General features: G+C 51.6%; 9 protein-coding genes, 2 long non-coding RNA genes and 2 other non-coding genes across 24 annotated transcripts in view; 8 read left to right on the top strand and 5 right to left on the bottom strand.

Moving 5' to 3' along the window:
* The first annotated feature begins 11,784 nt into the window (after positions 1-11,784).
* TRNAL-CAG (transfer RNA leucine (anticodon CAG)) lies at positions 11,785-11,867 on the top strand. The gene has a single exon. It is a non-coding gene; the product is annotated as a tRNA-Leu (tRNA).
* A 286-nt stretch (positions 11,868-12,153) lies between these two features.
* Positions 12,154-12,236, bottom strand: TRNAL-CAG (transfer RNA leucine (anticodon CAG)). Its single transcript has one exon. It is a non-coding gene; the product is annotated as a tRNA-Leu (tRNA).
* A 35,157-nt stretch (positions 12,237-47,393) lies between these two features.
* On the top strand, positions 47,394-56,485 carry CCL22 (C-C motif chemokine ligand 22). 2 transcript variants are annotated; one of them, XM_060650703.3, is made up of 4 exons: positions 47,394-49,405; positions 50,819-50,942; positions 53,340-53,587; positions 53,808-56,485. In XM_060650703.3, the coding sequence occupies exons 1-4, from the start codon at positions 49,333-49,335 to the stop codon at positions 53,861-53,863; spliced, it is 501 nt and encodes a 166-aa protein (XP_060506686.2). In that variant the 5' UTR covers positions 47,394-49,332; the 3' UTR covers positions 53,864-56,485. The 2 variants fall into 2 exon arrangements, with proteins under 2 accessions (XP_060506686.2, XP_060506687.1); XM_060650704.3 differs by lacking the exon at positions 53,340-53,587 and having other exon boundaries at positions 47,957-49,405; positions 53,808-56,476.
* A 6,204-nt stretch (positions 56,486-62,689) lies between these two features.
* Positions 62,690-74,521, top strand: CX3CL1 (C-X3-C motif chemokine ligand 1). Of its 2 annotated transcripts, XM_060650699.3 has the most exons (3): positions 62,694-62,912; positions 69,382-69,502; positions 71,374-74,521. In XM_060650699.3, the coding sequence occupies exons 1-3, from the start codon at positions 62,843-62,845 to the stop codon at positions 72,482-72,484; spliced, it is 1,302 nt and encodes a 433-aa protein (XP_060506682.2). In that variant the 5' UTR covers positions 62,694-62,842; the 3' UTR covers positions 72,485-74,521. The 2 variants fall into 2 exon arrangements, with proteins under 2 accessions (XP_060506683.2, XP_060506682.2); XM_060650700.3 differs by lacking the exon at positions 69,382-69,502 and having other exon boundaries at positions 62,690-62,912.
* A 734-nt stretch (positions 74,522-75,255) lies between these two features.
* LOC144614614 (uncharacterized) lies at positions 75,256-85,349 on the bottom strand. Its single transcript, XR_013552490.2, has 2 exons — positions 79,618-85,349; positions 75,256-78,132 (listed from the first exon to the last, which is right to left on the bottom strand). It is a non-coding gene; the product is annotated as an uncharacterized LOC144614614 (long non-coding RNA).
* A 4,084-nt stretch (positions 85,350-89,433) lies between these two features.
* On the top strand, positions 89,434-92,439 carry CCL17 (C-C motif chemokine ligand 17). The gene is made up of 3 exons (XM_060650701.3): positions 89,434-89,965; positions 91,395-91,512; positions 92,149-92,439. The coding sequence occupies exons 1-3, from the start codon at positions 89,896-89,898 to the stop codon at positions 92,258-92,260; spliced, it is 300 nt and encodes a 99-aa protein (XP_060506684.1). The 5' UTR covers positions 89,434-89,895; the 3' UTR covers positions 92,261-92,439.
* Positions 92,440-100,250: 7,811 nt separating this feature from the next.
* Positions 100,251-117,270, bottom strand: CIAPIN1 (cytokine induced apoptosis inhibitor 1). Its single transcript, XM_060650698.3, has 9 exons — positions 117,171-117,270; positions 111,571-111,746; positions 110,962-111,114; positions 108,912-108,988; positions 107,073-107,241; positions 105,546-105,619; positions 104,551-104,666; positions 101,486-101,567; positions 100,251-100,962 (listed from the first exon to the last, which is right to left on the bottom strand). The coding sequence occupies exons 2-9, from the start codon at positions 111,725-111,727 to the stop codon at positions 100,852-100,854; spliced, it is 939 nt and encodes a 312-aa protein (XP_060506681.1). The 5' UTR covers positions 111,728-111,746; positions 117,171-117,270; the 3' UTR covers positions 100,251-100,851.
* COQ9 (coenzyme Q9) lies at positions 117,094-131,193 on the top strand. Its single transcript, XM_060650697.3, has 9 exons — positions 117,094-117,412; positions 119,997-120,165; positions 121,546-121,684; positions 126,099-126,241; positions 126,525-126,609; positions 128,080-128,184; positions 129,696-129,851; positions 130,110-130,163; positions 130,505-131,193. Exons 1-9 carry the CDS (start codon positions 117,109-117,111, stop codon positions 130,538-130,540), a joined length of 1,191 nt encoding a protein of 396 aa, XP_060506680.1. The 5' UTR covers positions 117,094-117,108; the 3' UTR covers positions 130,541-131,193.
* A 1,733-nt stretch (positions 131,194-132,926) lies between these two features.
* On the top strand, positions 132,927-141,552 carry POLR2C (RNA polymerase II subunit C). Its single transcript, XM_060650696.3, has 9 exons — positions 132,927-133,085; positions 133,268-133,317; positions 135,632-135,700; positions 135,847-135,899; positions 138,792-138,920; positions 139,343-139,394; positions 139,612-139,780; positions 139,926-140,000; positions 140,526-141,552. Exons 1-9 carry the CDS (start codon positions 133,000-133,002, stop codon positions 140,668-140,670), a joined length of 828 nt encoding a protein of 275 aa, XP_060506679.1. The 5' UTR covers positions 132,927-132,999; the 3' UTR covers positions 140,671-141,552.
* Positions 141,553-141,850: 298 nt separating this feature from the next.
* On the bottom strand, positions 141,851-154,411 carry DOK4 (docking protein 4). 4 transcript variants are annotated; one of them, XM_081791548.1, is made up of 9 exons: positions 154,246-154,411; positions 149,541-149,641; positions 148,719-148,979; positions 145,122-145,229; positions 144,847-144,961; positions 144,446-144,565; positions 144,166-144,355; positions 143,320-143,458; positions 141,851-143,163 (listed from the first exon to the last, which is right to left on the bottom strand). In XM_081791548.1, exons 3-9 carry the CDS (start codon positions 148,782-148,784, stop codon positions 142,804-142,806), a joined length of 1,098 nt encoding a protein of 365 aa, XP_081647674.1. In that variant the 5' UTR covers positions 148,785-148,979; positions 149,541-149,641; positions 154,246-154,411; the 3' UTR covers positions 141,851-142,803. The 4 variants fall into 4 exon arrangements, with proteins under 4 accessions (XP_081647674.1, XP_081647672.1, XP_081647673.1 ...); XM_081791546.1 differs by having other exon boundaries at positions 148,719-148,982; XM_081791547.1 differs by lacking the exon at positions 149,541-149,641 and having other exon boundaries at positions 148,719-148,982.
* A 20,888-nt stretch (positions 154,412-175,299) lies between these two features.
* On the bottom strand, positions 175,300-198,167 carry CCDC102A (coiled-coil domain containing 102A). 4 transcript variants are annotated; one of them, XM_060650689.3, is made up of 9 exons: positions 197,552-198,167; positions 188,704-189,442; positions 186,346-186,572; positions 183,535-183,643; positions 180,968-181,084; positions 180,399-180,608; positions 179,848-180,018; positions 178,597-178,700; positions 175,300-176,381 (listed from the first exon to the last, which is right to left on the bottom strand). In XM_060650689.3, exons 2-9 carry the CDS (start codon positions 189,286-189,288, stop codon positions 176,252-176,254), a joined length of 1,653 nt encoding a protein of 550 aa, XP_060506672.1. In that variant the 5' UTR covers positions 189,289-189,442; positions 197,552-198,167; the 3' UTR covers positions 175,300-176,251. The 4 variants fall into 4 exon arrangements, with proteins under 4 accessions (XP_060506672.1, XP_060506674.1, XP_060506673.1 ...); XM_060650691.3 differs by lacking the exon at positions 197,552-198,167 and adding an exon at positions 194,539-194,890; XM_060650690.3 differs by lacking the exon at positions 197,552-198,167 and adding an exon at positions 192,919-193,839.
* Positions 197,273-198,939, top strand: LOC132690350 (uncharacterized). The gene is made up of 2 exons (XR_009615356.2): positions 197,273-197,482; positions 198,466-198,939. It is a non-coding gene; the product is annotated as an uncharacterized LOC132690350 (long non-coding RNA).
* A 3,913-nt stretch (positions 198,940-202,852) lies between these two features.
* The window catches only part of ADGRG5 (adhesion G protein-coupled receptor G5), a 21,500-nt gene continuing 7,867 nt past the window's right edge, over positions 202,853-216,485 (top strand). Inside the window, exons 1-10 of one of the 4 annotated variants that reach the window (XM_060650683.3) lie at positions 202,853-203,352; positions 204,594-204,782; positions 209,616-209,717; positions 209,917-209,995; positions 210,631-210,787; positions 211,351-211,467; positions 211,979-212,092; positions 213,535-213,687; positions 214,427-214,548; positions 214,803-215,062. In XM_060650683.3, the coding sequence (XP_060506666.1) occupies positions 209,654-209,717; positions 209,917-209,995; positions 210,631-210,787; positions 211,351-211,467; positions 211,979-212,092; positions 213,535-213,687; positions 214,427-214,548; positions 214,803-215,062 (1,066 nt within the window). In that variant the 5' untranslated portion in view covers positions 202,853-203,352; positions 204,594-204,782; positions 209,616-209,653. The other 3 variants (XM_060650685.3, XM_060650684.3, XM_060650687.2) reach the window with 3 other exon arrangements.

The raw sequence follows: 216,485 nt of genomic DNA on the forward strand, positions 1-216,485 counted from the left end.
AAGGTGGGAGACGATGTTGGAGTTAGGGTTTCATTGTTCCACCTGCACCCCCGAAACACAGGCGCGCATGCGCATACATAGACACACCCTTCGGGCCTTGGAAGCTTGTACAGATTATCAACCAGTGTTTGCAGAACCCCTACTATATGTCAGGCCCTATCCCAGGCCCTGGGGATACAGCAGGTACAAGCCAGGCGAGGCTTCTCAGATCCCACTTTCTACTGGGGATGACAAGTAATGAACTGGGAAGAAAAAATGACTTCAGTGACAAATGCTGTGAGTAAAATAAAATAGGAGGATGTGACAGAGATGGCCAGGAGTCAATTTTTAGATAAACTAGGCACAGAAGACCTCTCAGAGAAGTGACATTTATGCAGAGAACTGAATCATCAGTACGGTCTGCCTTAGAGAAGGTCTGGGAGAACAACTTCGTTAGTGCAAAGGCCCTGGGGCTGGGGGAAGCTAGTTAGTTTGAAGAACAGAAAGATCCTTGCTGGGGCTGTGTGCAAAGTGAGCAAGGGGGAGATTTGACAGGTGGGCAGAGACCAGGTCCCATAGGGCTATTTAGATGATCAGAATAGCTTCCCGTGGCTGCCACCTGAACATGGTGGCTTAAAAAACAAACAAAAACAAAACAAAACAGAAATGTATTCCCTTACAGTTCTAGAGGCCAGAAATCCGAAATCAGTTTCAGTGAGTCAAAATCAAGGTATCAGTAGGACAGCTGTTCCTCTGAAGGCTCTAGAAGACTATCTTCCTTGTTCTTCTAGCTCTGGGTGGTGGCCTTGACCTTGACCTGTGACCTCATCTCCCCAATCTCTGCCAACCCAGGTAATCCAGATTACCTTCCATATCAAGAATCTAATCTGCAAAGACTCTTTTTCTTTAGACAGTAAATTTACAGATTCCAGGGATAGGATCTGCTATCTTTGGGTGGCCATTTATTCAGCCTACACAATAATGGAGGGGAGAGGTTAACATTTTATTCTGAGGACTGGTGGGTTTCAGACAGGAGGGTGACAAGATCTGATGGCTAATATCTGATGGAAAATATCACTGGTGGATGATGACGGAACCACTGGGTGTCCAACCCCCTCTGCCACAATGCACCTGAGCCCCTCCTGCCCACCCCACACACACTCAGGAGATGAGGAGAGCTTCTTGGTAGCCGCAGACTCAGAGACCAGCCTCTCTGCACACTGTAGGAGCCCAAGTGCAGAAGACAGCTCTTGGGTAAACCCTTAATTTTACTATGACACGGGAAACAGTAAGATGATTGTTTCTGAGGCAGATTCTAGAACAGTAGAGTGTTTGGGTTTTGGTTTGGGTTTAGATTTTGCTTTTTTGGTTAATCCCACTTTCATTCCTTTCAAATGGCAACAAGCAAGACTCAATCACTGCATTGTTTTTTACTTTGACATTTTCTTCCAAACCAACTTCACTCGCCGCCCTCCCACCCCTCCGTCAGAAAAAGTGGGAAGGAAACTGCCACCCACCCAGAGTCTCCACTGGTGCCTTAGAAGGTCTGGGAAGGGGTGGGGGAATGAGAGCCAGGGATGAGGCCCAGAATGCCTGTCCTTTCCAAGGGTAGTCTCCGTCCCTGGGGTCTGAGCAGGCCATCTCCACTCAGACCACCAGCAGTGCATGCCTTGTCTGAGTCCTCAGTTTTATAAAGACTCTCTACTCTGGCCAAGCACCTACTATGTGCTGGGCCTCCCTCCCTTGGGGTGGGATGAGGGCATGCTGGAGAGGCAGTGGAGATTCAGGCACTGGGCAGATGTTTAAGGTGTACCTTGCATGGGCTGGGCACTGAGGACAGAGCTGTGAGCCATCCAACCAGAAACCCTGCCCTCAGGAAGTCTGATGGGGGAGACAGACAATCTAGATATACAAACCCACAGATAAATTGATAGTTACCAATTGTGATTACATTACTACAGGAAAAGAGCAGGACCCCATGGGAGAGAATAATTGAGGGTTGGGGAGTGTCAGGGAAAGTATAAACATTTAAGCAGAGATCTGAAGGATGAATAGGAATCAGGCAGAAAAAGAACTTTCCAGGCAGAGAAAACCACCATATGTGCAAAGGCCCTGGGGCAGGAAAGACTTTGGGGTCTTTGAGGCGGGACAAAAGATTATGAGCTGAAGGGATTGGGGAGAGATGATGTTTAAGAGGCAGCCAGGGGCCAGACCACCTGGTTATTAAACCCTCGGTAATAGAGTGGGTTTTATTATTTTAAAAAATAACGCCCTTTGGAGGGTAGTTATATCTTTCAATTTGCAATTTTTAAAAATTCGCAGAAAGGTTCCCCTGGGGCTCATCCAGCAGCTTCCAGAAGCCAACTCTGGGAAGTTGCTGATTATAATCAGCAACTATTAATTGAACACTTTTCCATCCGACTCTATGCTTAGTGCAGTAGGGTTGGTTCGATTTCTTTATTTTTAATCACACAACTAATTCATTCATTGATCTTGTTGCACGGCACACACACGTCTCCAAAGCTGCACCTTCACCTCCAGTTAATCGCTGAGAAGACTTTGCGTATCTGGCATATCTTGCGTCTTCTTCTCGCTACCACATCGATGTGGGGGGAAAAGGCAAAACGGAAATGTAGATAAAAGTAAATTTCCTTATGGGGTGTCTGGGTGGCTCAGTCGGTGAGTGTCTGACTTCAGCTCAGGTCATGCTGTCACAGTTTGTGAGTTCAAGCCCTTGGAGCCTGGAACCTGCTTCCGATTCTGTGTCTCCCTCTCTCTGCCCCTCCCTTGCTCACGCTCTCTCTCTTTCTTTCTTCCTCTCCCAAAAATAAATAAACATTAAAAAAATTGAAATTAAATTTCCTTATAACCCGCAGCCCACTATAACGTTCCTCCAGGAACTCCTGCCAACCTTGGCTGGACTATAGCTAGGCCTCCAGGATCCTGTGGATCTTTAGCAAATGAGAACGCTTTTGGAAACTTCCCCAGGTCTTTACCTTCACCACCCCGCCCCCCAAGCATATAATCGATAGCTCGTCAGGATCCCAGGGCATCACCTCTTTCTGCCCCTGAGTCCTATCCCTGTGCTTTAATAAAACCACCTTTTTACATTGAAGACGTCTCAAGAATTCTTTCTTGGCGGTTGGCTCCGAACCCCAACATTTTCCACATTAACATAATGTGTAGAAATGTAAAGACTTGCTTTCAGTGTCATTTAAAAAAATTTTTTTTTAAATTTTTTTTAAACATTTATTCATCCTTCAGAGACAGAGAGAGGCAGAGCATGAGCAGGGGAGGGGGAGAGAGAGAGAGAGAGACACAGAATCCGAAGGAGGCTCCAGGCTCTGAGCTGTTTGTCAGCACAGAGCCCGATGTGGGGCTTGAACTCCCGAACTGCGAGACCATGACCTGAGCCGAAGTTGGACGCTCAACCGACCGAGCCACCCAGGCGCCCCTAAAAAATTTGTTTACCAAAAAATAAGTTTCTACTATATATATTGAAACTTGACTTGCACTTAACATCTTGGAAATTTCAATGTCACACGAAGACTGACCTTTTTACATGTCATGTAATATTGATAAAGTGGCTACTAATTCCCTGTCCCTTCCCCCCAATTGATAGGTGATTTCCAATAGCTCCTCATTACAAGAAATATTATATAAGCCTCCTTATTTACACATCTTTCCTCATATGTGAGATTTTCTATGGATCCAGTCTTCAAAGCAAAACCACTAGATTGAGGGTATTTACATTTTTTGATAGATACCGCCAAATTTTTGAAGATTCTACAAAAGACCATATTTGTTGACGCCCCTGTTAAGAGTGAGCTTGACTATTTGCCCAGCCCCCAATATGCGTGATGAGCATTAAAAAAAAAAAAAAAAGTCTCTTGTTTCCATTGGCATTTTCTAATACTTAGCTAGTGGGGCTGGGTTCCTACTTAAGCCTACTGGCCATTCATATTTCTTTTTCCTTGAATTTAAGGTTTGAACCTTATGCCCTTGTGTAGTAAGGAATTTAAAATTTCCCGGGGGCACCTGGGTGGCTCAGATGATTAAGCTTTCCACTCTTGATTTCTGCTCAGGTCAGGATCTCAGGGTTCTGAGATCGAGTCCCGCATCGGGGGAGCTTGGAGCGTGCTTTGGATTCTCTCTCCCTTCCCCTTTGCCCATCCCCCCTCAACAGAAAAAAATAAATAAAAAATAAATAAATAAAATAAATTTGCCCAAAGAGAGGTCTGGTCTTTGCTCTTGGCTTCTGGGAGGTAATCTCTAAACCTCTGGAATGTCATGCCTGATAGAAATGTCCTTCTTTGTTTAGGGTGGGGTCTGGCCACACCACACATTCTAACAGTGTGGTTTAGGGTCAGGGAACTGGATATCAGCTCATTTAGCTCTACCTGGAAAAGCTGGAAACTGAGATCAGCTATGCGGGAAGTCAGTCAACCGTGGCTCCATGATGAAGGGCCTACAAAGATTTGGGACACCGAGGTGGTGAGTGTACCTGATTGGTAATAGTTACACATCAGTGCTGAGGAAACAGTGCATGGAATCCGTGATTCCCTGGGGAGAGAACAATGGAAAGTCCATGTTTAGAACTTAAAAAGCACCCTTTTAAAAATTATACAAGTCATGGGTTTCAGTATATTCACTGTACTGAACCATTACTGCTCTTTAATTCCAGAGCAATTCCATCAGCCCTGTGTGCCCTCCCCTTGGCTGATTTTCATCTGTATCCTTTAGCGACAACAAACCGTAACTGAGCCTAGCCGTTTTCATTGCTGTCATCGCTTTCATTGCCTTCTAACTAATGAATTATTGAACCTGAGGGAGGTTTAGGGAACCCCCTGAGCCCTGCCGTTGTGTCCGAAGTGACCGTGGATTACTGTGCTCCCCTCTGACACCACAGCCCTGTTTGTGCTTTCAAATGCTCTGAGCTCTTTTTATATTCTGAATGCTCATTGTTTGTCACTTTTATATGTTGCTATTGTTTTCTCCCACTTCGATTCTCCCACTCTGTAGCATTTTGGCAAATGTGGATAGTCGTGGAATGACCACAAAGATTAGAGTATAGATCACCCCAGAAACTGCCTTTATGACTTCCACCCTGGCCCCAAACAACCACTGATGTGTTTTCTGTCACTGTTTTTTTGAGCCTTCTAGAATGTCATATAAATGAAGTCTTACATTATGCAGTTGTGGCAGGTTGAATAATGCCTCCCCTGCCAAGGTGTTCAATTTTGATCCCCAGAACCTGTGAATGTTACCCTGTATAGCAAAAAGGGACTCTGCAGGTGTGATTAAGGATTTTGAGATGAGACTATCCTAGATTATCTGGGTGGGTGATAAATATAACCACTGTATACTGATAAGGAGGAGGTAGCGTCACCTGCCTAGTTCAGTCTGTGGAGCAGGTGACTCTTGATCTCCAGGTCATGAGTTCGAGGCCCCATGTTGGGCATAGATTACTTAAAAAGGCAGGGTGGGGGTGGTGAGTGGGCACCTGGGTGGCTCAGTCAGTTAAGGGTCCAATTTTGGCTCAGGTCATGATCTCACAGTTCGTGAGTTCGAGCCCTGCATTGGGTTCTCTACTGTCAGCACAGAGCCTGCTTCAGATCCTCTGTCTCCCTCTCTCTCTCTCCCCCTTCCCCCACCCTCAAAAATAAATAAACTTAAAAGAAGAAGACAACAGCGGTGGCAGAGAGGGACATTTGATAACAATAGAAGAGAAAGCAATGTGAGCAAAGAAAGAGAGACCACTGTGGTGCAGCCAGGAGCTGCCAAGAAAGGCAGGCAGGTGGCTTTTAGGAATGCAAGAGGCAAAGAATGGATCCCTGCAGCCTCCAGAAGAAACCAGTCCTGCTGACGCTTTGATCTAGCCTCCTAGGATTCATTTTGGACTCTAGAACTGTAATAGAATACCTTTGTGTGTGTGTGTGTTTGATTTGTGGGTTTTTAAATGTCTTTTAATGTTTGTTTGTTTGTTCTGAGAGAGAGAGAGAGAGCAAGTTGGGGAGGGGCAGAGAGAGAGGGAGAGAGAAATCTGAAGCAGGCTCTGCACTGACCGTGCAGAGCCCGACAAGGGGCTCAAACTCAAACTATGAGATCATGAACTGAGACAAAACCGAGAGTTGGATGCTTAGACTGAGCCACGCAGGCGCCCCTTAATTTCTGCGTGTGTGTGTTTTTAAGCCATTAAGTTTGTGATAATTTGTTACAGCAGCCAGAGGAAGCTGATACAGCAGTCCTTGGTGAAAAGCTCTGTCCCGTTAACATAAAGCTTTTGAAATTCATCTGTGCTGTTGAGCATAGGTTAAGTAGATTGTTTCTTTTTAATGCTGAATGTATTCACTCGTATTGATATACCACAATATCTTTATCCATTCACTAGTTGTTGGACCTTTGGGGTTTTTTCCAGCTTGGGCAGCTATGAATAAAACTGCTGTGAACATGTGCATGCGTGCAAGCTGTGTTTGTTTGTTTGTTAGTTTGTTTGGTTTTAAGATTTTATTTTTAAGTAATCCCTACACCCAACACGGGGCTTGAACTCACAACTCCAAGATCAAGAGCCTCACGTTCCACTGACTGAGCCAGCCACAGGCCCCCGGGGTTTCTTTGTGCAAACAAATGTTTTCATTCCTCTTGGGTAAATACCTAGGACTAGAATTGTTGGAGCATATGTTATGTGTATTATTAACTTTACAAGACATTTGCGAAACTGTTTTCCAAAGTGGCTGGTCATCATTGGTTTTACAGATGAGTACACCAGCTGGAAAAAGGGCAGAAACTTGCCCGGGGTCACCGGTTGAATTAGAGACATCAGCAGAACTAGAATCAATGTCTAAGGCTTCTCATCACCAGCAGGGATCCTGAGGGGCAATGGTCCAGGGCAGCCATCAAACATCTATGATGCTTCATTACATGCACTCTGTTTTTAACTTTGCTATCAATCTGATTACGCCGAGGAGAAAACCTCCCTTGGTGCTGATAGGTCTTCAACACCTCATTCTGTTCATTCTTTTCAGTGAGTAAAGATTCTGGCTAGAATTTAATGACAGTGGTTTGGTTCCCATTGTGCTTACTTTTACTGTAACCTTCCATTTCTGGGTAATGAGGTGGGTTTTCTATTCTAGCCGTATTATAAGTTTCTTCCCATAACACATTTATTAGTTTTAAAATGAGGCCATTCCAAGAAAATATTTAGTTTTTGAAAAGTGCACAAAAACCCCTGCATATATGGTCAAGTGGTTTTGCCAAGGGTGTCGAGACCATTCACTGGGAAAAGGGCAGTCTTTCAACAAAAGTTGCTGGGAAAAGTATACACACACAAAACAATGAAGTTAGACCCTTACCTTACACCATCTATGAAAATTAACTCCAGTGAATCAAAGACCTAAAAATTAACTCTAAAACTATAGAAGGAAACATGGGGGGGGGGGGAATCTTCATGACACTGGATTTGGCAATGATTTCTAGGGAACCATGCCAAAAAGCACAGGCAACAAAAGTAAAAACAAATACACCGGACTATATCAAAATTAAATTTTCTGTGCATCAAAGGACACAATATGTGAAAAGGCGACCAACATATGGATTGGGAGAAAATATTTGCCAACCATATATCTGACTCAAGGGGTTAATTAACTCAGTATACAAAGAACCCCCTACAACTCAATCTCAACAATGAACTAAAAAAAACAAAAAACAAAAAACAAAAAACAAAACAAAAACTGGACAAAGGACTTGAATAGACATTTCTCCAAAGAAGATACACGCATGGCCAACAAGCGTATGAAAAGATGCCCCGGGGCGCCTGGGTGGCTCAGTCGGTTAAGCCTCTAACTTCTGCTCAGGTCATGATCTCACGGTTCATGGGTTCAAGCCCCAAGTCGAGCTCTGTGCTGACAGCTCAGAGCCTAGATCCTGCTTTGGATTCTGTGACTCCGTCTCTCTGCCCCTCCCCCACTCATGCTCTGTCTCTCTCTCTCTCTCTCTCTCTCTCTCAAAAATAAATAAGCATTTAAAAAATAAAAAAGAAAGATGCTCAACACCACTAATCATTAAGGAAATGCAAATCAAAACCACAATGAGATATCACCTCACATTCATTAGGGTGACTGCTATTAAAAACAAACAAGCAATCAAGAGAGAAAACAAGCGTTGGCCAGGATGTGGGGAATTAGAACCCCCGTGCCCTGGTGGTAGGAATGCAAAAATGATGAAGCTGTTGTGGGACACAGTAGGATGGTTTCTCAAAAAATTAAAAACAGAACTACTGGGAGGCGCCTGGGTGGCTCAGTCAGTTAAGTGCCCTCTTGATTTCCGCTCAGGCCATGCGCTCACGGGTTCGTGAGTTTGAGCCCTGCGTCTGGCTCTTTGCTGACAGCAAGGAACCTGCTCGGGATTCTCTCCGTCCCCTCTCTCTCTGCCCCCCTTCCACGTGCACTCTCTCTCTCTCTCTCTCTCTCGCTCTCAAAATTAAATTAGCGTTAGAAAAACAAAACCCAGAATGACCATATGATTCAGCAATTCCACTTGTGGGTATACGTCCCAAAGAACTGAAAGCAGGGTCTGGACGAGATATTCATACACCCATGCTCACAGCAGCATGAGTCACAACCACCAAAGGAAGAAGCCTCCCAAGTGTCCGCCGATGGATGGATGCACAAACAAATGTGGTATGTCCATACAACGGAATGTTATTCAGCCTGAAAAACGAGTAACATTCAGACCCATGTTATAGCATGAACTTCGAAGACATTATCCTAAGTGACACAAGCCAGTCACAGGGACATCTACCGTTTGATTCCACTTCTATGAGGAGTCACAGTCACAGGAACAGAAAGTGGGACAGTGGTGGCAAAGAGGTGCAGAAAGTGAGGATTGGGAGTTAATGTTTAATGGGGACAGAGTCTCACTTGGGGCAGACAAAAAAGTTCTGGAAATGGAATGGGGTGAGAGTTGCAATAGCAACGTGGGGCTTGATCTCATGAACTGTGAGATCAGGACCTGAGCTGAAATCAAGTCTGATGCTTATCTGACTGAGCCACCCAGGCGCCCCTATATGTATCTTACTACAATTAAAATGTTTTTGTTGGGGTGCCTGGGTGTTTCAGTCAGTTAAGTGTCCAACTTCATCTCAGGTAACGGTCTCATGGTTCGTGAGTTCGAGCCCCGCGTTGGGCTCTGTGCTGACGGTGCAGAGCCTGTTTGGGATCCTCTGTCTCCCTCTCTCTCTCAAAAATAAATAAACATTAAAAAAAAAAAAAGGGTTTTGTTAACATGCACAAATGGTATACAGATAAGGAAAAAGTGGGTAACGAGTGCCTAAAGTTTGGGAAGTGCAGTGATCCAGTCAAACTCCCTCCCGTCGCCACTGGGACATCTGTCCATTTCAGGGAGGGACAGGAGTTACCTCAAGTTGCACAGTAAGCCTATGTGACCAGGGGCCAGATGGTTCCTCCTGTCACTCTCCAATCTCCTAACCTCTTTGGGTACATCCAAGGGGCAGGCTGGAAGTGGGGTGAGCCGGAAAATCAGAGCCAACAGCGTTGGTGGGCTTTACGAATTCGAAGCAAAGACCCATTTCCATGAAATGCCACCAGGCTTGAACTTCCTGGTACAGAGAGAAGATGTGGGGCCTGCAGGGTGGAGGTGCCGTTTGAAAAGAGCCTTGAAAAGAGCAATTTGAGAAGGAGGCATTCCGGGTGGATGATACCAAGAGCAAAGAGCAGACATCAGGACGCTGAGTGGTTTGGGCTGACGCCCTTTGTGTGCGTGTCTCTGTTGAAGGACACAGTCAAGGCACGGACGCAGTGGGTGGGGTGCTGGCATGGCCCTGCCAACCTCTGGGCCAGTTACTGATTGGCTCAGACGGAGGCAAAGGTCAGACTGGAGGTTTGGTTATTTTCCCTGCCCGGGCCCTTCTGCCTACTGGGATTGGAACACGGGTTGTTTGGGATGGGAGGTCCAGAGCTCCAGAGAGAGGGCGTCGGATTAACTATTTGTTCAAGGATGCATGGCTTCTATTCCTGGGCGATGGGGGCAGGCCAGGGCTCTGGCAGAGTGACCCCATTCTGTCCAGGCGCCAGCTGCCCGAGGAGGTCTGGGGTGGCATTTCCAGGACTTCCTGCCTGGGCACACCCCTATCCTGTTGTCTCATTCATTATTCAATCTGCACTCATTTATCTCCCTCTCCACGTTTTTGTGTCCTAGGCCCCAGGGTTTCAGTGGCAAAGACTCTTGCAATCCCTGCCCTTTTGAAGAGCTCAGTTTTAGAAACAGGAGAAGGCACACATACCTAGACAGGCCATTCCAATTCCATTCCAATGCCTAAGAGCTTGCGGGAACACAGAGGAAGCCAAAAATCCTCGGTAAGAGAAAGGAGCATCAGGGAAGGCTTCCTGGAGGAGGTGACATAGGAGAAGCAACCGAGGGGAAGAAAACCTCTGCTAATCTCCTTCAGCCTCCCTTTAGATGGTGGAAGATCCAGCTCCAGCCATGGGAGGGGTGGGGGTGGTGTCAATACCGTCCCTCTCCTGACTCTGGCCCTGGGCGCTGCTGCTGGGAATTGTCCCTATCCCTTCATCCTTGTCAACCAAGCCTGCATGCAGTTCCAGGACCATTCCCAAGACCTCTTCTCCAGGACAGGGGGCTTCACCATCTCCATTATCTCCCAAATGTCCTTTTTTTCTTCTTCTGCCCAACGGGAAATTGGCACATCTACAGCAGTCTGTAGATGCCACAGTAGTACCCATCTATAGATAAATAACCCTATTTTCCCACTGGATGTGGAGTACATTTTGTTAAAGGATAAATTTTTATTTATTTCTTATTTTAAAGTTTATTTATTTTGAGACAGAAAGGGAGCACATGGAAGGGCTAGAGAGAGAGGGAGAGAGAGAGAATCCCAAGCAGGCTCTGCACCAGCAGAGTGGAGCCCTATACAGAGCTTTTCCACCAAGTGGATGTCCAGCCTTGTCTTGATTGCCTCCACTGACGGGGTTATCACTATCTACACAGACAGCCTGTTTCCTTTCCAGCAAGCTCTTTCTTCTATGAAAAGCTTCCTCTCTAACTACCTACCCCCTGCTTGCCCCCTCTTGGAGCAAGGAGAGACGGACACAATCCCAATCCCTCGTACACATCAGGCTTTTGTAGACAGATAAATCGTCTCCTCTCCGAGTTTAACAGCCTCCGGCTTTTCCCTTGTTCAGTTTATTAAAAAGGTATAAAAGCCAAATTTCTCTGGCTGTGGCTCCAGTTAAACACGCGTGGAATGGGATTCCACGGCTTCCAATCCTGAGGAGCTCAAGGCAAAGTTCTTCGCAGAGCACCTCCCTTCCAAAAAGAATCGTCTAAATCCCCTCCCCACTACCCTCAGGGGCCCAACAATAGTCCTGACCCTGGCGACCGATAGTATCAGTCGTTGAATACACGTCACATTTTCAGGTTCCGAGCATTGGCGAACGGCTAGAATTTAACAATATAGTTTTGTTGCCATTGTGTTTATTTTTACGGATATTTTCTAGGGATGGCAAGGGAAACTGATTTCCCAGGCTACACAGTTTCCATACATAGAAAAAAGACGGAAGAAATTCAAGGAAAACAGCGAGTCTCGGCAACAGGGGTGGGTTTTGGGGTTTTTTGTTTTGTTTTTTGTTTTTTTTTTTTTAACCTGTGGACGCCTGGAGCAGTGCGGCAGGACCTGGGGCTGCCAGCTACCCTAAAACAACTTGCGGGTTCTCGAACCACGTGGCACGGAAATGGCAACTACTGTGAATGTTTGTAGGACACTGGCAGGAAGTCAGGATGGCCGAGCGGTCTAAGGCGCTGCGTTCAGGTCGCAGTCTCCCCTGGAGGCGTGGGTTCGAATCCCACTTCTGACAGTCCTACCCTTTTTGCTGTTTTCTTTCTGCAACGTTAGACAACGTTAGAGAAAGGTGCATCTGACCACACTAAAAAGGGCTCTGCGGCACGCGTCGGGGCTTTCTTTTTACAATCCAAAACCAAATGAATGTCACTAAGAAGAAAATGCCTGTTAGGAAGGAAATACTTGCTTTGTAAAGAGAGGAAAAGAATACCCAAAGGTGTAACGTATTCCCAAGTTGATTTGCGGCTGTTCGTGGAAAACAAAACTGACTTGCAGCTGTTGGTGAAAAACAAAACAGCACTTGTCAGGAGTGGGATTCGAACCCACGCCTCCAGGGGAGACTGCGACCTGAACGCAGCGCCTTAGACCGCTCGGCCATCCTGACTGCTCGGGCGCTGCTTTGCAAGCAAACCTCTTCGGAATAGTTCTACTGTGCGCATGCGTAGCGAACAACCGGCCCGGGCTTTGTTTTACGCTGGGTGCTGGGAAGACCTGGAAAGAAAAGCGCTCTGGCTCAAAGCGGAGGGACGAAATGGGACGAGAAAGGGCGGAGCGAGGCGCGTTGGTGGCAGCAGAGGGCGCGCGCAGCGTGCTGGAGAATCGAGGACTGTCACTTTGGCCCCCAGGCATTCGTGTCTCGGACACGTACTCATTATGCATGCGTGCATTCATTTACGATTCGTGTCGGCTTTGATACTTGCATATCTTCGAGCACCTTTGCATTTCTGCATACACTTCCTGTGCATTTCCTGCACGAGGCAGTCAAGCCCACATTCCCGAACTGGCTTATGTAGATCTCTGCTGGCGCCCCTACCAGGTGAAACCCGGGTATTTCAAGGTCTAATCGCAAGCACCTCGCGTTCTCCTTCCAAACGTTTGTTGGAACCGCAACCTCACATTTATATGCGTGTTAAAGCCATTTATTCAGGCTCGGGGTTAGACCGCGTCCTGCAGCGGCACAACCGGATACGCTCTGTTCCCTGACCGTGTCCTTAGAGCCCAAACCGTGTTTGGCACACAGTGGGCGCGCAGGGAATGTCCGTGGGTTCATCCTTACCTCGCCTCCTCCTTCCTGCATTCTGTCATTTTGTGATTCACTTTTCCTCCCCAGCAGCCGCCTCTCACCCGCATCCTCACCCCGCCTCTGCGGGAAGCAGATCCGGACCCCTCCCCGCCTGCCCCCGCAGCACCTTCCGCCCCCTCCTGCCATAACCCCAGATTTAGGCACGCACCGCCTCTGTCCCGGGATCAGAAGATTTAGGCGCCTCGAAGGCGCCTTTCTCCGCGGGATTTCCGGGAGGCAAAAAGGCACCTCCCCTCTCGCAGGATCTCATACGCCCCCATTTCCAGGCTCCCCAGAGGCCCTGGAGAAGATGCATCTCCTAAAGAAAGACGGGCAGAATGAGGGCACAGGAGACAGAGGTTCTGGCGTGGCTGGGCCACTGACTTGCTGTGTAACGTGAAAGAGAGCGCCTGAGGGCGACTTCTGGGGGTCGACCCTAGAGTCCAGGAGACAGACCCTAATGTGCGTGGTGGAGTCACATTCGCCCCTCATGCCCTCTGACTTACCTGACATGGTATCACAGAACAGCCTCAGCCAGAGAACTTTCCCTACCAACTCCGGGTCAGGTCCCTTTGGGGACCCTCAGGGCTTGGGCTGCCAAGAGGTGCTGAGGCTTCTGGGTGCGCAGAGGTCTTGGTTATTTAACGAGTGATGAACCTGCAGGCGCCCTTTCCTTCCCACAAATGCCCCCTCCTCCTTGGCTGTCAGAATTTATTCCTTTAGGCTCAGCAATGACCTCTTTTGTATCTTCTCCTGAAATACAAATTACCCTGGACACTGGAAACAAACATTTGCCGAGCACTTGCTATGTGCTTGCAGTTGGTGTTACAAAACACAGTTTCTGCCCTCAAGATGAATGGCAAACAGCAAAGAAGGTCAGGTGCTGGTAAGTGCCAGAAAGTCAGGAAACCTGTAAGATAACCAAGGAACTCTCTGGAGCACCAATCCTGACCATCTGATTCTATAGGCGCCTGCACCTTTCATTACCTTTCATTACTTGAATCTCATCCACAGAAACGCAAGTGGATTTTGTTGGGGGTGGAATGCAATTAAATATTGCCCGCTGGATATTGGCCATTTATCCATTTATTGATTTATTTACTTATTCTGAAACAGAGAGAGAGACAGAATGCAAGAATGAGTGAGGGGGGGGACGGGGGGTTGGGGGGGAGAGAATCCCAAGCGGGCTCCCCGCTGTCAGCACAGAGCTCAACATGGGGTTCAATCTCACGAAACAAGAAATCATGCCCCAAGTTGAGATCAAGAGCTGGATGCTTAGCCAATTGGGCCACCCAGGTGCCCCTATGCATCTCTTTATAAATTCATTTCATCATTCCTGATTGCCAATATACACGTGTCTTTGAATTCTCCTTAGAACCAGTTCTAACACCTTCTGGTTTTCTCATAAATTAATGCATTCCATGACATCTGACTTGTGTTCATTTTATATTTCTTTTTTTAATATAACGTTTATTTATTTGTTTTTGAAAGAAAGAGAGCGAGTGGGGGAGGGGCAGAGAGAGAGGGAGAGAGAACACCCCAAGAAGGCTCCACACTAGCAGCTTTGAGCCTGATATGGGGCTCAAACTCACAAACCATGAGATCATGACCCGAGCCCAAACCAAGAATTGGCTGCTTAGCTGACTGAGCCACTCAGGTGTCCCCATTTTACATTTCTATGAGAATCATGGTATTACCTTTAAGCAGTCCCCTTTAACAATGATCAAGAATGCCCAGGGGCTCTCATAGGAAGAGTGGTCAGGGAGGACCTCTCTGAGGAGGTGACACAGTTCAAAAGGGAGAGACAAGCAAAATCAAAGCCGGTGGCCTTCTAGGTGGAACGCATAGCCAGTGCAAAGGCCCTGAGGCAGGGAGAAGTGTGGTCTGTTGGAGAGGCAGCAAGCCAGTGGGGCAGGGATAAGGGTGGGAGGAGGCTGAAGTCCATATCACACAGGGCTGGATGCCGGGGAGGGGAATTTGGATTTTCTTCTGTGTGTGATAGCATCGTTGTCACTGGAGTACTTTAAGCAGGGGAGTAGGTGACTGGATCCAGTTAGCCTTTGAAAACGATCCCTTTGGCAGCTATGTGGAGGGTGGATGTGAGAGGCCAAGAGAAAAATCAGAGCCCAAGGCCGTGAGAGATGGGGATGGCTAGACCGGGGAAGTGGCGATTGCAAAAGGTGGCTGAATTCAAGATTCAAGATGTGTTTTGGTAATAAAAAAGGACAAGCCCCACTGGCTGGCTGGTGTGTGCACTGGGTGCAGATGTGGAGAGAGGGGATGCTGGGATAGGACAGAAAGTCACTAAGGCCATAGAGGGGCCAGGTTACCAGCCACTCACAACTTCTCTTTAAGACAAGTGCTGACTCCCCACTCCTGCTCCATTTTGCAAGGAGTTAAGGCTCAGACATTCTGAGTGACTTGCTAAGGTGCTCTGGAACCTTCCCTTCATGCCTTACACATCATTTTAGAGATAAGAAACCAGGCAGGCCAGAGCTACAGCCCAAGCCAGCCCCGCTCTGCCTGCTGCCCTCCTGGCCTGGCTGGAGGAAAGTGCTGGCTCGATGGGGGTCAGTACTGGAGCTCCACTCAGCACTGTCTCCTGGGTTGGGCTAGATGGTCGGCCCTCCTCCCTCGACACCTTTCGGGTACCAGACTGCTGGCCTGGAGGAAGCTTCTCAGGATCCCATTCCAGCCTCAGGCCCCCAAGACCAAAAATGGGAAAAGTGAGTTCCTGTTTTTCTCATTTTCCACTTATCACCAGTCTTGGCATCAACAGTGGACCCTAGAGAGACAGGCCTCCCCCAGGCCCCCTCTGGGCATTTGTCCAGCTTGGAAGAGGAAAGTCCCCTGACCTCAGCCTGGAAAGTCTACCGGTGGTGGGGACGCCCCAGCATGGCTCCCCCTATGCCCAGCCCCAAAGTGCGGATGAAGTCAGACCGCCAAGTGACAAGCTGGTGCTCAGCCAGCCGAGGGGCCCGAAAGGGGGATCCTAACATCCCTGTGACCTTGGCACCCATCACCACCTCTGCGTGGAGAAAGGGTGGCAGGAAGCTGAGTTTTAGTGAATGCCTTTTTTACGTCCATTATTTCACTTGGTGTTCATAACAACACCACGACACAGGCTGTCTTTGCTCCCATTTTACAGATAAGGAAAACGAGGCTCAGAGAGGCCAAGTAACTTACTCAGAGTCTGACAGCTGGTAAGTAGAGCCTGATTCTTCTGGCTCCATACCCCTTTCTTGAGAACCATCCTGGGCCTGGGACTGTGATAGGTGCTTTCTCTACATTGTCTCCTTTAGGAAACAAAACCAAAAAACAAAACGAAACAAAACAAAAACCATGAAGTTTGGCCAGCTGGACTTTGTGATGTTATTTTTACTCCTGTTTTTATTATTGAAAGAGACTTAGAAGAAAGGGTAGGATTTTCCCAGCAAGCCAGTCTCAGCAGCATGGCCAAGTTTTTGTGTCCAGGCTCTGGTTTCCTTGGCCAAGGTGGGGAGACAGAAATCACCAGGCGCCAGCACTGAAGCCCTGCCAAGGCCCTGGGTTGGGCGTCTTGGCTTACGGAGTGGGAAACCCAGGGGTGCAGTGGATGAAGCAGGCGTGGATCTTTGATGGGATGGGATGGGAAAAGCTCCGTCCACCCAGGTCCACCCGTGACATGGAGAGAGGTGGATGGCCCAGTTCCCCGATTTTGAACGAATCGCGTGGACGGTGGTGACCAGAATGGACCGAAGGCCACAAGCTCACTTCCAAGTTCTCTGGACTACATATCATGCCCCCAAAGCCTTTGGTCACCCTAGAAAGAGAACCCCATGGATGAGGGAGGCCCTGTAGCTTACCATAAGCAAGGGGTACAGAGCCAATTTTAACTCGAGGCAGCATGGCCGAATGTGTGTATGTGTTTGGACTCTAGAACCATCTGAATCCAAATCCTGCTTCTGCCCTTTGCCAGCTCTGTGACCATAGGGGAGTCACTTAGCTTCTCTGTTCCTCTCAGTTCCTCAATTTCCCTGTGTGTAAAATGGATTTAGGGATAGTATCTGCCTCAAAGGGCTGTTGGAAAGCTGAAAGCGTTCACGCATGCTGAGCGGGGAGAGTGCTTGGACTAGAAATACACGCTTTGTGCGTTGGCCCAGAAAAAGAAAGTCCTGTACCCTTTCTTGCCCCTGGTGAATATTGCGGGGCAAGTTTTCAGCTGCCAAACTTGACTTTGCGGAAAGACGGTCCGCAGTGCCCTCCCCACAAGCACAGCAGCCCCTGACTGCCCCATATGAGCCAGCCTTGCTCTCCTCTCCAACCCCACCTGCCACCTCCAACCCCTACCCCATCTTTCTGTTTCTCTAACACACAAAGCCTGTGTCCTCCTGGGGCCTTTGCCCCAGGTATTTCCTCTGTGTGGAGTCGTTTCCCTCCAGCGTATGCAGGACTGGTTCCTTCGGTCTTTCCCATGTCAGCTCTGCTGTATCCTGGCTGAAGTGGCCCCACGCCTTATCTCCCACTCGCTTTCCATCTGGCCTCCGCCTTACAGATGCAAAGCCACTGGGCTCACTTGCTGGCTTATTTGATGATCGTGCCTCTCTCCTACCAGGGTCTGTGCTCTGTAAAGGCAGTGACCTTGGCCATCTTGTTCACCAGTTATTCCCAGCAGGAGCTTGACAAAGAAGTATTGCATGAGTGGATGAATGGACAAATGGATGGGTGGATGGATGGATGGACGGATGAGTAAATTCCCTGGGTTCCTCAAACCAGTTTTCTGTCCCTTTCAGGTGGAGCCCAGGATGCCTCCCCAGGTGAGGCCATCCACGACCCTTGCCTGCTCCAGCAGCCTTCATCTCTGACCAGTATGTCCAGCCCTCTGCATGGGCACATCAGCCCATTTGGCCCATCTCGTACTCAGGGACCTCCAGGCCCCCTCACAGGCCCTGTCTGCTCTGCCTCTTTCAGATAAAAGATTTTGTATTCTGCTTACCTCCCCGCCCTCAACCCCAGCCCAGGGCTTTCTCTCAGGACTGGCCGAGTGCTTAGTTTAGTGGTGAGGGGACACGTAGTGTGTGAGGTCTAGACCACTGGCTAGTCTCCTGTATACTCCCCATGCCCACATCCGCATGATGGAGTAAGCGACTGCGGTACTGGTCGGTTAACAGGGCTGCCCTGTGTCCTCACCACCTTCTCGGCCCCTCCTCACTCCTGATTCCCACAGTTGACCAACCCCGGCCCTGCAGCACAAAGGCTGTTATCCGTCCTCATTGGCAGGTGCCATCCTAGTCATTAAATCTTTTGAATATCTCCGCAGGACTAGATTCTGGCTTTCTTGTTCTACCTGATGCTCCAGTACTCTCTGGGAGCCCCTTTGAATTCAATCCAACCCCCACTCTGGCTACTTCCTCCTCCCCCTGCCCGCCCCTCTTCTTCTCCACTCCAGTCTTCTGCTACCAACCTGGATCTAGCTGTGCCTGAAGCCGCCCATGCCTGGCCTTTTCAGTTTCATGAGCTAATGCCTCTTTTCACTTAAGCCACTTCAATGTCAACTTTTGCCACGTGTAACCCAGAGATGAATACAGCCTATATCTCTCTTCTGGCCAATATGATGGTCACAAGCTCGTTACTGAGCATTGGGAATGCAGCCACACTGGATTGAGATGGGTCATAAATGTAATCTACAAACTGGATTTCAAAGAAAGGAGGAAAAGAAGTGGAAATGATTTTATTATTAATTTATAATATTGATGACTTGGAGAAGAGAATGTTTTGGCTGTGTTTTACTAAACAAAAAACACTATTAAAATTTATTTCAACAGTTTGCGTTTACTTTTTCAGTGTTGCTACTGGGAAAATTTAATTGTCTATGCATCTCGTGTTGTATTTCTATCATACGGCGCTGGCCTCGTGACTCACCAGCAAAACCTCAGGGAGCAGGAGATCAGAGCCTACCCAAGGAAACTGTGCAGTGTTGGAAAAGCTCCAAAGGTGTCAAAGAGAAGATAGGCAAAGAAGGACAGGTCTGACCTGCAGGGATGGAGGGGAAGGGGAGGACGTCCCAGGCAGGGGTGCACAACATGAGTGAAGGGCTGAGAGTTGGACGCAGATGAGATGGGTCTGAGGAGAACCGAGGGTTAAGACGGGCCACGGGTTCCTCCAGGGAAGCAGGGGATCTTGGGGAGAGGGCAGTACAAAGGGACGAACATTCCACTTTCCCTCCAGCCACCATACATTTTTTCTGTGCGTCATGAGGACCCAGGGCTGGTGCTGCCGTGTCCCCAGCTGTGCAGAGTCGGTTGGCCCCGAAATGCTGGGACCCAGAATTGCAGGCTATATCCGATGCCCATGCCCATCCAGGGAGGGGAAGAGGGGCCCCACTTCTGGGCAGGGGTGAAGGGGAGACAGAAACCAGCAGCTGCAAAGCCTTTCCCATCAGCGTGGAGCCAGTCAGAGTTTTAACATTTCTTCCAGAAATTCGTTCATCCTCAAATAGCTGGCAGGTTTTCCTGAGCTATTACTGTGCCTCACAATTTCTGTTTTATCTAGGAAATAGAAACACTGTGTTTTTTTCCTGGTTCCTGCAGTGCTTTTCTTTGCTGGCATCCAGATTCTAGAAAAAATACTCTCGTCCTGGGGACCTCAACAGATGATGTGCCAGCCAGCAGGGGCCTGGGCAAGTGCCAGATGGACTCTCGGGGTCCCAGGAGTCATTATGGAGTAGTACAAAATCGGGGTGCCCCGTCCTCTAGCCAGAGACTCCTTGGAGGAGCCATGTCCCCCCAATTCACTGCTTTTGCCATGCAAAAGAAAAAAGTCGTGACAATTACTTCTCATTCTAAAACAACAACAGCAACGACGAAAACGAAAAGACATATTACTGACCCCTCTTGTGTTCTCCAAAGGTTTCAGCAGGTACATACAGCAAGTGTCTTGGTTTATGAAGCTCCCAATAAAAAAGAGGCGGGGCCTGATGCAATATTTTTCCAGGTCAGGTGTTCTGAAAAAGATTCAGCGCTGTTGAGGAGCTCAGTGCCTTCACCTGGTCCTCAGCTCCCCACTGGACATCCCCTCCCCCTGGGAAGCTGAGCTCCAGCCTGGGTCAGCTCCCCTGTCTGCACCAGAACCACAGCAGGGTGTATAGTTATGTACGAGTGTGTGTGTGTGTGTGTGTGTGTGTGTGTGTGAACCTCAGGCCGCATGCGTCCCCACCAGACCCCCACATTGCATATGGGCAGGGCCTGTCTGGGCTCTTCATCCCCCACTGATCCCCAGCACCCAGCACCTTGTAAGTCCTCCAGAAATATTTATTAATTGAGCAAATGAATGGATAAATCCTACATTCAGAGTCTTTTCCCCAGATATTTACAGCACCCCCACTGAAGACCTCAGTCCTTGGGTTCTAATCCCCGAGATTATATTATGGAGGAAGCGATTCTCTCCTAATATCTGGAACATTCCTTTCTCCACCTAGTTGGTGCCCCAGTTGAGTACCCACTCTGCGCCAGCCCTGGGGGCCCCAAATAGGTGTGGGGGCAGGAGTGTGTGTTTCCATAAAGTCTATTTCATGTCCCTGTTGCCTTAAGGAGGCATGTTTACAGGGATCTTCAAGTTAGACTGTGCAGGTTTCTACCCTTTGAGAACTACTGAGGGAAACTGAGGCAAGGGATTCAGAAACATTCTGTGACACCGGGCAGCTGGAGAAGACAAAGATCACCAGGCTTGGGCTTCCACCTCCAGCCTGGGATTTGTGTCTTTCAGCCAAGGTCCCCTTCAAGATATCTGTGCCCATAAACCCCAGGAGGTGGAAACTCCACGAGCTAGAAACTCCGTGAGCTACCAGGGCTGAGGGGTGAGGACAAGAGCCGTAGAATCTTGGCCAGAAGGGGAAGGGGTAGGGTGCCCAGCTCTGGCTGCGGACGGGAGGCATCCGCTGGCACGAGAGCTGGTTTAGAAGACAGCAACTGGAATTTGATGGGATAGAAGGTAGAACCTTTGAAGGCAGCTTGGCCAGGAGGGGAATGTGGCCTCTCTAGGGTGGGGTCTGGACCGGCTCTAGGAGTCTGGTGACGATGGGGTTGTGCCATCGTCTGTGACTAGGGTGTGTAGAAGTGTGTGTCTCTGGGAGTGAGAACATGTGTGTCAGTGTTTATGCAATGTGCACATGTGTGATTAAGTGTGTTTAGAGACGGATGTGTGTCTGTGGGGGTGAGGGCACCCTGCTGGGCCAGTATGTGTGTGGGAGGCATTTTTGTGCGGCAGGCTGAGTCGCTGGGTGTGCCAGGGTGAGGATTTGCCTGTATGTGTGGGACAAGGCATGTGCAAAGAAGCACTATAAACTTGGGATGGAGCCATTCAGGGCTTACACGTCTGATAGACTCATGGCAATTTGGAGACTTGAGGGCAGGAGAGTCAAGTTCAAATCCCAACTTTGCCACTTTTCAGCTGTGTGGCCTCAACGGTTTCTTCTCCCCTTCAAGCCTCAGTTTCCTCATCTATAGGATGGGATCATTACCCTTATTGCCTCCCAGGGGTGACTGACAGACGACTCTGGGGGGATGCCAAGAAACCTGGTAGCTCAGGCTTGCTCTGGGGAGAGGTGATGAGAAAGGGGTGCCCATTCTCTGTGCCCCCGGACTTTCTAACCGTGAGCGTGAATTCGTTTTGTCATAAAAAAGATGTTGGGAAAAGGCATTTGTGCTCTGGAGACCCCTCACTACCTTTTTCAGTCTGGCCAGGGAGATGCTTGTGGTTCTGCTGAGAGATGATCATGGTGGCCACAGCCAGGGAGAGAAGTTATTTGCCAGGGGACAGGACCTGAGGCTGCGCAGGCCCTAGGTGGCCTCCCTTTCGCCAGGAGCCAGCTGGGGATGTCACGGTCTAACTTTTGGAAGACAGGAATGTTGCTTCCAGGAGGCCTCCTGGCTTGCATTCCTGGCCAAGGAGAATGGAGACCAGGACTTGCCGAAACAGGTCCTACAAGACATAAGGGGTTAAATGAAACGGGAACTTGGGTTCACAAGCCAGTTTTCTATTTCTTCCTTTCATAATTGTTTTTGTTTTCATTTCCCGCATGTTCCCCCTCCCCCGCAAAGCAATGAATCACAGAAAGCTATTATCAGAGATTACCTCTGGGCAGGAAGAAAGCTTTCACTATCCTTTTCGTACCTCTCCTGATAAGGATTGAATTTTCCAACCATATATGCTTTTCTTTCTGTCTCCCCCTCTTCTTCCTGCAGACATCAGGAAGTCTCTGGCCAGACATCCTACCCTTTGGGGGTTTTCTTCTTTGAACCTCAGTGTGTTACAAGGAAATTAAAACTGCGGTCACTGTTATATTATTAAAACTTTTTTTTTTTAACATTTATTCATTTTTGAGAGACAGAGTGTGAGTGGGGGAGGGGTAGAGAGCAAGGGAGACACAGAATCCGAAGCAGGCTCCAGGCTCTGAGCTGTCAGCACAGAACGCGACGCAGGACTCGAGCTCATGGACTGGGAGATCATGACCTGAGCCAAAGTCGGATACTTAACTGACTAAGCCACCCAGGCGCCCCTTTATCATTGTAAACATGCCAGAATGATGAATCTCAATACTTTACACATTTTTTACATTATACACATTAAAATATTTTTAATGTTTTTATTTTTGAGAGAGAGGTGGGAGGAGGGGCAGAGAGAAGGGGAAATAGAGGATCTGAAGCAGACTCCATCCGTACTGCCGGCACAGAGCCCCATGTGGTACTCGAATCCACGAACCCGTGAGATCATGACCTGAGCTGAAGTCAGATGCTTAACTGGCTGAGCCACCCAAGCTCCCCTCATTATACATATTTTTAAAAAATTTAACAGGCACTACATTTACAAAAGGTGAGAATTTGAAAAAATGCAATGCCCCTTTGTGATTAAAAAAAAAAGCACACACACACACACACACACACACACACACACCCCAACTCAACACAAGAATACACGGGAACTTCCTTAGCTTGATAAAGGGCATCTATGAGAAGCCCACAGCTAACATCACACTTAATGATGAAAGACTGGGTATGTTCCCCCGCTGATCAAGAACAAGACAAGGATTTCTGCTCTGTCCTCCTTTATTTGACAACGGGTTAGAGGTGCTAGCCAGAAAATTAAGCAACAGAGAGAAATAAAACGTATCCAGATTGGAAAGGAAGAAGTAAATTATCCCCATTTGTAGATGACATGATTATATACACAGAAAAATTTCAGGGAACTAGCAAAAAACAAGCAAACAAAAAACCCAAACAAGCAAACAAACAAACAAACAAACCCCACTAGAAACCTTACTGGAAACAAAAGTAATGCTGTAAGATTGTAGACTGGAAGAACAATATGTAAAAATCAACTATATTTCTATATACTACTCATGAATAATCCAATAATAAAATTAGGAAAACAATTCCATTCACAACAGTACCAAAAAGAATAAAATACTTTGGGATAAATTTAACAACACAGTGTAAGAAGATTTGTACAGTGACTATTATAAGTCTTTGCCAAGAGAAATTAAAGAAATCTAAATAAATAGACATTCTATGTCTATGGGTTGGAGGACATATTCAATAGGCAATTTTTCTTCTATTTGACCTATAGATCCAACTCAATTCTTACTAAATTCAAATTCTTTTTCTTTCTTTTCCTTCTTTTTTTTTTTTTTTGGCAGAAATTGAATAGCTGTTTCTAAAAGGTATATTAAAAGACAAATGGCCTAGATTAGTGAAAGCAATCTTGAAAAAGAATAATAAAGTCAGAGGGCATAACTTCCCAATTTCTAAACTTTCTGTAAATCAACGGTAATAAAGAAGGGTGTGGGACTGAGTAAGGAGAGACATGTAGATCAATGGAATAGAAGTGAGAGCCCAGAAATAAACGCTTAAATTTATGGTCAGTTGATTTTCAACAAAGGAGCCAAGGTAATTCAATGGAAAAAGATTAGTCTGTTCAGCAAGTGGAGTTGGGACAACTGGATACACACATGCAAAAGAATGATATTGGGCCCCCTGTAGCAAACCAGTCACAAAATTTAACCCCAAATGGATCAGAGACCAAAATGTAGAGTTAAAACTGTAAAGCATTTAGGAGAAAATCTCTGTGACCTTGGGTTAGGCAAAGGTTTCTTAGATGTGACAGCAAAAACACAATTCATAAAATTAAAAAATTAATTAACTGGATTTCATCAAAATGTAATACTTTATGAGTCACCATTAAGAAAATCTAATCACTAGAAGAAAACATTCACAAATTCTGTATGTGCTTAAAGGTGTACAGAATACTTTGTAGAACACTTATGACTCTGAAACAGGAAGACAAGTAACCCAATTTAAAAACAGGCAAAACAGGGGCTCCTGTCTGGCTCAGTCAGTAGACCATGTGAGTCTTGATCTTGAGGTTGTGGGTTTGAGTGCCACCTTGGGTGTAGAGATTACTTAAAATGAAAATCTTTTAAAAAATTAGGGAAAATATGGGAATGCAAGCTGGTGCAGCCACTCTGGAAAACAGTATCAAGGTTCCTCAAAGAACTAAAAAGAGAACTACCCTACGACTCAGCAATTGCACTACTAGGCATTTATCCACAGGATACAGGTGTGCTGTTTCGAAGGGACACATGCACCCCCATGTTTCTAGCAGCACTATCAACAACAGCCAAAGTATGGAAAGAGCCCAAATGTCCCTCGATGGCTGAATGGATAAAGAAGATGTGGTATATACATACAATGGAGTATTACTCAGCAATCAAAAAGAATGAAATCTTGTCATTTACAACTACATGGATGGAACTGGAGGGTATTATGCTCAGCGAAATTAGTCAGAGAAAGACAAAAATCATATGACTTCACGCATACGAGGACTTGAAGAGACACATAAGGGAAGGGAAACAAAAATAATATAAAAACAGGGAGGGGGACAAAACAGAAGAGACTCATAAATATGGAGAACAAACTGAGGGTTACTGGAGGGGGTGTGGGAGGAGGGATGGGCTCAATGGGGAAGGGGCACTAAGGAATCTACTCCTGAAATCATTGTTGCACTATATGCTAATTGGGATGTAAATTTTAAAAAATAAAAAATAAAATTAAAAAATAAAAATAAAAAAAATCAGGGAAAATAACTGAATAGATATTCCCTGAAGAAGCCATATGAGCATCCAGTAAGCATATGATAAGGTGTTCAACACCTTTAGTCATTAGTTCAATATAAACCACAATGAGATACCAATTTGTACCTCAAGAATTACCGTAATAAAAAAAGACAGATAACAGCAAGTGTTAACAAGAAACTAGAACCCTCATAAATTGATGGTGGAAATGTAAAATGATAACGTTCAGTTTGGAGAAGTTTGGCAGTTTCTTAAGAAGTTAAACAAAAATGTTCTGTGTGATGTTTCTAACATTTACCAAAAAGAAATAAAAACATAGGTCTATACAAACACTTAAATATAAATGTTCAGGGGCCTCCGGGTGGCCCATTCAGTTAAGCGTCCGACTCTGGATTTCGGCTCAGGGTATCACCTCACAGTTCCGTGGGTTCAAGCCCTGCGTTGGCTTGTGCTGATCCGCTTGGAGCCTGCTTGGGATTCTCCCTCATTCCCTGCCCCTCTCCCACTCGCGCTTTCTCTGTCTCTCTCCAAATAAATAAATAAACTTAAAAAAAATCTATATAAAAATAAATATCAATGTTCAAAGCAGCATTATTCATAATAGCCCCAAAGTGGAAACAACCCAAGTGTCCATCGATGGATGAACGATGGATGAACGAAGAAACAAAATATAGTATACACGTGTGATGGAACGCTGTAATTCAGCCACAAATAGGCATGATGTACTGATACATGCTAAAACATGGATGAACCTCCAACACACTATGCTAAGTGAAAGTAGCCAGACAGGATGATTCCATGTCTGTGCGTTGTCCAGAAAAGGCAAATCCGTAGAGAAAATAATTAGTTTAGTCGTTGACGGGGGTTGGGGAAATAGAAAGGGAAATGACTACAGACAAGCGTGAGGGCCCTTCCAAGGTTTAATGGAATGTGCTAAAGATTTGTGGTCATGGTTGCACAACTCGGTACATTTAGCAAAAGTCATTGAATTGAGGGTGCCTGGGTGGCTCAATCGGTTGAGCCTCTGACCTCCGCTCAGGTCATGATCTCCCAGTTGGGTTCGTGAGTTTGGGCCCCAGGTCGGGCTTGCTGCTTGTCAGCGCAGAGCCCGCTTCAGATCCTCTGCCAGCCCCCCGCCCCCGTCCCTCCCCTGCTTGTGCTCTCTCTCAAAAATAAATAAAACATTGGGGCGCCTGGGTGGCTCAGTCAGTTAAGCGTCCGACTTCGTCTGGGGTCATGATCTCACGGTTCATGAGTTCGAGCCCCGCGTTGGGCTCTGTGCTGACAGCTCAGAGCCTGGAGCCTGTTTCAGATTCTGTGTCTCCCTCTCTCTATGCCCCTCCCCAACTCATGTTCTGCCTCCCTCTGTCTCAAAAATAAATAAACATTTAAAAAATTTTAAAAAAACACTAAAAATAAATAAGAATCATTGAATTGTACACTTAAAAACAAAGTAAAAAGACCTGGTCCAAAACAAAACAACCACAACCCAAAGAACATACAATTTATTTATCTGTTCTACTGCTGATAGACATTTGAGTAGTTTCCAGTTTGGAGCAATTATAGATTCTGCTAATGTGGACATTCTTGTATATGTCACTTGGTGGACATCTGCACACATTTTTTGTAGGTGTATATCTAACGGTGGAATTATGCATACATTCGCCTTTGGTAAATACCGCCAAGGAATTTTCCTGAGTCTTCCCCAATTACATCTCTATCAGCAGTGTATGAAGTTGCTCTGCATCCTTGCTGACACTTGGATTATCTGTCATTTTATTTTCAGCTTTTTTGATGGGTACGTAATGGTGCCTCATTATGGTTTTAGTTTGCATGTCCCTGATGACTAATAAAATTGGACACCATTTCAAATTTGCTTTGTTTTTGTTTTTTGGCCATTTGGAAATCCTCTTCGGGAAATGCTGGTTCAAGCGTTTCTGCCCCTTTTCCCCCTTAACTAGTCTGTCATTTTCTTATTGATTTTTGTAGGACTTCTTTGTATAGTCTAGATAGGAGGGTTTTTTTATCCCACCTTTTGACTTTTCACTTTTTTTGTAACAGTATTTTCTGATAAACACACATTTTTGTTTTAATGTAGTCTAATTTATCAGGGTTTTTTCCCCCCTTATGGTTAGTACTTAAAAAAAAACCTTTTTTTAACATTTATTTATTTTTGAGAGATAGAGGCAGAGCATGAGTGGGGCTGGGGGTGGGGGAGAGAGAAAGAGAGAGAGATACAGGATCCAAAGCAGGCTCCAGGCTCTGAGCTGTTTGTTAGCACAGAGCCCGACTGGGGCTCGAGCTCACAAACTGCGAGACCATAACCTGAGCTGAAGTCGGACGCTAGACTGACCGAGCCACCCAGGTGCCCCTAGTTAGTACTTTTTAATATTGCCAATTAAGAGGTCTTCTTCATCATCATGAAGATGTTTCCTGTTTTTTATTCTATTTTTTAAATGTTTGTTTGCTTGTTTATTTAGTTTGAGACAGAGAGAGAGAGAGAGAGAGAGAGAGAGAGAGAGAGAGAGAGAGAGAACGGGGAAGGGAAGAGACATGAGGGAGACAGACGATCCAAATTGAGCTCTGAGCTGACAACAGGGAGCCCGATGTAGGGCTCGAACTTACCAACCATGAGATGGTGACCTGAGCTGAAATCAAGAGTCTGACACTTAACCAACTGAGCCATCCAGGTGCCCTCCTTCTCCTCCTCCTTCTTCTCCTCCTCCTCCTCCTGCTCCTCCTTCCCCTTCCCTTTCCCCTCCCCTTCCTCCTCCCCTTCCCTTCTCCTCCTCCCCCTCCTCCTCCTCTTCCCCCTCCTCCTCTTCCTTCCCGTCCTCCCCCTCCTCCTTTTTCTTGAATCTAATGGGTATGTCCTCCAACTTTGTTTTTCTTCCTCAAATTGCTGTGGCCATTTTAGGTCTTCTGCCTCTCCATTTATATTTTAGAATCTGTATGTAATAAAAAACCATCTTGTGATTTTTTTACTGGAATTGCATTAAATCTATAGACCAAGAAGAAGGCAGAAGTGGACTTCTTTACAATATTAAATCTTCCCATCCATGATCATGGTTTATTCCTCTATTCGTTTAGCTTTTCTTTAATTTTATTTTCCAAAACATTCTGCAGTTTTCAGTGTTGAGCTCTTGTATAATTTTTATTAGATTTATCTCTAGGTTTTCAATTATCTCTGGTATTGTATAACATTTGAAAATATCAGTTACAATTTTTAGTTTCCATTTTAAAATTCAAGTATATATTTGTATGTTACTTGTTTATAGAAATATAATTAACTTTTGGGGTGCTTGGGTGGCTCAGTCGGTTAAGCGTCTGACTTCGGCTCAGGTCATGATCTCACAGTCTGTGAGTCTGAGCCCCGTGTTGGGCTCTTTGCTGACAGCTCAGAGCCTGGAGCCTGATACGGATTCTGTGTCTCCCTCTCTCTCTCTCTGCCTCTCCCCAACTTGCGCTGTCTCTCTTTCTCAAAAATAAACAGACATTAAAAAAAAAAATAAATTAAAAAAAGAAATAGAATTAACGTTTGATTATTGACCTTGGATGCAGCAACCATGCTAAACAATACATTCAGTATTTATGTATTTTAGAATAAATAAATCAATTAGATATTAAATCATCAGTCAGTTGAAAGGACAATTCTTGGGAAGGCACCCCTCTTGAAGAGTGTCAGCCCCAAACCCACTGTGCTTCGGACACGAAGAGAGTGGCACAGAAGCCGAGACCACCGGAGGGAAAGCAGTGAGTAGGGGCCGTGCACAGTGAGGGATGTGAGGAGGTGGGAGCCACGGCTGGCCTAGGCAGACTGCAGCAGCAGCCACAGAAAAAGATCCAGACCCGAGGAGAAGCCAAGGCACCAAGATGTCAAGATGGCAGAGTGCCCGGCACAGGAAGCAGGAGGTCCCATTCCTGAGGGCGGGGGACCCCGCAATAGGATCCTTAGAGACCATCCCATCTCCTGAAGTCCTGTTTCCTGTGTGTCCCTATGACATGTCCCCATCCCAGAAGTCGTGAGCACGTCCTGTTCCTCAATGACACTGGCTCCGATGGGGCTCTTCTACTGACCCTCCAGTCGGCTTAGGAAGGTGGCTGCCTCCTCTGGTTCCATACCCTCAGGCTGGGCGAGGTAGGCTGGTGACTGGAGACCTCCTGCCTTCCCCAGACCAAGCGAGGGGACTCAGCTGCTCAAGGGAGCCCCAGGGCCTCCCTGCCCTTGCTCACTGTTCCCCACCCCGGTTGCCTGTGAGTGTTCCATGTCCCTGCCTGGGAGGTCCAGGAAATTCTTTCTGTGTTACAGATGGCCATGAATCTGTCTGTGACCTCCCTCTCCAGCTGACCTGTTCTGCAAGAATCTTCCAGAGCTCTTAGGCCAGAGGGCCACTGCGTGAGGTGGACCCCTCTGTTCCGTCCATTCCTATATTCCCATCTTCCTTAGAGAATCTCCTCTCTCTGGTCCTAACCTCCAGGGTGGGAGCCCGATCCTGCAGCTGGCATTTTCCCGAAACTCCACTAGTCCTTTCCCCAGAAGCTCCCTCTCTCCACCCCATGCTTCAGGGGGTCTTGAACATCGGGTGACGTGGGGAAAGGTTTCGTGGAGCCCCAAAAGAGCAAGATAGAGCTGAGCTCGGAGGACAGAGCGCTGGCCGGCACTGAAACTCTCCCCGAGCCCAATTTCCATGTGAATAGTAGCCATTGTTAACTCTGCCCCACTCCCTTCTCCTGTGGATGCATTTATTTCATCTTCACAAAAGTCCTCTGAGCTGGGTGCTCTTGTTTTCCCCATTTTGCAGAGAAGGAAACAGGCGCCAAAGGGTTAGGTTGCTTGCCGAGGTCCACAGCTGTAAGCAATAGAGCCAGGATTCAAGCCTAAGCAGCTTGATTCCAAAATGCGGGCTCTCATCGCACACGTTCCGCTCCGCTGCCTCCCGCAGTCCTTGGGCGAGATCCCACCTCTGAGCTTTATGTCATGCTGTTCCCTCCTACTGCAATGCCCTTCCTCCCTTCTCCACCTTACAAAATGCATCCTTCCAGGTGGATACGAGCGCTTCCCCTCTATGCTCCCCTCCCTGCACCAGGCAGAGTTCCATGGCATCCTTCTCTGGGCCACCAGGCTGCCCCTTCTTTCCACCTTGGCATGGACACGCCATGCTGTCTTTGCCCACTGATGACGTCACTCTACATCGAGCCATGAACGTTTCCAAGCAGGCCCTGGGGCTCGTCCAGCATGGTGTCGCCAGCCTCAAGCACACAGCAGACTTATCCCAGAGCTGTTCGGTGCTCCAGATGAGGGTTGCCTCAGCCTCTGACTTTCTGTGGGACTCCGGATAAATCACTGCTCTTCCCTCACCTCAGTTTCCCCAACTCAGCCATTCCCAGGAGTGAAAGTTTTCCCTAATTGTTCCTCAGCTGCTGAAAGCCCCATCTCTCCCTGCCAGGGAAATCACCTGGGGACTTATCCTCCACAGACCACTCTCTGGGGAAAGACTGGTTGCTGCTGGTTGGGCCAGCCTGATGTGCTGGGATTTCAAGCTGGACTGGGACTGTCCTGAAGGAACATCTGAGTCACCTTCCTGTCTGAGGAAGGAGTTTGGCTGCTCTCCCTGGGATGGCGAAGGGCCAGGAATGATCCTGAGCCCTCCGTCCAAACTCTACTCTTCTTGCCCAGGCCCGGGGAGGAGGGTCGGCCAGTGACAACACCCCACTGAAAATCATAATTGTTATGAAGTGTTATATGCGGCCCCCGCCCCCATTCATTCACAGTGCTGTCCGTTCCCAAGCCAGGGCAGCAGGGCGGCGGGGTGGTTAGGACAGTAGGTTGGGATCAGGCCAGAGCTCCAGCTCCAGGGCTGCCCTTCCTTCACCCCTCCGAGCCTCAGTCTCCCCATCTGTCAAGTGGGACAAGAGCGCCTTTCCTCATGGGTCGCTGTGAAGAATACACATGTGAGGCACACGGTGCCTGAACTGTACTTATTCCTCGGTACCTGGCTTCGACGGTGGCATAGGTGAGATCTGTAAGCAACTTGGAGGCAACGAGCAGGCGTTCTATTTACCTCCGTGTCCCCAGCATCCAGCACAGGACAAATACCCAAAAGGCCTAAGGAAATGGTTCACTTTCGGCTCTGCCCCAGTGGCTGTGTGTTTTTGGACAATCTGCTTTCCCTCTCTGGGCTCAGCCTCTTCGGGGGTTGATGTGAAGTAGCCTAAGCTTACACTTTAATATCAAGGCCCAAGGGAGCGATAGGTCACCTTAGGGACCCAAAGTCGGCAGAGCTGGCCAGGTATGATTTCTGTCCCCAACACTAACTAGCTGTGTGACATAAGGGAAGTTTTTTGATCTCTTGAAACCTCAGTTTCTTTATCTGTAAAATGTGTCCAGATTCTCCCTTCTCCTCAGTATTGTTCTGAGACTCTGTCACATGAAGAATGCTTGGCATAGACCCAGAACACTGTAAGTACTCAAATTAATTAAAGATAGTTTGAGAGCAAGGGGGAAAGTGGGGGCAGAGGGAGGGTGGTTGTAAAGCATGTGTGTGGGAGCCCAGAAGAGGGAGAAACACACTCTGGCTGTTGAGGCATAGAGAGGACCTCCTTGGAGAAGATTGGCCTGGAGGCCCAGAGAGGGAAGGTGACTTGCTCAACGCCACACAGCTATTGCGACATAGCTGAAACAGGCTCAGCAGATTTGGCCCCAGTTTGGGCCGGAAGATTAGCAATCCATGAGGGGGGCAGACACTGGCTCTCAGATGACCCCCTAGGGAAAGCAGGGGTTTCTCTTTTCCATTTTGTACTTGAGAAGCTCTGATTTCCTCTCCCCCTTCTGAGACGCCACGGTTTCCTAAAACAAACAAATAAATCTTGGTCTGTTTTATCTCATTTGATGAATGATTTGTTTTAAATAATATGTCTGAGCAGGGACAGTTTTTTCCTGCCGATTTCACCCTCTAACTTGAGGAATGAGCTTCAGAATGTGAGATAAGACTGGGTTCTAGACCTCTCTGGGCCTCAGTTTCCCCTTGTGTCAAATGACCTGATCTACAGGTATTCATGTACTCTTGTAAACCATGTACTCTTGGGGAGTCTGGCTGGCTTAATCGGTGGAACACGTGACTCTTGATCTCGGAGTTGTGAGTTCGAGCCCCACGTTGGGTGTAGAGATTACTTAAAAGTAAATTCTTTGAAAAAAAAACAAAAAACCCAAAACCCAAAACCATGCACTCTTCCAGGCCACTGAAATCTATTGTAAAATGGGGGGCTAAAAGGAACAGAGCAGTGTGCAGAGAAGACTGCAGCATTAGGAAGGGCAGGAGAAATTACCTATATATATCTGCTTACGTACGCAGAAAATTCCCTCCGGGCTGCATGAGGAATTAGTCACAGCAGTTGCTTCTGGGGAAGGAAACGGGTCAGGGATGGAGGAGAATTGTTCACTGTTTATTTTTTTTAAGTTTGTTTTGAGAGAGAGAGAGAGAGAGAACTAGCGGGGGAGAGGCAGAGACAGAAAAGAGCCTGATGCAAGGCTCAAATTCATGAACTGCGAGATCATGACCTGAGCGAAGTTGGACACTTAACTGACAGAGCCACCCAGGTGCCCTTCACTGTTTATTCTTTTGTACCTTTTTTTCCTAAAGTTTCTTTCTTTCTTCTTTCTTTCTTTATTTCCTCCTTCCTCCCTCCCTCCTTTCTTTCTTTCTTTCTTTCTTTCTTTCTTTCTTTCTTTCTTTCTTTTCTTCTCTAGAGAGCCCCCGGGATCGGGAGGGGCAGAAAGACAGAATCCCAAGCAGGCTCCATGCCAACAGCGTGGCTCGATCCCACAAGCTGTGAGACCATGACCTGAGCCGAGATCAAGAGTCGGATGCTTAACCGACCAAGCCACCCGGGCGCCCCTCTTTTGTACCTTTTAAAATAAGGTCGGCCACTTTGGCTGCACCATTGTCCAGGCTTTCTTATTACATTTGTGGCTAGTCTGTGGGTCTACAGCTTTACCCAACCAGTAACGAGACCTCAGACTAGCTGTGATATCTGCCTCCCCCATGGTATGACTGAGATCACTATTGTTTTTGACAATGTCTCAGGGCATGGAATTTTCTGCATTTGCTCCAAATAATGGCACCCCTTTCCCACCGCTTTGATAGACCTTCTACGCCATCGGGCTGAGGGGAAGAGAGACAGGGCTGCAGACTCAGACTGAACACTATAGACTCATGGTTCAAGAGATTTTCTTGAGTAAACATTTCTCAATTTTTTTTTTTTTTAGTTTATTTATTTTGAGAGGGGGAGGGCAGAGAGAAAGGGAGAGAGAGAGACTCCCCAGCAGGCTCTGTGCTGTCAGCACAGAGCCCGACACAGGGCTCAATCCCAGGAACCATGAGATCCCGACCTGAGCCAAGATCAGGAATTAGACGCTTAAATGACAGAGCCACCCAAGCACCTCTCTCAATTTCTTGAGTGTTGTATTAGTTTTCTATTGCTGCTATAAGAAATAATCACCAACTTAGGGCTGAAAATAATACAAATTGATTGTCTTCCAGTGCTATGGGTCAGAAATCCAAACTGGGTCTCACTGGGCTAAAATCAAGGTGCTGGAGGGCTGGATTCCTTCTGGAGGCTCTAGAGGAGGATGTTTGCTTGCCTTTTCCAGCTCCTAGAGGCTGCCCGAATTCCTTGGCTAGAGTCCCCCTTCCACCTTCAAAGCCAGCCACGACCAGTCAAATCTGTCTCACACTGCCTCCCTCTTGCACAGTTAAGGAACCCTTGTGATTACCCCGGGTCCACCCAGTTAACGCAAGATAATCTCTTTATTGTCTGGCTGTCTGATTAACACCCTTATTCTCATCTGTGACCTTAATTCCCCCTTGCGTGGAACAGCATCCTCACCGGGTCCAGGGATTAGGATGTGGCATCTCTGGGAGGTCATTAATCTGCCTACTGCAGATGGTTTGGATCAGCTTCCAGTTTGCAAATGGTTCTTTAAAAAAAAAACAAACAGTTTTTTTTAATGTTTATTTTTGAGAGAGACAGAGGGCAAATGGGGGAGGGGCAGAGAGAGAGGGAGACACGGAATCCGAAGCAGGCTCCAGGCTCCGAGCTGTCAGCACAGAGCCCGGACGCGGGGCTTAAACCCACAAACTGCAAGCTCATGACCTGAGTTGAAGTCGGACACTTAACCAACTGAGTCACCCGGGTGCCCCAACCATTTGGCACAGTTTTATCATTGTTGTTTGGTAGGGAGTGTTTTCAGAGTTCCTTGGTCATTGCAGAAGTCCCAGCCATATATAAATTCTTATAATGAAATACCAGATAGGAATCAGAAAAATGAACGGAGTCTCTTCCCTTGAGAGACTAGGGGTTGGAAGAGGTCATGAGGGGGCTTGTAGGTGCTAATAGTCTTCTAATTTGTTTGTTACCTTTTGTTTTGAAGTGATTTCAGATTCACGGCAATCCCACAAAAATAGTATGATGAAGTCGTGGCTTCCCAGCACCCTGAGTCACTGTTAACATTTTGTCACATTTCTTTTTTTGATCATTCTCTCTTTCCAGATAAGGGGTCCAGGCCCATGTAGCAGAGACAGCATCCCGAGAGCAGCCACGCCCTGGAGCTCAGAATAGAAGAAATGCAAGGAGAGTGTCCCTTTTCTTTGTGGGTGGTCCTGGAGGATCCTTTCCTCAAGAGATATTCTTCTCGGTCGTCCTCCTGCCCGAAGGCTCCTGGGGATTCCAGGTGCCCTTAGCTCCTCCTACGTCTCTGTTGTCCTCCCTCTGTACCCAGATCACTGGGCATCAGGGCAAACAAGTGACATGCAAATGAAGGTTAAGAGCCACTATGGAAAGAACCTTGAATTTGGGGATGTACTTCCATGGATTTTCTCCTCTCTTCCTTCCACATCATTCCTCACCCTCTTCTACTTTGTTCCCTGGAAGGTATCATCTCCTCTTTTCGTTCCAGCCACCACCTCTTTAAAAAAAAATTTATTTTTAAACCTTTTATTTTTGAGAAAGAGAGAGAGAGAGAGGCAGAGGAACAGAGGGAAAGGGAGACACAGAATCCAAAGCAGGCTCCAGGTTCTGAGCTGTCAGCACAGAGCCCAAAGCGGGGCTCGAACCCACAACCTGTGAGATCATGACCTGAGTTGAAGTCGGACGCTTAACCGACTGAGCCACCTAGGCAGCCCACCAGCTGCCACCACTTGTTTGGGGATCGCAAACTGGGATTTCCCTGGGCCAGGCATGTCGCCTCTCCAGCTCAGCCTTTCCCCGTCTGTGAAATGGGCAATGGCCACCCATTTCAACCCCAAAGGGCTATGGTGAGGATCATAGGGAGCAGAGAATGAACAAGTAAGTCTTTGGTCTTGAAACAATCTGGCAGCGCGAACATTACTAATCCCCATTTCACAGGACTTGAACCTGAGCCCAAGGGGCATGAGGCTTTTTCAGCCAAGCTCTCACTGCCAGGCGGTGGCAGAGCTGAGTCAGAGTCAGGATCTCTGAAACTTTGGGGTGTAGCCACAGTAGACCCGTTCTGCAAGTTTTAAGGTGTCTCTTGTTTTATGGAATACTGAAAGCCCAAACCGGATGCCCCAAAACATATCAAAATGGCGGAAGGGATAGACAGAATGTGCAGGACTGCTGGCTTTTCTAAGAGGAAGAAAGCAATTGCGGTTTTACAAGGGGGTTTGCTCTCTGATTCCAGGCCAGAGCCAGTGCTCGGCTCAGAATAAGGTGCTGGAGGATAAATCACCTTCTCCTCGCCCGGCCACTGCTTCTTGCGGGACTTTGATAGCTCATTATTTGCAAAGACTGGTTGGCTCATCCTCAAACCTGTTTCCTCTTCTTCTTGGGCACTCAGCCAGATTTTGTTTCCCAGCCTCCCTTGCGGTCAGGTGAAGCCACCTGACCGGGTCTAAATTCTGGTCAGTGGGATGTGAGCAGAGCCGACGTGCCAGCCCTCAGGCCTGGACCGGAAAAGCTCTCCTGCTTCACGTTCTATTCCGTCTGCCCATCCTTGGCTTCATGCGGATGAACGCAGTGACCTGTTAACAAGAGCAGAGCCACAGATGGAAGGGCCCTGGGCCCTCGAATCACCACTTGCAGAAAAGCTGCCCACCAATCGGGAGCACCCATTTTGGACCCTATGTGGTGGGAAATAAACATCTATCATGATTGAGCCCTTATTTAGTTGGAGTCTTATTTGTTACAGCATCTGGTGTTACATTTTCTAGCACGTTAGCTTACCTGCTTCCAATGGTCTTTTTTTTTTTTAAGCTACAACAGAACGTATATCCTTCGTGTGTTTAACAATTTCTCCATCTCACATTAACTGAAAATATTTTCCTAAACCTCTCTCTGTACTTTAGAAATACAGTGGCGCCAATGTTTCATCCCCCATCCTTCTCCCTGGGGTGGGTCTTCCTTTCGTGAATCTGCCATCACAGAGAATTCCCAGGGGATCTTCAGAATCAGAATTGGGATGCAGAGATTGGAGGAGGGGAACTGGAGGTAGCAGGTGTAGACTCTGCTTCTGAGTTTTGCTGTAAATTGCAGTGTCTGAACGTGACGTTGGGTCAAGACACTGTTTTCTTAAGACAGGAGAAATAACAGTATGGTACATGCAGATGAGATGCTCCAGAAGAGAGGGGAAACTGACGCTGCCAGGAAGAAACGGGAAAATGGACAGTAATGTCCTTGAGTAGGAGAGGGGATTAGTCAAGCAAGGGAGATGCATGGCGGTGGGCAGATGCCGCGGCTGATAACTTCTGATAACTTTTCTTGGGGAAATCAGAATCAGGGTCATCAGCTGAGAGTGAAGACTGAGGAGGAAGGGTTGAAGGTTTGAGTGGAGGGAAGAGAGAATGAAATGATTCGGGGGCACAGGGAGCGTGAAGGAGCCAGGGAAATGTGGTAGGACTGTTGGGCAGCACCAAAGGACCACGGGAGACTGGTGATCTTGAATGGACAGTTGGAATGACTTCGTACTTCTCTCCAGCCATGTCCATCTGCACTGGTGCAGGTGCACTGAATGGAGTGCTGGGTTTCACTCCAGTCGTAGTTGTGCCAGGAGGCAGCAAGGAGATTGGGAGTTGAAGTTATTTGGGCAAGAGAGCTGAGGGCATAGGCAAACGATGTTTGCAATGAAAGACTGAAAGTTGGACTCAGTAAGGAGAGAAGTAAGGACCGGAGCAGGGAGCAAGAGACAAGGAAAGGGGACGGGATTGGTCTGGGAGGGGTGGAAGGATTGTTGGAACTGGATACTCAAAGTCAGTAAACTGGACTGATAGACGGTGGTGGTTGGTGAGAAGTGTCTGAAATCGAGATTACGCCCAGTGCAGTTATGGGTTATGATGTGGTCAAGGGTATGACCTTGGGAGTGAGGGGCTGAGGTGGGTGGAAGATAAGTTCATCGGAGTAGAGGAGATCATGGAGCCGAGAAGGTGGTTGTCGAAATCACCAGTATTGGGACAGAATCACATTGGAGAGAATGACTACGATCCGGGAGCTACAACTGTCAGCAAGTGGGTGTGGAGAGGGCTGCGACCAGAAATGGTAAGGGGCGGTAAAGTCTGGCGACATCCATTTCAAAGAATCTAGGGGCTTCAAGGAGGAGAGAAGAAGAATGGCTAGCTTGGAAGTAGATTTGGAGAGCAAGGAGGATGCTTATCCCAGCCTTGGCCCCATGGTGAGAACAGCCACTGCTAAGAAGCCTGCAGGAGAAGCAGGTTCCTCAGAGGAGAACCAAGTTTAGGAAAAAAAAAAAAGCAAAAAGATGAAGGGAACCGGAAGACCCAGACAAGGATGTCCATTCATTACAGAACTCTTAGTATTAGTGATCATCTGGAAACAACCTAAATGTCCATTGCCAGGGGAGTGGATAAATAAATAATAGATCCATCCAAAATAAAATTTGCTACACACAACAGTGAAAGCAAATGTGCTAGATCCATGTGGATCAAAATGGAAAAGAAGTTTACAAACATGAACTTGAGTGAAATAAGCAAGTTGCGAAAGGTTACTTATGTAAGGTACACAAAACAATACCGTCTTTACTTATAAAGCTATAAAAGGATACTGACATCCTTGGGAGCGCCCCCTAGCAGCTTCAGTGTGGCGGTTTGTGGTTACACTTGGAAAGCAAGGGAGGGGAAATGGATGGGCGTAGGGTAAGGTAGCTTTGGTTGTACTGCAAATATTTTACTTCTTCATGAAGAAAGAGAGAGAAATGAACCAAAATACAAACCAAAAGATAGCAAAGTATCAACTCCCATTAAATCTAGATTGTGGGTCCCAAGATTTATTTTACTTTTCTGTATGTTTGAAAGATCTCATGTGAAAATTTAAAAGATTAAAAAAAAAAACGGAGGCCGTAAGGGCGGTAGGGTGGTAATCGCGGGCGGTAATCACGGGCGGTAATCAAGACGGTGCAGTACTGGCCTAAGGATAGATAGGAAGTTCAAGAGACTAGAACTGAGAGTCCAGAAATTACTGCATACAAGTGACTTTTGACAAGGTGCCAAAACAAGAGGGGGAGAGAGAATCCCAAGCGGGCTTCACACAGTCAGCTCAGAGCCCAACGCAAGGCTCAATCCCGTGACCTGCAAGATGATGCCCTGAGCTGAAATCAAGAGATGCTCAATCAACCGATCCACCCAGGTGCCCCAACGGTGCCAAGACAATAAAGTGGGGGAAACCATAGTCTTTTCAACCAGTGACGCTGGCACAGCTGCAAAAGAATGAAGTTGGACCCCTACCTCCCATCATATACAAAGGTTAACTCAAAATAGATCTAAGACCAAAACGAAAGAGGTAAGAATATAAACTCTTAGAAGAAAACATAAGGATAAGTCTTCATACCCTTGGATACGGCAATGGTTTCTTAGAGATGACGCCTAAAGCACAAATAATCCAAGAAACAGTAGATACATTGGATGTCATCACAATTACACACTTCGGTGCTCCAAAGGACCCTATCAGTGAAGTGAAAAGACAAGCCAAAGAATGGGAGACAATAAGGATCTAGGATCAGGAAACACGAAGAACGGTTACAGCCCAAGACCAAAAAGACAAACGATCCAATTTAAACATCAGTAAAGGATGGGGGCACTTGGCTGGCTCGGTCAGAAGAGAATGTGACTCTTGGTCCCGGGGTTGTGAGTGCGAGCCCCATGTTGGGGGTGGAGTTCACTTGAAAATAAAATACTAAAAAAAAGAAAAGGGCAAAGGACATGAATAGACATTCCAGAGAAGACACACAAATGGCGAACACGCACATGATAAGACGCTCAGCATCATTAGTCATTAGGAAAACATACATCAAAACCACGATGATGTATCACTCCACACCCACTAGGGGGGCTGTAATCAAAAGGGCAGACAATAACAAGGGTTGGCATGGGAGTGGAATAACTGGAGCCTCAGGCATTGCCGGAAGGAATCTAATACGGAAGAGCCTCCTTGGAAACCGTCTGGTGGGTCCTCTAAGAGTTCAACATAGAATTATCATATGACACCCCAATTCCACTCCTCCTTACACACCCCAAAGAGCTGAAAATACACGCTCACGCGAAAACTCGGACACACCGTTCACAGCAGCATGGTTCACGATAGCCAAGACGTGGGAACAACCCAAACGTCCGCTAATGGATGAATGGATGAACAGAAGACGGTAGGTCCACAAGAAGATATTATTCAGTCACAAAAAAGAATGAGGTAGCGATACAAGTGACAGCACGGGTGAACCTTGAGAAGTCAGGCTAAGAAAGAAGCCAGACACAAAACGCCACGTGTTTCGAGGTTTCCTCTCTGTGAAGTGCCTGCAAAAGACAAACGCGGAGAGACAGAGAATAAATGAGTGGTTATCAGGCGTTGGGGACAGGGGACACTGGAGAGTGACTGCTCATGGATTCAGTGCTTCTTTCTGGGGTAATGAAGACGTTTTGGAATTAAATAGTGAAGGTGGTTACACACCTTGTGAATATCTTTAGAGCCACGGAAGTAGATGCCCTTTTAAAGGGTGACTTTTATAGTACGTGAATAGCATCTTAACAAAAACACCAAACCTAGGATCGAATCCAGACTCCCTCATGTGGCCCCAGCAGATGGCTTCCGGTCTCTGAGCCTCGGTTCCTCATCCGAGGCGTTGGTAACTCAGGCTGCACCCGGCTGAGACGGTCCCTGGTGCTTCTGTGCCTAATCTGACCACGGCTGCAGACGGTGAGCGGTTAGAGTGCAGCTGGGCTCTGGTGTCAGACCCGAGCGCAAATTCAAGCCCCACCACTCGCTGGCTCTGACTGTCTCTGTCCTTATGTGACCTTAATCTCTGTTTCCTTAACTGAGAAGGGGGGATGCCAACAGCGGCCCCTTCGAAGTGTGGTTGAAGGGAGACAAGGAGACAGTGAATGTAAGGTACAAGACCGAGTACACCTGGGACTCAGGAAGCAACATTCGGGGGGGGGGGGGGGGACCACCATCATCACCGGCTTAGCGGCCCCAAGTCTTTTACTTCTTCCTCCCCACCCCTCTCTGTCCATATCAGGATTTCCCACTTGCCTCATCGTCTGTTTGTCTGGCCCAGGTGGTGGCCTGGACCTTCAAAGACCCTGCCTCCTGGTTGGGCTCTTGACTGACTCCCTTTGCCCACAAGCGCCCAGAACTGCCAGCTCACTGCCCCGTGCCTCAGTTAGACGTGCCCATCCTTCCTTCCGGCTCCGGGGAAAACTGAGGCGCTGATCTTCACCCAGCCAAGTTGGGGGGATGGCAGGATGCCCCCCATGAGGCTACAGGGCGGGGTGGGGCCCACAGCCACTCCAAAATCAGGGACCTGGTGATTTCTCACAGCCCCACGTGGAGCCCCCTCCTGGGCCACCCCCCACTCCTGCTTTTGCTAGAAAGGGGAAGCTCCCAGGCAGCGGTTCGAGGCAGGGACTTTCTCTTCGCATCTCAGTGGAAACCAAAGCCCAGTCAGTCTACTTCTAGGAATCCATCCGCCAGATGCATTCCCCTTTGTAAGCTTTGTAAGCCAAAATTTATTTTGGCATTTTTTTTTTTATGTAAGTGAAAAAGACTGGAAAAACCCAAAATGTCCATCAATAGAAGACTGGCCATATACATTTTGGTATATCCATACAGTGGGAAAGCACACAGGCATTGGAAAGAACGATGTACCTGATGAACTGCAGGGCACTGCTTCCAAGATGCATTTCGGGTGCGAAAGACACTGTGCAGAACAGTCTTTTCGTATTTACTGTACCTGCCTGCCCTCCCACCCTCCTTCCCTCTCTTCCATTACTTTCAAAGAAATGCTTTTATATATGTGCTTGCATATACATGCAGTATTTCCTTTTTTTTAATTTTTGTTTTGAATGTTTATTTATTTTTGAAGGAGAGAAAGACAGAGTGTGAGCAGGAGAGGAACAGAGAGAAAGGGAGATACAGAGTCCAAAGTGGGCTCCAGGCTCTGAGCTGTCAACACAGAGCCCGACCTGGGGCTCAGGCTCACAAGCCGTGAGATCATGACCTGGGTGAGCCGAAGTCTGATGCTTAACTGACTGAGCCACCCAGGCACCCCACATGCAGTATTTCTGAGGGACCAACAAGAAATCATTCAATGTGTTTTTCTCTGAGGGAAACAAAACCCAGAGAGGGGGTGGTAGGCAGAGGTGGGAGAATTACTTCTCAGTCTATCCTTTTTGTGCTGCATAAATTAAAAATGGTCTCCTTTTTAAAAGTATCTTTTAAGTTTATTAAAAAAATTTTTTTAATGTTTATTTTTGAGAAAGGGAGAGACACAGAGTGTGAGCAGGCGAGGGGCAGAGAGAGAGGGAGACACAGAATCCAAAGCAGGCTGCAGGCTCTGAGCTATCAGCACAGTTTATTTCTTTATTTATGTAGGAAGAGAGAGAGAGAGGGAGAATGAACAGGGGGAGGGGCAGAGAGAGAAGGAGGCAGAGGATCTGAGTGGGCTCTGTGTTGACAGCAGAGAGCCTGACATGGGGCTTGAACTCACCAACTGTGAGATCATGACCCGAGCTGAAGTCAGAGGCTTAACTGACTGAGCCACTCAGGCACCCCCCAAAATGGTATCTTTTTGAGTAACTCAATCATGTACATGGAAAAAAAATGTCCAATCCTACAAAAGGATATTTGGTGGAAAGTCAAGTCTCCCCTCCGTTGAACACCCACCCATACATACCCACTAACCCGCTCTTGCCCCAGGGGCCAACCCATGGGGTCTAAACTAGGTATTTATGCAAATGCACATTTGTATGTAATTACATAAACTTTTATTGTGGTAAAATAAGCATAACATAAAAATTCCCATTTTAACCATTTCAGGTGCACAGTTCCGTGGCACTAAGTACACTCACGTGGTTGTGCCATCACGGCCACCATCCATCTCCAGAACTTCTCTGCCTCCCCACCAGCGCTGTCCTATCAAACATCCCATCCCCGCCCCTCCACAGCCCCTGGCACCCACCATGCCACTTTCTGTCTCTGTGAAGTTGACTACCTCTCGGTACCTCATACAAGTGGAATCATCACGGCATTTGTCTTTTTTTTTTTTTTTTTAATTTTTATTTATTTCTAGGCAGAGTGCAAACGGGGGAGGGGGCAGAGAGTGGGAGACACAGAATCCGAAGCAGGCTCCAGGCTCTGAGCTGTCAGCACAGAGCCCCATGCGGGGCTCGAACTCACAAACCATGAGATCGTGACCTGAGCCGAAGCTGGGTGCTTAACCGACTGAGCCACCCAGGCGCCCCATCTCCTTCCTTTTTTTTTTTTTTTTTTTAAATATTTATTTATTTTGAGAGGAAGAGAGAGAGCGCGTGCGCGATCTCGAATGGGGGAGGGGCAGAGAGGGAGGGACAATGCCAAGCAGGCTCCGTGCTACCAGTGCAGAGCTGGACTCCGGACTCGATCTCATGAACTGTGAGATAATGACCGGAGTCAAAATCAAGAGTTGGACACTTAACTGACTGAGCCAGTCAGGTGCCCCAGAATTTCCTTCCTTTTTAAGGCTGAATGAGATTCTGTTATGTGTACATACCACACTTTGTTTATCCGTTCGCTTGTCGGTGGACATTTGAGTTGTTTCCACCTTCATGTATTTTTTAATAACCAAAAATTAACTTAAACAAAGGAAGTTTAGCGAGAGGATCTGATCTGGGAGCTTTTCAGAGCCAGCTCAGAAGGCTAGGGGCAGCATCAGCCGCCCCTAGGAGGAGAGAAAATGTCCCCTTCATGGGCAACCGCTGGTGATTCCCACCTTCAGCCCTGAGAGGAACTCCCCTTTCCTTTCTTTGAAAGTTGGTCCCCTGAGCCCTGCCTGGGAACTCAGGGCTCCTTGAACGCTGTACCTGCCTCGGCTCCTGCTCCAGGGAGGCCAAGGGCACTGGGGGAGCAGAGGCTGGCTGGCTGCCGGTGTGGCTCACCTTCCTTCCCAGCCACAGGCAAATGGGGTGATGGGGTGGCAGAGGCTGAGCCAGCAGGAAGGGCTTGGGGCCCTGCTGAGTCCCTGGGGATGCAGGTGCTCTCCAGGGGGAGCCCCTGTGCCCACCCATGGAGGGGCCTCAGTGCTGGAGGGCCCCATGTTAGAAAACCCCGGGTTCAAATGAAGAACCACCAGACCGGTTCTCTGCCTGTTACTTGCAATTTTCCAATGACGGCTAAGTTTTCACGCGATGACTGCCACATTTAAAAAACATTTCTTCTTTTCTCCTCACGTTTTTAAAGGGACACTTACATGCTTGGGAATTTTGTAGTTCAATGATCACTAGTCCATCCACTATCTAGCTGCAACGTTGTTAATATTGTGCTATATTCACTCTGTCTCTCTCTTTCTATCTCTGGGATATCAATATGCATATATAAATACATAGACATACACAATCATATATATGTGTACACACACACATATACATACACATACATATATAAGCATACACACATGTACCCTTATACACATACATCTGCATATACAAACACACATATATGCATACATACAACACGCATAGATGCAATATGTATACATGCACACACATGTATTGCACATGCACATGCATATATACACACGTATACTCATATATCTATATATACACCCACATCTATATATACACATAAACGTACACACACACACACACACACACACACACATATATATTTCCCCTGAACAAGAACTCTTCAAAAGTAAGGTCATCACGATCTTCACCCCCAAATACTTTAGTGAGCATCTCTTAAGAACAAGAACATCCTCCTACATATTCTTAAAGTCTTTATTCCACTTAAGAAGGTCAACAATAAAACCCTAATATAATCTAATATTTAATTTTCCCCATTTGTCCCTACAAGGTCTTTTTCATGTTTATTTTATTTTATTTTATTGAATATTTATTTTATTTGTGAGAAAGAGCACACTTGAGTGGGGGAGGAGCAGAGAAAGAGGGGGACAGAGAATCCGAAGCGGGCTCTGCGTTGACAGCAGTGAGCCCGATGCGGGCTGAAAGGCACAAATGGTGAGATCATGATCTGAGCTGAAGTCAGGCGATCAACTGACTGAGTCACTCAGGTGTTCCTTTAATGTTTGTTTTTGAGAGAAGAGAGAGACAGAGAGAGAGAGAGAGAGAGAGAGAGCAAGAGCGTGTGTACAGGAATGGGGGTCGGGCAGAGAGAGGGCAACAGAGGATCCAAAGCGAGCTCTGTGCTGACAGCAGCGAGCCTGATGCAGGCTCGGTGAGATGATGACCTGAGCCAAAGTCAGAAGCTTAACCTCCTGAGCCAGCCGGTCACCCCCAAAAGGTCTTTTATAGCTGTTTTTCCAAAACTAGAATTCAGTCAAAGTCTACATATTGCACATATTCGGCTATGTCTCTTAAATCTCTTTAACCTTAAATGTCTCTATCCGCTTTTTTTTAAAAACAGCATTGACTTTTTGTTGATCCCTGGATAGTTATCTTGTAGAGGGTCTGGAAGTTTCCACCTTCCGGACATGTCTGTCTTCTCATGGGGCTATTTATCTTGCTCTAGCCTCTGTATTTCTTATAAACTGGGAGTTAGGATTAGAAACTTGATGAGATTCTTTTCTTTTTTTTAGACTTTCTTAGAGCATTTTTTTAGAGCTCATTTGTAAGTTCACAGCAAAATTGAGAGGAAGGTATAGAGAATTCCCATACACCTTCTGCCCCCACACATGCCTAGCTCCCCGGGTTATCAACATCCCGCACCAGAGTGGTCCATTTGTTACCACAGGTAAACCTATCCTGACACGTCGTTAGCACATAGTTTACATTATAGTTTACTCTTGGCTTTGTGTTTTCTATGACTTTGGACAAAAATATGCTAATGACACGTGTCCATCGATGCAGTATCATGCACGGTATTTCCACTGCCCTAAAAGTCCTCTGTGCTCTATTTCCCTATTCTCTATTCTCCTCCCTTCCCCTAACCTCTGGCAAACGCTGGTCTTGTAACTGTGCCCATAGTTTTGTCTTTCCCAGATTGTCATATAGTTGGAATCATACAGCATGCAGCATTTTCAAACTGGCTTCTCTCACTGTGTAACATTTAAGTAAATTTAAGACTCCTCCATGTCTTTTCATGGCCTGAGAGCTCATTGTAACTCATTTCTTTTTAGCACTGAATAATACTCCATTGTTTTGATATGCCACACTTTATCCATTCCCCTACTGAAAGACATCTTGGTTACTTCTTTTTTTTTTAATATTTTAATGTTTTAAAGATTTTTTTAATGTCTATTTCCTTATTTTGAGGGAGAGAGAGAGTGCTTGTGCACAAGTGGGGAAGGGGCAAAGAAGAAGGGAGGGAGTCCCAAGCAGGCTCCGTGCTGTCCGCGCAGAGCCCTCCGTGGGGCTCTGTCCCATGAACCGTGAGATCACGACCTGAGCTGAAATCAAGAGAGCGACACTTAACTGACTGAGCCACCCAGGTACCCCCATCTTGCTTACTTCTAAGTTTTGGCATTTATGAATAAAACTGCGATACCGTAGGCCTTTCTGCAGACATAAGTAACTTGTCTTGGTACTTACCCATACTGAGGAGCGCGCTCACTGGATCCTACGGTAAGAGTGTGTTTAGTTTTGTGAGGAATTGCCAAACTGCATTCCAGAGTGGCTGTGCCATTTTGCATCCTTGCCAGCGATGAATGGGAGTTCTCATTGTTCCGCATTCTCGCCTGCATTTGGTGTTGCCGGTGTATGGTCTGGATTTTGGCCATTCCAATCGGTATGCAGGAGTATCGCATTGTTGTTTTAATTAGTATGTCCCTGACGACGTATGATGTGGAGCATCTTTTCACATGCTTTTGTTTTCTTTAAGAGTTATTTACTGGGGCGCCTGGGTGGCTCAGTCAGTTAAGCATCCGCCTTCTGCTCAGGTCATGATCTCATAGTTCGTGAGTTCGAGCCCCGCGTTGGGCTCTGTGCTGACAGCTCGGAGCCTGGAGCTTGCTTCAGATTCCGTGTCTCCGTCTCTCTCTGCCCCTGCCCCACTCGCGCTCTCTCTCAAAAATAAATAAACATTAAAAAAAAAAAGTTGCACACTCCTCTGACCTAGCCAGCTAGGGGCCCCTGTTCTCTTTTTTTAATTGGTAAAATATATATCACATAAAACATACCATTTTAACCATTTTTGAGTGGCATTAAGTACATTCACATAGTTGTGCAACCATCACCACCGTCCTCCAGGACTTTCTCATCTTCCCAGACTGAAACTCTGGACTCATTAAGCACTAACCAATCCCTCCTCCCTCCAGTCCCTGGCGACCAGCATTCTAGTGTCCGTTTCTGTGAATTTGACTACTAGCAACCTCATCGGAGTGAGATCATACAGTATCTGTCTGTCCTTCTGTGGCCGGCTTTGGGTGACACCTTTTGCCAAGAGGTCTTCCCAGGCGATGCCGTGCACTGAAGGTGCATCTCCGTTAGGAGGCTCATAGGAATAGCCGCTGCCGGGCTCTGCCCGCCCCTGCCCACCTCTCCCACCTGGCCACCACCTGCTCCCCAACCTCTCTGCCCCAGCTGCTCAGCCCTCTCTCACCCTGCCACGGCCTTAGCACTTGCCTTCTCCTCCCTGGCAGGCTCCTTGGTATCTTCTAGATTTCAGCTCGAATGTCTCCTTTTCATAGAGGCCCAAACGTTTCCCTGTAGTCACGGTCTCTTGTTTTCTGTTTGATTTTCTTCCTGGCGCTCCCCATAGCCTGATATTATACCCCGTTTGGTGTGTGCCTGCTTACCATCAGCCTCCAGGGTAAGATCTACAATAGCAGGGACCTGTTCCCTGGCGTGTCCCAGATCCTGGCAATGCACTTGGCACACGACAGGGGCTTGCATTAGTTCCCTCTTGCTGCTGGAAGACATGACCACAAACTTAGTGGCTTCAAACTAACACAAACTTATGATCTTACTGTTCGGGAAGCCCGAAGTCCTAAATTAGTTTTGGTGGATGGAAATGAAGGCGTTGGCAGGACTGTGTTCCTTCTGGAAGCTCTAGGGGGGAATCTGTTTCCTTGCCTTTTCCTGCCTCCAGAGACTGCCGGCACTCCCGGGTTCACAGTCCTGCGTCGCCCAGACTTCTGCTTCTGTCACTCCGTCTCCTGCTGAGTCTGACCCACTCTTATAATGACTCTGTGATTACACTGGGCCCACCCAGAGAATCCAGGAAGTCTCCCTACTTTACCCTCTTTAACTGAAACACATCTGCAAAGTCGTTTTTACCCTGTAAGGTCACATATTCACAGGTTTTGGAATTAAGATATGGGCACATTGGGAGAACCATTATTTTATCCACCACAGGGCTCATTAAATACATGCTGAATGAATGGAGAAATGAATGGATGGGCCCCTCTGCAAACGGAGCGGTGAGTCCTGAATTCCAAGGCTGGCTCAGCCACTTACTGGCTGTGTGACCTTGGGTAAATCCCCTCTTTCTCTGAGCTGCAGTTTCCTCCTTCATTAGATGTGTTCTGGGCACCCACAGTGTATCCCACTCTCAGTGGACCCTGGGAATACCAACACAAATAACAATAGACCCTCGCCTTCCAAGAGGTAGAGTTTGGCTTCTGGGAAGGGGTATGAGAAGGACAAAACCTGACATAATCTGCTCAGGCCCATGTTCCAAGTCACCCCACTGAACTTTCAAGTCCTGAGGGGGTGTGCTTACCTAGAAGGTGACATTTCAAATGATGCATGAGTAGGAGTTTGTGTGGTAGGGAAGCAGAAAGGGCACTGATGGCCAGGGACAGTCTGTAGACTTCTTTGAGGAACTATGGGGAGTGTGGTGTGATCTCTTAGGGGAGGGAGACCGGTGTGGAAGGGGGCATGTCTGGAAAGGAGGCCTTGAGGGCCACAGTCAGGAGCTTGGGCTCTGTCCTCAGGTCAAAGGGCCAGAGCTGGGTTTTGAAACAGGAGAGAGGCCTGCGCACTGAATCTGGGCCACACTCTGGCCACTGTGGTGTGGAGAGGGGATTGGGGGCCAGCATCTGAGCCCAAGGTGGAGGCGGCCTGGACTGGGCAGTGACAATGGGAACGGAAGTAAGGGGACAGATCCAAGAGACACGTAGGAAGTAGAATCAGTGGGATATGGCGAGAGATGGAGAAGGGGATGGGAGAGGAAGAGCTCGGAGACCGCCGGGAAGAAAGAACAGGCAAGATGGAAATGTGTGGAAGCTCTCTGAAACTGTTGAGGGGATCACGCATGGGCCCAAGTTGGGATTTGGGGAGAAGCGGCGGAAGATGCTAGTAATGGCCACAGAAACCAGCCCAGGGGATTCTCACGCCTCTCCTTTCGAAGACAGATCAGTGATGAAGTTCATCAAGGGTTCGGATGGGCCTCTGTTCCAGGTGAGGGTTAAGGTCTGGGCAGCTCCTGTCCACGTTCTCACTTGCCCTACAAACAACCACTGGGGTAAATAGGTAGGCTTGTGAAACCATCTCCCCCATTTCCAGATGGGCGAACTGATCCCGGAGATACCAGCGACATGGTAAAGGCCCTACGGTGTGAGGACTCTGGGGAGCACAGGCCTCTAAGAGGCCCAGCTCAAAGGGGATTTTGCAGGTCTCTTGAGACCCAGAGGGACGGACAAGGCGGGGGTCCCCTCTGAGCTGTTCCAAGCCACAGAGAATTTCCTTTTATTTGGAGGAAGCGGGAGTTCTTCTTTCGTAATGTGAATGTCAGAGATTCTGGACCCACCGGTGACTAAGAGTGTCTGGGGCTCGTGGGTGTCGCGAAGTGCTTAAATACTCGGCCCTCCTGTCATCCGGTGATTACAGACACCTGAGCTGGGACACACAGGACAAGAGCATGGCCAGCCTGAAGATTCTGTTCCTGGCTGTCCTTGTCCTCCTTGCCATGACACTTCAGGCAACTGAGGCAGGTGAGGCTGGGGAGAGGGAGGACTCCCTGTAGAGGCCAGGGTCAGACACTGGGGTATCTTCCTCATGTAGCGGAAAGAGGAGTGGACTGAGAGCAGATGACCCCAGTCTGCCGCTGGCTCCGGACTAGTCACGTGGCTTCTCTGGGCCTCGGTTTACACATCTGTTAAATGGGTAGTCTTTTATTTTTTAGTTTATTATTTATCTTGACAGAGAGAGAGAGAGGGAGCATGAGCACAAGGGCTGTGCCAACAGCACAAAGCCTGATGCGGGGCTCGAACTCACAAACCTTGAGACTGTGACCTGAGCCGAGATCAAGAGTCGGATGCTTAACCGACTGCCACCCAGGCGCCCTAAATGGGTAGTCTTGAAGGCCTGGAGTCTAGGATCTGTCTCGGCTGGGGTGGGGGGCTGTGGTGGACATGGCCTGCTGTCCTTCTACTCCAGAGAACTCAAGCATAGGATGCTTGGGGTGTGGAGAAGGAGCCACCAGAAGGAGCCATGTGGGATGGGACAAGGAAGGAGCTGGCATGAGGGATGTCCCCTTGGAAAACTGGTCCTGCTCTTCTACCACTACATTTTTGCTCCAGAACCTGCCCTCAACACCGAGGCCTTCCCTTCCCTTCTCCATCTCAGTGTAAATCCTCCTGCCCTGTGTTGGATAAAGGCACGAAAACTGGGCTGGGAGACGGGCAGCCGTCTTTGGGTTTCCTGAGGGCTTTTCCTGCATCGAAGGCCCCATAACTTGGTGCCATTATCACCCCTCCCATCGGAGGAGGAAACTGGGCCTCAGAGACGTTAAGTGACTTGCCCAGGAGGGCCTGGTGACTCAGGGCAGAGCAGGCCCCGTACCCAGGTCTGCATGACTGGACTCTGCCCGGGTCCTTATCCTGACTCTCCAGAGTCCCGCTGTGTGACTCTGGGCAAATGGTCTCCCTCTCTGGATCTCAGCCTCCCCGCGTGCACCGTGAAGGTCACGGGAGGCGTGAGCCGCAGCAGACTTCTTGGATTGCCCGGGGACTCGTCAAGACGCGCGTGGGACTCAGCAGGGCCGGGGCTGGGCGCCGAGCATTTCTGACAAGCTCCAGGTGGCACTGATAGCGCTGGCCCACGGACCTCGCCTGCAGTAGCCGGGGCTTCGTCCTGTGCAGAGTCTCTGGGTCCCGCCTCGAGGCCCCGGGCATCGTTGAATCCCAGTGGTTGCGAATCCCTCTGTCTCCACCTGACCGACCCGGATCGGAGACACTGGGCCCTCAGTGTCCCTCAGAGACCCCGAGAATGGGGACTCCGGGGGCTCGGAGTCCTCCGGGCACCGGCCTGCCACACGGGAACAGAAGTGCCGGCTCAGAGGCTGGGGCTGAGAGCCACCCGTCTGTGCCCCGCCGGTGAGTCTTCTGCACGTCTCCCTCCTCCAGGCCCCTATGGCGCCAACGTGGAAGACAGCGTCTGCTGCCGAGACTACTTCCGCCACCCCCTGCCCTCTCGTATGCTGAAGTATTTCTACTGGACTTCAGACTCCTGCCGGAGGCCCGGCGTGGTGTGAGTACAGAGCTGGGGACGCAGGGGCTTGGAGAGCCTGCCGGGCTGGCTCAGGAGGGCCCAGGAGCAGGTGGGTGGGCAGACCCAAGGACGGGAGGAGTGCAGCTGGTCTCTGTCCTTGAAACGGCTCGGCCCAGGCTGGGGGTGTACCGAGAAAAAAAAAAAAAAAATCATGCGATCATTCAACAAATTATTTTGGACGCCTACTGCCTGCCAGGCAGCCTGCCGGGTTCCGGGGATGCAGAGCTGAATGAGCAGGGCACCAGCTGGCGGTTTACACGAACCAGTGCCTAGTGCGTGGAGGCAGCGCAGAGCCGTAGTGCGGGGTGCTCCCATCAGAAGCATCTGGGGCCCATCCTCCCCAGCACCCTGGGAGTTGGCGGAGGCAGCCTATTCTTACCAGAAGAAGGCTGAGGTGACAGAGAGCGCGTCCTATGGCCAGACGTGGTTCTGCGGTGACCGTGCTAACTCGGGTAACCCTCCCCGCAGAACTGCTAGGAGCGCGATTATTTCCGGTTTTTTTTTTAAGTTTATTTCTTTGAGAAAGAGACTGAGAAAGAGTGTCAGTGGGAGAGGGGCAGAGAGAGAGGGAGAGAACCCCAAGCAGGCCCTGCGCTGTCAGCAGGCAGCCCGAGGAGGGGCTCGATCTCACAAACCGGGAGATCACGACCTGAGCCGAAATCAAGAGTCAGACGCTCAACCGGCCGAGCGCCTCTGTTTCCGTTTTACGAATGGACAAAGAGGTGCAGGGAGGGGAAGTGATTTGCTCCAGGCTGCCCTGTTGGAACCAGGACTCCTGGGTCCTTGTCCAGGGCTTTCTCCTGGGGTTCTTTTTCTCCTTTGCCTCTTTTCCTCCATTTCTTTACTTCCCTTTCCTTAGCCCGGAGCCCGGGCCTGTGCCTGCCACTGGCCAAGTGACGGGGCCTGACCCTGGGGCTCCAACTCCTCCAGACTGCTGACTGCCAAGCCCCTCACCAGGGTGTCTGGGTTTAGGGGCTCATGACCCCCTTTGGGGCTCCTTCATTATCTCTTCATTTGCTCCTCCTTACTTCTTGACCGTCCCTCATGGTGGGTGGGTGGGGGGGTGCTGCAGGTGAATAACAAAGAAGGTTGAAGTGGGTTTTTGTCACTTTGACTCTGAGCCTCTGTTTCCCCATCAGTGTAACAGGAGTGATCACCTTCATTTATTTTTATTTATCAGACACGTAGAGAGTGCTTGCTAAATGCAGGCACTGTTACAACCACTTTATAAGTATTAACTCATTTAATCCTTGAAACAGCCTTATGTTGTAGGTAGTGTTATGATCCCCTTTTTGCAGGTGAGGAAATGGGCCCAGAGAGGTTTTGGGGCCTCTTGAGTGTCACAGGGCACAGTAATAGTAAGTGGAGGGTGTGATGCTCGATGCCTGACATATAACAGATGCTCAAAGACAGCACATGTGATAATTGGATATTGAGCCAGAAGGGACTCTAGAAAGGATATGTCTTGACAAATGGGGAGATCAAGGGGCTGAGTCTTGCCCAGTGTCACACAAGCAGCCAGGGCAAGCTGCCCACGAGGCCAAGATCAACACTGCTGCCTTCTTTTTCTTTCTGTTCATTGGTTTTCTGTGGGGTGGGGGGCAGATCAGGGGAGTAAGAGAAGCCAGAGCTTCTAGCTTCATGGACAAGCTCTTGAGAGGCAGGAAGGGAGCAGGGCTGGGGCGGGGGGGGGGATGTTTCTGACCACTGGCCAGCTTTAAGTCCACTCCTGCCCACAACAGCTGAGAGCCCCAAGGGCCTGGCCTGGTACTTACAGCACCTTGGGCAAAGTGGGAGACTTAGCCCGCAAATGCTAAGCGATCTTGGGCCAGTGCCTAGTCCTCTGCTTTGTGCTTTGCGCCCCCAGGGGGCACAGTGAATCAGATCTGACCAGCTCAGGCACTCAGGCAAGCTGCTTTACCCCTTCAGGCCCCACTTTCCTCACCTGTGAAATGGACAGAATGATAGGGCCTCATAGGGTTGTCGTAAGGACTTATTAAGAAAATCAATGTTAAGGGGCACCTGAGTGGCTCAACCGGTTGAGTGGCATCTCACTCTTGGTTTCGGCTAAGGTCATGACCTCACAGTTTCCTGAGTTTGAGCCCCGATTCGGACCCTGTGCTGGCAGCTCGGAGCCTGGAGCCTGCTTCGGATCCTGTGTCTCCCTCTCCTTCTGCCCCTGCCCTGCTCACATTCTGTTTCTCTCAAAAATAAATAAACATTGAAGTAACCTTTACAAAGACAAGACAAGGAAAAGAAGAGAAAATCAATGTTAAAAGTCCAAGCCAGCTCCTGGCAGTGACAGGGTTCCAGAGCACCTACTATCTACTGCTCTGAACACTTCTGTTTATATTAACTCATCTAATCTTCATTCAGCTCCTGTGAGGACCATGATTATTATCCTCATTTCACAGATGTGGAAACTAAGGGACGTGCTAACAGTGGCAGAGCTGGGCCAGAGGATCTGGCTCCAAAGTTCATGCTCTTGGCTCTCTCCCAAGGCAATATCAGCAATGATCACGAGACTCTTGGGCATTCTATTTCTTGGCCTGACCTGGCCCTCAAGCCTAGACGAAGAGTCCAGGAAATTCTAGCTGCTCTTCTCCCCTCTCCCCGCTTAAGAAGTAAGTTTACATACAACAGAGGCCTTGTAACCTTTGAACCGCTCTAGATAGCAGGTACCCCGGCATAGGGTGGGTGCCTCATAAATGTGAAGTGACTCTGTCTAGTGGGCATCTCTGCATACAGTAAGTGACTCACAAATGTTAAGCTTCCAGAGAAGGGATGTGGCATTCTTGCTGCATGCTAATGCTCCCTCATTGCCTCCCTGGTGTCTCCTTCCAGCTTCCTTACGGTCAGGGACCGGGAGATCTGTGCTGACCCCAGGCTGCCCTGGGTGAAGAAGATTCTGCAGAAGATGAACCCATGAGAAAGGGCCCTGCCCTGATGACCGTGGCCTTGGCTCCTCCAGGAAGGCTCACAGAGCCCCACCTCTTGGCCGTTACAGCCGCCCCTCAACACAAGCCTGTGCCGATGGATCTCTCCGCAATCTCTTATCTCTGTGCCTGTAGCTGTCACCCTCAGAGGAGCCTCCACACTGTCACTCATCTCCCCTCTTGTCCCTCTAAGCTATTCTCTGCCCCACCGCAGCCAGAGGGGCCACAATCCTGGTCAGTTACTCTCCTGCTCAAAACTCTTCCATGGCTCCCCATTGCCCCAAGCTGAGGTGAGAGCTCCTGAGCCTGGCACCCCTGTCCCCAGCCCTGCCTCATTTCCCTTCACACATGTTGGACTCCAGCTCCCTGTTCTCCAAACCCGTGCCATACATGTCCACTTCCAGGTCTTTTTCCAGGCTGCACCTGACGCCCAGGATGCCTCCCCACCACCTGTGTGTGTCCACCCCTACCAGCCCTCCGAGGCACTGCTCAACCCAAGCAGCCAGCAATTGAGTTTTATTTTTCAGATGTCCCCTGGCCCTCTGTCCCCTCTTAACAGCCTTGATCACAGTCTACCCAGAATTCTCAGGACTTGGGGAACTCGTCCTACCGCCCCAGTGGCTGGATCAAGGTCCCACACCTGTTACTTTGTCCATTGGCCTTCAACGCAGAGCACGGGGCCTGGCTCAATGAATGGCTACAGACTGAATCAATAAAAATAATGTTCCTCTGCCACGGCCCATCCCCCAAAGGCCCTCACACATCAATACAGAGACTCAAGTTCATCTAGAAAGCAGCCAGTTGAGTCAATTGTGAAACCTCAAATTTACCCAGATTCACCTCTCTTCCCCATTTTACCTCTGTGTTGGGTTTTTTGACTCTTTCTTGTTTCCCTCTTGCTCCTCTAACCTCTGACACCCAGGCTTGACCTCTTCAGAGTTCCCCACTTTCCCTTTCTCCTTCCCCAAATAACTGATAACCAACTTTATGCTACGGTGTGAATGACTACCCTTGGCTTGATATTGCAAGCTCTAATTATATTTCTATAAGAAAAGAGGGCAAATGCTTAAGAGGCCAAAGGGTTGAATGGAAAAGTTTTAGGAACTGTTTGGGAGGGGGACGAGGTGGAACTTTCCTGGCCCTGGGAGTGTGTAGGGTATAGTGAAGGGAAAGAGCCTTGGGTGGAGATTGTTCTCACCTGGGAGGGGCCAGGATAAGGCCTGGGACTTGGGGCTTTTCTGCACTTTCTTGGGGACAATAGATTCCCCAGGTCAAGGAAATAAACTTTACACGTGCTCGTTTCTCTCCAAGGGAGCGTGGTGCAGTTTAGCAGGGTGGTTGATGCTGTGTGAATCTAAGGAGACCACTGACCCTCTCTGAGCCTCGCTTGAGAATGAGAAGACCCATATTATGGGGTTGCTGTGGGGTTCAGGTCCAAGACATGGGGAACAAAACTCAGTGTCTTCCAGGGCCCGGAGCCCAGGGTCATCTGCCCACCGTGAACACTGAAAGTGTTAACCTGCCCACTGCCTGCGCACAGGGCCCTCAAGCGTCCTGGGATTGCTCTCCCCTCCTGTCCTGCCCCGGTCCCTCGGGCCTTCTGAAAAATAAACCCTCTACCACAGTGTCTGCTTTGTTCCTTGGCATTTGCTTTCCCTGGGAGGTGGGGCAGGGGGCACGATCGCCACCTCTCTCCCACGGGGAAGCCCTTAACATTACTGACCTGTGAGCTGGCCTGCCCAAGGTCACCCTGTGAGTCGGTGGGAAGCCAGGATTAGACGTCAGACCTGGGGAGCAGCTGTGCCGGTGCCAAGAGAAAGCTCCAGACATTCGTCCACCGGGCCTCACCTTCATCCCCCGCCCCTCATCCTCCTCCCCCACCCTCTTGTCAGGAGGATCTGATGAAATCACTCATTCGGTCCCTAAGTCTAGAGCTTTAACCAGCATATTCAGCCAGCCAGCCAGCCAGTCATTTAGTCACCGATTCAATAACCCAACCTCAGCCTTCCCCCTTCAAGCGTTACCGCAGAGGAGGAGGAAGGTGTATTAGTCAGGAAAGGCTGTTTCCCGCAACAAACCGCTCCAAAATCTCAGTGGCTCAATTGCACAGAAGGTTTTTTCTTCGCGTGTGACACCTGATGCTGGTCTGTGGGCTCCTACCTTCCACGGGGTCATTCAGGGACCCAGGCTCTTTCCTCCTCACCGCCCCACCCTCCTCCGGGACCCGGACGGCTCCCCAACCTCCCGCGGATGGGAAAAGAGAACGTAAACTTGTAGGAGGACTTCAAGAGCCAGGCCAGGAAGCGCGGCCCCTCGCCTCTGTCCGCCTGCCATTGGCGGAACTCAGTCACGTGGCCACCCTGCCTGCAAGGGATGCTGGGAAGCATAGCCAAGCTGTGCGCGGGGAGAAAGCGGAGTGGGTATGGGGAGCGTCTCCTTCGTGTGCTCCTCAACTCCTCTGGACCTGCTTTCCTGGAGTTCTACCCTCAGCTCATTCTGCCCAAACAACAGAAAAGGACCCTGCTGTCCCTGGGACATCTTCGTTATTTTCTCAGTGGACATCTTGGCACAAGTGGCCTTTGCTCCCCTTCCGATCTGGCTCTCACGGTGGGATTTCCAGGGCAGTGGGTTCAGACACCCAAGAGCACTTGTCTGGGAGGCAGGGAGAAGCATCGAGAAGAGCATACGCCATGCATTCAGATAAGCACAGGAACTCTCACTGGAGTCTGGAGCAAGTTACCTGGTCTCTGAGCCTCAATTTCTCCCTCTGTGAACAGAGGCAATAAAAGCAGTTATCACGAGGTTAGCAAGAGCACGTGAGATTGTGAGAGTCCAGTAGGTAAGAAGGTATAGCCTAAGATAAGCCTAAGCCAGTGGGATAAGACAGCCTAATACACAAAATGGGCAAAGGCTTGAATATATATTTCGCCAAGCAAGGTGTATTCAAATGATCAATAAACACATGAAAAGATTCTCAACATCACTAGTCATCAAGAAAATGCAAATCAAAACCCGATGGCTGTACCACTCACACTCGTTGGGATGTCTGTTTTAAAAAAGGAAAAAAACAGAGCATGCAACTCTGGATCTCAGGGTTGTAAGCTCTAGTCCCACCTTAGGTGTAGAAATTACTTAAAAATAAAATCTTGGGGTACCTGGGTGGCTCAGTCGGTTAAGCACCTGACTCTTGATTTTGGCTCAGGTCATGAGCTCATGGTTTGCAGGATCGAGCCCTGTGTTGGGCTCTGTGCTGACAGTGCAGAGCCTGCTTGGGATTCTCTCTCCCACTCTCTCTCTCTGCCCCTCACCCCACCCACGAGCTCTGGCTCTCTCTCTCTCTCTCTCTCTCTCAAAATAAATAAATAAATAAACATTAAAAAAATAAAATAAGTCTTTAAAAAATCAAGATAAAATCTTAGGAAAGAAAAAAGACAAGATCGGTGAGCGTCTAGAGAAATTGCAACCTTGTGCATTGGTGGTGGGACTGTAAAGTAGGGTGGTCATGGGGGAAAATAGTATCGCGGGTCCTCAAAAAATCAAACGTAGAATTATCATCTCTTCCAGTAATCTCATTTCTGGGGATGTACACAAAAGAATCGAAAGCAGGGGCTGGAACAGCTATTTGGACACCCATGTTCATAGCAGCGTCCTCCCCAATAGCCAAAAGGTGGGCAGAGCCCCAGTGTCTGACAGGTGAATGGAGAAGCAGAAGCTGGTACACACACACAATGGAATATGACTCAGCCTTAAAAAGGAAGGAAATTCCAGGGGGCGCCTGGGTGGCTCAGTCGGTTAAGCGTCCGACTTCGGCTCAGGTCGTGATCTCGCGGTCCGTGAGTTCGAGCCCCGCGTCGGGCTCTGTGCTGACAGTTCAGAGCCTGGAGCCTGCTTCAGATTCTGTGTCTCCCTCTCTCTGACCCTCCCCTGTTCATGCTCTGTCTCTCTCTGTCTCAAAAATAAATAAACATTAAAAAAAAAAAAAAGGAAGGATATTCTGAGCCCTGCTGCAGCATGGCTGAACTTTTGAAGACATTCTGCTAAGTGGAACAAGCCAGTCACAAAAGGACGTACATGCTATGACACCTAAAGTAGTCAAAGTCATGGAGACAGAGAATAGGCTGGGGGGTTGTGGGGGCCAGGGGAGGAGTAGGTGGGAGTTACTGTTTAATGGGCCCCGCGGTTCGGTTTCGCAAGGTAAGCAAGTTCTAAAGATGGATGGTGGTGATGGTTACACACACATGTGAATGTCACTGAACTGAACCCTCGGAAATGGTGCAAAAGGTGAATTTTACGATATGTGTATCTTGCCACAGTATAAAAGAAGGTATGGCCAGGGCTGTGCACAGACAGAGGAAGGGCCAAGTGCATGTGAACAACTCTTCTCGTGGACCAAAAGAGGTGAGCTGAGCAGAGCTGGGTGAGGTAGGGAGGAACTAGGCAGGACTGTCCCCCAGGGGCCCTGGAGATGGCCATCTCACTGGCCACCCTGTCCCTCCTACCATCCTGGGCCCCCACAGGAGTGTCCCTGGCACCCTGCTCTGCTGTTTCTGTTCTGCTCTGGGGGCTCGGGGAGTCCCGCCCATCCCACAAGAACACTCAGGCTGCCTGCTGCCTGGGACACCCAGGCGGGCTCTTAGACTGCCTGAGGAAGGTGTGGGGAGGATGCCCCCTCCCCCTCCTCTCCACAGACCCCCGAGGAACCCTTTCTCCTGCCACCCAGCGCTGTTCTAATTGTTGCTTTAGTTATTCCTCAGCTCAGAACCTCCCCAGCTCCCCTCTGCCCCTGAGCAGAACTCTCACTCCTCACACCAGCTTTAAGGTGTCCGAAGCAGCCTCCCTGCCCACTTCATCCTCAGAGCCAATGGCATGGGACCGTTCCCTATCCCCTTTTTCCCTTGGTTAGCTTTTCCCTCTGCCAGGAATGGTATGTCAAAATCCTGCCTATCTGCCCGGTGTGGGTTACTTACAAATCACAAAGGGGACAGGGGCGCCTGGGTGGCCCCATTGGTTGAGCATCTGACTCTTAATTTTGGCTCAGGTCGTGATCCCAGAGTTGTGAGATCGAGCCCCACATTGAGCCTTGCGTAGGGCTCTGTGCTGAGCGTAGAGCCTGCTTGGGATTCTCTCTCCCTCCCTCTCCCTCTCTCTCTCTCAAATAAAAAACAAAACGAACAAACAAAAAAACAAAAAGCAAAAACAAATCACAATGGGGATAACCCTTCTCCAGCAGAGAGACCGAGGGTAGGTGCCCATCAATCAGTCCACCAAGGGCAGCGGAACAACCTGTGTGCCATGACGGATATAACAGGTGTAATGTGAAAGATACAGCATTATTCATAACAGAGTCTTGCCAAGAACATGTAGCTGGGGTCTAATAGAGCCTTAGATCTGACTGCAATTTACAGGAAGTGAATAGGTTAGGGGAATGAATTAGATGACATCACAAAGAAACCATTAGATAAATTATGAGATCAGTGCATAAGACAATAGTTTTGAGACTCTTCAGAAAGTGGATGTGCAGGGGATCTTTTGTAGACTAAAAATAAATGCCAGTTGCAAGGCAGAAACCTAGATTGAACCCTGGTTCAAAAATAAAAGAGAGAAGGAGGGGAGGGAGGGAAGGAGGAATGGAGGGAGGAAGAAGGAAAGAAAAAAGGGGGGGAAAGAAGGAAAGAGAAAGGAAGGTGAAGCTATAAGATACATTTTGGGGACAATGGAGAAATTTGAGTATTAACCAAATATCACATGACATATAGGAATTATTGTTAATTTTGTTAGGTGGGGTAATAGTATATTTATGTAAGACAGTGTCTTTATACTGTGGAGATGCGTGCTGAAGGATTTAGGGGCAAAGTTTCAGACATCCATAATTTACTTTGAAATGGCTTGGCAGGAAAAAAAAAAAAAAAAAAAGCAAATGTGGGAAAATGCTAATCATTGAATTTAGGTGCCGAAGATATGAAAGATCTTTGTTCCCTTCCTTCTTCTTTATTGTTTAGGATTTTTCAAAACAACACTGTAAAAGAAACAAAGCAAAATTCTGCCCATCTTCTGATTGAAACATGATCTCTCTCTCCTGCTCACCCCTGCTTTCCTTGATTCCTGGACAAGAATAAAGCCTTCTCTCCCTGTCCCAGGCCCACAGCCCTAGAGTCTGTGGTAGGACTTCTCTTTCCTACCGAGCTAGGGCTCCTTGGAGCAGGGACTCCGTGTATTTGCCTTTGAGTCCCCGTGTCACCACAGGGCCGGGCACACACCAGGGTTCAATAGCAAACGCTCACAGCTCATGCGTGCCTGGCCCTGTGAAAGTCGTTAGTTTTGTGAACTCCCCCAGTGAGCCATTTGGTGAAGTTGCTGTTAGCATCCCATTCTACAGATGGGGAAGCTGAGGCTCCACAAGTAGTGGAGTCATGTTTGGCTTCAGGTCTTGGCTGACTTGCAAGTCTAGTTACTGTGTCCAAACTGAATTATCTAAACTCAGTCCTTAACACCTTGATAAGATAAGTGGGGCTGACCAGTCTGATATTGCAGGGGCGGGGGTGGGGGGTGGGGGGTGGGGGGAGGAGCTGGGCCGGAAGAGGGTAGAGATGTCCCCAGGGGCTGAACAAGGAAAAGCTGAGCCGTACTTGGTGTTTGAACACCTTATGGGTGTAAACTCACTTAATCCTCAGCAGTCCTCACGGTGGGGATAGAGAGAGGTTGTGTAGCCTGGTGGTCATGAGCTCAGACTCCAGGGCCAGCTGGCTGAGGCAAATCCAGTCTCCTTCACTTCTTGGCTGGTGATCCTCAGAAAAATTACTTAACTCTTGCATTCCTCAGTTTCCCCATCCATAAAATGGACCGTGATAGTGTTTTGCTTAAACGCTGGGTCACGGTGGCCCAAGTTACTCATACAAAGTGCTTGACACAGTGCCTGTCTCAGGGTTAAGCGTGAACTCAGAGAGGTAGGAAAGCTGCCCAAGATCACACAGAAGGAGTACTGTGCCAGGGCCAACTGATTCCAAATACTTTCCGTTCCAAATGCTTTCTAAATACTTCTTTGGAGCAAAGTCTGGGGCCAGGGGAACAAGCGTCTTAACGCCCCCAAACACCTGGCCCAACCTGGTTCTTGTCCTTTGTGAAGTGGAGGGCTTCCTAGGACTTGTCCCTTGCCTCCCCCCTTCCCCTTCCTTCCCTTGCCCCTCCTCCTTCCACTTCTCCCCCTCCCCCTGCCCTGCCCTGCCCTTCCTCCCTCTCTTCTTTCTCCCCCTCCCCCTGCCCCCTTCTTCATCTGCTCCTACCTCCATGGGCAGAGTAGAAAGAACCTTGGACTTCAGTTGTTACACTGCTTGTCCCTCTCTGCACCTCCGTTTTCCCAGTCTTAAGATGAGGGGCTGGACGACGGAAAAGTGAAGGTCACTGGCTTTATATCTGCTTGGGCTGGGACGGGTTCTCCAAGCCTGGTGCAATGGGCCCGAGCCAGGGGCGCTCCTCCCCATCGAGAAGGGGCGTCCAGCCTCCTACCTTCACGCCCCAGAAGCCTCACTGTGTTTGGGGGAGCAAGGGGGCCTCTGGCCATAGGGGCTGTGACTTCTCTGCCCAGCCCAGCCTGGACCAACTGGCTCTGGAGCCTGGGGCAGTGGCTCCGAGACAAACTGGTTCCCAGTTGGCTGGTAGCCAAAGACACCTAGATAGGAGTGGGGTTCATTGATAACTCCTGGCATCAGGCTGGGCTAGGCGACCGTTGAACTCTTCCAGGGTGTCAGGAATTGTTGCCATTGCCTTTAGGGAGGGCCGCCCTCAAAGCGGGCTGTGCTGCACCCACACGCCTCCATGCATTTCCACCAGCGTGGTGGGAGCTGGCTGGCCGGCTGTCACGTGACGGAGGGAGAACCTGGAAAGTCAGAGCTGCGAAGCCCCCCTCCCCAGTGGGTGAGCCCAGCTCCCTCCTGTGCGGGGGGGAGAACCGAGCCGCTCCCCCGCCCCCAAGAGAGGGAGGCCTTCTTCAGGGCACCTACCAAGGTGCAGGCAAGGACTGCACCCAGGGTGAGACCAGCAGCCACGCTGTTCCCTGCGGGGCCAGAGCTGGGCATGGCGGCAGGTGTAAAGGAGGAAAGGAGAGGTCGAGCAGCTGGAGGCAGGGAGGCCAGGGCTCTTTCCTGTGGCCTAAACTACACGCGCCCCTGTGCATGTCTAGTCTGTTCTCCACCCTAGTGCTCTGAATGACCTGAGGTGATTCCACCCCTTCTCTGGGCCTCAGTTTCACCATCTGTCCCTATGAAGTTAAGCCAGATCATTCTTCCAGCAAACGTGTACTGTACCGAGGCCCTATTGTTTGCCAGGCTCCATGCGGGGCTCGGGGATACATTGCTGAACGAGATCCCCCGGGGAAGTGGGGCTTCGAGGGGGAAAGGTTGGGGGGTCTTTCATGAGGTGGGAGGGATATGTCTCCCAGATCAAAGGAGAGCTTGTCCGATCCAAACTGTAGGGTCCCGAGACCCTCCTGGCCTGCTGGCAGCCGGCACTCTGTTCTTCCGTCCTTTTGTTTATTGCTTACTTAGGGCTGGGGTCCCAGGTCAGAATCCAGGGCGGGCGGACGTGGGTAGCCCCGCAGATGGGGGGTTGAGGATGCCTTTTGAATGCTCTCAAGCCCGGACCAGCTTCCCAGGCAGGTCTGATGTGAGGAACCCTAGTGAGCGGCCAGCCCGGTCCCCCCCTCCCCTGCTGCAGGCCCGAGCCAGCTCTGTTCCTTGGCAACGTCCTGAGGAATCCAGCGGCTGCACGCTGGCTCCCTTCCTTTCCCCTCCCACCGACTGCCTGCGGGGGCTGGAGGCGGAGGCAGAGGCAGCAAGCCCCATTATAAAAAGCGACAGGGCTCAGGCGGCGAGGGCACGGCACTGAGCTCAGACACCCAGACACCGGCCCTGTCCGGACCCCCGCCCGGACCCCCGCCCGCCCTCGGCCATGGCTTCACCACCTCTCTCGTGGCTGCTCCGCTTGGCCGCCCTCTGCCATCTGACTGCGCTGCTAGCCGGTGAGTGCGGGGGAGACTGCAGCCCCACTCGTGCCCTTCAGGCCTGACATGGGGTGGGGGGCAGACCCCACCTGGGTAAGGTCCATAGCAGCTCCTTCCAAAGGGTGTGGTACAGGGGGCTGGGCTCCTCCCTGACCAGATTCAGGGCTGTCCCTCCTGCTAGAAAGATTTCCAGGCTCGGAGACTGTGCCCGCCTGGCCCAGTGAGCAAGGGAGCTACCGCTCTGGCAGTGCCGAGAGGTGGTGTGGACCGCACAAGGGCGCCAGGCACAAAGGGGGTCTTAGGAGGGAGGGGGGCAGGGAAGCCTGAGGAAGTTCCTGCCGGGCGTCTGGGTGGGGGGCCCTGGCTGACAGCGGGCTGGGTCTCTCCCCCCGGGGTTAATGTGTAACTGGCAGCCCAGATTCCTGAGTCGCAGCAGTGGCCGCGGCCCAGGCCATGGTAGGGATTTTCTCCTGTCCTGGTTTTGAGTAGGGGGCCCAGGAACCGTGGAGACCAAGGTCATTGCAGATCAGGGACTGGGCTTGTTGCTGTTGCTCTGCTCTGTAGTCCCTCTGCCCGTATCTTGACCATGATAGCATCCTCCTCCTCCAAGCATAGCTTAGAAAATGCTTTCACCTCCAAATACTTGCTTTCTGGAGCGTAGGACGTGGTAGGGCATGAGGTATGCATCCCACTGACACGACGAAGATGGAGACCCAGGGAGGTCTGAGCCAGACCATCTGGCAGGTTGAGGCTCAGAGAGGCTAGGAGCCTGCCTTGGGACACACAGCAAGTCTGAGGGAATGAGAGCTGTCTCAAGCTGCCAGGACACCTCCATGGAGCAAACTGCCTTTCGAGTCCTTCTATGTGGGGGAAACCAAGAACAGACCAGGGAGCAGGTGGTGGTGATGGGGGGCATGAGAGGCCAAGTGCTGCTGGCCTCCTGGGCTTGAACCCTAAAGCCAGAGGTGTTTGGAGGCAGTGAGCACTAGAAGACAGGGAATCAGATGGAAGTTGCTTTGCCATGGCCGTGACCCCAAGTGGGGTCTCGCCTTCTTTGGTCCCAACGACTACACCCTCGAATATAGCTATTGCCTCCTGTGCAGTGAGGCCCAAAGCCTAGGAAGGCATTTTGGAAGCGGGAGGAGCACGGGTGCTGGAGTGAAGGGTTCGTATGGTAAGATAAAGAGGGATCCCAGGTCGGGGTTGGGGGGGACCCTGGACACTCTGTTTATTTCTGCCCTGATCTTGGTCACTGACTTTGCTGGAAGATACACTAATTCAACCCTTCTGAGCCTCAATTTCACTTCCTCCTCCTGGTATTGGGCTAGACTCACCTTGGAGGTCTTCACCCACACTGACGTTTGTGGCTCTGAGAGACCCCCTGGGAGGCCCCGCAGGACGAAGGAGTGTATGGTGTGGTCCAGAAGCCGGAGACACCCCAGGGGGTGCTGGGAGCTTTGTGGCTGCAGCTCTGGCTGGTGCGGGGGGCAGGTGCGTCAGTCCCCAAATGTGGGTTTGCGGGGCTGTGGCAGGAGGGAGGCTCCTCTGCTTTATATAACAAACCTGCAGATACAAGTCAGGGCAGAGAATTTTCTCCCCGAGCACTGACGCATTCACTCCTACTCAAACCCTGACGAGAAAGAGGGGGAAAAAAAACCTGTTTTAAGCTGCTGTAGTCTGCCCCCCGATTAGCTGTGGAGGTGGATGGGGAAGGCACGGGAAGATAAATTCAGACTGTCAGATCCAGGCCCCGGTCGAATTTAAATAAAAATTCCTCTATTTCTTCGTTGGTTCAAATTGTATGTGCCACAGAGTGCTTTCTTGTGAATTTTGTTCATTCATTGAACGAATATTCGTTGGGCATCGGCTGGGTGCCAGCCCCCGTTGTAGGTGCTGGGGCCACATCAGAGAATAAAACGGCCAAAGATCCCAGTCCTCAGAGTGCTGAACACTCACCGGAGAAGACAGATGATACAAAAAAATAAATCAGTAAACCATTTGGTCTGTTAGAAAGAAAAACATGCTGTGATTTGTTCACATTAAAAAAAATTTTTTTAATGTTTATTTATTGTGAGAGAGAGCGAGTGGGGGAGGGGGAGAGAGGGAGAGGGAGAGAGAGAGAGAATTCTTTTGCACTGCCAGAGCAGAGCCCTACGTGGGGCTCAAACTCAAGAACCATAAGATCATGACCTGAGTTGAAATCGAGTGGACGCTTAACCGACTGAGCCACTCAGGTGCCCCAACAAGCTGTGATTTAAAAAAACATGGAGGGGGGCTGCGGGGGGCGGGGAGGAGGTGTTGAAATTTTAAGTAGGGGTCAGGAGGGACTCCCGGAGAAGTAGCCATCAAGGGAGGTGAGGGAAGATCTTCATGGGTGTCTCTTTCAGGCAGTGGTTCTCAATGGGTGATTTGCGCCCCCCCCCCCCCCCCCCCCCCCGCCAGGGGCATTTGGCAATTTCTGAAGACATTTTTGTTATTACAAATGTCGCCAAATTTCTGGTTGGGGGATGCTCAGAAATCTAGTGGGTAGAGGGCGGGGATGATGCTGAATATCTTACAGTGCACAAGACAGTTCCCACAACAAAGAATTATCTGGTCCAAAATGTCAATGGTGTTGCTGTTGAGTAAACCCCCGGTCCAGATATTTAAAAATCTTCACTCTCATAACCACCCTGTGAAGCAGATATTACCACGCCCATTTTACAGGTAAGGGTACTGAGGCTCAGACAGCCTAAGTGACTTGTCCAGGACACACACCTGAGCAACGGCTCAAGCCCTGTCTCTATCGCCTCACCCAGAGACCCACAACATTCTTGTCTCCTCCTGCCCATAAGCCTCTTAGCGGTCCTTGAGGCCCAGCCTACAGGATACCTCCTCCAAGAAGCCTCCCTTGATTACTTGCAGTGGGAAGTGGTCTCTCCCTCATGCAAATCTCAGCACATTTAGGGTATATTCTGGAACATGGTGTTTCCACCTGGTGTTTAAGGCTGTTTAGAATGGGGGGGGGGGGGGAGGTCCAGAGGTTGGGAGGAAAACAAGATCTGCCACTAAGCAGCTGTGTGGCCTCGGGCAAGTCATTTAACCTCCCTGATTATCAGCTTCTGTGTCAATTAAATTGAGGTAACAATACTCCCTTTGCAGGGGTGCTGGGAATTAATAACAGCAGATGTGCCTGTGCTAAGCACAGGGTCCAGTACAGAGTAATATAAGTCATGATACTTTGTGGGCATGTCTTGGCTGCCCTTCAGGCTGAGACCTCCTGAGGACAGAGACAGTTCTGCTCACTGTGCCTCACAACACCCAGCACGGGGCCTGGCAAGAGGGAAAATCAGCATTTGACTGAGAAAACACCACGAGCTAATAGTGTGGGGTTGAGGCACTCTCTCTAAGCTCAGCACCAGCACCAATGGGAGGAAGGAAGGGCTCAGGGTTAAGAACAAGAGGGCCCGGGTCTTTGTAGATGCTCAAAAGTAATTCAGTAAGTGTTGGCTGAATCAGGAAACGGATGGATAGATGGATGGATGGATGGATGGATGGATGGATGGACAGATGGGGAGGTAGGCGGAGGGGTAAGTAAATTGAGACATTATTTCATTCAATTACTATTTTTTGAATGTCTACTTTGTGCTGGGAAGCACTGTGACACCAAGACTGGCAAGGTCCCTGCCTTCTCAAAACTCATATGACAGTAGATGGCTGGCTGGTTGGAAGCATTATCTCCAATGACAGGAAAGAAAATTTCAGTTCCGAGAAGAAAAACCTCCTTAGGTTAGTTATACAACCCTTCCCCAGGAAAAGAACCTGGCCAAGGGCATTTAGGCACTGTGGCAGAAGGTGGGGACTTTGGGGACAGGCTGATTTCGTGGCTCTTTAAAGCCCCAGGAGTAAGCAGTGGCCTGCCCCATCCTGGGACACAGAGTCAAGGACACAGACTCACAAAACCTAGCATATCCCTCCTGCCCACTGGCAGCCTCCCCGTGGCTCTAGGTCACCTGAGGGCACTGTTCCAGGGTTTTTCAGAGAAGGGCACCTACCAGACCAATCCAGGGAATTGCCTTCCCAGCTCTGTTCAACAGGGTCTATGGAGTATGCAGCCGAGTCATTCCAAAGGCAGGTGATAAGGCAGCGAAGTCGCTTTCACATCCTGGTTCCTCAGAGAGAAAGGGCAGCCTGTGGCTTAGGGACCGGCCACTGGAGGGCTTCCTGCCCACCTCAGGAGCTGCTAGTGCCGCCCCTTGATGGCCCAGGCTAGCGCAGCCCTGCAGATCCTGAACCACCCTTCCACAGTTGGGGTGGGCTGAGGCTACGGGGGAGCGATGGGAGAGGAGGTGGCACATTCTAGAAGGGGTGCATGTGCGTGTGCTTGCACCTGTATTTGGGAAGGCAGAGCCTGTTTGCATATCCATGTCCGTGTAAATACTTGTGCATGAGTAAGTATCAGCTGGGTCCTCCCTGGTTCTGCTGGGCTCTCATTCAGCTCTCTGGACTCCACTGCCCTGGAAGTCCTGGCCTCTAGAATTTTGCAAAACCCTCTGGGGTCTTGCTTCTGCTGCATATGACTTTGACCCAGCTCCAAAACTCAGGCTCTTCCTTATTTTTTACATACCCTTCTTGAGAAGACACCAAGCAGAATAAATGTTGCTGGCGATTTTAGGGCAAGGAGGAAGGAAGAAAGGAAAAGCCATGCAAACAGCTTTTCAAATGTTTACATAAAATATTTGAGCTCTCAACTCTCTGTTGAGTCACCCTCAACCTGTCCTGGGGTTTCTCTCTGGCTACATGCCATCAGCAGCCATTAGCCATCCCACTGTGCCCCCACCCCACGCACAGCCCCCACCTTCCACCCCTTCTCCTTACTCCTGCTCCCCTGTCTTGCCCAGGGGGCTCCCAATGGCCCCTCGGTTCCCCTTAGCAACTACTCCCACACTCCTCTTGGGTCTTAATGGAAGAACAAAGGATCCCCTACCCCCTACTCAGCAGACCCAGCTCCCAGCTTCCTTAGAAGGTGGTTGTACTTCCACATTTAAAATTTTTTATCTATTACACGTGCCTGATCATATGTATGCCTTTATGTGTTTTTTTTTGGGGGGGGGGTATGTGTGTGCATTCTGTTTGTTGGTGTGTGTGTGTGTACGTGTGTGTATGTGTCATAGGGTGGGCACATGAGATGTGGTGGAGAGAGGTCTGGGTGTATCTCAGAGGTCATGGAAATCCATGAATATGAATCAGCCTGTGAGGGAGGAGTGGGGTGTGTATGCAGGGGGTGGAGGGTCGGGGGGTTGATAATTGAGCTGGTGACTTACTGGGGGGGTGCGTAGACCCATGGGCCCAGAAGAGATCAGAGCCTGGCCTCACAGGAGAGCCCGTCCCATCACTTGCTGGCTGTGTGACCTCAGGCAGGTCCCTGTCACTCTCCGATTTGTCTCCCCTTCTGTACACTGACCAACGACAGTGACTTAATTTCATTTAAAAAAATGTTTATAGCTTTTAAAAAAGTTTTTATTTATTTATTTATTTTGAAAGAGAGAGAGCATGTGGGGGAGGGGCAGAGAGAGAGAGAGAGAGAGAGAGAGAGAGAGAGAGAATCCCAAGCAGGCTCCACACCATTAGTGCAGAGCCAGATGTGGGGCTTAAACTCATGAACCATGAGATCATGACCTGAGCCAAAACCAAGAGATGCTTACCAATTGAGCCACCCAGGCACCCTAGCTGGCAACTTGATTTTTATTTATTTATTTTTTAACATTTATTTTCGAGAGACAGAGCACGAGTGGGGGAGAGGCAGAGAGAGAGGGAGACACAGAATCCAAAGCAGGCTCCAGGCTCTGAGCTGTCAGCACAGAGCCCGACGTGTGCTGTCAGCACAGGGCCTGAGCTCAGGGACTGCGAGATCATGACCCGGGCCGAAGTCGGCCACCCAACCGACTGAGCCGCCCAGGCGCTCTGCAACTTGATTTTTATTTTTTTATTTTTATTTATTTAAAAAACATTTTTTTAAATGTTTATTTATTTTTGAGACAGAGAGAGACCGAGCATGAGCAGGGGAGGGGCAGAGAGAAAGGGAGATACAGAATCCGAAACAGGCTCCAGGCTCCGAGCCGTCAGCACGGAGCCCAACGCGGGGCTCGAACTCACAAACTGTGAGATCATGACCTGAGCTGAAGTCGGACGCTTAACCGACTGAGCCACCCAGGCGCCCCACCACTTGATTTTTAAAATGAACCCTTACTACGTGCCAGGCACTAAGAGCTTTGTAAGTGAGACTACATCTTCATTAATTTATATAACATCCCTATGAGGTAGATACTATCACTGTCCCTATTGCACAGGTAGGGAAACTGAGGCATAGAGAGGTTTGGCCGGGGATGGGGGACTGAGGTCAAGGGCCTTGGAGACCAGGGTGTGCAGGGCATCGGCTGTGTCCTGGGACTGGGAAGCCAGATGCCCTTGGACAGTCCTGCTGACTGGGGGGCCTCTGTGGGCTCAGGACAGCACCTCGGTGTGAAGAAATGCAACGTCACCTGCAGCAAGATGACCTCGGAGATCCCTGTGGCTTTACTAGTCCACTACCAACGAAATCAAGAATCCTGCGGCAAGCATGCCATCATGTAGGTACTCGGGCTCTCGGCCTCTACTAATCCCTGTCCACGTTCTTCCTCCTCAACCTGGGCTCCCGCCAAGGGCCTCAGCAAATGCTCCTCCTGCTCCTGGCTCCCTGACTCCTCGATGACCTTGATATCTGTGTCCCAAGATAAAAGTGGGAGCGGCTTCCTGAAAGGCCTTTGGTCTGGAGCAGCAACCAAGGGGTGGTATGTTTTAGGCAGCCCTTGGACCCGCTGGGCAGGTAAAGCACTGTGGTCTCAAGGGCAGGCTCCAGACTCCAACAGATGTGGTGCAAATCCTGGCTTCACCACTGACAGGTTGCGTGGCCCTGCTCACACTCGCTACCCTCTGGGCTTTAGTTTCCTTATCTATAAAACGGGGTAGTTGGGAGGATGAGAGGCGATCACGTAAATAAGCAGCTTGGCAGGGTGCCCAAAAGCCGCTGATGGGAAAGGCAGAGATTATTATCTGCACTTGACAGATGAGGAAACAGGATTCCAGTGAGATTTGGGGCAGGGGCCAACCTGAACCAGCCCCCCCACCGGCCCCCGCCCATCCCGACCGTCGGGACCCTTGGCTGTCTTGGCCGCTTACTCTCCTGGGGTCCTCTTGGGTCCCGCCCAGTCGCCCAGCCCCATGACCTTTCCACAGACCGACCTTCGGGCCTGGCGTCAGGAAATGGCTAGAGGCTCTCAACGTCTAGGCTCAGCTAAAGGAAGTCGTGTCCTTCACTCCACTGACTGCACAGTTACCACGAGGGGCTGCTGCCTGACCTCTCTGCTCACCTGCCAGGGCTTGCTTCCCCCGGACTCCCCCACAAATTTGCTTCTGTTTTCTAGGTAAAGGGGAAGTAGGCAGCCCCAGGGAGGGGACTGTGGCACCAGGCAGCACCTTGCCTGTGGGGGCCTGAAGGCTTATGCTTGCTCCCTGCACTTCTCTGGTTTCCCAGCGTGCCGGAGCCACGCACGTTCGCGTTACCTCTCTGAGCCTCGGTTTTCTCATCTGTAAAATGGGGATGGGCGTGGTAGCCACCTCTCAGGATGGGTGTGAGGTTGAAACAGGCAAAATGCCTGCTAGCACAGTGGCATGGAGCGTGAGCCCCAGGCAGCTCTGAGCTGTGTGCTCGGCAGTTAGCCAGCCAGAGGAAGCTCAAGATTTGGATGGCCCTCGGGGTCCCGACGGGACCACCATATATGTGGCTGTAGCTCACTAAATATGTTTTCAGCCTGAGGATGCACACTAAGAGAGGAGGTAGAGGTCTGGAGGGCAGCCTGTAACTGAGGGAGAGGAGGAAGAGGACATTTAAATCAGCTCCTTCCAGAGAGAGGAGGCCTTACTCACCCAGAGCTCACCAGTCACACACCTGACAGCAGGGAACAGCTCTGGACGGCTCCCCCAGTCAGAAGACTCACAGCCCAGAGTCCCCTGCCTTAATGGTAACGATATTCTTATTAACAGTGGTCCTCTGAGTCTCCCACTCTGAGCCAGGTGCTTTATATCATTTTCTTTTCTTTTTTCTTTCTTTCTTTCTTTTTTTACAATAACACAAAAGCGGGGTGGCCAACTTGTCCCAATTTTCTGGGACTTTCACAGAGAAGTTCCAGATCTTGAGGACCCCCCCTCTGTCCCAGCTTTTCCGGGGAGGTTGGTCACCCCGTAGAAGGTAGGTATGCTATCTCTATTTCTCAGGCGAGGACAGGGAAATCCCAGAACTCAAGCTGCCCAAGCTAATCAGCTCACAGCTCACAGCTCACAGCTAATAAGTGTTGGGGGCAGGATTTCCGGCCGGGTCTGTTCACCTGCAGAGCATTTGCACGATGCCTCTACTCCACATGGCATCTGGGCATCACCGGGCCCCTGTCTTCCTTCCTTGTAGCTTGAGGACCAAACAGAACAAAACCTTCTGTGCTGATCCAAAGGCGAAATGGGTCCAGAAAGCCATGGCACATCTAGAGCGCCAGACTGCTATGCCGGTGCAAAATGGCGGCACGTTCGAGAAGCAAATTGGCGTGGGTGAACCCAGGACCACCCTGGCCGCCAGGGGAATGGACAAGTCTACGGTCACAGAGCCCAAAGCTACCCGGGAAAGCAGTGGCCAGGAGGCACAGAGGGCCTTGGGGACTTCTCCAGAGCTGTCGACAGGAGTGGCTGATTCCTGGGGGACCAGGTTCCCCTCCACTTCAAAGGCTCCAGATGGAGGGCCTCCAGCTGGGTCCCAGAGGACTGAGCTTTTCAACGCCGCTGCCCTCACCACCCCGGCGTCCTGGCAGAGTTCTGCCTACAAACCTGGGTCGGGCCTCTGGGCTGAGGGAAAGGCCTCTGAGGCCCTCCCCACCCAGGCCCCCGCCACCCAGGCCCCCGCCACCCAGGCCCCCCCCACCCAGGCCTCCTCCACCCAGACCCCCTCCACCCAGGCCCCCCCCACCCAGGCCCCCTCTACCCAGACCCTCCTTACCCAAGACCCCTCCACCCAGACCCTCCCTACCCAGGCCCCCCCTACCCAGGTCCCCACCATTTTATACACAGCCTCAGAGGACCAACCTGTGTGGACCTCTGGCCCCATGCCAGAGAACTCTCTAGGGCCCGTGGAGATGGGTCCCATTTCAGCTCACACGGATGCTCTCAGAGGGTCTGACAGCATGCCCCGTCTCTCCATGGTCCCTGTGTCCTCAGAAAGTGTTCCCAGCAGGGAGCCAGTGGCCTCAGGCAGCTGGACCCCTAAGGCTGAGGAGCCCATCCATGCCACTGTGGACCCCCAGCGGCTGGAAGTCCTCATTACTCCTGTCCCTGACTCCCAGGCGGCCACCCGGAGGCAGGCAGTAGGGCTGTTGGCCTTCCTCGGCCTCCTCTTCTGCCTGGGGGTGGCCATGTTCGCCTACCAAAGCCTCCAGGGCTGCCCCCGCAAGATGGCAGGGGACATGGTGGACGGGCTTCGCTATGTCCCCCGGAGCTGCGGCAGTAACTCGTACGTCCTGGTGCCCGTGTGAGCTGCCCACCTGCCTGCGTCCAGTTGTTCAACTCAGACAGCTGCCTGGGGTCCCCCATCCTTATATCCACCCTCACCCAAGGCCTGACCTGAGCTGGGATGATCAGAGCAAGGACGCAGGATCTTTCGCAAGGAACTGCTCCCAGCTCCCGGGCACGCCCCAGGAGGCCACTCCTCACCTTTGTTGACCTACCCGGGACAGGAGTGGTGGCCTTTGCAACTCACTCCCATGTCCCCAAGTCAGGAAACTTCTGCTGCTGGCTGGTTAGAGGTTCCCTTTGACACAGTCCCAGACCCAGTAAACAATTATTTATTGAACAAACGCCCGGCCCCTCTGGTTCCCATGCCCACACGTTACCACGGTCATCCCATCTCACGAATGAGCCTCAGGCCAGGCCCCTCCTGCCCCACTCCCTCAGACCTCATCGTGTCTCTTGGTCCCGCTGCAGTCGCCAGTCACCCCGGCTACCTGCGGTGCTATCTCCCCCATCCCCTGTACAGAGCCCACACCCAGCCGGGGACCCGTCTTCTCTTGCATGAGGCTAGTGTGGCGTTTCCTGGGACTGCCCCCAGGAAGGCTCTGCCCTCGGTTAGGCATTGTGGGAAGGGGAGACCAAGCGACCTGGTGGCTTTGATTTGTGTTTCTTCTCAGTCGATGCTGTGCAGAGGAGGGACATTGACTTTGAGCGTGAAAGCTGGGGTTCTAGTCCCGGGCCCATCACCAACCCAGCAAGGCATCCGTACCTCTGGTTTTCCATCTGGGGAAGGAAAGAGTCATGGCAAATGTGTGACAGTAACCTGTCCTGACGGGCATCACTCACTGGTCCAGAGACCCCCCCTTTTCCCAGACCCTGGGTGTAGCCTCACAACGGAACACACCTCAGCCGGTCTTCACCCGCCGGGGAGCCCGGCACGCTGCTGGGCTCTGAGACTGGGAGCGGTGCAAGAGAGAGATCTGATAGCTCAGGTCCTGCTCTGTGGGAGGGAGTCAGCTCTGTGGGCCCCCTGAGGGGACCGGGCTGGCTTTGAGAACAGCCCTCTCAGGGTCACCAGGCTTGCAGGGACACCCGGACAAGCCCAAGTGATGTGTGACAGGCTGAGGAGGAGTGGAGGCCTGCGGGCTCCCCGGGGGGGCTGAGGCGCTCAGGAAAAGGAAAGGGGGAGGCTGCAGGGGGCAGCCCCTGGCCTGTGTGAGGGACTTGGGCCCTGCGTTTGCCGTTTCTGCAGCCTGGAGTCCTCTTCTGCCTCTCTCACTCCCTAACAACACTGCTGTCCTCCGGTCCGGGTCTTCCCTCACCCTCCAGCCCACCACAGGCAGGGCCAGGGTTGCAAGGACATTTTCCATGGGATCAGAGTCCACCGCTGAAACCTGAGGTTCCGTGTTTACCTCTGAAAGACTCCGTCCTGTGGGGAGGGAAGCTGTGGGCACCAAGTCAGGGGTTCCCTTTTTGGGTGCTGAGGACTCAGGCAGGCCTGACAGGGCCTGTGGGCCTCACCCCTCAGAGTCCCCAGGGGCAGCTCTCCCCCTCCCTCTGTCCCTGACGGTGACCCTTGCCCCCCACCTGGGGAGCCTCCCATGAGCCAGGCTTCCCCCAGGTGTGGGTGACACTCTACTTGGCAGATAGATGCTCAGAGGAAGCAGACACAGCTCTGGCCCACAGAGAGGGGCCCTCCTGCACCGCCTGCTGCACACGACCTGGGATGTTGGGGCCTGGCTCTAGTGGGGGGCACTCTGATGGCTTGGAGGGCAGACAGCAGGTCTAAATGCACTTTTTTGGGCTCCCCCAGGTTTGGAGAGCCCTCGAGGAGTGGAGCACCCATGATGGGGCTCCCTACTTTTGTGAGGAGACAGCTGGGAGCGGCCAGTTCCCCTTCCACAGACTTGATTAGTCCCCCTCCCCCCAAGCAGGACATGGGCAAGGACAATTTGGGGGGGGGGGACTTTGGAAGGAGTTGGTTGATCCTTTGCTTTTCCAACCCTATCACCAATGTCTGTGCTATTTTGTATTTTACTAATAAAATTGAAAAGTCTTGTGAATCGAATAAAGTAACTTGCTCTAGGGCAGGCTCAGCAACCAGACCTCAGGGGCGATGGCATAAAGGAGGGGCCTAGAATCTCTGGGTCCAGCCCGCGTGGGGTGGAGGAGGAGTCCTTTACAGTCAGCAGGAGAAGCAGCACTAGGGATAGGGGGTGAGGAGGGTTGAGTCCCTGGCCTGGCTTTTTTCTGCTCTGCTGAGTGACTTTGGGCAGTGCCTTCACCTCTCTGGGCCTGTTTACCATCAGGCGTGAGACTTCTCCTAGTGGCTCCCTTCCCTGGCAGGAATCAGAATCTCTTATGAAGCCACTCCTGTGCCTCCCCGTGCCTACTAAACCTCCATCTCTGGGGCCTTAGTAGCACCATTAGCGATCCGGTCATCCATGGGAGCACAGTGGGCCACATTTTCTTCTTGGCTACTTTGACTCATTGCTGGTCCAGATAAAGATCAAAAAGAGATTACTTCCCAAAGGACTTGGGTGTTCACAGATAGGACCCAAACCCAAACCTCCTGGTGGCCCCTAAGCCGTCCAATGTCCCAGGGTGGCATCATAAGAGCTGCTATGTACAGTTGTGTAGATTGGGAACTGCACAAGTTTCTACAGATCAAGTCCAGCCTATTATTACACAATATTTCATGGATCCTGAGATGCACATTTTTTTTTTGCATTGTGACATCTTTGGAATTGGGATTTGTCCTCCAATCCATGGCTTGTCATAGTTTAATTGACAGGTCTTTTTTTTGTTTATTAGTAGTTTACTAAATATCAGAGTGCCCTACAGCCAATGGCATTTTAGATTAGATATCTACACGGTGTTTTTAAAAATTAGAGGCAGTATGTAAAAATCAGGAAATTACACACACAAACCTATTCTTCTGTGTTCTCTCGGGTGACTCAGAAGGTCTGGCCCTACCACGACATCAGTGGGTCAGGCCCCAGCAGCAGCTTCCTCTTGAGAAGGGGCAGGCCAGGGTGAGACCCCCAGTTCTCTAGCATCCCCTAACCGCTTAGCGCTCTTGGAGCTTGTGACCATGTCAAGTACCATTTTTCATCACCCTTCTCTCGTTTATCTTAGAGCAAGGATATTTTTGTCCAAACCCAAGTCTGCACCGAAAGTGGGACAAGGTCATGATGGGCACATGACTTTTCTTATACCCTGCTGCCTTCCTCCTTCATTTTACTACCTGCCAAACCCCACAGGCATGTGGGTTTGAGGGTCCTGTGTGAATCTGAGGTTGCTGCCTCTGTGCAAGCTGCCCATTCTAGTACGTCCCTTGTCAGCGAGCCACAGCTCTGCCCGAGCCCCCTCAAGCTCATTTCCTCCTGCTTTTGCCCATTCCACACCCAAGGAGGAGCTCAGAGGCAAGGTCACAAGCCTCCAGCCTCTCGAACCCCATCCTTTCGGCAACATGGAACATGACCAGAGGCTTTGCAATTTGTTTTGTTTTTTAATCACATTGTTAGGTAAGGTTTAAACTCCTCTTGCTCCAGAAGAGGATGGAGAGTGGGAGAGACCTGAATTCTGGCTCAGTCCGGAGCAGTACCCTGGGGATCCTGGAGCGTTCGGTTTCCTTTCACTTAGACGGCTACACTTCACACGTGGTGCCCAAATTCACTCAGAGTTGGAAGGAGACTCAGAGGCCTCTCAAATCTCTGACAGGGCTGTGGGGTCTCTGAGACGTCATCAGATAATAAAAGCCACTGTTTGTTTAGTGTTTACCCGTGCCAGGCAGTGTGCTAAGTTCTCTGCATACAATGTGCCCATCTTGCAGTTGAGGAAAGGAAGGCTCTTCAAGCCCAAGGTTAAGTGGCAGAGATGGGGGTCTGAACTGCAGTCTTTCTCCAGGACTTGAATGTTAGTCTTTGTTTCTGAAAGTATGAGCCATCGATTCTTTTTATTTTTTTAACATTAAAAAAATGTTTATTTATTTAGCAAGAGTCAGTGGGGGAGGGGCAGAGAGAGAGAAGGTGAGAGAGCATCCCAAGCAGGCTCCACGGCTGTCAGCGCAGAGCCGACTCTTTAACAGTGAGATCATGACCCGAGCTGAAATCAAGAGTTGGACTCTTAACTGACTGAGCTACCCAGGCGTCCCTGAACCACGGATTCTTAAAAGTACAGACACCAGGCCCCCACTTCAGAGCCACTGGATCCAGACTCCAGGGATGAAAGCACCTTTAAGCTGCTGTCCTTACCCCTTCCTCTCCTGCCTGCCCCCCTCCGCCCTGCACTGCCCTCCAAGTTAGAGATTTGGCACCTAGCCCAAGTTTTGGAGACCCCCCCCCCTTCCCTGCCCCCATCCCTGTCCAAGGCCCGCCCACTCCATCCCCCACCGAGGCTTGCAGGGTCCTGTGGGCAGTAGCCACTAACAGCCTTCCCACTCTCTGCCCTTTGCCGTTAGTCCCTTCCCTCCCGTGTCCTCTGTACATTCCCCAAATGGGTGAGGCCAGGCAGAAAAATAAAGAAATGAATGGCTGGGAATTTCCAGGGTGAGGCTGAATAATAGGCTCCTGGGAGCTGTGCGTGTGTGTGTGTGTGTGTGTGTGTGTGTGTACCCATGCCCTGTTGTCCTACGTGTACAAGAGTTCAGGAGACCACCTGTGTCCCATTCACTTCTGCTCAGTCATGTGCTTTCCCAGACAAAGAATGTTTCAGCCGCTGGGATTTAAGAAAAGATCTGGTGCCAGGCTAGCTTTCTTAAACTGACTGCAAACTTCCGTGGTTGGACCCATGAGAGATCTCCTTGATCTCACCACATTGGTGGAAGCGATGCCCCTCTCTTAAATTCAAGGAATCTCTTGACCGCAAAGGACAGGACAGAATTATTTGTAATGAGCAGCTTTTTTTTTTTTTTTTTTTTTTAAACCAATACAGGAGCAGAATACAGCATGGAGATTTCTGGTTACATAATTTTGGGCAAGTTGCTTAACCTCTCTTGGCCTCAGTTTTCTCCATTGCACATAGTGAGCTCTCAGTAATAGAACTCATGATCATGCAACAGATGTTTCCAAAGGGTTTGAAACATCCTAGTTCTATTCACTTTGGTTACTGGATACCCAAACAAGACTGTGGAATCGTAAGTATTAAGAAAGGCAGCCTTCTTGGTTTTCAGCTAAAGCAGGGTAAAGAAATGTTATGGTGCCATTATGCAGCTGTTCAAGTTGATGTAACTTTTCTCCTATACCTTGCTTTTGAAACTGACAAGGTCAAAACTCATGAATCCCAACTAAATTGATACCAGAGGAGCAAGAGGCCTGAATCTCAGACTTAAAAAGAGAAGTTTGTTAGTTTCAAGTCCTGGGAGACTGCAATAGTCAGTCTCCTTGCCTATTTCTGGCTTGCTACCCCTTGGGCATGTGGGAGGGCTGCTCTTCCCACCCCCTAGGGGTTTAGGGGGGCCAAAAGAGCAGTTTGGGCCAGTGAACTAGGGGGTGGAAGTAACGAATATCACAAGATTCACATATTGAATTTCTGATGAGAGACCCTTAAGAACTTTCAGTCCTTCTGGCTCAGCACCTGGCAGCATTCCAGAAAATGATAGCTTCATTACCTTGGGTCTCAGAGCAATGATGGCTCCAGAGTCTCCAGCCACAGAAAAAACTCCCACTGATCTCTGCAGAAGAAACAAACCTTTCTGACTTTGAGCCAGGGAAAAGTTATTGCAACATAACCTAGCCCATCCAGATGGGTACAGCAATGAAGAAAAAGAAATATGTTGTAGGGATGATTTGTCAATAATCTCACGATGGTGTTAAAGGCTTGAAACATTCATTTCAGGGAATAAATAGGCTTTCTGCTATCCAGCTCTCTACTCTTCCTTTGCTTTCTTTGCAGATGGGGTGGTCAACAGTATCCTGCCAGCTGTCTGGATTTGTCTGGAATTCTCACTAAGTGGAGTTGGGAAGAAGGGTTTTGTAGTTTCCCTGAGATATGTTGATGCTTGGGAGTTCTAATGGCTCAGATATGCTGGTGATCACGTCAGCAGTCAAGGAAGTAGATGGAGATAGTACTAACATTACTGAGTACCAGCTGTTTGCCAGATGATCTGGATCAGCCAGTCTCTCATGGACCTCCTAAGGCCAAAAGCCCAACCAGGGTAACCCGGGCCTGTTGGCATAGGACTCGGGCTCTTTTGCACAGTCCTAAGGGCCAAGGCCATGATCGATGTCTTTTGTCTTCCTAGAGGATTTCAGTTGGCACACTGACTCCAGCCCCGTCTCTCTTGCTGCTCTTCCCTCCATCTTGCTTACCCTGCCACCAACAACACCTTTGGCCACACATTTTTTTATATCCCTAGGTCACACTTCTCTCTCGCACCTCTGAGCCATTGTACTGGCTATTCCCCCTGCTTGGAATAACATCCCCCTTCACTGTTCCTCTGGCAACTCTTACTCATCCTTTGGTTTCAGCTTAGATGTCGCTTCCTCCAGGAGGCCTTCTCTGACTTCTCAGTTTCACGAAGCTTCCCTGCTACAGGTCCTCACTGTGCCTGCACCCATGGTAACCCTCACATGACCTGGCTGTGCCTTCTTATTTCACTGAGCTTCTGTAAGAGCCATGAGGCCGAACATCTGTGTGTCTTGCTCCCTTTTGTGCCCCAGTGACCAACCACAGGTCTTGGAAGAAGTGAAAGAGGGGAAGGGCCAGCCCCCACCACCATCCACGTTCCAGTGGCACTTTCTGACCTGCTGCTGGTACCACATGCCTTTCTGATTTATGGAAAGCCACCCAGCCATGTGGGGAGCTGCATTTCAAGGCACTTCCTGGCAAAAAACCAAAATCTAATTGCCTCAAAGAGATGTCAGAGACTGAGAGGGGCCATCTGTGAAGGTGTGTCCAAGTCACTCTTGAACCCCTGTGACCCTCCACCATCACATCTTGGTCAAGAAATTGCTCCCCGGGCCCAGCCAGGACAACCAGGAGGCCTGAACTGGGTCAAGGCCCTGACTGTCTCCCAAATTCTCCAGAGGAGCGAGCAGGGAAGGGTGGAGTCTAGCAGCCTTGGGATCTCCGGAATCTGAGAGTGGGAGCGTCTGCCCCCCTAGACATCTTCCTGGGTCTCCCCTTCTCCTCCCCACCCCCCGCTTCTCATCTGTACCTGTGCAGCCTGTTTTCCAGTTTTTATGTGTGGTCATGAGCATCATCAGATTGATGGAATTGGAGTCCCGTGCACATGAGCGCTGAGATGCCAGGTAGACAGCCTACGGACCGCAAGGTGTCAGGGGCAGAAGCAGTGGGTCCCTGCGGGGAAGCAAGGGCAGAGGAGGAGTCATTCAATTATTTCCAGAGATGGATAAGACACTAGCCTTCCCCTTGTGGGGTTCACTGTCCCAATCACACACCGCTGTGAGCCTTTGAAGGAACTTTCTCATATAGTCCCTCCCCCAGCTCTAACATGGGTCCTACTAATATGATCCCCATTTTCTAGATGGAAGTGCCAAGGCACAGAGAGAGTGAGGAATTTACCCAAAGTCACATAGCTAGTAAGTGACTAGGCCAGCAGGCAGTCCCTCTCTAGCGACCCCACTTAAAAAAAAAAAAAGCAAATTGTAGTCTGGTACAGTCATTGTATGCAATTGCATAACTGGTGAAAAAGAAATAAACACACTGGTTCCTGTCAACACACATGACTCTCAGGTTCAATACTGCAAGATGTGAAAGGACAGATACTATATGGTAATATTAATATAAAGCTTAAAAAACTGTATCAACAATGCCATACATTGTTTAAGGACACACAGGCATGTGTTAGGAAAATGAAGAAATGCTTGGGACTAATGGACGCCCAGTTCAGTTTCTGCTAGTCTGTAGAGGGAAAGAATAGGAGAGGCACACAGGGCCTCAGTGATGGTAATATTTACCTCTGAACCCAGTGGTGGGCACCTGTGGGTGCCCCAGCCACAGCCTCTCCCCTTCAGCTGCTTTTATTTCTGACAGTCTGGAGCCCCTGTGGGGGCAGGAGGGAGCTGCCCCTGGGACTTGCCTGAGGTCAACACCTTTGCTGGGCTTCAGTCCCTTCCCTGCCTCCATCCCCCCTGCTCTTCCCCGCCTCCCCTGGGAGCACAACCTTAATGAACCCAACCTCAGACAATGGACACAGCCAATCACCATGCTCCCCAGCCTGCAGCCCACATTGGGGTCTGGAATGAGGAGTTGCTGACTGGGGGAGGAGAGCGAAAAGGACTTCAAGCAGTGGAATGGGAAACCAACGGGAAAGACAGCTCCCTAAGAAGGCCTATAAATTGAACGTGACATCAATAAAAACACCAAATTATTTTTGGAGCTAGGTTAGACAGTTTCGTTTCATTGAGGGAAAAAGAAGCAATGAGTCCTGAGAGCTGTAAGAAGCCCAGGCAAAGCAGGAAGAAGGGAGGACCCTATGTTAAGCCAAGTGGGATTGAGGAGAGAGCGTCTGTCTGTGGAAGGGCAAGTCACAGCCTGTTCTGGCCCGGCCCAGAGGGCTGCTGAAGTGCCTGCTTCTCTCTCGAAAGAGAACAGGACCTCATTCTCATCTAGAGGCACATGCTTTCCAGGTCTGGACTTTGCTCAGAAGTGGCCACACCCTTCCACACCCTCAGCTCCCCCTGGATGAGCCAGGATCCAGGTAGGACTGTGCCGTGTATCACATGGCCAAATGCTGCTGGCCTTTCCCCTGCTGGCTTATTTGCAGTGGCTGAGATTGGACAGGAAGGCAGGGAGATCCTTCACCTTTCAAAGGGGCCAGATCCACCAAGATCCATAGAAAAGGTGCCTTCCAGAATGTGTGTTCTTCCCGGAGGCTGGGCTCTTGGCGCTGACCCTGGTGCTGAACAAACCTTCCTTGAGAGCAGAGAGGGTCCCGTTTAGTGGGAAAGATTCCCCCCTCGCCCTCCCCAGGCAGCCTGCCAGGTTCAGAGAAGGCTGCAGCAGGCCTCTAGCTTCTACAGGAAGGGTCCATCATTGCACCCTGAGGGGTGAGCCTTGAATTGGTCACCTGACTGCACAGCCCTGGATTGTGCCAGTGCTGTCTGGAGACCAAACCTTTGCCTGTGAGATAACTTGGAACCAGGGACAAAGTTTCCCTGGAAAGAGAGGGTTGGACTCGAGCAGTGAATGAAAGTAATTGATTTACAGGGCTGAGGGAGGAGCCCAGATGGAGAGCTGAGGCCCAGGCACAAGAGAGATTGAGACAAGTCCACAGTAAGAGCAAGACTCCATTGAGAAGTGTTTATGTACTTGGCTTTGGGAATAATAGCGGCCGTTTATCCATTCATTCACTGGATTCAACAAGTATGTATTGAGGGCCTACCACGTGCCGTGGGATATACTTCATTGCATAAAAGAGAAAGAGCTTCTGTCCTATGGTACTTACATTCCAGTGGGGATGTCAGGGGGAGACAGGCAACAAACAGCAGGTGTAACAAGTAAGTCAATGGTGTAGTGATTGGGGGTGGTAAGTACTGGGGGGCGGGGGGAAGAGAAAGAAAAGAAAGAAAGAAAGAAAGAAAGAAAGAAAGAAAGAAAGAGGAAAAGGAAAGAAAGGAAAAGCAAGCAAGCAGAGAAAGAGGTGGGGTAGGTTGCAATTTTAAATAGGGTAGGCCTCATTGAAAGGTGACATTTAAACAAAGATTGAAGGAGGTGAAGGAGTGAGTCATGCATGCATGTGGGGAAGAATATTCTAGGCTGAAAGAACAGTGGAAGTATCCTAAGGAGGGAGAGTGTCGGGCACGTTTGGAACATGAAGGCGGCCAGCGAGGCCAGAGTGTGGAAAGCAAGGTGGGGCCTCGTGGCTGCTGTAGGCTCTTTGGCTTTTCCTCTGAGTGTAGGGGAGAGCCTGGGGGATGGTCTGAGCAGAGGAGATTCACATTCCTGTGACTACTGTGCTGAGAATAGAGCAGAGCAGGCAAGGGTGGAGGCAGGGACACCGCCAGGAGCCAGTGTAGGGATCCAGGGGAGGGATGGTGGGCTCCAGATGAATTCTGAAGGCAGAGCCAGGAGATCGGCTGACAGATGGGAAGTAGGGGGTGAGAGGGAAGAGGCGTCAGGATGGTGCTCAGGATTCTGGTCCAAGTAACGGGAAGGCAGGGGCTGGCAAGGAACAGGGGGGAGCACGTGTGGGGGTGGATGGGAATTGGGAATTCGGCTTTGGACTTGATGGGTCTGAGATGCCTGTTCAACATGCTCAGTAGGCAGCTGACATACAAGCCTGGAGTTTGCAAGAGAAATTTGGGAGTCTCTGGCATATAGATGATATTTAAAGTCAGGAACATGTACTATTTGCCAGATACAGGCACTAAGGCAGTCGATATGCACCAAAACCTTCTAATGTACTTACTATTATTATTTTCATCTTGCAGATGTGGAAACTGAGGCTCAGAGAGAAGTGACTTGCTCCAAGTCTCACAGTTCCTTGATGGCAGAGCTGATTCAAACCTGGGGTACCTGACCAAGGGTCTTTGCTCCTAGCCCCTCACTTCCACAGGGACGCCCTTGTTTAATATTTTATGGCATGTCGTATATGAAAAGTGGATATAATTTGGTTCAGGGCGCTGGGTAATCCAGTAAAGAGGAGGACATAGCAAACCGAGTCACCTAGTGAGGGCACACACTGAATCTGTGGGAATCCTTAGGTAAGACTGATCAGGAGGGATGGCAGGGTGTACAGACTGACCTGAAGACTTTTGAGGGACAGGGAACAGGGAGCCATTGATGGTTCTTGAGGGCTATATGCTATATGTAGCCAGAGCAACTCTTGAAAAAGACCCCTCAGACATGGGCATGCAGGAGGACCAGGGAGGAGGAAATAGGTCTGGAAGTTGTCGACACTGCCCAGGTGTGAAGGATTCAGGTTGAGCCAGTGAGAACGAGGAGAGAGTGAGGAAGCTGAGCACCACCAGACATGGCTGGCAGAATCAGTGCTTGATGCGGCGTAGGGGCTGAAGGTGAGAAATGAGTCAAGGGCAAAATTACAGACCAGTGGGGCAGATGGGAGGTGGGGGATGACACCAGCCTGAACAAAAAAAAAAAAAAAAAAAGGGGAAGCTGGTCAAGAGGAACTTGGTCCCGCCTTTCTTGTTCTTGGGCTGAGTGAACCACAGAGGGACAGATTTTTTTTTCAGGACCCCACAGACTAGACTGGCCAGGCTACAAGGTAGAGAGAGCTAAGGTATCTGACAGCAGGCAAGAGGAGGCTAGATGATGGGGTGGGGTGCAGTGGGTGTCTTTGATCGGAACTGGTTGGGGCTGGGAGAGTTAGGAAACATCCATCTCAAGGTCAAAGTCCTGAGTTAATGACATCAAGGAGGGAGAGAGGTTGCTTGAGACAAAAAGCCTAGGATGGAGCCCCAGGCACGCTTCATGCTTCTAGCCTTGTGTACCCTCGGACCAGTTTCTTAACCACTGTGGTTGGTCCCTAATTTCCTCATCTGTGAAATGTAGATAATATACTTCTTACCTCCTAGGGTTGTTGTGAGAACAAAATAAACTAATAGATGTAATTGCTGAGAAGCCTGTCCAGCCTGTGGTGAAAGCTCAGAGATGCTACTGAGAAGAGGAGCCCAAAGAGAGTGCAGGGAAGAACCCTAGCCCAAATCCCAATGGAGAGGATTGTCACAAAGGGAAGTGGTTCCCAGTGATGACAAGGAGATTCATCAAACCAGCTGGAGACGAGGAAGGTTACATAAATCACCTCAGTTAATTTTCCTAGCAATATCAACATGCCCACGTTTCAGATTGAAGACAGGGAGGCTCATGGACTTGTTCTTGGTCACACAATCAGAAACAGGTGGGAGAGGGACTGGGACCCAGGGCTCTAGAGAATGAATGCTCCCAGAGCGTCTGCGGGTAACCACTGCCATGTGGGGCAGCGGTTACCCATCCCCTCTTAAAGGGGATGGGAAGTTCAGAGAGTGGCCATGGGTGGTTGAAAGGCCCAGAGAAAGTGGCTTCCCCAGAGTGTGAGGGCCTTAGTGCTAAAAATTAAATCGCACATGAGCAGAGAGGAAATGGTAGTGGGAGGTGTAGACCACACACGGGAGAAGTTTGGTCATGAATTAAAGAAGAGATAGGAGGACAGCGTGTTGGGGATCAAGGGGAGGTTTTATAGCAGCAGAGACCCTAGATCGTGTCATCAGCAGAGGGGAAGGGGACCACGGAAAGGGGGAACACAAAGGGCCAGAAGGGGGGAGTGTAACTGAGGGAAGGAGCCCTCCTGGAGTGGAGAAGGAATGAGAGCAAAGCCACAGTTGAAGAAATTTAGGTTTGACGGAAGGCAGGAAATGGCTACAACCCACAAGGAGGCTGTAAACTAGATACGAAAGAGTCAATGAGTGCCTTGGTTGGATTCTTCTGCCTCATTCAAGACAGGAGAATTCAGGTGTGTCTCATGAAGTGGTGGCACACACTGAACCAAAAAGAATTCATGCTGGAGTGAAGGTGCCCCTGAGATAGAATGTAAGCTGTGCTCAAGCTATAGTTCAGAAATTTGTAAGCGTCCACCCATCCATCCACCCATCCTTCATCTATCAACCATCATCCATCCATTCATTCACCCACCCATCCATCTGACCATCCACCTCTTATCCATTCAATAAACATATTTTACTGAGCACCTACTGGGTGCTAAGTCCTGGAGCTATGGGTCGGAACACAGAAAAGATCCTGTTTTCAAGTTCACAATCTTCCATGTAAGACCCGGGAAGCAAACCAGTGCTCACAGTGCAACGTGACGAAAACATGATAGGGAAGCCAGTGACCTGTGAGGACACAGAGGAAGGTGGGGGCCAAAGGAAGGAAGTGGGGATTTAAGCTGTGATCTAAGAAGGGTAGGAGTGGAAGGAAGTGGGGTGTTCCAGACAGGGGGAAGAGCCTGTACAAAGGCTTGGGTGTCAGTGAGAGTCTGGCATTTTCAAGGAACTGAAAGAAGGTCCATGTGGCTAGAATAAAGTAATGGGGTGGGCAGTGGGGCTGGGGGCAAAAGTTGAGTCTGGAAAAGTCCGTGAGAATCTGGACTTCATCCTGAGGGCAAGGGGGAGGTATGGAAGGATTTTGAGAGGGGAGAGCCTTGCTCAGATTTGGGTTCTGGAAAGAGGTCTGGGCTTTAGAGAGGAGAGTGGACTGGAGGGGTACGTGGGGGAACTGGGAGACGAGTGTTGGGCTGTGGTCCAACAGAGAGATGGTGGGAGAAGGGGACTGACTCAAGACACATCCAGGTGGCAGGCTGAACAGGCCTTGCCCATTGACCATGAGAGGGGAGGGGAAGCCCAGGGTAACGACTACTGCTGTGTTTCTGACCCAAGGAATCAAGCCGACCGACAACCTGTCAGGAAAGGCTGACTCACCAGTGAGCACATTAGGCCCTTTGGACAGGAGGGTGGGACACATTTTGGGATTGGGGGATGGGGGTAACATCTGGGACCTTCGTGTCTCAGCCCCCACGGGCAGGACAAGACCATACAGTCTCAGCCGTCAGAGGATGGGGCTGAATGGATGAAAGGCTGGATCCTTACTGGGGTGTTCCAGGCAAGTCACTGCATCTCCTGGAGCCTCAGCTGACATGGGACATGCCACCCCAGTGACAACTGTGATCTGCAATTTGAAGACGATAAAGAGCTTCCATCTCAGAAATCTGTCCCCTGCTCAAGGGCTTGCGGCTAAGTTCTCGGGGTTGTGACAACAGCCTCCCAGCCCACAGCAGAGCCAGAGGTGGTGCGGGACCCCTCCCTCCCTCGCTTTCAGGGTGAGGGCCCCAGACTCTGGCCGGTGCAGCCCCTTCAAGCTAAAGTGGGGACATAGCGATCCTCTCCACTCCCCAAGGAACTCCCCGTGGCAGTGGTTTTGGGGCTGGGGCAGGAAGGGTGACAGGTGTACAGGCGGCGTGTCTAGTCAGCTTGAGTCAGAGGTGTTGAGACAGGCAGTCACCCTGGCTTCCTCCTCCCACTCAGGTCCAATTCCCCTTTACCTCTGTGGTCCTACTAGGCCTTCATCCGCTCTGCTTTCCCTGCCTGTGCCCTGGCCTTTCCTCCAGCGCCCTCTCCGCTGCCACCCTCCATAGAACTCTGCCTCACCACCGCCTCCTCCAGGGAGCATTCCTGATTCCCCTGACCGACTTCCAAGCCCTAGAGTCTGCACAGCACCGTAAAGGTCTCTCGAGGCCCTTAGCATAGTCATAGACTCTAGGACATTCCATCTGGAAGGTCCCTTGGAATCCATTTCATAGCTGGGAGAACTGAGGAGGAATGAGCCACTTAATCCCGGGCAAGGAAACCACCTCTAAAATGTCCCTGGTCTGTGCTGCCTCCAAAGTGAGGCGGAGAGGTGCTCTGTGCCCCACGGTTCCTCCCCAGACTCCAGCTCCGGCTCGCCTCCTTGTCCTTGTCTTCCGCCCCCTCTTCCCCGGTCAAGCCTCCCTGAAAGCGTCCTGTGTGCGGGTGCTGGGGATACACACGGTGGTGGATGTGTCTCATGGTCTATGGTCTCCATGTCACATCGGGACCATTTCCCCCAACAGAGTCCTGTGCTGTTTCTCTCATTTATCTCTGCACCCACGCTAAGTGCTTCCCTCGTGTGAAATGCCCCCTCCTCCTTCTCTATTTTTTTTTTTAAATTTTTAATGTTTATTTTTGAGATTGAGAGAGAGAGAGAGAGAGAGAGAGAGAGAGAGAATCCGAAGCAGGCTCCAGGCTCTGAGCTGTCAGCACAGAGCCCGACGCGGGGCTCGAACTCACAGACTGTGGGATCATGACCTGAGCCCGAGTCGGACCTCAACTGACTGAGCCACCCAGCTCCCCGGTGTGAATCCTCCCAGTCACAAGGCTCACTGACTGCCGCCTCCATGAAGCCCTCCAAGGTTTCTCATCCAGAAGCAACATCTCCCTGCCGTGGGCCCCAGCCCTTTATGTCACCTGTACATTCCTGTGTTGGGGCCAGGCCTCGTCCCCTCTGCCAGCTGCTGCACACCCTCCCACGGCCCCTGGCACAGCACCTGGCATGCAGCAGGTTCTTGTTGGCATGCTTGCTGCTCTGATCCCTCCCTTGCTAGGCATCCTGCACCAGCCCAGGGCTAGTCCAGAACCTTCTGCTCCTGCTGTCACAACCAATTCCCTAGAAGGAACAGGGGAATTTGGGTCCTTCTGGAGAAAAATTCTGAGTCTGTGGCAGAACAAGGGGGACTCAAACCCCACTCAGGGGGTTTCCCCGGCAGTGGGGGCTGGGGTGGCCTCGCCGGTAATAAAGCTGCTAATTGTCATCTTAACAGTCCCCTGTTGTCCAACACAGAAGAGCATTCCGTGGCCTCTGTGGTGGGTGGAAAAGCCACTGGGCAGAGAGACTGGAGGACAGAGAGGGTCATGAGACACTCCGCCCATCAGGGGCAGTATCGGCAGAGACATCCTCTGCCCCTCCTAGGCCCCAGGCCCTCCCCAAGCACCTCTGATCATTGGCATTTCCCCTGGGCCTAAGGCTCTGTCTCCAGGCCAGAGCTGCTCTTTCCCGGGCACAGTCACCAAGGGCACTGGCACCCGTTCTCCTGACCAGACTGGCTTCCTCCAGCTCTGCAGGATGGGGCCTGCCGGCTACCTCTCTGTTTGGGGTGGAGGTTACCCCCACTGTCTGCAGGAAGCCAGCACCGAAGATGAGTGCAGGCAGGAAGATCCACTCCCTTCTCTGCTCTGCTGCACAGGCAGATGGCAGCCTGTCCCGGAGACAGGGAGAATGGCTCAGCCAGACAGGCTGGGGGCAAGAACCCCTCTAGCTGCAGCTTGAGGAGTGGGTGATGTGAGCCTATGAGAAGCAGAGAAATGCTGCTGTGAGATCCACTAAGAGAGGACCCCATCTTTCTCAGATCTGCCATTCCGGCAGGGTCCCTGGGACAGTCCAAACATCCCTCCACGGGTGGTGAAGTGAGGCCCAGAGAGGGTCTATGAGCTGCCCAAAGTCACATGGCAAGATGGTGACAGAGGATCCTGCCCGAGGGACGTTTTGCCATGGACGGGCACTCCCCCTCCCCTCCCCGCATGAAGCGAAGCAGCCATAGCCTGCCAAAGTGGCCCTGGGGGACAAGGAGGAGCACTGGCCTCGCCCTCCCTTGATCTTGACCATGGCTTCCTTTCACAGGTGCCCTGTGAGGACCGGCAGGCAGGATTACAGTCTGAGCACCTCCCTTGGTGGGGCTGGGTTTCAACAAACAGCGCCTGCTGTGGTTATCATCACCGCTGATGACAATTTAACAATGGCTCCAGGTTAACCCAGAGCCAGCTGTGCTGAGAGGGCCCCGTGCACCTGACAACATGTTGCAGGGGCCTCATCTCAGCTGCTCCTGGTCCCTTGGGATACAGTGGAGCCAGGCCCGGATCCCATGTGTTAAAACCAAGGTCTGGGGTCACCCTGTTGAGATGCTGTCCACCTGGAAGCGGGCACAGGACTCTCCTCCTGGTTAAGGGACTCCCACCGTCTGGCCCAGGGGAGCCCTAGGCAGACAATTGGCCACTTTCTCTGGTGGCCGGGGGTGTGGCCCCCGGGGGTGTGGCTGCCCCGGGGATCATGCTGCAGCCCATGGGGTGGATGGAAAGTCTGTTCAGGGCCTGGCTCGTGCTGGACCCTGACCACGTGTCCACTGTAGACCAGGTCCTCACAGACCCTTGCGTGCTGTTCTGCAACCCAGGATGGGGTGCCCCATGTGGGGGAACCGGGCTTCCAATCTGCAGAGGCACCCATTTGGATTAAATGGTGATTAAAACCTGTCGGGCTCTGGTCTCCTGTGTCAGGGCCCTGCTTGGGGAAGCCCCCCAACCAAAGTCGTGTGGGCCCCAGGCCTTTCTCAGAATGAGATGGAGCAGGGGCACTCCCTGTGAAGACGCCCTGTGCCCATGTGGCCTGCGGACTCCCCCTCCCCCCCAGGAGGCCTTCCTGGAGGCGGAGGGGGAAGCTCCTCCAGGCCTGGACCTCAGGTGCCGAAGCAGCCCCCTTGGCTCCTGCCTGGCTGTCCCCACCCCACACACAGGGCGCGATGGTGCTTGAAGGAGGCTCACCAGCCTCGGGGCAGATGCTAACCCGGTTTAGGATAGAGGCTTCTCAGCTCTGCTAATAGAGGAACCAAGAAATGTCCCTGTGAAAAGAGAAGTATGTCACTGTCGTAGCCCCCGGTCACACATACCCCACCTCTGTCCTCAGCTGAGTGCCCATTCTCTGGAAAGCCACAAACATTCCAAGACCGCATTTGTGCTGAATCATCTTCAAACTTCACTGCTGTAGGGAGGCATTTTGGGGGGGGAGGTGACAGGAGGTGGGGCAAGGTCCCCAAAGAGGTTAAATAGGTCACCTCCACACTTGGCTGTCATCCTCGTCTCTCCTGGAGCAGAGGGATCCACACGCACAGATCCTCTCCCGGGCTCCTGGCACCATGATGTCCCTGAAGCTGCTGCTGCTGGTCACGCTCCTCCTGGGGGCTTCTCTGCAGGTCACCCACGCAGGTGAGGGCAGAGGAGTGTGGCCGAGGAAGGCACCCTGGACAGGAGGGGTGGGGGCACTGAGATCATAGCAGCAACACTCACTATTTATGCATGAGTTACAGCCCACCTGCTCCTGCAGAAGGGGGAGGCCGGTGGCAGCCGTAGAACTTTGAGGGAGGCAGTCAAGTGAAAATGAGGAGGAGGGTGGGGAGGACGGAGAGGAGGATGCGGGCCCCGAGCTTGGGGGTCAGCTTGGGGAGGAGCAAAGTTCTGGCCCGTCTCACGCCGCAGTGGTTGTGGGGCAATGACCATGGCTGTGCTTTGACAGTGGAACACGACCCCTTCTTAGGAGTCTTGGTTAGCATCTGTTTTATTAATGGGTCTACACTGAGGGAATCAGCATGAACGCGGCTAGTTCCCAGAGCATGTGCAAGAGGGAGGTTTATATGCAGCTGGGGGGGAAAGGACAAAGTAAGACGGGATGTGGGAACACAGCTGATTAGCGCCCAGCCTTTGCCCGTGACTGCTCGTTTACTCTCACTTCTGTAAGTCACCGGCCAGGGCAGCATCGTGGGCTAGTCAGACCAAGTTCTGCCCCCGAGATGGCTGGAGGACAGTTGGGGGCTTCTTAGAAAACACTCTAGCATGGCATTAATTAAAGCCACACATCTCTGGTTTGCCTGTTTGCAAGTATTGGTACTTTATCTTGTGCAAAGATAAGGAAGCCGAACCCCAGGAAAGTGTCTTCACACCTTGGGCTTCCCCATAGCCATCTGTGAAATGGGGTAGGGATAGTACCTGTCTCTAGGTGCACTGCGGAGGACCAAATGAGCTCCTGCAGGCAGAGGCCCAGCCCAGAGCCTGGCCCGGAGGAAATTCCAGGGTGGTTTGGGGCTGGTATTTGAGTGTGTGCACGCACAGGTGCACACTCATGCAGACACACGGGGGCAACACATAGATGCATGCCAGTATATGTGCACAGACCCCCTGAACACACACAGAGACGTGCTAGGACACACACACAAACACCCAGGACCCCCGCGGCACACAGATCTCACACACAAATGTGTACACACAGATACACACACACACACAGACACGCAAAGACACACCTTCACAGACACACACAGAGACATGCACACACAACTCCTCCCAAACACACACAGATATACGCACAGAGAGACACATAAGCACACAGGGACACCCCCCCAAGCACAGAGACCTCATGCACACACGTGTGCACATACTGACACACACAGACACACACTCACAAGATCCCCCTACCAAGAGACTCCCAAACACACACACGTGGACCCCCTCTGATACCACACACACACACACACACACACACACACAGACATGCACACGGACTCCCCTCCACAGCCATGGACCCCCCCACCCCCCACACAGACACTCACAGAACACCTGTTCCTGTCTCCCCTCTCCGTAGCTCGAGGAACCAATGTGGGCCGGGAGTGCTGCCTAGAGTACTTCAAAGGGGCCATCCCTCTCAGAAGGCTGACAGGGTGGTATAGGACCTCGGGGGAGTGTTCCAAAGACGCCATCGTGTAAGTGTGCCCTGACCCCACCCTCTGTCCCCGCCCTTGCTCCTGGGAGCTCAGTCTGGGAGAACGCAGACCCAGGAGCTCCCAGAAGGGCCACTGGGGAGAGGAGAGAGCAGGGCTTTTGTGGTCCCCTTCCCACTCAGGCCCTGCTCCTCAGGGAAGCCCCTGCACCCCACATTGTGACACCCAAAAAAACCCAGGCTGTGAGGTTCAACTCTTCATTGATTTATGGGGAAACTGAGGGCCTGAGAGAGACAGAGCAGCCCCATGTCACACGGGCAGTCCAAAGCCAATGTGGTCACTTCCCATGGCTTGGTCTGAGCCGGGCCCCTCCTGTGCACCCCTAATTCCTAGGCTTTAGGTGGGCATGGGTGTAGCTGAAGTAGGGGGGCAGAGGCTTTGCAGTTCTGGCTCCCTGGGAGGGCCAGGACTGGCAGGGACCTTGGGAAGGTCAAGAATCACTGAGGATAGAGCCTGATGTCCCAGATCTGTCACCAATGTGCTATGTGACTTCAGGCAAGTTCTTGCTCCTCTCAAGGCCTCAGGGTCCTGATCAGTGCAGAGCAAGGCTGATCCTGGGGCTCTGGGAGGCCTTCTTGCCCTGACGCCCCCTGGATGGGGTTTCTCCCTTTTGTGTAGGTTTGTAACTATCCATGGCAAGTCCATCTGTTCCGACCCCAAGGACACCAGGGTGAAGAAGACAGTCAGATATTTGCAAAGCATCATGAATCCTGTGCCCCAAGAGTCCTGATTTCTGCCTGGACCATTTGGAGACTTCCTGCCTCAGTTCACAACCCCAACCCCAAGCTGCCTGAGTCCAGTGAAGGCCCTACAAGGACAAAGAGGACCCCTGCCCTCTTTTCTGGTCTGGAACCATGGCATGAAAGAGCCATGATTAAAGTCTCTTTGTACCTTAGTCTGGGCCAGCGTGTTCTGTCCACCTAGCCTGTCAACACTGGAAGGGCCCTCAAGAACATCTACCTGGTCCTGCCTTGTCCAGGCCAGGAAGGGAAACTGAGGCTTAGAGGGGGACATGGCTACCGCAGACTACATGTGAGGGAAAGCAAAGGCCCCGGTGACAGCGGCCCAGGCAGGGGAGCTGAGGGGGTCTGTGGGATGAGCCCAGCCTCCAGGAGGCCTTCCCCAAGAATGGCTGCCCATCGGGTTCTCTCTCTTGCTCCGATGCCTCTGGCTCTTGTGGACCTTGGGGCAGCCTGCCATGATGGCATCGTTCTCCCAGTTGACCCCTTTGTGCGTCTGTCAGTCCTGACTCCTCCATTGAAGGGAGTTCCGTGAGCCAGCCAGGGCACCCCACAGCCTACATGTTAAGAAGGATGGGGGATGGGGAAGTTATGGACTCCCTTCCCCCAGACCCCTCTGTGCAAGCCCAACTCAGGGCTGGAGCCACAGCGCATAGGGTGCTGGGGAGAATTAGGGTCTTTGGATTCTAGTTCTGTTTCACTCTCCTGATCAGCCGGGGCCTCATGGCTTCTCTCTCTGGGATGCTGTCTGGGGGCAGGAGCACGGGGTCCTTCTCTTCCTAGGGGTCTGTGATCTGCCTTGTCCGAGGGGGCTGCAATTAGGAGTTATTTTTAGGCAAAGTTTTGCCTCCTGTTTCCCCCTTGTGGTCAGTTGTCTTCTTGCAGGCCAGATGACAGACCCAAGCCCACTTTCCAGTAGGGGCAGGAATAAAAAAAGAAAAACAACAATAATGAGGTTGATGGTGAACTGGCTTCTTTGTAGCCCCAGGGTCTCCTTGCCCCCAGGTGGGCTCTTCCCCTGCCCTGATCCCAAGGAGTACCCCGCCAACGACTGCTTTGGACCTGGAATCCTGGGACAGCCTCGTCTGAGTGCTTTGTGAAAAAGCGTCTTCTGGATCCACCGGGTGGGGCCGCAGGGTGGGGGGTGGGAATTGGAGGAAAGATGATCTCAAAGTAGAGGGAGGCAAGAAGGAGCCCCTGTGACAGCAAAGGAGAACAAGGGCTGGGGCGGGACCCCTCACCCTTGCCGTCCAGAGCCTAAGACACTCAGAGGACACACATTTCATCCACGTACAGAGAAAAGTTGTTTTAAAAGAAACAAAACCTTTTTGTCCAAGCGAAAACTTCCTCAGAGGCCCATTTGTAAACTCAGAGGAGTAGAGCTGCGTGGTGGACAGTGAGGATGTTTAACAGCAAGATCAGGATGGAACGTGGGTTGGGGGGCAGCGAGCGAGATGCAGAAGAAGGGATTAGCCACCATAGCCCTCTGCAAAGGGGCCATTAATGAATTGTGACTCGGGGACTCCCCTGACTGGTGAGAAATAGACCAGAAAGGGACCAGAGAACAGAGAACAGTGAGGGCTCTGGCATCACATCGTTCCTTCCACCAGGAAGGCACGTCCCCTCCCTTGACTGAAATCCAGTGTCCCTTCAGAGCTCAGCGTGGCTGTACTGACCCTCCATCAGCCCCCTGCTCTGCCTTCAGCCTGACCTCTGTCATACCCTGCCCCCCTTTATTATAGTTATTGCGCGCTTGTCTTGCCAATGAGCTCACGGTGGAGGGGGGGGGGCTGGTATTTGAGTCAGGCCCTGCCTGACTCAGTCCCTGCCTCATTTGTAAGGGGGTGGGAGAGAGGTGCTTCGTGCATAGTGGACATTTGATTTACATCTTCATCAACAAGCCCCCGGCTGAACTCCACGAGGGGCAGACACAGAGAAGGAGCAATCCCGGAGGAACCGGTGCGGTGATAAAACCACCAGATTTCAAACTTGGCCTTTAAGCAGAATTTAGAATCGAGTTGCTCTGCGCTTGGCCACCAGAGGGCGCGTCGGCTTCCCGATAAAGATTGAGCCGAGGTGCCTGACAGCCAAGTCCAGGCCTTTTTGCTCTAGCCAGGGGCCGGCCCGGTTTACCCACTTCTGATTGCAGCCACTCAGGGACCGGGTCAGGGTGTCTGTGTTCAGTGCCCATACACACATGTTCGTAGCAGCGCTATTCACCATTGCCAAAAGGCGGAAGCAGCCCAAATGTCCATCAGTGGACGATCGGATAAATAGTGGCGTATATACACGATGGAATAGTATTCAGCCCCAGAAAGGAGTACTGATACAGGTTGCAAGGCGGATGGACTCTGAAAACATGCCGAGAGAAGCCAGACACAGAAGGTCCCTGCGGTCACCTACCATTCCGATAAAATGCCCAGGATAGGCAAGTCCCCAGAGACACAATGCAGCTGGCCATTACCAGAGGCAGGCAGGCTAGGGGATAAAGCACAGATGCTTGACGGGTCCAGGGTTTCCTTTGGGGGTGATGGAAACGTTCGGAACTAGACAGAAGTGATGGCTGCACAACACTGTAGAGGTTCTGTTGTTCACGTTAAACGGTTAATTTTGTGTTATGCCAATTTGACCTCAAAAGGACACGTTTCATATAAAGTCTTTTCTGCAGAGAACTGATATAAAAGCAGCATGGGTGTGCCGCGCATCAACTTCAGGAGAGAGAACACCTCTGGGGAGGGCAGAGAAGGGAGAGAAAGGGTTAACACAGCTGTGAACGCCACACGTATTAAAAAAAAAGAAATAGAGTCGATCTAGACGGCCTCTCCTCTGCTGTCCTGCCAGCTGCTTCCTTGCAGTGTTTTCAATAAACTTCTCCTTTTTTTTTTTAAAGAGTTGATCTGAATTAAAAACAAACAAATCCAGCTGTGTTACAGTGTATCTAATTGTATTTGAAATCTGGCTTAATGTAAAAGAAAAAATGTTGAAGTAATTGTAAACGGAGAAGAGAGTAAGGGAGGAAGGGACTTTTGACCGCCTCTGAGCCCCGCTGAGCCTAAATGCAGCTTCCAGATCCTCCAAGGCGGAGGCCTCATGCTAGACGGTGGGTGCGGGGTCAGGTCATACCTGGACCACCCGGAAGTGACAACGGAAAGTGAGATCCGACGCCAAGGAGGGGCTGAGTGGAGCCTTCGGTCCCTAGCCCACTGTCCAGCTGTCCCCACCGTGCTCCACCCTCCCTGTTCCCAAGTCTGTCACTGTGACAGAACAGCCATGGAAGCAAGGGAAGACGGAGGGAACAGAGAAGCACAAACCGGAAACTTTTCTAGACCACAAAAATCTTCATTGCACTGATTTACAAATCGCATCACCCTGTTTTAGCGGTAAGGGAACTTCAGAATTAACAGCGAGCGCCTCCTCAATAACACACAGCATTCTGCATGTGCCGGGGTCAGGGACCGCAGCTAGGAAAACCGTTATCTTTAGTATTGAACATTCTGTACCACTTTTTCCTTCAATGTGTAGATCCACTCTTGCTTTATTTCTGGAAAATTCCTTGAATTGTATCTTTTTTAAAAAAAATGTTTAATGTTTTTTTTTTATTTTTTTTTAACGTTTATTTATTTTTGAGACAGGGAGAGACAGAGCATGAACAGGGGAGGGTCAGAGAGAGGGAGACACAGAATCTGAAACAGGCTCCAGGCTCTGAGCTGTCAGCACAGAGCCCGACGCGGGGCTCGAACTCACGGACCGCGAGATCATGACCTGAGCCGAAGTCGGCCGCTTAACCGACTGAGCCACCCAGGCGCCCCTAATGTTTATTTTTGAGAGAGAGAGAGAGAGAAAGAGAGAGAGCGAGCATAAGTGGGGGCGGGGCAGAGAGAGAGAATCCAAAGCAGACTCCAGGCTCTGAGCTGTCAGCACAGAGCCCGACATGGAGCTCAAACTCAAGAACAGTGAGATCATGACCTGAGCCGAAGTCGGACACTTAACCGACTGAGCCACCCAGGTGCCCCTCTTGAGTTGTCTCTAAGTGATTATTCTGAGATGCTGTGTTTCTTTTACCTTCTGTGACTAAATCATTTTCTAGCTGATTCTCTCATTTACACTTTGTTTTGGTTTTCTCAGAGCCTGATGTGAGACTCGATCCCATGACACTGGGATCATGACCTGAGCCAAAATCAAGAGTTGGAAGCTCAAGTGACTGAGCCACCCAGGCGCTCCTGCTTCGTTTTCTTACCCCTGTCCTCACCGCCCGTTTTTAGCATTATCCATTCCTCCTAGCTCTCCTTCTCACATCGACTTCATCTTTGGGATTTTCGATTTCTTCATGCCTTGCCTCAACTCTGCTATTTCAGGTTTCCATCACAGGAATCCCTCTCTTTCTCCTCATGCCTTATTCATCAGTTCTCAGCTCTTGTATCCCTGTCCCGCACTTTCTACATTTGTGTGATGTGCAGCAATGTTTTTGGTCACAGACAACACTCATCTGCTTTGTTATTCTTATGACTGGCGTCGGTTCCACTTTTACAATTTTGAATGAAATTTTAACTGGGCCAAAAGATTTCCCGGAGGTTCATGTCAGAGAAGTGCAGGACTGTGTTCTGGGCTGGCGGGCATTTTCCTGAAGACCAAGGGTTTTTATGGATGGATTTTCCTAGGTGTTTGTTTTTTTTTTTAATGAAATTTCTTATAAATACAAAATAGTTAATGTATATGTAAGGTATACAAACCAATAATAGAATGAGCACCTGTACACCCACCCTCCAGCTTAATAGAATCTTCCTTCTGCTTAGAAGACCCATTTCCTCTTACCATCTTCCCATCGACCTCCAGAGACAATTATGTTTTTGAATTTTGTGTTTATCATCCTCCATTTTAAAAAAAATTTATTTATTTTGAGAAAGTGCCAGTGGGGGAGGGGCAGAGAGAGAGAGGGAGAGAGAGAGAGAGAGAGAGACAGAGAGACAGAGAGAGAGAGAATCCCAAGCAGGCTCTGCACCGTCAGCACAGAACCTGACACGAGGCTGGAACTCATGCATTGCGAGATCATGACCTGAGTCGGATATTTAACGGACTGAGCCACTCGGGTGCCCCTATCCTTGATTTTCTTTAGTTTGTCACATATGTGTGTGTATACACAATATACGTATGATATGTATCTCTAACGTTGATGCATGCTGTATGTTTTCAAACTCTGCGCTTTATAGGAGAGGTGAGGTTTTTCGTCCGCACACTCTCCTGTGACTTTCTCTTGTGGCTCTGCGTGGTGTGAGACTCTTCCACGCTGGTGTGCACAGCTACCCCTCCTCCTTTCTCACCACGACTCATTCATCTATCCTCTTGTTAAAGGCCATTTGGGCTACTTCCAGGTTCCAGCTATTACAAACAGTGCTGCATTGGTTAGCTTGTCTTCTGGTGCACGTGTAAAGAGTGTCTCCAGGGCAGTGGTTCTCAATCCTGGGTGCATTTCAGAATTGATTGCCTGGGAAAGTTCTGCATTTATGCGGACACCCTAAGTCCTATCCTAAAAGATGGACTTAATCGGTCCTTGGCAAGGAGGGCTTCCAGCATAGGTGTTTTTGTTGGTTCTTTGAAGCTACCCAAGTGATTCTAACACACAGCCAGAGTTGAAACCGACACTGTAGGGTGTAATTGTCCAAACCAATCCCATCGGCAGCGTGTAAGAATCCCACCTGGCCGCAACTTCACCAATCCTTGGTAATGGTTCCATGTGTAGCCCACCTCTCCCTGCCCAGCAGACAGGTGGCTGTAAGACGGTCACAGAGCAAAGCTTCTCTTCTCCTGCCCAACAACCAGTGCCTCCTGCTCGCAAAGTTCCCTGTACGATTCTTCCCTCAGCCCCACTGCCTGCCTGAGTGCTTGAACCCCGTTATAATCAAGGAAGGTGTGGTTTGCTCTGCTGTCCATCCCACTTAGTGCTTTAGAGTGACTTCAGGGAGAGGGTAAAATTCTAACTAAAAGACCTGATAGAGTTTACACACAAAAAAGATTAAGATTTCTCAGCCCCATCTCAGACTCATGACTGACTCAGAATGGTCAAGGGCATCAGACACCTCTACTGTTAAAGGTCCTCAGCCGGAGGCAGGTCATTTTCTGTCACACCCAGTGTTCTCAAATGTAAATGGAGGTTATAGTTAGTGACATCTGAGGCTGTTTAGGGCTCTAAAACCTCTCCTGAGGGGAGCCTGGGTGGCTCAGTCAGTTGAGCGACCGACTTGGTTTCGGCTCAGGTCATGATCTCATGGCTTCATGGGTTCGAGCCCCAAGTCGGGCTCTGCCCTGGCAGTGCAGAGCCTGCTTGGAATTCTCTCTCTCCCTCGCTCTCTGCCCCTCCCCCACTCACACTGTGTCTATCTCTCTCAAAATAAATAAACTTCAAAAATTAAATAAATAAAATAAAACCTCCCCTGAGAACTGCGGTCTTCCAGGGTCACAAGGCGTGAGGACCAGCAGTGTCCCCCGGTGTCTGCTGGCTGTGTTGAGTCCGCCCGAGCCCCAATGGCCAGATGCGTGCTGCGGACCGGCAAGGCCTCTCTCCAGCCCGCTGGCCCCAACCCTGAGCCCTCCCACAGCTGCCCACATGGGACCCTTCACTACGCCAAGTGTAGCAGACAGGAGACAGGGTCATCCTTCTTGCCAGCAGCGACGGAAACGCAAAACAAGCGTCACGTCAGCAAGCGCCAGTGGCATTTGCCCAGAGCTCTGCTAGATCCGTCCCAAGACTCTATCTGGTTCAGAATCTCATGTCCTCGACCTGAAGGTTAGAGTTTTTTTGTCCTTCATCTTGACAACTGCAACAGAAGCAACTAACAGCATCCCAGCCATTCTCAATAAACATTAACATGAAATCTTGTCTGAGGCTGAATTAGTTTACTGTTGTGGCATAACAAATTACCACGAATCTAGGGGCTTAAGACCATACACATTTACCGCTGCAGATTTTGTGGGTCAGGACTGCAGGCACAGTGAGGCCAGGCCCCTGCCCGGGGTCTCACCGGCCGTAGGGGTGAAGGCCCCCTTCTCCTTGCCAGCCAGCAGGGTCTGCTCTTGGCTCCCAGAGGCCCTGCAAGGGCCTTCTCTCCACATGGCAGCTTTAGAAGGCCAGCACGAGAAACTCTTGGTTCTCTAGTTCTTTTAAAGGACCACCTGATTAAGGCAGCCCACTCAGGGTAAGCTCCCTTTTAACTGAAGGTCCATTAGGCACTTGAATGACATCTGCCAAATCCTTTCGCTTTCACCACGTGACGTAGCCTAATCACAGCAATGATGTCCCATCATACTCACAGGTCCTCCTTAAACTCAGGGACAGGGGACCATACAAGGGGGTTGGGGTCATCTTAGGAGCCTGCCTACCACAGGGGCTTTGGAGTGGAGTCAAACTAGAACTTAGCCACACCCATAAAATCCACCAGGAGGGACCAGGATAAACAAAAGCAGACTCAGAGAATGCAGTGCAGTTTCAAGGACAAACACCAATGAACACTTGCATTTACTGATAAAATATACAAGTCCTGGTCTCTCTCTCTCTCTTTTTTTTTTTTTTTTTTTTTAAGTAATCTCTATGCCCATCATGGGGCTCAAACTCACAACCCTGAGATCAAGAGTCACATGTTCTACCAACTGAGCCTGCCAGGGACCCTCCGAATCCTGTTCTCTTAAGTCTATAGTCTCCAACTTTTTGCCAAGATCAATTCCAAGTCTGTGTAACAAAGAGAATCAAAGATCTCCTGGTCAGAGAGATTTGTTGTTGGTTCAGATTTCTGTCCTGCTTTCTTCTAAATTCTTACCACCCTGGCCTCTTCCCAAGTAGATGCAGAGAGGCCTGATCCTTAAATGTAGGACTGGCCCCACTGTGTGATACTAAGTCTCTCCAAAAAAGAAAGTTTTGTGGTCCAAGTTGAGCTCAGATGGCTGTGTCAGACCTCACACACACAAACATACCCCTCTCCACAACCAATATGCAGAAGTACACAACTTTAATGACTGTAGAGTAACAGAAACCACAGGACAGGTACGATACAGTAAAACAGGGGTGGGGTGGGGTGGGGATAAAAGGACAGAGGGACACTGAATATGATCACAGCAACCAATGGGTGATTCCTTTGGTGCCCTGAGGTCATGAGACACTTGACTCCTGTCACCAACAACTGCAGGTTGAGTAAACCACCAGCTCTGGAAGACAGGTAGTGGCACTATTGCTGAGCTTAGAATCGGGGCAGGGCCTCCGTCACGGAGTGTTAATACTCTGAGTGTGAGGTCAGCACTGTGACATCAGGAGAGGGGCCTCCTCAGGACGCACTCCCGTTCCCTCACACTAGGTGGAGAAAGAGGTCCCCTGACTCAGAGTAACCAGGCCCTATTAACCTTGGTCTTTGGATACATAGCAGCGCTGCACCCCACTGCACCCCACAGCCAGCTTCGCACTGTTTACCCAGCACCCCCTGCAATCGGAGTTTGCGCAGAGAGTGAGCACATCCAGAGGAGGTGGGAGGAACCACGGCGGTGGGACTCGAGGGGCAGGAGCTGGCCGAGGAGCAGAGGTGCGCCACGGTGGCCCCTCCTAGGCGTCACTGAGATTGCTGGCGCTCAGGAGCACCTGCTCCCCAGGTTTGAAGGCCGGCATCCCAAGGTAGGGGCAGCTGGCACAGCGGAAGGCATCGCCCAGGTAGCACTGTTGAGGGAAGAGACAGTCATACGGGGAAGTGGAGGGTCAGCGTGTCCCAGATTCATGGGCAAGAAAGGGATCCCTCGTTTCCTGACATGGCCATAGAGGCCCGATGGGAACGGCTGGTGCATATGTAGGTCCGACTGAGATCCAGATACTAAGAGTATTTAAGATCTCCGGTTTTACGAAAATCAGCGGTCTGGAGAAGTTCCTTAGAGGCCGTATTTCTATATTCTCAGCAGTTCAAATCATAGCCAAGCTCAGCCACATGGCTGAAGAGCATCCGGCCACGACAAAGTGGGAAGAACGGGGCCCAAACCGAGAAATGACAAGAGCTTCCCCCCGGGGTGCGGGCATGCCAGCCCACTTTCAGACGATGACCTCTCTCCCGCACACACGTTCTCACGTATTTGCCTAATTAGATATCTGGGCAGGAAGTGAGAGCGGGAGCTAGTCTGTGCCGGGTTTAGGATGATGCCCAATACCACTGGGGGTTTTGTGAATACTGAGTAAAGATCCAGATATTTACGTTTCCACAAGCCGACTTGGGCTGGGAGCTCGCCTGTTCCTTTGACTTCTCTCTTTCCAGTTCTTCTGCGAGGCCACAGGTGCTGCGGGGACATCAGTAGCTTGTGAGTGAGACGAGCCACCACCCAGGGGCTCCAAATCCTTGGCAGAGCCCAAGCCCGCCCTCACACTTTTCTCTTTACACCAGGATGTCTTAACGCACACGCCCACAGGGCCAGGCTGATGAGGTAAGTGTGAGGCCGTTTAGGGAGACAGAGTGGTGGGGAGCGGGTGGCCCCGAGGGAAACGCCCTGTCTACACAGGCCGGCCACTACTCAGCTTCGGCCGATTAACACACTGGGGAGAAGCAGACAGTGTTGGCACATTTTCCAAAGCTAAGGACAAACAAAAAAAAACAAACACACTGGATTTTTACTTGAAATCTCCTGATTTGTGAATGCTGGCAACTTTCACACTTAAAAAAAAAAAAAAAACACCGATGACTCAGCAAGCCCACACGCCACCATTTAACTTTTTACCACCCTTTCCGTCCATGAAACAAATGCAAAAATACTAAGACCAGCGTTTTCCAGGTTAAGAGGACAGATTGCACTCATGCCTCTACTTTACTTTCCCTCAAGGTCCCACCAAAACTGGAGTGAACACATAACCCCCCAACGACAGGGGCTACGGGAAAGGGGACAGCAGCAATGCGGTGCCAGGTGCTGCAAAGCAGGAGGGGAAGAAGGGACTCCGACTGAGGGGAGCTGAACTCCGACCAGGCAGTGAGGAAGCCACCACCACGTAGGTGGCCAACCCCCAACCCACATCACACCCCAAACCCTCCAAAGGAACTGCCTGCACCAGAAAGGCCCTTCCTTCTCTGCGAAATCTAACACCCCAAAGGGAAAGACCCAGAGATACTGACTTGGCCGAGTCCCCCACAGGCCCACCCTGGCTCCTGTCACTAAAGCACAGCCAACAAACTCCCCGCTGAGCTCAGGGCTCCCAGGGAGCTTTCTGTCCTCCACTCTTATCTTGGAGACAACCAAGATTCGTGGGAGGTAGAAGGCCTCTACCTCGAAGTGAGAGACCAAGCTAAAAAAAAAAAAGAAAAAAAAGGCAACTTGGAAGAAACAGAGACTATGCAGGGAGGAAAAAACCTGCAAAGAACTATCACTAACCTCGGGAGAAAAGAGAAGAGATCACACCCACAAAATAAAAATAGGACACTGTGCTTAAAAAAAAAAAGAAAAAAGAAAAAAGTCAAAACAAAAATGGAATCTTAGAAATTAAAAACATGGTGGTAGAGGGGTTCCCTGGGTGGGTCAGTCAGTAAAGCTTCTGACTCTTGGTTTTGGCTCAGGTCATGACCTCACGGTTTGTGGGATCGAGCCCTGTGTCAGGCTCTCCGCTAACAGTGAGGAGCCTGCTTGGGATCCTCTCTCCCCCTGCCCCTCCCCAACATGCACACATGTGTGCTCATGCTCTCTCAAAAATAAACAAATATTAAAAAAACATAACCATGATAGAAATAAAATAACTTAACAAAAGGTGTAGAGGATAAACCTGCACAATTTCCCAGAAAGTAAAGCATAAAGAAAATGTGACAGAAAAAAATTTACAGGATGATTAAAGGGATCCAACATCTTGAGTAACAGGTCACAGAGAAAACAAAGAGAGAAGACAAAAATGGTATACAAAATTAAAGAACATTTCCCAAGCCATGGACGTGGCTTCTAGACTGAAAAGGTGTATCGAGTGGCTAGTGCAAGAGATGTGAACAGACCCATATTGCAAAATGATACTGGGGATAAAGACAATTCTACAAACTTCCAAAATGGAAAAAGAGGTCTTACAGAAAGATCAAGAAACTGAATGGCCCCAGATACCTCTTCACAGAAATGTCCTCAAAATGATGTAAGAAATTATTTCCAATCTAGATTTCCATACCTAAATTGGCAATCATGTATGAGAATAGAAAAAAGGCATTTTTAGCCACACAAAGTGTGCAAAACAAAATTTACCTCTCAAGTAGCTTTTCTAAAAAAAACTACTGGAGAATGGACTCTACCAAGAGAAAAGAGAAAACCAAGAAAGAAGCAAGGGATACAAAAAACGGAAAAGCTAACGTAAGGCAGACGGAAGGGAACCCTCAGGGGAACAGTGAAGGGGACTCCCAAGATTTCCGCACTGCTGGGGACAAGGTCACACGTGTGCACGGGGCAGGGGCACGAGAGACAGACACGCTGAAGACTGCCACTGTCACCAACCAAGCTGCCATCAGGCCACTCTTTTACCCGAGGGCGGGCAAGCCAGCCCAGGGCCTTGGCTTATGTTGACCGTGTGCGGGCGACACTCACCATGCCCTCCCCCCACACCCTGAGGCTCTGCCGAGGACACGTGTGTTCTGCCGTGGTTGCTCCGCACAGGAGAGCTCTGGTCCCGGCGGGTTTGGATCAGAACACGTAGAGCAGCCCCTCCCTCTGACCACACTTCTGCTGGTCACCAGTCACTGCGTCACTCTGCGGACCTGCCAGCTCTCCCTGTGTCAGGCCCTTGGTTTCCGAGAACTCCCTCGTGACTCTTCCTACCGACTCCCCTGGAAGGGACCCAGTCCAGACGAGACTGCAGATCTTATCTTTCACCGGGAGACTTCACAGATGTGGAATATTGACCTGTCCTTGCCTCATCGGGGGTGGGCTTACTACTCAGGTCTTCACGACTGAAGAATGTATTATTTGGAGCTTCGCACTAGGTGGTAAACTATCAAATAAGCCAACAATGATTAACATAAACTTGGGAGAATGGTAATTTGTGACGAGAGGGAGCAAGACGCAGCTGAGGGAGCCTGTCGAGCGGACTTCTGAGATACGAGTCATGTTTCCGATTCTTCACCTGGGTAATCAGTACACAGGTGTTCGTTTCATTACTGTTTAAAGTGTACCTGATTAAAAAAGTCCTCTGTATATATGATAGATTTCACTATAAAATATATATTTTAACAACAGTCAAGTATTCCGATTCCTTGAGACTCAAGAAGCCACTAGAAGCAGCCCGGCAGACCCTGCTTCCGCCAGCACTCACCAATTTTTGCAGGCCTTCCTCTTTTTCCCTTCTCCACATGAAGGAGCCCGCAGGGAGGCTGGATCCGGCTTCTTAAAATCTTCTGGATCCAGCAGCTCATCGGAGTCGATGAGATCCTGGAGGGTGTTCGAAGAAGTTAGTGACATGGTCACGATCTCTGCTAACAGAAGGCTGAAAAACGGGTTGTGGTGGCAGCGGGTTTATAGGTCCACGTAAAGAGGGTCTCCACTGCCCTATTCTGGGCTGATCATCACACTCCAGCTGACCACTGGAGGGATCTAAACTATGTCCACAGAAGATGCATTCGGTTGTGAGGGGACTGGGAAGTAAGTTACAACGTGCAGAGAATGTGAGTGCGTGTGTATGTAGGGAGGGAGCAGGAAGAACAAAAAGAGAAGTGTTATATTTATTCAAATATATGAAGGGCTGTCATGTGAAAAAGGGAATGAAATATGTTTTATATCATTCCCGAGAAAAAGACAAATAATGATACATACATGTGTGCAATTCTTTGATAAATGTGTGGACAATTCATCTGTAAGCTCTACGGGGGCATGAACCGTAGCCTGTCCTGCTATCTCCAGAATTTCAACAGTCGCAGAAATAAAGAACTTTACTATAGACAGTGCTGATCAAAGATGGGAAAGTGTTGCTCTTAAGACAGTGAGCGTTCAGTGACTTGCCCAAAGGAGCCAATAAAATAAAGCTGACAAACTTTTTTCAGGTTCACGCATGCCCACGAGAATCTTTAACATATCACATGAAGTGAGAACAAGAAAACCTGTGAGGAAAAGAGATGCCGAAAAAGAAATGTAAAATGCCACCAATGCGGAGTTCCCTCCTGAATCAAAAATGCCAGTGACAGGCACAGCCGCAGTGCTGGGCTTTACGGCTGCAAGTCCGGAGAGGCCACTCCCAATGACGACCACTCATACCCGCAGCAAGGCCTACAAGAAAGCAGCGCAGAGCCCGCAGTGCCCACAGTGCCCGCTCACCACGCTCTCGTCCTCCATGTCGTTGGCTGAGAGGGTCCAGAGCTTGGCCGCTGCAGGGTCCACGGCAGGCTTCACTGAGTCCAACCCACAAAAAGAAAAAGAGCTCCATAAAAGCAGCCAGAGACAAACCACAGGCATACGTGAGCCTTCTACTGAGACTCTGGGAGGGGACGCTGGACCGGGAGTCAAAAGGCTTGGGTCCGAGGCCCAGCTCTACCACTTAGAGAAGGCACGGCCTGGGGCCGATCGCTTTGCAGTGACAGAAGCCATCATTTGCTAAGCACTTGCTTTGTGTCAGATACTATGGTAAGTATTTCATATATGCTACCTAATTAAATCCTGGTAAGAATCTTACAAGCTAAGTATGTGGTGTCCTAATTTTATAGGTGAGGAAGCTGGTCCTCACATTTAGGCCACTTTTGCAGTAAAGAGCCACAAACAGGAGTCTGTCCAATGCTTCTGACTTCACTCCATGTTGCTGTGTCCTTATCTTCGTTTCCACCCCTAGAACCTGGGGCTAATCGTACTCCCTACACCTACTGCAGGGAGATCTGAAGATCAGAGAGAAAGTTGCCAAAAACCATCATAAATAGCAAAGCTTCTGACTCACGTGAACCTGTCACGTACAAGAAAATCGGCTCCAGAGCCGGTGGCGGTGGTGTAACACACACCAGCTGCAGACACAAGCCTCACACCTCCCGGCTCCATCTGGGTCAGGGGTGGGGTGCAAGGAAGGCCCTGAAAGAGCGGAGCCCCGAGTCTGTGGGCAGGTCCTCAGATGGGCCTTGGGGGTAAGTGCATCTCCACAGATCACTGTGCAGCTGAATGCTCAGGCCTTCCGCAAGGCAAACCGCTCATCGAAGCCGTCCCTACCCATTCTGGAACCATGACTCCGAAGGCTGGGATTCCAGAGGATTTCTTAAAGATTTTGGCTGGCCAGTCAAAGCAGAGCAGTGTGAACATACCTGTAAATTTTCGCACATTTCACAGCTGGGGCAAATTTCTCTCAATTCGGGCCTCACGTAATAGTGATCAGAAGGGTGAAGGGGTGGCAAAGGGCAAGTGCAACTTTCTGAGAAGAAATATGTTCACAAGTGGCTCAAGATCCTCAAAGTAAGAGAAGCTGACTTTACTAGCATGGAAAAGACACACAGGAAGAGGAGCAGGGCACTCTTAGTGGCCATGACCACCAATGGGAGATCTTTTGAGAATAAATGTCATGGTTCTGGGGTGTGGAAAGACTTTGTGAGCTAAACCACATGCTCAGGCCTCTAGAATCTGGAGGCCTCAGTGTCTTCAGGTGCAGAAGGGGTTGAATTAAGTAATACCTATGCATTATGTCAGATGTGGATCTGAATCTGCCCAGGACAACAGTACATTAAACATTCTTCCATTAGGAAATGACTGAAATTAAGGAAGGAGTGGTCCTCTAGAGACATCACTGCCTCTATTCAGATCTCTGGCTCAATGTCTCCCATGTCCTTCTAGGCCCACCTGGACAGAACAAGGTCCTCAGGCCAGTCTTACCTGGAGGAGAAGACTTCTTGGCAATAGAAAGCTTCAGTTGACTAGAAGAACCCACTTCAAAGTTGGGTTTTTTGCCTGTGATGCGCACAGAGAGCAAGCTGTCACTTTGGTAACCCAGATGTTCCTGGACAGACTGTACCTCTTCGGGGCTCAAGGGTTCCCGCAGCAGCTGGAATTCAAGACACCAAAAGCATTAGGCCACACTCTTTCCACAAAATAACGTTGTACTATGTCTACCTATACAGGCGTCAAATACTCATTTCTGTGTACTAAGCATATAGTAGCACCAGATGACAGATGTCACCTCATGCCTCACATTCGGTTTCTCAGTGACCTGTCCCCTAGAGTGTCATTCCGTCTGTGTGCTTACTTTGAGCCAACCCTAAATTATTTACCAGACACCTGTCTATTAGGTACAAGGCACTATGCCAGTCATTCTGCGGGTTGTAATGATTATGATTATGAAGATGAATCAGACACGTTGAACAGACATGTTGAAAAGGATCACAGCCTACAGCAGGGAAGCATGCCCACAACAAAGAGAGTGGAAATGAATTAGAGAAAAAGGACCATGCGGGAGGGAAATGTTTTCTTGGGAAGAAGTAGCAGACGATTGATAAAGGTAGAAAAAAATGTGGAAATGCCACCTCTCTGCCCAACAACTACAGAATGGTTGAATAAATCTTAGCCCATCCATAGCACTCAATATTGTCACATCATCATGAAGGATGAGGGGCAATGCACTGTAGGTGGGCAAATGTCAAAGATACTTAGGGGCACCTGGGGGGCTCAGTCAGTTAAGTGTCTGACTCTTGGTTTCAGCTCAGGTCATGATTTCATGGGTTCATGGGATCGAGCCCCATATGGGACTCTGCACTGACAGTGTGGAACTTGCTTGGGATTCTCTCTCTGCCCCTCCCCTGCTCATGCTCTCTCAAAATAAATAAATAAACATTAAAAAAAAAAGACATTTAAAGGTGGGGGGAAAAGCTAGTGACTGAACAATGTATATATACAACCTTATTTACACTCAAAAAACTCTCTCTTACACACACGCGTAAATATATAAAAAAGGTCTCAGCAGCCACACACAAAAAACGTGTTGGTGGCTTCCTCTGGGAAGGGAAGCGTGAGGAAGGCCTGCACGTCACTTTATGTTTATATGCTCTAGTATTAATTGAATTTTGATGAGCATCTCTTATTTAGAATATAAAACAGAAACCCTAAACTAAGAAAAAAATAAGAAAGAGTGGGTGTAAAGAAACTAAGGCCCCAGGTCATGTGGCAAACAGGTGGTATCACCAGTGGTCATGGTATAGTACTCACCTCTCACATAAGAAAGTTTCAACATCAAAGAAGAATGTAGAAAATATGCACACCTCCATTTAACCTCAGTATTTCTACTGAACTATCAGAGATGGCATTCCCATCCCCACCCCCCAACCTGCTCCAGCCTCCCACCAAATATCTGAGGATGGTCCCGGTGCCTGTGTCGCTCTTGGGCCTAGGATTTGTGTCCATTAAGGGACCTGTGTTGCGCTCTCCCTGCCACCGTGGCCACCACCCCCACACCAGTACTGAGACTGGAACACGCCCCAACCCACATGGGCGCAAGCTGAGTCTCTTCAAAGGACAGGTGTTCCAGAAAGTTCTGTCTTTTGCGGCATCACGCGTCTTAGACACAAAGCACTTCCCGGCTTGCTTCCTAGTGTACGCGACACTGCACCTCACCTTCAGGGCTGTTACTCCCCTGGGTTTCTCTGTACTGACTCACAGAGATCCTGGGTGTGGTCGCCCAAGGCTTCAATTCCCAGCAAAGAACGTTGTCTACCAACATACCTCTTTCACTTCCACGAGACCAGAAAGAGTCAGGGCCGAGCACAGCTTAGATGTCGTTCTCACTTTGCTATTGTTAACTGCCGAGAGGAAAACCCCAATCAGTACTTTATGGGACAAAGCAGGGAAAACAATAAAGGCTCCATCCGATTTGGTTCAGCAGCCAATAAAACAGAAATGGTGAAGGCATTCTGACACAGGCTTTTGGTTGGTCAAAGTGCTCTTACCTGTGCTCTTTTTTTTTTTTTTTTAATTTTTTTTTTTTTTAACGTTTATTTATTTTTGAGACAGAGAGAGACAGAGCATGGACAGGGGAGGGGCAGAGAGAGAAGGAGACAGAATCGGAAGCAGGCTCCAGGCTCTGAGCCATCAGCGCAGAGCCCGACGCGGGGCTTGAACTCACGGACCGCGAGATCGTGACCCGGGCTGAAGTCAGACGCTTAACCGACTGAGCCACCCAGGCGCCCCTTACCTGTGCTCTTAAGTGTCATATAGTACTTCCATTGTTACTGTTTCTTCTCACTCTTGGCTTCCTGGAAATACCTTCCAGGGGATGTTGGATAACGAGTGAGAAAGAGGCTGAGGAAACGTAGGGCACTGACGTTCTCTCTGTACACTTCTGGCAGACACTGTGTGCAGCCACCCGAACTCTACGTTCCCAGCAAAGAATGCTGGTCATCTGCGGTCTGCGTCTCAAATCTACACGTCCGCATAAACACCTCTACGCATTTCAAAATACATTCGTTCTCTTATTGTGTTTTAAGTTAAGTCATCACACATTGATGGAAAAAGTTAAAAAATTCAGAATTGGACGGTGTTTTGACAGCTTCACCACGGAGCAAAAACGAGAGGCTTTTACCTCCTGGATTCCACCATTAGTTTCACATGAGTCAACAAGACCACTCATCACTCCCAGACTTCCAGTCATTATTTTCTAACTTGTTATTAGAAATAACTTGTAGTTAGAAATAACTACAGGTGCATAGAAAGTTCTGTTTTGTTTTGTTTTATTTTTTTTTTTTAATTTTTTTTTCAACGTTTTTTATTTTTATTTTTGGGACAGAGAGAGTCAGAGCATGAACAGGGGAGGGGCAGAGAGAGAGGGAGACACAGAATCGGAAACAGGCTCCAGGCTCCGAGCCATCAGCCCAGAGCCTGACGCGGGGCTCGAACTCACGGACCGCGAGATCGTGACCTGGCTGAAGTCGGACGCTCAACCGACTGCGCCACCCAGGCGCCCCTGTTTTGTTTTGTTTTGTTTTGTTTTAAAAAGGGCCGTTCGCCTCGTTCCCCCCCCATGGTAACATCTGACGAGATCGGGTGCATTCAGGGCGGTATGGCCGTAGACGCCCCCGCCATGGTAACATCTCACAACTATAGCACACCGGTGAAGACCAGGAAATTGTCACCGGGAGTCCACGGCGCTACCCAGATGTCACCAGTTTTACGTGAGCTTGCTTGCGCGTGTGCAGCTCTGTGCAACCTTACCACGCTTGCAGCTTTGTGGGAGCACTACCACAGTGAGGATACAGGATGCTCCATCACAAGGAGCCCTCTGACGACCCCTTTACCGCCTCACACATCCTCTGCCTCCCGCTCCTAACCCGTGGCGATCCTCAATGTGGTCCCCATCGCTATAACTTTGCTATTTCAAGAATGTTGTGTGAACAGAAGCACACAGCATGCAACCTTCTGAGCCTGGCTTTTTCTCACTCGGCACGATTCCCTGGAGAGTCATCCAAGTTGCTGCACGTATGAGGAGCTTATTCGTTTTTGTTGCTCCTGAGTTTTCCGTGGTATGGACGTACCACAGTTTAACCAGTCAGCCTGTTGAAGGACCCAGCCATTGTCAGATGGGCAGTTTCCTTCTATTTTACTACCGAACGGATCAAAGGTCACAATTCCTTCAGGTGCACTGCTTCAGATTTGTACAATCATTTACCACCAAGGAGAAGGATCTCCAAATGATACCTCCTACTCAGAGAGATGCAGTAAACATACCTAAAGATGGAACGCTGTTAAATTCTAGCCTTTCAAAGGAAGATTTCCTTACCTACAGCTGTCTCTACTGGCTCTTTCAGAAAGAGACATCCACCGGGCCGAAGGATCCGGGCCATCTCGGCCAAAATCTCAGCGCTGTGCAGAGTGGTGCTCCCAGGAATTACACCCGACAAAATAACGTCAAAGCTAGATTCTTTGTGGGCAGCTGAAAAGAAAGGAAGACTCTACTCAGCAAGCACCTGGGCCCCAGAGGCAATCTGCCAACCCCTGCCAAGCCCCCCTCGAGGGCTGTAGGCCTGGCCCTGGAAGAATGAACACCGCCCCCTCAAGCAAATGTTACGAGGCCACCATCACCAGCAAGAGGGGCAATGAAGCTGCTGTTCTCCCTCAGTCTTCCTAATTTTGTATCCTTTCCTATGTTTAGGGAAAGGAGTAAAAAAGAAAGGGGGCTTAAAAAATGCGGAATATTTAATAAGAAACAACAGACTTCTACAAATCAACTACACTCTGAAGTCCACTGTATCTCAACTGAAAAACAGCAGCGTGGCCACCCACTGCTATCGTCTGCCACCCAAAACAACTCGGACATTGAGGAACCACATAAATGCAGCATCCCACCAACCCCTGCCGCCCTGCAAAGACGATGTGTGCAGGCACGCACACTGCAACAGCTGGCTGATGTTTTCCACAGACACCTGGCCCTCGTCGCCGGTGAACGTTCGAAGCTTCTCCACCAGATCTTTTAGAGCCTCTGCCGGGGATGACTTATCCCAGATCACTGCCACAAACTGGCCAGCCGAGACCCCGTAATCTGCCATTCCTGCAGTGCCGAGGGACCTACAGATGACGAGACAAAGGAAAGTCAAGACGGAGCAGAGACAAAAGCATAATTTAATCCATGAGGAACCATCAAATGTGATTAGAATCACCACCTTAATTCGGACCTCTCGCCAGGGAATGCTGACCACATTAGAATATCTTCCTGTAGATGCTCGAGAGGTGAAGAAACGAACCCATCTCAATGGATCATAACCCCAACTTTCCCATACAAGGCAGGTTGCTTCCCTGATGAGAGGCCTGTCTTGGCAGTCAAGTTAGGAAGTTGAAGGCAGAAAGATTATTTCTGCTTTGATTTGAGACAACTCAGCTTGAACAGAATATAAAACACACAAGACGCTCACTAGGCAAAAGTAGGACTCGGTAAAGAAGGCCAATAAATGGGCAGATATAACCCAACCACAAGCTTAATGTTTCCTTAGAAAAAAGACAACATATTTATTTTTTTTATTTTTTTTAATGTTTATTTATTTTTGAGAGACAGAGGGATACAGTGCAAGCCGGGGAGGGGCAGAGAGAGAGGGAGACACAGACTCCAAAGCAGGCTCCAGGCTCCGAGCTGTCAGCACGGAGCCTGACGCGGGACTTGAACCCACAAACTGTGAGATGATGACCTGAGCTGAAGTCAGATGCTTAACGGACTGAGCCACCCAGGCGCCCCAGAAGACAACGTATTTAAATTTAGCAAATTGAATAATGATATTTTCCCTTTCATCAAAATATGAAAATTCAATTCCATTGAATCTGCAATGATCAATACTACCTACTGTCTTTAACGTTTAATGTTAGTTACCCAGACTGTTCAAAACACTTAAAATACATTATCTCAACTGAACCTCAGCACAACCTTAAACTAAATATTCCCATTTTACAGCTATAAAACTGAAGCCATGGACTTGCCAGGTCACACCACTAATAAATGTTGTGAGATAAAGACCTGGAATTTGAATCCAAATCCATATGACTGTAAAGCCCATGCTTTTAACCTATGGAAATCCCCTCCCCCCACCACCTTGAGGCAACTTTCTCTTCCACTGGATACTGAGATGAGTCTAGAATGTGCTCACAATGAAATCAGGTCAGGCGATAGCATTCTACTTGGCTCCTCCTTTCTTTCTTAAACATTAATGCCACCAAGTTTCCAACCTAAAATAGCTCTAATAAATGGCATAAAGGCAGAAGCCGTGGTAGCCAGGTCAAGCATGGATCAGTGTTGTGCTGAACACTCCTGTCTTCTGCAGAAGTGGCTAACTCAGTCACAATTATGCCACCACGGGCACTCGGACTGAATTTAAGCCACGTCCACTACATTCTTCCGTCCTCAAAAATATTCACTTCAGGGGCGCCTGGGTGGCTCAGTCCGTTGAGAGCCAGACTTCAGCTCAGGTCATGATCTCGTGGTTCATGGGTTCGAGCCCCGCGTCAGGCTCTGTGCTGACAGCTTGGAGCCCGGGGCCTGCTTCGGATGCTGGGTCTCCCTCTCTTTCTGCACCTCCCCTGCTCGCACTCTCTCTCTCTCAAAAATAAAACAATAAAAACTTAAAAATATTCACTTCAAACGACCTGCTCCTCCACCTACAAATCTTAGCCAAATTAGCCAGTCATCCTTAAATACTATAGTACTTTGGTTTTGTCACTCATTTCCTAAAGAAGTTTATTTTCTAGGTGAAATCAAGTCATTCTTCTGGAATCAGGTCCTCCATAAATAATCTGGCTCCACCTGGATCTCCCACTTCTCCAAAGTGAATCCCTCCTTGTTCTATGAAAAACCTTTGCCTTTTTGCTTTCATCATACCTTTTATCCAATTGCTTCCATGTAAAATGTCCACTTCTTATTATCCCGACCTGACTGCAAGCCCCAGTAAAAAGGATGCCAAGTATTATCAGACAAGCAACATTCCTTAGTCATTGAATCGTTTTTAAATCCTTAAAAAGTACACAATAAAGAAATGAAACTTTTAAGCTTTTAACAGGCACAGGATGTTGAGGAAGAACTCCCGCAAATGTATTTTTTTTTAAAGTTTATTTATTTATTGTGAGAGAGAGAGTGAGTGAGTGCATGTAAACAGGGGAGGGAGGAGGGAGGGAGGGAGGGAAGGGGTGGGGGGTGGGGGATCCCAAGCAGGCTCCATGCTGTCAGCACAGAAGAACCAGCCAGGGAAAATAGGACCATGGATTGCTGGGCATCGGATTATAAGAAATAAAGAACTTGTTTCTAGAATGATGTTGGCACCAGGTTCTCTGCTGGGACAATAGAAAGTGACCAGCTCCCTGCCCACCAGCAACAACTACAAACCTTACACTGTACTCACAGAAAAAGCATCAAGAAAGAAAGAAGGTGCAAAAGTTTGTTAGAGCAAAACAAAAAGCCAGGTGTCTAGACCTTTTCAGCAACCTTAAATGGAGGCAGTTTCTACAGAGCACAGGTTTTGAATACAGATGAACTGGGCTTCTATCGACCACTAGACTGTCTACTTAGTAGCTACATGACCTTGGGTTAGTTATTAGCCTCTTTTCCCATCAATAAAGAATAATAATCTCCTACTTTGCAAGGCTGCTGTACGAAGTAAATGAGAAGATAAGAATATGCAAAACATATTTCATGCAGATCCTCAGCAGGGTCTGCTGCACAGAGCTCAACAAAATAATATTGTAAGAGAACTCTTAGTTTTTGGTGGCCAGTTTATTTGCCTTTGCTTCAAAGAGTCCCTATAAAAGCCTATTCTTTCTCCTCAGCTATGCCCACTGAGGACTCCCCAGGGAGAGATGTGAAGCTTCCTTCTCACTGTTAGAATTACACAGAAGAGCTGCGCTTTATGACATCTTAGACACTACTCCAGTGGGACTGTGTCAGCACATTAGAAGGATGTAAAATGCTTTGCGTTCCATATCCCCCCAAACTAATCTTCTCTGGCAAGAGGGAGCTCATAAAATACATTTACTAAACATTAACCCTCAAAACGCAGACATAGCCACCACTCTCGGCCAGCATTTTCCGAATAAAATGGGACACAACGTTCTTTAAAGTATCTAAAAGCCAAAGTGTGATACCTGTCATCGTCAGAGTTCTGTGTGGCTGTCAATCTGCCTTTTTAAAGCAACTCTAAGGAAAAAATGTCCGGCACCTAAGTCAACATACTTACAGGTGTGACTCAGTCTCATATCTAAAAAGAGGTGGAGTTGAAGAAGGCACTGTCACGTAACTGGCCTTGTTAAGCACTGCTCTAGCACTGCCTGCTATACACAAGTGCCCATGGCTCTTCTAAAATGCTACTGGCAGGCAGGGAAAGCAGACGTCTGAAAACAACTTCTGGAGATGCACTTGTTTATTTCTAAGGTATCCAATAAACATCAAATCTTGAGGCATTTGGCTCCTCTGAAGGATGAAGGGAGCCAAAAGAAAAAAAAAAGATTGGGGCACCTGGGTGGCTCAGTCAGTTGAGCAACCGACTTTGGGTCAGGTCATGACCTCACAGTTCATGAGCTCAAGCCCCTCATCGGGCTTGGGCTATCAGCACAGAGCCTGCTTCAGATTTTCTGTCCCCCCACCCCTCTCTCTCTGCCCCTGCCCCCCCCAATAAAAACATTTAAAAAAAAATAAGAAAAAAAAAAATAAGATTGAAGTTTGCATACCAGTTCTTACCAAGGATCAATCCTTTTAAGTCAGGTGGCTAAAAACTTCTAAAAATACTGAAAGTTCTCAAAAAGGAAACATTTAAATGTAATGAGCGTGTGTGTGCGCGCGCGCGCGCGCGCACACACACACACACACACACACACACACACACACACAGAGTAAAAGAGGTGATAATCGGCAAGAAAACAAGAAACTCAAAGGAAAATGGAAGACTGTCTCCGGACAATTAGGTATGTGTCAAGAATTAAGAATTTCAGGAAGGATACCCCAGAGCTAGAATTTCCACAGGAAAGGCTCATTTGAGGATCGGTGGACAGAACTCAGAAAACAAAACCTCACAGATCAGTAGTGTTTTAATGAAATCCAGAGCTGTGGATCTGAAATTTTAACATCTGGGGAGTAGTTCTGGCTCAGAAGGGCTTTCTCCACATCCAGGCAGGGGAGGGCAAGATGTTTTGAAAAGACTAGTTGATAAGCATTGTGCAAAAGAGATACAAAGACAAGGGTCTAACTGCAAACACAAAATTTACAGAATGACATGCTTTGTTCCTGTCATCAGTTATTCCTAACATGGAAACCATGTACTTTTCCCTGTTAATATGAAGCCTTCCCTGATGACAGATATCACAGTGAGGCACTCTGCATTTACACTTCAGTTTAGTGCCTGGGCCATGACCTCCCTGAGTCATTCAGAGATCGGCACTTAATGTCAGAATGGACACCACCAACCTTTCCTAAACTTGCAGAGTCTACGAGTCACCTGGGGGCTTTGCTAAAATAAGATTCCTGGACTGCACCCAGATGTACTGAATCAACACTCCAGGAGAAAGACCTGGGTACCCAATTTATTAGCAAGCATCCTGGATGGTTCTTTTGATCTGGCAAGTTTGGGAAATATTAAATTATACTGTTGAAAAGATGACCACAGGCCCCAAATGGAGCCACTTGTGCTAAGCACACATCATCAACAAACCGAAACTAACAGCTAACTTAATTGTGGTTTCAACCTTCTCCAGGAATGTAATCTCAATTAAGGGGTCAGTTTGGAATTTTACAGTCAGCATTAGTAAAGTAATCTAACAGACCCCTTCTGTCCCCTTGCCTGAAATAATCCCCTCCCCCCATTATAACTTCCCTGTCTCACCCCCTCTGCCTTAAAAAAAAACCTTTCCTTTACTTGGGATGGGATGCTGCCCAATTCATGAATTGTTCAATAAAGCCAATTAGATCTTTAAAAGTTACTCGGTTACATTTCTGTTATTTAATAACACCAACTCCACACTTTGGAGATTCTGGCAAGTCACTGGCTCAAAATTACAACCTGGAGGTTAAGTACCCCACCTCCCCCAAAGACCGAGGGGCTCCCCCAGTGTTTGAGACGAGGGCCTGAGGTCCAAGGTCACAACGGCTGGCTATTAGCAGAAGCGGGTCTTGAAGGACCCATGTCTTGGGGACGCAAGGTCAAGGCTCCTCCTTCTCAGCGCGCTGACTTCGGAGCCTCAGACCTCGGGCCCGCAGCGCATGAGAGGAGGCAGCCCGGTAAGGTCAGAAGCCACCACAGCGCAGGAGCCCGAGACAGGCAGGGCCGGCCAGCACCCCCCCCCCGCCCCCCATACGGGCTCCCCCGGGCAAAAGCCCGCCGTGATCCCCTGGGAGGTGGTCATGGCTCCGTGTCCACCGAGGGACGGGGCTGGGAATAGGAAACAAGAGGCTCCAGGGGCGAGGATGGGCCGGAAGGGGACAGCTGGGGAGATCGGGTTCCTGGGCCCCAACTCAACGACGCTCACCTGCCTCTCGGGGCTCGCTCCCGGCTTCTTCGCGGCAGCCGGCTTCGCACCTCGCGTCTCTCGCGATATGAGGACTCTGCGGGAGCGCGGGCAGGGCGGAAGTGGCCTTGGCGAGCTCGCGGGTGTCCGCCGCGTCACTGGCGGAGGCGTGCCCGCTTCCAAGATGGCGGCGGCAGCGGCGGCGGTGTCAGGCGCGCTCGGCCGGGCGGGCTGGAGGCTCCTGCAGCTGCGGTGCCTGCCCGGTGAGGGGGCGGCCGAGCCGGGGAGCGGGGAGGAGCAGGGAGGGGGCACGAAGCCGACCTGGGCTGGGTGCGGGGCGGAAGAGGCCGCCGTGGCGGCCCACGAGCAAGGTGAGGTGAAGGGCATCGGCGCGGAGCCGCTGGCGTCCAGGGCTCGAAGGGGCCGCCTGGCTGGAAAGCCCCCATTCTTGAGCTGTGAAGGGCAGGAGTGGCGGGGCGGGGCCTGTCTCTCCCATTTAACGAAGTTAACGGAGCCCCAGAGAGAGGGCTGTGGGTGCCCAGGGTCTCACAGTTCGGCAGTTGCAGCCTGGCAGACCCAGACCGAGTCTGTCAGTAAGTTCACCGCCAAGTCCCCGGGAAGGGCCACTTCAGGGTCAGAGTTGGAAACGGCCGCAGAGAGCCCCTAGTCCGTTGTTTCTTAAGTCGGTCATCTCTTCACTTGATTGATTCTATGATATTGTCCCACCTTTTCCACAATATAGTATTTTTGTTTATACACTCGAGTTCTTAATACTAGACGTTTACTTAAAAGAGGTAGCTTTATATTGCTACTGTAAATGGGCAACCAGTGTCACCTCCATAAATAGAATGTATACATTGATGTATTAACATAAACATACAACTAATAAAATTATATTCTCCTGGATTTCATCAAATCTTGTGCCCCGCGGTGGTTTCCACGGTCGTGCTTTGGGACCTCTCCCATCCTATTCGAAGTTTTATGAGTATTTGTTCCATTTTTGTGTGTGTGTACAAATACTAAAATACTGATATTTTTACACCTACTGTTCTGTGTTGTGTTTTATTTTGTTTTTTGAGAAAGAGAGAGGGGATGGGGGGGAGAGAGAGAGAGAAAGGGAGAGAAAGAAAGGGAGAGAATCTTAAGCAGGCTCCAAGCTTAGTGCAGAGCCCGATGTTAGGGCTCCATCTCATGACCCTGGGATGGTGACCTGAGCCTCAACCAACTGAGCCACCCAGGTGCCCCTATTCTGTGTTTCTTTTAACATCATCGTTCCCCGAGTTAGTCCATAGATTTCTTTTTAAGACACGAATGTCCTTCTGTTGTTGTTATACAGAACTCCAGTCCAAATGTGTTTAAAGAAATGCCTGTGCCCCAGCATATCCACTCCTAGGTGGAGAAATGAAAGCATATGTCCACCACAAGGTGTGTACAAGTATATTTACAGCAACTTTATTCATGATAGACTAGGCCGAAACAACCCAGGTGTTCATCAACAGAACTAGTGTTTCTTAATGCAATACCACTCAGCAATAAAAAGTAGCAATTGATTTCCACAAAAACACTAATCAGTTAACCATATATTATGCAAAAAAAGTTTTGCACAATAAGGATATACTGTATGATTCCCTTTAGATGAAATTCTAGGACAGGACAGGGTGGAAATTTCAGAACAGTGTAGGTGGGGGAGGGGGGAATGACCGGGGAGGAGCATAAGCTTTCTGGGGTGATGATACTATTCTTCACGTTAGGGGTTCAGGTTATGCAAGTGTACACTTTTGTCAGGACTCAGATTTGACACATTTAAGATTTGTGTATTTCATTGTATAGAACTACCAGCTCAGTAGAACACCAGTAAATAAATACTGAACTCTGGTTAATGACATGCACGCAGAATGTGTGGAGCTGAAGAATACTGAGGTCTACAACATGCATCAAACGTAAGATGGACGGATGACGGGAGAGTGTGATAGATATGTAGAACCTAGGTGGTGGGTACACAGGTGTTCATGCCATAGTTCTTTCAACTTGTATGAAATTTTCTGTAATAAAATGTTGGGAAAGAAAAAAAGGAGTATGAGCCTGGACTTTCCAAAGCCCTTCCCATAGTAAATGAGGTGTTGCAGGTGTTCCCAATGAGAAAAACCCCACACCTGTGGGGTGCCTGGGTGGCTCAGTCAGTTGACCATTGACCATCCCATCCAACTCTTGGTTTCAGCTCAGGTCACGATCTCACAGTCATGGGATTGAGCCACATGTTGGGCTCCGCCCTGAGCATGGAGTCTGCTTGACATTCTCTCTCTCTCCTGCCACTCTCCCCCACTCACTCTGTCTCTGTCTCTCTCGCTCAAATGAATTAAATGAGTAAGTAAATAGAGATTAGTGACCTGTGTGAAGACACCATATAAATACTATAGGAATCAGTACTCAGGCCTCATTTCTAGTCCAGTGCTCTTGGTATAATATAAATATGTAGCAATTTCAGGTCATTTTCACTTTTTGATTGGGCTTCACAACACTCCCAGTGAGCAAACAGATTCTTACTCTTAATTTGCATATTTAAAAATCATGCTCACTGGGGCGAAGCCCATTACCATACAGTGAACAAACGATAGCAAAAGGCCAGAGGCCAGGTCTTCGGTTCCCTGGCTCATGCTTTTGCCACCACATCATGTGTCAAGGTTGCCAGTTTACCGAAGATTTTTGTCTGGGACTCAATACTCAGATAAGTGGTTCTGGAGTAGACTCAGCCCTGCTTTTCCTCTCCCCATCCCTCACGCCATTTGGGGCATCAAAGAGTCTTCTCTGGTAAGTGTTCCTGCCTGACCAGCCCCGTTCTTGTTTCAGTGTCCCGTTGCCAGTCAGCCGTGGTGTCACGTGCCTTCCGTGCTTCAGCTGTGCAACTAAAGTCTTCAGATGAGCAGAAGCAACAACCTCCCCCGTCTTTTTCTCAGCAACATCCTGAGACACACAGAGCAGAAGAACCCAAGCCAGAGTCCCCTCGTCCACCCCCCAGGTATGTATCAGGACCGCAGTCCATCCATTTCTGGCCATTTTGCATGCTTGGGTGTGTCTGTCCTTCCTCTCTCCTCTTTATCCTCCTTTTCACCTTCCATCATTTTCTAGGCTATCTTTGAAAGGAAACTGTTGCTTTTTTATTATATTTTAATTGTGCTTGTACACTCTAAAATATCTAATCAAAGTAAAGAAGCTCATAAAAGTAAAGCAAAAATTACCAGAAATCACAAACCCTGAAAAAACTCTAATGTTTTTGCAAATGTCCTTTTTTGATGTTTTTTAAGTATACTCCATACGTAAATCTATATACTGTAAGTGATTAATTACACTGTACACCATTCCAGAACCTGTTTTTTCACTCAATAGTACATTTTTAATGTTTTCTCAGTCTGTATGATTTTCATGGTTGCATACTATGCCAGCAAATGGCAGTATTAAAATTTATTTAACCTATCTTGGGGCATCTGGATGGCTCTGTCGGTTAAGCGTCCGACTTCATCTCAGGTCATGATCTCACCGTTGGTAGGTCTGAGCCCCATATCAGGCTCTGTGCTGACAGCTCAGAGCCTGGAGCCTGCTTCGGATTCTGTGTCTCCCTCTCTCTCTGCCCCTTCCCCATTCATGCTCTCACTCTCTCAAGGATAAACATTAAAAACAATTTGAATTTATTTAACCTATCTTTTATTGATGAATATTTAGATTTCCTTCACTGCTATAAAAAATGTGATCAAGTGTGTGATTCTCTCAGCAGGGGGAGCATTGAATCAAAGCAGGCGCACATCTAAAATTTTGTTACATGTGTGGGACCAAATTGGCCTCTAGGGAGGTGAAAATAGTTTACGTTTCCATTAGATATTTTTTCTTCTTAATTCTGCCACTGAGAAGTTCTGCTAGCTCTGAAATTAGGGTGTTCCCATCATTTTTCTGGTCTCCTGATTAAAGTGCTTCTCATTTCCATTCAGCAAATATGTTCTGAGGATCTCCTTTGTGCCAGGCCCTGTGAATACTACAACTGTTGTCCCTGTCCTCATGGAGTTATCGTTTGGTACAAACACAGATGAAGAAACAGTGTGCTAAGGGCTGTAAACAGAGAAATCCAGGGGGCTATGGGAGCATTTGCCTTCCTATGACATGACCTCCTCACTCACGGGATCCTTTGTCTCAGTGACTGTGTGCGAGGAGAAAGGTGATAGAATTTTTGTTCTGTTGGCATTGAAACATCAGTACTGGTGAAAAGTAAGTGTCTTCCCGGCGTGCGCTTAGAGGAGGCCCAGAGCCTCCGGTTTCCGGTCAGGCGCATTTTGCGTGTTAGGCAGCCGGCAGTGAGATGAGGTGTGCTGGGTTCCGTCCCCACGTGTCTGTTGGGTTTGGGTCTCAGGTACACAGATCAGGGCGGTGAGGAGGAGGAGGAGGACCATGAGAGTGAGGAGCAGCTGCAGCACCGCATCCTGACCGCAGCCCTGGAGTTCGTGCCTGCCCACGGGTGGACAGCAGAGGCCATCGCGGAAGGAGCCCAGGTGTGTATAGGAGGAGGGGGGATGGGGACCGGGAGGGAGTCACACCGGCCAAAGCAGAGGGCCTCATGCTTTCTTATGGCCCAGCTTAGAGCCCCTCACTGCTACAGGGTTGGGGCAGGGTGTGTTTTCCCAATAGGGTAAAAATAGCTTTATTCTTTTAATACAGAAAGATTATACCATGGAGTTGGTTCTTGCGAGCTAGGTTATAAAGGCAGCCCCTTAGGCATAGGTGTTGCCTATGATCACAGTTACCACATTTCATTGACTCTAAGACAGCAGTGGTTGTAAGAAGTGCCATTATTTTATGCATCACTAAAAAAGAAAAAATGCTACCTATTAAACTGGGGCACGTTGTCAATTGCATGATTCACACTGAATGTTTAAATGAAAAAGTAGGGGGGCATCTGGCTGGCTCAGTTGGTAGAATGTGTGACTCTTGATCTTGGGGTTGTGAGTTCTAGCCCCACATTGGGTATAGAAATTACCTCAAAATAAAAATCATAAAAATAAAATGAAATGAAAAAATAGGTGCATCTTAAAATTGATGAAATCTGGTGTTTGAAAATGCAAGAGGGCAGACCAACACGCCTTGCTTTGTCAGTAAGACTGACGGTGTTTGCTCCTGCGTTGGCACAGATGGCTGCTTTAGATTAAGCCGTTGGCTCACCTGGAGGCCATGGTGCACAGAATTGTCAAGCATAGCCAGATACCTCCCTGTGAGAGCACAGGGAGAACAGAAAGCAAAGGAGTTCCAGATTCACGTCTCCCACCCCAAGCTTGCGGGGAAATTGGATGGAAGGGTGAGCATGTTTGAACGCTGGCGAGAGCACAGAAACGAGGGTGAAGTACAGGTATGAGAGAAAGTGGCAAAATCCCAAGTCCAGAGCCCCTTCAAGGCAAGAATTAGGAGATCTGGGAAATGAGTGCGAGGACTGGCCTTTGATGTATTAGGGGTGAGGTTGGAGAAGACAGCTACGGGTTTAGTTTTTAGAATATTAAGGGAGTTCCCAGGGGACAGCTTCTGTTCCCTGTGAAGTAGGTGTGGTTGTCTCATGAACCTGAAGTTAAAAAGGGTAAGAGGAGACAAAGGTTTGAGGGTGGCAGAGGATGTTAGAAAGAATTATTACAGGAAGTGGTGGAACAGAAATGTAACAGGATGGTTTGGAAAAATCTTGTTTTGTTTTTTTTTTTAAAGGGAGAGAATCACTATATATCAAAGCTACCTATATTCACAGTCCTAGAACTTTTTTTTTTTTTATGGCTATTAATTTTTGAGAGAGAGAGAGAGAGAGAGAGAACACAAGCAGGGAAGGGACAGAGAGGGAGACACAGAATTCAAACAGGCTCCAGGCTCCGAGCTGTCCGCACGGAGCCGATATGGGGCTCGAACCCACAAACCATGAGATCATGACCTGAGCCGAAGTCAGATGCTTAACTGACTGAGCCACCCAGGCGCCCCTGTTTGGAAAAATCTTATACTGCATTAGTCTACAGTAACTGGTCTTTTTCACTGTGTCCTGTGTATATCTTTATTCACGGTGGCTGCATAATACCCATTGTATTTACTTGACTTCAATTGATAAACATTTGGGTTGTTTCCAATTTTTTAGTATTCTAAACCTATTTGTACAACATTTAAGTGCATTTTGAGAAATGGAGTTGTTATTTTGTGGTGTATCAGACCAAACAGAAGCTACACCGGTTATTCAAATAGAACTTAATACAGTGAAGGGGGAACGGGGTGTAAAGTTGGTAACCAGGTAACTGGCAGGATAAAAAGAAGCCCTTAGGGTATTACGGAGGTTGCCACAGGGTTTAGCTCCCATCTCCAGGGCTAAGGAGACAAAGGGGACAATTGGACTTGTTAAAATGGGAGGCTTGAAGGAGAGTCCCTGTGGAGGTGAGGAGGAGGAGCTACTTGGCCAGTGATGCTGTCTCTAAGTTTAGAGAGAGGGTCCCCTGGGGCTGGCACCCAACGTGATGGTGGCTCAGTGGAACCAGTTCGTGGGGTTCTGGGAAGGGTACAGACCAGCTCGGCAAGGGCCAGGCCACCAGAGGGAAGTGCTGCCCCTGGGTGAAGGCGGCTTCTGGGGAGATGCTTACGGAGCCGCCAGCAGACAGGACATCCACAGGAAGGAGAGGGACCCTTCCTCCTCCTCTAGCCTCACGGTCTCCCTCCAGCGATGGGATGGGCAGAGCCTAACATGGAGCTGGAAGTGTGGCTTGTGGACTATGGCCCCTGCATCACAAAGCGGAGGCTGAGACAATAACTCCCCACCTGGTCCAGAGAGAGAAAGTATGTTTTTTTTTCCAAATATTTATTTAAGTCATCTCTACACTCAATGTGGGGCTTGAACTCACGACCCCAAGATCAAAAGTCACATGTTGTGTCTGAGCCAGCCAGGAGCCCTGAGTGTGTATATTTTTGAGGGTGTTGTTACATACATAGTAGAGCCAGTATAGCCTGGTGGTGACGAGCTCTGAGCCTCAGTTTCCCCATCTGTAAAACGAGTAAGGATAACACCCACCAGCTGGAGTTGCTACGTGGCCGAGGCCACAGTGAGATCGTGTGTGTCATATGCTTAGCAGGGTGCCTGACACAGTAAACATCAGTTGCCATTAGTATTGATGTGGCTGCAAGTCTGTTGTGAATACTGCCAAATTGCCCTCTATAAAGGCTGTGTACTTCCACCAAAACAGAGGCACTTTCTCCACTCCCAATTGGAGGGATTTATAGTTAGTACTTTTTTTGTTCCTTCCCTTCCCTCTCTCCCTGGTGCTGTCATAGTTCTGCCTCCAGTAGATGCTCGATGGTTGCCACGTATCAGGAAGAGCAAAGGACCATCGTGGCATTGTTAACTCCTTAACAACTCATAAAAGAAAATGTTTTGGGGCCCCTGGGTGGCTCAGTTGAGCGTCCGACTTCAGCTCAGGTCACAATCTCATGGTTTGTGAGTTCAAGTCCTGCATCAGGCTTTCTGCTGTCAGTGCAGAGCCCACTTCAGATCCTCTGCCCCCCTCTCTCTCTGCCCCTGCCCCCCTTGCTCACTCGCTCTCTCGAAAATGAATAAGCATTTGGGGCGCCTGGGTGGCTCAGTCAGTTAAGCATCGACTTCAGCTCAGGTCATGATCTCATGGTTTGTGAGTTAAAGTCCTGCGTCAGGCTCTCTGCTGTCAGTGCAGAGTCTGCTTCAGATCCTCTGTCCCCCTCTCTCTGCCCCTCCCCTTCTCTCTCTGTCTCTCTCAAAAATGAATAAACATTTGGGGCGCCCGGGTGGCTCAGTAGGTTAAGTGTCTGACTTCAGCTCAGGTCATGATCTTATGGTTCGTGAGTTTGAGCCCCTGCTTTGGATTCTGTGTCTCCCTCTCTCAGCCCCTCCCCCCCACTCATGCTCTGTCTCTCTCAAAAAATAAATAAACATTAAAAAAAGAATATATTTTAAAAATTAATAAACATTTATTTAAAAAAAAGAAAAATGTTTTTTGGTTTTTGGGGTTTTTTTGTTTTTTGTTTTGTTTTTTGGTTTTTTGTTTTTTTTACAACAGAGAGGCCTAATTTCCAAGAGGTTTAGGTTAAGTGAATTGGTGAGGAAGAGCTGAGTGCTCTTCCCAGCCCCCTTTTTTATATTAGGACTCTGGGTTACAAGTGTCAGAGCTCAATTCTGATTGGCTGGAGCAGGCAAGGGTGTGTTCAGACTCATTTAATAACAAAAGTCTGGAAGTAGCTCCGTTGTGCTGCTGGGAATCGTCTCTCCATCCTGTCTGCTTTGCTTTCCTCTCTGTGAGCTTCATTCCCAGCAGAGGCTTCCCACGCAGGACTAAAAATGGTTCAGCAGCCCCAGTGGAAAGAGAGCACTTCTTTTCTGTGAGCACTAGCAAAAGTCCAGAGGTGGCCTCTTAGGGCCTGGATTTGGTCATGTGCATGTGCCTGAGCTAGTCACTGTGAGCTCCAGTTATCCAAGTCTGGATCTCAGGCTTTACAGCACACCAAAGGGGGTGCCTGGGTGGCTCAGTTGGTTAAGCATCTGACTTCGGCTCAGGTCATGAGCTGGTTCATGAGCCCTGCTTCAGGTGAGTGCCGACAGTGTAGAGCCTGCGTGGGATATTCTCTCTCTCTCTCCCCACCCCCCACCTTCTCTCTCTGCCCCTCATGAGATTCTCTTTCTGCCCCTCACTCACGCCCTCTCTCCCAAAAAAAAAAAAAAAAAAAAAAAAATACACCAAAGGGTTGATGGAGGATGGAGGATTGCTGGTCAGCTTTACCCAGATCACACGGACCAGGGGTGAAGAATAGGGTTATCCCATTAAAAATCAAGCTGCTGTTACTGGAAAAAGAGGTGCTGGTGAGGAACAGACAACACATGTCCACTACATTTGTCTGCCACTTTCCTGTTTTCTCTGTCTCCTTTTGTAGTCTCTGGGTCTCTCCACTGCAGCAGCCAGCATGTTTGGGAATGACGGCAGTGAGCTGGTACTGCATTTTGTGACCCAGTGCAATGCTCGGCTCACTCATGTGCTGGAAGAGGAGCAGAAGCTGGTGCAGCTGGGCCAGGCCGAGTAAGTCCTGTGGCATTTTTGCTGAGGGTGGCAGTTAAGGATCAGGGGGCTCAGGCCCCACTAACAGTCTCGGGAGGCCAATCCAGGCAGAGCCGAAAGAGAGGAGCATTGAGCAGCCCCGCTGCTTTGAGGGGACTGGAACACAGCTGCCTCTCTGTGACAGCTGTAGTCAGGCCAGCATCAGGAGCTGGTGGGACCCTCCTCCCTAGCGCCGAGTAAGCAGGATAGCCCCGAGCCCATGCCTTTGACCCAGAGACACACTCTTTTCTTTTTCCCCTTCCAGGAAGAGGAAGACAGACCAGTTCCTGAGGGACGCAGTGGAAACCAGACTGAGAATGCTGATTCCGTACATTGAGCACTGGCCCCGGGTACAGAGTCCATATCTAGGCTACAGGGCACCAATGCATCGTGTTCTTAGTTCTCAGCGCCTTGCACTCGGAGGACCCTGCACAGTCTTCAGAAGCTAGCTCATTAATCCGCACAGACCTGGGGATTCTCCGTGCCCTTGGTAGAGCTAGGGAGTGCGGACTTGGGCGTGCCAGAGGGAGTAACTGAGCCATCTGGGTCTCAGTTCCTAGAAGTGTGAGTGGCTTGCGTACTGGGTCACATCGTGTTGGCTCCTGGTGGCCTGAGTGTGCTACCAGGTATTCAGTGAGGAGGAATCCATGGAGGAGATTAGAAAATGAGATTTTATTGGCCATCGTCATTAACAGGCCTGTCGTGTCCTGGATCTCAGAGGACTGGGATGTCTTTTCCAGTTGTGATGTGATGCTTGAAAATTGGAGTATTCGTTCCAAGGCTTTTTGTCCCCTTTCCTGAAGCTTCCTTTTTCCTGTTTCAAAGCATATCACAGTGTGGGCCATTCTCTTACTTAAGAAAATGGAGTCCAAGCACATCAGGAATGAGAGGGCAGCAGGGGTCATCTAGTGTCCTCCACCCACTACTGAGCAATAGCGCCCATCAGTCAGTTGACAGACCTTGGAACAGCAGCGGTGCGCCTAACCCCAGGCTGCCTGTGGAGGGAGTATCGCGAGAGCGGAGTCCTGTCCCCTGCCTGTGCTTGCCACGCTGGATTTTCAGACCTCTGGCCTGACTCATTCCACCTTGCAGTCAAAGCAGTGGAAGTGTGTGTATTGGGCCCTGACTGCCTCCTGACTCGGCACGTTTTCTTCTGGGCTACTTCGATAAGAAAAAACTTCCAGCCGAGCCAGGGCCTCTGACCCAGCTCCTGCAGGCCACAGCCGGTGGAGTTTTGAGTTGGTAAAGTGACAAGACCTTGTACTCTCAAGAGTCGATGTCTGCTAAGGAAGTGTCTCTGGGTCGTGCTATTGCTTGTATTAGTTGAAGGAGTTTTGGTTTCAGATACCAGAAACCAACTTGAGTTAAGCAAAACCCCAGGGAGGAATTTATTGTGAGGTTGCCATGGGGCAGGAACGCTGCTGGGCCCTGGGATTTGGACCTAGAAACTACCCCCAGACCCTCCTCCTAGCTCTGCTTCTACCTCCGTGTTACAGAATGGGGTGCCCTCCACCGTCCTTGCTCTCAGTACTCTTAGACCAGTCTGGACCCTCCGGCTGCCTGCATTTCCAAGTCCACGTGCCGGGGATGGAGAACCTGAGTGGGCCAGCTGAGGGTAGGGGCCGCCCCTGGCTCCCATCTGCTGTAGCCAGGGTTGTCAGCTGCCAGGAGCTCACGCCAACCGGGCAGAGATGGTGGGTCTCAGCAGGGGAGTGGGCAGGCCCTCTCCCATACCTCCGTTGAGAGGCGAGGCGCCGCACCATCCACCTGCGCTCTGTGTTCCCTGTGTGCAGTACCTGTTTCTGTCATTCTTTCCTCAGGCCCTCAGCATCCTCATGCTCCCGCACAACATCCCATCCAGCCTAAGCCTGATCACCAGTATGGTGGATGACATGTGGCATTACGCTGGCGACCAGTCCACTGATGTGAGTGCTTTCTGCAAACCCACAGGACACCAGGAGAGGCTTGGGTTAAGCATTTCTTCGGGAAGTTTGTGAAAGGTCTTTGATCACAGAGCCTTTCAGTGGGCCTGCAGTGCCACTCCTGTCTTGGAAAGGAGAGACTAGGGACGAGGAAGCTCCCTCAACAAGCCATAGTGGGACCTACGTCCTCATTCAAGGATGCACGCTCGAGCCACAAACCAGTGATTATTCCCTCTGTCCCCTCCTGGTGACACAAGCATCAGAGGGCCTGGTGACAGGGCTGCCGTTTTATACTCATTTCCCCTCAATCTCCTAAGACTCACATTCTGCAGTGTGATTTCTCAGTGTGTGTCTTTCATGAGACTGATTTTATTTATTTATTTTTTTTAAATTTTTTTATGTTTATTTTTGAGAGAGAGAGAGAGACAGAGCATGAGCAGGGGATGGGCAGGGAGAGAGGGAGACACAGAATCCGAGGCAGGCTCCAGGCTCTGAGCAGTCAGCACAGAGCCTGATGCAGGGCTCGAACTCACAGACTGTGAGATCATGACCTGAGCTGAACTCGGATGCTCAACTGACTGAGCCGACTGAGCCACCTGAGCCACCCAGGCGTCCCTCATGAGACTGATTTTAAAAAAGTGAACAGAACGCCATGGAGCCGCTGTTGCCTTAAAAAGGAACGCCCTCCCCCGAGCCCCTTCTGGCCTGCTTTGCCAAGAGATCGATTAGCCTTTAAACAGGCACCAGGATAGCTTCTGACTTGTTAATGTTGTCATATTTCTGGTAGGAAATTAAAAAATAAAAAGTATACCTTCATAAAAGAAGTTAATATGTAATGGTACTCTGTGGAGTCCAGGCTGGGGAGGCGAAGAGCTACTCCTGCCACAGTTCTAACAAAGGACTTAATAAGCTTCCCCCATGTCGGAGGACACCACCAACAGAGCTGGTGGGAAAATGAAATTAGCAAAGAAATTAAAGGAATAAAACACAAAGCAGCTAAGTTAGTGCTCCAGAGAGCCATTTGCTGGGCCAGCCTGAAGTGGCTGAGGGACTGGAGCCCCTCGCTCCTCTTGGGTGTTCTGAATCTGTCCGTGGGCCTGTCTCAGCCCTCACTTTACTGGTGAGCATACCATGGTTTGGTCATAACTGGCTGACCAGAGAACCTCCCCAGAATTTAGGCGGCCTAAGATGCAGTCTTTTCACAGCCTTCAAAATGGATGCATGTAGCAAAATCGCCTGGGATGCTAATCAGATGTCCAGATTCCTTGCACTTACTTCAGACCCCTTGACTCTAAACTCTGAGAAGTTGGGCCCAGGAGCTTGCATTTTAATCTCCCAGTAATTTTGTTGCCCAGCCAAATTTGAGAACACCAATGTCTTGCAGGGAAACAAATGCATCTGCGGGGAAAAGAGATCAGGAGGGACCCCTTAGTGCCCGTGGCTTTGGGTAGGAACCCCCAGACTTCCCCAGCCCACAGCAGTAGCGGTGACTTCCCGGGTGGGTTTCTTTGCAGTTTAACTGGTATACCCGCCGAGCTGTGCTGGCTGGCATCTACAACACGACAGAGCTGGTAATGATGCAGGACTCGTCCCCAGACTTCGAGGACACTTGGCGCTTCCTGGAAAACCGGATTAACGACGCAATGAACATGGGCCACACTGCCAAGCAGGTAGTTGGGGCTGGCCATTTGGGAAGCCTCCTCACTAGGCACACCCGCCTCCTCCTGAAGGCTTGCCCAGGGAGTGTGCCAGCCATTTCCCTAAGAGCCATACTTGGGCCATTTGTGGTTGTGATCATAGGCTCTTCCTCCAGTCCACAGGGTCCTCATGAGTCCCCCCTCCACCCCCGACCCCCGCTTTTGTCTTACCTGTTTCACCTTTGAGCTTGTACTGGGGGCTTAAAAGAGCCTGACCCTGACTCCTTCTAGGTAAAGTCCACTGGAGAGGCACTGGTTCAAGGACTCATGGGTGCAGCAGTGACGGTAAGGACTGTCTCACTCATCCCTGCCCTCCTCCCATCCCCGCCCTCCTCCCATCCCCGTCCTGCCCTGTGACCCTTAAAACATGTGTCAATGTTCCCAAATCTTTTAAACTAGAAAACTCCTAATAAGACGGACAGTGATTCAGCCCCAGTCTCTGATCCTCAGTACCTCATCTCTTTTTTTTTTTGCTGCCATTAAAAAACATTGCTGATTCCCAGGCCCCTCGCATGTCAGATCTGTGGATCTTAGCCATGCCTGCTGCCTTGAAAACCCCAGTCTCTCCCACTGGAGTCCTAATGGCAGGGCAAGGCCTCATCACTCTGTTTCCTTCCCTGTATCAGCTCAAGAACCTGACCGGTCTAAACCAGCGCCGGTGAGCGGGATGGGGTGTGAGCTAGAGTGCCCAGAAGAAAATCTGCAGATATATTGGAAGGGCTTTGAAAGATATGAAGTGCCGCCCATGGAACAGGGTGTTAATGAGAAAACACTGAAGGACTCCTGAGTCACTACGACAGCCACCTGGAAACCACAGAGCACTTGATACAGCTGTAGCCTGCGATCAGGCTACTTCTTCAGTTCTAAATACCAAGCCAGGCCTCCTGATGCCTTTCTGCATTACCACTGTGTGACTGAAAAAATGAGGCTCTCATCCCAGCGTTCAAGCCACAGAAACCCAGCATGTCCCTATCTATGGTCTCACAGATACTTGATCATGTCTTAACCTTCCTAGAGTAATCTCTGGGGCTCCCAAATCAGGGTCAGGCTGTGAAACCTTTATAAAGTGGCAGCCCATCCCCAGCACAGCACAGACTTGTGCACACAGGCGTTCCTTGCACCCCTCCCCTTTCTGGTGTCCTGAGATGCTGCACCTGGGAACCCCTCAGAAAGCTGCCTCACTTGGGACTGGTGCCTGCTGGACAGTGGTGCCCAGCCTGGCCAGAGGCATGAACCCAGGCCGTTGTCGCATTACACCAGCATGTGTTGTAGGGTTAAGAGTCTGTACAAATAGTAATAAATATGTTTGAAGCAGTTTCTTGTTGTGCAGTTGGTTTCCATCTAGGCCACAGCGGGTATCCGAGACCTCAGAGGGAGACAGAAGTGTTGTGGAAAAGGCTTGAGGCTGGCGTCCAGGAGACCTGGGTTCTGGTCCTGGTGTGGCCTAGTGCTAATGGGTAATTACGGCAGCTCTGCCTCTCTGGGCCCGTGCTTCACTTCAGTAAGTGTGGGTGACAGTGGCCTTGCCCCTGACCATTACTCCCTGGGCTGCTATTTTCTATCACTAATTATTTCAGTGATCCGTTCTTTAGCATTAATAATTTTCTGTTTATACACTGGCTGAGCTCCCTTTGCAAGTCTGGTTAACGGTTGTTTTGGTCTTCTCAGGTTACAGTAACAAAATACCACAGACTGGGACTTAACAACAGATACTTGTTTCTCACGTTCTGGAGGCTAGGAAATCCAAGATCAAGGTGCCAGCCAATTCAGTTCCTAGTGGTCTTTCTGACTTGCCACCTTCTCCCCATGTTCCAACAGGACAGAGAGAGCTCTAGTGTCTCCTCCTGTTCTTATAAGGGCCCTATTCTTACCCTCAGGACCTCTCATAACCTTCCAAAGACTCCCAACTCCAAATGCCATTGTGTGGGGCGTTAGGCTTCATCATTTTAGAGGGACACGGTTCGGCCCGGGGCGTCTGTCTCCTGCTTTGCCATGTCTTTTCTAGGTCCCCTGGGTATTGATGGGGGAAGTCACAAGCTGATCAGTGTTTCCAGTCCTTTGGCCTTTCACTGGCCCCCTTCCGCACCTCTTTAATTCTTTGTATTGTGACACCCTGGCAGGTCCCCTACGGTAGCTCTTGCAAATTTCATCCCATGCTCTCTTATCCTTCATAACATCCCTCTCGCACTCTGCAGACAACCATAATTCTTAATTTACTGAGATGACACAGGCTATGAAGCAAAGGCCCCCTCCATGCCCTTTCCCTCTGCCTCAGGAAGAGGTGTCATGTCTAGCTAAATCAAACTCTTTATCTCCTAATTCTGCCCCCTAAATGTAGCTCTTGCCAAGTTCTACTTTAGAGCCTCTTCTCTGTATGAGCAGCTGTCACCTTTTGAGGCCCATTCAAACCTTTCTCCAGGCTGTTGAGAGGAGTTTGGTAGTCTTTATTGAGCATCCACCTTGTGAGGGGCACACTGCCAGGCATGCAGAGATGCGGGTGCAGAGATGAAGGGCCCCTATCCACCCGCCACGACTACACGGGCTGCAGATGATGCATTGAATGGGCGTTGTATCTTACTGCATTTTCCAAAGAGCACGATCCAGACTTGGGGGTGGAGGGAAAGGGTACGGGTATATATTTACCATTCTACTATACTTTGCTAAAGTATGCTTCTGTTTTTCCGTAAATGGGCAGATTTACTTCATTCTCTTAAAGACATCATAGTACTCCTATGTTCGTGTATTTAACCGTCAATGGACAATTAGTTTTGTTATCTTCTGCCATTACAAGCAGTGCTGCAGTGAACGCCCCGGTACGTATATCTTTGCTGACAACTGCAGGCATTTTGGCAGTATGAATTCCTGGAAGTGTTGTTGTGGAATCGAGGGCGTGAGCACGTTTTGTCAAATCCGCCCCTCAAGGTGGTTGCGCCTGGTGCCCTTAAAGCAGGTGGGGGTGTGAAACGCCAGGCTCGGAGCGGCCGCGGCCTCCGAGCAGCAGGCGGCGCTGTGAGCGTGTCTGTGCGGAAGCGGCGCGGGCCGCGCTGACCCACTTCCGGCGACGGCGGCGGCGGCGGCGCACGGGTGCTAAGTCCTAGGTTCCGGCGGGTGGTTGGGCACGATGCCGTATGCCAACCAGCCCACCGTCCGGATCACGGAGCTCACCGACGAGAATGTCAAGTTCATCATCGAGAACACGGACCTGGCGTAAGGCCGCTGAGGGAAGAGGCCGGCGGCTGTGGAGCGCGGGGGGCTCGAGCGCGGGCCGGGTGGGGGTCGTGTCCTAGAGCTGCGTTCGGGTGGCGGGGTTTTTGCTTTGGGAACCGTGGGCGCGGGGCGCCGGCGTCGATGCTGCGGCGCCCTCACGCCGATTGGTTTTCATCCCTCAGGGTGGCCAACTCCATTCGGAGGGTCTTCATCGCCGAGGTGCCCATAATAGGTAAGCGAACCCCACCTCTCGTTGCCCACACACGCCCCCACACACCTCGGGGCCGCTGCCCGCCCACACCCAGAGCCTGGTGGGGCCGGTAGTGGGGGCTCTGAAAGGACAGCAGTGCTGGAGATTTGATAAGACCCTGTACCCTCGGCCCAGGGCCACTTGGGTCCACTCTTAACCTACGGGTTGGCGAAGAGCATGGGTTCGGGAGTCTGCGTGTTCGGGTTTGAACACCGTTTTCATTTACTGCCCCTGTGAAACTTGGGCAAGTGTTCAGCTGCGTGCCGTGTTTTTCTCCGTGGCATTCGGACGTTAACAGTGCTTGCAGAGCGAGGCCAGGGATTGAGTAACGGAATCTCTCCTAAATGCCTCGTGTTGAGTACCGGTAGATGTCTTTTTATGAATCCGGTCCTTCAGCCGCATTTAGGGAACACGTAAGTGCCAGGCAGGGTGCTAGGAACTGGGACTGCAAGGCTGCACCGTGCAGGGTTCTTGCCCTGATGGAGCACACAGTGGGGTTGCCCGGGAAAGGCGAATCCGCAGCTGATGCTGCTGCGGGGTAGCCTTGGGTCAGTAGTTGAGAAGTAGAGCTACAGTGCTGTTGGCGTTTAGAGGGAGGAGGATCGGCTCTGGTTCCAGCCACGTCGCTCCAGGTATTTTTCACCCTTATAAATATACTACAGGTATTTTCGGAGTGTCAACTCCAAGTTTGGGTTGGAGAAAGGAATGTAACTCGGCTGCTACAACAAGTGTGCAGACTCCTAAGGAAATAAGCAGGTCAAGGGATTGGTGAAGGAGAGCGTGGGGCTTCCACCACGGCAATCCCCAGGCACTTCTTCAACTCAGAGCTTGGCGTGCTGATCCTCCTCCTCCTCCCTGACCACTCCATGTCTCTGGGCCTCAGTTTCATCATGAGTAAAATGAGGGAGTTGTACTTTGTGAGGCGGCCCTGACATTAGAGGCTGAATGCCACTTGCCCCACGCATTCAGTTCTGCGGATGATTCTGATCACCTGCTACATTGCAGGCCACAGGGGGAATACAAATGTTAAGACATCTGAAGACCCCAGCTCCAGGATTCTCCGAAGCTTGAGGTAGAGACAAGACATACAGAAATATAACACAGTGTAAAATAGGACAAGTGTCTTTAGTCTGGACAGAGTTTTGTGAGGGGAAAGCTTGCAGGGAGGAAGTGTTGGTATCTGTATCACAGAGGGCGGGCAAGGCTTGGTTTGTAGGAGGCTCAGAGGATTTACACCTGCGCAGGAGAGGGTAAGGGCACGTGGGAGTAGGGGGTTATTGGGAGTAAGGAGGCGGAGTCAGAAAAGCCTGGCTTATGGTCCTTACTTTGCCTGGGGAAACAATAGAAAGTATAGGACAAAGCGGGTTGGGTCCTAACTGGTCCTCTTCTGACTTCCATTCCTAGTGTCCACACCCTTTTTGGTAGTTGGGCTCCAATGCCATTTGATTTATGAATTGGTTTGCATACAGGTGTTAATGTGTTTAAGTCAAGTGTGTGTGGGAATACAGTCCTTACCTTCCTACTAGCTCATTGCTGGTAGGAATTGGGTTTGATACTTAGTATGATGTGCACATTAAAGGAATTCTTTACGTGTTGGTTGATTGATAATAAAGAGTTAAATTGAGTAATTTGGTCATTGTATCATAAAATGAGATATGGGCCTGTGTTACTTCTGTGAGATTGACTTTTTTTTTTCTTTTTTTTTTTAAGAGAGAGAGAGTGAGAATGCAAGCCGGGGAGGGGTAGAGAGAGAGAGAGAGAGGGAGGCCCAGAATCTGAAGCAGGTTCCAGGCTGTGAGCTGTCAACACAGCACCCAACACGGGGCTTAAGCTCACGCTCACGAACCGTGAGATCATAACCTGAGCCGAGTCAGACACGCTCAACCGACTGAGCCACCCAGGTGCCCCAATTTTCCCTAACTTTTAAGTGCCCAAGTAGTTTGTGTTTATGGATTTGGTGTTGACACGGAGAGCAGATGTAAATGCTTCTCACAGAAATATTCAGCTTAAAGAAACGTGCCATGCTGTTCCCTAAGTCAGTATTTTTTGTGTGGGACAGGGAACCCCCTGCATTAAATCTGCCTGAGTAGGGATGGAGGCTGTGTTGCATGTGGTTCTTGTTAAAATACAGATTCCTAGCCCCCACTGGAGCTGTGGAATCAGTTTCTGGCAGTCTGGTCCAGGCCCCTGCAATTTAGTAAGCATCAGGTGCTTCTTAAATCTTGAGAACCACTGCTCGAGGTCTTTAATTTGGTGGCCGAACTGCATGTCTGCTTTCTTGTTTTGTTTTTTTTAGCCATTGACTGGGTTCAAATTGATGCCAACTCTTCAGTCCTTCATGATGAGTTCATCGCTCACAGGCTCGGTGAGTGCCGGGTTGTGAAAGGTGGAAGGGAGGGGGCTGTGCCTGGTGTCAGAGGAGGGAGCCTCCTCACTCCCAAGGGGGCTTCTAGGTTCTCCTTTTGACTTGACCATTTGGACTGCTTTAAAATGTCTTTCTGTTTCTTCCAGGACTAATCCCCCTCACAAGTGACGACATTGTGGACAAGCTGCAATACTCCCGGGTATGCTGTGTGATTGGGTGGGATGTGCGTGGGGGTAGGGGGCTCAGTTCTCAGGGATTTTCCTGACGTTTTCCTTCTAGCTTTTAGAAAGACAGCATGGAAATGTTGCCTTAGAGCCCAAGCAGGCACTGGTCCTTGGTCCTGCCAGGCTTCAGATGATCAGGCTCCAGGGGCATCAGGGAGTTTCTCCTGCCAGCCACACAAGATGGGGTATACACCAGAATACCCATTTATACCAAGCAGTGGGGGCTCTGCCTTTTCAGAGTCTGATCTGTTCAGACTCTGCTCTCCAGGGTGTCTTTTCCCAGTAACGGGAGCCTAGGAGGCTGAAGGGAGTCAACAGAAGGTTAGGGAGTTAGGGAGAGGTAGGGGTGAGATCAAGGAAAGAGAGTGGGACTGTCCCCCACAGCAGCACCTGAGGGCTGTTGTCTGCCAGATATGTGCCTCTCTTGTAGGTGGTCCTCGTTAAACGTGGCCCTTCCTCTAGGGCCGTGTTTCCTTCCTGTGATATGTTAACAGGCCTTGGACTTGGGAGGAGTGGGACAGGACTAGGTTCCCTGCATCCTTTCCCCAGGGCTCCATTAAATAACAGCTTGAGACTCTTCCCCCTTGGTGGCTTTGGGTGATCCTTAATCAGCCCATCCTCTAATATTCCCAAGGTCGTGCCATTTTTGTGTGGCTAATTTGATATGTGTTAGAAATCTATTTTTTTTGAATTTTTAAAAAATGTATATTTATTTTTGAGAGGAGAGGGAGAGAGATAAGAGTGTGAGCGGGGGAGGGGCAGAAAGAGAGGGAGACACAGAATCCGAAGCAGGCTCCAGGCTCTGAGCTGTCAGCACAGAGCCCGACGTGGGGCTCAAACTTACGAACTGTGAGATCGTGACCTGAGCCAAAGTTGGATGCTTAACCGACTGAGCCACCCAGGCACTCCTAAATCTGTGTTTTTTAAAGAGAGATTGAAGTACACAGGAAAGTGTGGAGATCATCTGACCAGTACTCTTGCTCCCACCAAACAGCTTGTCATAGTCCAACATTTTGCAATATTTGCTTCACGTTTCCAGATTTTTGTTCGTAAGTAATGAAACATCACAGATATTGGTGGGGACAGTTGTACAACCAGTTGAAGAGCAGTTTGGCAATGTCGTGGGTAAAGATATGCATGCCCCATGACCTAGCAGTTCCATCCATTAAGTGTTTTTCTAGTATTTGCTGAACAAAGATGTTATGGTCTCCTCCCCTTTTTTCTGTTTGTTTGTTTGTTTTTCCTGAAAATCTACAGAAGAGTTAGAAGAATCAAATAATAAACAGCCATTTACTTGCAGCTTTAGTTACCAATTGCTAATATTTCACTACATCTGCTTTGTTTTTCCTATCCGTGTTATTTTTGTTGAACCATTTGAAAGTTGCAGATACCATAACACTTTTCCCCTAACTACTTCAGCATGCTTGTCCTAAAAATAAGGATATTTTCCTACATGACTATGCCATCATGCTTAAGACTATTAGCATTATTTTGTCGTATTTCAAATATTCAGATTTTCCTAGTTGTCCCTCACATGTCCTTTCTTGCTTTTTGTCATCCAGCAAAGATCCATGCATGCATTTGGTTGTTATACTTCTTTAGGCTCTTAATCTCAGATCCCTCTCCTTTATGATATATATTTTTTTGAGGTTGTGTACCTTTTCATCTCTTTCATGCCAGTTTCTTTAATTTAGTGTTTTTTTAGTAGGTTTTTGTTTTTGTCTTTTTGTTGTCTCCTAATGCGGGGCTCGAACTTACAACTCTGAGAACAAGAGTCACATGCTCTACTGACCAGGCCAGCTGGGTGCTCCCCTTCCATTTCTTTCATATATATATATATCACTTATTTATTCATTCATTTCTGAAGGGGGGTAGTGGAAGGCAGAGAGAAAGGGAGCGAGAATCTCAAGGAGGCTCTGCCCTGTGAGCACAGAGCCGGACACGGGGCTCGATCTTGTGAACTAAGGTCATGGCCTGAACTGAGATGAAGAATCGGATGCTTAACCGACTGAGCCACCCAGGCACCCCAGGCATTTCATATTTCTAATTAGGGTCTCGGTTGCCTGCCCGCCTCACCTGTGTGTGACTGCACACTGTCCAGGTGTGGCCTCTAGCTCTTCCTCCTTGTCTGAAAAACCTCAGAAGCAGGTTAGATGTTCCTCATTGGCCTGAGGGGGCGAACAGTTTGCTTGGTTACATTCCAGTAACTCGCCTGAAGTTAAACTGCAGCAGATGGTCCCTAACGTGGGAATGGATTGTTTCAAGAGTCGTTGCTTAAAGAACTGTTGCTAATTATTGAAGCCGAGTGATGGTTACACGGTGGTAGTCTCTTCTGCTTTGCTCTGTTCTTGTGAATGCATGAAATTTTCCATTATGGAAAGGTTTTTTTGCTTTGTTTTTAAAAGAAAAAGTAGTCTAGAACTTGAAAGAACTTTACTGTTGTTGCCTGGATCATTTTATTTTAAATGATGATTGCATTCCCGAGCTAGTCCACATAGTTCATGGGAAGCTGCACTCTAAAGCGTGAAAGCATCATTCTCTTGCTTAACGCCTTGTATCCCTGAAGAAGGGTGCTCCGAGGGCCAGGGTGAGAGTTTAGCAATGTCTCCCCCGGTGACGGCCTGGCAGCTGCTGGAGGTGGAAAGTAAACCCAGGCGTCAACAGGTACGGGTGGTCTCTAACTGGGAAGGGCCTGCACTTGGGCGGCCCGGGAGAATGGTGTACCAGATTGGCATGGCCCACGAGAGCCTGGAGCCCGAGAGCAGCCCTTTTACATTAAGAAATCTAAGGAACTGGGTGTTAGAAGCAGGGAGCTCAGGGCTCACCACCTCTCCATAGGCTCACTCCTGCTTGTCTTCCCGCCTCAGGACTGCACGTGCGAAGAGTTCTGCCCTGAGTGCTCAGTGGAGTTCACTCTTGACGTGCGGTGCAACGAAGATCAGACTCGTCACGTCACGTCTCGAGACCTCATCTCCAACAGCCCCCGGGTCATTCCAGTCAGTGTCTCACAGTGTCCTACCCAGGACCTTTGTTCTCCTCCTGGCTCGAAGTGAGCCAGACTCGGTGGTTTCTTACAAGATGCTGATTTCCCTTGTGTTACCCTCTGCCTTCAACTGAGCCTGGTGCCTAAAAGTGCTAATAATTCTGGACAGTAGCCAGGGTGGACAGGAGCATTGTTGTGCCGTGTGCCCACCCTCTGTCACCCGAGGACCCTTTGAGAGGGTACTGTTTTGACTGAAAAGGCTGTCACCAGGCCGTGAGGCAGAGGCTGGAGTCCAGCTCCAGCACAGATTTAGTCCTAGTACCCCTCATTCCCAGGCATCCTGTCCCTGGTCGGCAGGTGCGGGAACATGGTTGCCAGAAGAGGTGACGGGGGAGACGAGCAGCTAAGAAATGCCTCTGTTTGGGCTCCCTCCAGGTGACATCCCGGAACCGAGATAATGACCCCAATGACTACGTGGAGCAGGACGGTAAGGGGCTGGGGGGAGTATGCGGATCTCTGCCCGGCTCGTTCTGCAGGCCAGCACGGAGGCAAGACCAGACACAGCTTCTCGTGCTCCCTGGTCTCTGTCAGCTGACCTTTGGGCCGTTTTTCCTGATTGTGTGGTCTTCTGGTGGTATTCCGGGTCACAATTCAGGGGACGGTGTCTTTGTCGGCCCTCGACTGACTCACACCTCTCCCCACAGACATCCTCATTGTCAAGCTGAGGAAGGGCCAGGAGCTGAGACTTCGAGCCTATGCCAAAAAGGGCTTTGGCAAGGAGCATGCCAAGTGGAACCCTACCGCAGGGGTGGCTTTTGAATATGATCCTGACAATGCCCTGAGGCACACAGTGTACCCCAAGCCTGAGGAATGGTATGTTCTCATTGGGAGTAAAGGCATTTAGGGTGGGCTGGTGTGGAAATGGCTCCCAGTCACTGGGGTCGGGGCGGGCTCACTGTGGACATAGTGCCCTAAAAGCAGCTGTAGCAGCCCTGTGCTGACCTGTGTTTGACCTCAGGCCAAAGAGCGAGTACTCAGAGCTGGATGAAGATGAGTCACAGGCTCCCTACGACCCCAACGGCAAGCCAGAGAGGTAAGATCCAGGCCAGCACATGAAGTGTGTAAGAACGTATGGTTTTGGTGCAAGGTCTGAGTCGGGAGACCCTTCCCTCACGTCCCAGTGCCCGTGAGCTGAGGAAGGAAGGGTAGCTGCAGAATCCATGGTGGGTGCAGGTCCCAGGGCAGGTGATCATCCCCCTTGGTCACTGTGGGATGAGGGGCCCTGCGGTTGTTCATGCTGCTCCTCCTCTGATGCGCAATCCCCAAAGAAGAGGTCTGCCCAGAGCCAGAAGTGACCAGTCTTCTGACAGTGAACGTGAGCCACTGCTAACTTGACCTTCCACTGTCTCCATGTGGAACACATCCACTCCGAAGTGTTTTAAGGTTTCCCCAGTAGCTTTTTGAGCTAGCCGTGGCCTCCTTGGAGTCCCGTAATGTGCAGCAGGACCCCCGTTAGTAAGAGGTTGAAGCCACCCAGGAGAGAGCGCATGATCCGAGGCCGACGCTTGGCTGAGCCAGCCTGCCTCGCGGAGGGCTCTCACCAGACTCTTCCTCTTAGGTTTTATTACAACGTCGAGTCCTGTGGCTCTCTGCGCCCTGAGACCATTGTCCTGTCAGCCCTCTCTGGATTGAAGAAGAAGCTGAGTGATTTACAGACCCAGTTAAGCCACGAGATCCAGAGTGATGTCCTAACCATAAACTAGCACAGCTCACCTGTTTGAACAAAAAAGGGGAGGGATCTGGGCCAGCAGCTGGATTTGTCTCTCCAGAGCCTCTTCTAGCTACTGGGATGTGGACAGCTGTTGGCTCGGGCTTCTTGGCAAACCGTCAGTACCCGCTAGAAAGGGAGCCGTATGGAAGAGGTGGCCTATCCCAGCTTTGCTCAGATTGCCAGGCATGCCACTGGCATTTGAGGCAGGACAGTTTTTTTACTAGACCTCTCACGTCCCTGGCTCTGCCCACTCATTGCCAGTGGCATTCCCCAGGACATCCCTTCCAATGCGTTTTCTTATGTGCCTTTGGGGGAGTCTGTTGAGAACCACTGAGCTGGACTCTCTTCTGTTGGTCATTTCAGGTCTTCAAACCCTTTCTGTCCAACAGTTGGAGGTTTCACAGTTGTACCTTGGACTTGCGGTGTTAGGATTGAGTGTTAGAACCCTTATTCAAGTTGCCTACAACCCCTTCCAGTCCCTGCCCAGAGCCAGGCTGCTGGCACTTCGCTCAAATCTCCAAGTGTCCCTAATTTGAGAACCCTTAGAGAAGAGTGTTAGAGCCTGGCTGCCTCCCTGCCCCAGGTAAACCCTGTATTTCATTCTCTACCCATTAGTTATGAACTTCACTGCCAGTAGCCTGATTATTTAAGTTTGGGTGCTGGGGGGCAAGGGCCTTAATGAAGGGAAGGTCTGGCCTTGACCCCTTACCCCTGTAGGGTAGAATCATGCCCAAAGTAGTTAATTAGGCAGCCTGGCAGGAGAAGCCTGGAGAAAACCAGAGATTCAGTACAGAAAGGAAGGGATATTTATTGATTCAGGAGTTGTCTTTTTAAAAGTTTTTATTCTTGGCAATAAAGAGCACAACATAATCTCCTTCATGCGTCATCGTTGCACTAACTTGAGCCAGCCGGCCCTACCTCCCTCTCCAAGGCCTTTGGTGCCGAGCTGGCTGTGGCCCCTCTCTGGCTCCAGGGCGTTCCTGGAGGGGCCTCTTGCTGTATCATTCTGCCACAGCTTGAATAGTGGTTATTTACAACAGGGTCTGTTCCACAAATCAGAACCCTAAAGTATTTAAAAAAAAAACAAAAAAAAAAAACCCACACACGCAACCGAGGGTTTGATGGGAATAGAAAGATAGCCCTTCTGCAAGGTAGTCAATAAATACCAGCACTAGAAAATCAATTGCTTTAATTGCATTTCAGCAGGGAGCCTCAGCACCATGTGGGGAAGAGGAGATGGGAAGGGCTCGGTTTCCGAGTGCTTTTGGCCGGCCATAGGGTGGCCAAACAGGGCAGAGGGGCTCCCTCTGCTGGAACATCGCCTACCCCCAGGTCAGTGAGGGTGCGGGCAGGGTGCTCCCCGCAGCCTGGCCCCGGGGTGGGGAAGAGCTCAGACCGGCCCTCCCCCTCCTCGCTGAGGTGACCTGCACCCCCACCCCTGGGGGATCTTCTCAGCCTACTAAGCAGGAAGGAGCCTGTGTAAAAATTACATTTTAAAACCAGATTTTCACCTGAGGTGTCAACCAGATGTCACCTCTGCTTAAAACTCCCAAGTGCAAGGCTGCCAAGAGGCACAGTGGAAGCTCAACTCCTTCCTGTGCCACTCTAGGCCCAGAGGAACTGAGAAGCCACCTGCTGTCTCAGCCCCTGGGCTGCTTGGGGAAAGCCAGCGGTCCCAGCGCCAGCCTGGAGCTCTGTCTCCCTCCTCTGGCCCTGGCCACTCAAGCAAGTCCTGGCAGCAGGAGGGCTGTGCCACGGAGGACAGGGAACAGCTGCCCTCACGTTCAAAAACAGCCTTGACTGTGACCCGGTCATGGGATTAAAAACTGTATGTGGTATCGGGGAGGGATGGGGGAAATCTCAGGAGTATAGAATATGTCATAAGCCATATATATTAAAATCATTAACAGTATATAGTCCCACAGTAGCTCCAGCCCCTCACATGCTCTGGTGGTGTGGCCAGCCCTTTGCCTTGGTCCAGCCTCACCCTGGGGGCAAGGAAGGGATCGCTTGCTCCGCTTCTCCAGGCTCTCGGCCAGCAGCCCCTTGAGGGCCTCCACAACACGCTGCAGTCGGCCCAGCAAGAGGCAGCCCCGGCGGTCCTTGGCGCATGCCGGCCCTGCCCTCACTGGGCCGGGGTCTTGGCCTCGCTGCCGTCCCCCTGGCCGGGCTTTGGCTTTAGCAGGATGAATCGGTTGAGGAGGTCTGTTTCTGAGCTGGCCTGGGCTGCCCCGTACCCCTCACCTGTGGACACGGAGGCGGGCTCAGGACTTGGACGCAGGTCAAAGGACCCCCGCCCAGAAGGCCCGGTCCTCCACAGAACCTTGTGGCAGGTGAGTGTGGGGCGCCGCTGGGACTCACCGGCACAGCTGGACGCCTCGGCAATATTCTGGGAACCTGTGATGTGGTGCCAGTAGGCACTGCGGGGCAGCATGGTGGTGGGCGTGCAGGGGTATGAGTAATGTTCCGTGCCCTTGTTCAGCAGCTATGGGGCAGAGAAGGGGGGCCCTCCCGTTAGCTCCGGGGGCGGCGGCCTGCCTCCAGCCCAGCACCCTGCTGGCCTCGGGCGTACGTGCCAGCTGGAGACAACTGGCGTGCTCTTAGCCTCCCCGGTAGCCTGGACCAGTGCCCGCTGCCTCACCCTCACGTTCTTCTCCATCTCCAGCAGGACGCGCTTGTGTTGCTCAGCGATGGCCAAGGTGGCACTGTGGACCCGCTGGTAGATCTGTTCCCCTTCCTGTGTCTGGAAGGTGTAGAGCCCTTCCCCGGCATCACACATCCTAGGGACACGAGAGGCACCGAGGGCGAGGTAGAGGGGACTGCACCACGCGCACACACGAGCTGGGTCCGGCTTTCTGGCACCGCAGACTGGCCGCGCCCCAGGCCCTCTGCACCCCACCCCCTCTGTCTTCCGGGGGTGCTGGCCGCACAGCCCAAACATGCTGGGCATTTTCTGTGTACCAGCGATCTAAACGCCTTACAGGAATGAACCCATTCAGATTTTTCTCCTGTCCCTTTGGTCTGCGCACTTTTAGTTTCCTGTTCTGAATTTTCTCAAACCATTTTGCAGATGAGGAACCTGAGGCCTACTGATGGTAAGTAGCTTAGCCAGGATTATACAGGGGATTACACAATTTAAGTCTAGGCAGGCTGGCTCCAGAGTTCGAGCTCAATCCTCACCGTAATTCTAGGAGGTGGAGTACTTTTTTTTATCCTCTATTTGACAGATGAAGAAAACAGACGTGGTCCACAGCCACAGAGCTGTAGGTGCCAGGGCCAGCATTTGATTTGAGCCCCAGAAGTTTGAAACAGCCGCACTTGACCTTCCTGGCGTGAGCCTCAATTTCATCTATAAACTAGAAATGTTACGTTCCCTTTTGGTTTTCTATGCTGATAAATAAGCTCCCAGCACAGTGCCTGATAGAGTGAACGACGGCCGACAGCACGATCGTGGTGGGACAGGGTTGGGGGGGCAGGAGGGTCCTACCGGCCAGCCTCGAAGGTGAAGCGTGTGGCATCCCGGCCATAGCGACGCAGCGAGCAGAGGGGCCACGAGATGAGCTTCACGCGGGGGTTGTGTATGTCCCAGAGGTAGATGTTCTCGTGGGTGATCTGCAGCTTGCACTCGCCATACACATCCAGGTTGGGGCAGGGCAACAGGAAGACATTGAAGCGGTCTGCAGCAGGAGAGGAGGAGTGGGGCTGGAGCCTCCCCAGGGGAGGACTCTCCTCCCTCCTCCCACCCCCTTGGCAGCGGCAGGCCTCACCTGTCTGCTCACACTGCACTCCTGGGGCCAGGAGGTCCGGCTCTCCCAGACTGATGTCATTGAGTCGTGACCCCAGACACTCCACAGACAGTGTCTTGTACCACTCCTCCGCCTCCAGCTCTAGAGAAAATGGTACTTCGTGCCAGCCCAGGGTCCCCCAGCAGCCCATCCATCTGCCCTCAGCCCAGAGTATCCCACCATGCAAGGCAGAGAGAGTGAGGCCAGTGGATGCTACCTGCCTGTCTCCCCTTGTCCTGGGGGCCTGCTCCCTCCAAGCCCCACCCCCCCACACTACTTTCACCCCCACCCAGGGCTCGTCCTGCTCTGCCTCCTCCCGACTGCACCACTGGACTATGACTGGCCCAGGGGAGTCTGGCTGGAAACCAGCCCCTGCTCCTCACCTGAGTCACAGGTGAAGGTACGTGCTGAGTCGTCAGTGAATATGATGGCCACCGCCTGCCTCTTGGTCTCCTTGGGGAGCCGTGTGACACATTTGACGTTGCTGATCTCAGTTACCTGGGACAGCATCCAGGAGAGACTGAGCCAGGCTGGAATGCCTCCCTCTGTACCCCCCCCCCCCAGTGGTGCCACCCCCAGGAGGGTGCTCTTGGACCTCAGGGCTCGGCAAATCATCACTGCTTACAGACTGGGGTAGCTAGGACCCAGGCCCCCTAACCTTGGGGCAGCCTCGGAGGCACACTGACTTCTCATCTGGGTACTTCTCCAGCCGCTGGGGCCCTTTGCTGGAGGATTTCCGGAACACCAGCCAGCACCTCCGGTAAATCTGTGGGGCAAGAGGGCAGTGGGATCAGGCCTCCCGGGACCACTCCCACCCAACATGGCCCTGACTAACCCCTGCCTGCCACAGGGGGCAGTGCTACACAGCCTTTCCTGGAGACCCAGCCCAGGAGAAAACCTGGGACCAGCAGCGAAGCCCCCTCCCCAAATTGAGGAAGCAGGCATTTCGTCCCTGGCTCTGCAAGACGGTTGCACAAAGTGCTCTGAATCACTGTTTACTGCTCAGCTCGAAGCTTAATATAAATAGCCAACATTTGTTTCCCTTCTGTACTTCTAGTGTTCTTCACAGTCGATCTCAGGCTCACTCTTGAGGTTGGTTTGATGATGGTTGCCACTTTACAGACAGGAAACTGAGGCACCAATAAGTAACAGTTGATAAATGGTAGTGCTGATATTTTTAAAGCGCTGGCTAGATCCAGAATGGCTATTTGGAGGCCACCCCTAGCAGTCTGCCCAGGGCTCTGGAAGTGCCAGCCACAACAGAGGGAGTGTCCTAGGGGATCAGACCCTCGACCATTCTGAGCCTGCACATCACCACAGCCCTTGTTCTCAGAGGCAGGGGAGGGCTCTTGATGGGGGTAATACCCCCTCTCATCTCTGGCCACCCTCTCTTGTCATTCTCTGACATTCTGGAGTATAGGAGGTCAGGATTAGTTTCCTGTTCCAGTTGCGGAACCAGAGGCTCTCAGCGGTTCCCCAGAGGGGCAGAGCCAAGAACCTGGGGTTACCCCACAGCATAGTGCCTCCCCAGGCGAGGTTCCCTCCTGTCCAACTACTGCCAATGACCCCGTGCCTAAAACTGCCTTGATTCTCTAGAGCTTCATGGGCTTATCCTGACTGCCAAGGAGCCAGGGTGCAGGGAGCCAACCATTCTCCAGGGCAAACTGGCTTGTCAGACCCACCCCCACACCCAGTGGTGGCCTAGCCACCGGCCCAGTCTGCAGACTCTTCCTTCCCTGGCCCCCTCCTCCACCCCAGGCTCTCTCTCAGCCTATTCTGTCAGTGGGCACTGCAAAAGCCCGTCAAAGCCTATTCCAAGAAATCACAGGTGCCCCCTCTCACTGGCAAACAGTAGGGAGACTGGGGGGTGCCCAGAGCAGAGGAAGCAAGAGGCCCATAGCCCCATGCCTACGGCCCTGCCACTCAGTCCCCAGGTCCTGGGTAGGCAGGGCCCCAGGCCAAGAAGCCACTCAGAACCAGGCCATTTCTGGGACCACCTGGAACTCTAGGAGGTATCTCTGCTCCTGTACTCAGGGCCCTGGCTCAGCCCCTGGCCTATCCACCTAAACCACAGCAGGCCTCAGCTCTTAGCTGGGGAGCTCCTTTAGGACAGAGACTGTACTTTATTCTCAGAATCTTCACTCACATCCTGGTAACCTTGTTAACACAGCTCTGCTGAAGAAGTGAATGACCATATGAAGAGACCGTGAATGGACGGCTGGATGAATGAATGAATGAATGAATGAATGAAGGCTGTCGACCCCAATATGCCCTGCCAACTTGGGCTCCATGAAGCTTGCAGTGTAGGGGCAGAAGGCCCAGGGGCCTGAGCACCCTGGTTGCCTGGTTACAGATACAGATACACACACACACACACACACAGGCACGCACACACGCACAGCCCCAGGGAGCCACTGTGCTCAAGAGCCCTCCTTCCCCACTTCTCATGGTCTTTGATCAGCACTTCAGAAACACTCTGCCACAGCTCTGCCAGAGGAAGGCCCTGGCGGGTAGGAGGGTCTCTTCCCCAGCTCTTTCAGCCCCTCCTGGCTCACCTTTGTGAGCTGAGACCAGAATGGCTGCCCTGGGACAAGAATGGCTGAAAGCCCCTCATATCAGACCTGCAGGGACAGGCTGAATGCCCTGGGTAGGGGGAGACCCAAACTGGATCTGGCCACGCCCCAGCTCCCAATCTCTCCCACTGGCTATGTCCACCTGTAGGCCACTTGGTTTCAGGTCTCCTCCTGGAATAGGTCTGATACTAAGTGCAAGTGGCTGCCTCAAGGGGGCTCTCGTTTCCCCGTAAGCTCTGCACTGGGCAGGGCCTTGGCCCAGGTGGGCCCCCCGCCCCAGGGACCTGCTAGACCCAGGCCCACAGGAATGAGGAACCATACTAGAAGCTGGGCCCCTACTCCCTTGGCCTCCCCACCTCATTTTCAGTTTCTCTAGTTCTGTGCTCCACGTGGGTTCCATCCCTCTCTCAGGACCCGAGCAAGGTGGTGCCCACCCAGTCACGGTCTCCTGGACTGAAACCCAGGTTGGGATACAAATCCAAATCTAGCAAAGACTCCAGACATGCCTACAGCTCAGCTCCTACACTCTGGGCAGAACACACGCCCACAGGGGAGCGCAGGACCACAAAAGGGGGGGGAGGGGCAAGAACCACTCCTCTCCAAGGCCAGCCCTGCTTGGTCTGGTTTCCAGGCAGGGAAACCATATCAGAGCCCTGTTCCTCCCCCACCCCACTCAGGCTGAGCCAGGAAGCCTTGAGAAGTCTGCTCTCACCCCACCCCCATCAGGGCAATGGGGGAGGGGAGGAAGATAGAGAAGGGAGACCCCGTGAAAACACAAGACTTGGGCCACCTCGGTCACCAAGGATACCCTCCTACTGGGGAAGGACCCCTCACTGGAGGGAGGAGAGGGTCAGCAGGTGAACAGAGGCAGCTCTTGGACAACCTCACTGAGATCATTAAGTTGGTCCCAGGAGCCCCTGGTCATGCCCTCTGGGGGTTGAGGGGAGACTGTATTCACCAGGAGGGGGTGAGGGGGGCGCATGCCCACAGAGGTGTATCTGAGGCCTCATCCCCACAGACCCTGTAAGTAAGCCCCCAGCTCTGGGCCAAGCACCCAGTGCACAAGGAGCCACCGCCAACAACTTAGAGGAAAGCAGCCTGTGCCAGAGCCACAGGCCATCCTGCTCTAAGTTCTCATTCCTAAACCACATAAATACCAGCCTCTGCACCCTCACATCACTGCCCTGCCCCACAGCCAACCACTCTCCTTTTCACACACTCCTTTAACAGTAAAAGCAATAGCCAAAATAAATACATAAGGACCCGTACACAGAAAGCAATGGAAGCTGGGGGAGACCAAGGGACTTAAGAGAAAAGGGGCCAAGAGAGGGAGGAGAGAAACAGAGAGGAGAGGCGAGGCGAGGAGGAGGCAAGGGGGAGTGAGAGGCTCAGACACAGCCCCGCACTTCCAGCCGCTGTCCTGGCCACAACTTCAACAATGGCAGGGCAGCCGCCTGCCCGTCGTCGGCCGCCACCGCTGGCCCGGCCGCTGGGACGCCGGCCAGCCCTGCTCGGGCGGGGGCCGCAGCAGGCACATGCCGGGTAGCCGGCTGGCCAGAAGCCTCGACACCACAACTGTGCGATGCGGCCCCAGGCGGGCACCCGCGCACAGGACGCGGCAGGCTCCAGACCAGGTCCTCGGATGCCCTTCCCTCGGCAAGGCCCCTCGGAGGGTGGCTCACCCCGAGCTTCCTGCTCTTCATCTTCACATAGCCTTGCTTGACGATGTCGTTGAAATTGGTCGCCATGGTTTCCCCACTGCCTTTGGGGTGCCGGGCCTGGCTGAGAGCGGGGAGGGATGCCCAGGTGGCCTCGGTTTCCGGATCCTCCTATCACCTGTTCGAGACACTCCGTCGTCGGGGCGGGGGGGTGGGGGGGGCCGCTCGGGCCGCTCCTCACCTCGCCCGCCTCAGCATTGTTCTAGCAGCTCCTCTGCCCGGCGCCTGCTGGAAATAAAAATGACAGGGAGATTAGACAGTGACATCTTTCTCTTCCCCTGGCTGTCTCGCTCTTTTTTCCTTCCTCTTCCCACACTCCTCCCTCCCTCCCTCCGCCCGCCCTTCTTCCTTCCCTTCCCTCCCCACCCTGGGACGACAGAACCATTCAGGAAAACCGAGGTGGAGGCAGCAGCGAGGAAAATGGTCCAGCCCAGTCCCCTCCCTCACGGCTGGGGCTGGCGGTTAACCCCTTCCTGGAAGGGCTGGCGCCGGCTCCCACTGTGGAGGTGGGAACAGAGGGAGGTGGCCCAGGAGCCGTTGTCCTGTCCCATCTCCTGTTACAACTCTGGAGCAGACTTAAGGTGACCTTCCCAGAGCCAGGCCCCCTCCCATGCACAGGGGCCTCAGGGGAGAGCCTTCCGAGAGAGGGGAGGTGGGGTGCCCAGGAGGTGGCCCACAGTCTGGTGTGAGTGAAATCCACACTCCCAGAGCTTCATGACAGTCTGCCTGGTCAGTCTCAGCAGACCCCCAAATCCCTCTGCCCACCCTCCCCCTGCCAGTCTATACCTGGTTCTCTCCAGCCCCAGGAGGGAGGCTGAGAGTCAAGCCCACTCAGGCCCTCATCCTGGCCCCTGGAACTCTTCAGTAGCTCCTCTGGGTGCTGCTTCCTGGGTGGGAGGGCAGAGTCCAGCGGGGCGGGCCCCCAGATAAGCCTGAGGAATGTGCTGGGCCGACTGGAGGTGGCCACTGTGGAAACAGTCACCTCTCCCTGGCCCTAGGAGAACCCGCTGGTCTGGGGGTGCTGGCGCTGAGTGCCCCATGTCCCAAGCATGGGCAGGAGTTAATTACAGACAGAGCCAGCAGTCACCTGGCCCTGGATTAGAGGACACAGCCAGAGAGCGGTGAGGAGCACCAAGGGGAAGTCTACAGGGAGCAGGAAATGGGGATGCCAGCAGGGGCCGCTCTGAATCAGGCAGATAAAAGCTAAGACTAAGACTAGGGGAGGGGGTCCTCAGCAATGGCGCAGTCCGACACCCATTCTACAGGCAGAGGGGGAAAAGAAAGCTGCCCAGAAAGGATAAGCAACATGGCTAATGTAGCACAGCAAGTCTGGGGCACAGCCAGCAACGAATGAGAAGTTTCAGAGTGGGTGACGGAGGCAGGCCCGGGGCGGGAAGGCAAGGTGGAACGTCCTGTGGCCATCTCTGGCTGCCTACCACCACCCAAGCCCTCTCTACCATTCAGGCTCAGAAGCAGGGGCTTTGCCGGCAACTCGGCCCCCCGTGTCTCCAGGATTGCTGGCTGGGAATGGAACAGCATTTCTGGGGTCAGCAGGGCATCTGGGCCGCCAGGATAAAGCCCTGGGACAGGCTTGCTGCTGGATTCGCCAGCAACTTGGCATTAATTACTCTCCTGGAAGACGGTCTGTTGAGTACCTAACAAGGAACAGATGGGCCTACCCCCCCGTGGGCACACACAAACAAGGGGATGGGCAGAGAGGGTGATGCTCCCCTAGCTTACCTGCATCCTGATAGCCTCTTCCGCACACCCTCAGCTGCCTCCCTGCCCATTCGGTCCCTCTATCCCGGCCCCCCTGGGTTCCAAGACCCTCCCAGATGGGATATCCAAGTGGTTTGCTTTCCTCCTATAAAGTCTGGCCTAGGGTCCCCTTCCCAACACTGACCCCCAAACAGCCCCACCACACCTGAGCTCTGGCAGCCAGAGACTGGTAAATTTCCCCAGCTCTGTCTCTACTGCCTGCCCATGGGGCTGCCTCGCCCCCACAGCAAGGACCACCTCCGTTAAATTCCCCTCCAAGGCTGGCCATTGGCCACAAGGCTTCTGGGTTCATTCAAGGGAGCCTGGGGTGTGACACAGCCAGGAATGTGAATCCAGCGGCCTGCTCCATGCCTCAGTTTCCCCATCAGTAAAAAAAGAGAGAGACAGAAAATAAGTCCCACTTTGAGGAAATGCCTCATGGGGGTACCTGTTTGCCCACTTTGGACCCAGAGCTTCCGCCCCCAAAACAAAGGCTATTTTTATTTCAAGGGCTGTGACACTATCATAACGAAGCCTTCCACCTGCCCAGTTCAGGCCTCTTGTCATGGCCCCGCCAACCAGCTACCTTCCCAAGTGACTGTGATGCCAAGCTCTCAGGAGCACGCTGCCCTGTCTGTCCACAGGCCCACACTCTAAGCCCTAGAGCCAGCCCCACGGAAATAACCCAGCAAAAGAGCAATCTTCCACGGGAAGCCCGGGGGGCAAAGGCTCGGCAGCTCCCTCTTTGGCCCTAAGTCACAGGGATTCCTGGCCACACTCAGACCCTAATGAAGTTTGCAAGAGCAAGACCCAGCCTGGGACCCAAAATGGTATGGCAAAGGGGAGTAAGGGAGGTAGGGGGAAAGGTCAACAGGTGGACCCCCAAATTGGACAGGCAACGGGATCCGGTGTGGGGGTGCCCAGAACTAACTCATCCCCCTGAGGGACTGTATTATTTATTAAGCTGGACAGGTGGCCCCGGGCTGAGCCTGTGAGGGCCCACTGGGGCCTCATGGTGGAACGCAGAAGTCCAGGCACCGGGCTGAGGTAGTCCCTGCCTTGCCACACCTGGGGCCACTTTCCCCATCACTCCTGGGCCACCACCAGCTCTGCCTCGCTCGAGCCCACAGCTGCAAAGAATGCCCCACTAATTCAAGGCCTGATGTCTCAGGCCTGTGAGCTCAGCTCTGAACACCCAGAGAGTGCTCAGCAGCCCCCTGAGTACTGCAGGGGAGAGCGGGGGGACCCCCATTCCTCCTCCCAGCCTGGCATCAATATGGCTGCCCAACCAGAGACAGCACCCACCCTGAGCCAGGCCACTAAGGGCTCCTGTACAGAGAGAGCTGGACTCAAAGGCCCCCTTCCCCCAGCTCTCCCCAGAAAGGGCAGGAGACTCCCTGATGCCCAGCAGAGTGGCGGGGGAGGGCCTCCCAGCCCCATAGGGTAGCCCCTCTGAGCACTCCTTCCCTGCACCTGGATTCTGCCTGGAGGCTTTGGCTCCAGAACAAATGCTACTTGCTGCTGTTGGCAACCAATGACTGAGCAGGAGCGGCTGCCTGCCTGGCCGGGCCTCCCCACCCAGTGGGGGATAGGATCTTATCAGGGCTTCAGGGACAGCCCTACCTGGACATGCCTCACTGTCATCTCCCTGTCTCGCCCCATGGCAAAGATCCTATCGGCAGGGATTCTCTCCGGCACCAGGAACACTTCCCATCACCTGTACTCAGGCCCTCTCTCCCCCAGTGTGATTGTTATGGGGGGGGGGGGGGGGGCCACGAGGGCGTCTTCCCATCCCACCCTCTGCCTCCACCCATGCAAATCCCCTGAAGAAACCACCAGTTCAGACACTGCGGGTCTCATCTAAGGCGGGTGGCAAGACGGATCAAGTACCCAACCCGACAGAGTGGGATGAAGGAACATCTGAACAGCCACAGTCTCCTGGGCCCTTAAGTCAGGCAAATGATGTTATGCCTCCACGCAACTGCCACTCTGCTCTCTCTGGGCCCCTCACCCACCCCTCTGGGCCCGTCTCCCCCACACTCGCCCGGCTCAGCACGCATGGCCTTCTATCTGTTGCTCAACACACCTAAATCCTTCCCACGCAGGACCACTGCACTTGCTGTTCCAAGCCTACAACACTGTTCCCTCTGACGGTCCCAAGGTTCATTCAATGCTTCATTCAGGTCTCAGCTCAGAGGTCACCTCCTCAGAGAGGCCTTCCCGGACCACCCGAGCCAAAGAAGCCCCGCCAGTCAGCCTCTATCCAGCTTCACTGTCTTCATCACACACATCACTATAGGACTGTCTTGTTCCTTCAGCTCTTCATTTGCTACTTGGCCGCTGTCTCCTAGAACACCCCAGAACATCAGTGCCTTGTCTGTCTAGTTAATAGCTCCATCCCAGTGCACAGAACGGTGTCTAGTACAGAGTAAGTGCTCAGTAATTGGGGACTGAAAGCATAATTCTCCCCACTTGTCCTCCTCACCCTTCCTCCCACCACCACCCTTAGCCACCTGGCAGGGCCCAGCTCAACCTCCACACGCGTGTTAAGTAGCGATGGGCTCCCACCTCCCTGGGTCTGGGTCCTGGGGCCTTCCCAGGGCTGACTGTCATGGTCAGCAAACTGTTGTTCCTGAACAACCAGCCAGGCCCCAGCTGGGTTCAAAGCTGCCTCAGGGGAGAGAGTACTGCTGACATGGTGGCCAGGCCTCCCCATCTTGGTCAGGGTTGTAGGGTGAGGTCATGCCCAGCCCTGCTGCCCAGCCCTGCTGCCCTGCCCGAGAAGGGAGAGCGAAAAGTAGCCAGCACCCAAGCACAGAGAGGCAAGCAACTGGGTGGGAGGGGTCACAGCTCCTGAAACCCATCCTGCAAGGGGGGCAGGAATGGCCTGCACTCCAGCCACATCTCTCTGAAAGGGGCAAGGAAAGAATCTGCACTAAACAAGACCAGGCTCGCACCACGGCCAGGAATCCTGCTAGGCCCCTCACTGCCCTTGACTTGCAGACCCCTACACCCCAAATGCTCCATCCAAGTATCCTGGCAACTGCCAGGCACCCACAGCTTGGGGCTGGCAGGCTGCACAGAGGCCCTGCTCTGCCCACATCACCCAGGTGCTCAGCCTCTGCTCAAGCTTCTTTGCAGTGACAGAAAGCATTTAACTGGAAGCTGGGCCTTGGGGGCTCTGGCAGGAGGGGAAGGTGGACAGTCCCCTATGGCCAGGGGAGGAAGGTTCCAGGAGAGGAGGGGAGCTGACCATGAGTTTAAGTTGTAGGATAGGAACCATTTGCAGGTGTGGTGGGCAGTGGGCAGCTAGGGTAGACAGGTCTCTTGGAATTTGGGGGAGCTGAGAGAGAGCAGGCCATGGGGAGCAGGAAAGTGGGGAGGAAGCTGGGGGCTGCGATGGGCTGGAATATACCCGGTCGGGCGGCAGGCCCAGAGTGGGGACCACAGGGGCCTGGGCTTCTCCGACGGTTGGTGTGGGGCACAGGTGAGGTCAGGGCCCCGACCAGGGCTCCCCTGTAGGCGAGAGCTGGTGTAGGAGGAGCCCGGAGAGAGTTTCAGGGGCCTGGGGGGGGGGGGGGGGCTTTTGTGGGAGGGTCCCCGAGGCCCCCTCCCCCGATAGGGTTGGTAGGTCCCATGGGCTTGGAGAGTTCTCGGGCTGGAGTCGCCCAGGGTCTCGCGGGCTCGGGCGTGGCCTAGTTGCCCCCTCCCCGCCTCGCGCCCCCCAAGTTACCTGGGCGCCACGGCCCGGGCCCGGGGCGCTTGCTCGGCGGGCGGCGGGCCAGGCTCATACCCGCGTCACGGCGCGGCCGGCGGGGGCAGCGGGGCGGTGGCGGCGCCGGGCTCCGGGCGGTGAGCGCGAGGGAGGCGCGGCCGCCGGGCTGGGCTCCGGCTGGGACTCGGCTGCATTTGCCCCGCCGCCGGGGTCCCGCCTCCCCCCGCCCCGAGGCCCGCCCCGAGGCCCGCCCCCGCCGTATTCCTCCGAGCCGCGGGGCACCCACTTCCGCCCCGGCGTCCCCAGCTCGCCTCCACCGCCCCTTCAGTTCGCCCTCGGTAACCGGCCCAGCCCCGCCGTCCCTCCCTGGACCCCTGTCCCAGCCTCCTACCGCCTCTCAGCCCCTGCAAGCTGAACCCAACGACAGCCCTCAGCCCCCGAATCTCAACCCTTAACTCCTTCGGGAATGACTCGCGCGCGCGCACACACACACGTTGTTCCCATATCCCTATACGACTCCCTGGTCCCTCCAAGCCCAGCCGCCCCGAGACCTCAGCGGTACCCCGCATCCCCCTCACACACTCAGGTACCCGCTACAGCGCCTGCAACTCCAGAGGTCTGCTCCCCTAGCAGTCTGCCAGCCTCTCCCTCCCCTGGCCTCCACTCCACCCTGGAAACACCCAATACTCTCATTCTATGTCCCCCCTGAGACTTCGGCCTTAAGTCCAAACCCCATTCCTCTCGGTCACCCCCCCTTCCCTGCAGCACACACACTCACCTCGCTGCCCCTCATCCCATTGCTGCCCTGCTGGAATCTCAAACCACAGGCCTCCTCAGCTGTTCCAGGCAGGGATGGGGAAGTTCCCTAGGGCCTTCGCAGGGAGGGACTGTCTCACCCCTCTGGTTGTGATGTCTGCACCCCATTACACCCGTGGTTCTCTGGGTGTGCTTTCTGGGCCAGAGGAATCACCACCAGCATCGCTCTGAAACGTATTAGAAATGCAACTTCCCCACCCCACTCCAGACCTATGAAATCAGAAACTCTCAGAGTAGCCCCCGGAAGGAAATCTGTGTTTTATCAAGCTCCCAGGTGATTCTGATGCACACTATCCCCTGCTTTCGACCCAATATACAGAATGAAACAAAAGGACGCACCTGAACAACCAAAACCCTGAGAAATGAAAACACCTCCAAGTCCAAGCCCAGGTGTCATCAGAGAGATAGGCCTAACACCTGGAGGGGCCAAGAATCACAGCACTCACCCATGGAGTCCCTGCCCCTGCCTCCAAGACGCCGGGCCTCAACCTTACCCAGGCTTGCCTGGGAGCTTCTTAGGGGGCTGCTTCCCTTCCCCTGAAAGTTTCCCTGGATAGTCACTGTGGTGCCCCCAGGACTCCCAGCAGCCTCCCACCCTGGGCCTCAGCTAAGCAGCCCCTCACTGCCAGGGGAGGAAGCAGCTGCACCGGTCCCTGCCGGCCAAGCTGGCCTGGGTCTTGACCTCCTGACCTCCCCATGCAGCTCCCAAACTTGACCCCACCTGCTTTGCTTCAAACCACAGCCCATAAAGCCCTCCGGCACTTGATCCATCACGGCAACTGTGTTTGCCACCAGAAACCTCTGGAGAACTTTTGGCCAACAACAAAAGAGTATTCACAATAAGCAAGCATCTTCTCTAGAGCGGGGCTTCATAAAGAGCTTCTTTCTCTCATCTCCCCCAATCCAGTCTCTGTCTGCATTGTTGTCGCCTACATTTTGTTTCAATTAAATGTTTTATTTTGAGATACTTGAAGAGTCACGTGGTATTAGAAGCTACAATACAGAGAGATCCACGTACCTGTAGCCAGGTTCCCTCGATGGTGGCATTTGTGCCACAGCATCCCAATGCAGACACTGACATCGAAACAAGATACGGAACATTTCCACCACCACCAAGATCTCTCTCTCTCTCTCTCCTGTTGCCCTTTTATGGCCCCACCCACTTCCCTCCCACTCTCACCCCTCCTTAACCAGCTCCTCCTCCCCCCCACCGTCCCTGCCACCACCAATCTGTTCTCTATTTCTATACTTTGGTCATTTCCAGACTGTTCTACAATTAGAATCATAAGTATGTAACTTTGGGGAATGGCTTTTTTTTTTTCCACTCAGCGTAATTCTTTGGAGATTCATCCAAGTTGCTGCATGTATCAATAGTTCATTCCTTCCACTGCCAAGTAGTATTCCATGGTATGGATGGATGTACCACGGTTTACTTATTCATACATCCATTGAAGGACGTCTGGATTGTTTCCAGTTTGGGGCTATTATGAATAAAGCTGCTATCAACGTTCATGTACAGGTTTTTGTGTGAACATAAGTTTTTATTGCTCTGGGATAAATGCCTAGGCGTGCAACTACTGGGTCATATGATAATTGGATTTAGTTAAAAACAAAAACAAAAACCTGCCAGACTGTTTTCCAGAATGGCTATACTATTTTATATTCCCACCAGTGATGTATGAATAATCCAGTTTCTGCACAACCTTGCCAGCATTACGGTCGTCCCTACTTTTCTTTTTTATTTTTTTAAAGCCATTCTGATAAATGTGTAGTGATATCTCACTGCAATTTAAATTTGCATTTTCCTAATGGTTGATGTTGTTGAACATCTTTTCATGTGCTAATTTGCCATCTGTGTATCTCCTTCAGTGAAATGTTTCTTCATGTCTTTTGTGCGTGTTCTAGTTTGATTATCTGCTTTTTTTGTTGTTGAATTTTGACAGCTCTTTATATATTCTAGATACTAGTCCTTTTTTGGATATGTGTTTTACAAATATTTTCTCCCAGTCTGTAGCTTGTCTTTTCATCCACTTAACAAGATCTTTCACAAAGTAAAATTATAAAATTTCAATGAAGTTCAAATTATTGACTTTTCCTTTGATGATTGTGTTTTTGGTACTAAGTCTAAGAACTCTTTGCCTAGCCCTTGATCCTGAAGATTTTCTCCTATGTTTTATTCTAAAAGTTCGAAATTTTTATGTGTTACATGTAAGTCTGTGATCCATTTTGAGTTAAATTTTGTATGAGGTATGAGGCGTAGGTTGATGTTGTGTTTTTTCCCTTTAGACTGTAGATGTTTAATTGTTCCAGCACCATTGTGAGATTTTCTACAGAGATAATCATGGCATCTGCACACAGAGACAGTTTTATTTCTTCCTTTCCTATGTGTATGTCTTTTGCTTCCTTTTCTTGCCTTATTGCATTGGCTAGAACTTTCAATACTATATGGGGTAAGAGTAGTGAGAGCTGACATCTTTGTCTTGTTCATGGTCTTAAGGGAAAAGCTTTCAATTTCTTGAGTGGATTGTCATATAAATATCACTTGGATCCTGCTGGCTGATGGTGTTGTTGAGTTTTTCTATATCCTTGCTGATTATCTAGTTGTCTATCAATAGTTGAGAGAGGGCTGTTGAGGTCCTCAACTATTATTGTGGATTTGTCCATTTCTCATCAGGCCTATCAGTTTTTATTTCATATATTTGGTAGTCCTGTTTTTTTGTTCATACATATTTAGAATTTGTTATATCTTCTTTATAGGGTCTTTTTAGTTGTATATACTGTCCCTCTCTGTCTCTATAATTTTCTTTCTTCTGAAGTCTACTTTAGTTGATATTAATATAGCACTCCTGCTTTCCTTTGACGAGTGTTTTCATGATATATCTTCTTTCATTTTTTAATATTCAAACTGTCTATATTATTGTATTTGAAGTGAATCTTGTAAAGATGGCATATATTTGGTTTGTGATTTTTTTAAGTTTATTTATTTACTTTGAGAGAGGGAATGAGCAGAGGAAGGGCAGAAAAAGAGGGGGACAGAGGATCCAAAACGGGCTCTGAGCTGACAGATAACAGAGAGCCCGATGAGGGGCTTGAACCCCTGAACTGTGAGATCATGACCTGTGCCGAAGTCAGACACTTAATTGGCTGAGCCACCCAGGTGCCCCTTGGTTCATGGTTTTTAATCCAGTCTGGCAATATCTACCTTTTAATTGATGTATTTAGACCATTTGCATTTAGTGTAATTATTAATATGGTAGAGCTTCAATCCGCCATTTCAATTTTTGTTTTCTCTGTTCCTTTTTTCATTTCTATGTTTTCTTTTTCCTGCTTCTCATGAGTTATTTGAACATTTTTCAATTCCACTTTGATTTACCTATTATGTTTTTTTTTTAAATTTTTTTTTAACGTTTATTTTATTTTTGAGACAGAGAGAGACAGAGCATGAACGGGGGAGGGTCAGAGAGAGAGGGAGACACAGAATCTGAGACAGGCTCCAGGCTCTGAGCAGTCAGCACAGAGCCCGACGCGGGGCTTGAACTCACATACCGCGAGATCACGACCTGAGCCGAAGTCGGACACTTAACCGACTGAGCCACCCAGGCGCCCCTACCTATTATGTTTTTGAGTGTGTCTTTTTGTATAGGTTTTTAGTGAATGCTCTAGGTATTACATCATGTCTGTAACTTATCACGGTCTACTGGCACAGATGAGTTTGCCAGTTTGAGTTTGAGTTTGAGTTTGATGATTTTGCTTGCTGCTTACCTCCCTTTAGATCCCTCTACCCTCCTCCATTTATAATTTAATTGCCTTTAAATTTTTCTCTTCCTTTTATTTTAGAACCACATCAGGAAGTGTAATAATTTTTGCTTTAACTGTCAAACATAGTTTAGAAAACTCAAACTCAAGAAGAGAAAGACGATTGTATTTGCCCATATTTTTACTTACCGTGTTCCTTCATCCCTCTTGATGTTCTTTTTTTTTTTTCAATTTTTAAAAAATGTTTATTTATTTTTGAGAGACAGAGAGAGTGTGAGCTGGGGAAGAGGCAGAGAGAGGGAGACACAGAATCCAAAGCAGGCTCCAGGCTCTGAGCTGCCAGCGCAGAGCCCAACGTGGGGCTCGAACTCATAAACCGTGAGATCATGACCTGAGCCAAAGTCAGACGCTCCACCGACTGAACCACCCAGGCGCCCCTCATCCCTCTTGATGTTCTAAAGCTCCTTCCTTTATTGTTTTCTTTCAGTTTAGAGAATTCCCTTTAGTCATTTTTTTTTTCAGGGTAAGAATAAATTCTCTTAGTTTTCCTTCATCTGAAAATGTCTAGGTTTTCCCTTGTTCCTGAAGAACATTGCCACTGGGTATGGGATTCTGGGTTACCAGTTTCTTCTTTCAGCACTTGAAAAATATTTTGCCTCTTCTTCTGGCCTCCATGGTTTCTGCTGAGAAATCTATTGTCATTCCAATTGTTTCCCTCCTATACCTAGGCTGTTGTTTTCCTCTGGCTGCTTTCAAGGCTTTTTCCCTTCATCTTTAGTTTTCAGAAGTTTAATTTTGGAGTGGCTTTGTGTGGATTGTCTTCTTTGGCATTCATTCAGCTTCTTGAATCTGTAGGTTTACATCCTTTACCAAATTTGAGATGTTTCCAGTCATTATTTCTTCAATGACTTTTTCAGACCTGTCCTCTTTCTCCTCTCCTTCCAGGACTCTGATGAAACAAATATTAAATCTTTTGTTACAGTCCTACAAGTCCTGAGGCTCTGTGGCTTTTTTTTTTTTCCCTAGTCTATTTTCTCTCTGTTGTTCAAATTGAGCAATTTCTATTGTTTCATCTTCCAGTTCACTGGTTCTTTCCGCTGTCTCCTTTATTCTGCTGTTGAGCCCACCCACTGAGTTTTTTATTTCAGTGATTGTACTTTTCAGTTCTAAAATTTCCATTCAGCTTTCTTTACACCTTCTGTTTGTTTGCTGAGATTTTTTGTTTTTTCATCTGTCTCAAGTGTATTTGTAATTGTTCGTTCAACCATTTTTTTCTAAATCATGGATGCTTCAAAAGCTTTGTCAGACAATTCTAACATCTCTGTCATTTCGGTGTTGAAATTCATTGGTTGTCTTTTCTTATTCATCTGTGACCTTTCGGATTCTTGGTATGAGTGACGTTTTGAAATCTGGACACATTCATAGTATGAGACTCTAGATTTTATTTAAGCTCTCTGTCTTAGCTGGCATTGTCTGATTCTGCTCCCACAGAGGGGTGGGGAGGTGGTAGGGGGCGGCCACCACCTGGTTCCAGCCAGGTGAAGATAGAAGTTTAGGTTGTCTGCTCTGCTTCTGTTGGCAAGTGGGGGTGCGGGAGTCCTCATTCTTCTTGGGCAGGGCTGTCCTCTACTGACACCGCAGTTAGGTGGCCTCATTGCCACTGGGTGGTGGTGAAAGTCGTGACTTTGCACTAGACTTCCTGATACCGCCCCAGAGAAAAGGGAGAGGGGTGCCTCGATATTGCCAGGTCAAGTGGAAGCCGAGGCTCCCCATGTGGTCTCTACTGGCATGGCAGCCGGGAGCCCCATTGTTGGCTGGGGGAGACTGCTGAGGGTTGAAGACTAGGCTCCCCAGTTGAGCCTTTACTGGTATGGGTGAGGGTGGGGCCACAGGATTTTTGTTTTGTTTTTTGTCTTTGGCTGGAGTAGACGGTTATTGTCTCAAAGTTTTCTGTCTTGGCAGGATGCCCCTTTCTTGGTCCTTTGGCTAGACAGAGTAGGCTTTTGTTGGAGCTTTTTGGTTGTTTGTTTGTTTGTTTGTTTGTGCCCATTGGCATTTCTGGGTTGCTGACTTCTTCAGCTCCCAGTGTGCAATGTATGAGGCCAAATGAAAATCCAGGGAACTCATCACTGTGTTCTTGCTTGGATCCCACCTTCCCTAGCCTGTCTGCCTTCTTCTTGCTGCTTTTCAGAGTCTTCTTGTATTTGTTTTACCTATAAGTTCCAGGGTTTTTCCTTATACTTAGTGGGAGGAATAGAGAAGAGTGGAACTACTTTATCTTTCCAGAAGCAAAAGTGCCAACTCACTAAAGGTAAAAAACCATAATTACCATCCCTGCTTTGCCCTTGAACTAAGTAGTACGGTTCATCAAGTCACAGGTTGGATGAGTGCCAGTTCATATATAATACTATATATGTAGATATTGTGTGTTTTGCATACGCTAAAGCTTTATGGAAGTATAACTGACACACAGTAAAGTGCACATATTTAAAACGCATGGTGTGATGCGTTTTGACATAGGTATACTCATCAGTACAGCCACGACAGTGAACATGTCCGTCATTCCACAGTTTCTTCCCTTCCTCTCATCCCTCCTCTGCCCCTCCTTCACCCCTGTCAGTCCCCAGTTTGCTTCCTGTCACTCTATATTAGTTTGCATTTTTTTACTAACTTTATAGATATATACATAGGGTGAAATACGAGCAATAAAAGGAACAAACTACTGATAGAGGCAATGATACGGACGAATCTCAAAATAATTATGCTAAGAGAAAATGAAAGAAGGCAGACAAAAAAAAAAAAGAATATATATCGTATGATTACAAAAACACACACATACAGGGGCGCCCGGGTGGCTCAGTCGGTTGAGCATGTGATTCTAAAATTTTTTTCTTAATGTTTATTTTTTGAGAGAGAGAGAGAGAGAGAGAGAGAGAGAGAGCGCGTAAGTGGGGGCGGGGCAGAGAGAGAGAATCCAAAGCAGACTCCAGGCTCTGAGCTGTCAGCGCAGAGCCCGACATGGGGCTCAAACCCACAAGCTGGAGATCATGACCTGAGCTGAAGTCAGATGCCTAACTGACTGAGCCACTCAGGTGCCCCAAGCATCTGATTCTTGATTTCAGCTCAAGTAGGCCATGAGCCTGGGGTCGTGGGATCAAGCCACACACTGGACTCCATGCTAAGCACAGAGCCTGCTTGAGATTCTTTCTTTCTCTCTCTCTCTCTCTCTCTCTCTCTCTCTCTCTCTCTCTCTCCCCCTCTGCCATTCTCCCCTGTTCTCTCCCTCTCCAAAATTAAAAAAAAAAAAAAATTTAAAAAAAACCAAACACACACATACCCATATCGCAATAGAACATTTCACAACAGATTGTACACACATACACATATATATATACATATCACATCCCAAAATATGCAACTGTTTCAACCACGTGCTACCTAAAATTACATATTTGCAAAATACTACTCTGAACAATCTTTTTAAGATCAAGTTTCCAAATCTGAACTCAGACGTTGTCCGAAGGAGGTGTTCGTTCAAGCCTTGGGTGTAGGTGCTGGTAGGGGAGGCTGGGCTGCTGTGAATCTCGGGGAAAAGCCTTTTTATTTTTTATTTTTTTTAATTTTTTTTTTAACGTTTATTTATTTTTGAGACAGAGAGAGACAAAGCATGAACGGGGGAGGGTCAGAGAGAGGGAGACACAGAATCTGAAACAGGCTCCAGGCTCTGAGCTGTCAGCACAGAGCCCGACGCGGGGCTCGAACTCACGGACCGCGAGATCATGACCTGAGCCGAAGTCAGCCGCTTAACCCACTGAGCCACCCAGGCGCCCCGGAAAAGCCTTTTTAAATATTGCCTACAGGGGTGGCTGGGTGGCTCAGTCGGTTGGACTTCTGACGTTGGCTCAGGCTCAGGTCACAATCTCATGGTTTGTGGGTTCAAGCCCTGCATTAGGCTCTGTGCTGACAGCTCAGAGCCCGGAGTCTGCGTCGGATTCTGTGTGTGTGTGTGTGTGTGTGTGTGTGTGTGTGTGTGTGTGTCTCTCTGCCCCTCCCCTGCTCACTGTCTCTTAAAAATGAATAAACGTTAAAAAAAAGATTTTTTTTTTTTTTTTAAATGGAGGCTGCAGACCTCTGGCTGTGAGGCCATTGGCAAATCCTTTCCCCTCCCGGAACCTGATGGCCCTCACGCTTAAAATCAAATTTATGAGTGAATGCCCTGCTCTGTCCTCCAGTGTCGGCCAGGGGAGGTTCAGTGAGGGTGGCACACAAGTGGGCACAGCTCTCCAGCTCACGGCCAGCCAGTGGCTCCAGCCCCGTTCAGTGGGCTCCGATGCTGGGCCTGGGGCCGGGGCAGGGTTGGGCAGCATCCTGGTCTCCTGCTGTGTTGGCTTTATTAGCTCCTTTAGCCCAAAGCCTGCTGAGCTCACCAGCCACTCTGGCCCCACCAGGCAGACTGATTTTGTTTTCTGACGTTTTTTATTCTGCAGCCAACACTCTTTCTAGGTTGGGAGAGGAGCATTGCTTTTTGCCTGAGCATCATCAGGGTTTTCAGTTGCTCGTGGCCCAGTGTGTCAAGGAGGGAATGAACTTGAGCCGCTACAGTGGAGAGTGATGGGGGGGAGGGGTTGCAAACCCCACATGGCCTGCTTGAGAGACTGTTCTCTGCACAGGAGGGCTCCAGGCAGAGAAGGGCCGTGGCTTAAGCATGTAGGCTCTGGAACCAATCAACTCGTTCAAGCTTTGCTTTCACTGCTTGGGTAACTTCCCTAGCTTCTCTGTGCCTCAGTTTTGCTGTCTGTACAGTGGGGGTGATAAATTCTGAGGAAATACACACAAAGCCCTTGGAACAGGATCCTGCCCGTGGGGTGTTCCCCAAACAGGTTATAGTCCTCGTCCAGAGTATTTATTTTTGCCTGTTAGTTTTTGAAGTTTCCTACAATGGCCACATGTGAATTTTTCTTTCTTTTTAAAAAAAATTTTTTTTAAGTTTATTTATTTTGAGAGAGAGAGCATGACTGGGGTAGGGGCAGAGACAGAGGAAGAGAAAATTCTAAGCAGGCTCTGTGCTGACACAGAGCCCATCGTGGGGCCAGAACTCACAAAGTGTGAGATCGTGACCTGAGCCAATATCAAGAGTCGGATGCTTAACCGACTGAGCCACTCAGGCACCCCAATAATTTTTTAATTGAAAAATTCAGGGGCACCTGAGTGGCTCAGTCGGTTAAGCATCTGACTTTGGCTCAGGTCATGATCTCGTAGTCTGTGAATTCGAGCCCCACATCGGGCTCTGTACTGACAGCTCAGAGCCTGGAGCCTGCTTCGGATTCTGTGTCTCCCTCTCTCTCTGCCTCTCCCCTGCTCGCACGCACTCTGCCTCTCAAAAGTAAATAAACATTAAAAAAAAAATTTTTTTTAATTATTTAAGTACAAAAGCCGTTAGTTGGAATTAAGGGATGTGATTATTCCCTCTGCCACTCCCTCCCCCCGCCCCCGCTTCGAGTGGGTAGTTTGGGGGCGGGGTGTGGGCACAGTGCTCTGGGAGACTTATCCACTGGACTCTGATTACCCATCTGGGTGCCGGGGACAACCCAGGCCTCAGGGCCAGACCCAGGTGCCCGCTGGTGGGGAGTGGGCAGGAAGGAGGGAGCATTCCAAGACACTTGGAAATCCTGAGGACAGAGGCAGGGAAGCACCTGGGGGACGATCCCGGCTCTGTTGCAAGACCCTTCACCATCTGGAAACTCAATTTCCGCCCCCCCCCCCCCCCGAAATGGAACAACGAAGGTTACATAAAATACTATCTGTGGAAGTATCTGCCCAGCACCTGGTGCGCAGAATGTTATCACGTGTTACTATTTTTAAATCATAAACAGTGCCCTGAGATTTTCTCCCAGGAACTGCAAAGCCCTTCTCCGGTGTTGACCCTTCCGGGTCCCTCGCCCCTGCTCTGTGTTTGCACATCACTTGACAGCTTACGGAGTATTTCCATCCACGCTACCGCAGTATTTCCCCAGCCCCAGCCACTCCAACCACGTGATTTTGGGCCCAATTCAAGCATCTCCTGTACTGTTATTTGCTCAATATTTGAAATCCACTCACATTTTTCTTTTGCTTTGAGAACAATCAGTATCGATACAATACCTCAAAAAGAAAACAAACGCATTAAATGTGCACTGGCTCGCATTGCCTGCCTGACAGGCTCCTGTTAAAAAGGAGCTGAGCAGGTTGGTACTGAACCCACACTACCTACCGCTTGTCTGAGACTTTCCTTGGCAAGTCGGCAAAGGATGAAAAGAAAAAGGAGCAGAGAATTGCTTTCTCATTGCACAGCCCATGTTGGTTCGGGCTGTTTTGCGGAGTGTGACCCACATCATCCTGTTCGCTGTGGTGACGTGCGTTGACACTGGGGAAAGCACCATACTAGCCTTTGAACCTCACAGTGGCAATCCAGAGTGTCAATCACAGTCCCCATTTCCCGGGTAGAAAAACTGAGGCCCGGTAAATAGAGGAATCAGTTCAAGATGAGGTAGCCATGTCAGAACTTGAACTAGAGACTGTGGGGTCTCTGTTTCTTGGGGCCTTGACGTGACCTAGAAAGATGGGAGTCTTTGCTCCATGGTGGTCCCCCAGGGGACCACCTGCAAGTCCCTCACCCCACCCCACCCCCATCCCCAGGTCTGCTCTGGGGTGGGGCGGGGGGGAAAGGGTGGGCTCGGCAGAGCCAGTGTCATACGAGATGGGATCTGGAGGCTGGAGGAGTCCCGGGAACCCCCAGGCAAACCACCACCGTCATCAGATTGGTGGATTCTTTTCAAATGTTGTTGGGGGAGGATGGCATTTGTGGGAACTCCCGGCTTCTCTGCTGTAGGAGAGCACGAAGATCTGGGCCAGTTCACCAGTTAAGACGAGGCCCCAGACTGTCTCTCTCCCCCAGCTCCACAGTGACACAAACCAGCCTCCCCAGGAACCTTCACATCAAAGGGAAATGACCAGGAGCGGGGTGGAGAGGAAGGAGATGGGGCCCCTTTGCTCCCTCTGCTTCCTCCAAAGGAGGCTGGGCCAGGGGCGATTTCCGATGGATGCAGAGAGCTGCTCTCAGGAAGGAGGCAGAGTTCCAGCCCCGCCTCCCCGTGCACAGCTCTGTCTGAGGCCACTTCTCTCTGGGCCGCCTTCCTGAACACTCGTGTGATATGCTAATAGGTCTGACAAGCTGTTCCCTGGATAGTCATGCTAGCCAGCAATGGAGGGAGGCTGAGTGCTTGGGTCAGCCTTCCCTCCTTCACTGGTTCATTGGCTCATTCAACAAACATGTGAGCACCTACTCTGTGCCAAGCACTGGACACAACAAGAAAACCTGGCCCTTGAGGAGTTCATGGTCTAGTGAAAGTGATAGGCATTGATCTAAAAACTCAGTCACAGCTGCAACTGTGGGAAGGGCAGAGAGGGTGAGGGAGGGGTTATCTGGGGCTAGAAGAGATGGGGAGAGCTGACACGTCTAGGAGGTGTACAGAGGACAGAGGAAGTGATGAAAGCAAAAGAGTGAGTTAACTAGCTGAAGAGGGGAGGGAGGGTGTTCTGGGACGGGCGGAACCGCACATGCAAAGGCCCTGTGGCAGAAGAGATCCTGCTCTGTATAAGACTGTGGGAGGAGGCCAGAGTGGTTGAAACACAGAGGGAACAGGGGCAGTGTGGTGCTAGGTGCGGCTGGCCACACAGAGTCTTGAAGGCCAGTTCAAGGGTTTGGTGTCCATCTTAATAGAAATGGAGAATTTGTCAAGGGTTTAAAAAAAATATTTTTTCAATGTTTGTTTATTTTTGAGAGACAGAGAGGGGGTGAGCGTATGAGCAGGGGAGAGGCAGAGACAGACGGAGACACAGTATCCGAAGCAGGCTCCAGGCTCTGAGCTGTCAGCACAGAGCCTGCTGCGGGGCTCGAACTCATGGACCGCGAGATCATGACCCGAGCTGAAGTGGGATGCTTAAACAACTGAGCCACCCAGGCGTCCCAAGTCAAAGCTTTTCAAACAGGGAAGGAGACAGGATCCAATCTGCATGTTGAAAAAAAATCCTTCTGGCTGCCCTGAGAGAATAGATGGAGGGGCCTGAATGGAATTGTGGGGAGCAAGACAGGAAGGGAAGACAAGTTTTGCAGGTGAGAGGTGGTATGGCTAGGGGAGTGAGAGGGGTGGTGGCAGGGGACAGATCTGAGGGATCCTCAGGAAGTCAAGCGTCTCTGATTCCTTGGTGACTAGCCACTGGGAGCCAAGAGAGTCAGGGATAAGAAAGAAGAAAAACCCGGGCATCTGGGTGGCTCAGTCGGTTAAGTGTCAGACTCTTGATCTCAGCTCAGGTCACAATCTCATAGTTTGTGGGATTGAGTTCGCATCGGGCTCTGTGCTGACAGTGCAGAGCCTGCTTGGGATTCTCTCTCTACCTCTCCTCTCTGCCCCTGCCATGCTTGCTCTCGCGCTCTCTCTCTCTCTCTCTCTCTCTCTCTCTCTTAAATAAATAAATAAATAAATAAATAAATAAATAAATAAATATGTAAGTAAATAAAATAAAAATAAAGAAAAGAAAAAAGAAAGACCCAGAGATTAACACCATGGTGTTGATTCTTCCACACGTACAGAGAGAAAACCAAGCCCACGTTGTGTGCTACATTCAAATCTCATTTTTCACTCACCCTGCAGCCTTCCTTGGGATAGGGTTCTACATGTGACCGGTTTTTCTTGCATTGTGCCAGTTTGCCATTCGGAGGATTTCTACCCCTTTGCCCCTCGGGGACATACACCGGAGAAAACTTTCCCAGTACATGTAAGGCCAACACGGTTGTGTCCGCTGCCTGAAGAAAACGCATATTGACCAAAGGCTATAATGAATTCCACGAATCGTTTAAATGACCCTGTGCCTCGTCTGCTCTGAGGCATCCGTGCTTCCGCTTGACAGGAGTCATACCTATCTGGGGGAAACACGTAGATTTGAGGACCCCCTTGCTTCTCTGTGAGCCCCCACCCCAAGTCGGAGATGGAGAGATGCCTGGAGAAGTCATTCCCCACGATTGTGCTCGTCCTCTGGCAGAGTGGTGAGAGCCAGGAGGGCTTCTCAGTGGGGGAGACATGGGTAAGGTCGGGGGAAAGATGTGGGGATAAGGCCGGACCTTCAGTGATGTCTAAAGGCAGGGGTGCTCTGTCCTGGGGACCCACCCCCTGGCCATTCCCTGAAGCGGATTGGTCCCTTGGCAGCGACAAGGTCCCTGCTACGACACCTAGTGCAAAATGAAAACGTGGGGCTCCCTTTAGAATTGCTCATTGCAAGCTGGCAACAACAGAGCATTAAAGCAAGCATGAGGTCCTTCCAAGGACAGGGCCCAGTGTGACTGCACAGGGCACAGGCCCATGAAGCCAGCCTTCCTTGGCGGTCTCTCCTATCTAGAAAAGAGGTGTGTTAGGGGTATGGAGCAGCAGAAAGGAGGTGAGGGACGCCAGCTCGTGGGTGTGTCAGTTAAGAAAGAGCCAAGGGCCAGCCCCACCCAGCGCAGCCCAGCCCAGCCCTGGTTCACTGCCACTGTAGCTGGGACCCTCTGGGGCCTCTCTGAGGCTGCCTGGCAGGCTGACGGAGTGGATGGACAGGGCAGGGGGAAGAAGCAGACGCGGCCAGAGATCCGGCCGACGGGTGCGCCAGAACACCTTTGTGGCCACAAGCTTTGCAGAAGAGCACAAAGGCTGATTCAGAGCCAGAGGAAAGGGAAAGGAGGTGGCCAAGGTCACCGTGGGCTAGGGGGTACAGATCTGAGGGCTGCCCATAGAGCCAGGAGAGGAATGCTGAGGTTAACAACAGTGTGAGCAACCGTGGCCCTTCCTGGCTCTGTGCTTGGGCCTCAAAGCCTCCCATTGAGACCGGTGCCATTGTCACCCTTTTAGGGAAGAAATGACAGACCTTAGATGTCCTGCCTCCCACCCTCCCACTCTTCCTTGTCCACCTCTAGCCACGCCCTGCAAGGGACAGAGGGGGAACAGAGGCCTGGGGTGGTGGGGGACTGGCCACCGGTGGCAAGGGGGGAATCCCAGGGGTCCCCACTCCCAGAGCGGGCCCTGCCTCACGGTGGTTGCCCAGAATCCTTGCGGAGCCCCTACCTGCTCCTCCTCCCTTCCCAAACTGCCGGGGGGCCAGGGGCAGTGGCAGGTGCATGTGTGTGTTCAGGACGTGCAGGGGCTTCCCCTTCTCCCAGCATCTAGAGCCAAGGCCAGCGCCATGGCCATCTCACCTGTCCTGGTCGACCCCCAGATGTTGTCCCTGGCGCCTTGGTTACTGTTTTGGGATCAGCCGTGCGGTAGCCCTTCCACTCTATCTGGGTTTGATCGTCCATAGAAAAATTAATGGTCCCTGCAAATAAAGAAGCATAACAACAGAGGAAGGCTTTTTAGACAATCAATTAAAAGCCTAGGAGCGGGATTATCTCATTGAAATATCAATTTTTAATAGCACCGCATCTTTGAGTTTCCTCTCAAAAAACTTTGCACACTCCATCTGCCTGCTCTGGTTTATAACTTCATCTCTTGCTGCCTTTGACCGGCCTGAACCTCTGGGACTGGCCTTGGGCCACCCAGAGCAGGCGCCTGAGACGGAGCACAGAAGGTCATTCATTCATTTGTTCCTCCATTCACTCATTCATTCATTCGTTCGTTGAAGGGGAGGCTAGGATGCTCCTCTCTGACTTCAGTGAGGTCCTGCTGTGTGGCAGGCGTAGGCACTGGGGGATACGAAGGTGACTGAAAAGGACCAAGAATTCTAGCCCTCAGAGAATTCACGGGCTGACAGGGGAGCAGGAAGTCAGCACCGGCCAGGTGAATAAATGGGCAATTACAAAAGGAGAAGTCATCCAGAAAAATCAATGTCAAGGGACTGGGATGGAGGTTAATGGGCATAGGAGAGGGAATATCTGTGTGGCTAGAGGAGCCAGGGAAGGATGTGAAGGAGGGGAAGATGTTTCAGGGCAGAAGGAACAGCGTGCCTGCAGACTGGGGGCGGGAACGGGTTTGGGGCGCTGAAGGAGTAAACAGGCGGCTAGTGGGCTGGGACACAGTGAATGAGAGGGACATGGCAAGAGAGGAAGGGGGACGCCACGCAGACCTCCGAGGGCCCGGAGGCCGGGGAGGGGCACCTGTTACTTGCAAAGTGCACCAGGAGCCGCTGGTACAGAGGTCCCAGCGTCTGTTCCGGACAGTGGTGGCCCTGGTTCAAATCCTGCCTCTTAGTTGCTGTGACACCTGGGGAAGCTGCTGGGGGCCTCAGCCTCAGTTTTCTCACCTGGTGAGGTGGGAGAATAATTGTGATGCCTCACTGGGCTGCCATGAGCATCAAAAGAAATAAGAGGCCGACTGCCTGGTGTGGCCCCTTTTTTCTCTGTCCTCCTTAGCTTGGCAGCTTCCTCTGGTCAGCCCTTGGGGGGAACGGGGTGATCAGATAAACTTCATCTTGCAAGAGACTCCCACCGGCCAAATCTCCAGGGATCTTGTTACACACATCATTTCAGCCAACAGGGTGGGGTTGGTGGCGGGGAGGCTGTGGTCCAGGAACAGACAAAGCTGCCTTTGCTTTCCAGTGCGACCCCGCTGAACCCCATTCCATCCTGAAATCAAGATACCTGGGCAACTGGGTGGGTGGTCAGGTGGAACTTCCTGAGATTGGACGGAGGGCGGGGGGAGCGGAGCGTGGCTGGGTGGGTGGTACATGCAGGCAGAGGCAGATCCCCGACAAAGGTCCCCACCCCGGACGGACAAGTGCACTGGCCTTCCACACAGACGTGGCAGGGTCCTGGGACAAAAGCGAACAGTCCTGCTGGGAGCTGAACCTCATTCTGGGAGCTTGGCAAACGTGCTTTCTAATCCCTACGGCACCCCACGGTACATCTGTGGAAACTGAGGCCCAGGGAGGCAGAGCTTCCTGCCTATTAGTGGTAAAGGTGAATGCACATCTGTTTGGCTGTGCTGTCTCGAGTTATTATAGTAATGGAGGAGGTCAAAGGAGTGAAGGGTCACAACCCTATTAAAAGGGCCCAGGGAGTCCCAGGTCACACTTCGCTCTCTAAACCTCAGTTTACCCATCCAGGTAGTGAGATCCCTAACTCCGAGCTGCCTACCTTAGAGGATGAAGTGGGCTGCTGGATGAGAGAGGGCTTTGCAGAGTCTCTGAAGGGAAGAGGGCTTGATGTCAGAGGTTCTTTCCATCATTAGCTCCCTCCTGCCTCCCTCCTGCCTGCTCTGAACCGGCTCAGCCCTGTGCTGACGGCTGTAGCTGAGAACAACGGCCTTTAGATTTGCCTGGGTTCCAGTCCCAGCCCTGTCCTCTCCTGGCTGGTCCCTTCCCTCTCTGGGCCTCGTTTTCCCCATCATGCCCTTGCGCACCTATATAAACGTGAAATGACAGCTGGCGGAGGGCGTCAGCTCTGAAGGACCCTCTCCCTCCCTCCTGGGGAGATCCAGATTCCCAGAGGCAGGACCTGGGCCCTCAGAGCTGGAGGGCCAGGTGTGAGCAGCTTGCCAGGAACTGTCACGCAGTCCCAGGCCACTGATGCAGGTGTGGAGACAGTGCTGGCAAAGCCAGTGGGGATGGGAGAGAGGCCACAGCAAGGGGCCCGTCTGGACTTTATCGTAGAGTCACAGAGACCTGAAACCAAGGCCACTTGGGGCACGTGCTTAAGGGCATGTAGAGAGCACTCCCAGGGCCAGGATGTGGAGCGAGGTTGTATTTGTCCAGCAGTGGGGAGCCACGGCTAGTTCTTGAGTGGGGGAAGGGGAGGCTAGGATGCTCCTCTCTGACTTCAGGAAGCCTGGGAAAGGGGAAAGCCAAGAGGAAGGCTACCTCCTGCGGAAGTGGGGGTGGCCCGAGCACCATGGAGACGACCCCCAATGCAGCTGGGTCTGTGGGGTTGGAGGAGAACTGGGAGGCTTTCCGGGGAGCCCCGCTCCATTGGGAGGAGCCCGCCTGGGGCCTGGGAGGCAGCTGGCATCTTGCAACCCTGCAATTAGCAGGTGGAGGAGCTGGGTGGTGGTGGGGGGGGGGGGTGCCGAGAGCTGCAGCTGGCTGATGGGTGCTGCCTCTGCGTCCGAGGTCCCTCCCGCTGCCCCAGAGGGGTGCCCAGGGTGGCTGGCAGGCTCCAGGCAGACAGGGCACTGGATTCTTGGGAGAGGATGCAGAGCATAGGGAAAGCCAGGAAAACAATACTAACAGTAAAGTCGTGTTGTTGGACGTGGGTTTGGACAACCCAGGTGCTATTGTCCTCATTTTCAGATCGGGAAACGAAGGCCCAGAGGGATAGAAGCCAGCAGACACTCAGCCAATTGGAAAGAGCCGGGGCCGATACCATGTTTATCTGGAGGGCTGGGGCGCAGGGGGGAGGGTCACTCCCGGGTACGGGTACGGATCTCAATGCAGGCGACCCCGGGGGCTGCCCAGTAGAGTCGGGTTGGCAAAACGACTCAGGAGGCCGAGCCTTCGGAGGACTGACTCCAGAGCCCCCAGCCTGTCCCTGCAGGGGGAGGAGGGGCTGGGTGGGGCAGTCTGGCCCAGCCGGTTCTCTAGCCTGTCTGGGCACCCCAGGCCTGTGAGGAGAGGCCTGGCACCACCACCCCTGGGCTGCTGCTGCTTTCGTACTCGGCCTTCTGCCCTGGGACACTGCTTATCTGACCAGCGCAGACTCCCATCCAGGACCAGTCCTGCAGGTACTGCAGTGGGGCTGGATTTGGGGGGTGGTTCTGGCTTCAGCCTTCTACCAAGCCATCCATCTCCCTCCCTCCCTGCCTCCCTTCCCTCCCCTTCCCTCCCATTCCCTCCCCTTTCCTTCCTTCCTTCCTCCCTCCCTTCCCTTCCTCCCTTCCCTTTCCTTCCTTCCTTCCTTCCTTCCTTCCTCCCTCCCTTCCCTCCCCTTTCCTTCCTTCCTCCCTCCCTCCCTCCCCTTCCTCCCTTCCCTTCCCTCCCTCCTTCCCTCCTTCCTTCCTTCCTTCCTTCCTTCCTTCCTCCCTTCCTTCCTCCCTTCCTTCCTTCCTCCCTCCCTCCCTCCCTTCCCTGCCTCCCTTCCCTTTCCTTCCTTCCTTCCTCCCTCCCTTCCCTTCCTCCCTTCCCTTTCCTTCCTTCCTTCCTTCCTTCCTTCCTTCCTCCCTCCCTTCCCTCCCCTTTCCTTCCTTCCTCCCTCCCTCCCTCCCCTTCCTCCCTTCCCTTCCCTCCTTCCTTCCTTCCTTCCTTCCTTCCTTCCTTCCTTCCTTCCTGTTCTAGCTTCAGACTTCTATCATGTCATCCAACTATCTATCCTTCTCCCTCCCTCCCTTCCTGTTCTGGCTCCAGCCTTCTCTCATATCATCCATCCATCCTTCTCCCTCCCTCCCTCTCTTTTCTGTTCCAGCTCCAGCCTTCTACCATACCTTCCATCCATCCATCTGTCCTTCCTTCCTTCCTTCCTCCCTTCCCTCTTTCAAAGATGCCCACTCAGTCCAGGCTACCGTGACGGCTGCTGGCAGGATTCTCTGGCCTCCAGGAGCATCTGGTGGGGCAGGCAGGAGAAGCAGAGGAGTACACAACCCCCTAAGACTCTAAGAATGAACAAAGTAGGCTGAGCTTTGAAGGACTGGTGGGGCTTTGATGGGGGAGGGGCAAGGCTGGTGGCAGTAGGGGGTGCAACTTGGCTGGAGCTGCAGGGTCTCTGGAGAAGTGGAGTGGGGTAGGGCTGCAGGGGAGGGCAGGGGCTGCACCACGTGGGGCCTTGCCTTGGAGAGGTGGGGTAGGGAGCCGTCCTCGAGAGCTCGGACTCTGGCCTCGGATCCATCGGACCTGGAACGGCAACATCACCACCAACCAGCTGTGTGGCCTTGGGATAGTTACTTGCCCCCTCTGAGGCTCTGCATCCTCGGTGAAAAGTGGGAGGAGGATGGTAGCGCCTGCCTCAGCGGGTGTGAAGTGCACGGCGTGGCTCAACACGGTTACCCGTTCTCGGAAGTCACCCCTGTGTTGACGAGGAGCCGGTAAGAGTTCCGAGCTCATGGCTGACATGTGTCCCTGGACTGACTATACCTCACCCTGACCTTGGGCCAGCGTCTCCCCTTCTTGGTCAGTTCCCTCACCTGTTCAAGGAGAGACTGGACCAGACCAGAGGAAAAACCCTCAGGTGCCTCCGGGGGCCGGGCGGTGATGTGAATGAGGTGCACGCAGAGTAAGGCTGCAGGGAGTGGTGGGGACTATGGCCCGCCCAGGTGCCTGTGCCAGGCAGCACCTGCCTCTCCGCCCAGCGGTTGAAGTCACGTGTGAGCGTGAACCCGACGTGGTCCAATGTGCCAATTCCTCATGAGAAGGAAACCCGCTTTTTTCTGAGAAGCTTCCCATTGCTATTAGCAATGCGTTTAATATAGTTTTCAAAGTATCACGTGAGCCAAAGCTGCTGCCGTCACCACCGCGAACGCAGGACGAACAGGCTGCGAGCAGGAAGGCAGCACATTCCAGGCCTGGAGAATCTTCTAGTTCCGCGTCTGCCCCTCCCGAGACTTTGGTCTTCCCTTGGAGGCTGATGGGGGAGGCCAGACCCTCTCCTCACTGCCGTTCTCCGGAGCGGCCCCGCCCACAGACGGGCTGGAATGGGGTCCCTGCTCAACACTCTTTTTTCAGGGGTGCCAGGGAGTCTGGGGAAGCCCGCCTTACCAGCAGGTCTGCCTGGGGCCTGGGGAGGCGGCTCTCAGGGCTGCTGTCAGTGAGGGCCTGGCTCCTGGGGGTCAAAGGGCAGGCAGCATTTCAGCCCCTTCTGGGACTGACTTCCTGTTTGGAAGAGAAAACAGAAAGGCCCCAACAGGAAATGGGTCTTCTTCCCTTCTCCCCACAGTGCTTTTTCCGCTGGCTCTGGCCTGTGGGGAAAGACCCATGATGGAGGGAGGGGGGCTCCCCATGGCTGGGTCTCACCCACTCCTTCCTTTGCCCTTGGAGCCCAGGAGGGAACCTGAGGCCTCTCCGCCATGATAGCAAATCCCACCTCACCAGCACTGCTAGGTCACTGATCACCAGCTGGGCTCCTGACACCCCTTAGGGCCCAGCACTGGGGCCTTGGGGGCCCCCTCAGACTGGGCCACAAGAGAGAAAGCACGGGGTGCAGCTCTCCACCACAGCCACAGAGTCTCTTTCCCAATTGAAGTGAACTCCTCTTTGGTGCCAGGCCCCTGCTCAGAGCCACAACTGCTCCTTGCATACCCCCTGAGCACAGGGAACTCACCCCTTCTGCCTGCTAAAACACAATGTTGACGGAGCCTCTTTCTGCAGAAAGCAGGCCTGCTGCTGAGAATTCATCTAAGGGCAGGTGTCTCAATGCCACCTAGACTTGCAGATTCAAAAATGTATGCTATTGTGTTTTGAATAAGTTTCTACCAGATTTAACATAAATCTGCTGGTTATAGAGGGTTTAGACATTAAGTATCAAAAATAACATGGAAACTACCTGCAATTTCATTACCTAGAGCAGGGCTGGGATAAAGATACAAGGATTTATTATTTATTGTGTTTACACCTACCTCTGGTCACCTGACCTTCATCCCATGCGGCAGAACCCAGCGGGCAAATCCCCCCTCTCTGGCGCACACCTTCACGTATTTCAATAAGAACTAACCTTTACTGAGCTCCAGATGAACTCATCTTATTCTCACGATAGCTGTATGAGATGTCTAATTTACAGATGGAGAAACTGAGGCTCAGAGAGGTCAGGTACTTCCCCATGGTTGCACAGCCAGGAAGGGGCAGAGGCACGGATCTGAATCCATCCGGAGCAGAATGGAAGTCTCTTCTTCTCAGATTAGACACACACTGTACCTCTTCCTTCCCCTCATGGGAGCCGGATTCCCGACCATTTAGCAGCTCAGATGTTCATTCATTCATTCTTTTGCATATTCAGTCACTCATTACGTAACTTGACATTCCTGAGCTTGGGCTAGGTGCTGTCCCCTACACCAGCTGCCCACCTCTGCCACACTCTCAGGACTCTGCCCTGAGAACCCAAACTCGGTTTATTACAAAAGGCTGAGTTTATCACATTGTACTATAAACAGCTCCACCTGACCCCCAAGCTTCAGAGAGGCAGCCTGGGTCGAGGCCCCAGCAGCCCCCCTCGCCATCCCCCTCGCCCCTGCATGAAGGTCCTGGGTGGATGGGGGGTGTGGAGACCGGGCCCGGGAGCGGTCCTGTTTTTATAACATCAGATGGGTCCAAGGACCCCGCGCACATACATAAAATATACATGTATAAAACACAGGCGATGGCTTCCCTTCCAAGAGGCGTTGCTAGGGTGGGACGGTCGACCCCCACCCTGGGAGAGGAGGAAGTCAGCCGTGGCGGGGAACACGGGTGGCTGCACCAGTCCGAGCGGCCGGTCCGCCTAGGCACCCAAGGGCCTGTGGCCACGGGCCAGTCCTGTCCGGCCCTGGGAGCTCTAGGCCACCTGGATCTGCAGGTCCTCATCCTCATCCAGGTCGCTGGCTCCGTCCCCGGCTTCCTCAGTGCCGAAGCGAGTGCTTCGGATCTTCCCGAAGAGGGGGGCGTTCTGCTGCTGCCTTCGGAGCCTGTGGGGCCGGGTGACAGGACGGTCAGGGGAGTCTGTCAGCTGCAAGCAGCCAAGCCTTCCCTAGCACTTCCCTGCTGGCAGGCCCCAGGCTGGGCCTTTTTCATCCATCACCTCATCGCCCATCATCCTCCCAGAAACCACGGAGGTGAGGGAGATGCTACTTCACCCCTGTTTGGCAGACAAGGAAACTGAGGCACAGAGCAGCCAAGTAATCTGCCTAGTCCCCCTGGACAGTAGTGAGTGAGGCTGGGCTCCACGGTGGGCTGGGGCTGGAGAGATAAAGTAGCCGCTTAGGGTCATACTGCTGGGATTTGAACCCACGTCAGGCTCTAAGATCACAGGCAGAGAGTTTGGGGCTGGGGGTCTGAGTCCCCTACCCCCCCCAGGGACAGTGAGAAAGTGCTCCGCCCTCGCTCTTCCCCACATTCAAATTCCTAAAGCCAAAATTTACAAGGGCTGGTGGAGGAAATGCCCATCCCCCAGCAAGTGGCCGCCTTGGCTGCATCTTACTGGAAGGCATGAATTATTAACACGGCAGGGAGGGGCCCCGGCGGGGGCCTCCATTACTGGGCCGTGATTTAGTGAGCTGTCCCCGGAACATTAAAGCACAAAAAGTTGGAAAATAAAACGAGGCAGCGGCCCTGGGCAGCCCTGCCCTCCCCGTTGGAAGCACTTGAGAGGCTGGGTAGAGCCTGCCTGTCCATTTGGGGAGTTTATGGCTCCCAAAGAATGTGGCCAACACTGCGGGAAAGCCCGGGGCTAGGCGGCCTCTGAGGGGTGTGTGCTGTGGGGGTAGAGTGGCCAGTGCCGGTCAGACACCGAGTCTGACTTGGACTCATGCCTGGGCCCCTGCACAACACTTTATGGGTCTCGTCCCAGGCAGACGGGGAAACTGAGGCCAGGTTGGCCACGTCACATGGCTTCAGGTCTGGCTTCATAGCCTGAATTCCCAGCCACGAAAACTCCACACACGGCAGCACATGGCACGTGCTCAGTAAATCAGGGCACAGATGGCCAGGGGGCAGTTTGGCCAGAACACTGGTCTACTGTGTGGCCGTGAAGACATCTACCTTCTTAGGCCTGAGTTTCCTCGTCCGCCAGCTCCCTAGAACAAAATATCTTCTACTTCCCTTCTCTCATAGGAGCATGATTCTTGCGGCACAACATGGGTCCCAAATATAAGTACCCCCCAACAGCCCCCAGGGGCTCCCCGGGGGGCAGAGGCAATAACAGCAGTAGCAGCACTTACTATGTGCCAGGTACTTTTATAAGCTCATTTAACTCACAATAACCGCGAGGTAAGAACTGTATCATCCCCATTTTACAGAGGAGGAAACTGACACAGAGAGTTTAAGCAAGTGACCCAAGCAAGACCACGTTGACCACCGACATAGCTACTAAATGCAGATTCCCACCACCCGGGCAGCCTGGCTGCAGAGCCCGTATCTCTCTGTTCTGTGAAATAATAGGATGCCACTAAGGGCCTGGCTAGGGCCTGGCACAGGAAGTTGGTCAGTATAGTGGTCATGATGCCCTTGGCTGGCAGGGCACCTATGAAGTAGGCAGCGGCTTAGGCTCGGCTTCTGTTACCTCGTGGCCCCGGGGAGAGTACACAGAGTCCTGGGATGGGGTGGTCAGGGAAGGGATGAAGAGTGCTAGCTGGGTGCCCCAGAGACCCTGAGGTCATCCTTCACTAACGCGGTCGCGTCCCATCCAGAGCTGATGGGTTGGGTCTACCATCAGGGCCGGGGCTCCTCCATGCTTCCCTGCCTTCCGATTCCTCAGCTCCCAGCTGGCCTGTGGTCACCCCAGCCCGGGGACCTTGGGGGCTGCTTGTTCTTCCTGGCCATGACTCTCCAGACCCTTTGGCCCTGTCCGCTGCCCCACCTAGGACCCGACCTCTTTGGCCGCCCTTCCTTCCCTCTCCCCACCCGCCCACCTGCCTGCCAGCAGGTCACAGGAGATGATTCCAGGGCTCCCAGCTGGTCTCACTTCCTGCACTCCCCTTCCCTGGTTTCCTGGCCCTGGCCCTTCCTGCCTGGAGGGGACAGGATTCTGGCCCCAGGGGTCTTGGATCTCTTCCTTCACCGCCTTCCCCTCTAGCAGGAGTTTGGGGCTCCAACCCTGACCGGGAGGAAGTCTCTCTGCCCGGTTTCTGTGCCCCGGCCGGGAATCCTCTCCCCGCTGGCCCTCCTGCCGCACGCCGGGCTCACCTGGACTGCAGATGTTCCAGCTGCACTTGTAGGTTCTCGCTCTGCTCCGTCTGCTCGTCCAGCGACCGCTGCAGCTTCCGTGCCTGGTTGTGGGCCTCGTCCAGCTGGCGGGCGAGCAGGGAAAGAGCGTGAGGGTCACCTTGGGCCAGCCACTCCTGCCATTCCTCTGCCTTCCCCAAGAGCAAGCCCTGTCTGCCCATCGAGGCCAAAACCAAGGCCCACCTCCGCCCAGGAAGCATCCCTTTGCTCCTCTCCGTATCTGCTGCGCCCCTGCCTTCCAAGTCTACACGTCTTGCAACACCCCAAGCTACTGATGCAGCGATCAACCCACCTGCCCGTCTCTCCCTGTGGGTCTGTTTATCTGACCATTCAGCCGTGGAATAGCATCTGTCCATGGAGACACCTACCTACCTGCCCACTCACCACTGCTTATTCTACCCGGCCACCCATCCACCCCGTCTATCCGTTTCCACTCTCCCAGACACACCTATTATCCCATCTTTCCATCCTTCTGTCCTTTCTCTCTGTCCATTCATCCTTCTACCCACTGATCCAGTTATCTGGCCATCTTTGCACTGTCATTTGTCTTTCCACATATCTGTACACTCATCTGTCATTTGTCCGCCCATCCACTCACCTACTCATCCACCCATCCATCTATCCAATCACCTACCCATCCACCCATCCATCTATCCAATCACCTACCCATCCACCCATCCATTCTATCCAATCACCTACCCATCCACCCATCCATCCATCCAATCACCTACCCATCCACCCATCCATCCATCCAATCACCTACCCATCTACCCACCCATCCATTCACCTTTCATACACCTATCATTACATCCTCTCCATCCCTCCCTCTTCCCTCCTCCCCCTCCCTTCCCCATCCACCTGTCCATCTGTTCTCTCATACATCTGTTCATCCATCCACGGAGTTACTCTCTCGTCTTTCCATCTACACATCTATGTGGTACCTGTGCCTCCTACACATCCACCCACTCATCTATCCATTAATCTATTCGACTACTCATCTCTTCGCCCGTTTTTCTTCCCACACTGCTACATACGCATCTATTTACCATCCGTTGGATGCCCACATCCCGCTCTACCCTGGGCACCTCCCGAGAGTCAGGCTCATGCCGGGCACCGGGGGCCCGGCGCAGAGCGACACAGGAGGGCCCTGCTGCCCCATTCCCACCCCGGCTGAGGTCTGAGGCCGCCCTCCGGGCCCCCGCGGGTGCTCACCTCGTCCTCGGCCTGGGCCAGTTCCTTCTTGAGCTCCTCCACCCGCAGCCGCAGCTTCTTCACCTCTGCCTCGTGCTGTTCCACCCGCCGGTTGGCGTGTGCCAGCTCTGCCACCTTCTCCTGGAACTGTTTCTTCAGCTTGCCGTGCACGTGCTTCAGGTCTGCCAGCTCCTGCGGGGCAGGGGAGACGGGGGAGGACTCGGCGTCAGAGGGCACCTGCCTGTTCGCCGCCGTGCCTCCAGTGCCCACAACAAGGCTGCACCCAGCGGGTGCCCGATGGACATCTGGAGGATTAAGAGGCTTAAGCGACACAACGAACAAAGAGCACTGGCGCGGGGCCGGGCTCCCAGTAAAGTGCTCGGTAAGCCTCGCCCCCGGTGGGCACCCAGGAGGAGCAGCTTCTAGGGCGACTGCCACCCCTGTCCTTAGTCGTTACTTCAGGGGTCCCCGGCCCCCAGTGGGCTGGAGCTGGACACCCAGCAGGCGCTCTGCCCTGGCTGCACGGGGCCCCAGGGGTGCCCCGGCCCCGGCCGTACCACCCGCTACCCCACCTTGTTCTTCTCGAAAAGCGCAGCCTGGCTGGCCCGCAGGTCACAGTCCAGCGCGCTGGCTGTCTGCCTCCGCCGCCGGGCCAGCGCCTCCTCCAGGTCCCCGACCTGTGCCCGCAGCTTCTTGTTTTCCCGTTCCAGGCCCAGCTTCTCGGTCTCCAGCCTCTCACGGCGACCCCACTCGGCTGCGTTCTCCGCCTGCAGCCGCTCCATCTACAACAGGGCAGGACGGGGTCAGGGTTCCGGGGGACAAGGGACAGCAGGGTCTGGGCTGGATGCTCCCCCTCCCCATCTCCTCCTGTAGCCAATTTTGGCTCCAGGAAGCAGATCCGGCTGCAGCAGCTATAATTAACCTGGGCTGATTTCACGGTGTGCAGGATGTGAGGGAGCTTCTGGTCTCTGTGTGGGAGAGAGGCCCGTCACCCCCTGCAGGCTGGAGCCCGGGGTGTGGCTGGTCCCCACCTCAGCGCACAGGCCTGCTTCTTGCCCTCTTCTGAGCGGTCGGCTGATGGAGACAATGCCCCTGGCTCCCCCCAGTCCCAAACTCTCCCGGCTCCCAGCCGCGGCCTCACCTCACCCCTCAGCTCGGCCATCTTCCTGTCCATGCTGGACCGCGCACCCAGCTCGTCCTCCAGGTCTTCGGACATGCGACCCAGCTCGTCCTGGTGGGCCTCCTTCAGGATGCTGAGCTGCAGGATACAGCACAGCCTGGTTATGTGAGAACCACCTGGGCGCATCTGGAACCAGCTCTGGGGGATGGGCTCTGGTGCAGGAATGCTCTGCAAAGAGTCTGAGGCGGGGCCCACGTGGGCCACAGAGTATCCAGAACAGAGCCTGAATCCCACCACTTGTGCCATTTCTGGCATCTCACGCTTCCGACCTCATTACCCGCTAGCCTCCCAGTGTCTACTCGTGGCCCCTGTCACCCCACTTTCCACAAGAGTAGCCTAGAAGGAGCTCTTTAAAAAGACAAATCCAATCATACCTCCATCTTTGGGTTGCTTAGGATAAGGACCCGCCTCCTTTCTATGGTCTCATGAAGCCCTGCGTGGTTGGACCCTCGTCCATCTCTCCTCAGCCTCATCTCCCACCTCTCTCCCCTTAGTTCACTGTGCTCTAGGCTCTAGTCCTCAAACACACCAAGCTCCTGTCTACCGCTGGGCCTTTGCACACGCGGCTCTCTCTACCTGGTGCACTCTTTCCAAGGTATTTTACAGGACTGACTGTACTCATTCTCAGGGTTTGGCCCAAATGCCCCCTCCTCAAGGAGGCCCCTCTCCTCCTCCCTAACTACAAGGGGTGCCTCCTTTACTCTCTGTCCCACTCCCCACTGGAATGTGAGCTCGGGAGGACAGAGAGCTTGCCTGTCTGCCCACCTTTGTATCCCCGATGGTCTCGGCCCTGGGTAGCCCTGTGCTGGCTGAATGCACACAATAGACCCGAACAGGGTCTGCGTATGGGCGCGGGGCTGGCCATGTCAGGATCGCCTGGGGTGATTCTGGCAGAGTTGCACATTCCCTGTTGCACAGCAGGAAAACCAACAAACTACCACTCTGTGCAACGACACGGATGAGCCTCAAATACATAATAGTGAGGGCAGGAAGCCAGTTACAAAAGAGAATCTTTATAATTATCTGCTAAACTGCACATTCATGTTTTATTCACTTTTCTGCAAATGATTCCACTTCATAATTTGAAAAGATTAAAAAGGCAGATTCCTGGGCCCATCCCCCAAAGATGCTGCTTCAGGAGAGTGAGGGTTTTAGGATATTTCCCAAGAGAGTCTACCACGGGACCAGCCTTAGTCGCCTCCACGGCAGTTTCAGGCTCTGAGGTCTGGATCTTTGTACCTTCTGGAAATGCAGCTGATCCACAGGCTTTCTCTGGGTGGCTGCGCCCCCTGGTGGCTATGAGGGCCTGCACAGGAGGCAGCAGCGGCCCCCCAGGGGGATTTCTGCCTACCCCGAATCCCCCTGCTACCGTGGTGGAATCCCCTGACAGCTGGAGTCTCAGTTTTGTCATTTACAAAATGGGGACATCAGGGTCCAGCCTCCTCGACCGCCCCGAGGCATCAGTGAGAGCACACACTAGGTGCCCAATGAATGCTACATCCAGACTCCTCCCCTTCAGCACAGTCTACAAAGCCCAGTGAGGTCTGGCTCCCCTGTAACCTCCTCTCTCACTACCCTCCAGCCACACTGGCCTGTTTCTTGCACACACTAGGCTTATTCTGGCCGCAGGACCTTTGCATTTGCTGTGCCTTCTGCCAGGAACTCTGCTCCCATATTGTCTCAAGGATGGCTTCTAATTCCTTTAGGTCTTGCCTCAAACATCACCTTCCTAGAGAGGCAGGCCTGCCTGCCTGCCTTCCTTCCTTTTCTTCCTTCCTTTCTTTAAGATTTAGTGAACTTTATTTTTTTTTTATACTTTATTTCTTTATTTTGAGAGAGAGCGAGCAAGGAGGGGCAAAAAGAGAGACATAGAGAATCTCAAGCAGGCTCTATGCTGACAGCACGGAGTCCGACCCGGGGCTTGACCTCACAAACTGTGAGATCATGACCTGAGCCGAAATCAAGAGTTGACTGACTGAACCACCCAGGTACTTCAAGAGAGGCCATTCTTTTTTTTTTTTTTTCTTTTTTTCTTTAAATGTTTATTTTTGAGAGAGAGAGACAGAGTGCGAGCAGGGGAGGGGCAGAGAGAGAGAAGGAGACCCAGAATCTGAGGCAGTCTCCAAGCTCTGCACTGTCAACACAGAGCCCGATGCGGGGCTTGAACTCATAAGCTGTGAGATCATAACCTGAGCCGGAGTTGGACGCTTAACCGACTACGCCACCCAGGCACCTCTAGAGAGGACACTCGTGACCCACCACCCCATCTCTCTCATTCTGAGTGCTTCAGAGCTTATGAACGTACCTGCCCGGTTACTGTCGGTATCCCCCGGGCCCCACCCCGTGGCCTCCACAAGGTGAGCTTCTGAAGGCAGGGACATCGCCTGCCCCAGCACCCAGAACGGCGTATGGCACACAGCCAGTGCTTGGCGAGGAAATGACTGAACTCCCTGTCTCCTGCTCCCACTGCTGAAATTCAACAGCGCAGTGCTGCATCTCCTAGGAAGACCATCAGCTCCAGGACTTACTTGCTTGAGCATCTCCTGCTTGGTCTTGTTCAGCTCCTCATACTTGATTTTCCACTGGCTGAGCTCCCCTTCCAGCTTCTCAATGTTCCTGCTCAGTGCCAGTTTATCCCTGGAGAGAGGAGGAGAGGCAGACATGGGGGTGAGCTCACTGAGGCCCTCTGCTGAAGGCCCTCACCGGTGGTCTGCACCAGAGGAGTAGTCCGTGTCCAAAGTCCTTGCCTTGGCATTCAAGGCCCTGGCACCCCACACTGTGGCAGGCACCCTGCTTCTGCACTCCTTTTGGAGGGGTACCCCCAACCCCACGCACAACCGCGATTGCCCGGCTTACGACGTGGGGAGGTGACCGAGACTCCAGGCAGTGGCCATCCTGGGCAAGTGTCTCAGGCTCAACTGCCAAATATGACGTCTGTTCCTGTTTTACGTACTGGGGTTCCCTGTAAGGCTTGGTTTGCACACAGGGTTCGGGAGTTGGAAAAGCTGGAAAATACTGTCCAGTGGGTCTTAGATGGAGGGGGCACTTCCTGTCATCATCCCTGGGTGGGTCTCCTGCGATCCCCACTCTGCACTCTGCTCTGCGCATGCATGAGATGCTGTGAGTAAAGAGCACAAGGCCTGGCCCTGGCACACAGTAGGTGCTCAACGAAGAGCTGTGCTTATCATCACTCTTCAGCATGCTGTGCCTCACGACTGTCCCCCTCCCCCCACCACTCTCAGGAAGCCTGACGTGTCCTATGTCTAACATGGGCTTCTCAGAAGAGACAATGCCACCTTCTAGGAGGTATGTCTGATAATCACGCATGATCGGGTCATTTAGTGGGCAGGGACAAGGCGTGCCTACGTCCTGCAGTCAACGCCCAGGACATCTTGTGCACCCAGGAACTGTCCCGCATCCCTGTAACGCGTGCATGTCCTGTTGGACATCCCTGGGTGTGAAAAGGATCTGAGCCTTGAACCTCAGGCTGATTCCCATATAAACAGAAAGTATCTTCGGTATAACGTGGTGTTCCCCAGGAACAGAATCGCTGTGTAAATTGAGGGAATGTCGCGCTCTGCTTTGTTCAGAACTCTGCCAAAGGCTGTTCATCTCTCAGGAAATCTGGTCACCAAAGAGACAGCACTTGTGTATTTGAGTTATTAACCCCACACACCTGCACCTGCCATTTTTGTAGCCGCCCTGGGAGGTGACTTTACCTGACTGAACACACATAAGGCTGCAGGACAGTGGCTGGCTCGGAGTATTTGCTGGTATGGTTATCATCGCTATCATTCTTTATAAAGTTACCAGATGCTGACTACATTTGACCCTGAACACCATAGATTTCAACCGCATGGATCGACTTACATGCACACTTTTCAATAAATACAGTACAGTACTGTAAGTATATTTTCCTTTCCTTTTCTTTTTTAAAAATGTTTGTTTTAAAAATGTTTAAAAATGTTTCCTATTCTTAATGTTTTCTTTTCTCTAGCTTACTTTATTGTAAGAATACAGCATATGATACGAATAACATACAAAGTATGTGTTAATCAACTATTCACATTATCAGTAAGGCTTCTGGTCAACAGTAGGCTATTAGTTAAGTTTTGGGGGAGTCCAATTCTGGGGAGTCAGATTTTCAACTGCACGGGGGGTGGTCAGTGCCCCTAACCCCCACATTGTTCAAGGGTCGACTGCATTTCACTATTTCTTCTAGGGGAGCTGGGCCTGAGCATTTCCATGTCATGATACATATATTTTATGATAGGCTCCCCTCATGTGTACTTTAAATTTCAGTTAATGCAACAGGTTGAGTTTTGTCTGTTTTGCTTAAACAGAAATTTACGGTCTCACGGTTCTGGAGGCTAGAAGTCCAAGGTCAAGGTGTCAGTAGGACTCATTCTGTCTGAGGCCCACGAGAGGGAATCTGTGTCCTCGCTTCTGGGAGTTTGTGGGCCACCACTGGGGTTCCGTGATTATAGAAGCACCACACTGACCTCTGTCTTCACACTATCTATGCATTTAGTTTCTGGACAGAAAAGGGGGTGTTACAAAATATTCTTTGCAATCAGGCCTGTGCCCTGATCAAGGCCACCGGGAACCTCCCTGTTCTAAATCCATGGGTCAGAACTTAGTCCTCTCCTTACTTGATCAATTCAACTGTTCCCTGTCTTCTGTGAAACAGGTGCTCCTGGCTTCCCTGTCCCTTCCGGGACTCCCTTCTCCTGTCTCGTCTCCTGCTTGGCTCTTCCTCTGCTCTCTAAACTAGGTTGGCTCCAGGGCTCCGTCTCTGACCTCCCTTCACCCGGCTCGTGGCTTTACCACTATCGCCTATTCACTGCTAACTCTTGAGTTCTTACCTCCAGCCCAGATCCACCTCACGAACTCCAGACTCCTCATGTCCCCAGCTGTCTCCCTGTCATCTCAGACTCAACCAGTCCAAACCTGAATTTCCATCGGCAACCCCTCAACCTCCCTGACTGTCCATGGCACCCTCTCCCTGCCAGGAGAAAAGCTCCGTGAGGCCAGGGGTGGGGAGGTTTGGTCGTATTTAGAGCAGTATCCTGACTGCCGAGCACGGGTTTGCCAGAGTAAATGCACGATACATATTATTTAACTAATGAATTATTAAAATAAGTCAATAAATCAAACCTTGCACTGGGTCCTCCGGTAGAGCACGCCGCTCTAAAGTTCCAAGACTCGGCCCTAAGTAGTGCCATTCACCTGCAGCGAGCCTCACGTTCCACAACACTGACTTTCATTCTGTGATTCTGAGGGTGCCCTGGTATGGCCGGGTCCACCCCCCGGGGCCCTGCTTCCCTCCCAGGACTCACTCTCGCTCCTTGAGTAGCACCTTCTGGGATTCATCTAGCCGCAGCCGCAGGGCGGTCAACTTGGATGCACCCTCTTCGATGGTGGCTGTGTCTTCCCAGGGCAGCCGGCTGCGCTCCTGGCGGCCTGAGCTGCCCCGTGGGCCCCCGGCCCCCACGCTGCGGGCCTCCCAGCAGCCCTCGGGCTCCTCTGGTCTGCTCTTCAGCAGGCTCTCCACTAGCTCCAATTCCTGTGGGGACCAAGGCGGAGGATGGACCAGTGGCAGCTGAGCCCCGCTCTTGGCCAACCTCCTGGCCTTTCCCAGGCCCGGGGTCTGGGATCAGCTTGTAGGTAACCTTGGGCGAATCACACAGCCTGCCTCTCCATCCCGTAGCCTGCCTCTCCATCCCTGGAGAAGGAGAGACACCCCCTCTTCTGGGCCTCCCCCTTCACTTCCTGGAACTGTGCATTGAGTCAGCCACCAAAGTTCTCTGTATCCGAGAAGATTTTGCAGGAGATGGTGAGCTCCCTGTCATTGGAAGTATGAAAGCATATGGTGGGACACTGGTGTGAATGGAAGCAGAAGCAGGGACACTTATAATGCATAAGAGCTAGCTTCTCTCAAAGGGAATTCCGGCTCGAAGATCCCATTCTTCACGTGCCAACACTAAGGCACCAGGAGATATGTGACATGGTAAAAGAGGCAGTCCCTGTGAGCAGAACCAGCTCCCAGACAGGAAGCACTGAGGGATTATTAACTCAGTTCCAAGCCCTCTTCCTCTCCTCCAGCCTCCCCCTACCCCTTGGCCCCTTCAGCCTGCCCCTGCTACACCCACAGCCTGTCTCTGACCACGAACCTGAGACATCCATGGACTCTTTTCCAGCCTGGCTTCCCTTGTGACCTTCCTAGATGAGTCTAGGCCAACTCCTTCCAGGTCTGGCCCTCCGTTTCCCTATCTGGACTGGGACAGTGGCCCTGGGAACTACCTGGGGAGAGAGGCTCTACTCCTAATGTATCTCAGACTGTCTGGGTGGAGGCCTTGGACGCCACCTGGTCCAAAGTCCTGTTTCACAAACAGGGAAACAGGGAGGGAAGGGGCTTTTTCTGAGTCTCAGACCCAGACCCTGATCACCACCAGCAGCCCCTTGGCTAGGCTGGAGGAAAAAACCTCAGACTGTAATCCCAAGGTTCCTGCCACTGCACTGCCACCTCCGGGGCTGTGACTGGCAACCACAACAAGGACAGGTCAGGAATAGCACCTGAGGCTGGCTGACAGGAGCTGTCATTATCTGCCCCAAAGAAGAGCAATGAATGCCACCTCCGAACACCAGGCAGGCCTGGGGAGGAAGGGGGTGGGGGTGGGGGGCTTCAGCCACCAGGAGGCAGCAGTGCCCACTCCAGCCTGCAGGGATGGAAGGGGAGGGAAAGGGGCAGCCAAGAATCTGAGCTGGAAGAGCTGGCCTGTCTGGGGATGGAGCTGGGAGGAATGTGAGTCTGGACTCTGCTCCTACAAGGCCTGCTGGGTCAGGGGATGCTGCCCTCCACACCCACCATTAATGCTCCAGCCAGACTGATTATTACAGTGGGTCCTGGAGTTCACCTGGTTCAACTACCCAATGCCCCAGTCACCAGCTGGCAGACATTGGTACTTAATCTCTCTATGCCTCAGTGTCCTCATCCACAAAGCAAACACCTCTTGGGATTGTGAGAATTAACTAGATACGGCACACGCAGAGTTTAGTGCTCTGTGTAGGTGCCCACTGAATGACGGGACCTGTTATTCTCAGCCTCTGGGCTTTTGCATGCCTAGGATGTCTGCCTGCACATTTCACAGCTAATTCCTCCACATCCGTTTAGTCTCAGCTGAAATGGGACCTCTTCCAGGAAAGCTGTGAAGCCCCCTTCCCAAAGCCTGGTTCAGGGACCTTCTCTGTGCCCCTATTGCCCTGACAATCTCCCACCCCCTCAGCTTTGATGATGCGGGTTATAGATGTTCACCCCTACCCGCCCCCCATTCAAGCTGAAAGGATGAATGAATTCAGCTGCGATGCTAATGGACGCCTACCAGGCAACTGTTCGGATCATACTCCTGCCCCAAAGGGACGATTTCATGGTTCTGTTGACTGCTCAGATGTGGGAGTGGAGGGACCACCAGGTCTCAGGCCTCGCCACCCTGGCGATCTGCCTCTCCCGAAGAATGGCCTCTTGAGGCCCTGGGGAGCAGAGGCCAACCCAGGGGAGTGAAACCTCCCAGGGGCCAAGCCCTTCCTTATCCCCCTTTCGGAGTCCCGCAGCGCTCCCTTCCGGACCCCGGTGCCAAGGCCCTGCCCAGGAGCCCACCTCGTCCCCAGCCCCACAGCCCCACCCGCGCGCCGCGCACCTGGCTGCCCTGGGGCACTTCCGACCCGACGTCGCGCACCGGCTCCTGCTCCCGCTCGGGCTCCGGCCCGTCCGGCGTCCTGTCGGCGTTCCCCCGGGCGCCGCGCAGCCGCGCAAGCTCGCGGCCCCGAGCCTCGCACTCGCCCTGCGCCTCCTGGCGCTCGCGCCGCGCGCCCGCCAGCTCCTTGGTGAGCGCGTCCAGGCGCTGGCGCAGCTGGCGCACCTCCTCGCGCGCGCGGTTGCGCTCGGCGCGCACCTTGCTCCACTTCTCGCGCCAGTTGGCGGTGCAGTCGGACCACCAGCGCATCGTCTTCTCCATCTGCGCCGCACGCGCGCGCGCCTCCTCCAGCTCCCGCAGCCGCAGCTCCTCGCGGCTCTCCCAGTCCCCGTCGGCCAGCAGCGCGGGCGCGGGCGGCAGCGACAGCGCGGGCGGCGGCCCCGGCGAGGGCGTGCCGCTGGGCGGCGTGGGCGGCAGCGAGTCGGCCGGCCCCATGCGCTCCGGCGAGGGGCTGCCCAGGATGGTCAGGAGGCTGCCTTTGGACAGCTGCGGGGACTCGGCCAGCCGGGGGCTGGGCCCGTGGCTCATGGTGCCGCCGCGCGGGCGGGCCCTGCGTCCCAACTCCGGCCGGACTCAGGGGCGGCACGGGGGACGCCCGGCGGATGCGATACGACTGTGCATGATGGCCACTGCTCCCCACCGCTCTCCTGGCCACTGGGTGGGGGACGCTTCTTCCTTGGACCTGTGGGAGAACACAACCGTTATTTGGTCGTGGCCACCACCTGTCCATACCCATAAGCTCAGACATGGGAAGGGCAAAACCGGTAGCGGGAACCGCATGAGCAAAGGCAGGAGGGGGGAAACGGTCTGCTTCAGGAAAGTCCCAGTGAGGCTGTAGTGGTGAGCAAGGGCCTGTAACCGCTTCCTCACTGGCCTCCAGACACCACCCTACTGTCCCCTCACCCTGCAGCCGAGGCAGCTGATCTGAAACCTTGATCTGCTGTCCCTGACCTTCAAGTCCAGTCTCACAAGGTGAATGGCTGGTACTACTTCCCCATCTCCACCCCAAATGCAGCACGCATGCTTGCTGAAGGAGTCCCCTCCCTGCCGCTTGCTGCGCTGGGCTAACTCTCATCCTTAAGATTTATCTGAGATATCATCTCCTCCTAGAAGTCCTCCCGGACCGTCTCAGGCCAGGTGGCCAGCCCCATCTGTGTCTCCATCATTAGTCTAACCAACCTCACCTACCATTGATCTGTATCCCTGTCTGCTCCCCATCCTGTGAGTTTGCTGAGGGCAGGGGCTGGCTCTCGGCCACTGTTTTAGTCCGAGCATATGATGACAATGGCAGTGACATTTGTGGAGGGCTGACTACAGGCCGGGTACCATGCCTAGGGTCTCATTTATTCCTCTCAATAGACTCCAGGGAAATGACTGCCATTTACCTGAGGGGAAAGGGAGGCTCAACTGAAGGTGGGTTAAAGCCTCGGTCTGATCGCAGATACTGTGTCTGGGAGCCCAAATGCAAACACTGGTGAGGGTTTGGTGAATGCAACACGTGTTCTGGTGGTATGATGGAAATAAGCCCGTATGCAGTGTGGGGGTGTGGCGTGGTGAGGGATCGGTCCCACTGCTGGACTCTGCTATTTGTGGGCCACATCACTTTAAAAGAAGCGAGATGTGGACCCCTGGGTGGCTTGGTCGGTTAAGCATCTAACTCTTAATTTTATCTCAGGTCATGCTCTCAGGGTTTGTGGGTTCCAGTCCTGCAGCTGGGCTCCACACTGACAGTGTGGAGTCACCTTGAGATTCTCTCTCTCCCTATCTCTCTCTGTCCCTCCCAACCCCCTCTTTCTTAAAATAAATAAACTTAAAAGAAAAGTGAGACGCATGCCCTCTCTCTGTCCCCAGCCTGTCCCCCTCTCCCTCCATTGTGGCCTTGTGTTGACCGCCAGCAGCAGCCTCTCTTGGGACATCATGCTCTTCCTTCCCCATTCAGCAGAGCGTGTCCCACAAATCCTCACCCAAGGCCCTGCCCCGATAGCCATCCCTTCCTTTCCAGTGCACTTCTGGCGGGACTCAGCCCCACAACAAAGTGTCTCAATACCAGCTGCTCCCAACACTGCCTGGCCAGCCCTCTCTGTCCCCTCTTCATCCTCCTCCCACCTCTAACCCCCACTCTCAGCAGGTGATCTAATGTCATAGTTGCAGTGAAAAGGGAAGCCATCAGATTGGCACTCCCTCCAGGTCCTGTTCCAAGGCCCATGGCACCCTTCTCTCTGGCCCTAAGAGGATGGAAGGGCTGTCCCTCTTTGGGTCCAAGTTCCCCTCTCCGGTTTCTCCCATCTCTGCCAATGATGCCCTCTCTAGGGGGCCTCACCCCTGCTGGAGTCTCTCCTGGCACGATCCTCCCCCCTTCTCCCCTCCTCTCTCTCTTCCCTGTCAAGGCCCGTCCACCCTTTCAGTCTCTTTGCCCTCTCTCATCAGGCCACGCCAGGCTGGTTTCCAGCCACACTGCCCTACCCACCTACTGGGCAAGTCTCAGCCCTCGCCGCTGCACCCTCTCTAGTGTGGGCACCGTCAGCCTCTCCTGCTTTCCTGCGTCACCCTCATCCAGGACGCCGTGCTCTCCAGGTCTTCCTCCTACCCTCCAACTGCTTCCCGCCAGCCTTCCCGGGACAACCTGGGTGCATCTGTTGAGTGGCGGCATCATCCAGTCCTGGGGCTCCTTGTCTCTCACCACCCGGCCTGAGCCACCCCACCATGTCGTCACCAGCCCTGAATCTCTCTCTCTAGCCCAGGTGCCCCACCGGAACCTCCCACGCCTCTAACAGGATGTTCCTCAGATAACTCAGACTCAGCCTGGCTGAACTGGAACTCACCTTCTCCATTCCCTCCACAACCAGCTCTTCCTTCCGAATGCCCCCTCTGGGAGAAGAGCACTTCCTCACTCCTTCATGCTGTGGAGTACATTCTGGAATCTTGCTTTCTCCCCACACCCCTCATCCCGTCACCTCCAACTCCTGTTGGTCTGTCTGCCACATGTCACAAGGATCTATCCACCTTCTTCCTACTCTGTCACTAACCTGTCAAGGCCACCACCATCATTTTCCACCTGGGTGACCCCAGCCACTGACTCTCTGCTTTCCCCCTGGAACCAAAGGTGGTTCCTTTGCCTTCTTCAAATCCATTCTTTTTTTTTTTTTCTTTTTTAAAAATGTTTCTTTATTTTTGAGAAAGAGACAGAGTGTGAGTCTGTGGGAGAAGCAGGGTGGGAGAAGTGGGAGAAGCAGAGAGAGAGGGAGACACAGAATCGGAAGCAGGCTCCAGGCCCCGAGCTGTCAGCACAGAGCCCGACACGGGGCTCAAACTCACGGACCGTGAGATCATGACCTGAGCCGGTTGGACACTCAACCGACTGAGCCACCCATGTGCCACTCTTCAAATCCATTCTGAACAGTGGCAGCCAGAGTGAGTTTTAATTTAATTGTTTTTAAAGTTTATTTATTTTGGGGGAGGGGGAGGGGACAGAGGATCCGAAGCAGGCTCTGCACTGACAGCAGGGAACCTGACACAGGGCTTAAACTCACAGGCGGTGAGATCATGACCTAAGCTGAAGTTGGACACTTAACCGCCTGAGCCACCCAGGTGCCCCCAGAGTGAGTTTTTAAAAATGCAAACCTGGGGGCACCTGAGTGGCTCAGTCAGTTGAGCATCTGACTCTTGATGTCAGCTCAGGTTGTGATCTCGAGGTTCACGAGGTCAAGCCCCGACCCAAGCACAGAGCCTGCTGGGGAGTCTCTCTCTCCCTCTCTCTCTCTGCCCCTCCCCTGCTCGGGCGCTCTCTCTCTTAAAATAAACAAACATTTTTAAAGAACACCAACCTTTGGCCACGCTTTGTTGCTGGCAATAGCGGTGACCCCCCTCTAGCGTCAAGTCCGAGCTCACTCCCTCTGGGAGTCCCAATCACAAAAATCCTTCAACCCCACCACTTGTTCGCGGTCCGCACCACCCGCCTCCCACCCCCCCCCCCCCGCCCCCCAGCCCTGCTCCCCTCACTCAGCTCACGTTCCGCGGCCCTGCTCTCGCCCTGGCAAACTCCCTCAGCACCCCAGCCCCTCTCCTGTTCTTTTCTCCCCAGGCAGTGCCAACCTAGGTCACCTCCACTGCTCTGCCTGCCTTGCCTCCACCTGTGCAGCCAGACACCGCGGGTTTTACCCTCAGGTGGAGGAGTTTACGTTCGTGACCGCTCGCGTGTCAGTGCTGCCCGGAGATCCTCCTGTATTTCTCTCGTCCGTTGGATGTTTGTTAATTGTCTGTCCACCGACACCAGGCATCGGTTCTAAAGGCCCAGCTCTGTCACCAACCTCGTGTAAGCCACTGCCCCTTTTTGGGCCTCAATTTCTCCACCTGTAGAATGCGGGTGGCGTGGGAGTGCGGGAGACCAGTGCTTCCTGATCAAGGGATTTTTCGGATTCACCTAGATACTGGCTTAAAATGCTGTTCCTGGGCCTTACCTCCCCCACGCCCTGCCAGAGCCTCATGGTCAGTAGGTGTGGGGCTGGGGATCTGCATTTTTATAGTCCAGGTTGGGGACATTTGAGTACATGGTGATGCCTCGTCACCACCCCTCGTTTCACATAGACACACGTGTATGTCTCGATGCCAATAACAGCTACACAAAGTCACACACCCAGACACAGCCATACGGACCTAGCTTGCAGTTCCCCACACACCACCACCTCCCTGGCAGGCTGCGTGCCCTCCGACAGGCTCTCTGTGTGTGCAGTGAGGTGGCTGGCCTAGATACCACGTGCATTCGCAGACATCTTCGCACACCCGGACACATCTGCAGACACGCATGCAATCCCACACACTTAAACACAGACACAGAGCGACACGGGAAGGCACGTATCCTCAGGGATGGACCCCTATGCATGCACCACGGTACGGATGCACGGAGATGCTCCCCTGTAGATACAGAGTCACGGATGCACCCGAAGACACGCACGTGAAAACACCGGTGGATACACACGGACACGTGCCGATACTCACCCCTAAGACAGACAGATGCACACGCACACAAACACACACTCCTCCTCTCCGCCTTTCCCTGGCCCAGCTCCACGAGAAGAAGCTCTTGGAAAAGAGAAACAATGTGAGGGCCTGAGGGGGAGGGGAGGAGGCAGGAAATCCCAGTGCCAGCCCTGTGCTGGTTCTGGGATGCGGGGGGGAGGTCCGCCAGGCTCCGGCTGCTGGGCCCTTCTGGCAGCCCTAAACTGAGAGGGTGGCAGGGAGGGGGCCACTGCCATATTCTCTTGGCCTCCGGGAGCTTCCAGGCCTGGCATGGGGCTCAGCAGTGAGGGGGCGGGGGCGGGGTGGGCTCTTTCCAGGAATCTCAAGCCTGTCGCTCAGGGGCAGGGCAGGCGCCACCCAGGCCCCTAATAGCTTCCAGGCGCCCACACTAAAGGCAGGGGTGGGCTCCAGACGGAGCTCCTGTTGCCCTTCCCAGCAGCCTGGCTCAGTCCCTCCTGGGGGCTGGGGGAGGAGGAAGGGGAGCAGCGGGGAAAGAGGGACTCTGAACAGCCCTCCTGCAAGCCCAGAGTCCCCTGGGGGCCGTGTGTGCATACGTGTGGAAAGGGGTGGGGGTCCCAAGGTTGGCTTTCTGGAGAAGCCCACCCCCCGGCACACCAGGAACCCTGCACCCCACGTAGATTCCGCGGCAGCCAGACCCTGCCTAGCAACACCTTCCCTCACCCTCACTCCCATCCCACTCACACAACACAGCCCCAGGGACACACACACAGAGCCCTAGTAACGGACGCTCACCACACTCACCCAGAGTCGTGTAACACAGAGGCTCAGGTCACAGTTACAGAGACAGACTGCCGCTGCCCTGCCTTTCCTGCCCCCTCTCCACCAGGCTCAGTGCCTTCTTCCCATAGGGTGTGTGGTTTGTATGTGTGTGTGTGTGTGGCCTCCTGCTTCCCCTAGGGTGTCACTACCCCCCAAAGAGCAGGTCGGGGAGGGACCAGCCACCACAGGCCCCAGAGAGCCTTCCTCACCCCACCCTCCCCTCTCCTGCCTCCCACCAGCCAGACGGGTCTATTCCTGCTCTAATCCTCAGGGTTTCTGCTCAGGCTGTTCCCCCACTCGGAACGCTGCCCCTCAGTCTCCAAAACCCCCACCCATCCCTCAAGCTCAGTTCTGCCACCTCCAGGAAATGCCTCGATCTCCTCAGCTCCAGCTCCTCCTCCCCAGAGAGCACAGCCCTACAAACCCTCGCAGCCACATTTGGCCAGCTGCCCTCTCTTCTTGCAGCACAGGCTTCCCGGGCCCAGACGGGATGCTTGTGCCACCCACAGCTTCTAGGACAGGCCTTGAATACAGGATTTGCTTGAAGTTGGCTGGCGGGGTGGAGAGCAGAAGGCTTAACTGTGACCTCGCATCCCATTAGTTGGGTGGGCAGTCCCCCTTAGTGGGACTCAGAGCTCCCGAACCCCAGCCCACAGCCGTCCTCACTGCTGCAGGAAGCTGTGGGCTCACTCTAGGACAGAAACTGGAATCTTTTGATCCAATACTTGCCTCAGGCGAGGCCCTCATCTACTCTGTCCACAGAAAGTGACCAGTGGTTCCTGCTGCTTGTGTTACTGTCTAGGTCTCTCCCTCCTTCTTTCTCCATCAGCGAACTCCTACACATCCTTCAAGACCCACCTTTAGTTTCCCCTCCTCTGGAAAGCCTTCTCTGATCTCATATAGAGCACTCGAGTGTTTCCAAAGCACTGGCACACCACCCTGTTCTTAGGCAATGGTCATAAGGAAATCTTGATCTCTCTGGCTGTCAGCACAGGGCCCAGCATACAGCAGATGACACATAAATACTTTCTAGGTTGATGGATAGAAGATCAACAGTTAGGGATCCCCTTATAAAGAGGGAGGGTTGAACTATCCTAAGGATAAAGAGTCATTTTGTAGCCAGACTCCAAGACGGGCAGGTGTGTGAGCCTATCTGTGGCCAAGGTCAAAGTCAGAGGTCATTTCATGGCCAGGTTAGGGATTGGGCCTCTTACTTAAGCTTAAGTGGCCCACAGGAGGACAACTTTGTGTTTTGTCTTTAGCACATTTAGATGACTCTCACTATCCAGCTAGAGAAGGGAGCAATGCTGAGGGCTGGATGGGGGCCAGCTGAGGGGACTGGGGGTTACGCAGCGGCCCAGCTCTTCCCTCAAGCTAAGAACCCCGCTGTGTCCTTCCAGAACCTTTCAGGTGGCGCTCTGGAGCTGCCCATGGCCACAGGCCTGGCTGTGGGCAGGGAGCAGAGCCCAGCAGGAAACCGCAGAGGACAGCCTGATTGGATAAGTGCAGGGTCCAAGGCTGGTCAGCCCACAAACTGTGGGCACCTGTCCCTCGGACCTGCTGCCTGGGCTCCAGCCACTGGATGGCCAGGAGAGGAGGGAGGGAGGGAGGGAGGTAAGCAGGGCCTGCCAGCTAGACCTGAGCCCCTGGGGAGCAGACTATCCCAGGCACCCCCATCTCAGACGGAGGAGCCACAAAGATGTCCTACATCACTGATTAGAACTCCTTTCTTTACAATGGACCAACTTAGGTCCAGAGGAGCAGCGACTTGCCCACGTCCACCCAGAGGACCAGCAGCAAAGTGGGGGTGGGGTGTGGGGGGGTGGGGCTGGACTGCTGGGATTGGATCCTTCCCCTCCTGGGCTAAGTCTGCCTAAGGGGCATGATGCCCCTGGGAACACTTATAAGAGGGGGTCCTCAGGCATCGGGCCAAGTGGCCAAGCATAGCTGGTATGGGAGAGAGTTAGAGCCTTTCACGGGGGCCGGCCAGCCTCTCGGCGACTCCTTGAACTATTCGCTTTTGTAGAGCAGACGTCTCACCAGTCAGGGCTGTGCCACTGGTAGGCTGTGTGATATCTGCAACTCTCTGTCTTGTCTGGGCCGGTTTCCTTGCCTGTACGATGGGGAGAGGCACTAACAAGATTCGTAAAAGCTCTGTCCAACAAAGTGGGCAGACCTTGTGCCACCTGAACCGACCCGAGCCAACCCAACCCCCACACAGGTCTGTACAACCCTCACTTAAGACACAGAAACAGGAGCCCAGGGCGGAGAGTGGGTTTGCCAGCTATCATCTATTGGCACCATTAGAACGGGGGGGGGGGGGGGGAGGGGGGGGTAACTGAGGACCACTCCATTCTCCTCGCACTGAGCCATCGCTCTGACTGCCCCAACTCCCTCCAGAAATGCGCTTTCTGCCCGCCCACGGCCAGAAGTAGCGTCGACCCTCGCTTCCTCGCCCCTTCCCCAGCAGCCCCGGTCCGGCAAAGACGCCCCGCTCCCTCTAGCGGCTGGCGGAGGGCAGAGGGGGCTCCCGGCCCCAGGCAGCGCGGTCCCGCCCACCCCGCCGCGCGGCCCCCATTGGCGGCCGCCGCGGGCTTGGGGCGGCGGCGCCGCGCTCCGATTGGCCCTTGAACCCGTCCATCCCGCACTCGCCATGGTGACCACGTTGGGTCCCCCGGGAGAGTTCCAAATTCCGCCCCCGCCCGCCGCCCCCCTCCCGTCCGGTCCCGGCCCGCAGCATTCCGAAGGCGGCCCTGCCCTCCCCCCCACTCCCGGCAACCCCTCTACACCCGAGGCCTGGGGCCCCGGGAAGTTGGGGAGCCCCGGGAGAGGGCTAGGAAGTTCTCGGAGTTTGGGGGTTGCTGCGGACGCTGTGCCCCTCTCCTCCAGCACGCCCCCCAACTTAACCCCTTCCCTCCCGCGGAAGGTTCGCGGCCTGGAGGGAGTTCCCGGGACGCAGTGGCTAGCTGCCCCCAGCGCTGCCGCCCCCGCTCACCTCAGCCGGGGACCCGCGGGCTCCGGACGTCCGACCCGCCGCGGCTGGGCGGAGCGGGCACGGGGCTTGCCGCGGCCTCCGCCGGGAGGGCCGAGGGAGGGCCGCCGAGTCTCCTCCTCCCTCCCGGAGGGAGGGGAGGGAGAGGAGACGGCGGGGCGGGGGCGGGGGGCCCCGGCAAGCTGCAGCCCCAATGTGACCCGGGCCCACCGAGTTGCCGGGGTGGGGGCACCAGCCTGATTTGGAGGCGAGGGGCACGGGCCGGGGCGGCGGGCTCTGCTAGAGAGGGAGCGGGACCCGGACGGAGGCCCCACCTCCGCTTGGGGCCGAGGGTGGGGGTGGGGGGTACGAAAGGCAGGGTCTGGGGGCCCCCGCGGGGTTCGGCTTTCCCGCCTCAGGCTTCCAGAGCGCCAACGACGCACTAGGCGCCCTGCAGCCGAAGTAGGCACCGCCTGTGCCGGGACAGCACGTGGGGCACGCTTATCAAATGTTCACTTTTGTTACCTGCATTCTTCCTAGTGCCAGCTCTGCCACCGAGTGGCCGTGGAGCAGCAAGTCTCTGCCCTTCACAGGGCCTCAGTTTCCCCTTTGTACCACAAAGGGATTCACCAGAGTAACCTCACGCATGTTGAGAAGCGTGGTGCGGCACTTGGCCCGCGGTGGGGGCGGGGGGAGATTTTCTCCAAGGTGCTGGGGTGCGTCCAACCTGGGACAGGAGCAGGCACTTGTCCCCAGGCAATTATGGTAAGGCGCTCTTTTGTGCGCCCAATGGCTGTGGGACTTCCTCCGCCCATGGGAGTAAGGTGGTTGTGGTTTGCCCGCGAGATGGGGGATGGGTGCCAGGAGGGCTTCTCATCATATCCTATATCTGGAGGGCGACTGTGGTCAATCCTCTTTTTTTTTTTTTTTTTTTAAAGTAGGCTCTAGGCCACCTGTGAGGTTTGAACTCATGACCCTGACATCGAGTTGCATAGTCCGCTGACTGAGCCAGCCAGAAAAGCCCCTGCCATGAATCCTTCTGAAAAGATCACCAAAACTTCCCGGAGAGAGTGGAGGCAACAAGACCACATTGGGACTCTACCTTGAAAAGGAAACGAAAAATGTTGAAGAAAGACTAGCTTTAACTAACGAACACTATTTAGATTATGATTGCAACCATGCAGACATTAGAATGAAGAGTTGGTCCTTTACTGAAACAGGGCCATTTTTGCAAATATATTTGAGAGTTTCACGTGCAAATGGTGCTCTGAGTCCTTCGGTAGTCTAACAATTCTCTCTGGAAGGACGCGATCATTTCTCTTTTGCGATGTTCTCTTCCTTTGTGGACAGCTATGCCTTCATTTGTCCCATGTCACTTTAACCAACTTCATGAAGCCCTGCGCTTTTTGCAATATTTGCAGTTTTGCTTGTCAGTTCATTTGCTTCTTACTTGCGTGGTTAAATGCTGATGTCTGATGGAGACAGATTTGGGGAGAGGATGTGGTGTTGGAGAGAGATCTAGTCCGTAAATGTTGCGAGGCTGGCCTTTGCTTTGCTTTGTACCTGGGCCTGTGAGAGTCAGTTACTAAGGACTCAGAGGACAGAGATTCTCCCCCTCTTTTTTTAAAAAAAGTGTTTATTATTTTTGAGAGAGAAAGACAGAGTGCCTGAGCAGGGGAGGGGCAGAGAGAGAGAGGGAGACACAGAATCTGAAGCAGAATCCAAGCTGTCAGCACAGAGAGCCCAACGCGGGGCTGGAACTCACAAACTGTCGAGACTGTGACCTGAGCTGAAGTTTGCTGCTTAACCAGCTGAGTCACCCAGGTGCCCCAAGACTTCCCCCTTTTAAACTTGAGGAAATGCTCTGGGTGGGGTGGGGGTGGGGGGGCCTTTGGCTCAGACTTCCCCGAAGTCCACAGCCGGTAAGGACAGCAATGGGCCAAGAACCCCCTGGTTCTTTCCCAGGGTTTCTGGAGGTGACAGTAGGGATAGAGGGATAAAGAAGGTTGAAGAGGTCGAGTCATTGGTGAAGCTGAGCTCCAGTGAGAACATCACAGTTGGGCCCTCTCTCCTAAGAAAGGAAGTAGTCCTAGGAGTGTCTTGCAGGGGATGGGGAGATCCCACCCAGTCATGGAACCAAGATGGTTACTGACCATAGGCTTGGCAGTTCATATGAATTATCTCAGTTTTTTTTTAAATTTTTTTTAATGTTTATTTTTGAGACAGAGAGAGACAGAGCATGAACGGGGGAGGGTCAGAGAGAGAGGGAGACACAGAATCCGAAGCAGGCTCCAGGCTCTGAGCTGTCAGCACAGAACCCGACACGGGGCTCGAACTCACGGACCGTGAGATCATGACCTGAGCCGAAGTCGGACGCTCAACCGACTGAGCCACCCAGGCGCCCCATGAATTATCTCAGTTTTAAGCCACCCCGCGAGTTGTTATCACCAACTCATGGAAAAGTAAGAATCAGAAGTCAAGTGACAGGCCCCGGGTCACAGAGCCAGAAGGTCTCAGCACCCAGATCTGACTCTTTCAATCTTACCATTGTCACCCCTGTCTCTGAAACCACACACCCAGACTGCCCTCTGGATGCATCTAATCTGGTGTCAGCCTCCCGGTGGCCCCACCAAAGGGGTTCCTTCCCCAACTCAGCCTTCGATTGAGGTTTGTATTGGTATTTCCCACATTCCAGCATTTCTGTCTTGTACCTCTGCCCCCACTTTTTGCCGTCAACACATAGCTCTTTTCCTTTAAATGATTTCGTTTTTTAGGATGTATGTGTATTTTAGGGTAAGCAGGAAATCTGTATCAGTTGCCATAAATAGAAGAAAATCATAAAAATTAATGTCATGCGAACAAACAATGCTACTAAAATCTAGCTAGAAACTTGCTCTTTGTTAAATGGGGGCATTTTTCACAATAGCCAAAAGGTAGAGGCCACCCAGGTGTCTGTTAGTGGACAAATGGATAGATGAAATTGGTCTGTACATTCAAAGGAAAGTTACTCAGCCTTAAGAAGGAAGGGAATTCTGGATACATGCCACAGCATGGATTGACTGCAAAGACATTACATTAAGGGAAATAAGCCTGTCACAAAAGGACAAATATTGTGTGATTCCACTTCTAGAAGTTTCCTAGAGTGATAAGATTCCGAGTAGACTGGTGGTTGCCAGGGGGCTGCAGGGAGGGGGGTAGGGAAAGTTGCTATTTCATGGGGACAGAGTTTCAGTTTGGAAAGGTGGAAAAGTTCTGGAGACACATGGTGGTGAGGGTTGTATAGCATTGTGAATGTACTTACTGCCACTGAACCGTCCACTTAAAAAACGGTTAAACTGGTAAATTTTATGTATATTTTGCCACAATAAAAAATTATTAAAAATCAGGTATCTAGTTTTCTGAGTCCAATATAAAAGATTGAGAAATGAAAAGATAAGGACGCAAGGCAAGAGACAAGTTAGAGAGAATTCAGCTCTAAATGGAGGCTTCTCCTGGATGCAGCCAGGATTGAAAAACAATGAACAGCGAGTGACTTCTTCATGGTGTGACTCAGTTTAGGTAATGTCCTGTTGAGGGTCCCACTTACTGTCCTCTTGCAGATCACGGGGTGAGTAGCCCCCATGGGGAGAGAGAGATGCTTCCCTAGGGATGGTGTGTGGCTCTCCCAGGATGGGGAGAGGGAGGTGGCTTGCTGCTTCCTCCCTGCCTGGGGGGCTGAGCAAGGGACTGGCACGCCTCCTAAAGCTGAAGCATCTGGAATGTTTTATAGGGGAGGTGGAGGCAGATCAGCCTTCTCAGGGGAAGCTGGACTCAGGGGAGCTGCCCCTGAGCGCCTGAGGGATGGAGAAGAGCTGGGCTCCTGCCCAGTACGTGTGTGTCCCAGCTGGGACAGAGCGGGGAGGTGGATGCGAATGTGGCAAGCCCATCCAGAGCTGGGTGGAAGTTGGACGGGGCCGGACCACGAAGGCAATCTGGAGCCACTGCTGGCTTTTGAGCCGGGGAGTATCTTGGTGGTGATTTCCAGGGTCTGGGGTGCACGGTGAGGTAAAACCAGCACTGCAACTGAGGCAAGGCTTCGTGAAGTTGGCACAGATCCCAGGTGGGAAATAGAGGGGATTTGGCGTGAGCAGGGCCTCATCCTGAGCCCTGAGAGCAGCCTCTTGGGCTCGCAAACAGCACGAGGAGGAAGGCTGCTGGTGTTATAGCCTTAGATAGAGGTGGCCAGGAAACCTCAGAAATGAAGGGCCTGGAGGTCATGGCCTGGGTTGTGGCCACAGAAAACCAAAGTGCGGAGAAAGGCAAGGACTTTCCCAAGTCGTTTAGCAAGAGTGTGGCCAAGGGTTCAGGACAAAAGTGCACAGGTGTCTCTGCAAAGCCTTTACCCTGCAGCCTCTTGCAGTGGGAGAGGGAGTGTGGAACCTGCATGCGTGGACCTGTGCTCCCCTCAGATCTCGCTGCCCTCCAAGAGGCAGCTCTCTCCCCCCTTCCCAGAGAGGCCTGAGCTACCTGTGGGTGGCACTTGGGTTGATGCTGGAAGGGCCACGGGCTGGGGGAAAGAGGAGAGAGACCCTGTTGGGACCTGCCTGTCTCCTCCTTGCTGCAACCCCTTCTCATCCCGGGGGGAGAAAAATACTTTCCTGAGCCGGAATTTGCCCAGGGAGTCTGGCTGGACAAGAGAGAGCACCCTGCCTCCCACCAAAATACACAGATTCTTCCCCTTCCCCTTAGGATCCTGCACAGGAAGTGGCTGGAATAGGACCGGCTGACCAGCCTTCCAGCCCCGAGTCTGGCCACATTTTCTGAGCGCTGTTCCGAGCAAGACCCTGCCCCGGAGGGCTCTGCATTGGGTAATTCCGAGCCAGGCTCTTGTCCTCTCCAGACCTCAGTCTCCCCCATGTGTGAAACAGGGGAGCTTTGTGGAGCGCTGCTGGTGACTTCGCAGCATTTCCTTTTATAAGCCCCACACTACCCCATGAGGTGGTACTATCTCTCTCTTTTCCTTTTTAAAGTGTGTTTATTTATTTTTGAGAGTGTGTGTGTGTGTGTGTGTGGACAAGGGGCAGAGAGAGAGGGAGAGAGAGAATCCCAAGCAGACTCTGTGTTGTTAGCACAGAGCCCTACTCGGGGCTTGATCTCATGAGCCCAGAGATCATGACCTGAGCTGAAATCAAGAGTTGGATGTTTAACCCACCAAGCCACCCAGGCGCTCTTACGTGGTACTGTCTTATCTCCATTTTACAGAGGGGAAGCTGAGGTTCAGAGAGTTTCAGTAACTTGCCCAAAGTCCCCCAGCCAGTAAATGGCAGGCTTGGTATTTGAACCCAGGCAATCCGACCCAGCCTTTGCCTGAGGTCCCGGCCATCATCACTCTCATTGATTGTCAGTTCAGGCAGGGGTCATTCTCCCTTTCTGCAGACGGGAAAACTGAGGCTGAAGAGGTGCAGAGCAGAGGCAGGTCTTGAAACCTTGTGGGGTGCCACGAGGGCCAGCTCTCCCCCCTTCCCCCACTGATATCAGACACCTCCTTGAGGTACTGCCATCCCCAGGAAGTGCTGCAGGAGCTGGGGAGTGAAAGCAAGAAGTGTTCTGAGCCCAGAGACCAGAGGAAGCAAGAGGCTGCAGTGAAAGAAGAAGTGAAGTGAAGTGAGAGCGTGTTGTGTTGTGTGGGGGCAAGGAGAGCAGAGAGAAGGGGAAGTCTGAGAGCCCATGCCGAGCACTGAGGGGAGCAGAGAGGAGGCGGCCGGCAGAGACATCCAAGTTCCCTTTTGTTCTGTGGACCGGAGCTGGGAGCCCGTGGCAACAGGACAGCAGCAGTGGCTTCACAGGTCAGCCCCATCCAGCATCTCTATTCCCCACTCCCTCACCTGTCCTTATCCACCTGGTCCCCAGCAGGTGCCTGCCGGGGCCCAGGATTGGTGACATCCTGGGAGCAGCAAGCTGGGGACACACCTCATTCCCTTCACTCTCTGGGGGCAACTCCAGATCCCTGGGAATGTAGAAATCTATATTTAAAAAAAAGAGAGCAATTTATTAAAAAAAAAATTTTTTTTTAACGTTTATTTTATTTTTGGGACAGAGAGAGACAGAGTATGAATGGGGGAGGGTCAGAGAGAGAGGGAGACACAGGATCTGAAGCAGGCTCCAGGCTCTGAGCCATCAGCCCAGAGCCCAACGCGGGGCTCGAACTCACGGACCGCGAGATCATGACCTGAGCTGAAGTCGGACGCTTAACCGACTGAGCCACCCAGGCGCCCCAAAAGAGAGCAATTTAAACGAAGGAGTGTTTAGGCACTAGGTTCAAATCTTAGCTCCCTGCTGCAACCTATGGCAAGTTATTAGACTTTCCTGGATTTCAGTTTCCTCATCTGTACAGTGGGGTTAATCTGGTAGCCTGCACCTTAGATGACATTGGGAAGGGCCTGGATGGAGTTTGTACTGGGCAAACGGGAGCTGGTGCCATTCCTCTCAGAGTGACCTGGACTGGAGCCCGGGGACTCTATGTCTCAGGGAAATGGCTCCAGTGCTGGCTTAGTCACAGACTAAGTTGGGCCTTGGCGTGGCCTCCCTTTCGCCACCTGTAAAATGGGGCTAATAATGGTATTTGTCAGGACTTTCCTGCAGAGACCACAGGTTCAGTCCTCACCCAGGCTGGGGTGAGGCCAGCCGTGGGGGCTCCAGGAGCATAGCTGGCTCAGCAGGCCTGGTGCTGCCGGGGAGAGGGCAGGCTGCGGGGCGGGGGGGGGGGGGGGGGGGAGGATGCACAGTCAGCCCCAGGGAGGAAGGCAGGGGTTCCCAAGGCATATGCTCAGATGTATCCCCAGCTGGGGCTTTGGGTCAGAGCCCTAAACTTGCAGTGGGATCATGGAAATGTCTATGTGTCTCTCTCCCTGAGAAATAGGTGTCCTTGGCTTCAGTTTACAGATGGGAAGCCCTCAAGCACAGAGAAGTAGAGTTATTGCCCCACGTCCCAGCCCAGGCACTGAATACTGGAAGTGGCTATCAAATTTGCATCTTCTAGAGGCTCTAGTCTGCACCCTGTTGTTTCCTTATCTCTTTGTTGACCTAGATAGAGGCTTACTCATCCGTAGAACAACCCAACCATCTTTGGGAGCCTGTGGCACACAGCACTGGACTTGGAGCCTGGGGCCCTGGGTTTGAGTCCTGGCTTGACCACGGGACTGTCGTCACCTCCCAGGCAAACTCCTGTGTGGTTTCCAGTTTCCGCACAGTCAACTGGAACCGTCTTGGACATCAGGTAGGGGGTTTCTGTTTCCCAGGGAGCTTCAGATAATGAATTGTGGGCCACGGTGAGACAGGTGAGGGTGTGGGGCAATGCTGCACGGTGGCTTCTCTGAAGGGCAGGGGGGAGGGGTGTGTTAAGCAGAGGTGAGGATTGTGATTTGCCCCCTGGGAAAGGGAGTGGTAACCACAGCTATTTGAGGGGTCTAGGAGAGGTGTCACTTCTGCTTTGACCTTGATTTCTCCAGTTGGTGGTGGGGTTAGGCCCCTCTTCCCTCTGTAGACACAGAGCAGGGTGGCCAAGGGCCTGGGGAGCTGGCTTTACGGTCCAGACCCTAGAGGTCAAATCTGCACCATTGTCTGGGCCTCCATTCACACAGTGAGGGGGTAGACAAGATGACCCGAGATCTGTCTGCACTGTTGGGTCCTCAGACTTCTTATCTGAAAAGTTTTAAATTGTTTCATTCAGCAGCTTCCTTTGTCCCCTCAAATGTTTTCCCTCCTGTCTTCTCTGAGGTTCAGAGAGGGCAAGTCAATTGCCCAAGGTAACACAGCCTAATAAATAACCAAGTGGCCAAATGAATAAGAACCCAGCACTCTGTGACTCCAAAGTCTCTATTCTCTTTTCAAATCAACACATATATTAATAGTGTTAAGACACATGTACGACTACCCGGGAAAAACCATCACATCCCCATCTCATACTGTACTCCGGGATCGATGCAAATGGACTGGAGGTTCCAATGTGAAAAATGCAAACTTAAAAGGACTAGGAGAAACTTAAGAGAATTCCTTTGTAATGTTGGAGCAGGGAAGGCCTTTCTAGCTACAACTCAAAATCCAGAAGACCTAAGAGAACATGCTGCTAATTCTGATTACATAAAAATTATACATACAAAAAAAGACTCCTACCGGCAGAAGGACCATGTGTAATGTTAAAAGGCAAATGACAAACTAGGAAATATATTTGTAACTCACACAGTAGACAACGAGCTAATTTTCCTATTATGTAAAGAGTTTTGAGAAGATAAGGAAGAGTCAAACCTGATGTAAAAATGGGCAGATGTGGGGCTCCTGGGTGGCTCAGCTGGTTGGGCGTCCGACCCTGGCTCAGGTCATGATCTTGCGGTCTGTGAGTTCGAGCCCCGCTTCGGAGCCTGTGCTGACAGCTGGGAGCTTGGAGCCTGCTTTGGAATCTGTGTCTCCCTCTCTCTCTGCCCCTCTCCCACTCACACTCTGTCTCTCTCTGTCTCTGTCTCTGTCTCTCAAACAGAAAGAAACATTTTTTTTTTTTTTTTAAAAAAGGGCAGATGGTGAACTTGCACACGTGGGAAATGACATCAGAACAGCTGCACTTTGGAAAGAACCAAAGACTGGAATCAACACAACTAGCTGTTCACAGGGCACCCACTGAAGAAGTTAGGGTTTATCCCTCCAACGTTAGACTATGAAGTTGTAATAGTAAAAAATGGAAGCTCTAGGAACTGTTACAGAAAGCTCTCCAAGACATATTTTCAAGAGAAAAATGCAGAGTGCAGAACAGTAAAAAGTGTGCTTTTTTTTTAATAAAATGAGGAGAATCATATATATGTGCTTATATATATATTTTTTTAAATTTTTTTAAATGTTTTTATTTATTTTTGAGACAGAGAGAGACAGAGCATGAACAGGGGAGGGGCAGAGAGAGAGGGAGACACAGAATCTGAAACAGGATCCAGGCTCTGAGCTGTCAGCACAGAGCCCGACGCGGGGCTCGAACTCACAGACCGTGAGATCATGACCCGAGCCGAAGTCGGACGCTTAACAAACCAAGCCACCCAGGTGCCCCCTTATATATATTTTTTTAAGTTTACTTCTTTTGAGAGAGAGCAGGGGAGCAGCAGAGAGGGAGAGAGAGAGAGAGAGAGAGAGAGAGAGAGAGAGAATCCCAAGTGGGCCCCACGCCGTCAGCACAGAGCCCAACACGGGACTTGATCTGTGAGATCATGACCTGAGCCAAAAACAGGAGTTGGACACTTAGCTGACTGAGCCACCCAAGTGCCCTATGTGTGCTTATCTATATATGAAACTTGGCAAAGTCCACAAAACACTAATGATAGTAGTTACCTGGGGGTGACTAACGAGGAACCGAGTGGTTGGGTGACACGGGCAGCAGGGATACTATGATTTTATGTGCTTGTGTGCTTATTTATTGTTTATATTTGAAAGATGTAAATTCCAAAAGCAAAGAGCAAATAAAAATTGAGAAATATACAACTATAACGCAGGGTAACTTCAGAAAATACAGGCAATCAAAACTAGTACCCAGAAGTGACCCCTGAATCTTCCACATTTTGCATATATGAAAAAATATGACTTTTACAAGGGTTGGATTACACTGCTTTGCAACATGGTTTTTGTTTTACGTAAGCAATATGTCACTATTATTTTTTCCATAATGCTAGTCATTTGGAGCATTAAAAAAAACTCTAAGTTGGGGCACCTGGGTGGCTCAGTCGGTTGGGCGTCTGACTTCAGCTCAGGTCATGATCTCACACTCCATGAGTTCGAGCCCCGCGTCGGGCTCTGTGCTGACAGTTCCGAGTCTGGAGCCTGCTTCGGATTCTGTGTCTCCCTCTCGCTCTCTGCTCCTTCCCCACTCATGCTCTGTCTCTCTGTCTCTCAAGAATGAATAAACGTTAAAAAAATTAAAAATAAGTAAAAAATAAAAAAACTCTAAGCATTAAAAACTTGGTTTTCTGTTTTGAAGATAACACATGTTCGTTGCAGAAAATTTGAACTATACAGAAAACATAAAAAAAGAGAGTAATCCTCCTTCCCATAACATTATTAGCATTTTGGTGACCATTCTTCTAGATACCCTCCTAGGCTTAAGCATGTATATTTGCACACATTTCCATACGTGTGATTATATTGTGAGTGTTATGTTCAACTTGCTCTTTTCAATGCGTAATAATATACTATGTTCCTCTTTTATGTTACTATTGACATCATAACTTTCGATAGTGACGTGGCGATCCGGTGTACTGTATTTTTGAACTTCTACTTTTGAAAAAATGACACATTCATAGGAGGCTGCAAAAAAATAGTACAGAAAGATTTTGTGTATGCTTCACCCAATTAATCTGTATAATCTCCTCCTTCTCCTCCTTTTATTTGTTGAAGCCTTCCTCCTGGAAAATTCTTTTCTCCTGCTCCCTTCTGGACAGGATATACCCGGTCCTGCTGTCCAACCTACAACCGGGGGAATAGCTTTGTCTCTTCTCCGCTAGGGTTTCCTGTGTCCTGTGTTGTCTTTCACAAGTCACTCCCTCATTCTGTTGGAGTGCGTCCTCCAGCAGCTTTCTGAAAGAGGGTGTATGTTTTAAAATACCTAGTGATCCTCGGTTGACCGCTCACCTTTAAGAGTGCAGTACTAAAGCCTTATTGCTTGTCAGGGCTGATAACTGGGAAAGCTCCAACCTGAGTTTGGTCCTGGCCATTTCACTGAGGAACATCAAAACCTCAGTAGCTATAGGATACTTTTCTTGGAATAGCCAGTTCTTCAGCAAAGAGTTTTCTCCTGGCTTAGAGCATCGTCACCTGGCTGCTGCAGGCTTCTGGAAGCTGAGTGGAGGAAGTGTTGAGGAAGGGATATGGCTTAATTTTTCTATACCTGAATGGCATCCCATCCTTGCCCTCAGGTCCTCTGGCATGCACGGTTTCCCGGGAATGAACTTTATGTTGGAATGCGGTTGAGGGTGGTAGGGTGGTGATGACAACAGTCCTGGGCACCCCGGGTGACAGAGGAGATCTGGGGCCCCAGCTGGTCATTTAAAAGACTCACCACCATCAATCCCCCATTTTTTTGCCTTCACCCTTCTTTTAGAGGTTCTCGATGCCTCTGGTTCTCAAGTGCTCCCAGGGCTCTAAGCCTTCTCCCTGTCCCCTCCCCTTTTCCCCTCCCTCACTCCACACCTCTCCCCCCTGCAGACACTGGGGCTCAACTCTTTATGGTTGGCTAAACTGATTACCAGGTGGTCACCTGCTTGGAGCCTCCAAAGTTTTGCTAACATTTCTCACCTGCTGTTGACTTCTTTCCTCTTCTGTCTTTGTGGCTTTGTGCCCGTTTATCCACTCACTCTCATTTTAGTGGAGTTTCGGGGGGTTGACATAGATTTGCTATAGTTAAGCAGACGTTTATTGGTTTATTTTAAAACTACAGAAAATGAAGGCTGAGAGGGACAGACCCCTGCCCAAAGTCACACAGTGAATTAATGACACAGCTCAACAGGGTTACCTGTTGCTTGCTCCCAAGCAACTTCCCCCTGGGTGAAGTCAGCGCCCTGGAGAAGCTCCCAGACAGACCATTTTTTTGGGGAGGGAGAGTGACTCAGGCAAAGCTGGTAATGGTGGGCATTTCTGAACAAACAATCTGGGATTCTTGGAGTCGCAGAGACCTGGCTCAGGGAGCCTAAAGCAGAGCAAACCCACTTGCTCTCTGAGCCTCAGTTTCCTCATTTGTGAAATGCAGGAGTAACGAGGATTAATTAAAATGCTACATGTCTTGGGGTGCCTGGGTGGCTAGCCGATTAAGCATCGGCCTTCGGCTTAGGTCGTAATCTCATGGTTCTCAAGTTCAAGCCCCACATCAGGCTCTCTGCTGTTAGCACTGAGCCCGCTTTGGACCCTCTGTTCCCCTCTCTCTCTGCCCCTCCCCTGCTTGTGCTCTTTCACTCTCTCTCAAAAATACATAAACATTTAAAAAAATATATAAAATGCTAGATGTCCTACCTTTGGGACATGCCGGACACCTAGAAGTTAGAGCTCACTCTTTTACCATGGTGACAATGGCATGCATCTTTTCCAGGTTGGAAACTAGTTTTTGGAAGAGACTGGGAACAGGACATGGATGACCATAGGGTCTTTTTCCTCTGCCTGTGCCTCATGATTGCTCACAGTGATACAGTGGGTAAGGGGGTGCTGCTGAACTGGGGGGCAATCCGAGCCCGGGCCCGTGGCTGTGATGTGAAAGGGGGACGCCCTAAACCAAGGGAGCTTGAAAGAGGGCACTGAGGTCTCCCAGGGCAGCAGCAAGGCTGAGGCTGTGGTAGAAGGGCCCAGAGGCTGTGGGGACAGAGGCTGATGTGGAGGTGTGACCTGCCCCGCAGAGGAGTCCCAAGAACCCCTGAGCTGGATGAAGACCCTGGAGATGATGTCCAGGAACCGCAATGTGACTTCGCTTCGTGGGTGAGTTGGGCGGCCCTCCCCGCCCCCCTTGAGTCAGCTGTGCCTCCCAGCCACAGCTTGCGCCTTGAGTCAGTGGTCCAGGGTTGTCCAGTGTAGACCATTAATCCGTTTATTCGACATTCAGTTATTGAGTACCTACTGTGTGCCCAGCACGAGGCTTGGAAGATGCAGGTTAACCACGTCCCTGCCCTTATCAAGTTTGCTGTCTGGTTTAGGGCCTTTAACTATGGATGCCATGAAATCAGGTGCAGAATCATGGGTCTCTGCATTTTCCTGGGAAGGAGTTGCAAAGCTGGACTGAGCTCTCGAATGTTCTCGAAGCTCTGGGTGAGGGGATGGTGCTGATTGGACTGGCCGGGGGAGCACAGGGACTATGTGGCATTTCGCTCAGTCAGCAGAAAAAATCCAGAAAAGTCTTCCTGAAGGAGGTGTCCAAAGACCTGGACCTGAACAAGAGGTGATCAGGAGATGTGTGGTGTGGAGAGGTAAGAGTGTGCCAGGGACACTGTGTGTGCAAAGGTCCGGAGGTAGGGGTAGCAGGTATGGGCTGGGCGAGGCCCTGCCCTTATTGGCTGTCTGGGGCCCCTCTTGCCCCCACGCCCACTCCAGACCCTGGCCAGCTCTCTCACCCTCAGGCTTATCCGGGGCCTGGAGTGCAGCCTGTTGAACACCAGCTTCGGGGGCAAGAACCTTACCTTGCAGACGCACAGCATCCAGACACTGGCCTTCAAGCTGGGCTGTGACTTCACTGGCCTCGCACTGAGCAGTGCGACTCTGGAGCGGGTCCCCCAGGTCAGAGGGGGCCGGGAGATGGAGGGCAGCCAGGGTCTCGACCCTAGAAATCCTCCAGGGGCTTCAGGTCTGGACTTTCCCCCAACTAATCTGGTCTGCCCTAATAGCTGTGAGTTGCCTCTTCTGTAAAATGGGGCTGACATTCCTCACACGAATGGTGGAAAGAGAGGGTGCTCTGTGGCCCCTCAAGGGCGATGTCCTCTTCCTGCTTCTGCAGGTCCCCGAGGGGAGGCGGCAGTGGGAGAGGCCAGGGAAGCCAGGGTCCTTGGAAGACTCTGGTGTGATTCCTGCTGACCGTCTGGGCGCTGAGGGCTGACGAGCTCCATCCCCAGGGGCCCCAGTTGGGTGGGGTAAATCGAGGCAGGGGCAGCCTGGAGGGAGGGCCTGGGATCTCAGGGAGTTGGGGAGGAAGCACAGCCTGGGAGGCGAGGGCTCTGCAGGTGGAGCCTCCTAGGGATGAAATGCCCCAGGGAAAGAACAGGATGGGAAGGCTTCGCAAGGAGTGGGGAGCAGTGGACGTGTTGGGGCCGGGTGTGGCTTAGCCCGTCCATGGCTGCCCGTAGGCCTCGGTGCCGCACGCCATGCAGTTCCCGGCAGAGCTGACCCAGAATGCCTGCAGGACCCGCCCCAGGGAGCTGCGCCTCATCTGCATTTACTTCTTCACTGACTACTTTTTCCAGGTCAGCGCCACACGGGGGCCAAGCAGGGTAGGTGCCGGCCCCTTCTTGAGGGCACTGCAGGCATCCGTACCATTGCCTGGCCTCTGCACAGGGACCAGCACCAGGTGGGACCAGCCCATTGTGCAACCTGAGCCAGCCGCTGTCCTTTCTGGGCCTTGGTTTTAGGAGAATGGTGTTGGGGGTGCAATTACAATCAATCGACCCTGTATGTGTCTGTCCCTAGATGGGAGACAGACAAAGGTGTTTTTAACTTTGGCTTTGAAAGTGAGCGAGGACAGACGGAGGCTGGAATGCACTGAATCCATGGCGGAGAGGTGGGGGGTGGGTGCTGAAGGGACAGCTTTCCAGGTGGAGGGGACAGCACACGCAAAGGCTAGGAGGCTGGCCCACATGTGAAGGCACACTGCTGTTCTCACCCGGGGGAAGGGGCTGGTGAAGGGGGGCTCTCGGACCTCAGCCGGGGTCTCCATGCATCCATCCTCTCCAGTCAGCCCTTCTGCTGTCCTTCCAGAGTATCAACTCATCTTTGCTCAATAACTATGTCCTGGGAGCCCAGCTGAGTCACGGACACGTGAACAACCTCAGTGAGCCGATCAACATCAGCTTCTGGCACAACCGAAGCCTGGTACTGTGGGGGGTGCCCCCATTTCCACCTCACCCCTGCCCCTTGTGGCTCCTGTTGAATTCTGGCTCAACTAAACCCACACCCATGGAAGCATTTCGAAAACAAACCATTTCAAATCGATCACAGTTTGAAAATTCCTGTCAAAGGAATCAGAGAGAGAAGTTTTGCTTAATTTATTTTTACTTACCACATTAGGCAGGATTCTTTGAGTTGCAAGTGATACAAAGCCAAGTCAAGCCAGCTTAAACACAGAAAGGATGGGCTCATGCAGATGAAATGTCCAGGGCTGTCCAGCTTCAGGCCTGGCTGGATCCAGGGGCTGATGCAATGCCATTCTGGCTCAGCCTCTTTCCATCGCTCAGCAATGGTTTCCTATCTCGGATCTCTACTCTGGTAAGATGGCAGCAAAAGTGCTGGACTTCCATCCCCTCTTCCCAGGAGGCTCTTCCTCATCAGTGCAAATGAGGGTTCCAAAATGGAGTCCTTAGGGTCCAGCTGGGTCATGTGTCCATCCCTGCACCATCACTGCACACAGGTGGATGGAACGTGTGGCTTGGCCAGGCCTGGGTCACACGGCTTGGGGACGGGGCTGGATTCATCTGATCTGCCATGGGGGCAGGTATGGGTCTTCAAGGGAAGCTCAGAAGCTGATCCTGGAGTGAGGGAGAAGGGCTGCTGGGTGAGCACAAGCCCTGGTGTCTCTGCTCTCCTGGCCCTGGCATTCCGGAAAAGCCCAGAGACTCTACCTTCTGCCCTGACTTTCCATCAGCTTCATGAGACTGCTCTGCACTCTCATTTTCTCCATCATCCTTCCCTTACTTTCCTCTGAACCCTTGCTCCCGCAGTTCCCTTTATCTGGATTGCCCTCATTCCACTTCTGCTGAGATCTGATGTGTCCTCAAAGACCCCAGTGCCCCAATCGTCCCTTCCCTCCTTGGGACTCCCCTACCCCTTGCTCAGTGGTTTTCCACGGCACTTTCTGTGTCGTTCCTCCCACCCCACCACCCCCATGGCTCAGCATCAGGGCTGTCTGTGGATGAGTCTCTTTCCCGCCCTGGGCAGTGCACCTGCAATATCGTTGTTCCCCATGAGGAGGAGGAGAAAGGGCACAGTTGGTTGTAGAGCGCCTACTGTCCAGCCAGAGCTGGCCACTCAAGATTCCTCATTGCCCGTAATTTAATACCCTCTTTGAGAAATTGTATATAGAGGATCCCATTTTACAGATGAGTAAACTGAGGCACAGAGAAGCTTGGCAACTTGCCCAGGTTACTCTGAGAGTCCATAGTGGAGGTGAGTCTGGAATCTGGGTCCGTCTGGCCAAAGCCCAGCCAGTGCCTTGTAAGATGCTGACAAGGGTGCAGTTGAATCAGCTTTGGCTCCCACAATTTCCAGACTCTGATCCACGGCCCTCCCCCATACCCAACTCCACCATCTCCCCTTAGGAAGGCTACACAGCGACCTGTGTCTTTTGGAAGGAAGGAGCCAGCAAGGATCACTGGGGGGTCTGGAGCCCCGAGGGCTGTCGCACAGAGCAGCCGTCACCTTCCCAGGTGCTCTGCCGCTGCAACCACCTCAGCTACTTCGCTGTTCTCATGGTATGTGTGCATCCAGTCTGGGTGATGGGAGTCAAAGCTGTAAAGGACCCCATGTCTAGGCAAGAGGAGCAGGGCATAGGCAGGTGCAAGGGACAGACAATCCAACTCAAATGGGCTTAAAGAGAAAAAAAGAGAAACGTATGAACTCCTGTGGCTGAAGAGGCTATGTTGGGCTTCAGGCATGGCTTGATCAAGATGTTCAATATCACCAAGACAAGGCTCTATATCTCTCACCTGTGTTTGCTTTGTACTGGCCCGGGCTTCAGATGGAATTTCCCTTCAGGATAATTATATGGCTGCTAGCAGATCCAGGCTCGTGTCCTACTAGCTTTCAGGCCAGTAGGCTCTAACTGGCTCTTTCCCAATTCTGCCAGCTAGTTTGGGGATTGAGTCCCACTGGCCTGGAGTGTGTCACATTCCCATCCCTCAACCAATCACTCTGGGCAGGAGGAGGGAGGGCTCTGATAAGTCAGGCCTGGTGCACTGTCCACGCACAGTGTCCATATATGTCTATGTGCATAGACAGCGAGGCAGGGGAGGTTCTCATAGAGAGAGGGGAGATGGGAGTTGAGGGGCGCAAAAGCCACCGTATCTGCCAGAGCTTTTTCTTTCAAGTCAGGACCATGGTAGGCTTTGTGGTGGGGCAGGGGAGCTTGGAGCTGAGGTCTTAGCAGGTCCCTGTGGGTGCGGGCAGGGCATTCCCATGCTTCTGTTCTCCATCCCCCCTTCCTTCCTGCAGCAACTCTCCCCGGCCCCGATCCCCGCAGAGCTGCTGGCGCCTCTTACGTACATCTCCCTGGTGGGCTGCAGCATCTCCGTCGTGGCCTCGCTTCTCACTATCCTGCTGCATTTCCAAGCCAGGTATTCCCCTGCCCCCGTGCCAGGACCGCCCACCCGCTGCTGCTCAGCACCCCTCCTTATCCAATTGATCCCCCAGAGTGGGGTGGACTCCTCCAGGGGATGGGGGCAGGAGACCAGCCTTGCTGTGTGGCTGCTGTTGGATCCCCGTGACCTCTCAACTTCAGCGTTCCCATCATTGTGTGTCCGTGAGCCCAGGGGGTGGCACTGCCTGGGTGACGTCCCCAGGCCACGGAAGGGCATGCTCCCGCCCGCAGGAAGCAGGGTGACTCCACAACACACATCCACATGAACCTGCATGCGTCTGTGCTGCTCCTGAACGTCGCCTTCCTGCTGAGTCCTGTGCTGGCCAGGGCCGGGGCAGCATGCACAGCACTGGCGGCCATCCTGCACTTTGCGCTGCTCAGCTGCCTCACCTGGATGGCCATCGAAGGCTTCAACCTCTACCTCCTCCTCGTGCGCGTCTACAACATCTACATCCGCCGATATATGCTCAAGCTGTGTGCAGTGGGTTGGGGTAAGCAGAGCCGCCCTCCGCTCTTGCTTCCTGAGGGTTCCAGCCACACAGGCAGTCTACCCTCTCCTGCCCTTCTCTTTCTTCTCTTCCTCATCAGAGCGACCATGAGCACCGATCATCATCCCTGCCAACGCTCACCACTACTTCCTACACTGCTTTTCTTATCATCGGTTCTACTTCCAAACCTCCATGGCGACCTCCACCCTAACACCTCCATCCCCTCCACCCCCAACACTTCCATCACCTCCACCCCCAACACCACCATCACCTCCACCCCAACACCTCCATTCCCACCACCCCCAGCACCTCCATCCCCTCCCACCCCCAACACCTCCATTCCCCCTACCCCCAACACCTCCCTCCCCCCCACCCCCAACACCTCCATCCCCTCCACCCCCAACACCTCCATCACCTTCACCCCCAACACCTCCATCACCTCCACCCCAACACCTCCATCCCCCCCACCCCCAACACATCCATCCCCTCCCACCCCCAACACCTCCATTCCCCCCACCCCCAACACCTCCATCCCCTCTACCTCCAACACCTCCATCCCCTCCACCCCAACACCTCCCTCCCCCCCACCCCCAACACCTCCCTCCCCCCCACCCCCAACACCTCCATCACCTCCACCCCCAACACCTCCATCACCTCCACCCCCAACACCTCCATCACCTCCACCCCAACACCTCCATTCCCCCCACCCCCAACACCTCCATCCCCTCCCACCCCCAACACCTCCATTCCCCCCACCCCCAACACCTCCATCCCCTCTACCTCCAACACCTCCATCCCCTCCACCCCAACACCTCCCTCCCCCCACCCCCAACACCTCCATCCCCTCCACCCGCAACACCTCCATCCCCTCCACCCCCAACACCTCCATCACCTCCACCCCAACACCTCCATTCCCCCACCCCCAACACCTCCATCCCCTCCCACCCCCAACACCTCCATCCCCTCCACCCCCAACACATCCATCCCCTCTACCTCCAACACTTCCATCCCCTCCACCCCAACACCTCCCTCCCCCCACCCCCAACACCTCCATCACCTCCACCCCCAACACCTCCATCACCTCCACCCCCAACACCTCCATCACCTCCATCCCCCCCACCCCCAACACCTCCATCCCCTCCACTTCCAACACCTCCATCACCTCCACTCCAACACCTCCATTCCCCCCACCCCCAACACCTCCATCCCCTCCACCCCCAACACCTCCATCCCCTCCACCTCCAACACCTCCATCACCTCCACCCCAACACCTCCATCACCTCCACCTCCAACACCTCCATCCTCTCCACACCTCCAACATCCCAACACCTCCATCCCCTTCACAGCTCTATCCCCTCCACCCCCAACACTTCCATCCCCTCCACCTCCAACGCCTCCATCACCTCCACACCTCCATCTCCTCCAC

The sequence above is a fragment of the Panthera onca genome, chromosome E2, assembly GCF_046562875.1.
Source record: "Panthera onca isolate mPanOnc1 chromosome E2, mPanOnc1 haplotype 2, whole genome shotgun sequence".
NCBI lineage: Eukaryota > Metazoa > Chordata > Mammalia > Carnivora > Felidae > Panthera > Panthera onca.

Coding starts and splice junctions, on each gene's coding strand:
- CCDC102A (XM_060650689.3), bottom strand. CDS start 189,288: ATGAGCCACGGGCCCAGCCCCCGGCTGGCCGAGTCCCCGCAGCTGTCC. Junction 183,644..186,345: donor GTGCTACTCAAGGAGCGAGA/GTGAGTCCTGGG, acceptor TCCTCTCTCCAG/GGATAAACTGGCACTGAGCA. Junction 180,019..180,398: donor CGCTTTTCGAGAAGAACAAG/GTGGGGTAGCGG, acceptor CCTGCCCCGCAG/GAGCTGGCAGACCTGAAGCA.
- COQ9 (XM_060650697.3), top strand. CDS start 117,109: ATGGGCCGGAAGGGGACAGCTGGGGAGATCGGGTTCCTGGGCCCCAAC. Junction 126,242..126,524: donor GTGCAGCTGGGCCAGGCCGA/GTAAGTCCTGTG, acceptor TTCCCCTTCCAG/GAAGAGGAAGACAGACCAGT. Junction 129,852..130,109: donor TGGGCCACACTGCCAAGCAG/GTAGTTGGGGCT, acceptor GACTCCTTCTAG/GTAAAGTCCACTGGAGAGGC.
- DOK4 (XM_081791547.1), bottom strand. CDS start 148,784: ATGGCGACCAATTTCAACGACATCGTCAAGCAAGGCTATGTGAAGATG. Junction 144,566..144,846: donor TACCTTCACCTGTGACTCAG/GTGAGGAGCAGG, acceptor CATTTTCTCTAG/AGCTGGAGGCGGAGGAGTGG. Junction 143,459..144,165: donor TTCACCTTCGAGGCTGGCCG/GTAGGACCCTCC, acceptor TCGTGTCCCTAG/GATGTGTGATGCCGGGGAAG.
- POLR2C (XM_060650696.3), top strand. CDS start 133,000: ATGCCGTATGCCAACCAGCCCACCGTCCGGATCACGGAGCTCACCGAC. Junction 139,781..139,925: donor TACCCCAAGCCTGAGGAATG/GTATGTTCTCAT, acceptor GTTTGACCTCAG/GCCAAAGAGCGAGTACTCAG. Junction 140,001..140,525: donor CCCAACGGCAAGCCAGAGAG/GTAAGATCCAGG, acceptor TCTTCCTCTTAG/GTTTTATTACAACGTCGAGT.
- CCL22 (XM_060650703.3), top strand. CDS start 49,333: ATGGCCAGCCTGAAGATTCTGTTCCTGGCTGTCCTTGTCCTCCTTGCC. Junction 49,406..50,818: donor ACTTCAGGCAACTGAGGCAG/GTGAGGCTGGGG, acceptor TCCCTCCTCCAG/GCCCCTATGGCGCCAACGTG. Junction 50,943..53,339: donor TGCCGGAGGCCCGGCGTGGT/GTGAGTACAGAG, acceptor ATCTTCATTCAG/CTCCTGTGAGGACCATGATT.
- CCL17 (XM_060650701.3), top strand. CDS start 89,896: ATGATGTCCCTGAAGCTGCTGCTGCTGGTCACGCTCCTCCTGGGGGCT. Junction 89,966..91,394: donor TCTGCAGGTCACCCACGCAG/GTGAGGGCAGAG, acceptor CCCTCTCCGTAG/CTCGAGGAACCAATGTGGGC. Junction 91,513..92,148: donor TGTTCCAAAGACGCCATCGT/GTAAGTGTGCCC, acceptor CCTTTTGTGTAG/GTTTGTAACTATCCATGGCA.
- CIAPIN1 (XM_060650698.3), bottom strand. CDS start 111,727: ATGGCAGATTACGGGGTCTCGGCTGGCCAGTTTGTGGCAGTGATCTGG. Junction 107,242..108,911: donor GTCTCGTGGAAGTGAAAGAG/GTATGTTGGTAG, acceptor CTTGAATTCCAG/CTGCTGCGGGAACCCTTGAG. Junction 101,568..104,550: donor AGGAAGGCCTGCAAAAATTG/GTGAGTGCTGGC, acceptor ATGTCCCCGCAG/CACCTGTGGCCTCGCAGAAG.
- CX3CL1 (XM_060650699.3), top strand. CDS start 62,843: ATGGCTTCACCACCTCTCTCGTGGCTGCTCCGCTTGGCCGCCCTCTGC. Junction 62,913..69,381: donor TCTGACTGCGCTGCTAGCCG/GTGAGTGCGGGG, acceptor CTGTGGGCTCAG/GACAGCACCTCGGTGTGAAG. Junction 69,503..71,373: donor TGCGGCAAGCATGCCATCAT/GTAGGTACTCGG, acceptor CCTTCCTTGTAG/CTTGAGGACCAAACAGAACA.